This window comes from Erythrolamprus reginae, chromosome 3 (assembly GCF_031021105.1).
Source record: "Erythrolamprus reginae isolate rEryReg1 chromosome 3, rEryReg1.hap1, whole genome shotgun sequence".
Classification (NCBI taxonomy): domain Eukaryota; kingdom Metazoa; phylum Chordata; class Lepidosauria; order Squamata; family Dipsadidae; genus Erythrolamprus; species Erythrolamprus reginae.
This window is the reverse complement of record NC_091952.1, coordinates 167,672,615-167,960,972: the sequence shown is the minus strand read 5'-3', so window position 1 is coordinate 167,960,972 and position 288,358 is coordinate 167,672,615. Positions and strand designations below refer to the sequence as shown.

The 288,358-nt window shown below is 41.5% G+C and overlaps 4 protein-coding genes across 9 annotated transcripts in view; 1 reads left to right on the top strand and 3 right to left on the bottom strand.

The window, feature by feature from the left end:
• Nucleotides 1-4,724: 4,724 nt before the first annotated feature.
• MC4R (melanocortin 4 receptor) lies at nucleotides 4,725-5,723 on the bottom strand. Its single transcript, XM_070749090.1, has one exon. It carries the CDS (start codon nucleotides 5,721-5,723, stop codon nucleotides 4,725-4,727), a length of 999 nt encoding a protein of 332 aa, XP_070605191.1.
• Nucleotides 5,724-95,925: 90,202 nt separating this feature from the next.
• Nucleotides 95,926-115,579, bottom strand: C3H5orf22 (chromosome 3 C5orf22 homolog). The gene is made up of 9 exons (XM_070747123.1): nucleotides 115,055-115,579; nucleotides 113,631-113,776; nucleotides 111,850-111,999; nucleotides 108,341-108,797; nucleotides 105,166-105,228; nucleotides 104,065-104,186; nucleotides 101,697-101,763; nucleotides 98,846-98,985; nucleotides 95,926-96,836 (listed from the first exon to the last, which is right to left on the bottom strand). Exons 1-9 carry the CDS (start codon nucleotides 115,163-115,165, stop codon nucleotides 96,680-96,682), a joined length of 1,413 nt encoding a protein of 470 aa, XP_070603224.1. The 5' UTR covers nucleotides 115,166-115,579; the 3' UTR covers nucleotides 95,926-96,679.
• DROSHA (drosha ribonuclease III) lies at nucleotides 115,561-249,053 on the top strand. 5 transcript variants are annotated; one of them, XM_070747122.1, is made up of 32 exons: nucleotides 115,561-115,659; nucleotides 120,552-121,412; nucleotides 125,783-125,875; nucleotides 131,955-132,180; nucleotides 137,085-137,226; nucleotides 139,186-139,337; nucleotides 146,095-146,175; nucleotides 149,847-149,933; nucleotides 150,014-150,100; nucleotides 154,516-154,587; nucleotides 157,289-157,370; nucleotides 158,740-158,814; nucleotides 161,843-162,012; nucleotides 164,675-164,799; nucleotides 165,648-165,747; nucleotides 170,571-170,678; nucleotides 175,256-175,363; nucleotides 176,926-177,064; nucleotides 177,778-177,838; nucleotides 183,767-183,826; nucleotides 190,974-191,073; nucleotides 205,044-205,146; nucleotides 217,915-217,985; nucleotides 221,923-221,967; nucleotides 225,797-225,954; nucleotides 226,858-226,963; nucleotides 232,424-232,565; nucleotides 235,838-235,920; nucleotides 236,711-236,814; nucleotides 238,945-239,037; nucleotides 242,604-242,650; nucleotides 248,655-249,053. In XM_070747122.1, the coding sequence occupies exons 2-32, from the start codon at nucleotides 120,559-120,561 to the stop codon at nucleotides 248,783-248,785; spliced, it is 4,005 nt and encodes a 1,334-aa protein (XP_070603223.1). In that variant the 5' UTR covers nucleotides 115,561-115,659; nucleotides 120,552-120,558; the 3' UTR covers nucleotides 248,786-249,053. The 5 variants fall into 5 exon arrangements, 4 of the variants coding, with proteins under 4 accessions (XP_070603223.1, XP_070603221.1, XP_070603222.1 ...); XM_070747120.1 differs by having other exon boundaries at nucleotides 115,586-115,659; nucleotides 120,552-121,406; XM_070747119.1 differs by lacking the exon at nucleotides 115,561-115,659 and adding an exon at nucleotides 118,309-118,325.
• A 34,102-nt stretch (nucleotides 249,054-283,155) lies between these two features.
• The window catches only part of LOC139164681 (cadherin-6), a 108,526-nt gene continuing 103,323 nt past the window's right edge, over nucleotides 283,156-288,358 (bottom strand). For both annotated transcript variants that reach the window (XM_070747117.1, XM_070747118.1), the window contains exon 11: nucleotides 283,156-285,018. In XM_070747117.1, coding sequence (XP_070603218.1) covers nucleotides 284,528-285,018 — 491 coding nt within the window. In that variant the 3' untranslated portion in view covers nucleotides 283,156-284,527. The remainder of the gene's footprint in view (nucleotides 285,019-288,358) is intronic.

Sequence of the window (288,358 nt, the reverse complement as noted above, 5' to 3'; positions counted from 1 at the left end):
ATAAAAATAGAGAGGGGGAATGAAAGAAATGGAAGGAGGGAAGGAAGGAGAGAAAGAAAGAGAAAGAAAGAAAGCAAGAGAAAGAAAAAAAGAATGAAAGAGAAAGAGAGAAAGAGAAAGAAAGAAAAAGAAAGAAAAGAAAGAAAGAAGGAAAGAAAGAAAGAGAAAAGAAAGAAAGAGAATGAAAGAGAAATAAAAATAGAGAGGGGAATGAAAGAAATGGAAGGAGGGAAGGAAGGAGAGAAAGCAAGAGAGAGAAAGAAAGAAAGAAAGAAAGAGAAAGAAAGAAAAAAAGAATGAAAGACTAGAGAGAAAGAGGAGAAATGGAAGAAATGGAAGGAGGAAAGGAAGGAGAGAAAGCAAGAGAAAGAAAGAAAGAATGAAAGAGCAAGAGAGAAAGAGAGAAAGAAAGAAAAAGAAACAAAAGAAAGAAAGAAGGAAGGAAAGAAAGAAAGAGAAAAGAAAGAAAGAGAATGAATGAGAAATAAAAATAGAGAGGGGGAATGAAAGAAATGAAAGGAGGGAAGGAAGGAGAGGCTCACTGAGCGGATGCATGAAAAGAGGGACCTTGCCTCCCCCTCGCGCCTCGCCCTTCCCACTTACCTGCTCCCAGCGCCAGCAGCAGGAAGGCGAGCGAGTAAGCTAGCGCCCGCCCAAAAGAAGCCATTGGCTCCGGACGGCGGGCACCCCCCCCCATTTTCCAATTTCGCCGGGCCCGGTACGCCACTCCCAGTAGTACCGCCCTATCGGCGGCCCTGCACATATACCATACTTGTGCATTTTGTTTTTCTTGCCTAAATGTAGAACCTTACTTTTTTAACCATTGAATTTCATTTTGTTAGATAGCTGTTCCTTTTCAAGTTTCTTCTGTCTCTTGAGCCTATATTCTGGAGTGTTGGCTATTCTTCCCAGTTTGATGAGTTCCCCATCTCTTCCCCAGAGGAAACAGAGGAAGAGAAAGAGAGGAAGAAAGAGGAAGAGTGTGCATGTGTGTGAGAGAGAGGGGGGGAGAGAAAGAAAGAAAGAAAGAAAGAAAGAAGGAAGGAAGGAAGGAAGGTGTTCTGTCTGGGTGCCCCCAGACTTCAACACCAACTGAAAAAAGCAGCCAGACACGCTGGTAAAAGCAAAGGCACTTTATACTTTGAAAAACAAACACAGAGAAAAACCTGTTCTCCCACACAGGCAGGCTTTGAGGCTTCACAGCAGAGTCAGGACGGCCAGACAATACAGCAGACTTCTTGCTGGCACACACACCACTGTAGAGAATAAGACCCACGCCTTCCCCCCCAAGGTTTCAGCCTTCAAGGCCACAAGCCAGAATCAGAGACGCCAAAGATCACAGCGAGGTCCCAGGACTCCCAAAGATAATACTCCACAATACAGGAAGGGTGGGTCTGCCTTTTCAGCCTTTCTGGGGAGAACCACACCCAAACCCAGCTGTTGCCTATTTAGGGCTGGAAATACCTGGCTAATTGTCCCCTTCGTTGTGCTGCTCTTCTCTGCCTGAGATTGATGATGGCTAGGGCATTTTCATCTAAGGACTCCAGGCTGCTTGCTTGGAAGAGCTCCACCCCGGGAGACTCAGGCTGTTTTCCCTCTCCCTTGGCCTGATATTCCTCCTCCCCGTCTGCCTGGGCCTCCTCCTCCTCCTCCTGTTCCTCATCCTCCCCCTCTGAGCATGGAGCCGGCAGAGGTTCAGCCGTTCCCTGAGGAGCCTCAGACTGAATCACAACAGGAAGGACGGAAGGAAAGAATGAAAGGAAGGAAGGAAGGAAGGAAGAAAGAAAGAAAGAAAGAAAGAAAGAAAGGAGAAAGAGATAGATGAGAAAGATAGAAAGAAAAGAAAAGGAAGGGAGAAAGAGAGAAAAACTCTGTGCTATTTTTTAAATTGCTCCATTATTTATCATGTGTTAATATTTTATACTATTTTACGCATAGAGTGATTTTACTGCCTTTCTTTTGTTCAGGGCTACCACATATTTTTCAGGGATTTACATACATTCAATGTCTATATTCCAGGGCATAAATATGTCTGTGTTTATTTTGTACATCAGGTTGCATAAATCCAGCTTAATATGCTATTCCATAATCAGCCACATCAGCCATAATATTAATTACTGTTTTGAACAATATACAGGTTGTATTACACAAATGGCTATTTTATATCTGAAATTATGACTGAAATATTTCTGCACCTATATTGGTTCTAACTGTCAGGATCAGGAAGTTTTCCCTTAGTTTTAGGATGCTTCTCTTTTTGTTCAGTTTCCATCCATTGCTTCTTGTTTTGTCTTCTGGTTCTTTGGAAAATGCATTGCCTGCTCCCTTCTTTCTGGCAGCCCCTTAAAAGCCTGTTGCCTATCACACTCTTGGGCAAAGCATGTGAGCCATTTCCTCCTTTCAGTGGTCCATAAAAGTACATCTATAATATGTAGATAATAAAGTTGAAAAAAGGTGAACAACATTTTTATAGATTTGTTGACGCTAGGTGTGACAAGAAATGGCTGGGAGGGGAGGGGAGGGGCCAGGTGAGGCACCCCTTGACGTGAGTGACATTGAGTTGGCCACACCCACCTAGTCACAGGAACACCAAGCCTCGCCTGCCAAGTCATATGACCATGAAGCCACTCCCACACAGTCACATGACTGTCCAGCCACTCCCCTCAAATTAAGCAACACTGCCAAAATTAAGCCACACCCATGGTAGTAAAAAAAAATTGGAACACACTTCTACTAGTCCTGTGATTCAGGCAAGGCATGGTGAGTTTAGATGGTTTTGGATTTAACTGACGCATAAGTATTAAAGATGGTTATAAACTGGTAGAGATTTGTTATCTAACAAAAAACTGGATATTTAGTTACACTTCTCCGATTCACAGGTAAGTACAAGACCTTAGCATCTCAAAATGAGGATTACACGCCTTTCCTTTTGATCTTACACAGTAAAGTAAAAGCTTTTGTTGTTGTTGTTCCTGAGGCAAAAGTAGTATCTCTCCACAACTGAAGGGGAAAATATTTGTATTACTACCATGTTTTCTCCAAAATAAGACATCCCCTGATAATAAGCTCAATTGGGCTTTTGAGTGCATGCCAATAATGCCAAGCACTTATTTCAGGGTTCAAAAAAAAATATAAGACAGGGTCTTATTTTCCAGGAAACAGGGTACTACCAATAATATGCTAATAATATTAGATAATAATAATAATAATAATAATAATAATAATAATAATAATAATAATAATAATAATAGACAAAGTCAATTGCAAAAGGTAGCTTTATTTCAAACAACTTACATATGTTTAATACAGCCAAATAACAATATATGCCTAGGATTAGATAGATAGATAAAAATGCCAAATTCAGTCTGAACATCTGGCTGAATTATAATGATATAATAGTATAAAAACAATTCAAACCATTTCCCACAAGTTGTTGTCTCAGTCATACTGTTTATAAATTGATATTGATGAAGCAGTATCAAAGGTGAATTAGTTTGTGTTCTAAAACCAGTGATAAATATTGAATTTTTACCACATTTGCTTGGTGTTTGAAGCCACATTTTTATTGTTGCCTTTCTGTGATACATTCATTTTGACATGGGTTTTAACAATTGATCTTACACTTTTCATGCTTTTTTCAGTAAAGAATAAGGCTTTGCCTGTGTGCCCCAAATTTGGTTTTTTCTTGCCCTAACAGACTTTTCTATTGTACATTTTCAGTGCAACTCATTTTATATATTTAATGACACAATTTTAACTGCATATTATCTTGACTACTTAATAGAAAATTGTTTCAATTGATCAAGAAAGTAAATACATACAGTACATCCCAAATACATCTCTTATTGTCATATTCAAAAACACATGAAATCCTTTCAAAGTACTGTTCCCAATTTCCAGACCAGATACAACCCAGCAATGGATTCCAGCTAAGTTACATTTTATCTTCACTGGGTCTATTGTTTTAAGAAGAAGATGCAAGATGCATTTTTTAAAAAACAATGATTTGAGCAAAATGTGATATAAAGCACAACTCTCTAATAAACTCTGATGTGATTTAAACATACACATAGAAATCCAAGACAATGCAATCTCCCAAATTTTAAATATAAATAGCTAACGAAAGCGAAGGACTTATATGTGTGTGATACTTTTGTTCCTATTCCTCAACACAGTTTCATTGCTCTCTCTCATCATTCTGAAAATATGTGAGCATTTTCTCTGCCTGGCAGCCTGCTGAATCGTTGCTAACCACTACTAACATCACTTCAACCTTGAAATTATTACATATGTAGTTTGTAAGCTTAGAATGGGAACAAACATTCATGTAGAATAGAATAGAATAGAATTTTTATTGGCCAAGTGTGATTGGACACACAAGGAATTTGTCTTGGTGCATATGCTCTCAGCGTACATAAAATAAAATATACATTTGTCAAAAATCATGTGGTACAACACTTAATGATTGTCATAGGGGTCAAATAAGCAATGAAGAAGCAATATTAATAAAAATCTTAGGATATAAGCAACAAGTTACAGTCATACAGTCAACATGGGAGGAAATGGGTGAAAGGAATGATGAGAAAAACTAGTAGAATAGAAGTGCAGATTTAGTAGAAAGTCTGACAGTGTTGAGGGAATTATTTGTTTAGTAGAGTGATGTACTAGAGGAGACATCAATCTATGAGGCAATTGCCTTTCTGCAATAGCTTCTTCAGATACATTCAATATTTTCCTGACAAATCGCATGACTCTCTCAGGCTACAGCAGCACATAATCTCTCGGAAGGTCTTCCTCAACTCTTGGCTTCGGAAAGCATAGATAAGTGGATCGATAATGGAGTTGCACATGATTAGAATGAGGTACAGGTGAAAATGGGACATAAAACAGATACAGTAGGGATTGTGAGGGCATGAAATGTAGAAAAGCAAGTGGAGGAAGAGTGGAGCCCAGCAGACGACAAAGACTCCAATCAAGATGGTCAGAGTAATGGCACCCTTCATATTGGCCCCCTGACGAATGGGGCCAGTGCCTGGGAGAATTGCAATCTTTTTCATGTGCAGCCGGGCTAGCATGAACATGTGAACGTACAGAGATGCCATGAAGACTAACATGGTGAAGAACATGGCGATGAGGCAAATGATGACAACGCTGCTGTCAGAATAAATGATGAACAGGACACCTGAAACTGTGCAAGCAGCCCAGATGCAGGTTATGATGATACCGACACGCCTCCCAGTCATGATGTTGTGGTACTGGAGAGCGTAGAAGATTGTGAAATACCTGTCCACGGCAATAGAAAGCAGACTACAAATGGAGGCCAGCAGAGAGCTGCAAATCACTGAGTCAATGATATTGTCGATGCTGACAGTAAAACTGTGTGTGTCGACCTCCGTATTGTTCAACCAGGTGATGACGATGGTTTCTGATCCATTGGAGATGCTCACCAGCAAGTCGGCCACCGCCAAGCTGCAAATGAAAAAGTACATCGGGGAGTGCAAATTCTTGTTCTTGGCAATAGCTGCGATCACCAGCACATTCTCGAGCAAACTGATAAAGCCTAAGGTCACAAACACTTCTGGCGAGACAAAAAGTTGCTCATAACAGCCTTCTGAAGAGTAGCCTTTTTCCATCGATCTATTCAGGTCACCGTGGCGCAGCCCATGGCTGTGGTTCCATGCATGGAGAGGCCGATGAACTCCATAGCGGTGAGTGAAATTCATTTTTACAAGGTCTTCATCCACAAGCACATCATGCTTGGCCAATGTGCAGCTTGCAGATTAATTCCATGCTTTCTGAGTGTTCCTCTTCGAATGGCAGCCTGGGATTTTCAGTGGCTAGATTTTTCTACATGCCATTCCAAGGAGCAGCAGGGCGCAGGGCAGAAAGAAAACAGATTCGATGTCAATCAATATATGCCAGTCAAGTCTCTGGCAATTAATGCTTTGTCAACTCCACACAAGTACCTCTATTCACTGGGATGAATACAACTGAAGGAGGTTTTCTTCTCCTGGAGCCTCAATCTGTAAAACTAAAACACCAGTAATGAAATACTGCTGCTGTTACTTGGGATTTTTAAAACAATTGTTTCGGAGCAGAATTACTACTCAGCCTGCCTGCCTGCTTTCTGCTGCTTCTTATACAGAGATGGGATAGAAAGGTATTTAAAGGCAGCTCTTCCCCACCCCTTCAGTTTAGCGATCAGCCAATAGAGAGGAAGGGGAAAAGGATTGCGGGAGGCACTGAATTCATTTCAGTTTTCTACATGCCTTGCAGGAGGGCTTCCAAGATGATGTAATTCCTGAACGGTACAAAGAAGTCCAAATTGACACAGGCTGGCAGTTCCTTTTGCTTGTGTAGATGTTGTTGATTAAGGATGGTAAGCATAATCAGAATCCCTTCTAGCCTGTAAGCAGGATGAGTGGGGTGTAGAAAAGAAAAGAAAAAAAACCTATTTTGCAGCAACGGAAAGAACAATAAAGTTTCTGCGAAGATAGTAAGCGAGCATGAAGGTAGATCGTGGGTTGAATCAGCCAATCAGAGGTGTAACATTGTCTTGGCATCCTCATCGTACCAAGTTCAGTGCCTGTGGTTTGTAGTACTTCATAAGTTACTTTTCAAACTGTAACCTGTAAGGAAAAATCTGAAACCAGGAGAAGCATGCTTCAGATTCAGAATGAGAGTTAATGAGGCAAACTATAAAGCAATCAATGCTAGCATTTGAAATGAATGTGGCACTTAATTGTTCTGTTTCTCTTGAATAAATATTTAGCTCCTTAATTATAAGTAATGTGGGGTTTTTTTCTTTTGCTTCTGGTAATCTGTCTAATAGAAGGAGAGTAAAATACTTCATTAAAAATTTTATTCACATGAAAAAGGCATTGGTTTTAGTTGTCCACGGGAGAGGGTGAAACAGTGAAATACATTAATATTTTAGCTATCTGAATGGAAATTAGATTTCTCTAGTCTTCCATTTATCTTCAAATTATACATGTCAGGTTGCAAGAATTATTTAAAATTTTTCACAAATATGAGAACAGAGGGTGATTTTTGTTTGTTTGTTTGTTTGAAGGAGACTCTGGATTTCTTAAATTCAGATTCTCTTTTTTATGAGTAAATACACTCAGTGGAATTGCTGTGAACATTGGTGCCGTTTCCTTAATATTTCATTCCCTTCTGAGATCTATTTCCATGTTTCTGAATACAAACAGACATGAAGAGAAATAGAAAAAATGTAAAAACATTGGTATGTTAACCCTAAATGTCATCAAATTAGCAATTGATATGAATTTGTTTAAAAGATGTGATGTGGTATGAAGAAATAAAGGTTTGTAACCTTAGAGGGGGAGAAATTCATTAAATTTGTTGTGATGATGTTAGAAGTTTCTTTCTTTCTTTTTTTCTCTGTCTCTCTCTTCCCCCCCTTCCTCCCTCCCTTCTTTCTTTCTTTCCTTCGTTCCTCACTTACTTATCTACTTACCTTCCTTCCTATTTTAGTCATTTTTTCCAGTTTTCCTTAAATTTAGTGCAATTTATTATGTATGCCAGATTTTAATTCTATAATTAACTCTGCAAGTCAGCTTGTAAAAGGACTCTTGCCCCACCCTCCAAAAAAATATTTTGTATATATCAATAGGCATACCTTAAAAAGGAAAGAAAACTCCTTTCCTTTTTAAGGTAACACAGATGGACAAAAGTATGAAAACTGATTAAAAAAGGGATAGTAAATGATTAGTACGAAGACTATTAGATGGTAGTAAATAGATACAGTGGTCCCTTTATTTAAGAACTTAATTCATTCCGTGACCAGGTTCTTAAGTAGAAACGTTCTGAAGTAGAAGCAATTTTTCCCATAGGAATCAATGTAAAAGCAAATAATGCATGCAAAACCACTAGGAAAGAAATAAAAGCTCAGAATTTGGGTGGGAGGAGGCGGAAGAAGAGGAGGAGGAAAACAGTCACTGCCGAAGAAAAAAGGTGAGGGGAGGGGAATCAAAAAAATCCAAAATTTTAAGGCTTAAAAAAAATAGAGGGACTATAAGTGGCAAGGAGGAGCATGTGCCTTCCATATACCCGGGGTGAGGCTGCCTCCCATACACTGTGCCAGAGAGAGAAACCCAGGTGGGCGAGCGGGGCGAACCTCCCATTCCTTTGACCGAAAGGTGGTTGCTGCTGCTGCTGCTGCTGCTGCTACCTGCTTCCTCTTCCTTCCCGTGCTGAAGGGCTCCCCTCTCCTCTCATTCGCTTTGTAGCCGGCGCCTTTCCTTCACTGTGGTGACACCTTGGTTTGGCTGAAGCCGAGTTGATTTGGCTGGGTCAAAGCGCCCCCTTTTGCCTTTCCGCACCCAGATGCTCTGGGAGGCAACCTCGCGCCAGGTGTATGGGAGGCAGCTCGAGGGAGTCATCACAGCAAAGTGGTTTATTCCCTCTCCAAATGCCCAGAGAAAGGAAAATGCTCCATTTGCTCTGGGCTGCCAAAGCCTTCTTAAGTGCCACCAAAAGGCTCCTCTGGCAGCCCAGAAAAGCCTGAGATGGCCAGGATTAAAGTGGGAATGGCAGGAAACTAGCCGGGCCTTCGTGCCGCTCTCAAATTTCCTGGGAAATTTTTCTGGGCTCAGATTCTTAAGTAGAAAATGATTCTTAAGTAGAGGAAAAAAAATCTTGAACACCCGGTTCTTATCTAGAAAAGTTCTTAAGTAGAGACATTCTTAGGTAGAGGTACCACTGTACTTACAAAAAACTAAATGTCTATGGAAATTCTCAGTCATGGTTGTCCTGCAGGTGCTCTTTTTAAAGAGGCAACTGGACTTGTTATTCTTTGAAAATGTTTCGCTTCTCATTCTCTTTCTTGGATGAGAAGTGAAACATCTTCAAAGAATTACAGAAAACTAATTTTGCCTTTTAAAAATTAATAATAATAATAATAATAATAATAATAATAATTTATTAGATTTGTATGCCGCCCCTATCCGAAGACTCGGGGTGGCTCACAACAACAATAAAAAAAAACAATATTATGCTGGCACAAATCTAATATTAAAAAAAACTAAAAACCCTATCATAATTAAAAACCAAACAGCACATACATACCAAACATAAATTATAATAAGCCTGGGGGAAAGGTGTCTCAAATCCCCCATGCCTGGTGGTATAGATGGGTCTTAAGTAGTTTATGGAAGACAAGGAGGGTGGGAGCAGTTCTAATCTCCGGGGGGAGTTGATTCCAGAGGGCCGGGGCTGCCACAGAGAAGGCTCTTCCCCTGGGGCCCGCCAGACGACATTGTTTAGTCGACGGGACCTGGAGAAGGCCAACTCTGTGGGACCTTATCAGCCGCTGGGATTCGTGCGGTAGCAGGCGGTTCCGGAGGTACTCTGGTCCAATGCCATGTAGGGCTTTAAAGGTCATGACCAACACTTTGAATTGTGACCGGAAACTGATCGGCAGCCAATGCAGGCCATGGAGTGTTGTAGATACGTGGGCGAATTATACTGGATATATGGAGTTTTGCAGCCCACAACTCAGAGACACTGCTGTTGCTCTTATTCCTGACAAACAGCTTCAATGTGCAAGCCCTTTGCACCCAAAGAGGTGGCCTTTTAGCACCCAAGCAAAAGAAGGTTCATCATTACTGCACTAGCTCCTTAATTGATGACTATTACTTTAATTGAAGTCCCATCTGGTTTGCACTGAAACCTGAAATATATCCCAGTTTTCCATTTAGCATTTCTCCTTTTTCTCCTCCCAGGATTTCAGTGGTTTAGTGCAGGGGTGGGTTCTACTTACCTTCCTTGCCGGTTCGCATTCCGAAGGAAGTGCACGTTTTGCACTTCCTGGAAATGACCCTCTGCACATGCGCAGAAGCCTTTGGGCATGCACAGAGGGGTTTGGGTTTTTTTGCAATCTGCAGTGACTGGAAGACATTGCTGCCGGTTGAGTGAGCAGCAGTAAATTTCCGCTACCAGTTCTATAGAACCGGTCCAAATGGCAGCAACCCACCACTGGTCCTGATTGGTAGCACTAGGGAGGGCAAAAGTGAGGCAGCACCATTGTCATTTTTGAGGAATATCCTGGCCTAGTTTAGCTGTCCACTCATATTTTCCACTCTAGTGTGCTTGTGTATTGTTTTTCTGTTGTGATTTTTTAAAAAATGGAATTACCCAGTAACCAAAGAGGAGAGAGATTTAGACTGCTATTATATTGCCTCTTATTGAATACAGATGAATGTTTTAATAAACAGCTATTTATGATAACATAAAAGACTAACTTTGTACAGACGTAAAACATGATATATTGCAAGGAAAATTATATTTTCTTAGCAAATCTGCAGGGTGCCTTTAGGTCTTCAGAAGACTGAGGCAACCATGCAAATTGGACAAATGAGCAGCAAGATCATGCCCTGTTCAAATATTAGATTTTTTGGAATTGGTAATAGGATTCCCTGTCAATTTTTAAGAATTGCTCTCTTCCCCAAGTTCTCTATATATGTAAATTTGATTTTTCATTTTCTGTTAGCTTATTTTGAACTAGTAATAATACCAAACATTTTCCCTCATCTCCCTTATTTTAATTCATTTATATTCAGCCTTTTCTTCAGGAAAGGTTTATCTTTTCAAGAATGAGAGGAAATCATTCATACAGAGAGAGAGAGAGATTCAATAACAAGTCCAAGGCCATCCAGTAAGTGGTGCCAAGCATTTATGTGATTTTTTCCTCCAATTTCTAACATATCTGAGGCAATGAATTGATCCCTGTATCCTTCTCTAAGGTACTTTTGTTTTCTCTTACTCATCTATATCTAGAAAACCACAAAGAGTTATTCCCATTCCCATCCAATACATGCCTGTGCATGCATACACATGCACTGGTTATGTATAAAACATAAATATGTATGTGCTTTAATGTTATGTACTGGAGGCTTTCTATATTCTGCTAAACCCTGGACATATGGCCTTGAAAATGTTGCCATGACAATCCAAAAGCATCAGAACAGAGGGCAGCATTTAGCCGGTCTTGGCTATCTTAAAAGAAAAAAAATCTGAGTAGGACTAGATTAATATTTCACCAAGAAAGACTACAGCTTTAATCTAATTTGGGGAAAATAAAATAAAGCATCCTATAAATATGCAATGGCAACAACTTCCAATTTGTTGCCAATTCACTTATACACAAAGCCCCCACTGATGGACATGTCCATATAGACTTGAGATTAGCTCAAGCAAAATTTTATTTTGCTACTTGAAAGGCAAACTTGCAGATTTGCAAAGCTGATTTAATACAATCTGAAGTCTATAAGACACCAGTCCAATAAATTCCAAATTATCTTCAGAAATAGATTATATTTGCAAACAAGTTCTGACATTGTAGCAAACATCCTACCAAAAATTTGGTCATAAATCTAAGCTAATCAATTTCCCTTATTTATTCTTCTGAGAAGTACATTTCCACCAAACCTGTGCTATTTTTTTCCTCGGTGCACAGTTTGACAGTTGACTAAATAATGAGTGAAGTTCTTAATGAGTTATTAAGAAAGTTTTCGAGTCTGAAGACCAGCCAAATAAGCTTCTTTGCAGCTGCAAGCTCTTGGCAACAGAACAGTTCTTATTCCTAGGAATAAACAAAGTATTTGTGATAAAACTGATGCATTCCACTGCCAAGATTCTCAGGTCTCATTTCCTCAAGTCAAAGTTCAAATAGCAATTCATTATAGAGATTTCATGGTGTTCTGAATGCGGACCACACCTTTGCATAATAGACACGATGCTGTCATATTTTAGAAACAGAACTTAAATCTTTTTGTTGTGGCTGTTTTCTAAGATTTCTCAGAGCAGATTGTCATATATCAAATTCCATAACCTTTTCAACGACCTCTATTTAACATTAGAAATGTTTACCACATTCCAGAGAATATTGGATTGAAATCCCATAGCAACTGACCTTGCTAGCTCTATGAGCAGAGAGATTACTTTAGAGTATTGATGTGATCACCTGTTCTCACATAGTTGCTGTGTGGCAACCCAGGGATTTTTGCTACCTTTTCAAAAATGGGTGGAAAAAGCCTTGATGACTTCACTCATTTGTTCCACAGTTTGGTTGCTTTCTTATCTTCTCTTTTAATTTTTGTAATTCTTAACTTTTAAACTCTGTTTTAATATTGCTTTTAACTGTATTTTCTTATTGGTTTTATTGTAAGCCATCCAGAATCACTTGGGTGAGATAGGCAATGTAGAAATTGGACGGATGGATGGATGGATGGATGGATGGATGGATGGATAGATGGATGGATGGATGGATGGATGGATGGTTGCAGAGGATACAGAGCTGGCTGTAAGAGTTAATACTGTATTTTTTGAGTATAAGACACACTTTTTCTACTCCTAAAAGAGGATGGAAATTTGGGTGCATCTTATACACCGAATGTACCATAAACATGAGAAATGGAGGTGATAGTCTGTGGCAATCCCTGAATAAGCCTGCAATAATGTGATGAAGCTGACTTGGTTGTTTCCTATCTTGTTTTCCCCAAAATAAGACAACCCCTGATAAGACCAATCGGGCTTTTCCTTTCTCTGGGCGCTTGGAGAGGGAATAAACCACTTCACTGTGGTGACTCCCATGCGCTGCCTCCCATACACTGGGTGTGAGATTGCCTCCCAGAGCATCTGGGCATGGAAAGGCAAAAGGGGGTACTCTCGGATCAACTCGGCTTCTGCCAAACTGAGGAGTCACCACAGTGAAGGAAAGGCACCAGCTACAAAGTGAGCGAGCGAGAGGAGAGGGGAGCCCTTCAGCATGGGAAGGAAGAGGAAGCAGATAGCAACAGCAGCCGCTGCTGCCTTTTGATCAAAGGAGCGGGAGGTGCCCGCTTGGGTTCTTCTCTCTCTGGTGCAGTATATGGGAGGCAGCCTCATGCCAGGTCTATGGGGAGAATGTGCTCCTCCTCACCACCTCAGAGTCCCTCTTCTTTTTTTTAAGTCTTAAAATTTTGGATTTTTTTGATTTACCTCACCTCACCTTCTTCCTTCAGGAGCGACTGTCCTCCGCTTTTTCCTCCTCCTCCTCCCACCCAAATTCCAAGCTTTTATTTCTTTCCTAATGGGTTTGCACACATTATTTGCTTTTACATTGATTCCTATGGGAAAAATTGCTTCTACTTACAACCTTTCTACCTAAGAACCTGGTCACGGAACAAATAAAGTTCTTAAGTAGATGTACCGCTGTACTTTTATTTAAAATCTTAAATAAATGATATTCTAAATTGTCTCCTCCATCTCATCTGTGATTCTAACATTGACTATGGGTTGGTTTTCTAGACAAGTTGAAAGGCAGTAGATAGCTTTCATCATTATTTTCAAACTATCAAAAATAATTTCCTAGCAGTCCCTGAGCAGATGGAAGCTGTGAAGGAAAAGAAATAAACAAAATTATGGAGAATGGTTATAGAAGTAGTTTACAAGGAACAAGGCAGCACAATCCCACATAAAAATATCTTTTTGAGCAAGACAATTTATTAAAATGTTTTGTGCTGTCAAAACAAACACAATCATTAAAGTAATGAATAAAGAGGAATACTTTAATGGGCATAAAAGAATTGGATACAGAGAAAAGTATGGTTTTGGCGGATGAAGTGCATATGAACCTATGCCTCATCTGGAAGGCTCATACAGCTTATCTTCAGGGATGATTCTAAGCAAATAATTATCTCTCTAGTATAAAATGTCCTAATCTCTGCTTTAAGGTATGTTAGGATGTTTCATTTATTTATGTGCCCATGCATTGAATTAATTTTAAATCTCGGCAAGGGCAATTATTGCTTTGAACTAAACAACTCGAAAGAAGTGTACAGAGAGCCCAACAATATATAATCCATCAATATGAAGTGTCAATAAAAGCAAAAACATTGGGTAATTGCCAGCCAAGCAAGCAGGAGGGATCAAGTAATGAATTATACTCAAGTCACTTCTCTGTTCCCAAGAGAAGGCTAGGAATCTGTGGAGATTCTTGTAGTAGTACAGGTAGACTACAATAAAATAGTAAACTAGAACCCTTCATGTCTGGATCTAGCTGCTTATGCCCAGGGGTGTGCTGCTGTCCTGATGGAGGGGAATGAAGTGGGGCAGTAAAAATGGAGCGCCAACCCAGAGCACCCAATTTGCACTAAAATATGTTGAAAGAAAATGCAAGGCATCCTGGATAAGCCATGCCCACAGTGTGGTAGTAAAAATTTTGGTAGCCCTTCACTGCATGATGAAAATTTTACATAAAAGTAATAACTACTAATATCAATCAGTGAATTTGACCTGAAATAGCCAAATTTTATCCCAAGACTTCAGAAAACCATCATACTTGAAAGCATCCTATCCCCAAAGACTGTCCCATCTATGTTGGTTGGGCCTAGCTGAGGAGTAGATGTTTTAAACATCAAAATCTTCATTGCTGAGATTTCTATTCAAAGGTTGCTATGTTTGACCTCTGTCTGAAAGACTGACTTGTTCAAATCCAAATAAAAACCAAAAACCTTAAAAGAAACTGTAGATGCTCATTAATAGTACTTGGTAGGGAGACTAAGCAGAAAGACCTATTCTTGATCACAGACTTTCCAGTTCAACCCTATAAATGTAATAAGGTTATTGAAAAGTTTTCATAAATTTCAACTGGCTGGAAGAAGTGGAATATTTTTGTTCAATATTGTTATCATCAAAAGAAATATACTGCATAAATATACTACATAGAGATATACTACATAAAAAACATTGTTAGTTACTCACACAGATAACTTATACATCAGTTAATCATTATGTACACTAAATATTCAAGGGATCAAATAGGCAGTCTTGTTCACTCCTGTTTGTGGAAGGCTTTAATTTATGGTTCCACTCCCCTCCCACCTTTATAAGCTTCATTGTTAAAAAAAACAATCTAGCAGCTATTTTATTGAACAGGCTATAATTCATGAAAATCTGTGGAAGCAATTTTTTTAGCATTTTGTTCTGTCTAATAAATTGTACAATGGGGATAGGAAATGAAATACATTACTAAAACTTTACTTCATAGATACCTTATATAAGTACTTGTTTGCTTAAATTTATAATATTTAACACTGTAATATTTAATGGAGCTAATGGAACTTCCAGAAGTGGGGAGCCAATAAATTGAAAATAATAAGTGTCTTGACATGGTTGTGGAACTTGCATATTCTGAGGAAGAGGAATGCTAGGCCAGAAACTCAACCACAGGTGTTTTTTGTTTTTTGAGGAACCAGGTGAAGATGTTCTTTCCAATAAGCAATACTGTATAGTGAATTGTAAGTTTTAGAAACCTAAAACATCTGTGATTAGCCAATTTAATAAGCACTTAGCTAGGTATTAGAGATTCTGGACATCTATTTATTTATTAAATTTGTATGCCGCCCCTCTCCGTAGACTCAGGGCGGCTATTAACAAAGAGACTTCAGAAATCAGGACTGGCGAGTGAGCAACCAGTCTACCTGTTGCTGAACTATAAAAAGAAAAGTTGCTTTCCCATCACAAATAATTAAAGACTGATACTTTACTTACAAGTCACTACAAGTTACTATTACAAGTCAATTACAATGAGAGGAGGATACGTAAAAAGAATACACTGAATCCAGAATCAGAAATAACAGAACGTAAGCTAGCAGAAGTAGAACTGAAAGAACAAAGGCCTATATATGGGAAAAGAAAGTGAAGCCTTACCAGAAGTAGGTCAGAAAGTAGAAACAAACCAGGAGAATTCATCATAGGGGAAGCTAGCATAAAGTGACCAGACGTCCCGCTTTCAGCAGAACAGTCACACTTTTTCATCATTTGTCCCGTGTCCCACGCCCTTTGAAAAATGTCACACTTTTTTTCCTCCCAACCAGCCCCCTTGGGAAGAGGCTGGGGGGAGGGGATTATGGGGTCTCTGCTGCTGCCTCGCCCTCCCCACCCCTAATCCAGCTTGGCCGGAGGTCTCTGCGCGGACTTCAGGCTAGTTGTGCAGGGCCTTGCTCGCCCGTTTTCCTTGCCCTGCCCCTGGATGGGCTCAATTGTGTCCCGGCGTTGCAGCCCTGTGGAAGAGGGAATGGCAGGCGGGAGGATTTGCCGCGACCCGGGAGGAGATTAAGGGCCAGCCAGGCCTCTGCTGGCTGCTCTTCCTCCAAAGAGGAAGGCCAGCTGTGTCAATGAGTAATGGGGCAGCAGAACTGGGGGGATCATCCTTCCATCCCCCCTGCAGCTGGCCTTCTATGTCGGTCTTGAGCCGGGCAGGGGGTGTAAAAGAGCAGCAGAGGAACTTGGAGGGCAGGTCAGGGGGCTGTCCAGGTCCACTGGGCAGAGACTCTGCGGGAGAAGGGAAGCACCTGCTGAGTCTTCAGACCCACTTCACCCCTCCACTCTTATCCCATTTTCGCCTCCACCAGGGGACCATTGGGACAGGGAAGAGAGAGAGAGAGAGAGAAAAGATAGGAAGAGAGAGAAAGAAAGAGAGGGGGTGAGAGAGAAAGGGAAATAGAATGGGAGGAAGAGAGAGAGAAAGAGAGAGGGAGGGAAGGAAGGAAGGAGGGAGAAAGAGGAAGGAAGAGAGAAAGAAAGAGGGATGGAGAGATAGAGAAAGAAAGAGGAAGGAATGAAGAGAGAGAAAGAGGGAGGGGGAAAGAAAGAGAGAGAAAGACAGTCTCCTCCTTTGTATTAATCTTTTAAAATTGTAAAAATTGCCCTTGGCTTGATTTCCTCTGTGAGTCTCTATCATCATCATCACCAATACCAAATAAGACTAAAAGTGCACCCACTCTTTCCCAATTTGCTGCTATTCCCTTTCTATCATCAGCCTTTTCGGTTTAAATCTATGTTATCTCTGACTCAGGCATTTGAAATTCATTCATTTTTATCCAAGCAAATTATACGAAAGTAATTTCATTATAATGAAACTTGAAAAAGGGAAGGAAGAGAATGGACAGAACTGGATTGTATCTTTATGAAACAGTTTGTAACTGATGCTCTTGGTCTTTTATTGCGGTATACGGGGTGGAGGGGAAGTAAGAATGACTCAGAAAGTTGAAAATGTACTCAGGTCATTGCTTTCTGTCTAGATGATAACACAATAAACTTAAGAAAAAGGATTATGCTTTAGAAAAATAACCGTAGTTGTTAGATTTTCATAACAAAAGGAGATCAGGGGCACAGCAAGAAGTATAGCCTTTATTGTATCTCAGCTGTAGCGAATGCTGAATGCTAGCTGGCTCCAGGGCTTGCTTGAAGGTAGACAGCTTCTGGCAGCCATTCAAAACTCCCGCTTGCAGCTGGGCCAATCAGTGGGTGACATGAAAATTTAGACCATACTTCAGTATGAGGTATGTCTTTCTGATTAAATCTGGCTTTACTTTATGGCATTTCTATAGAGAGATTTTTTTATAGAGAGATTCTATAGAGAGATTTTTTTATAGAGAGATTCTATAGAGAGATTTTTTTATAGAGAGATTCTATAGAGAGATTTTCAGGTTCCTCCCACCTGTATTAAAATAAAACATAATAGAGATATAAAATGCTATGCAAATTGCCTCCACCCATAATGTACACGGTGCCTGCACCTTCATCATATGTATATTTTATATGTGTGTGAAAGAGCCCTATATATGCAGTTTTGCACAAGGAGGTATCTAATTTGTACCCATGACCCCTTTAGGTAGACATCAAATGTGCAACCAAACAAAAGGTCTTAATCCATAGTCTGGAAGTCAAAAAATTATTTGAAAACAATCTAACCCATACTTACTAAGAATTATGGGAGTTATGGTTTAATATCAAGGGTTATTAGGAGGGTTCACCTAACTTGAAGTAATGTATAGAAATATTAATACAGGCAGTCCTTGATTTACAACAGTTCATTTAGTGTCCGCTCAAAGCAATGGTGGGTTTCAAATTTTTTTTTAATACCGGTTCTGTGGGTGTGGCTTGGTGGGTGTGGTTTGGTGGGTGTGGCAGGCAAAGGATACTGTAAAATCTCCATTCCCATCCTACCCCGGGGGAGAAGGATACTGCAAAATCTCCATACTCTGCACATTCCAGGGGAAGGTTACTGCAAAATCTACATTTCCTCCCAATCAGCTGGGACTCAGGAGGCAGAGAATAGATGGGGGCGGGGCCAGTCAGATATGGTATTTACAAGTTCTCCAAACTACTCAAAATTTCTGCTACTGGTTCTCCAGAACTGGTCAGAACCTGCTGAAACCCACTTATGGTTCAAAGTTACAACAGCATTGGAAAAAAAGTGATTTATGACCATTTTTCACCCTTATGACCATTGCAGCATCCTTATGGTCACATGATCAAAAATTCAGATGCAAGGCAACTGGCTCATATTTATGATGATTGGAATATCCTGGAGCTCTGTGATAAGATTTTGTGACCTTCTGACAAATCAAGTCAATGGGGATTCACTTAACAACCATGTTACTAACTTAACATATGCAATGATTCACTTAACAGTTGTGTAAGAAAAGTAGTAAACTGGGGCAGACTCACTTAACAATTGTTTCACTTAGCAACATACATTTCGGGCTCAATTGTGGTTGTAACTCGAGGACTACCTGTACCATGCCTTGAGAGTAGTACAAGTATTATGTTAAACTAGAACTGGGAAGAAACCCAGAACTCACTATGATTCTTCACAATCTCTCAACCTAGCCAATTGGGTTGGGGTTGAAGGGGAAAAATGAGGGATAAAGTCCAGAATGACAGAGGGATGGGGGGGAGGATATAAATATAACACATAAAGAAATAAATAATGTTACAGAAGAAGTTTTACAATGCCAAAATGCCACCCAAAGTTTTTCATGATACAAGAATATAAAAGAAGATACAAGAATCTTCCCAATCTATCTTATATATTGTCTTGTACATTTCAGTCAAAAAGAGACTTAGAAAAAAGAAGTTTGAAGAAAAGCAACCTTTGAGGATTGTAGGTAGGGAATAAAGTATTTGGGCCGGTACAAGGCATCTTTTTAAGGCCAGTATATGCATAAAGATTAACTTCGAATGTAAAACACTTAGTTCAATGCAAAGTTTCATTCCTTTAAAAAAGCGAGAAATAATACCACTAAAAACTTTCATTGAATTCCAATTTTGGGTGACATAATTTGGGAATCTAAAAACAGAGTTGGTTACAATCTGTGGATCTGGGATTATAATATATTCCTAATTTAAATAATGCATGGTCTATATACTTATTAACTTATTATTGAATTTTATTTTGTACAGGTATAAGCTATTCTTCCTATATTTAATAAAGAAAATAGGAAGAAAGACACTTCTGTATCTGAAAGTAAAGATTTCTCTTTTATATAAAATCAATTCCTGAGAAAATATTTCTTACAGTTCTTCAGTTATATCTTTTTCAGATCTTTTTTCTGAAACATATCCAGTTTTCTCATTTTTATATATATATATTTGTTCCCATCATCTGAACCCACTTAAATTTGTCTCTATCCTCCTTGAATGGATGACTCTCCCCATTCTATCCTCTATTCCTGATGAGGTCCAATTATGCAAAATGCATTATGAAAAAGAGCTAGATAAATGCGTTATGGCCTCAATTAAGTTCCCCGACATTCGTATTACCTGTTTTCCTAAGTATCTCTTGATGCATAATCACTGATGGTAAGGAATTCATTGAAACTTACGAAGCAGATGAGAGGAAAGGGCAGATAATTGCCTAGCCATAATAATAGCCTGTGAAGAGCATAATTATTAATTTAGAAATTAGCATGAAGAGTTTTGAAGGCTCCTTTTTCAAAAGAAGAATGGTCATCAAAAGAAAAACAGAACTCCAGAGAAATTCACATTAGTTTCATTTAGTAACAATAAATCACTTGTGAAATCATTTCTATTCTAGTCAGAGCTTGTGCAGAAGAATTAGGGGGCATTGGTGCAACATGCATATTATAGATTCACTCAGTGTGATGAATCTGAGAGGAGGCAAGGCACTCATATTGACATACTCTGCTACCTATTGCATTGGATGGGGAATAATACTCGGACACAAGAGCTGGATGAAAAACGGGTCACTTTATTGAATTACAGAAAGAGACCTGCAGAGGAAACTAAATGGGGCGGAATACCTGACATAACATACCTGGGCAACTAATGGGCGAACTCCTTGCTTGGTAAGAATGAAGCGTGACACGTCTTCATCCAAACCTAAAGCCATGCCCAGCGTGTGGAAGGGCTCACCCCCGTGACCCGGAAACAGAAAGGACGTGGATGAGCCCCAAGCATTCCTCCCTCCCACCGCTCCGTCCGGGGAGGAAGCATGAGTTATGTGAAGAAGGAACTCATCACCTTTTAAAAGATGCCCAAGGAAGAACACACAGTTGCAACTGACACCCTTTTCCGCCCCGTTTCTGCCAAATAGTGACCAAAACCAAAATAAATTCAAATCAACCTATTTACAAACCGATACCCCTAGCCCATAGAAACCTCGCACACGACAAGGATGGAGAAGGCAAAAAAACAATCTGACAAAAACTTCCAAGATTGCAAAAAATTCCTTCTCGGCCCCTACCCCTACCTCTGGAAAGACATCCTGGATATAGCAGAGGGTAGGTGGGTGATCGATTGGGAGGTGAGCAGGAAGTAAAAAGGAGCGAGGGTGAGAAAAAGCAGGCCCTGAAATAGGCCTGCTAATCACACCCTCCTCCTGCGTCATCTCCCCCGAGCCAGTTACTCTCGGGGGAACTCTCTCACCTCCCGGACTCTCCAATAAGCTGGGGGGGGGGCAGCAAAGATGCCCCTCCTAACCAGGAGGAATGTCGGGCCGGCAACGTTCTCTGCTGGCCCTCCCCTGGCATTTGGCATGCTGCCAGCAGCACGTAAGCGTGCACGCCCAGCAGGGAGGCTGTGTCCTAGCCCCTCCCCACCACTGCAAATGTCGGCTGGGCGATGATTTCACCCGGCCTCTCAATTTGGTGGGAAGCTGCTTCTTCTTCATCTTCCTCTTCCTCCTCCTCCTTCTCCTAGCCATTGTCTATCCACTGCAGGACGAAGGCCTTTTCTGTATGTTTCCAACCTTTGCCAGTTGGACTTGCAAAACTTGCTGATATCATTGTTCCATCTTGCTTTTTTTTCGTGGATGCTCAGGTGTGGGCTACTACCTGGATGGGGGAGAATGCAGTAGGGTAGCGAAAATGGAGCTTCAACCCAAAGCACCCAATTTGCACTGAAAGATGTTGAAAGAAAATGCAGGGCTTCCTGCATAAGCCATGCCCACAGTGAGGTAGTAAAAATTTTGGTAGCCCTTCACTGTGGATGCTTTATATTATTAAGTAGAATCTATTCTAACACTGTCTTGGTCCTCCATCAAGTATTCTTGCTATGTGACCAGCCCGTTACCATGTCAATTATTTTACTCTTTTGATGGCATCGTATAGCAATAGCAATAGCATTTAGAGTTATAGCATTTAGAGTTCATAGTGTTTTTACAGCCTACTCTAAGTGATTTATAGAATTGGTATATTGCCCCCAAAAGTCTGGGTCATCATTTTACCCACCTCAGAAGGATAGAAGGCTGAGTCAACCTTGAGCCGCTGGTGAGATTGGAACTGCTGAACTACAGCTAGTTGTTAGCTGAAGTAGCCTGCAGTGCTGCACTCTAACCACTGCGCCACCCCGGCTCTACCAGTATTGGTATACTATCAGTGAGAAGCATGTTAACAAATATAACATGCAGAATATCCCTATTCCCATTCATACGTTGGAGTTCAAATGTAGCAATGTGAGTTTTGGAACCCATATCGCATCTCAGACATTAACACCCTTGAAAATGTCCAAAGATACTTCACCAAAAGAGCCCTTCACTCCTCCACTCATAATAGAATACCCTATGAGACTAGACTTTCAATCCTGGGCCTAGAAAGTTTAGAACTAAGACACCTTAAACAAGATCTAAGTATTGCCCACAAGATCATATGCTGCAACGTCCTTCCTGTCGGCGACTACTTCAGCTTCAACCACAACAACACAAGAGCACACAACAGATTTAAACTTAATATTAAGTCCAAACTTGACTGTGAAAAATATGACTTCAGTAACCGAGTTGTCGAAGCATGGAACTCATTACCGGACTCCATAGTGTCATCCCCAAACCACCAACACTTTACCCTTAGATTATCTACAGTTGACCTATCCAGATTCCTAAGAGGTCAGTAAGGGGTGAGTACAAGTGCACTAGAGTCCCTGTCCTATTGTTCTCCTATATCTCCTATACCTTTCTTCTATTCCTATATCTCTTCTTCTATTCTTTCAGTGATATGTTCTATTACTATACCTTCTTTTCTATTATTTCTCAGATATGTTTTACTATGAGTATCTCCTCTATAACCTTCAACATGTATTTTACTATGTTTATATAGATATATACCCATTAAAACCATCATTGTGTATTGGACAAAATAAATAAATAAAAGTTTAATTGGTACTTGGTAATTGTATGGAAATAATCATATCTCATTTGTTTAATAAAGTGATTGGGCAAGCAAGTGGTATGTTCCACAAGGAAATGTAATGCAGAGGAATATTCTGATTTGCATGGGGGAAGAGAATGATGGAGATGAGTGAGCTGATGAACTCTAATTGGAATTCTTCCTCCCATTTAGTTGCTGATCTCTGTCCTACTTTGGCCAGAGGTGAGTTCCTCCTGATTCAGATCAGTTCTATGGAACCGACAGCCTCATTCACTGGAGCTAGCAACGACCTAGGCCTGCCACACCCAAACCAGCTCTCTCAATGGCACCATAGGCACTGCCATCTTGTTTTTTTCTTCTGCACATGCACAGAAGCTGTTTTTTAAAGCACTGTGCAAGGGCAGCATGTCAAGGAGCAAACCAGCAGCGAGATAAGCTGGAAGCCACTCCTGACTGGCTATTTCTACTTTGTATGCTAGAGCAGTGTTTCCCAACCTTGGCAACTTGAAGATATTTGGACTTCAACTCCCAGAATTCCCCAGCCAACAAATGTTGAAGTCCAGATATCTTCAAGTTGCCAAGGTTGAGCTAGAGAGAACAAAACTTCTCCGGCAATCAAAATATCGTTTTGTTTTCTTTCCATGAAGTTGCCATTCTCACCAACTTTATTGCACAAAAGTTGTGAAGTTTTTCTCTACTCCATGTTCTCAACATGTTGCATAAAAGAAAAACATAAGGATCTTTAACCTTTCCTGTTCATTTGCCTTTCGTTGCACCTAGCCTTGCATCTCTCTTGCCCCCATGGTAGCCTTCTAATAGCCAGGGCTGTTACCTTTTGTAAGTAGGGGAAGAATTGGTGATGGGCTCCTACGGGAACGGTCAGGAACGCAGTTCTGGTAGCAAAATTTGGAGCTCCACCCCAGAGCACCCAATTTGCACTGAAAGACATTGAAACAAAATGCATAAGCCATGCCCAGAGTGTGGTAGTAACAATTTTGGTAGCCCATCACTGGAAAGAATACTTGAAGGCTGGAGGAATGCACATTGTTGGGAATATATATATATGGAAAGGCCTATCAATGGACTCTATTACAACTCATCTGACCCTTATCTGTAAAATGCAGCTAGCCTAATGTGTGATCTGCTCAGTCATGAGCACTGGCAAACGAGTAAAAAGTATTGGTATCTTCATTGGGTGCTTTAGAAGGATGCTCAACTTTCTTCAAAGAAGGGTGCACTATTGGGAGACATGAAAGAAGTTTGGGACAGATCTGTTTGGAGAAAATCTATGTGGTTGTTAGAAATCAAAAATGCTTTGATGGCACATAACCAATCAGAAGATGAAAAGGAGGACCAGGATGCAGCTCTTATATAGTCAGAAAGAAAGCAGCGGTAGCAACAGATAAAAGATAGCATTTATTCCAATCAATCCTGATCTCATTTTGAGGTTTGTAAAGGCAATCAATAATGTGAGAATTTTATATTCTGGCCTAAAATCACAATCTTGTCCAGCCACCCCATAGAAACGCTATTGTCTCCATAGCACAAATAAATCCTTTTGAAAGCATATTTGCATTGGAAATCAGAATTGATCAGTACCAGCTATGCTGAGATGGGAATTCAGAGCTTTTTTGTATTTAAGATCTGACTTAAGTGCAATTTAATATTGAAATAACTCCAAAATAATGCAACTTTGTGTTTTTTGTTAAACTACAGGGAACGCTACCATACCTTTTGGAGTATAAGACAATTGTGGTGTGTGTTATATACAGAATGTTGCCAAAATCCCGGCCACCCAATGGCCCCCACCCTTAAGCTGTTTTTGGCTTCCGTGTATCACATTTTTTGACTCCATATGCCCCATTTTTGGCCTCCGTGCATCACATTTTCAGCTGGTTCCACGTGGTGGGGATCAGTGGCAGTGAATGGGCAATGTTGAAGGCGCTGCACCAGTGACAAATGGGCCATGGCGAATGGGCTGTGGCGAACGGGCTGAAGCCAACAGGCCATGCCAAATGCGAACTAGCAAACGGGCCACACCAAATGGCCACAGTGGTGGCAAACGGGTGGCAATGAATGAGTGGTAATGAACGGGCGACTCTAAATAGGCTGCAACAGCAGCAACGAATGGGCCACATTGAACAGGCCACAGAGGCAGAGAATGAGTCATGGCAAATGGGTGGCGGCAAATTGGCCACAACAAAGAGGTGGCAGCAGTGCTGAATGGGCTATGGAAAGCAAGCCAGATGAATACCAGATGGATGCTGGGAGGCAAAGGCAGAGGTGCATCTTATTCATTCATTCATTCATTCATTCATTCATTCATTCATTCATTCATTCATTCATTCATTCATTTATTGGATTTATATGCCACCCCTCTCCGAGGTCTCAGGGTGGCTTACAACATATAAACAGAAACAATAGTATACAATAGGCTGAATCAAGTTAATTTAAACTAAGTAATTAATCCCCAATTATGTTAAAAATCAATCATACCCATTCAGACAACAACCATACATAACATTCATTGGCTAGGAGGCTAGAGTCTAATGGCCCCAAGCCTGGTGGCTTAAGACTCTTGCGGAAGGCGAGGTGAGTGTGGACAGTGCGAATTTCTGGAAGGAGCTGATTCCAGAGGGCCAGGCCCCCGACAGAGAAGGCTCTTCCCCTAGGCCCTGCCAAGCAACATTGTCTAGTTGATGGGACCTGGAGAAGGCCAGCTCTTTGGGACCTAACTAGTTGCTGGGACTCCTACGGCTGGGACGTATAATCCGGAGCATCTTATACTCCGAAAAATACAGTATATCTCAGTATGAATCAACCTTTACTTGCATCTGATTATGAATACTTATCTCGTTGTGACTTCTGGCTTTCAGTAAGAACTGCATCTCCTTTTAATTTGGATTCTATGTATGATGATGGCTTTGTCTGATGAAATATGACCTTGAATTGCTAATTAATTGGCATCAGTCAAGGCTAGTACAATCATAAAAAACCTCTATCTTTTCTCCTCGAGGGTTATTGCAGACAAACTGTTTGAAAAACTGTTGTGTTTTAGGAACTCAGCACCAAAAGAGAATCAGCCTACACACATACTAATGTAGTTTAATGAGAGAATATACAATTCTTCCATAATAAATACAATCTAACATAACTACAGTCAGAAAAAGAAAGAAATCCAGCACTTTTCTCTGAAACCTAGATAGAGGAGTGTTCAGGGATTTCCAAATACCCCCCCCCCCCAATATTTGAATCCTTTTTTAAAATATAATTTTTATTTATTTTTATAATATAAAAATACACAACCCAGTAAATTGTGCTCCCGCGACCCGACAACATATGTACATTCAGTCCCCCCACCAAATGAGGTGTACTATTTTATAATTTTTTACAACCTAGGAACATCAACGTGTTTGCAAAGTGTAGAGTGATTCCAAATTGTTCTTGATAGCTCAGTCTCGAATTCTACTAGACATAAAACCTCTGATCGTGTCCCATCTTCCCATTAGTTTTTCCACTTTATTTTCATCAATCATATTCATTTTAATTTCCATAAACCCGACAACATATATACATTCAGTCCCCCCACCAAATGAGGTGCACTATTTTATAATTTTTTACAACCAGGAACATTAACCTGTTTGCAAAGTGTAGAGTGATTCCAATTTGTTCTTTATAGCTCAGTCTCGAATTCTACTAGACATAAAACCTCTGATCCTGTCCCATCTTCCCATCAGTTTTTCCACTTTATTTTCATCAATCATATTCATTTTAATTTCCATAATTTCAAATTGAATGTATTCCACCATGTACCAATACCAATTTTGTAACGTCCATTTTGTTGCTTCCTTCCAACCTAAAACTATTACTGCTTGGGCGCTTTTCTATAGCTGCTTCTTTAATTTCTTTAAACTCGCCCATATTCCTCCTCGTTATTAGTAATGCCGTTTCCTTTGTAATCACCCATTTTATATTCAGCATCTTATTAATCTTATCTTAATGACATCCATGCCAACAGAGTGTCTTAGCATTCTTAGAGATGTGCTATTTTGAATGAGTTAGTGGAGTAGTACTTCTGATGTCACTTTCTCCACATCTGTTGTCCAGAGGCGGGTTTCGCTTATCTTCATAGTGGTGTGCTGTGTGCGCATTGCGATGTTTTGTGCATGCACACCCTCGTTACACTTGTGCACGCACATGCGTTCCCTCACGTGACTTTGTGTTTGCACATGCGCAGAAGCAAAAACTCACCAAAACTCGTGGGCGGGCGAGCGTCCCCTCATGTGAGCTTGCTTCCGTACATGTGCAAAAGCAAAAAAGAAAAAAGAAAGAAAAGAAAACAGAAATAATAATAATAATTAATAATAATTTATTAGACTTGTATGCCGCCCCTCTCCGAAGATTCGGGGCGGCTCACAACAATAATAAAGACAATATAATAGTGAAACAAATCTAATATTAAAATAAAAGATATATAAAAGCCCAGCAATTAAGACCATACAACACATGCATACCAAACATAAAACATAAAAGCCTGGGGGAGGTGTCTCAGTTCCCCCATGCCTGGCGATATAGGTGGGTCTTGAGTAACTTGCGAAAGACAAGGAGGGTGGGGGCTGTTCTAATCTCCGGGGGGAGTTGATTCCAGAGGGCTGGGGCCACCACAGAGAAGGCTCTTCCCCTGGGGCCCACCAAATGCCATTGTTTGGTCGACGGGAACCCGAGAAGGCCAACTCTGTGGGACCTTATCGGCTGCTGGGATTCGTGCGGTAGAAAGCGGTTCCGGAGGTATTCTGGTCCAGTGCCATGTAGGGCTTTGGAGGAAAAAAATGGAGGAAAAAATGTGAGCCCGGCAAAGACATCGCTGGAGCTTTTATGAGCAAATTGTGCAATTGGCGGACTACTACTGGACTACAGCACTGGGATGCACTAGTAGGAACCTACCTCTGCAGTTGTCTTGAAAGTTCGAAACATATGTTGCTTTATATATGTAGTCTGTGTCTCGCTTTTACTTTATTGTAAGCATGGCAGATTCCAACCTGAACCTGATCTGTTGCTCATGAACAAGTTAATGCTTTTCAGAATAATAGAATAACAAAAGATTTCCTAAGTAAGGGAGTAGTTGAGTAGGAGATACACTAACATTCAGTTTAAAATCATCAGCTTCCTGTGAAAAGTTAAAGTAAGAATAGTAAGGTCAGGTTAGGTATTTAAAAGCATCCATAATATCTGAAGCCTAAGTTAAGCAAGCTGTCATATCCTCACAATAATGACAGATAGCTGTTGACTCAACTCTAGTACATTTGAATTGATTTGTATTCTTTTGAATGGAAAAGAATCACTTAGTGTACTTTCACAGAAAAATATGCACCAATTCAAAAGCAGAATAAGAAAGTCAGGCGGGATCAGGGGTGGCTTCAAACTTTTTAGCAGGGAGTCCTCCTCTACCTGGCTGCCGGATGGGTGTGGCCGTGGTGGGTGTGGCCTAGTTGGCCTCCTGTACCATGGGAGGGAGTGTTTTTGCCCTTCCCAGGCTTCAGAGGCTTTCCCAGAGCCTCTGAGAGGGCAAAAATGGCCTTCCCGGGCTCTGGACACCCTCTAGAGGCCCGAAACAGACCCATTTCCGGCCTTCCTGAACTTCCAGTAGATCTGTTTTTCACCCTCCCAAGCCTCCACAGGGGCCTTGGGCTTATCTGCATCAAAAATGGACTGTTTGGGGACTTCTGGAAGGGGCAAGGTGGGGTGGGCAGGGCGAGCCAGGAGTGGGATTTGGGAGTTCTCCGAACTGCATGGAATTTTAGCTAGTAGTTCTCCTGAACCTCTGCAAACTCCCAGCAGCCCACCCCTTATCAAATGTTAGATTCCATTAGAACATACATCTAAATTTAGGTTTCTTTTTTAAAAAAAAAAAATCACATAGTAAAGTGGTTAGAAAATGAGTGGGTGATTGTTTTCTTTGATCTCACCGAATCTCACAGGATGATTGAATTCTTTGATCTCAAAGAATCATAGAGAAAATTATAGAACCATGGTTGGCAGTTACAATCTGCAATCAGATTGTAACTGCCAAGCATGGTTCTATAATTTTTTCTATGATTGCTCAACAGCCAGTGAATGAATTCATTCCCAGATGAGAAAATATATTATAACTATATCACCTGAATGACATTAATGTTACTCCAATATATAGCAGCAATGTTGAAGTGCCCTTTCATACATACACACAAATGCATGCCCACAAACAGTACTGCCAAAAGCCAGTATGCCTTTTGCTTAGAACTTGTTGTCCCCAAATCACTCGCTTTATTTTTATTTAATGCGGAGGAGAAGGATGCTAGGAATGAATTTAATTTCCTTGCTTGTTGAAGAGAGGAAGGAGGATTTTGTTTTTTAAATTGTTTCCCTAGTGGAAATTGTTTGGACTAGGCAGTGTTTTTGCAGGAATGTATTTGTCATCTACGGAAGCTAGATTGCTTTCCCCACAATCTCAGCATTCCTAGAGCAGCAGTTTGGAGATGATAGAAAGAAAGATCAATCAATTTCATACTGCTTTGGAGAGACCGGAAAAAATGTGTGCCACAGGCAAGTGCCTTTGGCATATGTGGGCTGAGGATGATTCAAAACTCTTCAGGGTTAGCAGACACTGTTCTTTACAGGAACTAAGCAGAAGATGCAATTAAAAAACCTCAAAAGAAAGTAATTTGGTCTTATTTTTGCCCTGATCACGAATCAGTACACTTATTCATTTCAATTTTTTACTTTCAAAGATTTGTAATGGCTGCCCATCTTAGAACATCGCTGAGTGGCTCACAACAAAACTATAAAAGCTAAAAAAAAACAACCCTAAAAACCCAGCTGCCTGGACTTGATTGTCCCACTTGTATTTTTATATTTTCTTCTCCCTTTCCACATTTCAGGGGTAAAATGCTACTGGTTCAGCCCGGTACAGGTGTATCGGTAGCAGCGGCTGCCCATGGTTTGGAGAACTGATAGTGGGGGTAGCACGAGACTCCACCCACCCACACAGACATCACCATTCTCCAAGAAGGGTTGAGCTAGGCTCCAAGCTTATGGGTTAAGTGACTGCCCAGTGACGTATAGGACTGAATCAAAAGGTATAAAAGGAATAGATCCTCCATTGTTCCCCCTCTTTTTGATTCAGTCCGTGACTAATAGGATGCATGCTTCTCCTATGTTCATCAGCAGGCTTTGGCCTTACCTCTATACAGCAATAAGGCCAACTACCTTTTTGGCTTACAAGCGCCTTTATCTATTACCAGCCAAGCATATGTTAATTGATGGAATTCAAGCCAGCAGATAAGCCAGCCAATCAGTTCAGCAGGACCTTGAGAGTCGACGGAGCCCCTCCTTCAACAGCCATTTAAAGAAGTCTTCAAGCGAGGAGGCTATGCCTTAACAGGAAATGGGGTGGGGGAGGTTAGTAGCACAATTTTCTTTTTTTTAACCCTCTGCACATGCGCAGTGGGTGAAAAACTGTGCCAGTAGGGAAAGTAAATAGATTTCATTGCTACCCCATTTCCCAAACTTTCCTCTCTTACAGAATAAGCCATCTATTCCTAAACTGGTTTTCTTTGTGTGCAGGCTGAGCTTTCCTTAAAGGTCTTTGTTAGATATTTGCCTGGGTGACCTACCCAGACAGGGTAAAAGTCAAAAGTTCAGATTTGTTTATTGCATGTTGATTGGTTGCCTTCTTTGGTGCTTAAAATGTATCTTTGTAAAACTGCCTTGTTGCTGGGCTAGATTGTATAAATAGGAGAACTGTCATTGTATAGAGCTCTCAATACTCCATTGCATTTTGACTGAATTGACTTCCTTGTCCTGTTAGCGAAATAAACCTTGCTTGATTCAACCTTGCTTTGAGAGTTATTACATTGGCGACGAGGAAACTGACCCTCCGTGTGCTATCATGGCTATTCCATCGGTAGTCCAGCCACCTGAATTCTTTGACCCAGAAAGAATGACCTGGACAGCCTACATGGCGAAGTTTGAAATATTTTTGGAAGCGGCCAGCATGAAAGATGCCGACAGCGGCTGCAAGCATGCCCTTTTCCTCAATTACTGTGGCTACAGTCTTAACTGCAGGTTAGCTCAGCTCTGCAACTATGATGAATAATTAGCACCCAGGCTGCTATCTGAAATTGGCAAGATTCTAATCAATATGATCCCAAAGGCTTCTTTTTGTCTCCTGAAAAGAAGCTAACATGTCTCATCAAAACCCCTACCGTGTCATAGTATAGCAGCAGAACTGCCAATTGTTTCATTGTGGTGATTGAAGGCAAAATTTTGATACCTAACCTGACCTTCCTTGTCCAAGAAGCTTCAGAATCTACCACAATGTTACAGCACTCTTCTTCAAATTTCCCAGAAGGAAGCAAAATATATGAACCTTGGGGGTTTTTAAAAATTAATTTATTTATTTTTATTTTCAAAGTTTGAAGAAGCTTCTCTAACTCATATCCAAATGTGGAGCAGATAAACCTTTCAATACTTCCTTTAAATGGTCAATCAGAATTTCTGAACCAAACATCATTAATTATTCAGGAGAAATATATTAATATTCATTGACATCTTCCAGGAATCCAGACCTGCAAGAGATAAAAGACAGCAATGAGGTAGTTTTATAAAAAAGCAAAGAAGTTACATCAAAAGAAAACATCTGACACCATGGGATGAGACACCATCAGTATACTGACACGATGCCTTACATCTCTATCCCTGGCGATGCAAGCAATGCTGTGTCGACCTTCAAATGGTATCTGCTGTGTCTTGTGAGTGACGTAAGAACAACGTTATGTGAATATGACATAAAGGGTTTGTGGAACATGTTTGTGTTAAGGGAATATGAGATTGAACCCAGTGGTGGGATTCAATTTTTTTTTACTACTGGTTCTGTGGGCGTGGCTTGGCTTGGTTTGTCTGGCTTAGTGGGTGTGGCAGTGGAAGATTATTGTAAAATGTCCACCCACTCCCCACTCCAGAGGAAGGTTACTGCAAAATCCCCATTTCCTCCTGATCAGCTGGGACTTGGGAGATAGAGAATAGGTGGGGGTGGGGCCAGTTAGAGGTGGTATTTACCAATTTTCCAAACTACTCAAAAATTCTGCTACCAGTTCTCCAGAACTGGTCAGAACATGTTGAAACTCACTTCTGAATGAACCAATAAAGAATCCATCGATTATCCATCTGTTGTGGTTGGCTCTGGCCCAGCTCCTGTCCCAGGGAATGTGGAGGTGGATGCAGGGGAAACTTCAACATGTCATAGGCCTGTGTTATTGCCAAAAGAGTCAGTTCAGAGTTTAGTTTCCTCGGACGAAGAAGAAGGTGGGAGTGACTTGGAAGAGGGGGGCTTGGCACACAGCCCAGGCAGTCAATCTCCATTATCTTCCATTGGTTCGGATGAAGACATCTTGGACCCACGCAAGCACAGAATTATGCATAGAAGAGACCAAGTAAGGACATACTGTAATAAAGGCCTCAATAAACGTAACTGTTTATTACAGAACTCATGCCAGGCCTGGCAGGTACAGACTTGGAACGTAAAACATACACACAGGCTTATATACAACAAGCTGCCTGAGGCAGCACCCAATCCCCACAGAGAGAAGCTTCCCGCTTACATTGTAACTACGGCTGGCGGCCAATCAGCACCTTGGATAGGGACGCCTATCGCACGGCTCTAATCTGCGGCTGTAACTGAGCAGATATAACACTCCTATCCCTTTCGCTAGTACAAACGTAATCATTCAAATATTCTGGTCTCTTACACATTCTTCCGGACCGCCGTAGTTCTATAGTTTGTTCGTCCCTGACCTCCGGTCTCGCCCCCCGGCCTTCCTTGCTTAGAAGCGGCAAGGCTTCTTCCGAGCTGTCAGTTTCCACATTGCCTTTGCCCGGGTTTAAACTTTCTCCCAGGGCATCCCCGGGGAGGCTGCGATCCCTTTCCTCGCCTGTATTCTTTCCCTTGTCTAAACGAATCTGGTCCAAATGTCTTCTCCATACTCGGCCATCCCTTAACATGACCTCGAATGACCTGGGACCCAGCTCCCGGCTTACTCTTCCTTCTGCCCAATTTTGTTCCCCCGAATACGAGCGCGCCAACACCGTATCTCCCACCTTCACTTGTCTGGCCAGGGTTTCTGGCCAAGGCACCGACTGGGAATACCATGGATGAAGCCTGTCTAAAACTATCCGTAGCTTGCGACCCATTAATAACTCCGCCGGGGTCTTGCCCATAGCCACGCAGGGGGTAGTGTGCTGCGCTAATAATAAATCTGCCAGCCTTTTCTGCCATGAACCCCCAGTCATCTTTTTAAGGGACTCCTTGACTGACCTAACTGCCCGTTCAGCTTGGCCATTACTGGCCGGGTGCCAAGGCGATGTCAGCGCGTGACGGATGCCCACTGATACCAAGAACGACTCAAATAGCACCGCCGTGAATTGCGGACCGTTGTCAGATACCAGGAGGTCTGGAAAACCCTGTGTGGCAAATACTGTCATCAATGCCTCTATGATCGTTTGCGACTACGTGGATTTTAGGTGAACGACCTCCACCCACTTAGAGTGTGCGTCCACAATCACCAGGAAGGACTGCCCCATGAAGGGGCCGGCCAAATCTATGTGTATCCGAGCCCAGGGACCCGCAGGCGGCTCCCACGCCAATGGCCCCCCCCGGGGAGGAAAAGGCCGGTTCTCCTGGCATATTCTACAATCAGCCACTCTTTGCTCTACCCCCTTGTCCAACCCCGGCCACCACACATAATCCCGAGCCAGGCTTTTCATGCGGACGCTGCCTGGATGGCCATCATGCAAAAGTGCTAATACCTGGCTGCGCTGTCTACTCGGAATCACCACCCTGCATCCTCTCAGCAGTATACCCCTTTCCACGGAGAATTTGGTCCGACATCTGAAGAAAGGAACATATTCTTCGGCCGGGGCAGAGGCTGGCCACCCCCTTAACACCCATTGCCTTACCTGGGACAAGGTGAAATCCCGCCCTGTTTCCCAAGCTACCTCGGCTGCAGACAAAATAAGACCCCCTTCCGAGAGAGTGAATACTGAACATGCAGGTGCGGGGTCAAATAAAACCTCAGCCAGTGGGCACCTACTAAGCGTGTCTGCATGAGCTATATGGCGCCCAGGTTTGTATGATAATGTGTAATTATAGTTGGCCAGAAAAACGATCCATCGTGACATCCTGGGGGACAATACTATAGGGCTTTGCCGGGTCCCAGATAATAGCCCCAACAATGGCTGGTGGTCGGTCACTAGTTCAAAGTGACGGCCGTACAGGTAGTCATGGAATCTTCGGACTCCCACAATCAAAGCCAACGCCTCCTTATCTATGTGGCCATAGTTCCTCTCGGCTTTAGCCAATGTGCAGGAGAAAAATGCCAGGGGAGCTTCTGTAATATTGGGCAGTCTGTGGCTCAAAACTGCGCCCACCCCATACTGAGAAGCGTCACATGTGAGCACAAGCGGCAAACCAGGTGAGTACTGAGCCAGAATATTGTTAGAGGTAAGTAGCTCTTTAACCCCCATGAAAGCGGCTTCCTCCCTCTTTCCCCAATGCCAAGGTGACTGCTTGTCTAGCAGCCGGTGCAAAGGCTCGGCTACCGATGTCTTATGCGGGATGAAGACCGCATAAAAATTTAGTAAACCCAGGAAAGCTTGGAGTTCCCCCTTGGACTGTGGCCTGGGGGCATCCCTGATGGCTCGAATCTTGTCAGGGGTCGGATGGATTCCCTGCCCATCCACCGTAAAGCCTAGAAACTTGACCTGGGGAACACCAAACACGCATTTCTTAGCCTTTAGCTTAAGCCCAGCCTCCCTGAATTTAGCCAAAACCTTCCTCACCCGTGCCATTAGTTTATCTGTGGAACTCCCCGACACCAGGACGTCGTCGAAATATGGCACTGTTCCTTCCAGCCCATATAACAGCCGCTCCATCAAGCCTTGGAAGATTCCTGGGGCAATGGAAACCCCGAACTGCAGCCTATGGCATTTAAATACCCCCCGATGGGTGATGATCGACTGGGCCTCAGCTGTCGATGAATCGACGGGGAGCTATTGATAAGCTTGGGAGAGGTCAAGCTTTGCAAACACCCGACCCTCCCCCAGAGTGTGTAGCAGCTGTTGCACTACCGGCAAGGGGTATGAATGGTGGGCCAACGCTCGGTTCACAGAGCACTTGTAATCCCCACATAATCTGATTCCTCCATCCCCCTTAAAAGCAATCACCACCGGGGTCTCCCACACTGCTTGATCAACTGGCTCCAAAACCCCCTGAGCAATTAACCTGTCCAGTTCGGCATCTACTTTTGGACAGAGGGGAATAGGGACACGGCGGGCCTTTAAGCGCACCGCTGGAACTTGCGGGTCCAAACTGAACGAAATGGGGGTGCCTGTGTAGCTACCCAAGTTGCTATCGAAAACGGTAGGGAATTCCCGTGCCAACTGATCAAATCCCGACTCCCCCTTAATCACATTAACCCCCTCAACAGAGAGTCCAAGAGAAGAGAACCAGTCCAGTCCAAGCAGGTTTGCAAATGGTCCATCCACCACCACGAGTGGCAATCTGCCGGCGAAAGATTTGAAGCAGACTGCAAAGCGACCTTCGCCGATGACAGGAATCGCAGCTCCCTGGTAATCCCTCAGGCTCAAGGCACAGGGCTGTAGGTGACTCTTCCTCCATGCTGGGAAACAACGCTTAAGGGTGGCCCATGAAACCAAAGAATGAGCCGAGCCCGTGTCTACCTGCATGTTACATCGTGAACCCCCCAGTTGAACTACAACGGAAATTTTTTCAGCCGAGTCGGAGGTCTTTCTGACATAAGTATAAGAAGGATGAGGGCAGCTGTACACCACATTGCAGTCCTCTCTTCTAGTGGGGGGAAATCTCCTTTGTCCCCGAGGATTGAAGCCATTGAACTCACGCTGCTCTTTGAACGGAGTAGCCGGGGATCTTCGAGAGCGGCAGACTCTGGCGAGGTGACCCTTAGCGCCACAGCGCCAACACGCCATATCCCGGGACGGGCAAGTGGAACGAAAATGACCACACCCACACCCACGGCATGGCGACAACGGGGGACGAGGACGCCCCGTCGGTGCTCCTCTAGCCCGAGTTGTAGCCAACCTGCAGACCTCTTCTTCCTCAACCCCTAGATCGCCCTCCTCCTCTGGGGCTAGTTTGGGTTTATCCACCACGGTGGCTGCTTTTTGTGTGACATTGACAGAGCTGTCCATAGAGGCCAATGATTGAGTAGATAACTCGAAAGCACGAGCCTCCGCCACCGCCGCTTGAAAAGTTAAATCCCGGATCGCCAGGAGACGCCGCGTGAGGCGACCGTCCCTCACTCCGAAAACTAATCTGTCCAAAAGATAGTCATTTAGATCCCCAAACTCACAATATAACGCCGCTCTGCGGAGAGCGGCCAGAAAGTCATTGATGGACTCCCCCTCGGCTTGGTTTCGCTGGTAAAATGTATAGCGCCGTGCACACCGTGAAGGGGCAGGGGCATAATGATCTTGTAACGTTTTCAAGAAATCCTCCCAAGATACCTCATGGATTGAAACCGGGGCAAACAGGGCATGAGCTGTTTCAAACATATCGGGGCCACAAAAACCCAGGAAATAGGACCTCTTCCTATCCCCCGAAATGTCCTGGTATCCATTGGAGATCAGGAAGCAATCAAAACGGGCGACATACGAGTCCCACGTCTCCCCTTGAGGATCAAAGGGGGCGAATGTTAATTGTACAGACATCCTGACTTACTGTCACCACTGTCAGTCTTCCGCATAGGCTCGCTACCTCGTTGCGCCAGTGTAATAAAGGCCTCAATAAACGTAACTGTTTATTACAGAACTCATGCCAGGCCTGGCAGGTACAGACTTGGAACGTAAAACATACACACAGGCTTATATACAACAAGCTGCCTGAGGCAGCACCCAATCCCCACAGAGAGAAGCTTCCTGCTTACATTGTAACTACGGCTGGCGGCCAATCAGCACCTTGGATAGGGACGCCTATCGCACGGCTCTAATCTGCGGCTGTAACTGAGCAGATATAACACATACTATTGGAGATAAGAGAGGCCACCTGTATTTGGGTGGGGCTCCAGTAATTAGGGCTGCTGCTATAAATAGCAGCGTGTGGATTTGGCCATTGTGGAAGAGTATCTGATCGCAGTTCTTCAGGAATTGTGCCTTGACTTTGTTGATTTTTCACATCTTTGAAACCAACGCAGAGCAAAGTGTGTGGGTGTTTCACTTCATGGAAGAAGAAGGGGTGTGAAGTTTCTTCATAGCTGCTAGCTAAGTACTTAAAGACTAATTAAGGGAAATTGTACAGACTACCCGGTTGTTTTGGGACGAGTGCTCTTTGCAATACAAAAAGAGTGCTCAGTTTATTTTGAATTTTGTGATAAAGAACATTGTTTTGAATTTTCAAATGTGTGTGTGTCTGAAATTTGTATCCTTGAATTTTCGGGAGGCTCCTACCAGAGAGCCCGGCAGAGCATCCATCTATTGATATGCTGATGCAATAGTAATGAGGGCAGTTTTGATGCGTCATTGATGGCTGGGGAGATTTATATGTCACTATTGCATTTCATGGTGGAAGTTACTCATGAATGAATCATGTACACTCATTTTATTTATTATTTATTTATTACTTAAATTTGTATGCCGCCCCTCTCCGAAGACTCAGGGTGGCTCACAACACGTGGAAACAAATCATAAATAATCTGACAATTTAAAATATTAAAGATTTTAAAAAAGACCCCATATACTAACAGACATACACACAAGCATACCATATATAAATTAAACATGCCCAGGGGAAGATGTTTCAGTTCCCCCATGCCTGACGGCAGAGGTGGGTTTTAAGGAGTTTACGGAAGGCAGGAAGAGTAGGGGCAGTTCTAATCTCCGGGGGGAGTTGGTTCCAGAGGGCTGGTGCCGCCACAGAGAAGGCTCTTCCCCTGGGGCCTGCCAACTGACATTGTTTAGTTGACGGGACCCGGAGAAGGCCCACTCTGTGGGACCTAATCGGTCGCTGGGATTCGTGCGGCAGGAGGCGGTCTCAGAGATATTCTGGTCCAATGCCATGAAGGGCTTTAAAGGTCATAACCAACACTTTGAATTGTGACCGGAAACTGATCGGCAGCCAATGCAGACTGCGGAGTGATGGTGAAACATGGGCATACCTAGGTAAGCCCATGACTGCTCTCGCAGCTGCATTCTGCACGATCTGAAGTTTCCGAACACTTTTCAAAGGTAGCCCCATGTAGAGAGCATTACAGTAGTCGAACCTCGAGGTGATGAGGGCATGAGTGACTGTGAGCAATGAGTCCCGGTCCAGATAGGGCCGCAACTGGTGCACCAGGCGAACCTGGGCAAACGCCCCCCTCGCCACAGCTGAGAGATGTTTTTCTAATGTGAGCTGTGGATCGAGGAGGACGCCCAAGTTGCGGACCCTCTCTGAGGGGGTCAATAATTCCCCCCCCAGGGTGATGGACGGATAGATGGGATTGTCCTTGTGAGGCAAAACCCACAGCCACTCCGTCTTATCCGGGTTGAGCTTGAGTCTGTTGACACCCATCCAGGCCCCAACAGCCTCCAGGCACCGGCACATCACTTCCACCCATCTTACCCCCAATCAGTTTCATCTCAAAGGAGGTTGAAAACTTCTTGTATGATAATCAGAAAATGATAATTCTTTTGAAAAGTAGGATCATTCCAGATTACAGTGGTACCTCTACTTAAACTTAATTCATTCCATGACCAGGTTCTTAAGTAGAAACATTCTTAAATAGAAGCATTTTTCCCCATAGGAATCAATGTAAAAGCAAATGATGTGTGCAAACCCATTAGGAAAGAAATAAAAGCTCGGAATTTGGGTGGAAGAAGGAGGAGGAAGAGGAGGAGGAGGATAGTTGCTGCTGAAGGAAGAAGGTGAAGTGAGCGCCCCCTTTTGCCTTTCCACACCCAGACGCTCTGGAAGGCAACCTCGCGCCAGGTGTATGGGAGACAGCTCGAGGGAGTCACCACAGTGAAGTTGGTTATTCCCTTTCCAAGCGTCCAGAGAAAGGAAAATGCTCCGTTCACTCTGGGGTGCCAAAGCCTTCTTAAGTACCACCAAAAGGCTCCTCTGGCAGCCCAGAAAAGCCCGAGATGGCCGGGATTAAAGGGGGAATGGCAGGAAACTGGCCAGGCCTTCATGCTGCTCTCAAATTTCCTGGGAAATTTTTCCGGGTTCGGGTTCTTAAGTAGAAAATAGTTCTTAAGTAGAGGCAAAAAAATCTTGAGCACACGGTTCTTATCTAGAAAAGTTCTTAAGTAGAGGAACCGCTGTACTTTTCTTCCCACAGAGAAGATGAGAAATACTTGCTTTCCTACCATCTATGGGAAGTCTCTGTTTTCATCAAAAAAGAAAAGTTTCACCATAAGCTCTGTCCTTTTCGTAAGTTGTATCAATGATGTTAAGGTGGTAAAATATCTTTTTCAAAAATCTCTCCTACTGTACTCCCTGCAGACTGTTTCCTAATAGAACTGTTCCCTATTAGACAGACAAAACCAAATGTGGCTATCAACACCTAAAGCCCCAAATACCCTGCTATAAATGGATGACCTGCAATTATTCACAAAATCCAAAGAAGCACTTAAGAAATGATCTATGGACCACAATCTATGGATACAGTGAGATTAGAAGAATGTGATTTGGTCTATACAAGTGTGCAATTTTTGCAATTAAGAGATAAATTATTAAAGAATATCGCCGGCTGACTTACCGGCCCCACGGCGCTTTTGCGGAAGGGCCGGGCAGACTCGGACCCTTCCATGGCGGCCGCCATTTTGTTTTCGGCCGAAATCTCGCGAGGCGAGATTTCGGCCGGGAATGCCTTGCCCACGTGGCTGGGCATGACGTAGGGTCCGGGCGGGGCCTGCTGGCCCTATTTAAGGGCAGCAGGCCTTGAAGCAGGCCTTTTCGCCCCGGACCCAGCTCAAGAGCAGACACTCGGCTGAGTGCTGCTCCGGCGCCATTTTGGGTTGCCCTCGTGTCGCGGCCGCCATTTTGTGGCCGACAGAGGGAGCGAAAAGTTGTCTTCATCACTCTTGACTCTGAATCTGCCGATTGAGGCTCAAATCCCTGTGGTCTTGGAGGACTCGTGGAGCTTTCTTCAAGAGGATCCCCCTCGGGCCCGAGGGGGACTGGTAACCTCCTCCCGGCCGGGAGGAGGGCGCGGTTGGGGCCCCGCCTGGACTTGGGGTGGGGGCGGTTTGGCTTCTGGGGTCCCCGGTCCTGGGTTGATTGGAGGCCCGGCTTTTAGGCCTTAAGGGCCTACCCGTGAGGGGAAGCCTACGCTTTTGGGGCCTCGGAAAGGGGGCCTAGGGGGTTGGCAAGGGCTTCTCCCTTTACATTGATTAACGCTAGGTAGTGGCCCAGTGGTGGGGGACCAGCTGAGGTTGCTCCCCGCATTCTAGATTTTAAGGATTGGGGATGGCTCCGAAGAAGAGGCCTGCCACTGCCCCTATGGCTCCGCCGGCTGCGCGTCCCAGGAGGGCCCTTAGGCCTTCTGCCCGGGCTCGGGCCAGTAGGGAGGGGCCTACGGGGGTGGTCCCCGAGCAAGGGGGGGTGGTTTCGTTGCCTCCTGCCCCTCAACCTGATATTTCTCCTGCCATGTCTTGGGCCAGGGTGTTGGAGAGGCTCGACGAGCTCGAGCAGTGGAGAAGTGGTGCGGGCTCCGGAGGGTCCCTTGATCAAGTTCCGGCGGCGTTGGGAAGAGATCCTGCGGCGGCCCAGGCTGGGCAGATGGCTCCTGCTGGACGACAGGCCCCGGCAGGGCCGATGGCGGCTTTCCCGGGCCCCGCAACAATGGGCCCCCCGTGGATGTCATCAACCCCGTACGGGGCAGGTGAGGCTGCACCACACACTACACCGCTGTCCTTTCTTCCTTCACCCACCCCGGGTTTTCCCCCGGCGGGGGTTGGGAGTGGGTCCAGTTTTCTGGGGTCTTCCACGGGCACCTGCGGGCAGGTCTGGGCGCAGCCGGTTCCTCCTTCGGGGCCGCTGGCGGCTGGCCCTGCTCCGCTGCCCGGGCCAGGTCCTACGGGGATACCTGCGGTGCCCGGGGCAGGGGGGTGGGTTCCTCCAGCCCCTGCTGTTATGCCCCCGCTCCCTGTCTTGCCCTACCCCCACGGTGCGGGAGTTTTTGGTGTTGCGGCCAACACGGTATGGGACCCGTTCACTTGCATTAAAGCAGGGGCCATCCCGTTGCCGTCCACCCCTTTAGGATGCCACCTTCACCCTTCGGTGAAGGAGGCTATATGGCGGGGAGAATACGTGGATCTTTTTTCGCTTTTGAACCGAGAGGTTCCTAAGCAGGAGAAAGAGATTGTCCCGGGGGAGAAAATGAAGAAAACCAAAGTAACGAAATGCTTCAGCTCCTGGCTGTATGCTTTTCTTACTTATGGGTCTGTGGTGATTCAGAGGCAGCCGGCTATGGCCTCTGCCATGTTTAAATATATAGATTTGATTGCCAGGGCCCACTTCGAATATAAGGGCACCATATGGCGCCATTATGATAAAGGCTTTCGTATGAGGATGGCGGTAGAGCCTAACTTGCCTTGGGATATGGTGGTTCCGGACCTTTGGTTCCGGGCCACGCATATGTCAGGGAAGGAAGGGTGTGAGCGTACGGATAGTGGGCACTTCATGGAGGAGGAGCCTGGCGCGGCTTCGCCGGCCAAGGCGACTCCTGGTGTGGCTGGCAAGGGGGCCTCGCCCGCTTGTCATGAGTTTGCTGCAAAGGGGGCGTGTTTTCGTCCCTTTTGTAAGTACAAGCATGCCTGCGGGAATTGTGGGGGGTCCCATGCAGCTTCAGTCTGTCCCCGCCCCAAGAAAGGGGCGGAGAAGAAGGGCGGGGGTCCAGGAAAACCTCCCCCACCAGCTGGGGGAAAAGGGGCCCAGCCCAATTAATGTGTCTGTGCTCGAGGGTTGGTTGGTCGACTACCACCCTCGCCCGAGAGCCGAGTTGCTCTTGAGGGGCTTCTCCGAGGGATTTAGGATCCCTTATGTGGGCGTTAGGAAGGCTTTCATGTCGGACAACCTCAGGTCGGTTGTCGGACATGAGGACATTGTTCGGGCTAAGATTCGAAAGGAGGTTGCTGAGGGCAGGGTCCTTGGGCCTTTCCCGGAGCCGCCCTTTTCGAATCTTAGAGTGTCCCCCCTGGGGGTGGTCCCCAAAAAGGCGAGTGGTGAATTTCGGTTGATTCACCATTTGTCTTTTCCAAAAGGGGAGTCAGTGAATGACTTCATTCCTGACGAACTTTGTTCAGTCCGGTACGCATCCTTTGATGCGGCCGTGGCCATGGTTAGGGAGTGTGGGGTGGGAGCCCTTATGGGTAAATGCGACATTAAGTCGGCATTCCGGCTCCTCCCCATTCACCCAGGCGACTTCGAGCTTCTGGGCTTCCATTTTGAAGGTGGGTTTTATGTGGACAGGGCATTGCCTATGGGCTGCTCTGTTTCCTGCTCCCTTTTTGAGAGCTTCAGTACCTTCCTGGAGTGGGTGCTCAGGAGGCGTAGTGGCCTGGGTTCGGCCGTTCATTACCTTGATGATTTCTTGATGGCCGGGCCGGCGCACTCGGAGCAATGCTTTGCTTTGATGCGGGACTTCGAAGCCCTTTGTGCTCAATTGGGGGTGCCTTTAGCCCCTGAGAAGACCGAAGGCCCTGCCACCAGGATTACCTTCCTCGGTATTGAATTGGATTCAGAGGAGCAATCTTCCAGATTGCCCCTGGATAAGTTGATTAAAATTAGGACCAAACTTGAGGCGGTCTTGGGCTGCAGGAAGGTTACTCTTCGGCAGCTCCAGGAATTGGCCGGGATCCTTAATTTCGCCTGTCGGGTAGTGGTGCCTGGTAGGGCTTTTTCTCGCCGGTTGTATGATGCGATGAAGGGGCTACGCTTGCCCCACCATCGTACCCGCTTATGCGCTGGGGTCAGGGCTGACCTCTGCGTGTGGCGGGAGTTTTTGGAACATTTTAACGGGTTGTCTTTTTGGCGGCAGGAGCTTCTTTTGGAAGCGGAGCTGCAGCTGTGTTCCGACGCCGCAGGGACTTGCGGTTTTGGGGTAGTGTTAGGTGACCAGTGGTGCTGGTCGGCATGGCCTCCGGAATGGAGTGCCTGTTCATTGGTTAAGGACTTGACCTTTTTGGAGCTTTTCCCCTTGATAGTGGCCTTAGAGCTCTGGGGTGAGCAGTTTAGGGACAAGACTGTGCATTTTTGGTGTGACAATCTAGCGGTTGTCCATGTTGTGAACGCCCTGTCCTCTAAGAGTGACAGGGTAATGCGGCTTGTCCGCCATTTTGTGCACAGGTCCTTGTCTCTGAACGCCTTGTTTTTGGCTAGGCACGTCCCGGGGCTAGATAACGGGGTGGCTGACGCCTTGTCCCGTGGTCAGTTGTCCAGGTTTCGGACCCTGGCCCCGTGGGCCCGAGAGTCGCCAGAGGTGTTTCCAGCCCACCTGTGGAGCCTGGGAGGGCTCCCGAGAGCTGGAGAGATGAGGCCTCCAGGGCGATCGCCTTATCTGTAGCACCTGGCACCCTGCGAGCTTACCAGCGTGCAGGTAAGGAGTTTGGGGATTTCAGGCAGGGTAAGGGTTACCCCCATAGCTGGCCTGCCCCGGTTGAGCACCTAGCTGAATTTTGTGTCCTGCTGAAGGGGCGTGGCCTTTCAGTTAGGGCTATCAGGTCTAGGTTAGCCGGCCTCGCCTTTCTGTCCAAGGCGGGGGGGTTTGGTGATTTTTCGGGTGATTTTCGCATCCGAAGGATGCTGGAAGGCTGGGTGAGGGAGCGACAGGGGTTCCCTTCTGACACTCGCCAGGCCCTGACGGTTCAGCAGCTGTCTTTGATTAATCAGGCATTTGACAGTCTGTGTGCCTCTCTGTACGAGGCCCGTCTTTTTAGGGCAGCGACTTGTGTTATGTTTTTTGGGGCCCTCAGGGTCAGCGAGGCAATGGCCTCCTCGCAGTCTGACTTGTCGCTCCGGGCTTTCCAGCTTACTGATCTGACCTTTAGGCAGGGGGGTGTCTCCCTTTTGGTGAGACATTCCAAGACAGATCAGTTACACAGAGGGGTTAGAATTGAGCTTAGTGCTGCCACCGATCAGTCTGTGTGCCCGGTGGCTGCTTTGCAGCAATTTTGTGTCTTGCGGGGGTCAGGGCGTGGGTACCTTTTTCAACACCAGGATGGTACCCCCCTGACCCGGTATCAATTCTGGGCGTTAGTGTCAAAGGCTATGTCTCAGGTAGGCATGGATCCCGCCGGCTACGGAACGCATTCGTTCCGTATCGGCGCCGCCACTAGCGCGGCACTTTCTGGTTTCCCGGCCCAACGGATTCAGGAGATCGGCCGCTGGCGGTCAGCGGCATATTTGGGTTATGTTAGGCCCGCTGAGGATTCTGGGCAGGGTTTAGGCTAGGTAACCTCTCTGTGTGTGTCCTCTTCCAGGTTCCCAGTCCAGGCAGAAACCGACGGCGCTGCTGTGTGGCCACAGCATGGTCTTCTGGGCCGGCCGCTCAGCAGCCAGAAGCGCCATTGGGACCCAGCTGTCGTTGGGACGGTGGGTCAATGTTGTTTGGATGGGCCGGAGGGGTATGCGGTGGGAGGGGCTCCTACCGACGTTGCTGGGTACTCAGCATCTCAGGGCGGTACCCGGCGCTGCTGGGCGGGTGGCTACCCAGGGTCGCGCCCAGATGGGACTGGGTGGTCAGCAACCCATAGCCGCACCCAGATGGCTGGTCTTGCACCTCGGTGGCAATGACCTGTGCCTGCTTGGTGGTCTTCCATTGATCATCCAGGCGCGCGAAGACCTGCGGTGGCTTCGCACGGTATGGCCCACCACGCAAGTGGTGTGGTCAGAGATCCTCCCAAGGATTGTTTGGAGGGACGCCATTTCCCTTAGGGCCATACACCGGGTCAGGCGTAGGGTGAATAAGGCCGTGGGAAAAACAGTCAAGGAATTAGGTGGGGTTGTAGTGGCCCATCCCCTCATCACCGTAGATCGGCCGTGGCTTTACCGGGCCGATGGCGTTCACCTGTCAGAGCAGGGGAACGCCATTTTCTTACAGGACCTGCAGCGGTCTCTGCGTGAGCTGGCGCAGATAGAGGGGGGAGTCGGGGGGCCAAGATAGAGATCTGACCCCCGCTCCGTGGCAGGTTAGGGGCGGAAATCTGGGTGGTGGTTCAGCAACTGCGCGTTCTCCCTTGGGCATCTTTGGGGATGATTGACAGGTTCTCTCCAAGCCCATGGTGGGTGCTACCTGCGCACTTGGGGGGAACCTGTCTTTGGGTCCCGCTATTGAAGTCCCAGGGTAGGGGTGAGCCGGCGGGACCCCCCTCATGCGAGTGCATGGCAGGGTCTCAGGTGAGGGAGAGGTCCCTCACCTGGACCAGCATCGACTACGCCCTTAGTTGCCCAGGAATGTTGACCTTTTACGTCATTTCCGCCCCGGAAGTGTTTGTTTGACCCTGCAGGTCCACTGTTTCCGGGTCATAGTTGAATATGTTGATTTATGCAAATTTATGCTAATTCATGCTAATTTAATTAATAAATTATGCAAATTTATTATAATAAAAATGACCCAAGTTTAAATCCAGCTCTGGTGTCCGAGTCGTTACTCCGTCTCTTCTGCAAAATGCATTATAGCTAATGAACAAGCATGGTTTAATGCAATTAGCACTAGAAGAAGGTAAGAAATATTGAGCTTTAATGCAAGCTTCTGTCTATTACACAAGCAAATTAAATAGAATGCTACCTCTAATATAAAACAAATCCAAAAATGTTGAAAGACCAATGAAATGTAGAGAACATAATTGCACTCATAAACACATGTTATCTTAATCATTTTCCATATGCAGGTATGATTGATTGGAAACTAATTGAATTAGACTTGAAAGGAAAACAGGAAAATTAATTATTGTGAATCATGCTTTCCATCAAACAGTGATGTTGACATACCGGTACTCTATTTTGCCAGAAGTAAAGAAGGGGGAGAATTACTCCAAGTAAAACTAACGGTGTTGTAGAGAAACACAGCTTGAATGATGATAACAGGCACAGTAAGGTGTCATTTTAGGTATATGTGTTTGTATAGAAAAGCTACTGGAAACTGAAAAATCAAAAGAAAATTACAAAAAGAAGCAACTGAAAGTTAAAGTTAAAAACTTTGTGGGTATTTTACACATCATTTTGAAGGAATATCAGATAAATATATGACATGGCAATGGGAAGGTTGGAGTTTTTAAACAGTAAACTGAAGGAGCAGTCATGGCAGCACAGAAACAAACTACTTAATCTAACATTATCATAATCAAAACTGAACTGATTTTAAATAACTGCAAATGCCAATTGTTTAAAATGAAATCTTGAATTGAAATTGACCTCGTTAGAGCTGTACCAAACTAAATACAAGCAACAGTATGTTACAGTTGCAAAAATTGTGTACTGGAATTTATGTCAAAATTGCTAAAACCAAATATTTGAACAAATGTTTGAAAATTTGGGGGTTTTGAAATAAAGGGCAAACAAATACATGAAACATAACACACCTTAGAAGAAAAAGCAACTATATTATACCATTAGTATTTGGAGTTCAAGAGACATATAAAAGAAATATAAGGGAGGGTTACTAATATTTGGAAGCTTTAAATTTACTAGGTTTTGCCATCTTCCTATCTTATACTGAAGCTCTTGATTAGAACTTCATTGACTGGAAAATATCTAAGCTAGAGTGTGATACTCACTGGATGAATAGATGGTAATATCAATAATAATATGCCTATATGCACCTGTACAGGTAACAAAATCGCGTGTGGAGACGCAGGTGCTCCCGTGTTTCAGCGTGGTTTTTTGCTTCCACACATGTCCTGACATATGGCATTATTGAATGACATGAAAGCAACTCTGCAATAGACAAGAAAGCTCTACAGAGAATCATTAAAACTGCCCAGAATTTCATTGGGTTCCAGCTATCAGCCCTGGACGAAATCTTTGATTCTTGCTGTTCTAGGAAGTTGCACAACATTCTCAGAGACTCATCCTGCTTACAATCTTTTTGAACTATTGCCTTCTGGCAGAAGATACAGAACAATTTAAACTTGGACCACACATTTTCTGAATAGTTTTTATCCCAGAGCTTAACAATGAACTAAAGCGGTGATGGCTAACCTATGGCATGGGTGAAGTGGCACGCAGATCCATACCTGCTGGCACATGAGCCGTTGCCCTAGCTCAACTCCAACATGCATGTTTATGCTGGCCAGCTGATTTTTGGCTTGCACAGAGGCTCTGAGAGGGCGTTTTACCCTCCCCCCAGCTCCTTTGGAGCCTCGGGAGAGCAAAACATGAGCCTACAAGGCCCACGAGAAGTTGGGAAACAGGTCATTTCCAGCCTCCAGAGGCACTCCATGGGGCTGGGGAAGCTGTTTTCGCCCTCCCCAAGCATTGAATTATGGGTGTAGGCACTCACACATGCAAAATAGCAATCACGCACCTTCTTTCGGCATCCGAGGGGAAAAAGGTTCGCCATCACTGAACTACAGGGTCACCATCACTGTCCAACCATCAGCTGTTGGACAGTATTACTTGGTCTGTTGTGTGGGTGTTTGGGTGGTTCAGGGTGGGGAATTTGTGGAGGGTGGGGGTGTATTTTGGGGATTATTATGTGTGTTGGTCCTTGCTCCGAGTCTGCGGAGAGGGGCAGCATACAACTCTAATTAATAATAATAATAATAATTATTATTATTATTATTGTTGTTATTATTATTATTATTATTATTATTATTATTAGTGGTAGTAGTAGTAGTAGTAGTAGTATGTATGTTAATTTCATTGTATGGGTATACTGTGTATAAATGACAATAATAATAAAGTACAGTAATAAAGTAAAGTAAAGCTAATTGCTTTTAATGCTAACAAAAGGTTGTCGATGAGGTAGCTAACAAGTACAAGCAAACCCACTCTTTTTATATGGGGTGGTCAAACAGAACAACCAATCAGAAATTAGGGATGGCGCCCTCTAGGCAGCAAACAAATGAAAACTGCAAACATAGCACACACTCCCTAATTATTAACAATAATAGACTTCGATGCTAATAGGACAATAGACTGGCACTATCTAGATGAGATGTAACAATAAGTAAGATTCCTTAAAGAGAGCTGAAAGCCATTTCAAAAAGAATTTCAGCAACTCTGATTAACCAAAGACTAGCCTTTGTAGACTTCTCCATTTGTAGTCTTTTCCCCTATTTTATTCCTTATCTTGCAGATCATTTTGAGGTATACAAAAAAACCTGGCATGTTTTTTATGATTTACAATAAATTTCAGAAATATTCTTATATTTTTTTTTCATACTATAGGAAAAGTTAAGAGGAACCAGTAAACTACCAAAAAATCCCCACATAAACCATAATAATTTATGACATGAAGAAGGAACAAAAATGGCTTAATATAATATGGAGGGTGTTGAGAAAGGAACATTTTGTGCTCAGAAAGCTGCTCTCTAATCCAAAAGAAACCTGAATAAACCACAGGCATGGTTGGAAATAGTAATGTAATTTAAAAATGCCATTTGTTATAGTTAACTACTTGCAATTTGTATAGCAACTGTAACATACATATCCAAAGCCAGCCCAAATGGAGAAACTAAAGCTGCATTTTGTATTTTGAAGGACACTTATTTATAGTTGCTGAGCAGACCTCATTATTTTTCTCGATTTCCTCTGCAGATTGATTGCACTCTGTAGCTTGTATTGCATTATTTAGCCCTCTAAAGTTAGACCTACCGCACCAGAGCAAAAGGGATGATTGTTAAAATCACCATTTAATGATCTGAACTTGTCTGAAAATATTTTCATTTCCCACCCAAAAATGTGTTTTCCCCTAATTTCATATTTCCCAAATTATTTATGCTTTATTAAAATTGTTTCATTAAAATAATCAAACAATGCCCGGTTTTTCAAACCCTGACCATGTATTTATTTTAATTTACATTTATTTCATGTTCTTGCATAACTTTTGTATATAACTTGGAACTTGTAAATGAAAGAGCGGTTGATGCATTTTATGAAGAAGTATGGAAACCTTTCTTAACTGTCTATTGAGTTTGTAATGAAAGCAGATGCTGTGCTTTATTTTATTTTATTGAAATGTTTTCCGTCTTGTACTTCCCGAACATAGATAAAAGCTGAAATAACAAAATGTACCACTCATCATCTCATATGTTCTTGCATCAAAACAACTTAGACTTTCATAGAACTTGCCCCTTGTATGAAAAAAAATCAATAAACATCAGGCAACAGGCTAATAAGATCAGGCATTTTACTTGCAGTACAAATTGTTAAATATATATATATTTGCAACTCTTACATTTACTGCTAGTGTGACTCCCTACAAGAACACACAGAGTACAAAATACTGCTAATTAGCTTTAGAAAAATCTCAGAAGCTATTATGATATTAGCATCAAGTATCTATTAGTGAGCTTTTATCTCTGTTAGTTGCTTAGAGTTGTATCCCAAATTCTCCATCCAAATCTTTGGCAACAAACCCTGAGCTTCTTTTCACCTGTTTGAAGGGCCTGAGTTATTAACAGAATGGTTCACATATCAAACATAATGACTGCTGGCTTATAATAAATAACAAGTGGCACCTTGTTTTAGTATATGAGTCATTGAATAGAGAAACCATCCTACAGTGTTCCAGTAATTAAAAGACTTTTACATCTGAAGAGCCCACTCCTGAGGGAAATAGGAGAGTGTGATTGCTGCATAATTAACAACTTCTCTGGACCAGCATGAAAGTTTCTTCATTTCATATGCACCTGACTGATACATTTACCAACACATCCACTGTTGGATGAATAAAAAGGATATGAAAACCAACTACTTGTGTGCTATTTGATAACATTTGTGAATGAGGGATAGAATTTGGTAAGTCAAGAGCTTCAACTGAGAAATGTAAGTTTTAGATCCACGCTTAATACTAATAATTAAATAAAGAACTTAGGTCTATGACTTAATCTTCTAAAATTAAATTCTACTAAAGTCATTACAACTTTAGCAATCGAGTTGTTGAAGCGTGGAACTCATTACCAGACTCCGTGGTGTCAACCCCCAACCCCCAACATTTTTCCCTTAGACTTTTCACGGTTGACTTCTCCATATTCCTTAGAGGTCAGTAAGGGGCGAGCATAAGTGCACTAGTGTGCCTTCAGTCCCCTGTCCAATTGTCTCTCCTATATTTTATATATCTTTTCTCCCATCCATATATCCTTCCTCTACTCTTCATTCATGTATTCTATTCTCATATCTCTTCTTCTATCCGTTGTCTGAAATTTACTACTACACGTTTTTATTCTTCTTAACTTTCAATTTGTATTGGATAAAATAAATAAATAAATAAATAAATAAATATTTTTTTTAAAAAAAAAACTTACTTCTGGACTATTCCATGTAGAATTGTTCCCTACATCTTCTTAATAACAACTACATGATGTCCATAATTCATGGTCTCCAGGGGGTTTGAAAGACTCAGCATTGTTTTTGGTCTCCTCAATATTATGTACGCTGACAAAGGTGAAACTATGACAATGTTACGCTTTAAAGAAACATTTCAATGACTTTTGAAACCCTTCAGCAGGAAGTAAATCATGTTTTAATCCTCCCCATCAACTTTGAACAGAACACTGTTACAGGTCTCTTTGTGAAACAGTGTAATTTCTTCCCTAGGGCCACCTAGAGCAAGTACATAATTTTAATATAAATTGCTTCCTCCCAGAAGCATAAAAAAGATAGGGAATTGAAAATAGTTTTTTTCCCCCACTCAGAAAATATCTAAACTCTAAAGGGCTGATCTTCTGAAGGAAAAACCAAACAAACAAACTACTAACATCATTGTATCATATGCGTGAAACCTGGAATGATACACTCACTCAGAAGAGGCTAGTGTATTTCATATGGACAAATTCCATTTCCCAATGGTTTTGTATTGAAAGAGTTGAACCATGTCAATTTAATAACTGACAGAGAAAAACCAAAGCCAATGAAAATAAAATTCTGAGCACCAACTCAGAAGAGTGCATTTCCACTTAAGGTGGGCTGTCACAGAAGTGGGAGACAGATATTTTTCTAATGGGTTATGTCCTACTGGATTTTATCTTTTTATTTTCTCTAAGCTTAAGCGTCCATTGTGTTTGGGCGATGGTGGTGGTGATACAATGCATGTTATATCATGACACAAATATGCCCCATTACTTTTATTTATTTATTTATTTATTTAGTTAGTTAGTTAGTTAGTCCAATACACAATGAGGGTTTTAGTGGGTATATATCTATATACACATAGTAAAATACATGATGAAGGTTATAGAGGAGATACTCATAGTAAAATATATTTAAGAAAAAATAGAAAAGAAGATATAGTAATAGAACATATCAATGAAAGAATAGAAGAAGAGATATAGGACTAGAAGACAGGTATAGGAGATATAGGAGAGCAATAGGACAGGGGACGGAAGGCACTCTAGTGCACTTGTACTCACCCCTTACTGACCTCTTAGGAATTTGGATAGGTCAACCGTAGATAATCTAAGGGTAAAGTGTTGGGGGTTTGGGGATGACACTATGGAGTCTGGTAATGAGTTCCACGCTTCGACAACTCGGTTATTGAAGTCATATTTTTTACAGTCAAGCTTGGAGCGGTTAATATTAAGTTTAAATCTGTTGTGTGCTCTTGTGCTGTTGTGGTTGAAGGTGAAGTAGTCGCCGACAGGCAGGATGTTGCAGCATATGATCTTGTGGGCAATACTTAGATCATGTTTAAGGCGTCTTAGTTCTAACCTTTCTAGGCCCAGGATTGAAAGTCTATTCTCATAGGGTATTCTATTTCGAGTGGAGGACTGAAGGGCTCTTTTGGTGAAGTATCTTTGGACATTTTCAAGAGTGTTAATGTCTGAGATGCAATATCATTATTATTATTATTATTATTATTATTATTATTATTATTATTATTATTAATTAGATTTGTATGCCGCCCCTCTCTGTAGACTCGGGGTGGCTCACAACAGTGATAAAAACAATACATGGTAACAAATCTAATAATTAAAATCTAAAATAACAGTTTTACATTAAAAAGTCTCAAAAGAAAAAAAACCCAATAGATAAAATACATACACACAGTCATATCATGGGTTCCAAACAGATGAGCTGTATTCGAGGATGGGTCTGGCAAAAGTTTTGTAAGCTCTGGTAAGTAGTGTGAGATTGCCAGAGCAGAAGCTACGTAACTACATAGTGATATGTGTTGTTGCAATTGACATAGAGGAACACCGAGTTTGACTCAAGTGCTACAATGCACACTATATTGTGTTGCCCTCATTGCAATTAGGAAGTGATAAGACTTTTATGAGGATGGCTAAAAACCCGGTAACCAGGTATTTTGTTTGGTATTAGGGCTTGGCTGAGATTTTGGAATTTAGGCTGGAGGAAGCAGCTGGCTCAGCCTTTTGAGAAAACGATTGCCCTGTCTTTCTATCTTGCAGCATGTAAGAAGTGGAGCTTATTCTGAAAAAAATGATATAACACTTAGCACATACTTACCTAGATGCTGGAAGGAAGGGAGGGAGGGAGAAAGGAAGGGCCATTTTTCTCCTGTCTAATAAATCTGTGGCAGAGACAATTTCTGTGGAATAAAGTAACTGATGGCAGAATACATCTCTGCGGGACTTGCTAGAACAGCTCAGCGGGATTATGAAAAGAAGGTTTTGAGATCCCTAGTGAGAATCAGCAGAGCCCAAACTACTATAGTTATGGGATGTACACATATATACATCACATAACTATAAAATGCTACTTGGTATAGTCAAAAAGAAAGTGGGGTTGTAACAGGATTGTGCTAGCGCTCAGTTACAACATTCTAAACAAACCAAGAAAAAATGCAATATCTTGAAAATATCTTGACTTAAGTGAGGCTTACTGTTCTTTACAGTAAGGGAATGTGGTGGCTCAGTGGCTAAGATGCCGAGCTTGTTGATCAGAAAGGTCTGCAGTTTGGCGGTTTGGATCCCTAGCGCTGTGTAATGGAGTGAGCTTCTGTTACTTGTCCCAGCTTCTGGCAACCTAGCAGTTTGAAAGCATGTAAAAAAAATGCAAGTAGAAAAATAGGGACCACCTTAGGTGGGATGGTAACACCATTCCATGAACCTTCAGCATTTAGTCATGCCAGCCACATGACTATGGAGATATCTTTGGACTGTGTTGGCTCTTCGGCTTTGAAACGGAGATGAGGACTGCCCTCTAGAGTCAGGAACGACTAGCACATATGTGTGAGGGGAACCTTTATCTTTACCTTACAGTAACAAGGCAACATAATACGATGTTTGTGAGAGCTCTTGCTGATATTTAAGAGTTGTTGTACATCCAAGTTGCCCAATGTCTGATTCTTATGTTACAAGTGATGGGAGTTTATTTGCAGGATCAGATGAATATTACATTGCTGTTGAGTTAGTAGGTATGCTTGTCTCATTATGGTGCAAGGTCTATGATAGTATAGCATACCATAACAATAACAACTGCAGACATTAATCATTAGTGACAATTATATCTTTTATGTACACTGAGAGCATATGCACCAAGACAATTCCTTGTATGTCTAATCACACTTGGCCAATAAAAAATTATATTCGATTATAAGCTAATTTCAGATTTAATTTTGAACTTTAACAATGCTACAGAGCTGTCTTAAAGATGGTTAGTCCTATGAGCAGGAATGGCAAAATATTAACATGGATTGGATAATGAGCTAAGGGAAATGCTAGAGTCCCAGTGCAAAGCATTACAGTGATCCCCCGATCATTGCGAGGGTTCCGTTCCAGGACCCCCCGCAACGAGCGGGTTTTCGCGAAGTAGCGCTGCGGAAGTAAAAACACCATCTGCGCATGCGCAGATGGTGTTTTTACTTCCGCGGCGCTAGCGAGGAGCCGAAGATTGGGGTTCCTGGGAAGGGGACTCATTGGAAAGCCGCGCGGCTGTTTTAAAACGTCGCCGCCGGCATGGGGGGCTTCCTAGCAGCCCCCCAAACCCGGGTTGGGGGTCCGGGGGGTGCTGGCAAGCCGCCCATGCCGGCGGCGACGTTTTAAAACAGCCGCGCGGCTTTCCAATGAGTCCCGAAGACAAACGTCAAACTTCCGCGTTTGTCTTCGGGACTCATTGGAAAGCCGCGTGGCTGTTTTAAAACGTCGCCGCCGGCATGGGCGGCTTGCCAGCACCCCCCGGACCCCCAACCCGGGTTTGGGGGGCTGCTAGGAAGCCGCCCATGCCGGCGGCGATGTTTTAAAACAGCCGTGCGGCTTTCCAATGAGTCCCGAAGACAAACGTGGAAGTTTGACGTTTGTCTTCGGGACTCATTGGAAAGCCGCGCGGCTGTTTTAAAACGTCGCCGCCAGCATGGGCGGCTTGCCAGCACCCCCCCGAACCCGGGTGGCTGGGCGAGCAGCGAGCGAACGGCGGGTGGCCGGGCGAAGGGCGGGCGAGCGGCGAAGGGCGGGCGAGCGGGTGCTGGGGAGGGCTTCTCGCCCTCCCGCCAGCAAGAGGGGGAGCGAACGGCGTGGGCGGGCGAAGGGCGGGCGAGCGGCAGCGAGGAGTTTGCGTGGGCGGTGGGGAAACTCCTCGCTGATGCCCGCCGCTCGCCCTCCCGCCAGCAAGAGGGGGAAGACCCAGGGAAGCCGCCCAGCAGCTGATCTGCCCGGCGCCATCTACGCATGCGTGCCCATAGAAAAAAGGGCACGCATGCGCAGATGGTGTTTTGACTTCCGGGTTGAAAAATCGCAAATTAGCCTGTTCGCAATGGTCAGGAACGCAATAACCGGGGGATCACTGTATACCATGAACATGAATAGTCTAGACAGAGCAAAGCAGCATAGAAAAAGATAAAGTGTAGATCTAGCCCTGGGAATAAACAAATCATTAAGGAAGTAGTTTTAGGAAAAATTATTCAGTGCTGAGAAAAAAGCAAAGATGAAAAAGAATCTCAAAAATTTCTCTGTTTTAGATAGGTGGATGTTAATACCATAAAATGGGGTTCAGAGAAACTCAGCTAACCTTCAAAATTCTGCTATTATACCTTTTAACAATAAATCTAAAATGTGACAGGCACTGATAGAGAAGCACTGTCCGTTTGTTATGCATTAAAAATGTACAATTACTATTGATAATAATAGAAAAATGGGTCCTAAGAAACCAATGAGGCGGGGAAAATGAACTCTTAGGATAGAATAAAGAAAGGCACTTCATTCACTTCCTGACCACAGCCTGAGCAGAAAAATGACTAGACATTTTTTTATTAGTAAAAATAATTCAAAGATACTTAAAAGCATTGATAAATGTATTGATTATTGATTTGTTAAATGTATGCTGCCCATCTTATTTGGAAATGATTCTGGGCAACTTACAGTATTAAAATCATAAAAAGTGAATATTTTAAAAATAATAACAATGGAAATTAGGATCAAAAATAGAGTTATACTTAGAAGATGGGAAACGAAGGAGCATGATGCTCAAGGCAGGCGAGGTGGGATTGCATCCATAAATACAGGAAAGACAACAATTCAGCATGGAATACGTATCTTCTAACATTCCAAGGCAAATCATTTTCATCATTTATTTTAGAAATATCGTTTAAGCAAAGCAGAATGTGCCTATCAGGCCCCAAATACCCCATTTGCTATGCATGGATAACCTGCAATTATTCACAAAAATCCAAAGCAGGATTTAAATCTCTGCTGAACACAATCTATGGATACAGCAAGGGAAACAAAAACGCAATTTGCTGTAGACAAATGTGCAATTTTGGCAATTAAAAGAGACACAATTGTTGAAGATGGATTGCAGCCAATGAATGGGAAGGGCCTAATCCAATTGGCACCAGAAAAGGAAAATAATGAGGATAGATACAAGATTCTCATTCATTACAAGAGTGAATAGAATACTAGCTCTAAATAAGTAAATCCAGAAATTTGACAACAAAATGAAATGCAGGGAACATAATTAAATCCATAAACACTTGAGCTGTCCCAATTATTTTCTAGACTGGAGGTGCAATTCTTTAGACCCAAGCTGAATTAGATATGATAGGAAAACAAGAACATCAATGACTGTGAATCATGCTTTCCCCCAAGCAAGTTATAGACAGTTCTATTTTCCTAGATATAAAAAAGATAGAGAATTACTCCAAGTAAAGCAAATGTTGGATAAAGTGAAATACAGCGGGAATGATGAGATCAGGCACACTAAGGAGTTATTTTGAATGGATGTTTGTAAAGAAAAGCTACTAAAATTTACAAAATGAAAAGAAGATTGCAAAAAGGAAGCAACTGAAAGCTGAAGTTAAACCTCTTCATAGGCACCATAGACATCATTCTGAAGGACTATCAGATAATAATATGACTTGGCAATGGGTGAGAATTAGAATTCTTAAGAAACTTGTTAGATCCTGGGACTGAAGAGGCTTGAGACAGATTTTAAACAACAGCTCTTTATTATAGCAATGAATAAGATCCAGCAACTAGTCAGGCTGACAGCTCTCCCTTTTATAGGGAGTTATCAGATGGCTCAACCAATCAACAGTCTCCATTTTCCTGCTTGAATTGGGGACATTGGCAAGCACCGTACCAATACTTAACAATGGAATATAATATAATATAATATAATATAATATAATATAATATAATATAATATAATATAATATAATATAATATAATATAATATAATATAATATAATATAATATAATATAATATAATATAATATAATATAATATAATATAATATAATATAATATAATATAATATAATATAATATAATATAATATAATATAATATAATATAATATAATATAATATAATATAATATAATATAATATAATATGTATAGCACAGCACAGCACAGGAATGGAATGGAATGGAACAGAATAGAATTCCAATTATGGCCAAGTGTGATTGGACACATAAGAAACTTGTCATTGGTGCACATAAAAGAAAAGATATGAGGGTTGTCCCAAAAGTAATGCATCACATTTTTTTTCTCAGGCTATAGTAATGGTACAAACGCAAAACTTTAGATATGCATTATTTGAATTGTCGGGAGTGCATGTATAAATTTTGTGTTTCTTCAGACAGATAGTGTAGCTGCAGCAGTGTTTTGAAAGGATGTCTGTAAATGATGTACGTTACAAGCAGCGTTTCGTCATTGAATTTCTCACTGCGGAGAAAGAAACTGTTGGGAACATTCACAAATGTTTGTGTACAGTTTATGGAGAATCTGCAGTTGGCAGAAGTACGGTTAATCGCTGGGCACAGAGGGTGAGGCCATTAGATGTGATTCGCACAGTGCAGAAATGGCTTCATGACCAGAACAAGGAGTGGTACCAACAGGGTATACATGCTCTTGTGTCTCGCTGGAGGAAGACCATAGAATGGGATGGGGATTATGTTCAAAAATAGGGAGTGTAGAAGAAATATCATTCTTTCTTCTGTATAAGTTTCTTGTTCCTTATCAAGAATCATGAACTACAACACTTAATGATTGTCATATGGTACAAATAAGCAATCAGGGAAACAATCAATATTAATATAAAACCATGACAGAAAATGCAATCTAGCATTATTAAAGCCAAAATTGATCTTAAATAATGACAAATACTATTTGTGTAAGATGAATCTGGAATTATAGATGACATTATTATAGTTGCAAAATGTATATTGGAATGTGTGTAAAATATTTTTCTTTATCATTAATAAAAATTTCTGGAACTGCATATTTGAATAGGACAATGAGGAGATCAAGAATTTTTATGAAATTTTGTGTTTTTAAAAACAAACCAACAAATATTTTAAACATAACCCTGTCAGACATTACCTTTGCTGAAAAATTGTAGTTCATAGAGATAGCAGTAACAAAAGATAATCACATTGATCAAATCCAAATGGAAAAAATAATAATTTGCAAATTAGGGTTGAAAGTAAGTGTCAATTATAATAACCAACCATAATTAGAGCCCAATCAAAGGGATTCACCAAATACTGGAAATTTAAAATCTAGTGAATTTTATACCATTCCCTTTGCAAAAAGAGAAAGAAAAATTTCTCTCTCCCCCCCCCCTCCGCATGGCGTACAGAACCGGGGTACATGGAGGAGGGGCTCTCTTTCTCCAGCAGGTAGCTCATGTACATGGTGGTCTCTGCATGCTGCTGCTGATGCGGGGGAAAGGTTGGGAAAGCGGCAGGTGGGTAGGGCGCACGGGCTGAGCTGAGCTGGGCTGAGCCTGTCCAGCTTTTAGGAAGGGTCACCACTTACTCCTGGTACAAAAGATGCACCATACTGGCTTTTGGAAGCTCAGGCAACCGGGAGCAGTAGAGGATGAATGGTTCTTGAAGTGGCTCTGTTGGAAATGGCTAGGTCAGGCCCATGACAACCTGCGGCAGGTGATGTGGAGAGGGGGAGGAAGGAGGGAGGGGAAAGGAGAGTAGAGTAAAAGAGAGTAGAGGAGAGTGAGAGAGAGTGAGTGAGAAACAGAGAGAGGGGGGAGAGAGAGATGGCAAGAGAGAGAGAGAGCAAGAGAGAGAGAGAGAGAAAGAAAGAAAGAGAGAGAGAGAAAGAGAAAGAAAGAAAGAGAGAGAGAGAGAAAGAGACAGACAGAGAGAGATGGAGGGAGAAAGAAAGAGAGATAGAGGGAAAGAGAAAGAGAGAGAAAGGGAGGGAGGAAGAGAGAGAGATAATTTTTTTTGCTATTTTTTGGGCTAAACTTTTTTTAGCGCCTCCCCCTACCCCCACCCCTGCTCAATGGGGTCCCTCTTTCCCAATCTTAAAAACTGGTCACTTTGCACTTGTTTTATGAATTCTCTGAATTAAAGTACATATTAGCCCTGTTCTTTTTGTATTTTTGTTTCTTTTAGTTTTAGCAAGAAAATAGAACACTTAGTAATGTGTTCCATTCAACAATTTTTCAATACTTTTCTAAAAGCTCACCCTCACATCTATTTACTGCAAATGTGACAAAACAATACAGCTTCCGAGGAACCATTCATAAAGAAGCAGACTGTTAAAAAATTAAATAAACAACGTAAAGCTGAAAGCAGTCTCATTGGAAGCAGTGCTGTGCACAAATTATTAATAGTTAATAATCAGCAGGCTGCTGATATATTATGGCTCTTGTAGCACAATCCTCCCAACATTATAAAGTAGAACTTGCTTTCATAGATTTTGTATTATAACTTTTCTGTACTTCTATAGATGAGCACAATTTGAATCGTTTTCTCAAATGTTCTAATAATTCTAGAATATTTGACAAAATGATTATTACTAGAATGGGAAGGAATTCCTTTTGGTAATCATCATCTCTACTACAGCTTGCTTTAGCAGCTTGCTAAAACATTGTCAGTGTTGGATTTCAGGGCAAAACCTTCACGGGACCCAGTGAAAGCCATTTGAAATGAAGGCAGGTTCTTGTGCATAAACAATGAACAAAGCAATCTCTTGTGTATAAACAATAAGCAGGCCAACATTTTTCAGATATTTCATATGGTTGACTTGTCCCATCTCAGTGGACATAGTCCACGTGCTGACTATTAAAAATAGTGATTTGGTGAGATTCAATATGTGTACCTATTCCATCATGACTCCCATTATCTTCAACAGCATAATATACCAATAATGGCATTTTAAAAACCTATAGTACTCCCAGCATGGAGCCAAGATGTTAAAGGACCCCATTTTATGTATTTTATCTGTATTTGTGGGAGCAGTATTATGGATCTTCAACACAATTTATATTTAGACTACTGTTTGATGCTCGTTTGATGCTTATCAAGTAGAAAGTATATGGGTTGGGGTGGAAGTGTAATGAAATGAAATGTATGGATGACCTTTGTAAATGAGGAGCAGAGATGCTTCCTTTGTAAATGAGGAGCAGAGATGCTTCCTGGAAATAGTCAGGCAAGATCCCCACCCCATGGCTTAAGGGTCAAAGAAAAAAAAATTAAGGACTAAGGATCCATTTAAAAGTGACAGTGATAAGTCTGTACTTTTGGACTTGCAAGATTCTGTTAATATGTAGTAGGCTTGCAATAGAGTAGCAGTACATCTAGTTGCACTTACTGTCTGGTTTATATGGAAGGGATGACTGGGTGTGTATGTATGAGTGGGAGACTATCTCCAATTCAGTCCTACAAAGAGCTGTGGCTATAGCAGCCACCAGGATCTGGGAATATTCTATCTTCAATCGGGTTGCACTTTGTTAAGAAACATTTTTACTACATGGACAGATATTCTGTTTTTAAGACTGATAACTTTTTTACTCTACTTGCTTCTTCCATTTCTTGCCAACCTTCTCTTCAATTTTGAAAGTTTCTTTAAAAAAATATTTTCCTTCTACTTGCTTATTTTCTTGACCATCTTCTCTTAAATTGTGAAAATAAAAGATACTAATGTGATATTTAAAATTTGCCCTGTATTATGTTTGGAAGATTCTACCAACTGTTCTTCTTAATTTGATTCAATACATAATTTTCTGTTTGCTTGTTCTTCAGTAAATGGATTGCAATTTCAAACAGAGAAGCACCTCAGATTTCTTTTATAAGAAATTTAACCAGATCATTAAACAAATATGACTACTGTATCCTGTAGATAATTAAGGATTTGAACTGAAACATTTCACAGCAGGTGGCAGCTGAATGACTCTGGTTGATTGCCAAAAAAAGCTAAACACTTGTATAAGATTGTAAAGAAAACTACACACTCTAATCATTTGAGGGAGTCAAATTATCTTAATTAACTAAAAGCTAGGAGAAAATATCAAAATAGATAAAATCCCTATTTGTTCTACCGAACAGGTGGTTGATAACCATTTTAATTTAATACTCATCCTGTGTTTTTCAGAGTATAAAAACACCTCCTCCTCAAAAAGTGAGTGAAAATCTAGGTGCATCTTATACTCCGAATGGAGCCTCGCCCACATGCTCCATGCATTGCATTTTTGGATAGTTCCAGGCAGTGGGGATCCTTACTTCCACATGGAGCCTGATTCCTGAAGTGTCCCAGGAAAGTGCATTGAAAGTCAAGCTTTCTCATAGCAAGGCCCGATAGACAGGAAGCACATCAGTCTTCCTGGAGCTACCATTTTGTAAAGATGCTACTGGGCTTCCCAGCAAGCCCCTGCACCTTTGTTGGAGCCTGATTTCTGAAGCAGCCCAGGGAACTGCAGTGAAAGCCTTTTCAACGAAAGCATTTTGTCTTGATCAATTTTTGTTATCTTTGGCATTTCTCCAGCAGCTGTTGCTTATATCATTAATCTTTCTTAACTTTTTTTTTAAAAAACTTATTCTTGAGCTCTCTATGTTTTTTGTTAGCTCCTGGTATGACACAGCCTTTCTCTCCCTTTTCACCTGATTCTTGTTCTGATTGGCTTGCAGCCAGGCCCTCTGGCAACCGACCTTGAGCCTGATAAACTGGGGCCCTCTGGGCACGGTTGGCCTGTGTGGCTGCCAGAGGAGTTAGATAGCGAGCCAAAGGAAGAGGAAGAGTCTGGATGTGAGGAGCCTACAGAGGCTACAGAACCCTCAACTGGGGATTTGCAGCCCCCAACTGGGGATTTGCAGCCCCCAACTGGGGATTTCCCAGGGTCTGAGGATCAGGAGACAAGGGACTCGATCCTGAATGTTCGGGTGAGGATGCGGGGCTGGCAGGAGCAGTTAAGAAAGCTCAGAAAGAGGAAGTGAGCTCAGCTGTGCATAGTCTGCACTCCCCGAGAGTATATAAGGGGAGGAGTTTGGAGGGTGCTCTTTGCAAGAAGCCAACGTTCATGTTCTCCAAAGGAGAAGAGTCTGTAAAGAGTGTTTTTGTCTGACAAACCTGGATATTGTACTGGACATTTATGGAGTTAATAATATTGTGAGTAGACTTTTGGCTGAGAAGCAAGTGTGTATGGCTTTATCTTATCAAGCTGGCCTCACGGCAGGGGAAAAGACATTACTTTGGTTTGCGTTTGAGTAGTTTAACAAATGTCTTATAAAAAGACTCTTGTTTTGTTTAAAACCTCTGTGTATGAGTTTTCATTTGGGGCTAATTACCGGTCAGCTGCTGTGCAAGACACAACAATTCTCTTTCTCTCTAGTTCCATGGTTTGACATTTTATGACTTCCTGAAAATTTTCTCACTCCATTCACAGACTGAAATGCTTGCATGACATTTTAAGATATAGTAGGAAAAACAAGTATATAAATATTCAATAAATAAAAATGTAATATTACTGTTGAACAAGTAATAGCTGCAGTGCAGCAAGGTTATGTGATATAACCTTGTATATAACCTATATACAACACCTGTGACATAAGGTGTTGGATGAAGGTGGTGCCATGGATATTGCCTATCTGGACTTCAGCAAAGCCTTTGATAGGGTTCCATATAAAGAGCTGATAGATAAATTAGTGAAGATTGAACTTAATCCCTGGATAGTTCGGTGGATTTTCAGCTGCCGGAAGCATAGACATCAGAGAGCTATTGTTAATGGCGAGTATTCTGAGCAGAGACAGGTTACAAGGGGTGTGCCACAAGGGTCTGTTCTGGGTCCTATTTGAAGTAAACCCAGAGACAGGGTTAGGTGAGAACGGTTCCTTTATTTCATCTCAGTAAGGTAAGTGACTTCAGCGGATACCGTCTGCTCTACCTGGGAGAAACCGCTCCTTTTATACATTTGCGGTTCTCGCCCGAGAGAGAGCAGCCACGTCTGAGCCAATCAGGAGCGACTTCCTGATTCTCGCTCAGACAGCGTTTCCACACGGAACCAAACTATTTACAAGGATACAACACCCCTCCCTCCTTAGTCAGGATACATCAATCACGAAAGCCACGTGACAAAGTCCTCCAATCTGCTGGGTCTTCACGAGGCTCGCTCCGACCTGCGCAGTTCAATTGAGTCCTCGCTGCCGACGGTGGAGGTTGGTTCGTTTGCGCTTTCCCGGTGCGGCTGGGGCCTGGTTTGGGCTCCGGCCTGATGGGTTGATCTGACTGGCACAAGACCGACCTCGGAGGATGAAGATGGTTCGGCGTCGCTGGAGGATCCTTCCTGACCCGATAAGTCCATTTGCCAGTCTATTAAATCGGGTTGCGCGTTACAGTCTGTTAAAGTGGGAGAATCTGTTTCAACGGGTTGTTCCGATGAGTTTCCCATGTGCTTACGTACATGGTCAATGTGCCGCTTCCACATTCGACCATCCTCTAACTTAACAATGTATGTTTTTGGAGCGGTCTGTTGTACAATTTTTCCTTTCATCCAATTTACACCCCCATCAAAATACTTTACAAAAACATTTTGCCCCAAATACATTTGTCTCTCAGGGTTCACATACATAGGATTTTTGATACAAAACCTTGGGTGTAGCCTATCCAGGGGGGACCTCAGTTTCCTTCCCATCAGTATCTCAGCAGGGCTTATGTGCGTGTGAGTGTTTGGGGTAATATGCTGGGTTAACAAAAACTGGTCCAAATTCTGTTGTACATCTCCAGGGCCTGATCTGCGCAATGCTTCCTTTGCCACCCGAACGTAACGTTCTGCCAAACCATTAGCCCAGGGTGAGTAAGGTGAGATGAGCGCATGTCTGATTCCTAAATTATCTAAGAACAATTCAAATTGCCTGGCTGTCAATTGGGGCCCATTGTCAGACACTAAGATATCAGGACAACCATGGGTGGCAAACAAACGGCGCAGAACCTTAATGGTGGCACTTGTAGTTATATTGTTCATTGCTATGATTTCCACCCACTTGGAAAATGCATCAACTACTATTAGAAAGTATTGTGACCCCACTGGCCCTGCAAAATCAATATGGACTCTGGACCACGGCCCTGCCGGTTGTTCCCACTCTGCTGGAGTTGTTTTGGGGGGGTTAGGCCATGACTCTTGGCATGGATCACATTTGGCTACCCAGTTTTCAATATCAGTGTCCAACCCTGGCCACCATAAGTGCCCCCTAGCTAGGGCCTTCATCCTGACAATCCCAGGATGGCCCACATGTAACACTTTGAGTACTTTGGTCTTTAGACTTCCAGGAATGATTACTCTATCACCCCACAACAGGCAACCTTTCACATATGACAATTCTAGTCTTTTGGTTTTGAAATCACACAATTCAGGTTCCACAGAGTCGTTCTGCCACCCCTTAAGTACCCCATTTACCACCTTTTTTAGGATTGGGTCTTGCTGCGTGTGTGCAGCCACTTCCCTTGCAGTGGTTAGTGGGTTGTCTTCAAGTTCTATCATTAGGACATCAGCAGACGGGGCAGGGTCCTCTACTAACTCTGCCATGGGGCACCTACTGAGACCATCTGCGTGGTTGATGGTTTTACCCCCTTTATGAATGAGCTCGTACTGGTATCCTGAGAGGAAAAGGGCCCATCTGATTAACCTTGGGGACATAAATGGGGGAGTAGGTTTGTTGGGGGCTAAAAGGCATAGTAAGGGCTTGTGGTCGGTAACCAATTCAAAACTCCTGCCAAAAAGGTAATTATGAAACTTCTTCACTCCTGCCACTAAAGCTAGAGCCTCCTTATCAAGTTGGCTGTAATTTCTCTCAGTATTGGTCATTGTTCTCGAAAAGAAGGCAATTGGGGCCTCTGTATTATTTGGCAAAACGCGTGCCAAGACCCCTCCCATGCCATATGGGGAAGCATCGCACGTAAGCCTGATGGGTAGCAAAGTACTATACTGGACTACCACACTTTTAGAAGTTAGCAACTGTTTTATTTGTATAAAGGCTTCGTGTTCAGTTCTCCCCCATGTCCAAGGGGTTTCTTTCTGGAGCAAACGGTGTAGAGGCTCTGCTGCTGTTGCCTTCTGTTTTAAAAAGACGGAGTAAAAGTTAAGAAGGCCTAAAAAAGCTTGCAATTCTGTCTTATTTTGTGGTTCTGGGGCTTCTCTAATGGCTCTCAATTTTTCAGTAGTGGGGTGGATACCTTCCCCATCGATTTTATAACCTAGGAATTCTACACTGTTGGTTCCCCACACACATTTGTCAGGTTTGATTCTTAGCCCTTTGTCCTGCAGTCTCTGAAGTACTTCCCTTATTCTTTTGTTGAGCTGCTCTTGGTTTTCCCCTGCAATTAAGATGTCATCAAAATAGGGAATGGCCCCTTTAATCCCTGATAACAACCGTTCCATTATGCTTTGGAATATCCCTGGGGATATGCTTACTCCCAACTGTAATCTGGTACATTTAAAGGCACCCCTGTGGGTTACAATTGTCTGTGCGCGTGCTGTCGGTTCATCGACAGGGAGCTGCTGGTAAGCTTGCGCTAAATCGATTTTTGCGAACCTTTTTCCTTCCCCCAGGGAGTGAAGGAGCTGTTGTACCACAGGAATGGGGTAAGGGTGATGTTGGAGGGCTTTGTTGAGCGTAGATTTATAGTCAGCGCAAACCCTTAAGGAGCCATCAGGTTTCAGAGGCGTGACTATGGGTGTTTCCCATGGACCCTGCTCTACAGGAATTAAAATGCCTTGGCTTATGAGCTTATCCAGCTGTAGGTCTAGTTTGGGGAGGAGCGGAAGGGGTACCCTGCGAGGTTTGAGCTGTACAGGCGGGACCTTGGGGTCAATAGAAAACGAGATAGGGGGCCCTTTATACGATCCCAAGGTGGGGCTAAACACTTCTGGGAATTCTTGTAAAAAGTTAGGCATGCTATCAGAGTTAACAGTACAAATACCAGAAATTTCAATTCCCAAAGGTTCCATCCAAGCCAACCTCAGGAGGGAGTGTTTAGCCCCTGTAACAACAATCATTGGTAGGGTACATTTAACATTTTTAAACACGATAGGTACATTCACTTGGCCTAAAACAGGAATTATTCCCCCTTGAAAATCTCTAATTACCAACGAGGTTTGTACTAGCTCAGATTTGGAGAGGTTAGGCATATACAGTTTAAGCTTTTCCCACGGCATAATGGTGTATTTAGACCCCGTATCAAGTTCCATAGAACATGGTTTGTTGTTCAAAAGCAGGGAAATTACAATTTTGCCCCCATTTTTTGTTGCCGTGTTATTCACGGAAAATTGATTGTTACCTCTTGAGTAGTCGCGGTTAGCGGTTGGGTAGTTCTTGCGGCCGGAAAACCGGAAGGACCGGTTTTCGCGCGGTTGAGGTGTTTGATTCTGGAAACACTGAGGACGCGGGGTGGAGAAGGCTTCTTCAGGCACAGCTGCTCTGCAGGCTTCGGCGATATGGCCGCGTCGGTTGCAGCGGCGGCAAATGGCGTCCCAGAAAGGGCATCGTTGGCGCGGATGGTTTCCTCGGCAGCCGGCGCAGGGGGCGACGGGGCGAGGGTACCTGGGTTGTCTTGGCTGGTCCTGTTGCAGCAGGAAACAGCTGTCCTCATTGAGAGCTGGTGGGCTGAGGTCGTCTGGGGCCTCGGCGCGGGAAAACGTGGAGTCGATCTTGGCGATGACTTCCCGCTTGTCGTGCTCCTTCAGTTCCTTGGCAGCAGCGTCGGCGACCTCTGCGGTTTGAGCCAGCTTGATTACTGCCTGTAGGGTCGGCTCGTCTTCGGTGAGGAGTTTGTTCCTGACCGTGGCATTTTTCATGCTGAAGATTAAGGCATCTGTGAGGCGAGCTTCCGGGTTATCAAACTTGCATTTTGCAAGCACCGTTCGAAGTCGCGTTGCGAATTGATTGATGGATTCAGATTCGAGCTGAGCCATTCTGGAAAATTGGTGCCGGAAAACGACGGCTGGTTTCGTTGGCTTGAAATGGCTCGCGAGCTTGGCTTGCAGGACGTTCCAAGCGACGGATTTGGCTGGCAGCGGATCGGTGAGTGTCTGGGCGAGGTCGAAGATTTCTGGACTGCAGTAGTTCAAGAAGATGGCCCGCTTTCGTTCGGCGTCGGCGTCCCTTATTCCCGCTGCCTCGAGGAAGATCTCGAACTTGGCTATGTAGGCGTCCCAGGAGGATTTCTCCGGGTCGAAGAACTCAGGAGCCCGGCCGATCTGTAGGTTGTTCATTCTGCACACGTGGTTCTTCCGTCCATCGTCGCCAGTGAAGTAAACCCAGAGACAGGGTTAGGTGAGAACGGTTCCTTTATTTCATCTCAGTAAGGGTATGACATGGTATTCCTTTCCGAGCAATTGAGTAATGGTCTGAGACTAAGGGACTTAGAAGTATTGCCTTTGTCATGGTCAGACCATTTTCTACTACGGCTTGACTTCCTGGCTCCAATCCTTCCCCGCAGGGAGGCGGAACCAATGAAGATGTTCCGCCCCAGACGCCTGATGGACCCAGAGGGCTTTCAGACGGCGCTTGGGGTTATTCCAGAGGCACTCGTCCACAGTTCGGCGGAGTCTCTCGTGGAGGCCTGGAACACGGCTGCAGCGGGGGCTCTTGACCGGATTGCACCTTTGCGACCTCTCCGAGGCGTTAGACCCCGTAGAGCCCCATGGTTCAACGAGGAGCTCCGGGAGTTGAAACGCCAAAAGAGACGTCTAGAGAAGCGATGGAGGAAGAGTAGGTCTGAATCCGATCGAACACTTGTAAGAGCTTTTATTAAGACTTACAAAGTGGCACTCAAGGCGGCAAGATGCGCGTACCATGCCGCCTTGATTGCATCAGCGGAATCCCGCCCGGCCGCTCTGTTTAGGGTGACCCGCTCCCTTCTTAATCAGGGGGGAGTTGGGGAGCCCTTGCAGAGTAGTGCCGAGGATTTTAACACGTTTTTCGCTGATAAAGTCGCTCGGATTCGGGCCGACCTCGACTCCAATTGTACAACAGAGTCGACTGACAACGAGTCAGTCGAGGTGACTGGGGCACGTACTTGTCCACCTGTCTGGGAAGAGTTTGATCTGGTGACACCTGATGAAGTGGACAAGGCCATTGGAGCTGTGAGTTCCGCCACCTGTTTACTGGATCCGTGTCCCTCCTGGTTGGTTTCGGCCGGCAGAGAGGTGACACGGAGCTGGGCCCAGGAGATTACCAACGCTTCCTTGGGGAGGGGAGTTTTTCCATCACTCTATAAAGAAGCGCTTGTGCGCCCCCTCCTCAAGAAGCCCTCCCTGGACCCAGCTGTCCTTAATAACTATCGTCCAGTCTCCAACCTTCCCTTTATGGGGAAGGTTGTTGAGAAGGTGGTGGCACTCCAGCTCCAGCGGTCCTTGGAAGAAGCCGATTATCTAGGTCCCCGGCAGTCGGGTTTCAGGCCCGGTTACAGCATGGAAACCGCTTTGGTCGCGTTGATGGATGATCTCTGGCGGGCCCGGGACAGGGGTTTATCCTCTGTCCTGGTGCTCCTTGACCTCTCAGCGGCTTTCGATACCATCGACCATGGTATCCTTCTGCACCGGCTGGAGGGGCTGGGGGTGGGAGGCACTGTTCTGCAGTGGTTCTCCTCCTACCTCTCTGGCCGGTCGCAGTCGGTGTTAGTGGGGGGTCAGAGGTCGACTCCCAGGTCTCTCCCTTGTGGGGTGCCTCAGGGGTCGGTCCTCTCCCCCCTGCTATTTAACATCTACATGAAACCGCTGGGCGAGATCATCCAAGGACATGGGGTGAGGTATCATCAATATGCGGATGATACCCAGCTTTACATCTCCACCCCATGCCCAGTCAACGAAGCGGTGGGAGTGATGTGCCGGTGCCTGGAGGCTGTCGGGGCCTGGATGGGTGTCAACAGACTCAAGCTCAACCCGGATAAGACGGAGTGGCTGTGGGTTTTGCCTCCCAAGGACAATTCCATCTGTCCATCCATTACCCTGGGGGGGGAATCATTGACCCCCTCAGAGAGGGTCCGCAACTTGGGCGTCCTCCTCGATCCACAGCTCACATTAGAACAACATCTTTCAGCTGTGGCGAGGGGGGCGTTTGCCCAGGTTCGCCTGGTGCACCAGTTGCGGCCCTATCTGGACCGGGACTCATTGCTCACAGTCACTCATGCCCTCATCACCTCGAGGTTCGACTACTGTAATGCTCTCTACATGGGGCTACCTTTGAAAAGTGTTCGGAAACTTCAGATCGTGCAAAATGCAGCTGCAAGAGCAGTCATGGGCCTACCTAGATATGCCCATGTTTCACCATCACTCCGCAGTCTGCATTGGCTGCTGATCAATTTCCGGTCACAATTCAAAGTGTTGGTTATGACCTTTAAAGCCCTTCATGGCATCGGACCAGAATATCTCCGAGACCGCCTCCTGCCGCACGAATCCCAGCGACCGATTAGGTCCCACAGAGTGGGCCTTCTCCGGGCTCCGTCAACTAAACAATGTCGGTTGGCGGGCCCCAGGGGAAGAGCCTTCTCTGTGGCGGCACCAGCCCTCTGGAACCAACTCCCCCCGGAGATTAGGACTGCCCCTACTCTTCCTGCCTTCCGTAAACTCCTTAAAACCCACCTTTGCCGTCAGGCATGGGGGAACTGAAACATCTCCCCCTGGGCACGTTTAATTTATGCATGGTATGTCTGTGTGTGTGTGTCTGTTAGCATATGGGGTTTTTAATATTTAAACATTTTAAACTTGTCTGATTACCCATGATTTGTTTCTACATGTTGTGAGCCGCCCCGAGTCTTCGGAGAGGGGCGGCATACAAATCTAAGTAATAAATAATAAAATAAATAAAGGTAAGTGACTTCAGCGGATACCGTCTGCTCTACCTGGGAGAAACCGCTCCTTTTATACATTTGCGGTTCCCGCCAGAGAGAGAGTAGCCGCGTCTGAGCCAATCAGGAGCGACTTCCTGATTCTCGCTCAGACAGCGTTTCCACACGGAACCAAACTATTTACAAGGATACAACACTATTCTTTTTAATATGTTTGTGAGTGACGTAGGGGAAGGTTTGGTAGGGAAGGTTTGCCTATTTGCTGATGACTCTAAAGTGTGCAATAGGGTTGATATTCCTGGAGGCATCTGTAATATGGTAAATGATTTAGCTTTACTAGATAAATGGTCAAAGCAATGGAAACTGCAGTTTAATGTTTCCAAATGTAAAATAATGCACTTGGGGAAAAGGAATCCTCAATCTGAGTATTGTATTGGCAGTTCTGTGTTAGCAAAAACTTCAGAAGAGAAGGATTTAGGGGTAATGATTTCTGACAGTCTCAAAATGGGTGAGCAGTGTGGTCGGGCGGTAGGAAAAGCAAGTAGAATGCTTGGCTGCATAGCTAGAGGTATAACAAGCAGGAAGAGGGAGATTGTGATCCTACTATATAGAGCGCTGGTGAGACCACATTTGGAATACTGTGTTCAGTTCTGGAGACCTCACCTACAAAAAGATATTGACAAAATTGAACAGGTCCAAAGACAGGTTACAAGAATGGTGGAAGGTCTTAAGCATAAAACTTATCAGGAAAGACTTAATGAACTCAATCTGTATAGTCTGGAGGACAGAAGGAAAAGGGGGGACATGATCGAAACATTTAAATATGTCAAAGGGTTAAATAAGGTCCAGGAGGGAAGTGTTTTTAATAGGAAAGTGAACGCAAGAACAAGGGGACACAATCCGAAGTTAGTTGGGGGAAAGATCAAAAGCAACATGAGAAAATATTATTTTACTGAAAGAGTAGTAGATCCTTGGAACAAACTTCCAGCAGACGTGGTTGGTAAATCCACAGTAACATGCCTGGGATAAACATAGATCCATCCTAAGATAAAATACAGGAAATAGTACAAGGGCAGACTAGATGGACCATGAGGTCTTTTTCTGCCGTCAGTCTTCTATGTTTCTATGTTTCTATATTGTACTGAAACACAATGGAAAAATGGATTGTAAAGATGACTGATTCAGTAGAAACTGACCTGTTTCAAGAGAGCTAAAACAATAATTACTTTTATATAATCTACTTTTATAGATTATTTGCTGAACAGGGGGATAATAGTAATAATAATTTGTGGATCTGTTGACTGAAAAGGGGGTCGAATATAGGACAGAAGGGATCTGTAACATAACCCGAATAAGAGAGGAGGAATAATAACTTTATCTGCAATTCCTGCAAAGAAGACCGGAAGTTGCTTCCTTAATTATCTTTTTTTTAAACCCTATTGCTTTCTTCACTTTGTCTTTTATCTTTTTCTAACTTTTCCTTATATATTTTTATTTAACTTTTACCTATCTAAAATTTTTACATTTACCATATTTTAGGTGTATAAGACACACCTTTTTCCTCCCTAAAAGAGGCTGATAGTTTGGGTGTGTCTTATACTCTGAATGTAGGGGTTTTTTCCAGCCTAACTAGCTGCTAACAATCTTCCCAGCTTTTACCTTGCAGGCTCTTTCATTGTTTCTCTCTGCAAAGAATGTTGTCCAAGCCCTAAGTCTTTGCAGGTTTTTTTTTCATTACTGTAACTTGCTCTGAGTAAGTTTCTTTCCAGCCCTAACCAGGTGCTAACGTTGTTCCCAGCTCATATGGCTTGCAAGCTTTTTCATCGTTACTTTCTGCAAAAAATATTTTCCAAACCCTGTCTTTAATTTTTTTTCATTCTCTATTTGCTCCAAATGTTTTTTGCAGCCCTAACCAGGTGCTAACAATGTTCCCAGCTTTTACCAACTTGCAAGCTCTTACATTTTTACTCTCTGTCTTTGTAGGTTTTTTTTTTTCATTGCTTTATTTTCTCCAGATATTTCTTTCCAGCCCTAACCAGGTGCTATGAATGTACCCAAGCTCTTTCATTGTTACTCTCTGTGAATAATGTTTTCCAACCCCAAGTCTTTGCAGGGGTTTTTTCATTACTCTGTGTAAGTTTCTTTCCAGCCCTTACCATGTGCTAACAATGTTCCCAGCTTTTACCGGCTCGCGGGCTCTTTCACTGTTACTGTCTTACAAGAATGTATTCCAAATCCTGTCTTTGTAGGGGTTTTTTTTCATTGCTTTACTTGTTCCAGATATTTCTTTTCAGCCCTAACCAGGTGCTATGAATGTACCCAAGCTCTTTCATTGTTGCTCACTGCAAAGAATGTTTTCTAAGCCCTAAGTCTTTCCCCCCCCATTGCTCTAACTTGCTCCAAATGTTTCTTTCCAGCCCTAACCAGGTGCTAATGATGTTCCCAGCTCTTACCGGCTTATAAACTCTTTCTTTGTTACTCTCTCAGAATAAATTTTAAGCCCTTAACCAGGGGATAAAATAATGTGCTGAAGCTGACCAGACTAAGGACGCAAGCCAGATGAATACCTGGTAAGCAGAGTCTTCCCCCTATTTTCCTCCCCCAAAACTATGGTGCGTGTTATATTCCAGTGCGTCTTATACTCCGAAAAAAGCAGTATAAAAATACAAATACATAGACACTACACCTAATAACCATCAGACAGCTAATAACTATCAGACCTCTAATAGGTGTTTTAGCAATTTTTTTCTTTCTCATTATTATACAACTTGAATAACTTATATAATCTTTTCTTTATTTCTTTATTTCTTTATTTCTTTATTTCTTTATTTCTTTATTTCTTTATTTCTTTATTTCTTTATTTCTTTATTTCTTTATTTCTTTATTTCTTTATTTCTTTATTTCTTTATTTCTTTATTTCTTTATTTCTTTATTTCTTTATTTCTTTATTTCTTTATTTCTTTATTTTATTTCATTTCTTTATTTCTTTATTTCTTCATTTCTAAGTCAGTAATTGATTACAGCAGCCTCAAGCTGCAGTCCCTGCTACATGTATAATAAGTGAAGTTACCAATTACCAAGGACATTGCTTTTCTCAGAAAGATGCTGTACAGAAAAAAAATAGGGTTGTCATGTGAACAGGTATGGGTGATTACACACTATCATTAGGAAAGACTACGTCAATCCTGTTTTTTCACTTATTTTCAATCAGAACACAGAAAGCTGGACTTATTTTATACTTCTATTCCACAAAAATTACCAGGCATTTACAAACAAGTTTGATTAGATTTGAACTAAAGACTCAAGTAGCATGACATGGTTACACAAATGATAGAAATTAGTGTAGGAAGCCTTTGATTTACAGCCATTCATTTAACAACTGTTCCAAGTTATGAAAGCACTGGAAAAAGTGACCTACCTAGTAGTCCTCACACTTAAACCATTGTAGCATCCCTAGGGTCAGGTGATCAGAATTCAGGCTTTTATAAAGGACAAACACCATCTGATAAGACACTGTTGAACTGATGAAAAAAATATTAAAAAGATATATAACATTTTGCTAAATTTAAAAATGGAGAATGAACAAATAAATGACACAATAATACACTGGGTAAAAAAACTTCGGTTACCCTTGTATTCTTTAAATCTGTTTTTATTATGGATGATATCAGAAAACATTGATAAAAGTAGTATTACACATTTTAACAGTAGCGAGAACTATCTTCGCATAATATTGGAAAGATGAAGAAACTGAAAAGTCTGGACTCCGGTAGTCTTAAATCAAACTGTTTTATTCATGGCAAGAGAGAATACAAACACTGGAACGGTAGAATCGCCGGAATGAGGGCAACGGCTAACCCGTTGCCCTTTTATACTCTTTTTAACGCGGGCTTTTACCAACTGACACACATTTAACTTTCGCGGCTTTTTTTCTGAATAGCCGCGTCTTAACCAATCGCAGATTTTCTGCGAATATTTTAAAACAAACACAACACCCCTCCCTCTTCGGCTGAGACCATGATTACGTGTTAATCCACGTCACATAGTCCTGTAAGCGGATTGGTGGTTTCACAGATCTCTGGGACCTGCGCAGTTCATTTTGCTGGGAGCTGCTTGCCTGGACGGCTGGCTCCGTTGCTCCGCTAAGGCTAGTCTCTGACGGGCCTGGTTGCGATGATGCATTTTGATCTTCGCCGGCCGCCAGGGGCAACAAGCAGCCATCGCTGGAGTCTCGAGGTGGTTCTGGTAAGTCCTCTATTGGTTTGTCTACAGTAGGTAAAATGTCTGGGTTAGTCTTCATTCTTTTGCGTAGTTGGTCGACATGCCGATGCCAACTGCGCCCATCTGTTAATATTACAACGTATGTTTTTAAACCTGTTTTATCCAATACTGTGCCATCTTTCCATTTATCGTTTGAATCATAGTCTTTGGCATAAATTAAATCCCCGATGTTAAAATGTCTCTCACTTTGTATTTTTATTTCTTTTTGGTCATTCTGGTAATTTGGGTGAATTCTGTCTAATTTAGAACGAAGGTTTCTGCCCATTAAAAGTTCTGCCGGGCTTTTGTTTGTTGACGCTGACGGCGTAATATGCTGAATGGTTAAAAATTCATCAATTTGTTGTTGCCAATCTCCTAGTGGTGCTTTGTTTAATGCTTCCTTTGTGGTTCTAACCATTCGTTCTGCTTGCCCATTAGCTTGGGCAAAATGAGGTGGAGTGAGCACATGTTTTATGCCCTGGTCTGCAAGAAATAGTTCCATTTGACGGGCTGTTAACTGAGGCCCGTTGTCAGATACTAAAGTATCTGGAATACCATGTGTGGCAAACATTTTTCTTAATGCCTTTATAGTTGCACTAGTAGTTGTGGATGCCATGAGTTCAATTTCCAGCCACTTGGAGTATGCATCCACAACCAGTAAAAAGGATTGGCCCCTGATTGGTCCTGCAAAGTCAATATGTATTCTAGACCAGGGCCCTCTTGGTGTTGGCCACTCTGATGGTGTAACTTTTGGTGGGTTGGGTCTTGTTCTCTGGCAGGGTATACAACCACCCACCCATGACTCTATGTCCTTGTCCAACCCTGGCCACCATAAATGACTTCTGGCAATAGTTTTCATTTTGACTATTCCTGGGTGACCTATATGCAATAACTGCAATGCTTGCTTCTGTAAGGCTTTTGGAATAACAACCCTGTCTCCCCACAATATACAATCTTTTAACACATTTAATTCAAGCTGTCTATTCTTAAAAGGTTGAAATTGATTTGGTTGTTGTTCAATTGGCCATCCCTTTAATATCCATTGTTTAATAAATTTCAAAATTGGATCTGCTTGTGTCTGATTGGCTATTTCTGTTGCTGTTAATAACGTTTGTTTACTAGATTCAATTAATAAAACGCTTGAGGCAGGGGCTGGATCATTGACTAATTCTGTTTGGGGGCACCTGCTTAATGCATCAGCATTTCCTATGTCTTTCCCCCCCCTGTGGATTAATGTATAATTGTAAGCGGCTAGAAAAATAGTCCAGCGAGTCATGCGAGGAGAAAGAAAGGCGGGAGTTTGTTTGTTTCCCGCCAAAATGCCTAAAAGCGGTTTATGGTCGGTGATTAACGTAAAGGGCCGACCGCAAAGGTAATAATGAAAACGTTTAACTCCAGCGACAAGGGCTAACGCCTCCTTGTCGAGCTGGGAGTAATTCCTTTCAGCTGCCGAAAGAGTTTTAGAATAATAGGCTATTGGGGCTTCTGTGCCGTCCGGAAAATTATGGCTGAGGACGGCTCCTATGCCGAACGGTGAAGCGTCGCAGGTTAGGGATAAGGGCATAGCTACATTATATTGCACTAGGACACTATTGGAGGAAAGTAAATTTTTTACTGCTTGGAAAGCGGCTTGTTCTTTTGGTCCCCACGTCCAGGCAGAGTCTTTCTTTAGGAGGTTATGAAGCTGTTCTGCCACCGTCGCTTTCTGTTTAAGAAAGACGGAATAAAAGTTAAGGAGTCCTAGGAATGCTTGTAAATCTGTCTTATCTGAAGGGGTGGGGGCATTTCTTATGGCATCAACTTTGTCATTTGTGGGGTGAATCCCAAAACGATCTATTGTAAACCCCAAGAATTCAACTTTGGGCACAGCCCAAGAACATTTGTCTGCTTTCAAATGGAGTCCTGTTTCTTTAAATTTGGTCAAAACGCGCCTGATTCTGTCCCATAACTCAGATTTGGATGTGGCAGATATTAATACGTCGTCGAAGTATGGAACGACCCCAGGAATATTATTTAAAATGCGTTCCATCAAACCCTGAAAGATACCTGGGGCGGTAGAGACTCCAAACTGGAGCCGGGTGCATTTAAAGGCACCCCTATGAGTTACGATTGTCTGGGCTTCAGAGGTGTCTTGATCTACGGTGAGCTGTTGATATGCCTGTGCCAGGTCCAACTTCGCGAAGATGGACCCATTTCCTAAGGTGTGCAAGAGTTGTTGCACTACTGGGATTGGATAGGCATTATGCTGTAGCGCTTTATTAATCGTGGCTTTATAATCTGCGCAAATTCTAATAGAGCCATCCGGCTTAACGGGCGTTACAATAGGAGTTTCCCATTTAGCGTGGTCAGTGGGAACTAAAATGCCCTGAGCTATTAATTTGTCCAATTGTTCATCCACTTTAGGCAAAAGTGGAATGGGGATTCTGCGGGGCTTTAATCGGATGGGCGAAATATTTGGGTCCAAATTAAACGAAATGGGGCTGCCTGTATATTTACCCAGAGTGCTAGAGAAAACTTCGGGAAATTCTTTCAATAAATCATTTGGGTCAAAAGAGTCACATATATTGTTAACCCCTGAAATTTCAATACCTAAAGGTTGTAACCAACGAAGTCCCAGTAATGAGTGTTTAGGACCGTCAACTACTAACAGAGGTAAAAACCCTTGAAATTTTTTAAACGCAATAGGAACATTTAAGCATCCTAACACTGGAATTGAATGGCCCTGAAAGTCACTCAAACCCGGTTCCCACGGTTGCAAGTCAGTTTGTTTAACACGAGGTAAATATAATTTAAGTTTTTCCCAAGGCATTATGGAATGTCTGGACCCGGTGTCTAATTCCATTTGGCAGGGGTGGCCGTTGAGGAAAAGAGAAACAAATAGCTTGTTTTCCGCAGCGGGAAAATTGCAGTTTACGGAAGAAGGGGAGTTACCTCGTTGGTTAGAAGAGGGCGAGTTGTCAGCCGGGCGGGAAACGTTGCGCGAAAACGGTGGTCGTCGATTCCTCGGTGCAAAATAGGGTCGTTGGTTTTGTTGAGTTGCTGGAGTTGGGTTGGCGGCGCGGCAGACTTCGGCGATGTGGCCGCGGCGCTGGCAACGGCGGCAGTAGGCGTCCTTGAAATGGCAGCGAAAACGAGGGTGGTTTCCGTTGCAGCCGGCACATCTGTCTGCACGGGAGGCTTCTTTGGCGTCGTGGTCGGAGGCTCTTCGGATTTGGAGACAGGTGTCGTCTGGAGTAGCGGATTCTGAGTGTTTTTCATCAGAAGGGCAGGCGTGCCAAGGTGATTCATCAGGAATGTGATGAACGGTTGAGGTTGCGCGTTTAATTTCGGCAACAGATGTTTCAGATACCTCGGAGGCTTTTGCTGCCTTAAGAATGTCTTGGAGAGAGGCATCCTCATCAACTAAATATTTCTTCTGGAGCGTGATATTGGTTAGACCGAAAATAAGGCGGTCCATGAGCTGTTCCTCTGGATCCTTGTATTTGCACTTCGGGAGGAGTGCGCGTAGGCGAGTTATAAAATCGTTGGTGGATTCTCCGTCCGCTTGCCTCATCTGAGCGAATTGATGGCGGTATACGCGGACAGGAGTCGTCGGCTGATAATGGGCGGCAAGTTTTGCTTGTAGAGTTGACCATGCGACGGTTTCTAGGGTGTCTGGGTCAACGAGTGTAGAGGCTAGGCTGTAGACTTCTGTGCCGCAATAAGCGAGGAATATAGCTTTCTTCCTCTCGTCATCGGCGTCATGTAGATTGCTCGCTTTCAAGAAAAATGTAAATTTGGACATATACGAGGTCCAAGCTTCCGTCTCGGAGTTGAATACGGGCGGTGGTGGAGCCATGGCCGAGTTCATGGCTGCGTTAGCGGGAGTTCGACCTCCTCGTCGCCACTGAAAAGTCTGGACTCCGGTAGTCTTAAATCAAACTGTTTTATTCATGGCAAGAGAGAATACAAACACTGGAACGGTAGAATCGCCGGAATGAGGGCAACGGCTAACCCGTTGCCCTTTTATACTCTTTTTAACGCGGGCTTTTACCAACTGACACACATTTAACTTTCGCGGCTTTTTTTCTGAATAGCCGCGTCTTAACCAATCGCAGATTTTCTGCGAATATTTTAAAACAAACACAACAGAAACAGATCAAGATGAAGAGATAATTAAGAAGATATTAGATTGTGCAGAAATGGACAGACTTACATTGAAAATCAAACAGAAAGAAGATACAGAATATTCTCAATTTATTTTACCAATGGCTGGAAAAAAAGGAGTGGAGAGTACGAATGGCATTTGTATTGTTAAGCAAATTAAATACCCAGACAAGCACTAAGGAATGTAATTAATAGGAAATTAATTAAAAATATTTTTAAAAAGAATTCAGGCATTTGAAATATCGCATGTACTGTATTTTTTGACCCTTACAGGCAGTGATGAAATCTAATTTTTTTTACTACCGTTTTTGGGTGTGTGACACAGTGGGCATGGCAGGGAAAGGATACTGCAGAATCTCCATTCCCATTCCACTCCATGTTGTGGTTAGCTCTGGCCCAGCTCCTGCCCCAAGGACTGTGGATGTGGGGGAGACAGCCACATGTTTTGCCCCTGGTGGAATCTGCTGATGAAGGCTCCTCTGACCAAGAAGACATGAGTGACAGGGAGGAGGAGAGTGTGGCAGACAGCTCAGAAGGAGATCAATTATCTAGCTCCTCCTTGGATTCAGAACAAAAGTTAATGATACAGCCACGCATGCCGAGAGCGATGCATAGGCAACAACAACTGAGAGATTATTATCAAAGAAAATGAGGCCACCTGTGGTTGGGTGGGGCTGTGGTAATTAGTGAGGCTGCTATAAATAGCAGTCTGTGGGTTTGGCCATTGTGAAGGATTATCTGATCGTTGTGTTTCGCGACTGCTTTACTGACTTTGACCTTTTGTGTGCTGATTTTTCCCGCTTTGAAACTAAACCAGAGCAAAGTGTGTTTCACTTTGTGAAAGAAGAAGGACTCAATTGCCTCACAGCTGCAAGCTAAGTATCACAGAACTGATAAGGGACTTGTACAAATTACCAGTTTGTTTGGAGACCAGTGCTCTTTGCTATACCAAAAGAGGGCTTAGTTTAAGTGAATTTTCATTATAAAGAACATTGTTTTGAATTTTCAAATGTGTGTGTGTCTGAAATTTGTACCTGTGAATTTTTGGGAGAAGTCTACCAGAGAGCCCGACAGAACACTCCAAGGGTAAGGATACTACAAATACCCTATTCCCTCCCCATTCCTGGGCGAAGGATATTTCAAAATCTCCATTCCCATCCCACTTCGGGGCCAGCCAGAGGCGATATTTGACAGTTCTCTGAATTACTCAAAATTTTCACTGTTGGAAATTTCCACTGCTCAAAATTTCTGCTACCAGTTCTCCAAAGCCTGTCGGAATCTGCTGAATTTCACCCCTACTTGGAGGGACCTCTAGTTATATTGTGAGCTGCTCCGAGTCTACGGAGAGGGGCGGCATACAAATCTAATTAATAATAATAATAATAATAATAATAATAATAATAATAATAATAATAATAATAATAATAATATGTGATGTCCATTTGCCAGGGACTTCCAACAAGCAAATCAATGGGAAAGTCAGTTTTTGTTTAATAACTATGTAATTCCCCAAGCCACTATGATTTGCTTAATGGCTGTGGCAAAAAAATTGTAAATCAAGGCTGACTCACTTAAGGACTGCCCTGTTTAGCAATGGAAGTTGTGGTCCCAATTCTGTCCATAAGTTGAAGACTGTTTGCATGGAGAACTATGCAAATGGATAAATTTTGCAGCAGCAATTAGAAACAGAATACATTTGAAAACAGCAAGGAAACATGAGGAAATAATTCATACTAGCTTTGTCTTAACTCTGGAAAAAGAAATGTTGTTCGCCTTTTAAGAATCTGTTACTATAACATATGTCAGTGATACAGAGTTCCAGATAGTCTTGTGGAAAATGTTCTTACATACTTGTATCAGATGTAATAAATGATATAAATGATTCAGCTGCATCATTTCTATGATCATGTCCTAGCATGCATCATCACATTGATACCATCATGGTTCATAATTTATAAAAGATATTGATTCAACTTGAGTTTGTGAGGCAAAAGCAATTATTCAGACTGTTTAGAAATTCAAAATTTGATCTTTTAAAAAATTCTTCATGAATTAATAATGGGGAAGCAATGAAATGCTTGCAAACTTTATCTTTTATGCAATAAGGCTTTTTTTTAAAAAAAATAGCATGTGATAACCTTTTGTGTGATACTCATCCTGCTAAATGTCAACTGAGTATTTCAGTTCAATAAAAAAATATTGCCTCTGAAATAAACCAGAAATCGTGGATGAAGGACAGCTAGTAGCTTTCATATCATGCCAAATATTAGATTAATATTGGTTTAAAGCAATAGGTAACATAAAACAACATCTTTCAAAATATTAAAGAAGCAAGCTCTTATCTCGCTTCTTTAATATTTTTCTGGTGCGCCAGCCATAACCCTGAAAAAAAAACAATTGACTTTTCTTCATGGCTTTGTTGTTTTCAAAACTTTGTTGCTTGTTGTCACTGGATTTTCTGTGATTCCCAAAGGGTGGATCAACTGATTATCAGGATTAAACATTCCCAAAGGACCTTTATCACTGGTTTCAGTGATCTACTAAGCTGGTCAGGGTCCATTAAATTCAGTCCCCTCTACTTAGGACTCAGAAGAACCATTTTTGGGAGATAGGACTTAGAATTATACAGTATATCATTTCACAGTGCTTTACAGCCCTCTCTAAGTGGTTTACAAAGTTAGCATATTGCTCCCAACAATCTGGGTCCTCATTTTACTGACCTTAGAAGGATTGAGAAGACTGAATCAACCTTGAGCTGATGAGAATCAAACTGCTGGCAATCAGCAGTCAACAGCCTGCAATACTTCATTCTAACCATGGTGCCACCACGGCGCATGGAGTCTCCTGCCTCTGTTCATTGGGTCTAATAGATTAACAGGAGAGTTTCTATAGCTAGTTAGAAATTGGTCCTATCACAGAAGGGGTTACTTTGTCACTGGCAGAACCACTGGAACCAGCTCCCCCCAGAACCAACTTTCCCCACTCTCCTCGCCTTTCGAAAAGTGCTTAAAACACACCTATGTCAGCAGGCCCGGGGCTGCTAAGCGATGGTCCTCTGCCCTGGCCACTAGTATGTATGAGTGATGATTGTGTGCTGTTTTATTGGGTTTAAACTTTTTATTATTGCTATTTTTATATTGGAGTATTGTTAATTTTTTGTTACTATGTTTTATTGTTATAAGCTGCCCTGAGACAGTGAGGGGAAGGGCAGCCTATAATTTTAAATAACTAAATAACTAGATAACCAAATAACTAAATAAGTTATAAGTAAGTTATGTAAGGTTTGTTGTTTGCTGGCAATAGTCTTTTAGTTATTTAGCAGAAGCAAGTCAGCCCATAGTGAAATAAACTGGCTCAGTAAAAACAAGATTCAAACCTTTAACACTCCTTACAGTAAACATCTGAGCCATTATCTAATATTCATTCTATGCTGAGAGATGATCTAATCTCAATTTTGCAGAAAATATTTGATTCAAAAGCATGTACTAGACTGGTCAACTTTGAGCTTGTGTTCCCAGTGAATTGAACTATGAATTGTATTCATAAAATCAGTATAGAAATGTAAAAAGAGAATTCAAAATGAAGGCTTGTGACTGGCCACACAAAACAGGTTGAGAAGTAAGAAAATGAATAATGCCTATACCAAGGTTAGCTTGGACACTTCGAAAAGAGCTTAGACGCAAGTTACCTCTTGAGTTCATGACTCTGCTTTGATGGTATCATTTCACAGAAGCTTCAGAAATTCAAGGAACTGTTCCAAAGCATTCGTCACCCGAAAAATAATTATATTGAAAGAGAAGGGGGGGGACCTTGGACTATATAGTGATGGGCTTTGTTGACATTCTGCTGGTCTAAATAAAATAAAAATTGATTTAATATCTTGATATTTGATTCTGAAGCAGATGAGATCTGATATAGTTTCTGTAGGTGGTATCTTGATCGGAGGTATTAAGCTATGCTTTGGATACTGAATTACTAGTCTAAGTTGTTTTGTTTTTGTTTTTTGCTTCATAATTCAAGTGGTAATTTAAAAAAATGTTTCCTGATGGATATGTTGATTGGATTTTCTTAGTAGCCTACATTAAGGTTTGCTTTGCCTTGTTATCTGTACCTAGTCTTAATTTAAATTATATTTTGTTTCAAATTACCCAAGTCCATCTGGTAATTAAATTGATTGAATTGGCCGAATATCTAGGAGCCTAGGAAATCAAAGTCATCTGAAGTAATTATTATAAAGCAGCAATGCTGTTCTAACAGCACCCGGCTGCTACTCCTGCTTTGCTTTTTCATGTAACTTTCTCCAGGACTCAAGTAAGAACTTCCTTGCTTATGTACTAAATAGGATGATTAGATCACAAGAGGTTTTTAAAAATGCTATTGTGCGTGGGTAGCGCATGACACATCTGGCCTGTGGGCAGAAGGTTTCACACCCCTGATCTTTGCTTGATCAGGGGTTTGGAATAGAACATTTTAAAGGTACCTTCCAACTCTATTCTATGTAAGCTGCCCAGAGTCATTTATAGAGTTATTTACCATAGAAATTGAAAATATAATAAATGTAACATATACACAATTATATGATTTATGATTATAATGTAATGTAATGTTATGTTGTAATATAATTCAATTCAATTCAATTCAATTTATTAGATTTGTATGCCGTCCCTCTCCGATATATAGCATAGTATTGTGTTGTGATTCAGCCTGAGGCTCCTCAGGGACCGGCTGGAGCTCTGCCGGATCCATGCCCAGAGGAGGAGGACAGTGAACAGGAGGGGGAGGACCAGGCAGGCTGGGGAGAGGAACGTCAGGAAGAGGAGAAGGGAGAGCAGCCTGAGACCCCCCCCCCGGGGGGGGGGCTCTCCCCAGCTAGTAGCCTGGATTCATTGGATGAAGACGCACAGGCTATAATAGACATGAGGCAGCGACGTGCAGCTCAAAGACGGGGCCAATTAGAAAGGTATTTCCATCCCTGAATTGGCAACAGCTGGGTTTGGGTGTGGTTCTCCTCAGCAGGGTTGAAAAGACAGGCCCGCCCTTACAGTCTTGTGGAGAGTTATCAACTGGGAGTCCTGTGACCTTGCTTCGATTCTTGGCGTCTCTGATCTTGGCTTGTGGCCTAGAAGTCTGGAAGACTTGGGGGAGGCGTGGGTTTTATTATCTCCAGCGTTATTTTTGCCAGCAAGAATCCTGTTTTATTGCCTGGCCTTCGGGAAACCTCTGTGAAGCTTCATAGTGTCCCTGTCTGTAAGAACAGTTTTTGTTATCTGTGTTTGCTTTGAAATATATAAACTGCCTTTGCTTTTTACCAGTGTGTCTGGTTACTCTTTTTGGTTGGTGTTGGCGTCTGGGGGGACCCAGACAGAACAGTATTGTATAGTATATTACAGTATAATATAATATAATATAATATAATATAATATAATATAATATAATATAATATAGTATAGTATAGTATAATAAAGAATAGAATAGAAGAGTATAATACATAATGTAATAATATAGTATAGTATAGTATCATATGGTATCATATCGTATCGTATCATATCATTAATATCATATAAATAGTATAGATGCCCTGAGTCCTCGGAGAGGGGCGGTATATAAATCCAATAAATAAATGTATAGTACAGTACAGTACCGTACCGTACTGTACCGTATCGTATCGTATCATTAATATTGTATAAATAGTATAGATGCCCTGAGTCCTTGGAGCGGAGCGGTATATAAATCCAATAAATAAATGTATAGTATAGTATAGTATAGTATAGTATAGTATAGTATAGTGTAGTGTAGTGTAGTGTAGCGTATTGTAGTGTAGTGTAGTGTAGTGCAGTGCAGTGCAGTGCAGTGCAACGTAACGTAACATAACATAATATTAGAAATATAAATAATCATGATTGGTTTTAAAAAAAACCCACAAGCTAATTGTGTGGGTTTCCTAGGATCTACCGCACATCACTTACCTACTGGTAGTATTCTCATTCTGTTGAGAGATTCCTCCAGCCTATCCGAGGCACCTCTGATTTACACTAGGCCTTTGTTTTTAAAGTGGCTTCAGAGAATTATTTATTTATTTATTTATTTATTTTGTCCAATACACAATAATACACAATGAAGGTTATAGAGGATATAGTAGAGAAGAAATACGAGATATAGGAGAGACTGTAGGACAGGGGATGGAAGGCACTCTAGTGCGCTTATGTACGCCCCTTACTAACCTCTTAGGAATCTGGAGAGATCAACCATGGATAGTCTAAGGGTAAAATGTTGGGGGTTAGGGGATGATACTACGGAGTCCGGTAATGAGTTCCACGCTTCAACAACCCGATTACTGAAGTCATATTTTTTAGTCAAGTTTGGAGCAGTTAATGTTAAGCTTGAATCTGTTGTGTGCTCTTATGTTGTTGTGCTTGAAGTTGAAGTAATCTTTGACAGGCAGGACATTGCAACATATGATCTTGTGGGCAATACTTAGAACATGTTTAAGGCATCGTAGTTCTAAGCTTTCAAGACCCAGGATTGTAATGCTCTTCTGCAATCTCTGCTGTCTCCCAAAAACCAAACAAAAAAACCAACCCACCCATAGAAAAACACTTTCTGTTCTTTCCCAATTTTTGGATGCCTGCGGAAACCATGCAGGAGTGAAACTCAGCAGGTTCTGACAGGTTCTGGAGAACTGGTAGCAGACATTTTGATTAGTTCAGAGAACCGGCAAATACCCCCTCTGGTTGGCCCCAGAGTGGGGTGGGAATGGAGATTTTGCAATATCCTTCCCCTGCCACACCCACAGAACTGGTAGGGGAAAATTTTGAATTTGACCCCTGAGCCTCTTGTGTGCCTTTCAGATGGTCCAGACTCTGCTTGAGCAGCCTTCAATGTCTCTGAAAATTGCTGAGAAAGGGGTGCACTTTTGAAACTAATTGTAAGGTATTGGCAAATGTTTTTGTGTCACACAAAATGTCATGAGATGTCACATTTGAGGCCTCATGGCAATATAGCAGAATGCAATTAATGTTGCTAGTTTCTGGCCAAGATCTGTTTAATCTGTAAATGTTTTAAACTTTTATTTTTATGCCATATAGTATGCCTTATTTTAATTATGATGCTTCTGATATGAATAAACAAACCTTTGATACTCATGACATTGTTTTGCTTTCACTGTGCTTAGTCTCTTTTTCTCTAAATAACATAATTTTAAAAAGATCGTGCATTTCCAAGGTTTTCTTTTTTTTAAAAAAATATGTATTTGCACACGGAGGAAGAAAGGAGGCAATATAAAAAAAGGGCAGAGATAAGTGTCAGGGTTAAACAAAAAAAGTCTAAATATAAGCCAGTATGTTCTATACAGCTAAACCTTTAATTCTTGCTTTTTCAGAGAAAACAATCTTGCAAAGTTTTTCAAACTATGATGGACATGGAGGAAGTGCCTTGAAATCTTCAATCAAAGTCAAATATGTTAAAGACATTACAATGTTAAGGACCCATCTGGCCAAGAATATGTTTGATGAATATAGGAGGGGAAGTGAAGGGGAGTCCATTAGGGCTATGGGAAGCTTCAAATGTGTGTTTTGCTTTGATGAAGATTTGTGTGAAGTACCTTTTCAAAGCTATTCCATAGTGAAATATAATTTCCTGCTTCTAAAGTGAAGAGATGAACTGTATTACTTTGCTCTAACAGTTCTAGGAACTAAGGAGAAAAGTATTCCAACTTGCTGCACGTTTGGCACATGAACCAAAAAATCTTCCATCTTCCTCTTCCTGCTACTGCAAGTGTTGGAGAAGGACTTGAAATGATACAAATCACGTCCCAGTGAAGTGCTGCAAAAGTGTTTATTACCACACTGTGGGTGTGGCTTGTTTTGTGGGAGTGGCTTGCTGGCCATGTGGGAGTGGCTTAAAGATCTTGTGACTGGGGATGGCTTAAAGGTCATGTGACTGGCCTAAAGGTGGCCAACTTGATGTCACTCATGTCAAGGGTTTGGGTTAGGGTGCCTGGCCTCTCCTCGTCTCAAAGAGATACAATTTCCCTATCTATTTACTATTACTAAACATCCAAAATATACTATTTAATTCTATGTATATATGTCATATGTGTACATACATATTACACACAGGCACACAAAATTATAAATTATCTATTATATAAACTGTATGTGTATCTAAACACACACACACACGCACAGCTCTTCTAAAATTAAACACATTCAACCTCATTTACTGCGATAGGAAAAACATACCCAGAGCCCAGAAGGGAAAAAAATTCAAAATTTTTCTAGTGGTTCTACATACCTGATCAACATTTTCTACTGGTTCTGCATAGGAGCCCATCACTGCATTCTCCTCGGTGAGAACATGTTTCTGCAGCACAAATGAGCTCATCAAACCAAGTCATCTTTACAGACTTATATTAAACAAATTCTGTTTTGCATGAAATGGAAGGAACCCATCCAGAAATCTAAGAGCCTCGAGCTCGGAAAGTAATCTTTGCCCATAGATGAAGATATATAGAAGAGATGTTGCTTGTAGAATCCATATCCTCTTATACAGAGGTAGATTCCTGCCAAGTTGAACTAGTTCTATAAAACCAGTAGAGGGAATTTCCTCCCACTCGTCGAACTGGCAGTGACCCAGACCTGCTACACCCCCAAACTGGCTCTCTCAGCAGTACCTAGGGCACCACCATCTTGTTTTTTACCTCTGCGCACATACAGAAGCTGTTTTTTTAAGCACTGCATGTGTGCTTGGGCTCCTACACAGCACGTCAGGAAGCAAACTGGTAGCGAGGTAAGCCAGAACCCACCGCTGGCCTTATAGCAGTGCTTTCCAACTTTGGTGATTTCCAGATGTGTGGACTTTCAACTCCCAGAATTCCGCCATCAGCATGGCCATTGAAAAATGCAGGTAGTCCTCAGCTTATACCCACAACGGAGTCCAAAATTTCTGCTGTTAAGAGACAATTTGTTAAGTGACTTTTGCCCAATGTTATGACCTTTCCTGCCTCAGTGCAGTTGATAAATTAGTAATCGGGTTCTTAAATGAATCTGGCTTCCCGTTGACTTTGCTTGTTGGAAGGTCAACAAAAGGTGATCTCACATGACTGTGGGACACAGCAACGGTCATAAACATGGGCCAGTTGCCAAGCATCTGAAATCTAATCACATCATCATTTGACTGATGTAAAGGGCATAATCGTGAAAAAATGATTGTAGGTTTTCAGTGCCCTTGTAACTTTGAATGATCCCTAAATGAACAGTGGTAAGTCCAGGCTGTCACGCTGAATATTGACAGCCCCAGAGACATTCAGTCATTCAGTAATTAAATAGTTAACTGTGTGTGTGTTTTATTAGATCCTCCTAAAATCCTGCCACGTCATTATACCTCACATTCGTCTTTATGCCTGTCCCCATATTTGCTAGTTTGTTCCTGTCTTAGCAGCCATAATGTGAAGATGTATTTTTCATTTGTCCCTCGTGACATATTTAATTTTGTAATTTTATAATAAAAAGAAATCTTGCTTTAAGAACAAATGTCTGCGCTCTCAATCCATCACCTCCAGGATGATTTAATGTTCAAACGGACATTAATTACTCTCATCTTGACACAGGCCTACAGTACCTGTATTCTGGCAGTTGAAATGGCCATGGGCACTGCTCTATAGTAATGTTACCGGGGTTGGGTTCTTCCTCGTTCGGTTGAACCGGTAGCGGCCCATTGGTGATGTCATGATGACGTCACTGAACCAGATCGGTTAATGCTGGTCAGTGAGCACCACCATCTTTTTAAAAAATTGATTTAAAAAATAAATAAATTCCTTCTGAGCATGTGCAGAAGCCAAGTTCTGGAACTGTGCCTTTTTTGGGGGGGCTTTTTTTTTTTTAAATGGGATTTTTCATTACTGTGCGTGCGCTTACCCATGAGAAGCATGGGAGGGAGGGAGCAAGCCAACAGTAAGGTAAATTGGAACCTACCCCTGCTTTGGTCTACCTCCCCCAACTCCACCACTTTATCCATGGGAGTTGTTGTCCTGCTTTCCCTGGTTGCTTCCCTGATTCCACCACTACAAAATAAAAGTGCTGAAAAATCAGAATGATTGGTTTCTCTTTTTTGTAGGAGGCTCTCCTAACAGGTAAGGAAAGGAAGGGACAGGTGATAGAAATACACTGGATAAGTAGGAGAAAACCTCTGTTTTGTAGTAGTACTGCAGAATTTCAAAAGAGAATCGAGCAATTTCTCCCCATGTGAATTATTTGTGCCTGTGCAAAGCAAAACTTTACTGAAGGGGAAAAAGAAAAGAAGCAACAGGAGGAATGAGGGATAAGGTGGGTGAGGTTTTTTCCCAGCCCAAATGATTCGGGACAATAATTCAGCAGAGCCAGGATGGGCAGGCAGTGGCAAAAATTTAGTTTATTTATGTTGGCTGGGGAGTTCTGGGAGTTGAAATCCACAAGTCTTAAAGTTACCATGGTTGGAGACTTCTGGCATAGAATATTAATTATTCCTTCTCCATCTGAATGTCAGAATGCTTCAGAGATCCTGGGGCACATCCTCCTATTAACAATTTTAGCTGCTCAGCACCAGTGTTCCCTCTAATTTTTTTGGGGGGTGGGCGGAAAAGTATAGTGTCTGAGCGGCAGTCCCTTCGGGACTGGGCGGCACAGAAATAATAAATAAATAAACAAACAAACAAACAAAAAACCCACCCTGTTTTGCCTAAGAGAATTTCAAAATAAAATACTGTACTGTGTGTCTATAACAGTGAGCTCATAATAGGGCAACTCTATCAACATCAAAATGCCACTTAAATAGTTGAGCTAGTTTCAAACTAGATTTTCATTTTCTTTCTCTCTTCCTTACTCCCATTCTTTTTCTTTCTCTTTTCCTTCCTCTCTTTTTTCTATCTGTTTCTCTCTCTTCCTCTCTCTCCCCTTCCCTCTCACTCTTTCCCTCTCGGCTTCTGGGCAGGTTTGGAAAACTCTGAGTTGATGATGATTTTTAAGTGAGCGATTGCTCACTGCTCAGCTTAGAGGGAACTATGCTCAGCACTACATTTTATGTGGGAATCATTATATGTCACCTTTCGAGTTTAATAATACAGAGATACCTTGTCTTACAAACTTAATTGGTTCCAGGACGAGGTTCATAAGGTGAAATGTTCGTAAGACAAAACAATGTTTCCCATAGGAATCAATGGAAAAGCGATTAAGGTGTGCAAGCTCAAAATTCACCCCTTTTGCCAACTGAAGCACCTGTTTTTGTGCTGGTGGGATTCCCCTGAGGCTCCCCTCCATGGGAAACCTCACCTCCAGACTTCCGCATTTTTGCGATGCTGCAGGGGAATCCCAGCATCGCAAAAACGAGCACTTCACTGGCAACGGAAGTCTGGAGGTGGGGTTTCCCAACAAGGGGAGCCTTCGCCTGGCAATGGAAGTCCGGAGGCAGGGCATCGCAGCGGCAGCGCGGGTTCGTAAGGTGAAAATAGTTCGGAAGAAGAGGCAAAAAAATCTTAAACCCCGGGTTCGTATCTCGAAAAGTTTGTATGACGAGGGGTTCATAAGACAAGGTATCACTGTACTGCATTTTACATCATTTTGAAAATCTGCAGAATCTGATTAGATCAGATTCGAAGCTCAGATCCATTGTCTAAAAACCCATGATACGTACATTAAAATGTCTTGATTTATTTAACAGAAACAAGATAAAAGCAGGACTACTAGAGTTGTATCAACCGTTGCAGTCTGTTAAACACGCTTCGAGGATATACAGAGAATACTCAGTCTGCTTCTGGTGTTCCAAAAGTTGAATCTGGAAATGTCTTTTTAAAAATAAAATAGTGATGACATTAAATATTACAATCCACAACAATAAAACTGAGCACACTGTGATGCCGTTTTATATATCGCCCCAAGGATGAGAACTGGAGCAACTCATAGAAATCAGCTCAGAAAATAAGATCAGAAATGTACTTTCCATTTCCCCACCAGACATTCAAAAGGAAAAAAACCCCAATATACGCATTTTCTTTATTATTGATTTTTATATAATACCCCACCATGCAAATTGTTTGGCAGTGCTGAAAGCAGGTATTGCATAGGTATTGAGCAGAAACTAAATCTGTAGTATGACTCTGCTGTGCTTTTATTCTTACACCGCAGGCTGCATACCACTCTGCTATTCACGTCTCCTGGTTGATTTCAAGGCATAGATATGATCTGATTAAATTGACTAGTTGTAACTTTCAATTTCACTCCCACTTAATACTGCAGGCCACAGTAGCAACCTTGAGGTTGCTTTGGTTTCCCAGGCCAAAGCAAATCCCTCATCTCATTTTTCTTAGATTATAACCCATAATAATCATCTTAAATTCTCTCGTCAAACATAAAAATCTGGGCAATCCATTTAATTGCAGGCAAAAAGCTTGTAGGAGGTTGCAGGTGCGTTTCTGTGTGTTTCATTCCCTGCTGTGACAATGAAGAGCTGTTTATCTACGCTGAATGCAGATTTCTCATCAAATGAATCTATATAGGAAAAGAATAGTGACAGAATGAATGCCTGTTGGACAGATTGCATCAACTGAACTCAAGTCTTTGGGGGCAGTTTGATTTTGTCATATTTATTTGTTGTGAGCTGCCTAGAGCCCTGGGGGACTTGGGCGGCATATAAATTAAACAAACAAACAAACAAACAAACAAACAAACAAAATGTATTGGCACACAAAAGATTTCCCTTTAAAAATAAATAAATTACAGATGGATCTGTACCTAGAAAGGTACTCAAGCAGTGAATTGGCAAACATTTAGGAAATAATGAGATAGCAATAGGACTTAGGACTTATATTCCACGTCATAGTGGTCTATATTGGAGAGACTCATTATATTGCCCCCGGCAATCTGGGTCTTCATTCTGTCGACTTTGGAAGGGTGGCAGCCTGACTGGTTAGGATCAAACTGCAGGATCAATACTGCATTCTAACCACTGCACCACTATGCAGATGATAATTATTAGATAATTACTTGAAACCCCATGAATTTATTCAAATTAGACTGTGCTAGTCAAATCTTGCTATTTTCTTTTGGCAAAATGGTGGGACCACATGTCCCCATTGCACTAATTACTAGTTGGTTTCTGAATGCAATTCAAGGTGCTGGTCATCATCTATAAACTCTTCACGGCATAGAGTTTGATTATCTAATGGACCACCTGACTTCAATTACTTCTTCCTGTCTGCTGAGGTCAGGCGGAATGTGTCTGGTTTAGATCCTGTTGATTTAACCATGCCCCCTTGCTGGACCAGGATGTGTGCATCCTCTGTTGTGGCTCCTGATTTCTGAAATGATTCTCTGCCAGAATTGTGCGCACCTCTCACCCTACGAACATTCAGAAAATCATTAAAATCTTGGTAAATGTAATGACTAGATAGATAGAGACGGGAAGACTCTGAGTTGTAATTCCACTTTAGGCATCCACTGTTGGCATAAAACCAGCTGGGTGATCTTGGTCTTGCCATTCTGTCCCAATCCAAAAAAGGAGACAATGGAAAACTGTTTGCCAGGAAAACTGCAGGTAGTCACCAGAAGACAATACTGATTTGAAGGCACATACAAAAAAAAAAAAAAGATTAGTAAGCCAAGATAATACTGTGGATGAATGTAATTAGCCTTCAAGAAAGCATTTGATTAAGTTGACCATAGCCTCCTTTTTGATGAAAAGGAACAATGAATATTGGATGGCTCCAATTCCAAAGAGATTTACAATTGGTTGACCTGCAATACCCATCATGGGGTCCTTAATGGGTTTATGTCTATATAGAAGGAGAGAAGCAGTGGTCTACTCCATGACTTTGTTCTGACTATCCGAGCTCCAGATCCCATCCTTGAAACAATGTCCACTAATGGGTAGAGAAAGGTCTTGCCTTCTCTGGTATGACCTCAGGAACAGTCTCTACTGCAAGGTTTGCTTTGCTCTGACTTGGAGAATCATTAAAGAGTCTTGAAGACTGGATTATTTTTCCAAGACCTGAGATGACCTTGGATAAATATATACTCTCGGACCTTGTCATTTTCTACTTTTTATCAGGCCATCTTATTCTGAAGTCTTGACTGATCATTTTTATCATAAGACACCTAGACTTGATTGAGTTAGGTAGCTTGGTAAATCTGATTTTACAAAATAAATACATAAAAGGCTGTGTACACTGTTTCACCTGGTTATTTCTCAATATGAGTTGTTTTTGAAGTGTTACAAAAAAAAATCAACAGAGATTTATATTGCTATATTAGATTCAGTGTTGAAGGTTAGAAAATTGGCTTAGGGTGGTGGCCATTTTCAAATTATCGTTTCTCACTATCTACAATCACTTTTTTCCCCAGCTTATATGTTTTTGTCATCTAATTTCAGTCTTGGACTTCTGAGTTAATCAACATATACTGCTGGTCAGGTCCCAAACAAATCCTATTTTACACTTTCCCAGAAGGCAAAAAAGCTAATAGGGTTTTACTGAGAAGACTGCAATATAAGAGTGATGACTTGCATTTCCCATGGTTGGACCAAAACGATATACATTTGATCGATAATAATAAGAAATTAAATAGTATTTGTGCGGTATGTGAAAATGCTGTAAGTATAAATCCTTCTCATTTTTAATATAAACTCTATCTAATGTATTAATTTTAAATAGTAAAGCAATTGTAAAAGAATCCCTCTCACACAAAGAAACTTATTATTTCCTCAGAAACGAGGAAATCAATGAATTCTGTGTAAACTACACCATCTACTGAAAGGATAAAGGAATTGCTGTTAACTATTCCACAAAACTGAATTGGATTTGTTTCGATTCTTCTATAAATATTACTCTCGATCATTGAGGCTCAAAGAAGAAGCAGCCTCCAGTTAGATCCAATCTAGAAGGCCTTTTATCAGGGATAGGCCACAATCTGTTGCTGCTTGGTATTATGGAAAGTGGGGCGCAGTTTGGGGGTGGTAGGTCAGGCAGGATTGACTGCAAGATGTGTGTCGGCAGAGACTTGGGGGGCACGAAATGTTTATTTCTTCCTAGGAGGGGGGCGTAACAAAAAATAATTGAGAAGCACTGATGTAGTGTCCCAATAAAGTAGAATTAGTTCATCAAATCCTGTTTCTGGTCTGGTTTACATGGAAGGACTGACAGTAGGATCAAAGTTGTAGTAGACAAAGGCTATAATTTGTTCCACAGCAGCAAACAATTGTAGGATAAGAGAGATCATTTTTGTCAGTAGCTTATGTTAAACTCTCAGTCTTGTTCTGAATCCGACCAAGGAAGATCAGTTCCTCCCTTTTAGTATAGATATGTATAGTATATCTTTCCTTAGATATGTCCATGTCTTTCAACACTCTGCAACCTGCACTGGCTACCGATTAGTTTCCGGTCACAATTCAAAGTGTTGGTTATGACCCATAAAGCCCTACATGGCATTGGACCAGAATACCTTCGGGGCCGCCTTCTGCCGCACGAATCCCAGCGACCGATTAGGTCCCACAGAGTTGGCCTTCTCTGGGTTCCGTTGACAAAACAATGTCGTCTGGTGGGACCCAGGGGAAGAGCCTTCTCTATGGTGACCCCGACCCTCTGGAATCAACTTCCCCCGAAGATTAGGACTGCTCCCACCCTCCGTGCCTTTCGTAAAACCCACCTATGTCGCCAGGCATGGGGAAATTGATATACCCCTCGGCTGTTCTGTGTTATGTTTGATTTGTTTGGATTGCATGATTGTTTCTTAATAAGGGCTTTAAATATTGTTTTTTTAATATTGGATTTGTATTTTGTATTGTCTGTTGTGAGCCGTTCCAAGTCCTTGGAGAGGGGCGGCACACAAATCTAAATAATAATAATAATAATAATAATAATAATAATAATAATAACAACAACAACAACAACAACAGCAACAATAATAATAATGGGACAGCAGAATAAGGGGACAGCAGAATTGAGGAGAAGCAGCTAGAGAAAAATAACAATAGAAAAATCAACAGACGATCCAAAGTGCAGACTCTGTAAAGAAACAGATGAAACAATCGATCAGATACTCAGGTGCTACAAAAAGATTGCACAGACTGACTACAAGCATAGACATGATGCTGTGGCACAGATGATCCACTGGAAGTTGTGCCGGAACTACCATTTACCAGTGGCAAAGAACTGGTGGGATCATAAGCCCGAAAAAGTGGTCGAAAATGAGCAAGCAAAACTACTGTGGGACTTCCAACTTCAGACTGACTGAATTCTGAAGCATAACACACCAGACATTGTGATCATGGAGAAAAAGTAAGTATGGATCATCGACATCGCAATCCCAGGGGACAGCAGAATTGAGGAGAAGCAGCTAGAGAAATTAGTAAAATACGAAGATCTAAAAATCGAGCTGCAACGACTCTGGCATAAGCCTGTGAAAGTGGTCCCAGTGGTACTTGGCACTCTGGGCGCAGTACCAAAGGATCTCAGCGGACATTTGAAAACCATCGTAATTGACAAAATCTCCATCTGTCAATTGCAAAAGGCTGCTTTACTGGGATCGGCAAACATAATTCGCCGCTACATCACGCAGTCCTAGGTGCTTGGGAAGCACCCGACTGGTGATGAAATACGAAATCCAGCAGTGATCTCGTTTGCTGTTTTGTACTGACATAATAATAATAATAATAATAATAATAATAATAATAATAATAATAATAATAATAATAATAATAATAATAATTAAAAAAAAAAAGAACTAGAGATAGAACTACTTTCAACATCAATATATGAACTGTCTTGTGGGGGACGCCTGTGGTGGCTGAGTGCTCTGCTAGCGAAAACCGGCTGCGAAGTTCCGTTTCCGGCTGCAACGGCCTTTCACAACCCTCTGCCAGAAGAAATAAAGCTCACGAGGGCCACATACGTCCCACTTGAGCTCTATTTCCGGCTGCAATTTTCTCCTGCAAATCTCTGCAAACAAAAACGGAACTCACGAGTGGCTCTCCTGAGCTCCATTTTTGCTGGCGGGCCACCACGGACCAGATCCTTTGCTGCTTCCAGGGTGGCTCTGCAGGCCAGATCTAAGCATCCCATGGACTGAATCTGGCTTGAGGCCCCTGACTTTGACAACCCTGCTTTAGACGTTAGCAGAGCACTTCTGTGGGACTAAGATGTCTTCACGGTCTCAGCCAAGGATAGAAATGTTTTTAACTAATGCTTAATTAGATCCACTGCTCTTTAATTCCCCAAAACAGTACCTCCTGACCCCTGATCTCCTCACACTTGCTCTAGGGGGGCGTTCGCCCAGGTTCACCTGGTGCACCAGTTGCGACCCTATTTGGACCGGGAGTCACTACTCACAGTCACTCATGCCCTCATCACCTCAAGGCTCGACTACTGTAACGCTCTCTACATGGGGCTACCTTTGAAAAGCATTAGGAAACTTCAGATCGTGCAGAATGCAGCTGCGAGAGCAATCATGGGCTTTCCCAAATATGCCCATGCCACACCAACACTCCGCAGTCTGCCCTGGTTGCCGATCAGTTTCTGGTCACAATTCAAAGTGTTGGTTATGACCTATAAAGCCCTTCATGGCATCGGACCAGATTACCTCAGGGACCGCCTTCTGCTGCACGAATCCCAGCAACCAGTTAGGTCCCACAGAGTGGGTTTTCTCCGGGTCCCGTCAACCAAACAATGTCGTTTGGCGAGACACAGGGGATGAGCCTTCTCTGTGGAGGCCCCGGCCCTTTGGAACCAGCTCCCCCCAGAGATTAGAATTGCCCCCGCCCTCCTTGCCTTTTGTAAGCTTCTTAAAACCCACCTCTGCCGCCAGGCATGGGGGAATTGAAATACACTTTCCCCCTAGGCCTTTACAATTTTATGCATGGTATGTCTGTATGTATGATTGGTTTTTATATAATGGGTTTTAACTGTTTTTAGTATTGGATTATACTGTTTTGTTACTGTTGTTAGCCGCCCCGAGTCTGCGGAGAGGGGCAGCATACAAATCCAATAAATAATAATAATAATAAATAATAGAAGATTGAGACATCTTATAGAGCAGATTTTGAAAGTGGCAAAAAAAAAAAACCCCTAGAGGGGAATTAAATCATAACAGTAGGATGTACATTCTGCCTTTGTCTCAGTTGTATTTTGAAAGTTCTGGTTGAACATGGTATTTAGTCTTCTGGCCACCCACTATTCCCTGAGCCTCTTGTACCTGTTTCTAAGGAGGTGCTGTAGATAAGACTCCTGGCTTACCACATGCACAACTAAGTCATGGCATGCTTTAAATTCTGCACCATTTCATTCAGAAGTCAGCACTGTAATGGGAGTCGGGCAGCATATCAATTTAATAAATTATCATTATTAATCTTGATATTTAAGTTATCTCTTTTTAATACAACAATTTTGAGAATCATTCACCTAAGATTTGTAAGAGAATGAGTAATAACACTAAGACTGTCCCTCCCATCCAATGTAGCATATTCCAGAAATTTCAAAAAGTACATACAGTATTTGAAAATGCAGGTTTGTAATGCCTTTTTCAGGTGCAAAGCAACCATTTCCAGTGTCAGGCATTCCAAAAACTTTTGAACCATTGTAATTCAAGGGCAAAATATCCTCTTTTGAGACAAAATGCCTTCAAAGCGCTTGAAGCAATTTTGCTCCACATTTGGAATACGCGGGCTTCACCTTCAGGATGGATGCCTTCAACTTGAAATGGTTTGAATTTGAATGTTTGGGTTTTTTAAACATTCGTAAAACACACAGGTTTAGTATCTGACAGATTTTTTTTTCTTTTAGGTTTTTATGGCAACTGACACCAACAGAAGGAAAATTAATTTTCACTGCTAGCTTTTCCATATTCAAATTTCTGCGTCACCTTCTTAAGCAAAGTGACATGCAAAAAAAAAAATAATCTATAAAGCAATAGCAGAAAAACAATTCAATTTTTTTAAAAAGAAAAATGGGTTGGGATCACAAGCATCATCAATACTGTAAGGGCTACATACCCAATTCCTCAAATACTTTTTTAAGAATACCACTCCATAGAAAGCAAAGCAAAATACTTTTGTAGTTTCAAAGTCTCTCTCTCTCTCTTTTTAACATCCATAGACTACAGCCAGGTTGCTTATGCTGTAGATGAACATTCTGTTTCAGTAGGACCTGCGTTTTCCAAGTATTCCAAATGAATATCCAGGGTGCCGTATACCAAATGCAGTACGTTCAAGACTTTCTCTTGTATGAAGTCAACTTGCTCTGCAGGGCAGTAGTCATCCAAGCTGGATCTGGGAATACCAACATTTCACACTTTAAAGTTTATTTCAAAAGAGCAACATTTCCTACTGATCTTCAAAGGTACAGTTTCATCTTTATTCTCTCCCCCCTCCCTTCGTTTTGCAGTACAGTGGTACCTCTACTTAAGAACTTAATTCGTTCCGTGACCAGGTTCCTAAGTAGAAACGTTCTTGAGTAGAAGCAATTTTTCTCATAGGAATCAATGTAAAAGCAAATAATGCGTGCAAACCCATTAGGAAAGAAATAAAAGCTCATAATTTGGGTGGGAGGAGGAGGAAGAAGAAGAGGAGGAGGAGAGTCGCTGCGGAAGGAAGAAGGCGAGGTGAGGTGAATCAAAAAAATCCAAAACTTTAAGGCTTTTTTAAAAAAAAGAGGGACTCTGAGGTGGAGAGGAGCATGTGCCTCCAATAAACCTGGCGCGAGGCTGCCTCCCATACACTGCCTCTCATAGACTGGCTGCTGCTGCTGCTAACTGCTGCCTCTTCCTTCCCATGGTGAAGGGCTCCCTTCTCCTCTCGCTCACTCACTTTGTAGCTGGCGCCTTTTCTTTGCTGTGGCGACTCCTCAGCTGCCCAGAGTGAAGGGAGCATTTCTATTCTCTGGGCGCTGGTAGAGGTTTATTCCCTGTCCAAGCGCCCAAAGAAAGGAGTCTTTGAGTCTCCAAAGAGTCAAACTACTCAAGACTCATTTATACCGCCAGGCATGGGGGAGTTGAGATATTCCTCCCCCTAGGCCATTACAAGTTATGCATGGTATGTCTGTGGGTATGTTTGGTTTTATAATAAGGGTTTTTAGTTGTTTTATTATTGGATTGTCACATGCTGTTTTTATCATTGTTGTTACCCGCCTCGAGTCTACGGAGAGGGGCGGCATACAAATCCAATAAATAATAATAATAATAATAATAATTATTATTATTATTACTATTACTACTATTACTATTATTACTATTATTACTATTATTACTATTATTATTATTATTATTATTATTATTATTATTATTATTATAGGGGGAATGGCAGGAAACTGTCCGGGCCTTCGTGCCACTCTCAAATTTCCTGGGAAATTTTTCCAGGCTCAGATTCTTAAGTAGAAAATGGCTCAAAGCCAAAGCTAAGTTAATTAAGTCTTAGCATAAACTATGAACTAGGTTACTAAGCCTGGAGAAGCACTTTGGGTGAAGCATGTTCAGTCTATCAAACTGCATTAAACTTACCAGAAGATAGAAAAAATCCAAGAAGAATGCTTCAACATACTATTACTGTGGTGAGATTATTATATGCACAGAGATGGAAAGATTTTGATACTACCCACAATGGAAGAATGGTTGATCAAATTGACCAAGATGAATAAATTAACTTTCTTAACTGGATTAAAAAATACTATATTTATTAGTGACTAGAAACCTTCTATGGACTTTTTGAATAAAATCATGAACGTGATTTATCATAGAAAAAAGAGAGAAAGAGAAAGGCAGCGTTTAAATGTGTTTGTATTTCTAACTGCTATGTGAACACACTGCTTGGAACTATTTTCTTTCTTTCTTTCTTTCTTTCTTTCTTTCTTTCTTTCTTTCTTTCTTCGATTTTTATGCCGCCCTTCTCCTTAGACTCAGGGCGGCTTACAACATGTTAGCAATAGCACTTTTTTTAACAGAGCTAGGCTATTGCCCCCACAATCCGGGTCCTCATTTTACCCACCTCGGAAGGATGGAAGGCTGAGTCAACCTTGAGCCGGTGATGAGATTTGAACCGCTGACCTTCAGATCTACAAGTCAGCTTCAGTGGCCTGCAGTACAGCACTCTACCTGCTGCGCCACCCCGGCTCATTTTAAATTTTTTAAATTGGCAAGAAATTTCTTTTCTTGCACATTCTCGTTTTTTTTCTATGCATTCTTTCTTTTTCTCTTTTCTTCTTTGTAATAGTTTGTATTGGTTTTTTAACCTCCTTTTTAAAAGGTTTTAATAAAAATTATGTTTAATAAAAACATTAAACTTACCGGGCTATGGTCACAAGGGTTGGTTTCGGTAAGCTTCCCAAGAGATGTTGTATTGACTGTACGAAACTCTCTATCTCCACTTCGGTGCTAACGTGATGAGGTATTTCTGAGTAATCACATGTAAGGCCAGCCTGATGAACCTGAGAAAAGAATGACACACATGTACATTGCTCAAGAACTCCCTCTCCAAGCAAATTAAACAGCAAATTAAGTAAATTAGGTCAGGGGTCAGCAACCCACGGCTCTGGAGCCATATGTAGCTCTTTAATCCCTCTGGTGCAGTTCCCTGTTGCCAATCGGCACAATTTTGAGATAGCTTCTGGTTAGGGAGGGAAGAAGCAGGGCGCGCCAGGAGGAGACTCTATGGCAAGAGGCGGGTTTTCCAGTCAGCTCCACAATTGATGGGGCTTTCAGTTAGGACAGGTAGAGGAAATAGAATGCTGTGCTAGGAGGAGACTCTATGGTGGGGGAACCGGACCTCCGGCCAGCTCCAGAATTGAATGGAGGATGGGGTTTCTGATTAGGACCTTTGTGGCTCTTGGAGTGTTTAAGGTTGTCGACCCTTGGTATAGGTGAGAATAGAAAAATCTTTAAAAGATGTTAAAACACTTTTCTCATTATATTGCCAGGTGATGATATTAGATCAAATTTCTCCCTCTGTCTTTTTCTAGAGTTTAAGTCCTGATCTCTCAAGGATCTCCATCTGGGATGATTAGAAATGTTGATGTTGCATTTGCAGAATGCCAATTTAGACACGACGAGAGAATGCTATTTTGGGCAAGAATGCTTGACGTATTTCAAATTAGATATATTTAATGTTATAATCCGTATTCACATTGTATCCCAATATATTTAATGTTATAGATATATTTAATGTTATAATCCATATTCACATTGTATCTTGATTGAAAAGAACTTGGCCTCTTACATTCCTCCTTTCAAACTCAAGGGAAAATTCTGACATCAGCTCTCAGAACAAATAGTTCTGCTTTGAGTGATACATTGGAATTATTTGGTTTCAATCAAACGAAGCACACAAAGTTTAGAAGGCCTTGTGTTCTGACAAAACACAGCAATACAGGTAGTCCTTGACTTACAACAGATCAAGGTTGACTCAGCCTTCCATCCTTCCGAGGTGGGTAAAATGAGGACCCGGATTGTGGGGGTAATATGCTGGCTCTGTTAAAAAGTGCTATTGCTAACATGTTGTAAGCCGCCCTGAGTCTAAGGAGAAGGGCGGCATAAAAATCAAAAAAATAAAATAAAATAAAAATAAAATAAAATTTAGCAACCATGCAATGCTACAATGGCAATGAAAAAAAATGACTTGTGACTATTTTGCACACTTATGGGCACTGTAGCATCATCATGGTCATGTGATCAAAATCCAGAAGCTTGTTAACTGACTCATATTTATAACAGTTGCATTTTCCCAGGGTCATGTGAACACGTTTTGCAACCTTCTGATAATGGGAAAGCCAGATTCACTTAATAGAAATGTTGGGCTCAATTGTAGTCGTAAGTCAAGTTCTACTACAATAATAAAAAGGTAGGTAATAAAACAGACACATAAAGATAAAACTTCTTGGTTCTACCATATCTCAAGATCTAAAAAGGTTACCTAACATCAAAAAATGTTATCAAACAAGCACAACACAGAATGTTCTTCTAACTCAGGAAGCTTAAACTGCCCAAGGAGTTGATAATACAGTTCTACAGAGGAATTATTGAATTTGTCATCTGCACCTATATAACTGACTGGTTTGCTTCTGCAACCCAACAAGACACACACAGACCTCAGAGGATAATTAGAACTGCAGAGGAAACAATTACTGCCTACCTGCCTTCCATGGAGGACCGGTATAATGCACGAGTGAAAAGGAGGGCTGTGAAAATATTTACAGACACCTCACATCCTAGACACAAACTATTTCAACTCCTACCCTGAAAACATCGCTATAGAGAACTGCACACCAGAACAACTAGACACAAGAACATTTTTCCCGCACGTTCTCACTCTGCTACACTAATAATTCCCTCAATATTGTCAAACTATTTACAAAGTCTGCACTATTAATCTTCTCATCATTCCAATCATTCATCTCTTCTCACTTACAACAGTGACTTTGTTGCTTGTATCCTTTTATTGACTGGTTCCTAATATGATTTGATTGCTTATTTGTATCCTATGACTAAGTCTTATGATTCTTGAAGAATGAATCTTTTCTTTTATGTACACTGACACCATATGCACCAGGACAAATTCCTTGTCTGTCCAATCACATTTGGCCAAAAAGAATTCTATCATCTATCAATATATATATCATCCATCTATCATCTATCAATATATATATCATCCATCTATCCATCCACCCACCGATCTACCTACCTACCTACCTACAGAGAGGGGCGGCATGCAAATCTAATAAATAATAATAATAAAAAATAAAATAATACCTACCTACCTACCATCTATCTATCTAAAACAAGCAAAGAAAACCAAACCAAACCAAAAACAGTCCTGAACAAATTCTTACTGTGCTTGCTTTAAAAATGGTTTGCTTGATAAATAAATATGTGCAAAAATTAAACCAACTTCAGACCTTGCTTTATGAACTGGAGTTCTTTCAAACAAATCATAATTGTTTCAACATTGCAGATTTGAAGAGCAACACTGAATTATAGTTGACTTAATTTCCACTTCTAATCTTACAGTTGAATAAATGCAAGGGAAGAGAGAAGTTAATCTTGTTATGCCAAGTGTAGGTTAAAATTTAACCAATATCTGTGGGTCAATATCTACACGACAGTACCATGGCCTGGAAATAATTAAAAAAATTAATATTCTTACCATCTCATAATCTGGAGTTCCCATTCGTTCTTTCAAATTATGCACCAGTTGAACCAGAGGCTTCATTCTAAATCAAATTAAAATATAAATTGTGCAATTAATATAAAGAGGAAATTTTATAGGCCAGTGACGGCTAACCTTTTTTTCCTGGAAAGAGCATGTGTGTTTGCTATCGCACAAACGTGAGTGCCGACACCCATTAGTCAATGTCTGGGGAGGACGAAAACAGCTTCCCCCAGCCCCCGGAATCAGCCTGTTCCCCAACTTCTGGTGGGCCCAATAGGTTCATGTTTTGCTGTCCTCAGGCTCCAAAGGCTTCCCTGGAGCTGGGAGAGGGTCCATCCCCCCGGAGGCTCTCTGGAAGCTAAAAACACCCTCCTAGAGCCTCTGTGTGAGCCAAAAATCCTCTGGCACACACATGCACATTGGAGCATGTGGGCAATGGCTCGCGTGCCAGCAGATATGGCTCTGCGTGCCACCTGTGGCACCCGTGCCATAGGCTCGCCATCACTGTTCTAGGCAAAACTCTTACAAAGCTGGAAAAACTAGAATATACAATACCCTTCATTCTACAAAATGTATGCCTTTCTATTTTTAAAGTTTTACCACATTAAAATGAGAACTGGAAAATTCTTCCAGAAAAAATAAATGTTGAAGCACCATTCTCTTTTAAGTTATCATATAATAACAACTTATGTTCCTGGGAAATTATAGCTAGGTCTGATTTAATCATAAATATGGACAAATTGTAAAGCCTAACATCAATATTTAAATATATTTTCTACCAAAAAATGTATTTTTGAGGATGTGCGGGGATTTTGGTGTTGGTGGTGATATCTGTCCTATTTCTACATAAAAACATGCTTTATGCTTTAAACTGTCCTGATACTCAGTGGCTTTTAAAAACTGAGGTAAATATTTTCTGTCTCACAGATTCTTTGAACAGGCTGTAACACTGACAGACTTATCTGTATGTACTTAATTTCTTTTTTTCTTTCTATTTCATTATTGTGAGAACTATTGTGGAAATAATAGCATGGCAGTAAGCCTGTCTCAAAAATAATCAATATTTTGAAAGATTCATTGTGGTATAAAGAAAGTTTGATGGTGTGATGGTAGACTTGACATGAAAAAAAATATGCCTTGTATGGAGTTATAAAAAATTCTAGCAAGAGTGTGAAGTTGTTCTCCCTCCAAAAGTAACTTAATTCCCAGAAAGATTATGCATTTTAGTGTCTGTATAGCTCCCAGAATCATCTTCTTAAAAGTCTAAGTCATAATAGACTTGGTGTCACAAACAGTGGAAGTGATGTGCCGGTGCCTGGAGGCTGTTGGGGTCTGGATGGGTGTCAACAGACTCAAACTCAACCCGGATAAGACGGAGTGGCTGTGGGTTCTGCCTCCCAAGGACAATTCCATCTGTCCGTCCATAACCCTGGGGGGGGGGGAGTTATTGACCCCCTCAGAGAGGGTCCGCAACTTGGGCGTCCTCCTCGATCCACAGCTCACATTAGAGAAACATCTTTCAGCTGTGGCGAGGGGGACGTTTGCCCAGGTTCGTCTGGTGCACCAGTTGCGGCCCTATCTGGACCGGGAGTCAATGCTCACAGTCACTCATGCCCTCATCACCTCGAGATTTGACTACTGTAATGCTCTCTACATGGGACTACCTTTGAAAAGTGTTCGGAAACTTCAGATCGTGCAGAATGCAGCTGCGAGAGCAATCATGGGTTTCCCCAGGTATGCCCATGTCACACCAACACTCCGCAGTCTGCATTGGTTGCCGATCAATTTCGGGTCACAATTCAAAGTGTTGGTTATGACCTATAAAGCCCTTCATGGCATCAGACCAGAATATCTCCGGGACCGCCTTCTGCTGCACGAATCCCAGCGACCGGTTAGGTCCCACAGAGTTGGCCTTCTCCGGGTCCCGTCGACTAAGGAATGTTGTTTGGTGGGACCCAGAAGAGCCTTCTCTGTGGCGGCCCCGACCTTCTGGAACCAGCTCCCCCCAGATATCAGAGTTGCCCCCACCCTCCTTGCCTTTCGCAAGCTCCTTAAAACCCACCTCTGTCGTCAGGCATGGGGGAATTGAAATTTCCCTTCCCCCTAGGCTTATAGAATTTATACATGTTATGCTTGTATGTATGAGTGGCTCTTTAAATTGGGGTTTTTTAGATTGTTTTTAATATTAGATTTGTTTACATGGTCTTTTTATATTGTTGTTAGCCGCCCCGAGTCTTCGCAGAGGGGCGGCATACAAATCAAATCAAATCAAATCAAATCAAATCAAATCAAATAAATAAATAAATAAATAAATAAATAAATAAATAAATAAATAAATAAATAAATAAATAAATTACAGTACCCAGGATTTGCAGCCCATCTTTTCAGGTTTTCTTCAGTGTCATCATCACATAAATCGGCAAAAGCTGCTTCTAGATCTTCTAGCTGCCGTGTGCGGTTCTCCACACAGTCGATCAACTCGTCCTTCAAACATAAAAGTAAAAAGCACTAACCAATTATATGAAGCCAGAAGGCTAGCTACGCAGCTGAGAAAATGCGGCTATATTTTTTTTGTTGGAGATACAGGCACTGCATAATCCTTCTGAATGTTTTCTTTCTTTCTCCAAATCTTTAATCTCTTTGTTTCAAGATGAAGTCAGGGCAACTGAGTGGAACTGGCTGGATGCCTTTCCCGATGCCTATGTGGAGTTCACAGCATATATTTTCTCTTTGTGCCCTGATAGAGAAACATCTGCTACTCTCTAGGATTGAATTCTCAACCTTCCAAGTGTTTTTTCCTCTAGGCCACCCGTCCGCTTGTGTCTTCAGGTTATTGGCTGCTTTAAGGAAATGGGAGATAGGTTCTAGTGATGCTCCAGAGCACATTCTGAGAATCACACGAAAGTGCTACCAAGAAGGCATCCCTTCTTTGTCCATTACCCCCATTCAAATCACTTCTTTTCCAAACATCTTACATTCTTCTTGAGATAAGATAGAAACATAGAAGATTGACAGCAGAAAAAGACCTCATGGTCCATCTAGTCTGCCCTTATACTATTTCCTGTATTTTATCTTAGGATGGATATAAGTTTATCCCAGGCATGTTTAAATTCAGTTACTGTGGATTTACCAACCAAGTCTGCTGGAAGTTTGTTCCAAGGATCTACTACTCTTTCAGTAAAATAATATTTTCTCATGTTGCTTTTGATCTTTCCCCCAACTAACTTCAGATTGTGTCCCCTTGTTCTTGTGTTCACTTTCCTATTAAAAACACTTCCCTCCTGAACCTTATTTAACCCTTTAATATATTTAAATGTTTCGATTATGTCTCCCCTTTTCCTTCTGTCCTCCAAACTATACAGATTGAGTTCATTAAGTCTTTCCTGATACGTTTTATGCTTAAAATAAGCAATTTTGACAAACCCCCTCCACCATTCTCTACTGAGAATCACAAACATCCTACCTCTGATAAATTGCTTTTAGGCTTCTTAAAACTGTACAGTTCTTTTAAGAGTTTGTATTCTTCCTGTATAAATAAATCAACAAACATAGTACATTACAATATGTCATTATTGATTAATCAGAACACCATTTACAATCCTAAACTCGATTTATAGGAAATTGCCCCTTACTCCCCACAAAAAAGAAAAAAGCATCATCAAATGTATACTTTGGGTTTTTTTAGACGTTTTCTCTATTGTCTATGTTAAAACCAAACTACATAAGATCACAGTGATTCTGGATTTTTCCATATATAGAGTCCTACTAATTTCCACATAGAATTCAACTGCTCCATTTTAAAATTTGCTTTATCCAGCTGAATCCAGCAGCTTTTTAAAAATTATTATTTTGACTTTTAAGCTGCTTCAGTCATATGATTCTAAACAACATATTTGACTTAAGTGCAGCTAATATCACACAAGAGGAAAATAGCAGTAACTGTAGAAAAACCTATCCACCATCCTTATATCTGGTGGAAAGAGAGGTACTTTTAGAAATGCTTGCCTCTGAATATCGTGTCCTTGTGGTAGCAAGAACTCTCTACAAGTATCTTGTACAAGAAGATGGATAGTTGTTCCCAAGCCATGATAACCAGCATCTTGAATTGCACTAGAGTTACATCATATTTAATGGGAAGACTGCTAACCTAGTTACAGGGAGTATTTTGTTAGAAACTCTATTGAAATCATAAGCCCCAGAAGCAAACTCCTCCCCATAAAGCTGATTCAAGGAGTTGTGGTATTGCAGTGGTTGGAATGCAGTATTGCAGGCTAACTCTGCTGAGTGCCAGCAGTTCGATTTTGACCAGCTCAAGGTTGATTCACCCTTCCATCCTTCCAAGGTTGGTAAAATGAGGACCAGGATTGATGGGGGCAATATGCTGACTCAGAGGGCTGTAAAGCACTATGAAGCAGTATGCAAGTCTGAGTGCCATTGCTATTAATCCTTTTCTAATGCCAGTGTTGCATTGGTGTTCCAGTTCATATAGCCTTATCTGTACATCAAGGTGTCTATCCACTTGCCAGCTATCATATCTGAACTATTGGGTGGGAAATCATTACTGGTGCACATTAAGGGAGGAGGCGGAGGGTAGAGTGAGAAGCAGTAGTGACTAACTCCCAAGCAATTCAGTACAAGGAACAGACAGACATTCAACTGAACAACTGGGCAGCAATATGTCATGTGCCCTGAAAAACACATTCCTACAATGGTAGCAGCAACAATTTGGAACAGTCTAGGCTTTTGGCTGAGCCCAAATCCATGCACCTTTTCCTTCTGACAATCCATCAAACACGACTGCTCAAAAGGAGATTGGCACTCTTGATCCTGATCATAGCCATAGCAATAGTACTTAAGACATATATACCACTCCATAAGGAGAAACCATGCTCAAACCATGATCCTGGTTGCTGCTGCTAGTGGTCTGATGGACGTTTAGCCTACTATGCCCTAGAGTAGTGATGACGAACCTTTTTTTCCTTGGGTGCCAAGAGTGTCGGTGCGCACTATCGCACATGCGCGAGTGCCCACACTCATAATTCAATGCCTGAGGAGGGCAAAAACAGTTTTCCCCTCCGGAGGCTGGAAACAGCCTGTTTCCCAACTTCTGGTGAGTCCAAATAGGGTCATGTTTCACCCTCCCCAGATTCCAAAGGCTTCCCTGGAGCCTGAGGAGGGTAAAAACGCCCTCCCCCATCCCCCCGGAGGCTCTCTGGGAGCCAAAAACGTCCTCACAGAGCCCCTGTATGAGGCAAAATCAGATGACCAGCACACACATGCACTTTGGAGCTGAGCTAAGGCAATGGCTCATGTACCAGCAGATATGGCTCCGCGTGCCACCTGTGGCACCCGTGCCATAAGTTCCCCACCACTGCCCTAGAGGTAATCAAATTTCTAAGATTCAAAGTAAAAAAGGAATAGCTAGAAACTGCCGTAAAAGGATCAAAGATAGTTGGTGGCTACCCACTGGCTCTTGGGAGTAGTGGTCTGGAATGAAATAAGTCTAGGAGTCTGGTATCCTAAGAGCTTCCATACTGCAATAATCTTGTGGCAATTTTCAGTCCTAAGGTATAAAGATAGTCATGCAATTTATTAAGAAAATCACTAGATTGGGAAAAAAAATCATATCCAATTTAGAACATTCCTGGTTTGAATTTTAACATGTCAGCAAACTCACCACAGAGGAAAATGCCTAAGCTGTTAGGAATGTATTTGAAAGAATACATTGTGGATTAGAATGATTAGCATTTAGATCTTAAATGCTCAATTGTTTCCCTTTTGTGCTGCTGTAACTGATTTTTTTAATTATATTGTTTGTTTCCGTTCTTCTTGTTTTGATGTTTTGCTTTAATACTGCATTGCAAATTATTTGGGAAAAAGTATTTATTTATTGCATTTATATGCCGCTCACTCCGAAACGGACTCCGAGTGGCTAACAACAGTTATAAATGCAAGTAAAAAGAGCAATAAATACATCAATAAAATCTACAATGCCATAAAAACTACTGTATCATAAAAAAAACCCATGCATGCTAACAGTCAATCCTAATTCCAGGCCTGTCGGAAAAGCCAGGTCTTAACGGCTTTCCAGAAGACCAGTAGGGAGGAAATAATGCAAATCTCTGGTGGCAGTTGATTCCACAGGATTGGAGCCACCACAGAGAAGGCTCTTCCATGAAGACCCGATAACCGACATTGTTTAGCGGACGGGACCTGGAGAAGGCTGACTCTGTGGGCCCTTACTGGCCACAATGATGTATGAGGGAGGAGGTGGTTCTGTAAATAGTCTGGCCCTGAGCCATTTAGGGCTTTAAAGGTAATAACCAACACCTTGAATTGCATTCGGAGACTGATTGGCAACCAATGCAGCTCGCGTAAAGATGGAATAATACAGGCGTACCATGGTACACTCATAATTGCACGCGCCACTGCATTTTGCAACACCTGAAGTCTCCAAACGCTCTTCAAGGGTAGCCTCATGTAGAGCGCATTGCAATAGTCAAGAATACTTTGAGCAGGAAAGGTAAAGATTCTTAACTAAAAGTCACATTAAGAATGGAGGGGGGAAATATCTATTGAAATAGGTCTCCTCTAAAAAGAACCGACGGGCAAGACTGATATTGTAGCCGGATATTTACCTGTGTGTATATTTCTTTGAAAGGATTCTTAACGGAAAAGAAGTCCAAGTCAATATCTAAAACAAAAGCAGTGTCCTTCTTCAGCACTTGCAGAATATCTCGGATGAGTTCTGACATTTGAGGCCGGTGTTTTGCTGTGGAACCAGATGCAGAGGGAACCCGGGAATTGCTCGGCTTCTCATGCTCAGAGATACTCTTTCCAACGCCATCAGACAGTCCATCTGTGCAACCGTGGGTTGGATCAGCAGAGTCTTTTGAGGAAGAGGCGTTGCCTGTGTCTTTCTCACTTAATTTGCACTTCTTAGCAGAACACGGAGCCTGGGTGCCTTCCCAGTCGCCAACAGCTTCGGAGGGATTCACTAGGCGCACATCCAGATGTAAAGATCTTTTGTTCTCCAGCTGATCAGCGGGGACATAGAGACCATCAGAAAGGAAGTAAGCATCTGTGCTTGTAACCCTGGGAATAATACATGTTTATGGTTAGTGTTAGCTTATTTCTATCAATATAAAAAAAGGGACGGGAAACTCATGGCTGGATAGGCCTCTGTAACCATCCGCTCCTCCCGCAAGCAAAATTATTGTACGCTTCCCCCCTTCAAAACATAAAGAAAACTGATGAGCTAAGTCTCCGCAAGATTGCCACATAACATTTTAGAAGAAAACAACCATCACAATTAAAACAAGGAGGAAAGTTTGAATCTGCCCATGGCTCTCAGAGGTTGTATTTTTAAAAAGTCTTGCTATGTATGCTATATAGAAAATCCTTGATTTATGACCATAATGGGAGCCTTCCAATTTTTTTCACATGAACGTCATGACTTACTACCATAATGGGATTCTTCCCATTATGACAGTAAGTCATAACATTAATGTAAATGTTCCCAGCGGGGGTAAACAAAGGGGGATCCCTGCAGCAGAATGACAGGCGCTTCGGCCAGCAACAGAAGTCCGTAGGCAGAGCATCCCAGCGGCGCCAGCAAGTGGGAGGAAGCAAAGGGGGATCCCTGCAGTAGAATGACTGGCGCTTCGGCCAGCAACGGATGTCCGTAGGCGGAGCATCCCAGCGGCGCCAGCAAGTGGGAGGAAGCAAAGGGGGATCCCTGCAGTAGAATGACTGGCGCTTCGGCCAGCAACGGATGTCCGTAGGCGGAGCATCCCAGCGGCGCCAGCAAGTGGGAGGAAGCAAAGGGGGATCCCTGCAGTAGAATGACTGGCGCTTCGGCCAGCAACGGATGTCCGGAGGCGGAGCATCCCAGTGGCGCCAGTAAGTGGGAGGAAGCAAAGGGGGATCCCTGCAGTAGAATGACAGGCGCTTTGGCCAGCAACAGAAGTCCAGAGGCGGAGCATCCCAGCGGCGCCAGCAAGTGGGAGGAAGCAAAGGGGGATCCCTGCAGTAGAATGACAGGCGCTTCGGCCAGCAACAGAAGTCCGGAGGCAGAGCATCCCAGCGGCGCCAGCAAGTGGGAGGAAGCAAAGGGGGATCCCTGCAGTAGAATGACTGGCGCTTCGGCCAGCAACGGATGTCTGTAGGCGGAGCATCCCAGCGGCGCCAGCAAGCGGGAGGAAGCAAAGGGGGATCCCTGCAGTAGAATGACAGGCACTTCGGCCAGCAACAGAAGTCCGGAGGCAGAGCATCCCAGCGGCGCCAGCAAGTGGGAGGAAGCAAAGGGGGATCCCTGCAGTAGAATGACAGGCGCATTGGCCAGCAACAGAAGTCCGGAGGCGGAGCATCCCAGCGGCGCCAGCAAGTGGGAGGAAGCAAAGGGAAATCTCTGCAGCAGAATGACAGGCGCTTTGGCCAGCAATAAATGTCGGGAGGCGGAGCATCCCAGTGGCGCCGGCTCGGGTTCACAAGTGGAAAATTGTTTGTGAGAAGAGGTTAAAAAAATCTTAAGCACCCAGTTCGTATCTCGAAAAGTTCGTCTGTAGAGGCGTTCGTAAGTAGAGGTAGCACTGTATATATATTGTCTATATAAGCTTGTGAAAGTCTGTTCAAGGTGTTGTACAGATCTTGCTTCTTCGTATGTGTCTGCTCTTTCTTTCGGTCACATCTGAATTTGTACATATAGTATATATACATTAGAAGCATATAGCGGATTGCATAGACTATATTCTAGAATTTTAGAATAACGGAGTTGGAAGGGACTTTGGAGGTCTTCTAGTCCAACCCCCTGCTTGGCAGGAAACCCTACACCACTTCATACAACTGGTTATCCAACATCATCATAAAAACTTCCAGTTTTGCCGCATTCACAACTTCTGGAGGCAAGTTGTTCCACTGATTAATTGTTCTAACTGTCAGGAAATTTCTCCTTAGTTCTAGGTTGCTTCTCTCCTTGATTAGTTTCCACCCATTGCTTCTTGTCTTACCCTCAGATGCTTTGGAGAATAGGTTGACTCCTTACTCTTTGTGGCAACCCCTGAAATACTGGAACACTGCTATCATGTCTCCCCTAGTTCTTCTTTTCATTAAAATAGACATACACTGTTCTTCATATGTTTTGGCTTCCAGTCCCCTAATCATCTTTGTTGCTCTTCTCTGCACTCTTTCTAGAGTCTCAACATGGTAGGTCAGAGGTCCCCAATCACTGAGCCACAGCCTGTTTTGACCTGGACCACACAAGCACTGGACGAGCGGCAAACATTTGCCAGTAAAGCTCCATTTGGGCAAGCAGCGTCCGTGCCTACCACTTGTGTAAATGTAATAATAATAATAATAATAATAATTATTATTATTATTATTTATTAGACTTGTGTGCCGCCCCTCTCCGAAGACATGTAGCTGCACACATGATCACATCTTCACTTGTACAGACTAGAACCATCCCCTCTTCTCTCCATGCCTCTGATGGTCCGCAAAGCTGGGAAGGTTAGGGACCGCTACTCTAGGTCACATGATCAGGAGGAAGGAGGAGAGGTAGTTTAGAATGTAAAAATCAGAAATGTTTGAATTACTGCTCAACCGTGTCTACCATGAAGATCTTTCAAAAGATTGTTCTTGAAATATTTTTGCTGCATTTCTTGGCCAAATTGAGTTGGATTTTTTAACTTTGTCTTTCTTTCTCCATCTCCTCCTGCTGCATCAAATTTGGTCTCATTCAGATAGTTATTCTGCTGCCCCCTGAGCCCGTTTACATAATTTTTTTTTTATATTCCACAGGGTTGGAAAGAATAAAAACATCACAGGAGAAACAGACCATGATAAAATACCAAGAGAGCAAAATATAACAAACTGTGGATATATGAAGAATGTTTTGGATTGCAATTGTTCTAATCCTGAGTTTGGGTCTTATTAATGGTTATTAGGATACTGAATAGGACATTGAATAACCCATACACACATTCTGGAGTTTATTTTGGACTCTTATGTGAAGGAGATGGGTGGCAGATAAATTTAAGAAATAAAATAACCCACACTTGCTCAGTTACATGTGCAAGCACAGATGCACACAAACACATTCTAAAACAAATTCTTGGAATACTGAAAGAAAACACATTCTCTAAGTTACCTTATTGTAGTAGTAGAGACGTCTTTGCCCACCAAAAACTGATGAGTTCCTTCTTCTATTTGCTGAGCCCAAGGTGGATGTAACCATATTACTTGTGAAAAATGACCAGCATAAACAGCAGGCATAATCCAGTTTTCAATGCTTAGTTCACTGTAAAAAAACAGATAAATATGGGCTGAAATGTTCCAAAAACCTGGGTAGAAATGACATATTCTTTTAAAAAATAAACAGCATTGGAAACACACTTGTCCTTATGAAAATAAACCATCCTAAGCAATATTAGAATGGTTTTATTAGATATAAAATCAGCAAATCAGTAGTGTTCAAATGTATATTTTTAAAACTGAGAAACAGCACACATATAAGTAGCCTTGATTTTATGAAATTTGACAGGGAAAAAAACCCATCCTTGGTACAAGCTGAGAGGAGGAGAACCTGTGGTCTAGAGATTAAAGTTGCTGCTTTATAGGCAGATTCCCCAGGTTCAAATCCCAGTAAAGGTATGGCTAGCTGATGAGAGCAAAACAGCTTGAAACAGATCTATACAGTGGTACCTTTACTTAAGAACTTAATTCGTTCCATGACCAGGTTCTTAAGTAGAAATGTTTGTAAGTAGAAGCAATTTTTCCCATAGGAATCAATATAAAAGCAAATGATGCATACACACCCATTAGGAAAGAAATAAAAACTCAGAATTTGGGCGGGAGGAGGAGGATGAAGAGGAAGAGGACAGTCGCTGCCCAGAGTGAAGGGAGAGTTTCTTTTCTCTGGGTGCTGGCAGAGGTTTATTCCCTCTCCAAGCACCCAGAGAAAGGAAAATGCTTCGTTTGCTCTGGACTGCCAAAGCCTCCTTAAGCACCACCGAAAGGCTCCTCTGGCAGCCCAGAAAAGCCCGAGATGGCCGGGATTAAAGGGGGAAAGGCAGGAAACTTTGTGTTGCTCTCAAATTTCCTGGGAAATTTTTCCGGGCTCGAGTTTTTAATTAGAAAATGGTTTTTAAGAAGAGGCAAAAAAATCTTGAACACCTGGTTCTTATCTAGAAAAGTTCTTAAGTAGAGGCATTCTTAGATAGAGGTACCACTGTATATATAGGTGTGTGTGTGTGTATGTACAGTATGTATGTATGTATGTATGTATGTATTGAAGAGGCAACTGGACTTTCTTGTTTTACTTTGAAGGCATTTCGCTTCTCATCCAAGAAAATTATTCTGAATTGAAGGAGCTTCTTGGATGAGAAGCGAAACCTGTTCAAAGAAAAACAAGAAAGTCCAGTTGCCTCTTGAAAAAAAGCCCCTTTGGGACTTCATCATGTTGTTCTACATAAAGCAATAGAACTGACATCAAGAGAAATAAAAGGCAGGATGGCTAGCTTTAATACTAAGTCTTAGGTAAGTAGAATTGTTAGTATGAACCTCAGACGCCCCCATCAGGCCATATAGGTATAAGGCATACACAAAATCATAAAGCTTAAAGCAGGGGGCCCAAACTTGGCAACTTTATGACTTGTGGAGTTCAACTCCCAGAATTGGCCGGCTGGAGAATTCTGGGAATTGAACTCCACAAGTCTTAAAGTTGCTGAGTTTGAAAACCTTTGGATTAAAGAATGTAAATTACTTCATTGTTTATGCAATGTGAGCTGAATAGGGTTTTTTACAACCTGTCTATGCAATTTCAGTGCCCTCCAAGAACAAAGCAATAGAAACCATTTCCCCAACAAATAACAGTTCTATGTTCGCATAAGCTAAAATTCTACCCGGTCTACCCAACTGCAACATCAGTACCTAAACAAAGTTTCTTTGTCGAACACAGTATCTGCAGGCATATCCACTGGAATAAGGAGATCTGGGTGGGAGTCCAAATGAACAAAGCTGATGTTGCTAACAGGAAGGTGCTTTGAGCCAATAGCTCGATAAATGAAGGGAAGAACCTGGAATGACACCATTGCAGATGTTTTAGTGCCCGAAAAAAATCTATGGATAAATTTTATGATACATCAAGTTTTCAAGGAATGTCATCAGAAAGGATACAGGTGCCTGGAAATAATTAGTTATGTCCCAGTCATCATAGCAGCAAAGTTGTTGTGCCCCCATTATATAACCCAAGATCAACAAAACTCATTCTTAAGTAATACTAAAGTCATAGTAAGAAATTATTTTTATTAGGAATGAGAAAATTAAAATAATACCTCATTTTACATATCATAACTGCAGCCAGGATAACGCATTCACAATACGTATTCGAAAGCAGATATTGTCTCCCTCCCCAAACCAAACAATAACAACAAAAATTATAGAAAGTGTGGAGATGTCCAAACACTGGAAATCCATGATAAAGAGGATACAGAAAAAAATCTCAATATTCCAGATTATTGCTAAAAGTAAACTTATAGGGGAAAAACCAGATTTTCCTAGTGAAAGCCTGATTGCTTTATAAATATTTTTAAGAGATATAAATTATGATAGATTTTCTTAACACATCTGTTTATATCTCTAACAGGTCAGCTGACTTGGTTTCCAAAATTAGTTAACAAAGTGTGATGGTTTGAAGCCATGGCGGAGTAATTTCAGTGTAAGGAGAAAAAGACTATTTTAGAGCCTTGGTGGTGCAGTGATTAAGAGTGCAGTACTGGAAGCTGCTTCTGCTGACTGCTGGCTGTAGTTCACCGGTTCAAATTTCACCAGGCTTAAGGTTGATTCAGCCTTCCATCCTTCCGAGGTGGGTAAAATGAGGACCCAGATTGTTGGGGGCAATATGCTGATTCTATAAACTGTTTAGAGAGGGCTGTAGTATATAAGGTAGTATATAAGTCTAAGCGCTATAAAATTGGTATGTTTTCATTTGGACCAGATAAGGGCAAACTTGGGGGAGGGGGGGCTAAGAGAGAAGACGTGACTAAAGCATCTCTGCGTACGGCGAAGTGCAAGTGGTCACCAAGTCTATTTATTTTTATTTATTTATTTTGTCCAATACACAATGAGGGTTTTAGTGGGTATATATCTATATACACATAGTAAAATACATGATGAAGGTTATAGAGGAGATACTCATAGTAAAATATCTTTACGTTTTCAATTTTTACTGCCTATATATGCAACAGCAACCGGTGCCCCGAATACTTTGGGCCTGCTTCCCCCTCCCCAATTTCACAACACCGCGAATTAGCGAAGTGCGACCAAACCATTTGCAGACCAGGCATTTGACTTACATCGTGATGATCTTCCACCACCCAAACTGGCAACTTCGGGTACGTGCGGAGGGAACTGCCCCCGTTGCTCTCGTGTCCAACGCTCTGTTCTTCCCCGCCGCTGCTACCCATTTTGATCAGCTCATAGGTCACAGAACGCTCGGGACACCGAAGATTCTAAAATAGAACGCCGAGATCTTTAGCGCGGCGGGGCATCGAACGCTGGGAAACGCTACGTTCTAAGACCGGAATTCTAACCCTGATCGTGTTCCAAAGAGAACGGGGGACGCGTCTAGACGTGACACACATAAGCATGCTGGGAAAGGAAACGAAGGGGAGGATGAGCAATGATTATTCCATTATTTTAGGACCAGGAATGTTAGCTGCCAGGAATCACCAAAATATTGTAGTGTCATTAATCACTAATTCATTAATTGTAAGTTTCTCTCGCCCTTTTCTCCTTTGCTAGGAAAGAAAAAACATCGCCCCCATCTTCCGTTTGGATATCATGCAGGCTCCTCCTTCCAAGTGTTTTCTTCCGGTGTGAGGATTTTACACGCGCATTTTCTCCGTCTTTGCCGGTACAGACGTTCTGCGTTGCGGAATGTTAGAAGGAGTGTTCCCAGGTAAAATAAAAAGTTGCATGGGACTTTTGATAGGGAGGTAACCAGTCTACGACGATAAGTGGGATTTGGATGATTTTCTGTCTTTGTTGAACGAGGTGATGCTTGGGCAGGAGGTTGGACTAGATCAGTGTTTCCCAACCTTGGCAAATTGAAGATATTTGGACTTCAACTCCCAGAATTCCCCAGCCAGCGAATGCTGGGAGTTGAAGTCCAAATATCTTCAAGTTGCCAAGGTTGGGAAACACTGGACTAGATGACCTGCAAGGTCCCTTCCAATCCTGTTAATTTGTTAAAATAGGTCTCACATTTGAGGATGGAGTTATTTTGTCTTTTTCTTAGTTTAAAAACTCTGCGCAATGTTGAAAGTATATAGCGCGAGAAATAGCTTTCCTGAAATTTAGCACTTGGAATTTTCAATTTTTCACCTGCTTATCTTATTCGTTTTCCCGATTTTAAAAGCGGGATCTCACGAACAAGGGATCCTAATAAACATGCATTTTATTCTTCTTTTGAAAAGATAGATGTCTTTAAAGAGCAAACCCTGTGTAAGACAGAGCAATCAATATCTTGTTCACCAATTGATTCGTTAATGCATATGTTCTATTACCTTTTGGTAACTCTAGGATAGTACAGTCCTTGACTTTAACGCCCAAGGATGTTATATACCATTGGTAAACAATATACAGTATTTTCTGAATTAAAACTAGTAAGTGTAATACAACATAGAGCAGTGTTTCCCAACCTTGGCAACTTGAAGATATTTGGACTTGAACTCCCAGAATCGAACTTCTGGGGACTTCTGGGAGTTGAAGTCCAGATATCTTCAAGTTGCCAAGGTTGGGAAACACTGACATAGAGTGTAGACTTAAGCATGCTGTGTTTGAAACAAATTCCAAAAAGATAAGCAGGGTTTATTTCCTAGTTAATATTATTAAGAGTTGCAGAATCTAAAAGAATTCCTTATGAATTAATATTTATATTTGATAGGGGTTGAGTCTTTGCTTAAGAACCTGCAGGGAGGTATTATTGCAAATGCTTGATATTTATTTATTTTTATTTATTTATTTTGTCCAATACACAATGAGGGTTTTAGTGGGTATATATCTATATGCACATAGTAAAATACATGATGAACGTTATAGAGGAGATACTCATAGTAAAATATATCTAAGAAATAATAGAAAAGAAGATATAGTAATAGAACATATCAATGAAAGAATAGAAGAAGAGATATAGGAATAGAAGAAATGTATAGGAGATATAGGAGAGCAATAGGACAGGGGACGGAAGGCACTCTAGTGCACTTGTACTCGCCCCTTACTGACCTTAGGAATCTGGATAGGTCAACCGTAGATAATCTAAGGGTAAAGTGTTGGGGGTTTGGGGATGACACTATGGAGTCTGGTAATGAGTTCCACGCTTCAACAACTTGGTTACTGAAGTCATATTTTTTACAGTCAAGTTTGGAGCGGTTAATATTAAATTTAAATCTGTTGTGTGCTCTTGTGTTGTTGTGGTTGAAGCTGAAGTAGTCGCCGACAGGCAGGATGTTGCAGCATATGATCTTGTGGGCAATACTTAGATCTTGTTTAAGGCGTCTTAGTTCTAAAGTTTCTAGGCCCAGGATTGAACGTCTAGTCTCATAGGGTATTCTATTTCGAGTGGAGGAGTGAAGGGCTCTTCTGGTGAAGTATCTTTGGACATTTTCAAGGGTGTTAATGTCTGAGATGCGATATGGGTTCCAAACAGATGAGCTATATTCGAGGATGGGTCTGGCAAAAGTTTTGTAAGCTCTGGTAAGTAGTGTGAGATTGCCAGAGCAGAAGCTATGTAGGATTAGGTTTACAACTCTTGAAGCTTTCTTGGCTATATTGTTGCAGTGGGCTTTGGCACTTAAATCTTTTGTTATTAGTATACCAAGGTCTTTAACCGAGTGGGGATTATCTGTGATAATTTGATTATTCAGTTCGTATTTGGAGTTCAGATTCTTCTTCCCAATGTGTAGGACAGATCATTTGCTAGTTGAGATTTGGAGTTGCCATGTGTTAGACCACTCAGAAACAGCGTCAAGGTCTTTTTGGAGAGTAGTTGTGTTATCGGTGGTATTGAAGAGTTTTACATCGTCGGCGAAGAGGACACAGTTGCTTGTGATGTAATTGCAAAGGTCATTGATGTAGAGAATGAAGAGCGTTGGTCCCAGTACACTACCTTGGGGAACACCGCTTTTAACTGGGATGGGGGTGGATATGGTGCTTCCTATTTTGACCACTTGTTGTCTGTTTGACAGGAATACTGTAATCCAGCTTTGGAGGGATCGTGAGATGCCATAGGATTTGAGATTTAGGAGTAGTTTGTCGTGGACCACTGAATCAAAGGCTTTGCAGAAGTTGATATAAATTGCATCTATAGATTTCCCTTGATCTAGATGAGTTGTCCATTTATTTTTGCAGTGGAGGAGCTGCAGGTTGAAGGATAGTTTTTTTCTGAAACCAAATTGTTTGTTAGAAAGCAAATTATTAGTTTCTAGATGGAGAGTAATTGATTTGTTTATAATTGATTCCATGACTTTGCATGGGACGCAGCAAAGTGAAATCGGTCTGCAGTTATGCCATTGGAAAGATTATATGTAGATTTGTAGACCAAGGATAAAGCACCAAAGCTCATAGGTGAGTAGCGGATACGCAGCTGCAAACATGCAGTGAATAGAATGTAGATGATTATGTTCAGAATAGTCATCTACACATTTCAAAATAAACATACATAATTAGTAATAATTGATATCATATGAATAGCATTAACACTTAGACCTATACAGTGGAACCCCGACATAAGAGCTGCTCTACTTAAGAGCAACTCGAGATAAGAGCTGGGAGGGGAGAGATATTTTTGTTCTACTTACAAGCCCAAATTCGAGATACAAGCGCCAAGGAGCTGTCTCCTGAAGCCAAACGCTAACTTCTGCGTTCGGCTTCAGGAGACAGCTGCGAAGCGGCGCGCGTGTTTTAAAAGGTTGCAGCCGGCCTGGGGGGCTCGGGGGGGGGGGGGTGCTTGCAGCTTTCTTTCTTGCTCTTTTTCTTTCTCTCTTTTACCTTCCCTTCCTCTATTTCTTCTTTTCTTTCTCCTTCCCACCTTCTTCCCTCCCTCCCTCCCTTCACTCATTCCTCTCTTACTCTCCCCTTTCATAAGTTTCCTTGCTTCCTTCCTCTGTTCCTGTCCCTTCCCCCTTTCTTTCTTGCTTTCTTGCTTTCTTGCTCTTTTTCTTTCTCTCTTTTACCTTCCCTTCCTCTATTTCTTCTTTTCTTTCTCCTTCCCACCTTCTTCACTCCCTCCCTCCCTTCACTCATTCCTCTCTTACTCTCCCCTTTCATAAGTTTCCTTGCTTCCTTCCTCTGTTCCTGTCCCTTCCCCCTTTCCTTCCTTCCTTCCCACCCTCCGTCCATTCATTCACCCATTCCTCTCTTGATCGCTTAAAGCCGGTCCCTGGTGCAAAAAGGGTTGGGGACCTCTGTCCTACAGGATTGGGTGGCAGAGAAGTTGAACATATGTAAATTTAAAAGTTTAAGAAAGTTTAGAAGTTAAGTGAAAGAAACTTCATTATTCATTTATATGTACATGTACATTTCTTCATTAAAAACATGTCTTTCTGCATAATTTAGACTAACTTTGTGAGTTTTTTGAGGGCTGGAACCAATTAAAATTATTTACATTAATTCCTATGGGGAAAAGTCGTTCGAGATAAGAGCTGCTCGACTTAAGAGCCCAGGTCCGGAACGAATTAAACTCGTATCTCGAGGTACCACTGTATACCGCTTCATAATGTTTTACAGCAGGGGTCTCCAATCTTGGCAACTTTAAGCCTGGTGGGCTTCAACCCCCAGAGCTCCTCAGCCAGCTTTGCTAATTCAGCTGGGAGTTGAAGTCTGCCAGGCTTAAAGTTGCCAAAGTTGGAGGGCCCTGCTGTAAAGCACTTTCTAAGAGATTAGAGCAGTGGTTCTCAACCTGGGGGTCGGGACCCCTTTGGGGGTCAAATGACTGTCTCACAGGGGTCGTCTAAGACCATGAGAAAAGACAAATTTCCCATTGTATTAGGAACTAAAGCTTCTATTCTGACTCTTGGAACATATTTCTACAATCCAACCAATCAGGCGTTTACAGTGGGAGTATCCATCTGACCTTCCTGCCAATCAGCATGCAGCTCTATTGGGAGAATTGGTGCTAGACTTATGGCTGGGGGTCACCACAACATGAGGAACTGTATTAAGGGGTCACGGCATTAGAAAAGTTGAGAACCACTGGTTTAGAGAGTCAGCAGATTGCCACCAATAACTTAGCTCCTCATTTTATTGACCTCGGAAGGATGGAAAGCTGAGTCAACCTTGAGTTGGCCAGGTTTGAATTGCTTGCAGTCAGGGGTGGGCTACTGCCTGGACCGGGGGGGGGGGGGGGTGGCGGCACGCAGTGGGATAGCGAAAATGGAGCTCCACCCCAGAGCACCCATTTTGCACTGAAAGATGTTAAAAGAAAATGCAGGGCGTCCTGCATAAGCCATGCCCACAATGTAGTAGTGAAAATTTTGGTAGCCCTTCACTGCTTGCATCCACAAAATTAGCCTGTACCACTGCATTCTAACCACTGAGCCATCACAGCTCAATAATTTAGGTGATATTATCTAAATATTTTTAAGTTCTGAGAGACAAGATTTTTTTAGTTTAATTTGTCTCCACTCTAAGCAAACAAATGTATTGTATAGTGAAATCGATGAGCGCTATTAAAATACTGCAGCATGGGCTCCTTTTCAAGGCCTGCTGCTAAGATATCTAGTTCTTCCTTACCCTGACTCAAAAAAATGTAACGAAATCATTTTCTCTTGCCTCCTCCTCTTCTCTTTCTAGCTGGGTAATGTCTTTTCATTCTGGGCGTGGGTGCCCCCGAGCCCGAGGAGGGGCTACTGTTCGAGCTTCGTCACAAACCTTTCGCCCCCAAAACTTGAGACAGCTACATCCCCAGCAGTCTTCAATGCAGTATCAGTATGATCAGCAACCTGCAACCACCTCCATCTATGCCAACCCCCCAACTCCAAACTATGTCCCTCCTAGGCCAGATTTTGTCCCATATCCCCCACCAATCCCCCCTTCGCCTCAAAGTTCAATCACCCAATGTCCGCCCCGACCTCCTTTTTCAAGCCCTCAAATGAGGCAGACCTTCCCACTTCCTCCTTGTTTTCCCCCAGCTCCCCCCCCTGTCCCAAATCCTGGTAACCCTCCCGTCCTAGCCAATGCAACTGGACAAAACACCTTCCCTTACATGATGCCACCTCCATCCATACCGCACTCTGTGCCTCCACCGGTAATGCCTCAACAGGTAAATTACCAGGCCGCGTATTCTCCAGGGTACTCCCAGCAGACCTTCTCACCCCCTAACTTTAATAACTACCAGCACAGTGCAAACAATTATCAAAGCAACAGTGGTGGCGCTAATAGCGGCGGCAGCACCACCAGTAACGTCCGGCATCCAAGTGAATACCTGGTGGAAAAACCTCAGACTGACCGGAGGTCTCCAGAGAGAAGTAAATACTATGACGAACATCGCCATCGGGATCACTGCCATGGGGGTCGGCATCGTTCCGCTAACCATGGGGACCGGCGGGATCGTGGGAGGAGCCCAGATCGCCGACGGGCAGAAAGTAGTCGTCATAGATCGGATTATGTCAGAGGAAAAACCCCACCTCGCCATCGGAATTATGAATGGTACAGGTAATTTGGATTATTTATTTATTTATTTTTATGCCGCCCTCGTCCTTAGACTCAGGGCGGCTTACAACATGTTAGCGATAGCACTTTTTACATATTGTCCCTACAATCCGGGTCCTCATTTTACCCACCTCGGAAGGATGGAAGCTGAGTCAACCTCGAGCCGGAGATGAGATTTGAACTGCTGACCTGCAGATCTACCAGTCAGCTTTAGTGGTCTGCAGTACTGGACTCTACCCACTGTGCCACCTCGTCTCCATTATCTATAGTGCTATTCTTCTGTCTTGTTTTTTTTTATTGTGACTGAGGACACACCTGATAGTTCTGCTAGTTGTGAGAAATCACAGGTAGCCTTCAACTTTCAGCAGTTCATTTAGTGACCGTTCAAAGTTACAGTGCTACTGAAAATAGTGACTTGTGACATTCAGTCCAGAGAGGATAACTTATGTCACTACATCGCCTTGTCTTCCTGTTTTACTTTTAGTAGTCTAGCTTTCCTTCTATCTATATTTTTGTGCTAAATATTATAGCATTCAGACTATTCAGGGTCCCTAGAGCGGCCTCTAGAGCAAGGTTCGACAAACCCAGGCGCCTGGTCGCCAGTGGCGCCTAGAAAATGTTGTCTGGCGCCTAGAAGGGCGCTGCGGTGCCTCTGACCTCTCCGCTCCTGCCCGATGCCGCGGTTTCTGGCGCTCTCCTGCTGGGTCCCAAAGAAGGCAGGCAGGAAGGAGACCTCCATTCTTCGCGCCTTTTTCCCGCCTTCCTTCTTTGGGGCCCAGCAGGAGAGCGCCAGAAACCGCGGCATCGAGCAGGAACCGGGAGGTCGGAGGCACCGGCACGGCAGCGCCCGCCCAGCTGAAGGTTCCCTGTCGTCATCGGCAAGTGTCCTTTGGTTGCCCGGCGGGAGGGCACTGGCGGTGGGAGCGGGGGGGGGGCCGCGGCTGCAGCGGCACAGGCAGTCGCGGGGAGATGGCGGGGGGAGGGGGGGCGGCTAAAGCGGCCCCGGGCACCGTTCCCTGTACGCTTTTCCAGGGGCGCGCAGGGAGCCGCGGCCACCCGCCCGCCTACCGGATTTCCCTCCGCGCGGCTGGGGAGGTGGATTCGCCGCCCCCGCCAGCCCGATCTCCCTCCAGTGGCTGGTGACGTAGTTCTACCGCCCTCGCCAGTCTGATCTCCCTCCGTGGGGGGGTGGGGGGCGACGAACCGACGACCGGGGGCTGTCCGTCCGTGTTGGGTGGTGCAGGGCAGGCACAGGCAGCCCCAGGGGAGAACAAGGGAGGGAGAGAAAGGAAAGAGAGAGTAAGGGAGGGAGAGAAAATTGAATGAAGGAGGGAGAGAAAGAAAGAGTAAGAAGCAGAAAGGATAGAGAAAAAGGAAGAGAAAGGGAGGGGGAGAAAGGAAAGAGGGAGGAAGGGGGGGAGAGAAAATTGAATGAAGGAGGGAGAGAAAGAAAGAGTAAGAAGTAGAAAGGATAGAGAAAAAGGAAGAGAAAGGGAGGGAGAGAAAGGAAAGAGAGAGAAAGGGAGAGAAAGGGAGGGAGAGAAAATTGAATGAAGGAGGGAGAGAAAGAAAGAGTAAGAAGTAGAAAGGATAGAGAAAAAGGAAGAGAAAGGGAGGGGGAGAAAGGAAAGAGGGAGGAAGGGGGAGAGAAAGAAGATATGAAGGAGGGAGAAAAAGAAAGAGAGATAGGAAGGAAAGAGGGAGAGAAAGGAATGAGAGAGAAAGGGAGGGAGAGAAAGGGAATGAAAGAGGGAGAAGGGGTGAGAGATAGAAAGGATAGACAGAAAGGGAGAGAAAGGAAAGAGAGAAAGGGAGGGAGAGGAAGGAAAGAGATGAGAGAGGAAGGAGGAGACAGAGGGGGTGAAAGCGATGTCAGGTGGAGACTCGGCAAAAAACCAAGTTTGCTTAAAAAAAATTCTGGCTCCTAAATTTTTTGGCTGGCTCCTAGATTCTGAACAACTTTGTCGACCCCTGCTCTAGAGGAACTCCGGAACATAACATTTTGAAGTGCATGTTTCTCTTGCACATCCTTCGTTGTGCTGTTTTCTGGAAATAAAAGTGATGACTAGTTCCTGTTCGGATGGTTCTTCAGTGTCACATTGCTAAAATTAAAAGGCCAGGGTAGAATCAGCAGATGTATAGAAATAGGTGAGTAGAACCTATTGGTAATTTTGGTGGCTTGCTTCCGCCTGGATAAGTATCTGCATTATCTTTATTGATTTATTGATTGATTTATTGATTGATTGATTGGATTTGTATGCCGCCCCTCTCTGGAGACTTGGGGCGGCTAACATTTCTCCCATTTGCCCTCTTTGCTGCTCTTAATGATATCCATGCCCATTTTAAATTACGATTGATTTTTAGAATAGGTAACAAATTTTACCAAGTACCCGAATCTCAAGAACGTTAGGTGTCCTCATATAAAATCTTCAGCATCTGTTGAAATGTAATCATTTTGTAGAGTTTGGGGAGATATTTATTTGTAGGGACCCATACTCTCATGCAAGATCAAATAATGGAACCTGTTCCTTGAAAAGACCTGCTGTTGATCTTTTGTTGTGTTATAATAGAGCTGAGAATAAATAGCAATAGCACTTAGACTTATACAGTGGTAGCTCTACTTACGAACTTAATTCGTTCCATGACCAGGTTCTTAAGTAGAAAAGTTTGTAAGAAGAAGCAATTTTTCCCCATAGGAATCAATGTAAAAGCAAATAATGTGTGTGATTGGGAAAACCACAGGGAAGGTGGAGGCTCTGTTTCCTCCTAGGAGATTCCTAGAGAGGCCTCACGGAGGCTTCTCCCTGCCTTTTCCGACCTTGTTTCCTCCTAGGAGATTCCTAGAGAGGCCCCACAGAGGCTTTTCCCCACCTTTTCCAGCCCTGTTTCCTCCCAGGAGATTCCTAGAAAAGCCTCATGGAGACGTCTCCCTGTCTTTTCCAGTTACAGTTTCGGAGGCTTGGGTTTGTCAATCGAAAATGGTTCTTGAGAAGAGGCAAAAAAATCTTGAACACCCGGTTCTTATTTAGAAAAGTAGAGGCGTTCTTAGGTAGAGGTACCACTGTATAATACTTTACAGTTTCTTTTACACCCTTCTCTAAGTGGTTTACGGAGTTAGCATACTGACCCCAACGATTTAATGTCCTCATTTTATCCACCTCAGAAAGATGGCTAAGCCTGGTGAGATTTGCACTGCGAAACTGCAAGCAGCCTGCAGTTCTGCACTCTAACCACTCTGCCGCCATAAAGCAACAATTCTTATTTCTTCTGAGGCCCCATAAGTCATTGTTATTATAAGCCATTCAAAAAAGTCTGGCCCTTAACCATTCTATGGATCTGCACCCTCCATGCCTCTCTGCCTCGCACTGCTTCCTTCAGATCCACCGTGGTCACCTCAGTGCCATCTTTTATAGTGTCTGTAGTGATAGCGATAGCCCTTAGACTCATATACTGCTTCATGGTGCTTTACAGCCTTCTCTAAGCGGTTTAGAGTCAGTATATTGCCCCCAACAATTTAGGTTCTCATTTTACCGACCTCGGAAGGATGGAAGGCTGAGTCAGCCTTGAGTCAGTGAGATTCGAACTCCTGGCAGTAAGTTAGCCAGCGTTACTACATTTTAACCACTGTGCTCACTGTAGTCTGGTTTTTTTGTTCAATCTTGCTTGGAAACCTATGAATATTGTTGGTTATTACCTTTTAAATCCTAAGTGGCTCAGGGCCAGACTTATTTACGAGACCGCCTCCTCCCTCATACCTCGCTGCGGCCAGTAAGGGCCCACAGAGTCAGTCTTCTCCAGATCCCGTCTGCCAAACAATGTTGGTTGGTGTGGCCTCAGGGAAGAGCCTTCTCTGTGGCGGCTCCAACCTTTCGGAATCAACTACCCCCAGAGATCCATCCTACCAGTCTTCTGGAAAGCCGTTAAGACCTGGCTTTTCCGGTAGGGCTGGAATTAGGATTGACTGCGAGTATGTAAGGTTTTTCATATTATTGTTTTTATTGTTATATTTTTATTACTTTTTATTGCTGTTGTATTTATGATTGCTGTATTATTGCTGTCAGCTGCTCTGAATCCATTTTGGAGTGAGCAGCATATAAATGAAATAAAATAAAATATAAAAAATAAACTAAAATAAATAAATAAATAAAATAAATTTAAAAAAAATAAAATAAAATAAAATAATGAAGTAGATGAGGTTAAGGAAGAAAAGCAAGGCTTCTAACAGATGTCATACCATTGGGAGGATCGATGGTATGCCTTGCACTATGGAGCTTTTCGGTTGATAATCTATTCACTTCTGGTTCTCATCATGTATTTTGGGACCTGAATGTTTTGCACTCTGAGGGTTGTGTTTCTTTTTAACATTCTTAAAGGGAACATCAAAAGGAAAGGCACAGGCACCGGGATAGTCGACAGTCGCCATCTACAGAAAAGTCCTATAGGAAAGACCACAAAAGAACAGGAAGGTAAGTTGTTTGACTCTTAAGAACTATAGCCAGTTCTCATTTAACCACTAAATTTGGAATTTTGGTTGTAAGTTGTCATGGTTAATCATGATAATCACTGCATGATCTGATTTGATCTTCTGACTATTTTTATGACGGTCATAAATTGACCCATTGCAATTGTTAAGCAAATTCCATGATTGTTAAATGATGGCTATTAAGCAAATCTCTTCTTCTGAATGGTTTTTTGGGGGGGGAGGGGAGAATTTTAAAACTGGTGAAAACCACCACAAATCATGGTCATAGGATCGTAGAGTATTGTAACTAGTTGTAAATGTGAGCTGGTTTGTCAAGCACCTGAAATGCGATCCTGTGACTGTAGGAGTGGAAGTCAAAACTTTAAGAACAGGTTGTAACTACTGTGTGTTGTGGCCACCAGCACTCTGTGCAGGTGATAGTGGATGCTGTTCAAGAGGAAACCGACTTAGTGATTTCCAGTGGCCTGTGCAGCTGGCACCAAAGTTGGATGGTGGGGAGGATGGTGAGTTCAGCCAGGTGCCTTCAGTACCTCCAGCACCTCACAGCAGTGATGAGGAAGAAAAAGAGGAGCTTCTTCTTAATGCACAAGCACACAGAGCTGCTAAGAGACAGGAATGGTTACTTGAGAGGAGGTCTCCTCGGGAGTAAGACTGGGGAATAATTGGCCACTCCTCTAGTCCAGTGTTTCCCAACCTTTTTTGAGCCGCGGCACATTATTCATATTTTCAAAATCCTGGGGAACATTGAAAGGGTGGGTGGGGGGTGGGCTAAAGAAAAGTTTGGACAAAAAAACCCTCTCTCTTCCTCCCTTTCGCTCTATTTCTCCCTCTTTCTCTCTTTTCCTTCCTTCCCTTCTTTCTCTCCATCCCTCTTTCTTTCTTCCTCTCTTTTTTGCTCTTTCTCTCTCCCTCCTTCCCTTCCTCTGCTATCTCTTTCTTGCTTTTTTCTCTCTTTCTTGCTCTCTCTCTCTTTCACTGTCTCTTGCTATATGTCTCTTTCTTTGCCTCTCTTGCTATCTCTCTGTCTCTCTTGCTATGTCTCTCTTTCTTTCTTTCTCTCTCTCTGCCTCTCTTGCTATGTCTCTCTTTCTCTCTTGCTATGTCTCTCTTTCTTTCTCTTTCTCTCTCTGCCTCTCTTGCTATGTCTCTTTCTTTCTCTTTCTCTCTCTGCCTCTCTTGCTATGTCTCTCTTTCTCTCTTGCTATGTCTCTCTTTCTTTCTCTCTCTCTCTCTCTGCCTCTCTTGCTATGTCTCTCTTTCTTTCTCTCTCTCTCTGCCTCTCTTGCTATGTCTCTCTTTCTCTGCCTCTCTTGCTGCCTCTCTTTCTCTCTCTGTCTCTTTCTCTGCCTCTCTTGCTGTCTCTCTCTCTGCCTCTCTTATATGTCTCTCTTTCTCTCTCTCTCTCTCAGCTGACTGCAAGCGGGAGCCCTGACGGTAGCTGGACGTGCTGTTGGACGCCTTATATGCCAAGCCCGCAGCGCCAGCAGTACGGCGTCCAGCAGCACGTCCAATCGCCACCGTCAGGGCTCCCACTTGCAGTCAGCTGAGAGAGAGAGAGAGAGAGAGAGAGAGAGAGCTCCCGCCGCCTGGAGCTCCCTCTCGCCGCCGCCATCTCCCCGCGACTGCCTGCGGCCGCTGCAGCCACCCCCCCCGCTCCCCCCGCCAGTGCCCTCCCGCCGAGCCCCAAAGGACACTTGCCGCCGACGCCAGGGCCCGGCGGGAGGGCACTGGCGGGGGGACCGGGAGGGTGCGGCTGCAGCTGGGAAAGGTGCAGGGAGGGAAGCTGCCTGCCTCGGGGAGCCGCGCTTGCAGCCGCAAACCAAAAGGGCAACCCCCGCGCGCTCCCCAGCCCCGGCCCGCCTCTGCGCCCCCGCCCGGCCCGCGCTCTCTCCTGTCCTCTCCTGCCCGATGTCGTGGTTTCCGGCGCTCTCCTGCTGGGCCCCAAAGAAGGAAGGCGGGAAAAAGGCGCGAAGAATGAAGCTCTCCTTCTTCTTCCTGCCTTCCTTCTTTGGGGCTCAGCAGGAGAGCGCCGGAAACCGCGGCATCGGGCAGGAGCCGGGGGACAGCTGCGAGCGGGCGCTCCAGGTCGGCACCGGCAGCGCCCCGCCCAGCTGGAGCTTCCGTAGCTCTGCGGCACACCTGGCAGTGTCTCGCGGCACACTACTGTGCCGCGGCACACCGGTTGGGAAACGCTGCTCTAGTCTACATAAGGACATCAGAGGCAGCTAACAAGTTGCAGAGAACAACATTTGTAAAACCTGTCTGATCATAGTTCGATCTGTGTCTGAAAGACTTCTGTTTTCTTTTCTTTGCTGCTGTTTCTGTTTCTTCTACTTTTAAGCATTTTGCCAACTCTCTAAAGCTACCTAAGATATAAAGACCTAATTGTTCTTCTTGGCTTTAAAACTCTTTGAACTGATACCAGCTATTAATGAAGGTTAATTAGTAGCTGGGTGCTTGCCAAAAAAGACTGCTTGTAAATTGGTGTGTGCATATTCACTGCTAAAACGTTTCTTATTAGTAGTGCATACAAACTGGAGTTTGTGTTACATTCCTGGCGGGGACAGAACACTGTGTATATATAGACCTTGGCTTATAATTGGGGCCAGAATTTCCATTTAACTTGGTTTCACAATATTTTTGCCATTATTGTTAAGTGAATGACTGCAGCTGTTAAGTGAAATTAAGTTAAGTCTCCCCCAGTTGACTTTGCTTGTTGATTGCAAAGGGCATTCGCATGATCCCAGGTTGTTGTAGCCATCCCAAATACCTGCCAGTCCCCAAACACCTGGATTTTGATCAAATGACTATTATGATAAGACATTTTGAAGTGGAATGGCACTGTTATTAATTAAATTATCTTCTGTTTTTATTTTCTATACTTTGAGACAGTGTACTTCAGCGGTGTCAAACTCGCAGCCTTAAACTGGTTTAGCAAAGGGGGAAAAAGTCATGATACGTCACGTGACAATGATGTGATGTTTGACACCATTGTGTACATAATGCTGCCACCTCCCCCCTCCCCCTACAATAACAACCATGTGAAGTGAGTTGGGCTGAGAGAAAATGACTGACTCAAAATCCCCTAGCTAGCTTCCATGCCCATGGGAAGACTCGACTCGACTCGACGTGAATTTTATTGGCCAGGCGTGATTGGACACACAAGGAATTTGTCTTGGTGCACATGCTCTCATTGTACATAAAAGAAAAAATTGTCAAGAATCATAAGGTAGAACACTTAATGATAGTCCAGTACAAATAAGCAATCAAATCATATGAGGAACCAGTCTATTAATTGTAAGGATACAAGCAACAAAGTTATAGTCATAAAATCATTTGTGGGAGGAGATTTATTTTTATTATTATTATTATTATTATTATTATTATTATTATTATTATTATTATTATTATTTCAATACAACACAGCAAACGAGATCACTATGCTGGATTTCGTATTTCATCACCAGTCGGGCGCTTCCCAAGCACCTAGGACTGCATGATGTAGCGCCGAATTATGTTTGCCAATCCCAGTAAAGCGGCCTTTTACAATTAACAGATGGAGATTTTGTCAATTCCGATGGTTTTCAAATGTCCGCTGAGATCCTTTGGCACTGCGCCCAGCGTGCCAAGTACCACTGGGACCACTTTCACTGGCTTATGCCAGAGTCGTTGCAGCTCGATTTTTAGATCTTCGTATTTCACTAATTTCTCTAGCTGCTTCTCCTCAATTCTGCTGTCCCCTGGGATTGCGATGTCGATGATCCATACTTTCTTTTTCTCCACAATCAGGATGTCTGTTGTGTTATGCTTCAGAATTCGGTCAGTCAGAAGTCCCACAGTAGTTTTGCTTGCTCATTTTCAACCACTTTTTCGGGTTTATGATCCCACCAGTTCTTTGCCACTGGTAAATGGTAGTTCCGGCACAAGTTCCAGTAGATCATCTGTGCCACAGCATCATGTCTATGCTTGTAGTCAGTTTGTGCGATCTTTTTGCAGCAGCTGAGTATGTGATCGATTGTTTCATCTGTTTCTTTACAGAGTCTGCACTTTGGATCGTCTGTTGATTATTATTATTGTTGTTGTTGTTGTTGTTATTATTATTATTATTATTATTTATTAGATTTGTATGCCGCCCTTCTCCGAAGACTCCAAAGATGGGTGATGGGAACAATGAGAAGATTAATAGTAGTGCAGATTTAGGAAATAGTTTGACAGTGTTGAGGGAATTATTTGTTTAGCAGAGTGATGGCATTTGGGAAAAAACTGTTCTTGTGTCTAATTGTCTTGGTGTTCAGTGCTCTATAGCAGTGTTTTTCAACCTGTGTGCCGCGGCACACTAGTGTGCCGCGAGACATGGTCAGGTGTGCCGCGAGGCGGTTCGCCCCCCCCGCTATTGCCCCCCCCGCCGCCGCTATTGGCACCCTCCCACGGGAGGCCGGCAAAGGTTGCTTTGAAAGTCGGCCCCCTCGCGCCCATGGCTTCTCGTCGCTTCCCCAAAGCACCGTCGCTTCCCCGAAAGCGCGCTCCTCATCTCCCTGCCAGCCCGCGGGGGGGCGGGGAGGCGCCGGCAGCAGAAGGGAAGGGAGCCGCGGCCGCCCCTGCCTCCCCACGGTGCCTCCGGCCCCCTCTGCCTTTCGGCGCTGCCCCCCGCCCCGCCCCCTCTCCTCCTCCGCTGTCTCCTGCCTTTCGGCGTGGCTCCTCCCGCACCCGGAACGCAGGAGACAAAAAATGGCCCAACTCTCGTTCTCTCTCCGTTCTCAGCGGAGGCCAGCGAAGGTAATATTCAATGTCGGGAGCGCGCGGGCGGTTGCGCGCGCTCCCTACCCCCCTGCTAGCCGCTCGGAATATTCAAAATAAGAAAAACCTTCGCCGGTGAAGGCTTTTCTTATTTTGAATACTGTATTCCGAGCGGCTAGCAGGGGGGTAGGGAGCACGCGCAACCGCTTGCGCGCTCCCGACATTGAATATCACCTTCGCTGGCCTCCGCTGAGAAGAACGGAGAGAGAACGAGAGTGAGTGACAGCAACAGACAGCAAGATAGAGAGAAAGTGAGAAAGAGAGAGAGAGAAAGGGGGGAGAGAAAGAGATAGCAAGAGAGAGAACAAGAGAGAGAAAGAGTGTGAGAAAGAAAACAAGAGAGAGAGAGAGAAAGCAAGAGAGAGAGAGAAAACAAGAGAGAAAGTGAGAAAAAGAGAGAAAGAGGGAGGGAGAGAGAAAGAGAGAGAGAGAAAGAACAAGAGAGAAAGAAAATAAGAGAGAACAAGAGAGAGAGAGAGAGAAAATAAGAGAAAAAGAGATAGCAAGAGAGAGAGAAAGCAAGAGAGACAGATAGGGAGAGGAAAGGAGAGAGAAATGAGAACAAAAAGGGGAGAAAAAAGGAGAAATGATTGAGGCAGAGAATGAGAGGAGAGAGAAACAAAAGAGAGAGAGAGGGGTGATTCTTGAAGCATATGGTAAAAAGCACCCAAATAATAAGAAATGCCCCCCAGCCCACACCTCTTTTTGAAAAGAATAAAAGAGAAAAAACCCCAGCCCTCAACTGGTTTTGGAAATGGTTCCAGTGTGTATACACACACACACATAAGGGGGGGAGAGAGACAGGGATGGAAAAAGAGGAGAAGTGAGAGGGAAAAGGAATGAGGGAAAAAGGGAGGAAGAGAGAGAAATGACAAACATGAGAGAGAAAAGGGGGAAAGACAGGAGAAGTACCCAGAAATGAGATATAAAGTTGAGTAGGGATGATTGATGATTGACTGTATTTATAAGGGGATGTTACATGGGATTGTATATACGAGGGGGTTATGTATGTATGTATGTATGTATGTATGTATGTATGTATGTATGTATGTATGTATGTATGTATTTATTTAATTTGTGTCATTTTGTTTGGTGGTGTGCCCCAGGATTTTGTAAATGTAAAAAATGTGCCGTGGCTCAAAAAAGGTTGAAAATCACTGCTCTATAGTGTTGTTTGGAGTAGAACTCACAATCTCCTGGTTTGTAACCCAGCACCTGAACTATTGCACTAAACTGGCTGTATGACATTTTCCCTTTTTGCACAGTCGATCTCCCAGCCAGGACCGAAAGAGGCCCCGTTGGGAAGAAGACAGGGACCGTTGGTCAGAAAATGCTAACCGAGAGAAAAATTACACCTCCATCAAGGACAAGGAGCCAGAAGAGGCTACGGTTGAAAAGAACGAAGAAGAAGATGAGGATCTACTGAAGCCAGTTTGGGTTCGTTGTACCCATTCAGAAAGCTACTATTCAAATGATCCCATGGATCAAGTGGTATGTATTTTGAGGAATTCGGACAACCAGTTCCTTGGATTATAAATAAAATTAACTAAGGAAGCTTAGGTAATAATTTGTTTCCCCCAGGCCTTCTGCAGTTCTCTGAAGTCCCCATAAAACAGGTCTATGAACTCCCCATAAGGTTTCTCTGGAGTGCTTTTCAGAACAATACTTAAAATTGTGGTGATGGGACACGTGCCTGATTTTGGGGCATTGTCTTATTGTCTTCCACTTTCTCCCTGCACACTATTTTGCTATGTTACAGGAAGAATCTCCCAATCTCCCAAAGTCTTCTCATGGGCTGCAGAAAGGGGGAAATTTTTTACTTCACATAACAGATAGGTCAGAGGTTGGAAGAAGCAAAGAATAGGTTGAAGACAGTAAATAGGAATCTGGAAGAAGCAATTTCCCATCTGGGAAATGTTAGGATCCAAGTCAATATAGATATTTCTTTCCTTCCACTGAACTGCTGAAGAAAATATAATATGATTTTTCATGAAAATGGCCATTCAGTCTGCCATGATCTTAGAACTTTCACCAAGAAAATAATATTGATTGGAATATAAGACAATATACTGCTAGAAGAAGTAGAAATATTCTTCAGTGCCATTTATTTATTTATTTATTTATTTATTCATTCATTCATTCATTCATTTATTAAATTTGTATCCCACCCCTCTCCGTAGACTCGGGGCGGCTCACAGCAATAGTAAACACAATGTAAAATACAAATCTAATATTTAAAAACTAAAAAACCCATAATTAAAAAACATACAAACAACATACCATATACAAATTATATAGGCCTGGGGAAGATGTCTCAATTCCCCCATGCCTGACGGCAGAGGTGGGTCTTGAGAAGTTTACGAAAGGCAAGGAGGGTGGGGGCAATCCTAATCTCTGGGGGGAGCTGGTTCCAGAGGGTCACAGTCGCCACAGAGAAGGCTCTTCCCCTGGGTCCTGCCAGCCGACATTGTTTAGTTGACGGGACCCGGAGAAGGCCAACTCTATGGGACCTAACTGGTCGCTGGGATTCGTGCGGCAGAAGGCGGTCCCAGAGGCATTGTGGTCCGATGCCATGAAGGGCTTTATAGGTCATAACCAACACTTTGAATTGTGACCGGAAACTGATTGGCAACCAGTGCAGACTGCGGAGAGTTGGTGAAACATGGGCATACCTAGGGAAGCCCATGATTGCTCTTGCAGCTGCATTCTGCACGATCTGAAGTTTCCGAACATTTTTCAAAGGTAGCCCCATGTAGAGAGCATTACAGTAGTCGAGCCTCGAGGTGATGAGGGCATGAGTGACTGTGAGCAGTGACTCCCGGTCCAAATAGGGCCGCAACTGCTACACCAGGCAAACCTGGGCAAACGCAGGCCTCGCCACAGCTGAAACATGGTTCTCTAATTGTGAGCTGTGGATTGAGGAGGACGCCCAAGTTGTGGACCCTCTCTGAGGGGGTCAATAGTCGTCCCCCCAGGGTAATGGATGGACAGATGGAATTATCCTTGGGAGGCAAAACCCACAGCCACTCCATCTTATCAGGGTTGAGTTTGAGTCTGTTAAAAATTAAAATTAAAAAATTTGGGGGCTCAAATATATTGAACTGCCCAAGAAAAGTTGGATTATTCTGAATATCATCTCCCCATTTGTCCTGGTTTAAACCAAGATGGGATTGGCAAACTTAAAACTTTCCCTTTAAAATCTTTTTTAAAAAATATGTTTTTCCGTTCTGCAATGTATCAGTGTATATTCCCTTAATGCTGTAAAAAAAGTGATTTCTTTGCAACCAAATGGGACCAGCTATTTATGGTATGTACATGCATAATCCAGACACTCTAGCGGTAGTCCTCATTTAGCAAACACAATTGCACAATTTAGCAAACACTATGTGACATGATTGCTATCTGAAGAGAGAGAGAGAGGGAGGGAGGTAGAGAGAGAGAAGAGAGGGAGAGGGGGAGACTTGTGAAAATTCTGGCCATTGCCATGTGATTTAGCTAAAGTTCTTCCATGCAACAATGCTCTGGCATGTGGTGTTGTCAGGTGCAGAATCTTTGGCACGCATTCATGCATTGGTTGGAGAAAATAGTTCCCAAGTGAGACAGTTGCTAAATGAGGACTAGTTGTGATTGTGAATGTTACATATCTTAAATTAGAGTTTATATTAGCTAATTGACGTAATTAAGGAACTGGCATTTGTATGCATACCAAGTAAATAAGATAGGGCAGGTGCATGGCTCCAGAATTGTAGTTTTGAGCCCAGGCGCATCTAAAATAAAAAAACACAGCAGTATCATATATGGGATTCCAATGTCAGTTATTAGAAGAACCTTTTTTTTCCACAGCAAGGAGGTGGTTGAGAAAAGGTTTAACTAAAACTGTTTGACCTACAGTAATATATAATGACTCTGGTATTCGATAGTGCACTGATAAGCAACTCTGAAAGCAGACTTTAATTGATCTCTGTGAAAGATCAATATTCTTTATCAAAATGCAGTCTTTAAAGCTTGAGGTTACAATTAAAAATCAGATGTATTTTTTTTTTTTAAACTCATCAGAAGTTAAACTATCTACATTGATTCTTTTTGTAAAATTGATGTAATGTTAACCTTTTAATTGTAGTTTTACACTTGATCAGCATACCACTTTTGTGAACAGCTTTGAACATCACTTTTAGGAAAAAATTGGGATATCACTTTAAACATTTTATGGTCCTTTTTTTTAGGTTTGTGGATATATAAACTAGGGATTTGCATAGAATAAAAATACACAGCCCAGTGTATTCCCCATTGTGTGCCTACTTACTATCTTATAATCTTTTCTCAATTTGAATAATTGAAAAAGTGATTGGAAAATATAAAGACTGAGAAATAGAAACTCATAGCATCTAAAGAACAGAAAATTAGAGGACTTGGAAGAATAATATTGAAACTAATCAAATTCTATTAAGAATCGATAAACGATTCTTAAAAGTCAATAAATGAAATTAAAAATGTTGAGAGATGATGGATAGAAATACAATATTTTGTAATACTGGGTGGATATTAAAGGAAGACTTTGATTAGGCATATTTAAATGTATCATGATTAATAGTAAGCAAAACATTGGAATTTATAGCTTTAAGGATTACAAATTCAGGGGATTTAGGGACAATTTTGGGATCGATTTTTTACATTAATAAATGGGGTTTTTTGGTGATTACAGAAAACATACATTTGGTGAAATATGAGTAATATTATACTAAATACTAAAATACTAAAATATTGGTGATCTTATAGAGGTCAATATTGTAAGGCATGAAATTAACGTTTAAGCATATCTTAGGAGAAAGTTATAAAGAAGCATGAAGATAGAATATTATTGCTTAAAGATAAAGAGATGAATGTGGAGGAACCCCAATAAGTTGGGGGGGGGAGTATACATTGGGAAAATAGTACTATATAATTGGTACATAAAATAATGTTTTGTACCTATAATGAGTTTATTAAGTTAGAAGTTGGAAGACCAAAGCTATATAAGTGTAATTGTAATATCATTGTTAGAGTTGTGTAAAAATGTATTGACCCAGTCATCACTGACCCCAAAATATATTGATTATTAAAGGAAAACTGCAAATAAAAGCTATACCAAAACAAAGAAACAAAAAAATCCGTGCATTACATGTCAAAAGCAATGTGGTGGCACTGGCAGTCTTTTTTTAAAAAATAGACTTTATTAATTATTTACACTAAAAAGAAGACAAGACAAATACAATACAGAAAAAAAGAAGAAACAGCGATACACACACAATAGGGGGGGGGGAGGCAAAACTAAGATAAAAGAAACATATATTTGCCAGCCTGCAAGTTGGCCTTGTTGTTACAGCTTTCACTATTGTTTTCTATATTGATATACAGTAGTACCTCTAGATACGAGTTTAATTCGTTCTAGAACCGAGCTCGTATGTCGATCGACTCGCATCTCAAACGAATGCCTTTAGACTTTGTTTTTCCCCGCCGAGATAACCAGAAGCAAGGATTCTTGCGCCACCTAGTGGAAGCTCAGCTCGTATCCCGAATTTGAGCTCGGGGGTCGAACAGAAATTTCGCTCCCGTCGTGGCTCGTAACTTGGAATACTCGCATGTGGAGCAGCTCGTATCTAGAGGTACTACTGTATTTACATGAGTCTTGGCTGTGTATATTTCATATATTTCATTTTGCACTGGCAGTCTTAAGCACGTTCAGCTAAAGATTGGTGTATTCCCCATTGTGTGCCTTGTTACTCTCCTGCAATCCCCTTTTCTCCAATTTCTCTGCTCTGCAAAAGAAAAAAAAGGGAAGAAAACAGGGCAATGAATATTGAGTGTATTGAGTTGAATACATGACTGGGGATCAGATGACTGAGGGATAGCACCATTATAACTTTGAATGGTTTCTGAAAGAAGCTGTTGGTAAGTGGGGGCTTCCTGTATTATTGTATGCAGTCATGAAAGGCATTTTTGGATAAAGAAATCCTGCAGTCCTACCCGTCAGTTATTGCCTTATGTTTGGTTGCAGCTTATTATAAGAAGGATTTTATGATTATTTTATGAAAGAACAATTTACACTTGAATTGCTTGCTGTTTACAATTTGGAAATGCTTTTGCTGCTGTGCATGTTTATCTGGGAGGCACGAAACCACAGAGAGCAGATGATCTCTGATGTCCATCTGTATGGAGTAGAACATTTTCCCACATTTTTATTGCATCCATGCTGGGTGGATGTTAAGTATTACTCTATGGTGGAATATCTGTGTTTACATGGCACCATTATTTGCATGAGGAGAGATTGTGTGAGGATAGCTAGATTGCTTTCAGCAGATCCTTACCCTCTCAAAATAGCTGTAACTGTTCTGTTTTCCCATGGTTTCATTTGCAAGGGGGATTCCACAGTGGTGGGAACAAGCCGGCTCAGAGACTTGTATGAAAAATTTGAAGAAGAGCTAGGAAAGCGTCAAGCGAAAGCCAAAGCTGCCAGACCTCCATGGGAGCCACCTAAAACCAAACTAGATGAAGATGTGGGTAAGTGTCTTATGGGCAAAATCTATATGTTGCTGGAAGATAGTTTTTATTTTCTTGAAAGGGTGACCAAATTCAGCATTCTTTAGGGCTTCGAACCCTGTATTATGTCAGATTATAGAAGATAAATTGCAGCCCGCGTGAGCTGCAATAAATCAAATCCGGAGGCGACAGATAAAGTTACAGAAATGGCTTCAAAATGAAGTTACTTTTATTAATTAAAAACAATAAATCAGCTTTGCCTGATCCCAGGCTTTTGCTATACGTCTACATTGCTAGAGAGTTAGAGGAAAGATGGAGATTCTCCTTCTTCTTCACCGAGAGGAGAGGAAGTGATGCTGGCTATCTTGACAGGATTTACATCATAATGGGTGGAGGTAAATTAACATACACCGTTAACTATTTAATTACTGAATGTCTCTGAATGTCTCTGAGGCTGGCAATACACAGCGTGACATATTAAGTGTTCAGTTCTTCAACCTTTTTCTTTGTTGTGGGAAGCTGGAATAAGGTAAGAAAGCCTATCATATCATCATCAACATCTTTGCTTCTTATCCAACTTTATTTGTTTGTTTGTTTGTTTGTTTGTTTGTTTGTTTGTTAGTTAGCTAGTTTGTAAAATTTATATTCCGCCCATTTCCAATTGGACTCTGGGCGGCTTACTTCTTCTTGGATGAGAAGTGAAATAGCAATAGCAATAGCATTTAGACTTATATACTGCTTTACAGCCCTTTCTCAGTGCTTTACAGCCCTCTCTAAGTGATTTACAGAGTGTAAGCATATTGCTCCCATCAATCTTGGTCCTCATTTTACCGACCTTGGAAGGATGGAAGGCTGAGTCAACCTTGAGTCTACTGATATTCGATCTGCCAGAGTGCTGGCAGCTGATGTTCAGCAGACGTAGCTTGCAGTACTGTACTCTAACCACTGCACCACTGAGGCTCTTGGAAATGTCTTCAAAGAAAAATCAGAAAGTCCAGTTGCCTCTTGAAAAAAGCACCTTCGGGACAATTGTGACCTGGATGATTGAGAATCTCCATAGACAACATTATCATCTTAATTTATTCATTTTTATTATTTCCCATGAGAGATCCTATCCCAGTGATGGCGAACCTATGGCATGGATGCCACAGGTGGCACGTGGAGCCATATCTGCTGGCGCCCGAGCTGTTGCCCTAGCTCATCTCCAATATACATGTGTGTGCCGGCCAGCTGATTTTTGGCTCGCAGAGGCTCTGGGAGTGCATTTTTTGGCTTCCAGAGAGCTTCCACGGGGGTGAGGGGTGTTTTTACCCTCCCCACCTCCAGGGAAGCCTTTGGAGCCTGGGGAGAGCGAAAACTAGCCTACTGGGCCCACCAGAAGTTGAGAAATAGGTCGTTTCTGGCCTCTAGAGAGCCTCTAGGAGGCGGAAGAAGCTGTTTTTGTCCTCCCCAGGCATGGAATTATGGATGTGGGCATTCGTGCATGCACAGTAGTGCTCACCCACACTCTTTTGGCACCCAAGGAAAAAAATGTTTGCCCTTGCTATTCAGGAAGGTGTGCCAGATTTTTGGAATGCAGGGAGATGTCATATTTTGAAGATAACGTCATGGATCTTTGACATTTTCATCTATTAAGGTTTACTTTATGGAAGTACCATGTTTTTGGAGTGTAAGACACATTCCTCCCCCCAAAAGAGAATTTCCTAGCGCCATCTCAGTCAGGGACAGCCAAATTTAATAACAAATAAACAGTGAGTGGATGCATTGCGTTGATTCGAAGAAAGCCCTTATTGACCATCTCTTCAGTGTCTCTCCACTTCTGGAAGGAAAGGCCCACCCTGACTCATGTAAGACCATCTCTTCAGTGTCTCTCCACTTCTGGAAGGAAAGGCCCATCCTGATTCATGTAAGACTTCCAAGGACACAACTGAGGAGCCATTTTTCTTCATCTTCTGTTTTGTTGTCTCTTGGTGACTTCAGGGAGCTCCAGTGATTCTGAGTGTGAGTCAGAAGATGACAGCTGTTCCACAAGTTCTGACTCGGAGGTTTTTGATGTCATTGCTGAAATTAAGCGGAAGAAGGCCCACCCTGATCGTCTGCACGAGGAGCTGTGGTACAATGATCCTGGACAGGTACTCAACTTGAGGAAAGAAGTGAAAGGCTGTATCCCAGGCCATTAAGTATGAGATTTATTTGTGATTTCTGACAGTCTCAAAATGGGTGAGCAGTGTGGTCGGGCAGTAGGAAAAGCAAGTAGGATGCTTAGCTGCATAGCTAGAGGTATAACAAGCAGGAAGAGGGAGGTTGTGATCCCCTTATATAGAGCGCTGGTGAGACCACATTTGGAATACTTTGTTCAGTTCTGGAGACCTCACCTACAAAAAGATATTGACAAAATTGAACGGGTCCAAAGACGGGCTACAAGAATGGTGGAAGGTCTTAAGCATAAAACGTATCAGGAAAGACTTAATGAACTCAATCTGTATAGTCTGGAGGACAGAAGGAAAAGGGGGGACATGATCGAAACATTTAAATATGTTAAAGGGTTAAATAAGGTTCAGGAGGGAACTGTTTTTAATAGGAAAGTGAACACAAGAACAAGGGGACACAATCTGAAGTTAGTTGGGGGAAAGATCAAAAGCAACATGAGAAAATATTATTTTACTGAAAGAGTAGTAGATCCTTGGAACAAACTTCCAGCAGATGTGGTTGGTAAATCCACAGTAACTGAATTTAAACATGCCTGGGATAAACATATATCCATTGTAAGATAAAATACAGGAAATAGTATACAGTAGACCCCCGCTCGTTGCGAGGGTTCCGTTCCAGGACCCCCCGCAACGAGCGGGTTTTCGCGAAGTAGCGCTGCGGAAGTAAAAACACCATCTGCGCATGTGCAGATGGCGTTTTTACTCCCACAGCGCTAGCAAGGAGCCGAAGATTGGGGGCGGGGCGGCTGTTTGCCGCCGGCATGGAGGGCTTCCTAGCAGCCCCCCAAACCCGGGTTGGGGGTCCGGGGGGCGCTGGCTCTCGGCGCTTTCGAGCTGAGTCCGGGAGCGAATTCGCTTCCGGACTCAGCTCAAAACCGCCGATAGCAAGCGGCAAGGAACGGCTTGTCTCGGCGCTTTCGAGCTGACCGGACTCAGCTCGAAAGCGCCGAGACAAGCCGTTCCTTGCCGCTTGGTATCGGCGGTTTTGAGCTGAGTCCGGAAGCGAATTCGCTTCCGGACTCAGCTCAAAACCGCCGATACCAAGCGGCAAGGAACGGCTTGTCTCGGCGCTTTCGAGCTGACCGGACTCAGCTCGAAAGCGCCGAGACAAGCCGTTCCTTGCCGCTTGCTATCGGCGGTTTTGAGCTGAGTCCGGAAGCGAATTCGCTTCCGGACTCAGCTCAAAACCGCCGATAGCAAGCGGCAAGGAACGGCTTGTCTCGGCGCTTTCGAGCTGACCGGACTCAGCTCGAAAGCGCCGAGACAAGCCGTTCCTTGCCGCTTGCTATCGGCGGTTTTGAGCTGAGTCCGGAAACGAATTCGCTTCCGGACTCAGCTCAAAACCGCCGATACCAAGCGGCAAGGAACGGCTTGTCTCGGCGCTTTCGAGCTGACCGGACTCAGCTCGAAAGCGCCGAGACAAGCCGTTCCTTGCCGCTTACTATCGGCGCTTTTGAGCTGAGTCCGGGAGCGAATTTGCTCCCGGACTCAGCTCAAAAGCGGCGAGAATGAACGGCATGGGCGGGCGAAGGGCGGGCGGCAGCGAGGAGTTTGCGTGGGCGGTGGGGAAACTCCTTGCTGACGCCAGCAAGAGGGGGAAGACCCAGGGAAGCCGCTGCCATCTACGCATGCGTGCCCGGCACGCATGCGTAGATGGTATTTTTGACTTCCGGGTTGAAAAATAGCGAAGTACCCTGTTCGCAATGGTTGGGGACGCAATAAACGGGGGATCACTGTAAGGGCAGACTAGATGGACCATGAGGTCTTTTTCTGCCGTCAGTCTTCTATGTTTCTATGTTTCTATTTTAGCAGTGACTCATTTTGCTACATTGGTTTCAGTCTCCCCAAGCTTAGCTGGTTCTGTACAGATAGTCCTCAACTTACATTTACTCACTGTTTGAATTTATAAGGGCACTGGGGGAAGGATGTACAGCCATTTTCCACACTTAAGACTATTTCACCATCCTCATGGTCATGTGATCAAAATTCAAACACCTGGCAGCTGACTCATATTTATGACAGCTACGGTGTCCTGAGGTCATGTAATTCTCTTTTGTGACTGTGATGATCCAGGACATGGCACAAAGATAACATAAACAGATGGCGGTTCAAACTGGCCCTTTTAGTGCTCCAAATCTCCCTCACATCTCAAACAGCCTCTGGGCACAGGTAGTCCAGCTCAGACTGTCTCCACCAAGGCTGCAGGGCAATAAACCCAAATTTATATAGCAAAGCAAGAAATTCAGGGAGCAAGAGATATAATTAGTCCAGAACGCCACACAGGATGCAAGGATTCTTGGCAAGTTCAAACTTGGGGAATGGCTATGTTTTCTGCATAGTTTTAATGGTTTCTGGCACTGTCCTTTTGGGGTGTACTTCCCTCACTCTTTTTTGTAAGCCTCTAGTGATGGCAAACTATTTCATTGGTTGATTGGTCTCACTTTTAGGAAATTTGTCCTTAGTGCTAGGTTGCTTCTCTCTTTGGTTACTTTCTATCCATTATTCCTTGTTGTGGCTTTTGGTGCTTTGAAAAATAGATTGACTCTTTTATTTTTATAGGAGCCCCTCAAATTTTCTGACAGAACAATTAATCAGTGGAACAACTTGCCTCCAGAAGTTGTAAATGCTTCAACACTGGAGGCAAGTTGTAAATAAAACACTGGAAGTTTTTAAGAAGAGATTGGATAACCATTTGTGTTGTGTAGGGTTCCCTGCTTAAGCAAAGGTTGGACTAGAAGACCTCCCAGGTCCTTTCCAACTCTGTTATTCTATTCTTATTTTAAATATTGGAACAGTGCTATTTTATTGTGAGTTGGACTAAGGAAAAATTTCCTAAGGGTGAGACCAATCAAGTTAGCTATGCCCAATCAGTCACATTGATTGATTGGATTTAGGCTCAAACTCAACCCTGACAAAACAAAGTGGCTGTGGGTTTTGCCTCCTAAGGACAATTCCATCTGTCCATCCATTACCCTGGGGGGGGGGGGGGAATCACTAATCCCCTCGGAGAGGGTCCACAACTTGGGCATCCTCCTTGATCCACAGCTTACATTAGAGAACCATCTTTCAGCTGTGGTGAGGGGGGCGTTTGCCCAGGTTCGCCTAGTGCACCAGTTGCGGCCCTACCTGGACCGAGAGTCACTGCTCACAGTCACTCATGCCCTTATCACCTCGAGGTTCGACTACTGTAACGCTCTCTACATGGGGCTACCTTTGAAGAGTGTTCGGAAACTTTACATCGTGCAGAATGCAGCTGGAGAGCAAACATGGGCTTTCCCAGATATGCCCATGTCACATCAACACTCTGCAATCTGCATTGGTTGCCCATCAGTTTCCGGTCACAATTCAAAGTGTTGGTAATGACCTATAAAGCCCTTCATGGCATTGGACGAGAATACCTTCAGGACCGCCTCCTGCCGCACGAATTCCAGCGACTGATTAGGTCCCACAGAGTTGGCCTTCTCCGGGTCCCGTTGACAAAACAATGCCATCTGGTGGGACCCAGGGGAAGAGCCTTCTCTGTGGCAGCCCCGACCCTCTGGAATCAACTCCCCCCGGAGATTAGGACTGTCCCCACCCTCCTTGCCCTTCCTAAACTCCTAAAAATCCACCTTTGCCACCAGGCATGGGGAAATTGATTCCCCTCAGCCGCTCCGTTTTATGTATGGTTTGTTTGGGTTGTATGAGTGTTTTTAAATCAATGGGTTTTAACTCTTTTCCTGTTTTAATTATTGCATTTGTATTTTTTATTCTTGTTGTGAGCCGCTCCGAGTCTTCGGAGAGGGGCGGCATACAAATCTAATAAATAAATGAATGAATGAATGAATGAATAAATAAATAAATAAATAAATAAATTGATATGTCGCCCCTCTCCGAGGACACATAATCAAGCCACACCACCAAGCCACAACCACAGAACCAGTAGGGAAAATTTTTGGATTTCACCACTGCTTGTATGATTATTTAGCTACAAAAGAACCTTTCAAACTCAAACTCTGTTCACCATTATCAATCCTGCGTTCAGAGGAAAATGTAGTTCATATGCTAAATGTATTTGTATTTCATTTTTTTTAGGGTATAATAATTATTCTAGTGGGGTTGATTGAAGTTACGCTTTTTTTTTGGAGTATATGGGCATAAATTACTTGATTGCATATGTTCTTTATTAAATTATAAACTGAACTTCAGTTAAAACTAAGTGAAAATAAACGTGTTATATTTTTCCCATCCACATTCACAGACCCCTATAATTTAACAAGGACCCCCCCCCCAAATTAAAAACTCCTTACTTTACAGGAACAAAATTGAAACTGAAATGTAGCATCTTTTTTGCCAATTTGATTTTTACTTACAATTGATGTACAATTGTTTACAGATTAAAAGTATGACCTCCGTGACTTCCTTCTCTAGTTCCTTCATTTTCTGTTAACGTTTTTTCTCCCACTTCTGTTTTCTTACATTTTTGTCCCCCAATTAGTCATTACATCTAAATGGAGCTTCTCAATTTGAATGGAAATTGATGGCCTTGACTTCTCTAAAAGCAAATTAGGTAGAACAAATCTGTTTACCGTAAAATCCCAAGAGGGTTAATGCTGCACTATTCTAGAGAACACAATGGTTGTCAACAAACGAGTTAATGAAGTACATTGTGCTAGCTATCCCTTTTCATTTGGTTTGTATCTAACTATCAAGGCATCTCATGTATTGTGTATTGCTTTCATTTAATTTAAAACAAACACAAGGATGGAAAGCACTTAAAATTGTTTGTGTATTGCTTTTGGGTTCTGAACCCAGCTTTGCAAATAATAGGGCTACAGTCTGCAGACTATAAATTTAGAAAGATCAGCCACTTATATTGAGGGCAAATCATAGGCTTGCTTACTCTTCTGATGTAAAAGCAGCAATTTGAGCATCTTCCATTCTGAGATCATCTTCTGTGATATCTTGAATGAGCCTTGAAAGATGGAATTCAATAGACCGAGTTTAATTTTGAACACTATATTTTGTTCCTAATTTTGCTTATGTTCTTGGGGCATTGAAGGCACTCAAAATTGAAATATGCCCAGAGAACAAATACTAAGCTGTGTCCAAAAACACTAGCTTCCACCAATATTTTTATAAGAATCGTATGCTTTTTGAGCTATCTTTTTCTTTCCATAATAGTGTTCCTTTGTGGACTATCAAGCTATTGTTAGCAGAAACAGCAAATGTACTACAGTGCTCTTTAAATTCTGAATAAAAGAAAGGAGTTCTGTGTAGACAAAATAGATTTTGGAGGAGAAACTACCCCCCCCCCCCGAAAAAAGAGAAAAATATAGCGTTTAGCTTATAATTTTCATGCTCTTCTTTCCTTATAAAGGTGGGACATTGCCTACTAAATGTTAGACAGTTGTGATATACGAACCAGTTGCCAAGCATCACATGACCATGGGGATACTACAAAGGTGGTATGAATAATGGTCATGAATCACTTTATTCAGTGCCATTATAGTTTGAACATTCATTAAATGAACTGTTGCAAATCGAGGACTACCTGTAATCAGAGTTGGCTTCTAGTTCTTTTTATTAGGGTTTTTTGTTTCTATGCATCCACAGAAGTAAAAAACCAGCAAAAATTGCCAAAATGTGGTCACATGCGTCCTTTCGCGAGATTTCACTTCTTGTGCATGTGCAGGAAGCAAATCTCACATCGGGCGCACATGCACGACCGCGCACTATCAGAGGTGTCCTGGTAAACCAAGGTAAGTGCGGCTCCCTCACTGATCACCTGACTGTGAGGTGAGGGGCAGCCATTAAAACTTCAAAACCAGGTTGTAAGTAGTTAATAATAATAATAATAATAATAATAATAATATTATTATTATTAATAATAATAATAATAATAATAATAATAATAATAATTTATTGGATTTGTATGCCGCCCCTCTCCGCAGACTCGGGGCGGCTAACAACAATAATAAACACAACATGTACAATCCAATAATAAAAAACAACTAAAAACCCCTATTATAAAACCAAACATACACACAAACATACCATGCATAACTTGTAATGGCCTAGGGGGAAGGAATATCTTAACTCCCCTATGCCTGATGGTATAAATGAGTCTTGAGTAGTTTACGAAAGACAGGGAGGGTGGGGGCAGTTCTAATTTCCGGGGGGAGTTGGTTCCAGAGGGCCGGGGCCGCCACAGAGAAGGCTCTTCCCCTGGGGCCCGCCAAATGACATTGTTTAGTCGACGGGACCCAGAGAAGGCCAACTCTGTGGGACCTTATCGGTCGCTGGGATTCGTGCGGTAGCAGGCGGTTCCGGAGGTAATCTGGTCCATTGCCATGTAGGGCTTTAAAGGTCATAACCAACACTTTGAATTGTGACCGGAAACTGATCGGCAGCTAATGCAAGCCACAGAGTGTTGAAGAAACGTGGGCGAATCTTGGAAGCCCCGCGATGGCTCTCGCGACTGCGCTCTGCACGATCTGAGACATCCATCATAATTGTGATTGCTAAATGAGGGTTTGTAAGTTGAAGACTACAGTACTTAAAAAGATCTATGATCCTTGCATAATTGCCCACTCTCTTTAAATATTCCTCTTTCTTATTCTTCTGTCCTATTCCTAAAGTATTCCTAAAGTGACTGTTCCTAAAAATATAACTTTAACCCTTTTTTCTTTTAAAACAGATGAACGACGGGCCTCTTTGCAAATGTAGTGCCAAAGCCAGGAGAACAGGGATACGACATGGAATCTATCCTGGAGAAGAGGTAACAGGATTTTAGTTTCTCTATGAGGAGAATTGCTTTTTTTTCCCGGGTATAATTTTTTTATTATTTTTCACACCTTACAGAGATTCCAATTCACATACCTCAAATTAAAATAATACAATATAATATCAAATATCAAATTCTCAGTCGAATTAATCAAATTTTCTAATTATCCAATTACAAGAATGGTGGAAGGTCTTAAGCATAAAACGTATCAGGAAAGATTTAATGAACTCAATCTGTATAGTCTGGAGGACAGAATGGAAAGGGGGACATGATCGAAACATTTAAATATGTCAAAGGGTTAAATAAGGTCCAGGAGGGAAGTGTTTTTAATAGGAAAGTGAACACAAGAACAAGGGGACACAATCTGAAGTTAGTTGTGGGAAAGATCAAAAGCAACATGAGAAAATATTATTTTACTGAAAGAGTAGTAGATCCTTGGAACAAACTTCCAGCAGACGTGGTTGGTAAATCCACAGTAACTGAATTTAAACATGCCTGGGATAAACATAGATCCATCCTAAGATAAAAATACAGGAAATAGTATAAGGGCAGACTAGATGGATCATGAGATCTTTTTCTGCCGTCAGTCTTCTATGTTTCTATGTTTCTATTATTTCTGGTATATATCATTCATCCTGCGCTACCTTCTTTCCAAGTGCTATCATCCGGATTTCTGATAATGTTCTCCACTTTCATTTATGTTTAAATTGCTACAGCTATTTCTCTTGGCCGTTTGCTATTTTTCCCAACTATGCCATCGTGCTTCGATCCCTTTAAAGAATACATTACTACTTTCATTTAAAAAGAAAAACACCCTCATTTTATCGCAGCTGCCCTTAACAATAGAAAATATCCAACTTTACATCTTAAAAACTCCAGGAAGGAAGAAAAAGAAAAAGAAAGAAAAGAGAAAAAAGGAAACCAACAGGAAAAAGGAGAATAGAAAAGTAGGAGGAAGTGTTGTTTTTTAAGATTGCAATTTCCTACTCAATTCATTTACTTCATTTCTTTCATTACAGTGGTACCTCAAGATACGAACCCCTCGTCTTACGAACAACTCGTGATACGAACCCGGGGTTCAGAAAAAAATTGCCTTTTCCTACGAACTTTTTTCAAGTTACGAACGCGTTCGGAGGCTCCTGGGAAGTAGGAAGGAGTGGGGCCAATTGAAATTCTCCCATCTGCAGCGTCATCGCTCCGGGCAGACTCTCCCTCGGCCGAAATTGAGGGAGAGTCTGCCTGGAGACCGATGACGCTGCAGATGAGAGAATTTCAATTGACCCCACTCCTTCCTACTTCCCAGGAGCCTCCGAACGGCGAACCCGGAAGTTTGGGTTTGGCATTTGGCTTCGGGAGATGGCTGGGAAGCCGCGTGGCCGTTTTAAAAGGTCACAGCCGGGCTGGGGGGGTTGCCGGGAAGCCCCCCAGCCCGGCTGGGAAGCCGCGGGGCTGTTTTAAAAGGTCACAGCCGGGCGGCAGCGGTTTTTTTTGCGGGGTTTTTTTTTTTTGGTTGCACGGATTAATTGACTTTACATTGTTTCCTATGGGAAACAATGTATCGTCTTACGAACCTTTCGTGTTACGAACCTTCCCCTGGAACCAATTAGGTTCGTATCTTGAGGTTCCACTGTATATCAATACTGTATATCATTTCTGCTTTAACAAATCAAGTATGAATCATTATTATAAATCATTATTATTTCACTATTTTGTGCGAAAAATGTCTTCTATTAAAAAAGACCGAAATATTAATGTTCTTCCCTAATCTAAATATTTTCCATTGCCGTTCTTAGTGTGGTAATCTTCCCTAATCTATCAACCCCGCTGCCAATCCCAGCGTAATTATCTTCCCTAATCTATGTGTCACTTTCATGAATTGCTTAAGGACATGGCTGACTATGGGCAGATCTGCTAGACTGGACTAAAATGAGGCTTTGTTACTATTAGAACTATTATTTTCAGGGGCCGCTGGAATCTTTCAGCTGTATTTGGAAGGGTGTAGCTAGAAGGCGAACAACTTGGCAGTTTGCAGGGAATCTGTATGAAGAAAATATACCCAACAGGCAGGGGTGGGTTCTAACTTACCTTGCTACCAGTTTGTTTCCTCCTGTGCCGCATGGGCGTGTGCGCTTTGTGTGTGCACACATACGTAGCGCCAGAAAGTCTCCCCCCCCAACCCAAAAACAAGATGGCGACTGCATGCGTAGTGCTGGAAACTCTGCTTCTACGCATGCTCAGAAGGATTTTTTAAAAATTTAATAATTAAAAGATGGCAGCGCTTACGCACCAGTACTTACTGAATTGGGTTGGTAATCGTGACATTACTTGCAGGTCACTACCAGTTCGGGCAGTGATAGGCTGCTTCAGTCTTGATTACTTTCAGTTTTCCACATGTGCAGCACTTGTTAATGTCTTACCTGTTAATGTCTTACTGGCATAGCCCCTTGCTTCAGGTAGGAAGAGCTGAGTCAACACATTTATCTATTATTAACTCCTCTATTATTAACGTTCCTCCATCTATTCTTTTTTATTTATTCTACATAAGAATTCTTTATTTTTTTTAATAATTATTATATAATGTTTTGAAGTAATTGATGTTTTAGATTTATTGTTTTATTGGATTGTTGAATGCATATTGCCCCTAACAATCTGAATTGTCATTTTACCTATCTCGGGAGGATGGAAGACTGAGTCAGCCTTGAGCCTGGTGAGATTTGAAGTGCCAAATTGCAGGCAGCTGGCAGTCAGCAGAAGTAGCCTGCAGTACTGCTCTCTAACCACTGCGCCACTGTGGCTCTTATAGGTTTTATAATACAGGTTTTCCTCCCTTCTCTGAACTGCAGAATAAAATATAATATCATTTTTGATGGAATAACCAACCAGCTTGACCAGCCTGATTGGAATATAAGACAAAAGCAAATGATTTATAGCCAGAAAAACTTGAAATATTATTCAGTGCCCTTAATAAAGAATTGGGAGGGGGTGGCTCAAATATATTGAATTGCCCAACAAAAGTTGGATTATTCTGAGTATTATCTCCTCATTTTTCCTGGTTTAAACCAACACGAGATTGGCCAACTTAAATATCTTCCCTTTACAGCAACACGAAGCTTAAAACTTCAGCCTGATGATGGTGAATATGATTTCACCCATACGTCGCATAGACACTCAAAATATTGCACGGGGCAAAACCCGAACTCAGAACAATCTATATATATATATAATCACCCAATCTATTTGCTACATTCAAACCAAATCTCCACTCCCACACTATATACTAGGAAGAAATGACAGTTGCAAACATTCCATTTTACAACAGCACGAAGCTTGGAACTTCAGCCTGATGATGGTGAATGTGATTTCACCGAAACGTCGCATAGACATGCAAAATATTACACAGGGCAAAACCCGAACTCAGAACAATCTACATATATATAAATATATATATATATAAATATATATAAATATAAATATAAATATATAAATAATATTATATATTATATATAATATATTATATATTATGTATATAATTCAGACGATGTACAGGCAAGTTTTCATTTAGTAGCCACAATGGATTTCATCGAAATGCTCAGGATTTTTCTACTCTCTTGTGATGACTAAGTTTCCTTCATCATGTTTTTTCCCCTATTCTTCTTTCCTTAAAGCCTATTAAACCCTGCCGTCCTATAATCAACAATGCTGGACGATTGTTCCATTACCGCATTACGGTGTCGCCTCCTACCAACTTCTTAGTAAGTAATTTGAAGCATGAAAAGCAGCTTCTCAAGCCTCTTGGGATGACTTTTCCCAGCTTTTGGTTTTATTTCTTTAGACAGACAGACCCACCGTCATAGAGTATGATGACCACGAGTACATTTTTGAAGGATTTTCCATGTTTTCGCATGCTCCTCTCACAAATGTAAGTACGCTTTCTTTTTTTTATTCTGGTTGTACTGATGCTGTTACCTAATTGGGTAATGAAATGTCTGCAAGCAAAGAGGCTCATAGAACAGTAGGGATTCCATAAATTCTGGCTGTTTCGTATAACGTTTACTTTTCTGTATGTAAACAAGTCTCAGTTTAATTCCTAGGGTTATGCATGCTTCCGAAATATCTTGGGAAGAGTTCTCTGGACTTTGGGCATCAGATGCCTGAAAATACAATGTTTTGAAACCTGCATTACTTTGAATGGGCAAGTTCTTAATGTAATGGAATCTTTGTTTACAGCAGAGGTCCCCAAACTTCTCAACTTTAAGACTTGTGGACTTCAACTACCAAAATTCTCCAGCCAGTATAACTGGCTGGAGAATTTTGGTAGTTGAAGTCCACAAGTCTTAAAGTTGCTAAGTTTAAAGATCTTTGGTTTACAGCTTGTGCAAGGGTCTGAAAAAAAAGTGGGCTGCTTTAATGAATAGCAGAATAAGATCCCAAGCCCTTCTTGCAAATCATTTTCCGAGCCAGTGCAACCCAATTAATTTCCCGCCATATTTTCAAGAGTTTTACTGGAACAAATCCTCCAGAGGAAATTTTCTATAGGATTGAAAAACCTGCGGCAGGGCAGAATAAATAGTTTTGGAATAAAAAGGCCTTAATAATACGGCTTTGTATAGTGCAGCTATTTACTTCTGTTTTATTATTTCTGAAGTTACTGCCAAGTTGAAATGTGTAAGGCGCCTAGAGGGAGGAAAACCAATATTTTCCCAGAATTAATCATAAGAGTGATTTCCTATCTCCCTGGGGTTCAATTGAGTTTCTCACTTTAGCCTGTATTCCATATAGCTGTTTTGTTTACTACTTTCTTTTATGACATGGTGCATTTCTTAACATTAAACATTTTTTGGTAGACGCTTATATTTTGTATAAGTTTGGTTCTAGATTTCTCTAGAGCCTTATAATTGGGATTTTCTCTGAAAATCTTATAAAGCTTCTTCATTTTGTTAAGAACAGTAATAAAGCCGTCTTTGAAAAATAAGTTAATAATTGGAACATTCTACAGACATTTATAGTTATTGACTTACCTCCCTGCATCCAGTTCAGCAATCTGATTACGACAAGAAAATAAAATTCTGCCTCTAACTCCTAGCAATTTGCCTCTTTGCAGCTTTAGTTTCACTTTTAGTTTTAGCACGTGGCCAGCCTGCAGCTTCAATCAGCTGATAATCAATTGTTTGGCTTAACAGGTGCTGTTCCATTTGCTGCAAGGAGGTAAATTGCTGGGAGGCAGAGGCCAAAGAATGGAGGAGGGCTGGGGGGGGGCCTACATTCGCTGTATAAGATGCACCCAAGTTTTCACCCTCTCTTTTGGGGTTAAAAAAGGTGCATCTTATATTCCAAAAAATGCTGTAATAATGCGGGGGGGGGATTATTTCCTCGCCCTCCTGCAATATTATTGAAGTATAAATCAAACTATTGCAGGCAGTCCTCAACAATTGAGCTCAAATATTTTGTTGCTAAATGAAATGCTTGTTAAGTGAATTTTTGCCCCATTTTACGACCTTTCTTGCCAGTGTTGTTAAGGGAATCATTGCAGTCGTTAAGTTAGTAACAAGGTTTTTAAGTGAATCCATCTTTCCCATTGACTCTACTTGTCAAAAGGTTGCCAAAGTCATGACCCTGGGACACTGCAACTATCATAAATAGGAGTCAGTTGCAAAACATCTGAATTTTAATAACGGGACCATGGTGATAGAATCAATAGAATAGAATAGAATAGAATAGAATAGAATTTTATTGGCCAAGTGTGATTGGACACACAAGGAATTTGTCTTGGTGCATATGCTCTCAGCGTACATAAAATAAAATATACTATCATAAAATAAAATATCAATGGCCGTTAAGTGTGAAAATTGGTCCTAAGTCACTTTTTTTCAGTGCCATTGTCCCTTTGAATGGTCACTCAGTGAAACAGAATAAATAGAGGACTATCTATATTCATCCAAGGTATTCTGACAGACAAGATTAAATTGAGAATCATTTCTTGGCTAAAACTGCACTTCAGTGGCCAAAAAGTTCTGCAAGTGAAAAATGAAGGAAAAGTTGGTATTTTATTTTATTCTTTTCTTCAGGGAAAGCCGTTTTATTTAAACAGGCGTAACTTTTCCCAGACTAAGCTAGCATCTCAGAAAGAGCATGCCTTCTGTTTCAAAAGTGTAGCCTGGAGATGGCGGCCAAGGATTGTTGAACTTTCGTAATGAAACCACGAGAGCTCATTTTCTGCTATGTTTGAAGAGCGTGAACTGGGAATAGTAAGACCCCCTGGTCAAATCTTACTTCAGTTAATAATGTGCAGCAGTGTGAGATAGGATATCTCTCACCACTGCCCCTGCGAGGGGTTTACATGCTGTCAGAACTTGCCCTGTAAACCGGCTGCAGGCTAGCTCAGATGAAACCGAGAGAAGGTTGATTGTCAAAACTTGACCTGGTCTTTCTTCTTTGTTTTGCCTGTGCAAGTTGGTGCACCTCTATGGATTATAGATTAAAATATACCATGTTTTCCCCAAAATAAGACTCTGTGTTATATTTTTTTTGACCCCCCCGAAATAAGTACTTGGCCTTATTTTTGGAGAGGTTTTATTATTTTGGAACACATGGCGTAAGACGGTACTTCTCTTGCCGTCTTACCCAATTTCCAGAGATATGTTAGGGCCCAGTGGTCCCCAAACTACGGCCCGTGGGCCACATGCGGCCCACTGAGGCCATTTATCCATGACTGAGTGACAAGAGCACAGGGAAAAGAGAGAGAGAAAGAAAGAAAAGGGAAAGAGAGGGAGGGAAGGAGAAGTGGAGAGGAATGAAGGAGGGAAGGAAGAAAGGAGAAATACAGGGAACAAGGAAGGAAGGAAGGAAGGAAGGAAGGAAGGAAGGAAGGAAGGATGAAATGAATGGAGGGACAGAGGAAGGAAGGACTGTTTTTTTGGGGGGGGGATTTTTTTTAATTTTTCTCTCAACATACATTCAAACAACACAGTGTACCATCTAATTTTCCATGAATAAAATGCAGTATTTTGTTAGTAACTAATATCAATCATCAAAAAAGTTGCAAAAGGTTTTTTTTCTAATTTTGTCATCCAGTTACATTCATTTTCTTTTAATTAAATTTCCTCCTTAATGTTCCTTCAAAAAGTGCAACACCAATTATATTTCTAACTTATTAACCATTATGCCAAAGTTCTTCCTTCTTTCTTTATACATTTTTCATAAACCAAGAAAACCTTGTATAGCCAATCAGACGTCAACAAAAGAAAATTAAAAACAAAACATAAACATATATGAATTTCAGACCTTCTCCCCCCTCTAAATAGTATGTTCCCATTTTGTTTTTTACTTTAAAACAAGGTATGTGCAGTGTGCATAGGAATTTGTTTATAGTTTTTTTTAATAGTCCGGCCCTCCAACAGTCTGAGGGACAGTGAACTGGCCCCCTGTGTAAAAAGTTTGGGGACTCCTGCGTTAGGCGTTCCAGCAGCAGCCCATCTCTGCAATAGCAACATTTGAGGTGTTACACCTGCGGCCACAACATTTTTTCCCTTCACGGAGTTGGGGTGGGCGTGGCCTGCGTGTGGTGCATCCAGTCCGCAGGCCGACGATTTGACACCTGTGATTCAAGGGGTTGCCACAAGGCAAGTCAGCAAGAAACAATAGATGGAAACTAATCAAAGAGAGAAGCGAGCTAGAACTGAACAGAAAGTTCCTGATAGTTAGAACAATTAATCAGTGGGACGACTTGCCTCCACAAGTTGTGGGTGTTCCAACAAAGTTATTAAAGAAGAGATTGGATAACCATTTACCTGAAATGTTATAGGGTTCCCTGCCTGAATAAGAGGTTGGACTAGAAAACCTCCAAAGTTCATTCCAACTCAGTTATTCTGTAATCAAATAATCTTAGTATTTCTTAGTATTAACAAATGTCCACTGGTATTATTAACCATCTGTGTTCTATTATTGCATTTCCATCTCATATTCTAAAAGTATAAATTGTTTGATGGATTAGAATAGCATAAATGGTCCTGGTCTATAAATGGTCATCTATTCCCATTACAATGTATAAATTCTCATTCCAGGGCATGTATATTACACAGTACAGTACATACAGAATTTATTTACAGTCACTTTGGTGCGTCTGCTTTAAATGTCCAGTAGGTGGCAGCATTTGATCATGCTATTACAGTACCTTTCTGCTTTTGATGCCATTTGCCAGCTGGTCATCACAAACTTTATTTTACATATGCAACATTTTGCATATGCAACCTTTGATCAGAAGACAGCAAAGACTCTTTAAGGGTGTTGATTGCACTGCTCCTTAAAAGTATTCCATGTTTCTTTGTCTCTTTCTAGATTCCCCTGTGTAAAGTAATCAGATTTAACATTGATTATACAATTCATTTCATTGAGGAGATGATGCCTGAAGTAAGTTATGAATGTGATTATTTAAGACATCTGTTTGGTTTGTAATGCACCAAGATATTTTAGATTTTAGATTCATGCATATTCTGAAGTGGAACATATTGTATGCCTGGGTAGGCACTTGTAATTAAAGATGCACTATTTTAGAATCCCAATTTCTCTGATTCTGAAATATAATTATAAAAATACAATAAATCAAGACTTAAAACAAGTTAAACATATGCTGCCCCCGTAAGAGCAGACCGTAACCTCAGCTGGGTAAAATATTAAGTGCTGCTAAAACTTTTCCTCAAGTGTGAAAAAACATCAGATTATTGTACCTCTGTTGCCATCCCCCAAAAAAGATATTTATTTGGGGGTAGCAGTAAAATTTTCAACATAAGACGTGTTTTATCATTTTCAAATGATAAAGTTAACTAGTTTTTGTGGGGAAAAATGTTCTGTGAAACGAGAGGTGGAATTCCATATACAGTAGTACCTCTAGATAGGAGTTTAATTCGTTCCAGAACGGAGCTCGTATGTCGAACAACTCGTATCTGGAACAAATGGCTTTAGACTTTGTTTTTCCCCTCCGAGATAACCAGAAGCAAGGATTCTTGCGCCACCTAGTGGAAGCTCGGCTCCTATCCTGAATTTGAGCTCGGGTGTCGAAAAGAAATTTCGCTCCCGTCGTGGCTCGTAACTTGGAATACTCGCATGTGGAGCAGCTCCTATCTAGAGGTACTACTGTAATGATTTTAATCTGTCAGTTGGGGCCTAAAATAAATATTTTTAGAGGAAAAGTTCCTATTTAAGAAGCTAAATATTGATCCTCTGCTGAGATCACTTTCTTTTTCAGGACCCCCCCAAACATGGCAACTTTAAGACTTGTGGACTTGAACTCAGAATTCTCCAGCCATCTATGCTGTGGGAAATGGGTCCAAATGGCTCTTTGAATGTTTAAGGTTACCAACCCCTGACCTAGTCAGATTGGATGCTGTGAATGTCCTATCTTAATATCTTCTGGTTATAACATATTTAGAGATTACTTAATAGCAAGAGCACATAGGCTTACTTACCCCCCCTCCCCCAAATAAAACTCTCTGTGTGGTTTACCATGTCAGTAGATTTCCCCACCCCTAACCCAGCAGCCTGGATCCTCATTTTATTAACCTCAGAAGGATGGAAGACTGACTGAATCTTGAGCCCCCATCAGGATTGAATTTATGCTAGGGGGCAGAGTTTGCCGACCCCTGGCCTAGTCCGACTGGATGCTGTGGATCTTCTTTTTACTAACTTCGGGAGGATGGAAGGCTGACTCAATTTTGAGCCACCATCAGGATTGAACTCCTGGCAGTGGGCAGAGTTTGCCTGCAATATTGCATTCTAACTACTGTCCCACCATTTTCTTTTAAAGAATTAAAACCTCTGCGGGAACATACAAAGACCTTGGAGCCATTTTGTGCGTTTTTGTTTTGAGAAAGAAAATCAGGGTAAATTTAATAATCCTTCTCTCTTCAAATTCAAGACAGAAACAATTAAAAGTAGTGGCGGGGGGGGGGGAAGAAAAGTTTTTTTCCTCCTTTCTCCTAACTCAGGGATCCCCAGTCCCTGAGCTTTGGACCAGTCCTGGGCTGTGGATCATTAGAAACTGGGCCTCACCAGCTGGTGGGTGAACAAAACTGTCAATGTAACATATGGATATCTATGGACATGATCGAAACATTTAAATATGTCAAAGGGTTAAATAAGGTTCAGGAGGGAAGTGTTTTTAATAGGAAAATGAACACAAGAACAAGGGGACACAATCTGAAGTTAGTTGGGGGAAAGATCAAAAGCAGCATGAGAAAATATTATTTTACTGAAAGAGTACCGTAGTAGATCCTTGGAACAAACTTCCAGCAGACATGGTTGGTAAATCCACAGTAACTGAATTTAAACATGCCTGGGATAAACATATATCCATCTTAAGATAAAATACAGGAAATAGTATAAGGGCAGACTAGATGGATCATGAGGTCTTTTTCTGCCGTTAGTCTTATATGTTTCTATGTTTCCCCTTGACTGTTGGAGATGCTACCATATCCATTTCTGGTTTCTCAGATTTTGTAAAAAGTAGTCTTTGTTTTTCAGTCCTCTTGTGATAAGAATAGAATATAATTCTTTATTGGCCAAGTGTGATTGGACACCCAAGGAATTTGTCTTTGGTTCATATGCTCTCAGTGTACATAAAAGAAGTAGACATTTGTCAAGAATCGTGAGGTACAACACTTAATGACTGCCACAGGGGCCCAATAAGCAATGAGGAAACAATATTAATAAAAATCTTAAGGATAAAAGCAGCAAGTTACAGTCACAAAGTCATAAGTGGAGTGAAATGGGTGATAGGAATGATGAGAAAAAACTAGTAGTAATAGTAGTGCAGACCTAGTAAATAGTTTGACAGGATTCAGGGAATTATTTGTTTAGCAGAGTGACGGCGTTCGGAAAAAAACTTCTTGTGTCTACTTGTCTTGGTGTGCAGTGCTCTTCAGCAATGTTTTGAAGATAAGCATTAAAAAAAAGAGAACTTAGGGTGAATGGGGAGGATCCTGCAATTTGTTAGCGCCTATCCTATTTTGTCCCATCCGATACCAAAACTGATTTCAGGGAATACATTCAACTCTCGTGATGTAAGTTGGTGAAGATGTTTATGGTATTGTCTGCTTTTCTCCCATCTCCCCAGAACTTTTGTGTCCGAGGCCTGGAACTCTTCTCTTCTTATCTCTTCAAAGATATTTTAGAACTGTATGATTGGAATCTGATTGGTAACTATCTTAAAAGTATATTTATGGGTGATCTCTAGTTTGCTGTATAGTTGTCCGTTTGCTGTATTAATGTGCTGGTAGATTCTCTCTTGATGCATTCTTGGATCCTTCCCCCAGCTGACTACAGAATCTTTTAATGAACGTTTTTGTTAAAAAGCAAAGGTCAGGGACTTACATCACATTTTTGTATTTTGATTCTTCCCACATTTGTCCGGGGGTATGGGAGGACACAAGCTAATTAGGGATGGTAGCTAAGGGCATCCTTGAGAGCTAGAAGCCATATGAAGTGTTATAAAAATAAGTCTGTCTCCCGGGAAATAAGTATTGCTTATAAGACTAGGTATAGTTAACTGCCCTCTATCGCCATCATATTGTGTAAAGTGCCAATGATATGTTCTGAAAAAAAGTAATTTTTGAGACATTTTGGGGACTCTTAATTTTTTTCCCCATCCCATTCAATCATGTTCAAATTCTTTTTGGAATTTGCATTTTGAGATTCCTGGAGAAGTCCCTGAAGTTTTCTTGGCAAGACTTTACAGAAGCGCTTTGCCATTGCCTGCTCCTTAGGGCTGATAGAAAGTGACCGGCCCAAGGTCATCTAATATTGCCTAAGATGGGACTAGAATTCACAGTTTTCTATCCTGATGCCTTAACCACTACACAGAACTGTCTCTACCCCTAAATTAAGAGAGGTAGTTAATTCAGAATATTTAAGGAAAGGAGATACCCAGTCTAGAGGATGTGAATATTACATAGCTGCTAAGAAACTAAAAGAAGGTGTAGATGTACTCAAAGAATTCAAAGCTTACAGGCAGAAGGAGAAAAGTAAAAGGGAAAACTTCCCCATCCATTATGTTGAGTGGTTATAGAAATCCAGGTTTGTATTGCGTGGTGCACATAAATAGTTGATACATTATCATCTACAACATATTTCATAGCTATGATAATAATGTACATGGCAGATTTTGTGGCAAATGTTCTTTATTGTCCACTATAATTCTGAGATGGATTTGTATGTTCTGAGTTTTCCTTTTACTAAACAATTTTTTTAGTTCTATTGCGTTTCTCTCCAGATGCTAATTCTCATCAATCCCACCCATATACTACCCATCTGTACTATAATGATATTCGAAGGTGCTGTGTCCCCAATCTTTTCCAGAAGGGGCTAAAAACTTGGGGTTTTTTTTACAAAAGAAAACACTGTTTCATGGGATGTAAAATCATTTGCTTTGTAGCAGATTATTAGAGTACAAATTCAGTTCTGTAAAAGTGGTTTAATTTTTACTGAAGTACCAAAGATGCAAGTAAATGCTCTATGAAATTACACCTTATAACATATGGCACATTGTTGTTCATTTTGTTATATAAGGTCCTTCATTAGAAAACTGTGATACTTCATGTCCTCGGTTCCATTTCATGCCACGCTTCGTAAGGTTTCTTCCAGGTAAGTGTATTTGGTTTCAGTGTAACAGCTATTGTTTTAGTTACTTCTCTGAGAAAATATAAACATACGCTGAACTAGTCTTTTTCAACCTTGACACTTGAAAATGTGAGGACTTCAACTCTCAGAATTCCTCTGCCAGCTCTGCTAGCTGGGAAATTCTGAGAATTGAATTCCACTCATTGTCAAGTTGTCAAAGGTGAGAAACATTTGTATGAATTATACTTCTTCCAAACTTGTAACTATGACTAAAAGAATCTACGCAGGCATTCAATTGTCAATTTGGCATATACAGTGGTACCTCGTGATACAAACCCCTCGTGATACGAACATTTTGAGATACGAACCCGGGGTTCAGAAATTTTTTGCCTCTTCTTACGACCTTTTTTTGCCTTACGAACCCACCGCAGATCACAAAATGGCGCTCCGCTGGGCGCCGCTGCCCGGCTGTCACCTTTTAAAACAGCTCGGGGGCTTCTCGGCGTTCTCCCGAACCCGAACTCGAACTTTTCGGGTTCGGGTTCGGGAGGCCGCCGAGAAGCGCTGCCGCCTGCCTGTCACCTTCTGAAACAGCCGGAGGGCTTCTCGGCATTCTCCCAAACGCCGAACCCAGAAGTTCGGCAAAAGTTTGGGTTCGGGTTCAGGTTCCAGAGGCTGCTGAGAAGCGCCCGGCTGTTTCAGAAGGTTACGAAATGTGGCCTCCAGGAAGGACGTCTTCGTGACGTCAAAGCTCCGCCCATTGAATTCCCTATGGGGATTCCCCACCTTCGTTTCAGCCTCCAGATCGGCCGAAAACGCCACCGCCGATCGCAAAAACGGTGCTTTGCCAGGTGGCTGCGCAAGGCTGTAACCCTCTGAAACAGCCGGGTGCTTCTCGGTGGCCTCCGGAACCTGAACCCGAACTTTTGCTGAACTTCCAGGTTTGGCATTCGGGAGAACGCCGAGAAGCCCCCCGGCTGTTTCAGAAGGTGACAGGTGGGCGGCGGCGCTTCTCGGCGGCCTCCCGAACCCAAACCCGAAAAGTTCGGGTTCGGGAGAACGCCGAGAAGCCCCCCTGCTGTTTTAAAAGGTGACAGCCGGGCGGCGGTGCCTAGTGGAGCGCCATTTTGCGATTCCCCCCCCCTTGCATGCATTAATTGCTTTTACATTGTTTCCTATGGGAAACATTGTTTCGTCTTACGAACTTTTCGCCTTACGAACCTCCTTCCGGAACCAATTAAGTTCGTAAGATGAGGTATTACTGTATTTAAATCTATATTAATTGTGTCTGTTCTTAAGAGTTTATTTTAAGAGCTTCAATACTTCAAAGTAATTTAGTATATATGTTCAGCCATTACACTTATTTTTCTACTGTGCACAAAGCTTAGATTGCTACTAAGGTTCAGTTAGAATGCTAAATAATGCCCCCAAAATGAGGAGAGAAGGGTTTCCCTTGAGTTTGTTTTGATCTAGCATACAAAGACATCTTGCCGAGGTGTGTTTATATTAGAGTTGGAAGGTGTGCTTTTAAAAATGTTTTGCTTTTAAAGATCTGATATTTTTATTATTTCTATCAAGCGTTGGAAGTACCGTTTCTTCTGCTGCTTGAATTACATTTGATGCAATTAGAGGTTTTTTGTTTTATTTTGAATGTTAAAGTTTGATTATGAACTTTTTAATATAATTTTATTGCATTTTATTGCCCTAGCTTATATTTGAATGTATTGGGCTGCCTCGGGTGACTGGGTTCAGACTGGTGGCTTATAAATATTTAAGTATTTTTTTAAAAAAATTAAATAAGCTTGAAATTCAGCAGGTCATAGACTTTCAGGCTTGTGAAATAAGTGTGGATACCACGTCTTGATGTCCTACTAACTTTGAAGGCAAAAGTCTAGGTTGACATGAAAACAGCCTTTTTGCTACTTAAGACCTAAAAATGATATATTGTGGTTTTCAATTGCCCCGCCCTCAAATTCTTGCATTTGCTTTGTAAAACAATTCCCCCCCCCAAAAAAGTAAAATAATTTACATCTAACTTTTAGTATAATGTAAAAGAGGATAATTAGTTCTTTTCAACTGATTCAAATTATACACAACCTCCATCTGGACCTTTTGTGAATTTCGATAGGTTTTGTGCAAGCACTAAATTGAATCAAACCAAGTACAGTAATACATCGTCTTACGAACTTAATTGGTTCCGGATGTAGGTTCGTAAGGTGAAAAGTTCGTAAGACAAAACATTGTTTCCCGTAGGAAACAATGTAAAAGCGATTAATGCGTGCAAAAAGAAAAAAAAATGCAAAATGGCGCTCTGCTGGGCGTCGCCGCCTGGCTGTCACATTTTAAAACAGCCGGGGGGCTTCTCGGCGTTCTCCCGAACCGGAACCTTTCGGGTTCGGGAGGCCACTGAGAAGCGCCGCCGCCTGGCTGTCACCCTCTGAAACAGCCGGGGGGCTTCTCAGCAGTCTCCTGAACGCCGAACCCAGAGGTTCGGGTTCGGGTTTCGGATGCCGCCGAGAAGCCCCCCAACTGTTTTAAAAGGTGACAGCCGGGCAGCGGCGCCTAGTGGAGCGCCATTTTGCGATCTGCGGTGGGTTCATAAGCCGAAAAAAGTTCGTAAGAAGAGGCAAAAAATTTCCGAACCCCGGGTTCGTATCACGAGGGGTTCGTATCATGAGGGGTTCGTATCACGAGGGGTTCGTATCACGAGGTACCACTGTACAAATACTTGTGTGGTGGCTATCTAGTATAGGGTGGCTTAGTATTTGACTTATTGTATCATGCTAGGCCAAAATATAGTTAGTCTGGCTTTGTTTCAATATTTTGGCTCACCATTTTGGCTAATTATGATTTCCAGATTCTGGTTTAAAAATTAGTGTGATAGGTGAATCTCACCAGTTGTAGCTTATGGCTTAATGCGATGTGTAGACAAGCTATTGTTTAATTTTTTTGCAGAAGCAGTTTAGCTGTCCTTGAAACCATTGCTCGTTTTTGAATCCTTTCCTTTCAGTGTATAAAAGAGTTTGACAATCGGTCCCATTCTGTTTTTAAGATGGCGGGAAGGAAGTTCTCTCAATGCATCAGATCCTTCTGTATTTGTTACGCTGCAATAAACCACTCGTGCCAGAAGAAGAGATTGCCAATATGCTGCAGTGGGAGGAGCTGGAGTGGCAGAAATATGCCGAGGAATGCAAAGGAATGATAGTGACCAGCTCTGGCATGGTACTGACGTATTCTCTTGTGAAATACAACTAAATATACACCAAATATTATCCACTAATACTACAATACTAACTTTGGGCACTGAGTAACACAGCTGAATATATGGATGTCTATAGCATCCTGTGCCACATAAGTGTATTTTACAAAAAACGGCAGCTACTTCGGTTTTTAACAAAACTGCGAACCAGAACCATTGTTTATTTCGTGATACTGACTTTTGTTTAACAACCACCACAAAAAAACCTTTTAATTGTTGTTTCGCTTTTATGACCATGATGACTTATGACTGTAATGGGCAGTCTGCATTACTGTCGTAACTTGAGGACTACCTCTTATGAAATCTAATAATGACATTGTCTAAGAGAGGGGTCCCCAACCTGTGCAAGCGGGCTGTCTGAGTGGCTAACTGATACGTGTGCATGCATGTGCACAGCCCCACTCACGCAAGCATCCCGGGAGCTTGTAGCCCCACTTGTGCGAGTGTTGCGGGAGCTCGGGACATCATTTACATGATCAACGTGAGCACTTGTGGCCAATGTTCACTCTAATTTTTTTTCGGTGTGGGCGGAAAAGTATAGTGTCTGCGGGAGGAGCTGTGCCCCAAGGCGGGAGGTGGAGGAGGAGATAACCGGAGAGAGGGGCGGAGCGGGCGGGCAGCGGCGGGAGGCCAGGGGCAGGGGTGGCCGGTGCCTCCCATTGCGTGGCCTTAGAAAAGGCTGCACAGGAAGTTGTTTTGGGGCGTGCGGCCGCGCCCCTTAGAGGGAACATTGCTTATGGACCCACTTAAGTGAGCGCTCATGAAATTCACTTGTGCGAGTGTCGTGGGCGCTCTGGGACCTAGTTGCACAAGCAACAGGTGCTTGCCCATGCACATGATCACCTGCCTACCCCTGCCACAAAACCATTTTCTATTTCCCCCTCCCAGGGCTGTCAACCTAGTCCAACACATTAAAATTCCTTTGTATTTATGTGTGGGTTAAATGCATTAGGTTTCGTTCAGTGTCTATTTTGCTGAATGTCAATGAAACAAGCATAGAACAATAGGACAAAATACTGACAAGGGAATACAAAATCCAGAAAGTAATTTTTTAAAAAAAATCCCTCATTCCTCCATGTCCAGAACATCTACCAAAAGAAGGAAAATCTCACGTCACATAAACACCGCTTCCTGTTGTGCTCACCTTAATATGTATTGTAGAACTCATAAAGGAAGCCTTCATTCTTCTGACAATGGGAGTAACTTTTGTGGATTTTAATAATGAACCTTTCACCTTGCTCCTTATGTATAATAAGTGAAGATCATGAGGGGATTTATAGAGCATCATTTTCTTGGTTGTATGTGTGTGCGCGCGTGTGTCTCCATGTAGCTTTTTAAAATGAGAATGGAAAAAGGAAGAAAAATAGGTTTTGTGTGTGCATATTTTTCTTTCCTGCCAAGTCCCTATAGTGACAATAGCAATTATTCTAATTTCTGCCGGGAACAAATAGAAGAGGAAGATTTGCGTGGGTTTTCTGCTTCTTTGTTAACGTCAAGACTAAATTAGGAATAGAGAGAGGAGAAATATCTCATAGAGCATAACCTTGTAAATTTATTGAGAAGAGCATTGCATTATTTAAATAAAAATGAATTTTGATTCTCCTTCAGGGCTAAATATCCATCTTTTTCTCGGGTGATGTTTTAACTCTAAAGTTTAGAATGGCAGTAGCTCCTGCAAGATAATTAAACTTTTATCAGTCTTTTTATTGATTCCACCGCAAACCTACATTTATATTAGTCCTTTCAGCCATTATGAACTCCTAATATATTAATTCCTGGGTGAAACCTTATATTATACAAACAGAATAAATGGTTAATTTTGTGAGAAATAGAAGGATGGTATTTTCTAATTTTAGTCTTCCCATAAATTACTGTAATCAATAACACTGACTTAAACAACCTAAATTTAAACCTCAGCCATTTTGTGTTTTAAATCCAGCAGTAGCGTGAAATGAGGTAACCATCTTGTTATCCTTCTCCATACTTGTCTTATGTTGAGGCTGAACTTATTTACCCAGTTAAATGTTTTCCATTGCCTAAGAAATCTCTGGTTAGACAGTCCTTTTCTGTGTTGAATGTGAAAAGAGTAACAGAAAAAATATTTCATACTTTTTCATCGCATAGTAATATTTGGACATGTGAATAGGATGATTTCTTTGCCCAGGAAATAAAATCCAATTAAGTTGTATTTTGGAACAGATCCTGTTACTTTCAGACTTCTAATTTGCTGCTAGCTACTTGCAGAATAGAGTTAGTACATATCGTGTATGAAAGCTCAGAGAAATCTTTGTTTATATTTTTAGAAAGTTATGTGTATCCCAAACTCCGTAGCAATAGCAGTAGCCCTTATGAAGCAAACTTAATAGTGCTTGAGAGCCGCTTTGAGTGGTTTACAATGCCAGCATATTGTTTCCAAACAGTCTGGGTCTTTTACCAACCTTGGAAGGATAGAAGGCTGAATCTACCTTGAGCCAGTCAGAATTGAACTCCTGGTAGTGGGCAGAGTTTGCCTGCAATACTGCATTCTAACTACTGCGCCACCACCATAGTTCAAAATAAACGTTGATGGAACCATTATTAGTGGAAAAATTAATTTTCTTTCTTTTTTCTTTTTTGTTCCTGCAGAAGCCCAGTTCTGTTCGCATTGATCAGTTGGATCGTGAACAATTCAACCCTGATGTCATTACTTTTCCCATTATCGTCCATTTTGGAATACGGCCAGCTCAACTCAGTTATGCTGGAGATCCACAGTAAGCTGTTCCCTTATTAGTTATGCGGAACAGATCAACAATGTACCACCTTTCTCCAAAAAGATGACCCACTTTGAAAAGAAGCCCTATCACATTCATTCATTCATTCATTCATTCATTCATTCATTCATTCATTCATTCATTCAATTCTTATGCCACCCTTCTCCTTAGACTCAAGGCGACTTACAACATGTATGCAATAGCACTTTTTAACAGAGCCAGCATATTGCCCCCACAATCCGGGTCCTCATTTTACCCACCTCAGAAAGATGGAAGGCTGAGTCAACCTTGAGCCGGTAATGAGATTTGAACCGCTGACCTACAGATCTATAGTCAGCTTCAGTGGCCTGCAGTATACCTGTGCCACCTCTGTAAATTCAGCCCCCCCCCACAAAATTAACCCTAATTAAGACCCCTAACTAAGACTCCAGGTGCAGGGGGTGGGGCGAGGCACAAAAGGTAAAAAAAATAAGCTAGGGTGGGGACAAGGGGGAGCTGCCCTACTTACCAGGCTTCGCAGAACCCCAAACCTTTCCTTGTCAGAAGGTCGCAAAAAGTGATCACAGACCCCGGGACACTGCAACCATTATAAATACGAACCAGTTGCCAAGCATCTGAATTTTGATCACGTGACCTTGGGGGTGCTTGCAAAGGTTAGAACTATGAAAAAGGGTCATGTCACTTTATTCAGTGCTGTTGTAAATTTGAACAGTCACTAAATAAACTGTTGTAAGTTGAGGACAACCTTTGTCTGAATTCCGGTGTATAAATTAATTCTGGACAAGTCACTAAGCAAAACACAATCAACGTTCCAAAATTTAACTATTGTTCTTTCTCATTTCTTTCAGGTACCAAAAACTCTGGAAAAGTTATGTGAAATTACGCCACCTGCTGGCTAATAGTCCCAAAGTGAAACAAGCAGATAAACAGAAATTAGTTCAGAGAGAAGTACGTTGCAATTTCATCTTCTGGCCATTGTTGGCTTGGCAGTTGCCTTTAACCCAAGTCTATCATGAATCCTAGTTTATTATCCAAGGTTACAGGCATCTTGAGTGTTTTCATTTATGTTAATTCTGTTATTCGTTTGGGATGAGTCTCAACTAGAAGAATTTTACAACTTAGAAGTTACAATATTCTGTATTTTGGTTGCAGACGCAAAGAGATGTGTGCGAGAGATAGATTGGGAGGAGGACAGTTGGCAATTTTAAGAGCGTAAAGCTGTGTTGCTGGCTTTGGGGGTTCTTGGGAAGAATACTGGATTTTTTAAAATGTAATTTACTGTAATTCACTTGTATGCACAAAATCCAGCTTTTTCAAGTTTCGTTTCCTAGCAATAGCACTTAGACTTACATACAGCTCAATAGTGCTTTACAGCGCTTTCCCTAAGTGGTTTTCAGAGTCAGCATATTGCCCCTAATAATATGAGTCCTGATTTTACCGATCTCAAAAGGATGGAAGGCATGAGCAAGTAAGGATTGAACTTGTGGCAGTCAGCTGAGCTACCTGCAGTACTGCATTCTAACAACTGTGCCACCACAGCTCTTTTACCAACCTTGCTAATTAGTGCGTACTAAAATTACTTATCCTCTTTAATTTAATATGGGTATTTTTTAGCTGCAGACAGACTTATGAATACAATAAATAAATAGTAAACTACCCAAAGACTGTGTGTGGCTTCTGCAATTTGGGGGATCTTTTGAATATATCAAAATATATTAGAATGTTCTAAAATAAAGGTAATTGTTTTCTAGGGATTTAGGAAGCTATCTTGTTCAAATGAGATCACTGGCCCATCAACTCAGTACAGTGATACCTCATCTTACAAATGCCTCTTGATACAAACTTTTCGAGATATAAACCCGGGGTTTAAGATTTTTTGGCCTCTTTTTACAAACTATTTTCACCTTACAAACCCACCGCCGCCTCTGGGAAACCCCACCTCCAGACTTCCATGTTTTTGTGATGCTGCAGGGGAATCCCAGCAGGGGAATGCCAGCAGCGCAAAAACAGGTGCTTCGCTGGCAACGGAAGTCTGGAGGTGGGGTTTCCCATGGAGGGGAGCCTCAGGGGAATCCCAGCAGCGCAAAAATGGGCGCTTCGGCTGGCAAAAGGGGTGAATTTTGGGCTTGCACGCATTAATCACTTTTCCATTGATTCCTATGGAAAACATTGTTTCGTCTTACAAACTTTTCACCTTAAGAACTTCGTCCCGGAACCAATTAAGTTTGTAAGACAAGGTATCACTGTATTGCCTAATCTGGTTAATCTTTGTTTTGTAAGCCACACTTCTTCTAGCTGTTTGGAGTTCTTAGGACATGAGAGAAATGCACAGTACTAAAAAGCAATGTGATTGTTAAGTGAATTGTGCCTGATTTTACAACCATTTTTCTGTAGTTGTTAAGCAAATCATGTGGTTGTTCAGCAAGACCAGCTTTCCCCATTGACTTTGCTTGTTGGAAACCCCCTGGGAAAGTTGTACACATAATTCGTTCCGTGACCAGGTTCTTAAATAGAAAAGTTTGTAAGAAGAAGCATTTTTTTTCCATAGGAATCAATGTAAAAGCAAATAATGTGTGCGACTGGGGAAACCACAGCGAGAGTGGAGGCCCTGTTTACTCCCAGGAGATTCCTAGAGAGGCCCCACAGAGACTTTCCCCCGCCTTTATTGGCCCTGTTTCCTCCAAGGAGATTCCTAGAGAGGCCCCACAGAGGCTTCACCCTGCCTTTTCCAGTTACAGTTTTGGAGGCTCGGGTTTGTAAGTGGAAAATGGTTCTTGAGAAGAGGCAAAAAAATCTTAAACACCCAGTTCTTATCTAGCAAAGTTTGTAAGAGGCGGTCTTAGGTAGAGGTACCACTGTATTGCGATTGTGTGACCCTGGGATACCCCAACTATTGTTGACAACATGCTGGTTGTCAAGACCCCAAATTTTGGTTATGCGATTGTGAGGATTTAAATAATAAACACAAGAACCAGTCACAATTCCCTTCTTCAGCTCAGTTGTAACTTTGAATAGTGTTTATATGAATGGTCATAAGTCAGGGAGTACCTTTAGTTTCAATGTTTGATTGCTCAATTCAGTAAGTCATAATTAAGCCCTTGAGTTCTATCAGTGAAAAAAAAGGATTGCATTTCAGCATACAAGGAACTGCTTTGTTCAAAGACTGCTGATAGCTCAATCAAATGGTAAGAGTTGTTGCTGTATTCAGTGCTTATGATATGCTTGTGTAAAATATCCTAGAGCCCAGGGACATTAAAATTCCCTTCCATAGTATTTACTTCTTCTGAACAAGTAAAGGAGTTGCTTTAGGCAATGTAATAGCTGTCATATATCCAACCTTGGGTTTCCTTTTAATAGCAGAATCCTATTATATATCATAAGTTACTTGTAAAATGTTGCAAACCCACATTTCCTTTTAAAACCAGAATGCTCTCCTATACCACTAACGACTCTTAAAATGTATCTCTAATTAAAAAGGACATGTATTTATGAACTGGGGCAAGACTGAGAGACAGCATCCTAAGGTAGCCAGATCTAATCTTGAAATTCTGGCATCTCACCCGTACGAACAGAAAATTCTACACTGAAAGCATGGTTAGAAAATAATAACATGACAACTTCATGGATTTGAGATGGGTAGAGCAAAAGGGGAAAGAAAGAGATAGAAGACGTCATATTCCTTTTTTAAAAAGCAAAACATTTTCTCTTAAAAAAAAAACCCTGACATTACTGTACTGTTAAGTAGTTTTGTACTGGAAAAATAGGGAACCTGTTAACACTTTACTTTTTTAAAATCACATAGTGTAAACCTGAAGATATTTGCTCACCAAAAAAAGAAAGAAATCTATGCAATGGCATTTCTTCCAATTAATGTTTCCAGTTGAGTTGGCCTTCGGGGTTTTACAAGCTTAGAGTCTTGCAAAAATCACATTTTGGCTTCCTCTCTTAAGTGAGAAAGGTCCATGCCCTACTAATAAATCTACCCCATGGCTCTTTGACAGACAAGAACTTTTTGTTTTAATACTGTAGACTATTTTCAACTTTACAGAAGTCTTTCATTGCTGCAGTGTAGAACAAATGGAAGACAATATTTTTTTTATTAAAAAAAGAAATTTCTTTCTAGGGAATAATGGACATGTTATTATTAAAAGTATAGCGGATAGGGTTTGTGGGTGATTACATTTTACTGTAAACCAGAAAGAGAGAAAGAGAACTACTCTGACATTTATCACCCTGCGGTGTAAATCTCTGTTTCTAGATTTTTATCACCTGAGCCGACTGGTTGCTTCCTGAAAAATGTCTCTGCTTCTTCTTCTTTTTTTGAGGCTTCTCTCATGGATGTACTCAGGGGTCTTAAGGCAGCCTCTTTAACAGAAGCCTACCATAGAAAGCTTTCAGCAAGATAAAGAGAGAGCTAAACACTTGCTTGTCCTCATTCTTCATTGTGGTGTCTGTGATTTGCACATGTGGATTTGTGCTTGCGGGAACTTCTTTATAACCCTCTACAATAGGTAGTTCTATGGAATCCTGCCCTCTGCGGGGCTCTTTAGCATCTGCCTAAACTGAAAGTAATTCTTTTCCTAGCACAATTCTCAAAGAATCTCTTTAGCAAGATTTATTGAGAAGAACGAGAGGGGTTTGCAAGAAAACCAGCATCTGAACTATTTCCCTTCTAAAATTCAGTATATCCCCAAGTACATTAGAACAAATGCTTCTTTCTTTTCTTCTTAAGTGCCTTACTGGGAGCTGGTAAAGTGACGGGTATGGAGGTTGTGAGGCAAATAGGTGCTGAGGCAGCGGATAGTTTTTTCAAGGCACACATGATATAGGAAATACTTTGTGATGTCTATTTTTCTTCATCACAGCCTGTTTATTTTTTCTTGTAAGACAGTGTATCATTTAGATACATAGTTCTAATTTCAAGGGTTTCCACCAGAGATGGTATTCAGCCGATTCAGACTGGTTCAGGCGAACTGGTAGTGGAAATTTTTAGTAGTTCAAATACTACCTCTGGTTGGCCCCGCCCCCGCCATTTCCTGTCCTATATTTCCTCGTTTTTTTAATCTCAGCTGATTCACATGGCAGAGCGATTAAGGCGCCTCAGCTCACCAGTGCTTACATCGAGGGTGGTCTTTGAGTTCTATGTGTCCAAAAATGCAGACACACGCAAAGCACTGTCTCAGAATCGGTGGAAAAAGATTTGGAATCCCACCACTGTTTTCCACCAGCCCTTCCTGATTCTGCATATTGTATGCTATATTGTGGTAGTAATAAACCCACTCCTGTTTATCCTTTCTTCTAAGATGTGTTAGAGTGGGGTTGTCCTATTCTGCCAATAGACCAAGCTCTGAGGCATATTTTTCGATTTTATTAATAATTCCATTGTGAGATTCCAAAGAAAAGATAGAAACATAGAAACATAAAAGACTGACGGGCATCTAGTCTGCCCATATACTATTTTCTGTATTTTATCTTAGGATGGATATATGTTTATCCCAGGCATGTTTAAATTCAGGTACTGTGGATTTATCTACCACGTCTGCTGGAAGTTTGTTCCAAGGATCTACTACTCTTTCAGTGAAATAATATTTTCTCATGTTGCTTTTGATCTTTCCCCCAACTAACTTCAGATTGTGTCCCCTTGTTCTTGTGTTCACTTTCCTATTAAAAACAGATGAAGGATGTTTCCTCATCAAGACTCATGTTTTCCATGCATTCAAGAAGACGTTGATTCCTTAGCAAAATACCATTCTCTTTTTCTCTCTCTGAAGGAAGCCCTGCAAAAAATCAGACAGAAGAATACCATGCGACGGGAAGTAACAGTTGAGCTGAGCAGCCAAGGATTCTGGAAGACGGGAATTCGTTCTGATGTCTGCCAGGTGAGTTGAAGTTCCTTTTGTCTTCCTAGGGGATGGTGAAAGTCAGTTTTAACTAAGGGTCTTTCAAACCTGCGGAATACAAATAAGGAGAAACATGGCTCCCATAGTCTCAAAATTCAACAAATCTTCTATTGCAGATCTAATCCTCGAGAGCCCCAATATCTCTTGCATTTTTTTGCTGCGGTAAACGGAAGGTTTTGCATAGGGCAGTGTTTCCCAACTTTGGCAACTTGAAGATATTTGGACTTCAACTCCCAGAATCCCCCAGCCAGCAAATGCTGGCTGGGGAGTTCTGGGAGTTGAAGTCCAGATATCTTCAAGTTGCCAAGGTTGGGAAACACTGGCATAGGGTACTCATCATTCTGTTTCCTTTCAGAATACAGTGATCCCCCGCTCGTTGCGAGGGTTCCGTTCCAGGACCCCCCGCAACGAGCGGGTTTTCGCGAAGTAGCGCTGCGGAAGTAAAAACACCATCTGCGCATGTGCAGATGGTGTTTTAAACTTCCGCAGCGCTAGCGAGGAGCCGAAGATTGGGGGGCGGCGCGGCTCTTTTAAAACATCGCCGCCGACATGGGGGGCTCGCTAGCACCCCCCCAAACCCCCAACCCGGGTTTGGGGGGGTGCTAGCAAGCCCCCCATGTCGGCGGCAATGTTTTAAAAGAGCTGCGCCGCCCCCCAATCTTCGGCTCCTCAGCGGCGAGCGAGCGAAGCCAAGCCGGCAGCAATGTCGCCGCCGCTGCAGCCAACGCGCGCTACGATCTTCCGGGCCAGCCAGGCTCAGTCACGGAAGGCAGCCGCTGGGCCGAGAGGAGCCGGGCTTGATCCGCTGAGCCTGGCAGCGAGGAGTTTCCCCACCGCCCACGCAAACTCCTCGCTGCCGCTCACCCGCCCTTCGCCTGCCCACGCCGTTCGCTCCCGATCTTCCGGGCCAGCCAGGCTCAGTGACGGAAGGCAGCCGCTTGGCCCGGGATGCTGGGCCGAGAGGAGCCGGGCTTGATCTGCTGAGCCTGGCTGGCCCGGAAGATCGTAGCACGCGTTGGCTGCAGTGGCGGCGACATTGCTGCCGGCTTGGCTTCGCTCGCCGCTGCAGCCAACGCGCGCTACGATCTTCCGGGCCAGCCAGGCTCAGCGGATCAAGCCCGGCTCCTCTCGGCCCAGCATCCCGGGCCAAGCGGCTGCCTTCCGTCACTGAGCCTAGCTGGCCCGGAAGATCTGGAGCGAACGGCGTGGGCAGGCGAAGGGCGGGCGAGCGGCAGCGAGGAGTTTGCGTGGGCGGTGGGGAAACTCCTCGCTGATGCCAGCAAGAGGGGGAAGACCCAGGGAAGCCGCCCAGCAGCTGATCTCCCGGTTGCCATCTACGCATGCGTGCCCATAGAAAAAAAGGGCACGCATGCGTAGATGGTATTTTGACTTCCGGGTTGAAAAATCGCAAATTACCCTGTTCGCAATGGTCGGGGACGCAATAACCGGGGGATCACTGTAGTCCTAAAGAATACCTATATGGTTGCTCACAAACCATTGATTTGTGAGCAATTCCTTGTCACATAATCAATCAAACTTCAGAAAAGTGCAGATATAAGGTACATATACTTCTGGTATTTCTGGACCAGCCCACAGCTGGCAGTAGAAAGGAAAATGTGTATGAAAGCAGAGAGTTTCAATCTTGTTTAACTATCTTTTTTATTTTTTTTTATTCTTGGTTGTTTTGAAACTGAGATGTACACAGTGGAATTGTATCCGTGATATTATCCCTCTCGGTCCCTCAATGTTTTCCTTTTTATATGTAGCTTTTGTTTTTGATGAATAAATGTTCTAATGCAAAATCTATGTCAAACAGCATCTTTCTGTCTTTTAGCACTTACATTGTTCATGGCCTTGAAATCCTTTGCAGCTCATCCAGCGAAATGTTCTTGTTCTTTTTATTGTGAAGGACAGCAACGTACCAAGTGGCTGTGGATCTGCTCTATTGCAGAATCCATGGCTTTTGAGAGAAAACTAGATAAAATATACCCATATGGTATATTCATATATTCCCCCAAGATGTCAAAGGAGAAAGTGTATCTAATGCGATGGGAGAATTTAGACAAACAAAACAAGCAGCAATAGAAAGCGCTCAGGCAGTAATAGTTTTGGGTTGGAAGGATGCGACAAAATGGACAATGCAAAATTGGTATAGGTACATGGTGGACCATATTCAATTTGAAATTATGGATAAAAGGATAAATTCGGATAATGAAACTGAATTGGGACAACTGATGGGAAGGTGGGACAAGGTAAGACGATATATGATGAGCAGAATCCGAGACCAAGCTACAAGAAATAAATTGGAATCACTCTATAATATATAAATAGATATATTGCTCTTGGGTCAAGTGGCCTATATAAGAAACACCCTCGATTTGGTGGTGGGGAATGTGTGTGTGTGTCTGGGTGGTGGGCACATTTCACTATGCACTGTTTTATGTTGTGTGTATTAAACTTGTTAAAAATTAATAAAAATAATTTATTAAAAAAAAGGAGAAAGTGTATCTTTACATGGGTCTGTGTGTCTGTGTGGCATGCACCATGTGTGTATTTTGTCTGTGTGTATCATATTGATATCTATGCTGCTTCCTGCCAGATTAAAACTACAGTTAAATGTGTAGTGAGACTGTGAGCATGAGCATATTACACAGTGGTTGAAAGTTATTGCTGTAGTATTTTTTTCTTTCTTGCCCAGTGGTTCAGGATTAGAGTTTCAATTTAATAAATTTGAAGTGTCCCTGCGTTCAACATGCTGCTAACAAAATACTTGGGGCACGGTCCCTGGGCATGATGGTTGCAGAGTTTTCACAGACAAGATTTCAGTAAATAACATACTGCTTTGCATTTTCACTGGCTCATTGGACAGACAGCACAGCAAGGCAAGTGAAGAACTTAGGGGTTTAGGCATACAGTATAAGCTGCATCTCAAAAGCTCTTCTCTTCCCACCTTGCTAGTTCCCTTGAGAACCCCCATGTAAATGAATAATCCCTGGTGTTATCCAAACTTCAACTTGGCCTGGGTTCTAGATTGCATGCTTGAATGGTGAAGGTCTTGACCACCTTCTGTTTAGCATCTTCTGAAAACTGCTATCACTTCCCCTTGATTTCCCCGCAAACTGGACTTCTCAGTTCTTTTTATCTCTTTGGCCTACTAATCAATTTATTGTTATATTTTTATGTTCCAGTTTGTCTGAATACTTTTTAAAGCAGAGTGCTAAGAACAGTACTCAATAAGGGGGGTCTCATTATTATTATTATTATTATTATTATTATTATTATTAATTGTATTTGTATGCCGCCCCTCTCCGTACACTCGGGGCGGCTAACAACAATGATAAAAACAGCATGTAACCATCCAATACTAAAACAACTAAAAACCCTTATTATAAAACCAAACATACACACAAATATACCATGCATAAATTGTAAAGGCCTAGGGGGAGGGAATATCTCAGTTCCCCCATGCCTGATGGCAGAGGGGGGGTTTAAGGAGCTTACGAAAGGCGAGGAGGGTGGGGGCAATTCTAATCTCTGGGGGGAGCTGGTTCCAGAGGGCCGGGGCTGCCACAGAGAAGGCTCTTCCCCGCCAAACGACATTGTTTAGTTGTCGGGACTCGGAGAAGGCCCACTCTGTGGGACCTAACTGGTCGCTGGGATTCGTGCAGCTCACTAATATGCTATTGCTTCCTTTGATTTAGAAGCCCTATGTTAATTATCCAAAATATTATTTGTTACGATTGAATATTTGTATATGTATAAAAACATTTAACAGTCAATGATGTTCTGTTTTCCCTGTTTCTAAAACTGTGTGCTTATCAGTTCTCATTTCCATAATGTGAGCCCTTAGATCAGGGATGTCAAACTCGCATCGTCACAGTGTCATCACATGATACGTGGTGACTTTTTTTCTCTTTGCTAAGCCGGGTGTAGGTGTGACCAACCATGTGACGCATCCGACCCATGGGCTGCGAGTGTCAGGCTGAAGCCATCATTTTGAGTTGAAGACTTTGGCCTGCCACAAATAGAATAGTACTGTGGGAATTGTACAACGAGTTGATACTCTTGCCTTAGATCAATATGTACAGAAGCTCTAGAGTTCCATTCAAGTGGTCAATTACCCCAATGAATATACTGTAGGATTTAGATGAATTCTACAGTTCATCATTTTTATCTTCTGTAAATGTGTAGGGGTGGGGGTGTTGGGAAGTGAATTAGAAATAACATTTTGTCGGACAGCTCTGAGAATAAATTGTTACATTTTGAATTTAATTTAAGGCGATAAGGAGGTAAGCAATGAACTCTCCTATCTAAGATGGATCTGTACCAACTAATTTACTACATAATGTAAAAACTTAGTTCTCCCTGCTTTATCACATACATATCTTGTTGGTATAATGTACTGCTCTTTTTCAAAGCCCTTGTAAAAACTATGGATGTGCTTATAATAGCTGCAGCGTATATTATGAATGTAAAGAAGTGGCTAAAAGCAGTGTTTAAGGATATTGTTGCATTCAAGGATTTTCTAGCTTGAATTGTGATGATTCTTTCTCTAGCATGCCATGATGCTTCCCGTCCTAACACACCACATCCGTTACCATCAGTGTCTGATGCATTTGGACAGACTAATAGGCTACATTTTTAAAGAACGGTGCTTATTGCAGGTGAGTTCATGTTGACAATCATATACTTCAATAGGACTACTGTACCAAGTTGGGATAAAATGAAAGGAACGGGAAAGGAATGTATTGGTATCTTCCTAATGCTGTTTAAATCCATTTAGAAACATAGAAACATAGAAGACTGACGACATAAAAAGACCTCATGTTTGTTTATGTTTATGTTTATTTAGATTTGCATGCCGCCCCTCTCCGCAGACTCGGTCCATCTAGTCTGCCCTTATACTATTTCCTGTATTTCATCTTACAATGGATATATGTTTATCCCAGGCATGTTTAAATTCAGCTACTGTGGATTTATCAACCACGTCTGCTGGAAGTTTGTTCCAAGGATCTACTACTCTTTCTCATGTTGCTTTTGATCTTTCCCCCAACTAACTTCAGATTGTGTCTCCTTGTTCTTGTGTTCACTTTCCTATTAAAAACACTTCCCTCCTGAACCTTATTTAACCCTTTAACATATTTAAATGTTTCGATCATGTCCCCCCTTTTCCTTCTGTCCTCCAGACTATACAGATTGAGTTCATTAAGTCTTTCCTGATACGTTTTATGCTTAAGACCTTCCACCATTCTTGTAGCCCGTCTTTGGACCCGTTCAATTTTGTCAATATCTTTTTGTAGGTGAGGTCTCCAGAACTGAACACAGTACTCCAAATGTGGTCTCACTAGCGCTCTATATAAGGGGATCACAATCTCCCTCTTCCTGCTTGTTATACCTCTAGCTATGCAGCCAAGCATCCTACTTGCTTTTCCTACTGCCCGACCACACTGCTCACCCATTTTGAGACTGTCAGAAATCACTACCCCTAAATCCTTCTCTTCTGAAGTTTTTTCTAACACAGAACTGCCAATGCAATACTCAGATTGAGGATTCCTTTTCCCCAAGTGCATTATTTTACATTTGGAAACATTAAACTGCATTTTCCATTGCTTTGACCATTTATATAGTAAAGCTAAATCATTCACCATATTACCGACCCCTCCAGGAATATCAACCCTATTGCACACTTTAGAGTCGTCGGCAAATAGGCAAACCTTCCCTACCAAACCTTCCCCTATGTCACTCACAAACATATTTGCCCAAATACGAGTGCCCTCCAACTCCAGGCTCCAATAATCCAATCCATTCAGGGAGATTTCTGTAGATAATAGAGCCTAGATCCTAAGAGTTTAGCTTGGAAACAGGAAGTAAGTGAGGTAGTTGGAAACTACCAACACAGTGGATCTAACTGGGCTTTGAGCATGGTCTGAACAATGATTGATTAGATAGGGAAAAAAATGGAATAGGAATGTAGAATCAAGGACAGCAACATGATATGGTAAAGTTTTAAAATTGTAAATATTTTTAATATTAAAAACAATAAAAGGTTGTCAATAAAAAGATTTCAGCAATGTTATCCAAAGAACAAATTTCCAAGAAAATTTGGAAAACCATGAATGAGTCACTCTGACACTGAACCTAGTTAAATTTCTCCGGGGTTTCACTGTACATTTGAATTAACATTGTTCATTGTGCTTAAGTTTGATTTTGGGATTCTGCTTTTCAGCTTGCCATGACTCACCCAAGCCATCACTTGAACTTTGGAATGAATCCAGACCATGCCAGAAATTCCTTATCAAATTGTGGGATTCGGCAACCCAAATATGGGGATAGGAAAGTTCATCATATGCATATGAGGAAGAAAGGTCAGTTTGATTGTCTTTCCTGTTGCCATTTATTTATTAATTTAATTAATAATTAAATTAATTTATTTTATTTATTTTATTTATTTTATTTATTTTATTTATTTTACTTTATTTATTTATTTATTTTATTTATTTTATTTATTTATTTTATTTATTTTATTTATTTATTTATTCATTCATTCATTCATTCATTCATTTATTTAATTTGTATGCCGCCCCTCTCCGTAGACTTTCCTCCTCCGATGTGAGCATTGAAGTTGCTTGCCAGGGTTCTTCATTTGAGCCTTTTTTATTTATTAAATTTTTATTAAAAAGCAAGTTGGAGAAGCAGAATATTTATTGTTTCTTCATAAATATCCTCCCTGTAATTATCAGACCACAGCGGTACCTTGGTACTCAACTGCTTTGAAATTCATTGAATTTGGTACTAAATCCATTTTGAGATGAGAATTTTATCCTGGTAACTCATCATTTGTTTGGTACTAAACACACAAGCTATCTAGAACTTGTCGATGTTAGCGGCTTTAGGACTTACTGCATTATTTCTTATAGGAAAAATGTGATACTCGTCATTTTGGGTACTGATTAACCAATTAACAATGAGTATTGAGGTACCATTGTATATTAGACCAGAGGAAACTATCTTATCAGACTGAAAGGAAGCTACAATATTGAATATATGAATACATTTTTAAATGTGATGTATTTTACAGGTATAAACACTTTGATCAATATTATGTCACGTCTTGGTCAAGAGGATCCAACTCCTTCCAGGTATGTGTAACATTTCCCTCCTACGGGGTATAAGAACGATGCATTACAAGTGTGTGGCCGTGATATTCATATAATTGAATTAATAGGGATATGGTGCATTTATGAGTGTAAAATAGTGTAAAATGCTGGAAAAGATACAGGTTCACAAATGCAGAAGGACAGCTGGTTCTGTACAAACAAGGATTTGCAACTCAGGAGTCAGATTCAAGTAAAATCGACCAAAAACTAGTTGGTGGTTTATATCTTGACCTCTTTTGACTTAGTTGATCCTAAAAGGCAGAAATTATCCACCACTTGAATATTTTCATTGTCAATTCTAATATTTTGTACTATTTCAAATACTCAAAGTACATCAAAATTTCTGGCTAATGGCCATACCCAACCATCATTTAATAAATAATACTATGTTCACAACTGCTGAGAAATTCTGGTCTAAGAGGTCTAACTAGGCAGGGCTATAAGCTATGTGACATTTGCAGAGATTAAGGGAAAGAATGAATTCTAGTTGAAGTATGAAGTCCTGAAGATGTCAAGTCACATGACTTTATAAGTCAAAATTATCCCTTTGAATTGCAACAAGAAATCTGTTGGTAACCAATACAGGGCAGAACCGCATAGGTGTAAGGCAGTGAAGGGCTCCTTGTTGCTGGCGCTACCGGTGTGCTCCTGGTGATTGGCGCATGCATGCACACATCTGGAGATTTGGCTTCTGCGCATGTGCAGGAAGTGAAATCTTGCACGAGGATGGTCGCACGCATGAGATTTCACCAATTTTTGGTGATTTGTTTGCTTTCACGCATGGACGGCAAAATGTCCCCCGCGTGAGCATCCTCGTGCAAGATTTATCTTCCTGCACATGTGCAGAAGCCAAATCTTCTGCGGTCGCTTGCGTATGCATCTCCATTTTTCCTACCAGGACGGTGTACCAGATCATCCATGCTGCACCCCAATATTGGTGTAAGGTGAACATGATGCTCCCACCATTTTGGTCTTCTTGAAGGATATCAAACCCTGGCTTTGCTGTTGGCCTGGGGCCCTGAAGTGGGCGTTCACTGCTGGAGGTGGCTGATGGAATAAGAAGATGTCATCCCCATTGCATCTGTCTTTTGATTCTGGTTTTAGTATAGTTTTAAAATAATAATCCAATTTAATCTTTAGATATTTAAATAATCTTTACTTACGGTATTTTATAACTTGTAAGCTTATAGGGGAGGTGGGTGGGAGAATGAATGAATGAATGAATGAATGAATGAATGAATGAATGAAATTAGTGACTAGCACAAGTCAATACATGGAACACTGCTTTTAGCCAATTGTGTTTTTTATATGGGCTTCGGTTCCGTTGTTTGGTGTGGTGATAAGGTCAGTACGCTGATGATACCCAGCTTTACATCTCCACCCCATGTCCAGTCAACGAAGCGGTGGAAGTGATGTGCCGGTGCCTGGAGGCTGTTGGGGCCTGGATGGGTGTCAACAGACTCAAACTCAACCCGGATAAGACGGAGTGGCTGTGGGTTTTACCTCCCAAGGACAATTCCATCTGTCCTTCCATTACCCTGGGGGGGGGGAATTATTGACCCCCTCGGAGAGGGTCCGCAACTTGGGCGTCCTCCTCGATCCACAGCTCACATTAGAGAACCACCTTTCAGCTGTGGCGAGGGGGGCGTTTGCCCAGGTTCGCCTGGTGCACCAGTTGCGACCCTATCTGGACCGGGACTCACTGCTCACAGTCACTCATGCCCTCATCACCTCGAGGTTCGACTACTGTAATGCTCTCTACATGGGGCTACCTTTGAAAAGTGTTCGGAAACTTCAGATCGTGCAGAATGCAGCTGCGAGAGCAGTCATGGGCCTACCTAGGTATGCCCATGTTTCACCAACACTCCGCAGTCTGCATTGGTTGCCGATCAACTTCCGGTCACAATTCAAAGTGTTGGTTATGACCTTTAAAGCCCTTCATGGCACTGGACCAGAATATCTCCGAGACCGTCTGCTGCCGCACGAATCCCAGCGACCGATTAGGTCCCACAGAGTGGGCCTTCTCCGGGTCCCGTCAACTAAACAATGTCGGTTGGCGGGACCCAGGGGAAGAGCTTTCTCTGTGGCGGCCCCGGCCCTCTGGAACCAACTCCCCCCGGAGATTAGAACTGCCCCTACTCTCCTTGCCTTTCGTAAGCTCCTTAAGACCCATCTGTGTCGTCAGGCATGGGGGAACTGAGACATCTCCCCCGGGCATATACAATTTATGAATGGTATGTGTGTATGTATGTGTGTTTAGAAAATGGGTTTTTTAAAATGTTTTTAGTAGAAATTTAGATTTGTTGTAAATTGTTTTTTTCACTTTGTTGTGAGCCGCCCCGAGTCTGCGGAGAGGGGCGTCATACAAATCTAAATAAACATAAACATAAACAAACACCTGTCAGCATAGTTGTGTGGTACTGCTGTAGAATGATGCTCCTAGAGCAGTGGTGGCGAATCTATGGCATGCGGAGCTATATCTGCCGGCACACGAACTCTTGCCCTAGCTCAGCTCCAGCGCTCATGTGCACTCTGGCCAGCTGATCTTTAGCTTGCGTTGAGGCTGTGGGAGGGCATTTTCAGCCACCGATGGGACATTTTCACCCTCGCCAGGCTGCAAGAAAGCCTCTGGAGCTTGGGAGGGCGAAAAAAGGGCCTACCTGGTCCATCAGAAGTCGGGAAATGGGGGAGCGGAAAGGTCCGTGCATGCAAAAGTGGGCAGGGCAGCATGAGGGGTGTCATGTGCACATGTGCAGACGGCAGGGAGCATTGAATTATGGGTGTGGGCACTCATGCATACGCGATAGAGTGCACACACATGGATTTTTATCACCCAAGGAAAAAAAGGTTTGCCATCACTGTCCCAGAGCTTCTTTTCTTATGACGTATGGGGAGAACTGGGGGCTAGAGGATATTCCAGTGCTGATATATTCCATGTGGAATTTCTATTTCAGGCAGCCCTGACAATTTCGAATTTCTATGGTCTTTGCTTTTTACTCTAAATAATTAAGATAGCAGAGTACATTACAATTTTGTATTATTTCCTTACTGCCTATTGTTTCCAATATTCCGATAAAGATATTTTTCTCCAGATCAGTTTTTACTTTCTTTCATTAGTTTTCTTCATATGCTCAAACCGCATAAAGTAGAATAGATTTCTCATAAAGTATTATAGCCCAAATACTTGTGCAGACAAATCATATCCATATAGCATAGGAACATTTCCAGAAATGTTTATAATTCAGAATTTAATGGGAAGCCTGCCTTTCAGTTTGTGTGGAGAGCTGAATTTTATAGATTGTGTTTCATTCTTAGGGTATATCCGACAACACAGTGTAATTACAGCAGTGTCATATATACTCCCGTGGAATGATTTTGATGCTGTTTGTTCTCCTTTTTCTCCACAGAAAATTACAGTATATTTAAATCAAATCTTTACTCCCTCCCCTCATTCTTAATTACATTCAATCTGTAGTTAATTACTTTTAATCTTTTCTGGGGGTGGGGTTGGAGAGAGAGAAATAAAGAGATCTGGTATGTGTAATGTACAAGTGAATTGTATATCATAAATTGGCATGCCATTCAAATCTTAATGTAAGGTCCTGGCTGTGCTTAAACTGTGATATTTAAGACTGAATTCTGATATATGGTCTGTAAATTATTGATAATGTTGTTAATCATGGGGAGGGCTAAGGACCTGTGCAATCTTTTAAATTCCACCTCAGATTTTTTTTTAAAAAAAATCCATTGTTTAGTTGCATTGGAAACTACTATACATCAAGTCCAAATAGTGATTCATTTAGACTTGTTTCATTGACAATAACTGGCAGTGGATTTGGGGCAGCATTTTGCATGAGAATCCCTGCTCTGTGGTCCTTCATTTAAACTTCTGTATCTTGAATGCCAGCAGCAGGAACCACCATCATCTTTCTCGCATAACAATGATGACCCAAGATCTAGATTGAATTTTTGGTTTATTTTCCATATGCCTTTCCCAAGCTCCACGTGTTATTTTTCATATATGTCCATCTTGGGTCCAGATATTTCAGCTGGCTTTGCTAGTTAATTGTGGGTGACAGAAACTACTCACCAGCTACCCCCCAAGGACTCTTAGAGTGAAGTAGCAGAAAGCTGGATTTACAATATATGTGTTTATTCCACTCTCTGCCCTCAAGCCATGATGCCACTTTTGCAATCTGATGGAAGAAATAATCCTAATTTGCAATCCTAGTTATCTATGTAGCCCCATCAGAAGTTTAAAAGTGTATTACTATGAATTGACCATTTTTTAAAACCTTGATTACCATAATTGAATCTCTGATCACCAATGGCAATCTTTTTTTTTTTTTTTTGGGGGGGGGGAGGGATATTTCCTGGTCCTGCTTTCAGTATTTTGCTTTCCTGCACAATAATATTTAGAGACCTATTGGTCTCCTTGGCTGGAGGCAGGGGTGGGCTACTGCCCTGATGGAGGGGGGGGACACACAGTGGGGTAGCAAAAATGGAGCTCCACCCCAGAGCACCCAATTTGCACTGAAAGATATTGAAAGAAAATGCAGGATGTCCTGCCACATTGGTAGTAAAAATTTTGGTGGCCCTCCACTGGCTGTAGGTCTGACTATTTCCTTCTTGTTCAAAAGACAAGGAGACCCCCTAAGAACTCTGCAAGCATCTAAATAGAAATGTAGGAAAAGCTTCCTTCCTTTAGGGTCATTGGGTTCTTAATTGGTTCCGGCACGAGGTTCTTAAGGTGAAAAGTTTGTAAGATGAAACAATGTTTCCCATAGGAATCAATGGAAAAGTGATTAATGCGTCCAAGCCCAAAATTCACCCCTTTTGCCAGCCGAAGTGCCCATTTTTGCGCTGCTGGGATTCCCCTGAGGGTCCCCTCCATGGGAAACCCCACCTCTGGACCTCTGTGTTTTTGCGATGCTGTGATTTCAGTGAGGCTCCCCTCACTGGGAAACCCCACCTCCGGACTTCTGTTGCCAGTGAAGTGCCCGTTTTTGCACTGCTGGGATTCCCCTGCTGGGATTCCCATGCAGCATCGCAAAAACACGGAAGTCCGGAGGTGGGGTTTCCCATTGAGGGGAGCCTCAGGAGAATCCCAGCAGCGCAAAAATGGGTGCTTCTCTGGCAACGGAAGTCCAGAGGTGGGGCATCCCAGCAGCGGCGGTGGGTTTGTGGGGGGAAAATAGTTTGTAAGAAGGGGCAAACAAATCTTAAACCCCGGGTTTGTATCTCTAAAAGTTTGTATGACAAGGCGTTTGTAAGACGAGGTATCAATGTACTGCATTTTCTCCACGGCCCGGCAAGTATTTTCAAAGTTTCAGGCAGTAGTTCTTTCCTAGAGAGAAATGCTAAGGATTGAATGTGTAATGTTTTGCATGCAAAGCATGTTGTCCCCTCGTAAGCTGTAATCCTGCTTGTACCTAGAGAATAAAAACGCTGAAGAAGACGAAGGGTCAGGCAGGCTCACCATTATAGCTGTTTCAAGAAACAGCAAGCTCCCTGCAAGGTGCTTTTCTTTTTTGTGTGCCTGGCACCAAGAGTCTATAGATGGCCTAGGGGGAGGCATTTCTTTTAAATCATTTGACAGGCATAACAGCACACGCAAAAGTCCCTCGCAGCAGGCTTTTGCACGTCATTATCCTCTCTTTTACTAATCAGTCAACACAAAATTATAATCTGCCTTATTACCTTTCAGGCCGCCTGTGGCTTTTGTATGGTGGAGGAGAAGCCCAGATATTCACTGTTGTGCATCGGGAATTCAGAATTCCGAAAGATAAACTGCGGGAGGCTAACTTTCTTTGCTTATTGCCCAAAGAAGTGATGGGTAGCTGTTTTCCATCAACAATGTCACGTAAGACTGCAAGAATCGCTCTTAATCGTCTTTGCATTCCTTTGCAGAATTAACCACAACGAACGCTTGGAATTTTTGGGAGATGCTGTGGTTGAGTTTTTAACTAGGTAAGTCTTTGCGTTCACGTCCGAGACCTGCTTCTGCCATATAATAAATCATCCTTTTCTCACCCCTTAATCCCATTTAGTCAACCGAGAACAGATAGGCCACCCTCAAAAGATGCTGTACAGCAACAAATTCTAGCATACCTTTTGTGTTAGTGGTTGGAGACTTGGAATATAACTCATTAAATTAGAGGAGAAATTGTGGTCCAACACTGTTTTAAACCTACACAATATATCTGTGGCCAGTGGGTTTTTTGGTACGATTTCAGTATTGTTAACAAGAAAACTTACTGACCTCCAAATCTGTACCTTTTACAAAATTACACAGTATTTCTGATGTGCCAAGCATTTAATATTTTGAGTTGAGTTTACATATTTTGACCATTGCTCGGTTTCCCTTAGAGATAGGAAATGGAAACTGGTTGATAGTGATTTCTGTATCATTATTTCTGCCCTGCCCCACCCTTTCATTGATTGAAGCACCAGGTACATTTTCCCTCACCTTGTCTAATGAACCAAGTGCCTTCAAATCTAGTTGGGCCTACATTCTGAATTGACCTAGGTCTCTCTCTAAGTATTGTCGCAAATACTAGTCAACTGTTGGAATTTTGTTAGGATGGTCCAGAAAATAGTTAAATTAAAAAGTAGGCTTTCCTTACATATCCTGTCGTTCAAGAAATAATCATAGAAAGAATTGGATTCATTTAAAAATGTAACTGAAAGTTGGTTTTATTTTATAAAGAGAGGGAAGATCTGATCCATCCAATTTTGGTCATCACAATATAAAAAATATGTTGAGATTCTAGAAAGAGTGCAGACAAGAGCAACAATATAATTAGGGGGACTGAAGGCTAAAACATATTTTTAAAATGTCTGCAAGATTTGGTTATGTCTAGTTTAATGAAATAAAGGATTAGGGGTGATATGGCAGCAGTATTCCAATATCTAAGGGGCTGCCACAAAGAAGAGGGAGTAAAGCTATTCTCCAAAGCAACTGAGGACAGGATAACAAGCAATGTATGGAAACTAAGCAGGGAGAAAACCAACCTTGAACTAAGGAGAAATTTCCTGACAGAACAATTAATCAGTGGAATGACTTGCCTCCAGATGTTATGAGTGCTCCAATACTGGATGTTTGTTTGTTTGTTTGTTTACTTATTATTTATTTATTTGTTTGTTTATTAGAGTTGGAAGGGGCCTTGTAGGACATCTAGTCCAACCCCCTGCTCGAGCAGGAGACCCTACAACACCCGAAACAAATGACAGTCAAATCTCCTCTTGAAAGTCTCAAGTGTTGGAGCATTCACAACCTCCGCAGGCAGTTCCATTGGTTGATCGCTCTCACTGTCAGAAAGTTCTTCCTTATTCCAGGTTGAATCTCTCTTTGGTCAGCTTCCATCCATTGTTCCTTGTCTGGCTTTCTGTTTGGAAAATAGCCTGACCCCCTCCTCTCTGTAGCAGCCCCTCAAGTATCGGAAGACTACTATCATGTGTCCCCTGGTCCTTCTCTTCGCTAGATTATCCATGCCCAATTCCTGCAACCTCTCTTTGTATGTTTTAGTTTCCAGTCCCCTTATCATCCTGGTTGCTCTCTTGTGCATTTTCTCCAGAGTTTCAATGTCTTTTTTGATTTTTGGTGGTTACCAAAACTTTTAAGAAGTTATCAGGCAACCATTTGTCTGAAATGGTAAGGGGTTTCCTATCAGACCAAAGGATCAGACTAGAAACATAGAAGACTGACGGCAGAAAAAGACCTCATGGTCCATCTAGTCTGCCCTTATACTATTTCCTGTATTTTATTTTACAATGGATATATGTTTATCCCAGGCATGTTTAAATTCAGTTACTGTGGATTTACCAACCACGTCTGCTGGAAGTTTGTTCCAAGGATCTACTACTCTTTCAGTGAAATAATATTTTCTCATGTTGCTTTTGATTTTTCCCCAACTAACTTCAGATTGTGTCCCCTTGTTCTTGTGTTCACTTTCCTATTAAAAACACTTCCCTCCTGAACCTTATTTAATCCTTTAACATATTTAAATGCTTCGATCATGTCCCCCCTTTTCCTTCTGTCCTCCAGACTATACAGATTGAGTTCATTAAGACTTTCCTAATAAGTTTTATGCTTAAGACCTTCCACCATTCTTGTAGCCTTTCTTTGGACTCATTCAATTTTGTCAATATCTTTTTGTAGGTGAAGTCTCCAGAACTGAACACAGTATTCCAAATGTATTCTCACCAGCGCTCTATATAGCGGGATCACAATCTCCCTCTTCCTGTTTGTTATACCTCTAGCTATGCAGCCAAGCATCCTACTTGCTTTTCCTACCGCCCGACCACACTGCTCACCCATTTTGAGACTGTCAGAAATCACTACCCCTAAATCCTTCTCTTCTGAAGTTTTTTCTAACACAGAACTGCCAATGCAATACTCAGATTGAGGGTTCCTTTTCCCCAGATCTCCAAGGTCTCTTCCAACTCTTGTTATTTGTTATTTAGACATGATACTAAGCTCAAGTTATAACAGAGCCAAGCCTTCCACCCCTATTGCTGTTATTTCCTTGGTGGCTGGAATAACACAGGTAAAATGATAGTCCTTTATTGTACCCTAGCCTTCATGCATTTCTTTTGTTTCTTTTTAAAAATATCCCTTCCCTTTCCCTTCCATTCTCTTTAAACTATTAATCTACAATTGGAGATTAGTGTCTTTTTTTGAAATGCCTAAAGCTGAAGAGCATTAGAAGACCCAAGAAGTGGTCTTCTTATCTCGATGGGATGCTTCCCAACTATTGGGGTTTTGCCTTGTCCTTTTTTATTGTCTCATTTCTTCCATCCATTGATTTCAGAATAATTGCTTTGCTACATGTTTGGATGTTACTGCAGAGGAGAATAAAAGAAGTCCATAGATATTTTTGAAGTTTAATGCCACATTCAGACCCAAAAAGCATACTGGAATGAAGTGAAAAGGCCCATGGTTACTCATAACTGTTTTGAGCAGTAGCTAGTTTAGGACCAAAATGATTTTAGGTTTATAGCCAGAAAAAAAAGATACCCTGTTTCCCCGATAGTAAGACACCCCCGATTGTAAGACGTATCGGGGGTTTCAGGGGGGTCGGCTAATATAAGCCGTACCCCGAAAGTAAGACATATGTCTTACTTTTGGGGAAACATGGGGGTATTGCCGGGGGGGGAGCCCGATGACGTCGCTTCCAAGCTCCCCGCGCGCCCCTCGCCTTCGCCTCGCTGCGGCGCCACCGCCTCTTCCCCGGTTTGGCAAAGCGAAGGATGGCGCTGGTCCGAAGCGAGCCGAGCGGGCGGCGGCTTGCAGTGAAGGCGCTCGTCCCAGCAACCGAGTCCTGCCGAGGCTCGGCTACAAGCGGCCAGCGAGGTCGACCGGCTCCGAGGCGAGCGGCCGGAGCTGCGCCCTCCTTCGCCCGCCTCCTTTCCGGCAGGCAGGTGGGGCTGCCCAACTGCGCAGAGCGGCTCCTCCCCTCCAGACACACGCTTCCCCGACACGCGTCTGCGGCTCCACGCGTGCACGCCGCTTGGAGCCCTGAGGTTGAACTTGGAAAAGGGCTCACGAGGCTCCTGTCCCGCGGCTGCCCTTCTGGACTCTGGGGAGATGCCTTCGGGAACGTGACCCTTTCAATTTTTTTCCAATATAAGACATACCCCGAAAGTAAGACGTAGTGGGGCTTTTGGGGGTAAAAAGAAAGTAAGACACTGTCTTACTTTCGGGGAAACACGGTATACAACTTTTGATATGGTGTCATCTTCTTATCATAGAAGTCCTTTATCTTTTGGCCTATAATTTCAAGTGTGATATAAGTTTCCAAGGAAACCCTGAAATATTTCTTCAAAGTCCATTATTCATTAATTCATTTTGCCTTTTTAGGAGCAGGCAGTCACATACATATATTCATATGGGTTTTTAAAAAGCAAATAAATCACTAGGATCACTAAGAGTCTTCCAGTTAATGGATGATCACTCAATCATTTTGGCTTTGTATGTTTTTCAAAAGTACTGAAAAATGACCCCCCAAAAAATTCCCATAAAATTGACATTTCATGGCTTAGTGAAAACAGCAGCTATTTTCTTGATAAGTGTTATTTGTGAGAGAAGGCAGTATAAAAAAAAATAAAAACCTGAAGAAACAGCTTTCAAAACCAATTTCAGATCTCAGCTGTGTTAGGAAAAATAGTTGTTTTATTTAAAGAGAGGCTCTAAAATATTGCAGCCTTACAGAGGAAAAAACTATAGTATCAATGCCTTCTAACAGTTACTTTGAAGGAGTAGTTTGGAGCTTTTGTCTGGTTTCTATTAAAAAGACATTTTTTAAAAAATCCTAAAAAATAATATATTTTGAATGACAGCTGATTTATGTAATGCCATCACATATCGCCATGTTGTACTATTTTTTTTCCATATATTTTCTTGAGACTTGAACATAGGCACGGTGAATATGTAACTTCTTCTAATGTAATTTCTGTGAATCACAAATAGTAGAATCCTCACCACAATGTTTCTGAAGTCAAAAGTCCAGCTCTAATGCCTATTTACTGAAGAGGAAGATCAGACAGGCAAATATGGGGAACATATATGGCCTGAGGGAATTTAATCTGCGAAAGATCTTCCCATCACCCTGCAAACTCACAGTTTTGTGAGTCTTTTCATAAACATCTCCTTTCCTCTAAGCAAGGGAATTTATCTCTCATCAAAGTCCCACTGCTTCATAACAATGCTACCAGTCTTGGGCTGCAAATATCAGACAATCATGGCACAACAGCATAAAGATACAGGAAACTATGAAGTGACTACAAGTTCACCAGGATCTTTTTTGTGTGTGTGTGTGTGTGTGTGTGTGTATGTGTGTGTGTATGAAAAGCTAAGACTGCTTACCTTGGACTTTCCATGGCTGACATAAATCCTCCAAGCTCACTCTTAAGAGCGTGAAGCTTGAATCTGTAAAATTATTTGAGAAGCAGGTCTTATCCTTTTTGGATATAGTCATTCTTTTGAGCAACCTTGCTTAGGTTCACACTATAGATTTATTAGGTTAAATATACTCGCAGATAAATCTCCATATAATGAGATTGAATTCAGGGCCATTTGCTTTGAAGGAACCGTGGCTAGGCCATGTCTCTGAAATTCTGCATTTTCATCCGATCATTTCTATAAAAACATGCAAAGAGGATGAATAAATGTTTTAAAGTCAGTTTTTCCCTAGGAATTAATGTATGAGTAAAGTTAGTGATGCTCTTATAGATTCAATGTTATCTATTTTTTTAAAAAACATTTATTTATCTCTATTCTTTTTTTTTAAAGAAGCTTTTAGTACATTGCAGAATTGTTCTAAAACTAAAACTCCTGAATTTAACACACGAAATTAGAGCCACAATACATCATGGGGTTTTTCTTTCTTTCTTTCTTTCTTTCTTTCTTTCTTTCTTTCTTTCTTTCTTTCTCTCTCTCTCTCTCTCTCTCCCTTCCTTCCTTCCTTCTTTCCTTCTTTCTTCCTCTCTCTCTCTCTCCCTCCCTCCCTTCACTCCCTCCCTTCCTTTCTTCCTTCAAGTCATGTTTTATTGACAGCACAAAGTATGAAAAAGTAAATAAAGAAATCCTTGTTCTTATTTTACTGGAATAAGTGGTATGAAAGCTACTTCCCTGTGGCTTCTTCTACTCCTTCAGTAATTAGATGAAAACGTCAAATGCATGACCTGTTATTCTACTCACTTCATCAGGAAGAGAGGGAAGAGGTAATAAATACTATTGATCATGGCATCTTTCTGGGTTGGTTGCAAGCATTAGGAGTGGGCAACAAGGTGCTGTGCTGGTTCACCAAGGCTGCTTCCAGTCATTGTTTATACAGGAAGGGAGGTCAGCTAATAGCCTCTGCTGTGGAGTGCTATAGGCTCCGTGCACTCTTCTCTCTTTTTTTATCAGTTACATGAAGCTGCTGGTTGATGCTATTCATTAGTTTAAGGCGGAGTATCATAAGTATGCAGATCATATCCTATTATATATCTCTGCTCTGGATCATCCAAGTGATACAGTGGAGGTCCTGTCTCATTGTCTGGAAGTTAAGGTCTGGATGAGGAACAACAGGCCTCAGTTCAATCTTAGTAAAATCAAATAGTTTTGTATGCTGGCACTCCTGGTTCTATGGAACTTCACTGCCTTGTTCTAGATGGGGTTGCACAGATCCTCTGTGCCATATGAAGGTCCTTCTGGACTCATAGTTCTTACCTGATGGCAAGGTGGCCTTTTTGCACAGTTTAGTTCGGTATGCCTGTTGCAGCTGTTCCTGGACTGGAGGAGCGGGGCATTCATAATCACCCATGTGATAATCCCAAATGGATTACTGCAAAGTGGTCTACATGGGGATGCCCTTGAAAAGGATTTGGAAGCTTCACCTGGTGCTGGTCATTTGGCATATGTGACACCTTTGTTCTGTTCTGTTGCTTTTCAGGGCCTGGGGCTGGGTTACTTATGGAAATACCTATCTTCAAGTCTACCCATCCTCTTAAATTTGATAGGAGAGGCCTACTTCAGTTCCCATTGGCAAGAAAGTATCCTATGTCAGGAGGACACTTTTTTTCCTGCAGTGTTTGTTGACTACCTCTGGAATCTCACCCACCAGAAATTAGCTTTGCTCTGATCCTTCTGTTCTTTTACTTAGGGAAAAAACTGTCTACCATTGAGTTGGGGTCTTGATATAAGGGTGGGCTTCTGTTGTGGCTTGTTTGAATGGCTAAGAGTCTTCTTGGTTGCTATTTTCATGATATTTCATTGCTTTTTAACTCTGGATGATTTTATTTCTTATTCTCTTTTAGCTGTGATGATCAAGAGACATGCATATGAGATGGGTGATTGTAAATTTACTAAATAAATAAATTAGGAAAGAATTGCATCACAGAGGTCTCTTCAATATTATGTCTGCCCAACTTTGTTTAAAAAAATATTGTCAAGAAAACCTTTTATTCTACTATACTGGAATAGTTTCAAGGCTGGTAGAGTTTAGAAATGCACACTACCACCTCTGCAGAGATCAGATGGAAGTAAATTTGGAATGGTTATTTCATTGACAGGAACATATATCAGCAGTAGAGAGTATACAGATCATTTTGTGTTTTTTATCTTTATTTCCAGTGTCCATCTGTACTATTTGTTCCCAAGCTTGGAGGAAGGAGGATTAGCAACATACCGTACTGCCATTGTTCAGAATCAACATCTTGCAATGCTGGCTAAGGTATATATAGTTATTGCATCTTAGTTTGTGATAATGTCTGGCTGATAAGTTGTTCTATCCCATCCCTTGCCCTTTTTGTATGTAATGACTTGCCTCCAGAAGTTATGACACAGGAAGTTTTAAAGAAGAAGAAATGGACAACCATTTGTCAAAATGGTATAGATTTCCCATCTCAGCAGGGGTTTGGACTAGAAGATCTTCAGGGTCCCTTCCAACTCTGCTATTCTGTTATTCTGTTCTGTTACTCAGAATAGTTTTCAGGATTTGAAAGTGGCCTAAAGCTGGTGCTTCTCAAGCGTTCCAATCATGAGACTTATTCTCCAATATTACCGCAAAGGTTTTGTTAGCTATAGGGGCAGAAAGGAGATAAAATGCTTTGTGTTGTGCAAAACTTGCAGTGGTCACAAGGAGTGTAATATATTCTGCGTTGTTGTTAAAATGAATAGGAAATACGTCAATTGCAGGAGAGTTTTCCAGTTTATGATTCAAAACATAAAATCTGGTTCCTCCTAATGTCTTGGTCCCAATTGATTGACTCTCCGGATTAGCCATTGCTTGTGATTCTAAAAATCTAAGCTACCTGGAAGACATCAAGGTATATTCTGAACCAATAAGTTGCAGGAATAGTGTGAGCTCTTTTGTACACAAGTCATATTTTTATGATCTGGTTCTATCAACCTGTTGAAAGACCTTAATAATTTCCATTATGTCCATGGAAAGTGATTGTGAATGAAGGTGCGTCTTTGCTAAGAAATGGCTGAAAGTGATGGGTATAATCAGTTTTCATTACAAACTCTTAAGACGAAATTACGTTCTTGGAAACTGGTAAAATATTTCCATAATGAAATGTTGGAATGCAAAACCTACTCTAAATAGATCAAATTGAAAAGGTCAGAACTGCCAAAGTGAGTTTGAGGAACTATGCAGTTGCCCTATTGATGACATGGTCTGATATTTCAGCCTTCAGAAGAGGCACTTGAAAGCTCCTAGTTGGGGCGCTAAAATATAAAGTTGGGTTTGGTAATGCAAGTAGTATATTTTCTTATAAGGGTTTTATTTTGGTTACATTGGTATTCCTCTCAACTCCATTAATGGGCTTCATTAGAAGTTCCTTCTTACCTGAGCCATTGCAGATTCATAGGGTCCCAGGTTTTATCACCCAGATGGAGTTGATTATGTAGGATGGGATGTTGGGGTGATCGACATGGGTTTATTAAGTTGCCAGAGGCTGTTATAGAGAGTCCCTGAATATTTGGTAAGTAAAGTTTTTCACTTTAGCTACAAGAGAAGCTTTAGCTACTAAACAGTATAAATAGATCAGTTGTGAATGGGCCTCAGAATGGCAACTGGAGTTCAGTGTAAGCAAGCAAAAAGAAATTTATGTTGATGCACAAGAATATCTAAATTTCACACATATATTAGTGTGAGCTGAGATAACAGTGAGTGTTTAGGCAAGGTATCCTGAAATTAGAGTGAAGGCAACTATGAAAATATCAACACAGCGTACAGCTGTTATAAAAATGAATGTATAGGAGGAGACAGAATAGGAGGCAGAGTTAAGCACACCATCAGTTTAGAGTCATTAGGTTGCCTCAGATGGTCCAAGTACAACCCCGCTTGAATGCCACTGACCCTTATCTGGCTCCAATTTGGAACTGAACTTTTGTTGATTAGATTCTTGTATATAGCCTTGAGCAGTAAATCCTTTTTGAACTGCAACTTAATGAACAGTCCTGGTCCTTTGCGCCAGAGAGAATTCTATGCACAAGGCTATTAGGAAGGGAATTAAAGCAGCCAGTTTGGGAAAATCACTTCCCCAAGCCAAAATTATTACAAGACTAGAACATCTCCCTTAGTCATTCCATGAGGGAAAATTGTAGGGTGTTCATCTGTATCTTAGAGTAAAGTTGAATGAAGAGATGCAAAATTTGGAACGTGTGAGCAGAGATATTTTTTTCTCCCATGTTTACAGTATCAGATATTGAGGCCATCTCTGAAAATAAATGAGCCAAGGTCCAGAATCACTAGCAAGAGAACTGACTTACATGATACAAGATTATCTCAGGGACTGCCTTCTGCTGCACGAATCCCAGCGACCAGTTAGGTCCCACAGAGTGGATCTTCTCCAGGTCCCGTCAACAAAAGACTCGCTTGGCGGGACCCAGGGGAAGAGCCTTCTCTGTGGCGGCCCCGGCCCTCTGGTACCAACTCCCCCCAGAGATTAGAATTGCCCCCACCCTCCTTGCCTTTCGTAAGCTGCTTAAAACCCACCTCTGCTCTCAGGCATGGGGGAATTGAGACCCTCTTCCCCCTAGGTCTTTACAATTCTATGCATGGTATGTATGTTTGGGTTTTTTTATATTAATGGGCTTTTAATTATTTCTAACATCAGACTACTATTGTACACTGCTTTATTGTTGCTGTTAGCCGCCCCGAGTCTCCGGAGAGGGGCAGCATACAAATCCAATAAATGAATGAACGAACAAACAAACAAACAAACAAACAAACAAACAAACAAACAAACAAACAAACTGGAGTTTGGTGACACGAGGTGGTGGTGAGGACCATCTCTTTAGGATAGGGTCTTCTGCTTGAACAGGGGGTTGACTAGAAGACCTCCAAGATCTAAGACTAAATAAACGAAAGATTACTGTAGGTTTAGAGTTCTTTTTTCTTAATAGCTATTCAGTATCTCTTCAAACACTGGCAAAATGCCCAAAATGCCAGATATAGGGAAACAAAGGTGATGGGGAAATACTTGTGGTCTTCCTAAATGCATTTGGTTTACTATTGTATGACAGAATGCTGGATTGGATGGGCTGATACTGTATCTGGCAGGCTTCTATTAGCTACTGTAGCAATAGATTTATATACTGCCTCATAGTGCTTTATTTATAAAGTCAACATATTGCCCCCAACAAGGTGGGTCTTCATTTTACTAACCTTGGAAGGATGGAAAGCCAAATCAACCTTGAGCTGACCGGGCTCGAACTCCAGGCTGTGGGCAGAGTTAGTCTGCAGTACAGTGTTCCCTCGATTTTCGTGGGTTCGAACTTCACGAAAAGTCTATACCACGGTTTTTCAAAAATATTAATTAAAAAATACTTTGCGGTTTTCCCCCCTATACCACGGTTTTTCCTGCCCGATGACGTCATATGTCATCACCAAACTTTCGTCCACCTTTAATCAATATTTTTTAATAAACTTTAATAAATAAACATGGTGAGTAATAATCTAAATGGTTGCTAAGGGAATCGGAAATTGTAATTTAGGGGTTTAAAGTGTTAAGGGAAGGCTTGTGATACTGTTAATAGCCAAAAATAGTGTATTTACTTCCGCATCTCTACTTCACGGAAATTTGACTTTTGCAGGTGGTCTCGGAACGCATCCCCTGCGAAAATTGAGGGAACACTGTACTGCATTCTAATCCTCTCTTCCTGCTCTGGAAGCAATTTGAATTCTGGCTTCTGTTCTTGAGTTCTGATTTTGTTTGCCTGAATATTATTCTCACTAACAATCCTTTTAAATACCACCATAGTACGAGAGTCTGCCTTCTGAAAAATTTATGGGGATACTAGATGATACTGAAAACGTCGAAGTGAGTTGCTTACAACCGAAAGAGTTTTCGATTGATCTTTCAATTTACTTTCCCTTAACCAGTGCCACTTATGCTCCCAAACATACATAGTTCATTGATTTCCCTTTACAGTTCTTAGATGCCTCTAAGTCCCCCTCTCTCAATTTTCATCATCTCTCTCTACACCTTTTATCATATGTCATTGCTCTTTATCCTTGTGAACATTTATTCTGAAGCTATTGTTTTCTGATTGTCATGGACATCATTAATATGAAGCAGACAGGTTTATGTTTTGTCTTTGTGCTAGATTTATACCTCTCGATTCAAGGTGTAAATAGCAACTTGTTCAATTGGTTATTGTTTCATCTTTCCCCATATTTAGGGTTAGCTTTGCATTCTGAGCAAACAGCAATAGCAAAAGGAGAAGTTTCAGAGCAGCTGGGGGGGGGTATCCCTGGTTAACTCTTCTTATACAGTTGCTGTAGTCCAGCTGTGGGAGGGTTTGGTTATCTTTCTAGATTTCAAAAGAATACTGGAATCATCCTGTCATTTTTGCTTTACTTGCTTGTCTACTTAAAATTGATTTCTCCTTCAAGTTGACATAGCTCACATTTAGATCTGTGTTAGGTGGAGAGATCTTGTTTCCTATGATTTGTTCTTACAAAGTTCCAGAATGACATGAAATGTATGGATAATTGGATTATTTCCATACACGTACTGATAAAAGATGGCAAGACACACTTTTCCCAGCCTGATTCCTGGATATACAGTGGTACCTCATCTTACGAATGCCTCTTCTAACGAACTTTTCAAGATACGAACCCGGTGTTTAAGATTTTTTTGCCTCTTCTTCCGAACTATTTTCACCTTACGAACCCAAGCTGCTGCTGCTGGGATGAAAGGGTTTCTTTTTTCCCCCTTTTTTGAAGAAAGAAAAGGGAGGGGCGGCTTGGAGGGGGAAAGACTTTGCGTTAACAAAAGTAGAACAGCGTGCTTGCTGAAAGGGTGGCTTTTGAAGAAAGAAAAGGGAGGGGTGGCTTGGAGGAGGAAAGACTTTGCAGAGAACAGCAAAGGGTGTCTTTTGAAGAAAGAAAAGGGAGGGGCGGCTTGGAGGGGGAAAGACTTTGCAGAGAACAGCCACAGGCACTGAAAGAGTGTCTTTTGAAGAAAGAAAAGGGAGGGGCGCCCCCCTTGCCTTTCTTCCTTCCCACTCACCCTTTAGCCTAGCCTTACTTCTTCCACCTGCCCCCTTTAGCTGCTCCTCCCTGCCCTCTGTTCGCCTCCCTTCTAAAGTTTGGGATTTTCCTGAAGGATTTGCACTCATTATTTGCTTTTACATTGATTCCTATGGGAAACATTGTTTCGTCTTAAGAACTTTTCACCTTACGAACCTCCTCCTGGAGCCAATTATGTTCGTATCATGAGGTACCACTGTAGTTTAGGTGCTTCAAAGATACAGTGATGTCTGAATCAAATTTCTCTTGGCTTTTTGTGTAGTTTGGATTCTCTAGCCAAAAAAGAGTAGATTTAAAACAGATATTTTAAAGAAAACCAAGTAATCATATTCCTATGAAACCAGAATTATGGTCCTAAATCAGTACAGTCATAATAAGATATCACCTGAGAAGAGCCAATTTTTCAACATTTTAATGGAAGTCATTAAGTGAATACCATATTTGTTTAGTGAATTTATTTCCCACGTGGGTCTTTTGGACAGAAATTGGAAGTAATTTGTATTTCTGAGAGGTGGGGGGAGATGTCACAAAGTAAGTCATGTGGCTGTGGAGTTCTGCAAACATCCGTAAAGTTGAGTTGATTGCCAAGCACCTAAAATGCAATTGCATGGCCATCTATGCTTGTGTGACCAATGTAATTTTGAAAACAGGTCATACATAGCTCTGGGAACGTCCACCATTATTTTGAATGGTTGTTAAGTGACCAGTCATATGTTGAGCTCTACTTGTATATCAGTAACAAGTGAAATAAAAATGTATGTTGTATATTGGAGTGAGTTTAGACATTGACCTTGAATTCAGAGCAAAGAGAAATATGTTGTCTGTTCCTTAATCTGGTCTACTTTATGTTCTGCCGGGCTCTCTGGTAGAAGCCTCCTGAAAATTCACGGGTACAAATTTCAGTCACACACACGTTTGAAAATTCAAAACAATGTCCTTTATCACAAAATTCAAAAGAAACAAAGCACCCTTTTTGTATTGCAAAGAGCACTCTTCCCCAAAACAACCTTGTAGGCTGTACAAGTCCCTTAATCAGTCCTTAAGTACTTAGCTAATAGCTGTGAAGAAACTTCACAGCCCTCCTTCTTCCCACGAAGTGAAACAAACACACACTTTACTTTGCTTTGGTGTCAAAGGCGTGAAAAATCCACAAACAAAGTTCAGAAACAGTGACACGCGATCCTGAAGAACTGCGATCAGATAATCTTCCACAACAGCCAAACTAGCATGCTGCTATTTATATCAGCAGCTCTAATTGCTGGAGCCCCACCCAAACACAGGTGGCCTCTCTTATCTCCTGTAGTATTTCCTCAATTGGTCTCTTCGATGCATAAGTCTGCGCCTGTGTGGGTCTAACACTTCATCATCCAAATGGACCGAAGATTATGGTGATTGGCTTCCTGGGCTGTGTGCCAAGCCCCCCTCTTTCAAGTAACCCCCACCTTCTTCTTCATCCGAGGAAACTGCACTCCCTGACTCTGCCGGCAACAAAACAGGCTTAGGACATGTTGACGTTTCCCCTGCCTGCACCTCCACATTCCCTGGGGCAGGAGCTGGGCCAGAGCCAACCACAACACCTTATGAGACTGACATTTTTACTATGTGTAACCATTTATCGCAATTTCCATTTAAAAAAAAATCCTGAACATTTCTGAAAATCTTACATTTCTAATGCTTGTGCCTCCAAAGTGATGTGGGGAAAAATGTTTTAGACTTTACACAAGGACAGAATCTCCTACTTGATCATTATTAAAGCTGCCTGACTTTTTTCAGAATCCTGCATGAGCTTGGGGGGAAAAAGGTGCTGGTTCACTCTTAAAGTGAAGGACTCTTAAAGCAAAGGCATCTTTGGAGGGGTTTGGCCAAAGCCTCATAAGAATTTGTCTTTAATGCAAGGGAGGGGGATAGTTGATTTTAACAAGGTCCAAATGATTTTCAGAATATGTACAACCCTATTTAGTATTCTAGAGCTGCATGTTTCAGTTATAGTCATTTCCATGAAATATTTTTAGAGAGTGAAAAATGAAATACATGAAAATACACCGGGGGGGGGGGGTGTCAATAAAAACACACAGAAGTGCAGAGTGAACTCTTCTAATGAGTATAGGAAATACAGATGACTAAAACATTTTCTGCTTTATAGGATGACTTGAATGACAGTTGGAAGGCCCGTAAATTTTCTAGCCATAAATTGCACAATCCTTTTCATTAAAAAAAAAGATAACCAGATAACATTCCTCAGAGTCCTCGGAGAGGGGCGGCATATAAATCCAACAAACCAACAAACAAACATGATTTCTCATCAGGAATCTACGTTTCAAAAGAAATGAAAGCCTAGGTGGAGCTCTGGAGTAACGTATCAATATCTTTGAAAGAGATGCTTGAAAGTTTGCTTGCTTTTTTTGAGAGAGAAAAAAATACTACTAGAATATATTTACAACAGCAATAAGATGTTCTATAATTTTGCTTTTATCGCTTTGTTCTTAAGTTGTAATGCACGTTTTTCAGCACATAAAGGCGTATAAATATAACATTATTGTCTATATTGCCACCAAAACAATTTGTTTTTTTTTCCTTCTCCTTAAGAATCCAATAATTCTGATGCTCGGCAAACCATGAGTTGCAAAGTTGGAGTAAGCCATATAAAGTGTTTTGTTCATTTCTGGTTTGGCAAGTTTTACAAAATGACCATTATTGGAGTTATAAATATAGTTAGTGAAATTATGATTTCATTCAGTTAATTGGTTCCCTTTCCCTATTAGAATTATTGGTTCCATAATGAATGGATATTAGTTTGTTATCATAATAACAAATATAATTCCCTCAGAAGCACTGTATGCAAATCAGTTTCAAACTATAATCACATACTCTGATTTAATGGGCAAGATATATTTCAATGAACCAATAATGAATACTATTTGATGAGTCTTAATGCTAAAAGAGTAGGTAATGATTGGTTTGCAGATAACATTAAGCCAGTTTTTATTACCACAAGTCCCAAGCTACTTTTGCATATGAGCAAAATAATCATGTAATACCAAGCCAATAGTTACCCATTCCCCAGTAGAGGGAGGTACCTATAAGAGAGGAAGCCAATAAAAATTCAATATTCCATTGAACCACTAGGGGCTGCTTTAGGAGTGGAGCTGTTGCTAAATGTTGATTGGCTAATGCAATCATGGGAGTTATATTTTAAGGAGCTGTTAGAGGATGGTTGCCTCAGAACTGTTTAAGATTTGTTACTGTTACAATAAAGGTTAGTTGAGTTACAGTCTTTCGGTTCGCCTCAGTTACTGCCCCCATCAAAGATGTCTAAAAAGAACATGACATTTTCTAGAGTAACTTGTAATTAGCCATAGTTAGGCAAGATTCATAATTCACCCACCTTTTAAAAAAATGTAGTTCATTGCAAAAAATAATTGTGGTTTATTTTTTTTTGGGGGGGGGGGTATAATTTTTTATTTTTTTCCCCTCCAAACCTTACAAAAATACAAATTCACATACCTTCAGATTTCAATACAATACAATGTGGTATCAATTACCAAATTCTTAGTTAAAATTTTTCATTATATATCTACAGTGATACCTCGTCTTACGAACCCCACATCACACGAACTTTTTGAGATACAAACCCGGGGTTTGAGACTTCTTAGCCTCGTTTTAAAAACTCTTTCTGTCTTACGAACCCGAGCCCGGGTGCGTGGGCTCTTTTACTGGGCGTGCGCTGGCTTACTGCCACAGGGATTCCCCTGCCTTGTGACTGTCACCCCCGGGATTTCCCATTTACTTCCCGCCCCACTAGGATTTCCCACCTTCGGACGTGCATAAGAAGACAAGCCAGCTGGTTGGGGAGGGGGGGCTGAGAGAGAGGGAAGCCACCGCCGAGGAAGCCCTTAGAGGGATGTCCAACTGGGGGAGGGAGTCACACCTCTCAGCAGCCCAAGCCCAGGAGGGCGGCTCCCTGCTTCTCTGACCCTCCCCTGAGAAACCCCAGCTCTCAGAACGAAATAAACCTCAGAAGGAAAGACGAGACACCTGGGGGGAGGCTGAAAAAGAGGGAAGCCACCGCCGAGGAAGCCCTTTTGGGGGATGTCCAGCTGGGGGAAGGAGTCCTCCTGGGCTTGGGGTTGCCGAGGGGTGACTCCCTTCCCCAGCTGGACATCCCCCCAAGGGCTTCATCTGCGGTGGCTTCCCTCTCTTTCAGCTGCCCCTCCCCCCGCACCCAGCTGCCTCGTCTTTCCTTCAGAGAGCCAGCAGCCGAGAACGGAGCACTGGTCCCGGCTTCGGGGTTTCTGAGGGGTGGGTTCACCCACGAGGCTCCCTCTGGGCAGCCTGCGCTGTCTCCCCCACCCTCCACCCACCCCTGAACAAGGATCCGAATACCAGCAGTAATGAGGCAAAACAATGGTCTAGAACAGTGGTCCCCAACGTTTCTTCCACCAGGGACCAGTTTCAGCAAGACAATTTTTCTATGGCCCTGTGGGGGCGGAAAGGGGCATGGTTGGGGACGGGATTAAGCATGGGGGTGCTGGTCCTCCCCGCCCTTCTTTCCCGCCATCGTCCTGTGGCCGGCAGAACCTGCCTCCCAAGCCCTCTTGCCCAGCGGGAGCTAAGCGCTGGAGAGAGGGGGTCAGGCTGGCCCTCCTGCCTCCCCCCAGCCAAAAACGCAAAAGCGCCCCACGGCAGAAGCCAAAAGAGGCTTGAGCCTCTCGGTCCTTCCCGCCCCTCTGTCCCATCCATCGTCCTGTGGCCGGCAGAACCTGCCTCCCGAGGCCTCTTGCCCGGCGGGAGGCGAAGCGCTGGAGGGAGGGGGTGGCGGCATGAGGGCCGGCAGCTGCTAACTCCACGGACCGGTGCAACATGCCCCGCGGCCCGGTACTGGTCCACGGCCCGGTGGTTGGGGACCCCTGGTCTAGAAGACACTTAGGATCTTGGGGTGAGGAGTTGGTGGCTGATTAAGCACCACGGGTTCTCCTGGCAGCAACAGGCTCTTTTACTTGAGGATGTGCTTTCTGATTTGCCCCCTTTCCTAGGGAGGACTATTGTCATCAGTACATAGAACATTGCCAGTTGCAATTTCCAGGTTTGTTCCCAAGCCATTTTCTCTTCCCACTCTCACATTTTCCTGAAGGTAACAAACTAAGACTCTGGATTTCTGCTTACCAAATCTTGTCCAATAATTTATTCTTTTAAAAATAAATGTAAAGGTTGATTTCCAAAATTAACATAAGAAGCTTTTCTTTAAATGACTTTGGAGATATAGACTGAAATTGTTGATATTTAAATGATCCTAAGTAGGCCCAGTCTGGGTAATTTTTCTTCATCAAAATCAACATGGGATCAGGCATATAGATGTGTTCTGATAAATGAGGTCCACACATACTGATAAACTGGTAATGTAATGTTTAAAGTGTTGGGGATACCCGTATTTAACTGTTTCTGGGTGACATTGGACCAGTCAGTAAACTTCCTTTATAATACAAGACAGGGGGTTTTTTTTGGGGGGGGGGGGGATGTAAGAGGAAGGGCATCTATGTATACACTACTTTGAACACCTGAATAAAATAAATCTTTTAAAAAATAGGTTTTATTGATTGATTGATTGATTGTATTTATATGTTGCCCAACTCCTGAAGGATTCTGGATGGCTAACAGACAAAAAACATTAAAAACATCTTAAAACAAGCATTGTTGTTGTGAGCCGCCCCGAGTCTACGGAGAGGGGCGGCATACAAATCTAATAAATAAATAAAATAAATAAATAAATTGTACCATCCTGAATATTATAGACATCACAACGTAAAAAAAAAATTAAAACCCCTTCATATCATTTCATAGTTGGAGCTCGCCAATTGCAACCACGAGATCAGTGGCCCCAGGCCTGACGAAAAAGCCAGATCCCTACTGCTTTTTGGGAGGCCAACAGGGTAGGGGCAGTCTGGATCTCCGGAGGTAACTGGTTGCAGAGAGCTGGGGCAGCCACAGAGAATGCCCTCCCCTGTAGGCCCGCCAGTCGGCACTCTTTAGTTAAAGGGACCCAGAGGAGACCAACTCTGTGGGATCTCACCGGTCGAATGGGAGCTATGTGGCAGAAGGAAGTCTCGAAGATAACCTGGTCCTGAGCCTTTAAAGGTTATAACCAATACCTTGAATTTTGCCCGGAGACCAATAGGGAGCCTGTACAACTCACAGAGTATTGAAGTAATGTGGGTGTACCTGAGTGCACCCAGAACAGCTCGCGCAGCTGCATTCTGGACCAATTGTAGCCTCCAAACACTCTTCAAGGATAGCCCCATGTAGAGAGCACCACAATAATCTGAGTGTTAGTATGTCTCAGTGCAGCTTTGTGTGAAACCTTTGACATACAATCAGCAGAGTTGTTGCAGTGGTGTAGATAATGTGGGCTAGCCAGTTAAAGACTCAGACTTAGTATTAACAATATTATTATTTACAAATATTTCATTTCATTTCATTTCATTTATTGGATTTATATGCCGCCCCTCTCCGAAAACTCGGGGCGGCTAACAACAATCATGAACAATGTACAGTAAAAAAATCCAATACTAAAAAACTAACTTAAGACCCCTAATGTATAAAACCAACATACGTACAAACATACCATACATACAGTTGTATCAGCCTAGGGGGAGAAGAAGTCTTAATTCCCCCATGCCTGGCGGCAGAGGTGGGTTTTGAGTAGCTTACGAAAGGCAAGGAGAGTAGGGGCAATTCTAATCTCTGGGGGGAGTTGGTTCCAGAGGGCTGGGGCCGCCACAGAGAAGGCTCTTCTCCTGGGTCCTGCCAAGTGGCATTGTTTCGTTGACGGGACCCGGAGAAGACCCACTCTGTGGGACCTAACTGGCCGCTGGGATTCGTGCGGCAGAAGGCGGTTCCTGAGATAATCTGGTCCGGTGCCATGAAGGGCTTTATAGGTCATAACCAACACTTTGAATTGTGACCGGAAACTGATCGGCAACCAATGCAGACTGCGGAGTGTTGGTGTGACATGGGCATATTTGGGAAAGCCCATGATTGCTCTCGCAGCTGCATTCTGCACGATCTGAAGTTTCCGAACACTTTTCAAAGGTAGCCCCATGTAGAGAGCGTTACAGTAGTCGAGCCTCGAGGTGATGAGGGCATGAGTGACTGTGAGCAGTGACTCCCGGTCCAAATAGGGTCGCAACTGATGCACCAGGCGAACCTGGGCGAACGCCCCCCCTCGCCACAGCTGAAAGATGTTTCTCTAATGTGAGCTGTGGATCGAGGAGGACGCCCAAGTTGCGAACCCTCTCTGAGGGGGTCAATGTTTCTCCCCCCAGGGTAATGGACGGACAGATGGAATTGTCCTTGGGAGGCAAGACCCACAGCCACTCCGTCTTGTCTGGATTGAGTTTGAGTTTGTTGACACCCATCCAGGCCCCAACAGCCTCCAGGCACCGGCACATCACTTCCGCTGCTTCGTTGACTGGACATGGGGTGGAGATGTAAAGCTGGGTATCATCGGCGTATTGATGATACCTCACCCCATGCCCTTGGATGATCTCGCCCAGCGGTTTCATGTAGATGTTAAATAGCAGGGGGGAGAGGACCGACCCCTGAGGCACCCCACAAGGGAGAAACCTAGAGGTCGACCTCTGACCCCCCACTAACACCGACTGCGACCGACCGGAGAGGTAGGAGGAGAACCACTGGAGAACAGTGCCTCCCACTCCCAACCCCTCCAGCCGGCGCAGAAGGATACCATGGTCGATGGTATCGAAAGCCGCTGAGAGGTCAAGAAGCACCAGGACAGAGGACAAGCCCCTGTCCCGGGCCCGCCAGAGATCATCCATCAACGCGACCAAAGCAGTTTCCGTGCTGTAACCGGGCCTGAAACCCGACTGCTGGGAACCTAGATAATCGGCTTCTTCCAAGGACCGCTGGAGCTGGAGTGCCACCACCTTCTCGACAACCTTCCCCATGAAGGGAAGGTTGGAGACTGGACGATAGTTGTTGAGTACGGCTGGGTCCAGGGAGGGCTTCTTGAGGAGGGGGCGCACGAGCGCTTCTTTATAGAGTGTTGGAAAAACTCCCCTCCCCAAGGAAGCGTTGGTAATCTCCTGGGCCCAGCTCCGTGTCACCTCTCGACTGGCCGAAACCAACCAAGAGGGACACGGATCCAGTGAACAGGTGGCAGAACTCACAGCTCCAATGGCCTTGTCCACTTCATCAGGTGTCACCAAGTCAACAATATTAACAATAGATTACAAACCGCACACAGGAAAGAATAATACGACTCACAAGCAAAGATATCTCAAAGTTACTCCCCCCCAAAGGGAACAGTGTCATATGGCTAACCAGTAAAAGTTCTTAAAGATACAGTTGGCAGGCCAAAGCCTCTAACTCCATGTGATGGCTTTCGCTGACAACAGTCTTTACTTACAAAGACCAACATTGTTAGTTTACTGTATGGTAACCCCAAAGTAGGATATGTACCATGTACTAACAGTGAGCTGACAAGGGCATGATTGACTGTGAGGAGAGCCTCTTGATCCAGGTAGAGTTGCAGTTGGTGCACTCGACAAATCTGTGCAAAGGTCCCCCTAGCTACAAGCTATGAAGTGTTGATCTAATTTAGAGCTCTGAGTCTAGAAGGATACTCAAATTGCGAACCCGTTCTGCGGGGGAACATTTCTTCCCCACAAGAACCAACAGTTGGGATATCAGGAATGTTGTCGCAATAGTATTATTGTGATTCCTTGTTTACATAGAGTATTATCACTTAAGAAACAGGAGTTAAAAGATACAAATTTAAAGTAGGCTTGTAGTTATTATATTTCAACCCACGATGTTGTTATCCATCATTTAAAAACATTTTAGAGGCTCAACCTAATGCTTGGAATGTTGTGAGATTAATGCAGCATTTCTGCCAGTTTTAGTTTAGCATCCACTACATTCATCAAAACAACGTGCAAATTATAATAATTAGTGCAAGCAAACAGGTCAATTAAGTACGTCTTGGCTCACAACATGTTTTCCATTTGACCTTCTTTCTGAGAAAGATCACGGTAGAAATCCATACATAATCCTGTTTGTGCCTGTCTTTCTTCATGATGCATATGGTGCATTCTTTCGGACATCTGTCATTTTATAAAATAACCTGTCTTGCTGTTTTGTAGAAACTGGAGCTGGATCGTTTTATGCTTTATGCTCATGGACCTGATTTATGCAGAGAATCAGATCTGCGGCATGCAATGGCCAACTGCTTTGAAGCCTTGATAGGTAAGAAAACTATGCTGTGGCTTTTATGTATTTTAAGTTTACTCTTTGTCGGCCTTCACCGTATTGCCATGGTTCGGCTTAAGTTTGACTCAGCCTTCTATTCTTCTAAGGTTGGTAAAATGGGAATCCAGATTGTTGGAGGCAAAATATTGACTCTGTAAACTGCTTAGAGAAGGCTGTAAAGCACTGTGAAGCGGTATATAAATCTAAGTGCTGTCGCTATAATAAACATGTGCATTTAGAGTATTTCATATACATTACAAAGAAATGAGAAACTTGCGGCCAGGATTATTTTTTGCAATCTCCGGCATCCCAAAGGTACTTTTTCAAGAGGCAACTGGACTTTCTTTTTCTTTGCTTCTCATCCAAGAAGCTTCTTCAGTTCTGACTGGATGATGGGGAATGGGAGGATTTATATTCCTTGCAGACAATTGGTCACTTGAATTATTTTAGAAAGTTGTTGAGTCCTTGGAGGTTTAGTTGTGTCCTTACAGGCACCTGAGTAGTGAAATGAGCCTATTGGAAATCTACAATTGCTCTGTTGTAGACAGGAGATAGATCACGGGTGTCAAATTCACAGTGTCAAGTTGCTGTCATGTGATGTTTCATGACATTTTTCCCCTTCAAGGAACTGGGACGGGCATGGCCTACGTGTCACGGCACAGTTTGACACCTCTGAGATAGATGATGTGGTATCCCTCCCCCTTTGTTGCGAGAGGCTGTTCAATGTAGACATAGATGACCTCTTTGATCCACCTTTCAAACCAGTGATCCTCTCTCTCTGGCATCATTGCCTATACCAGGAGTAGGCAAAGTTGGGTCGTCTATGTCAGTGTTTCCCAACCTTGGCAACTTGAAGATATTTGGACTTCAACTCCCAGAATTCCCCAGCCAGCATTCGCTGGATGGGGAATTCTGGGAGTTGAAGTCCAAATATCTTCAAGTTGCCAAGGTTGGGAAACACTGGTCTATGTCATGTGGAATTCCTGAGCTTGCATGATAGGCTCAGGAATTCTGGGAATTGAAGTCCACATGTCATAGAAGAGCCAACTTTGCCTACCTCTGGTCTATACCATCACATTTTGACCATGCAGTTGCCAAAAATCATCAATTCAGTTTATTATATTTTGATGCAGAAATATATATATCTTACAAAGGAAATCCTAAACTTAATTTTTGAGAAGAAAATAAGCATGTGGGGATGGGGGATTTTTTAACAGAAATGCTATAAAATAATTAAAACTCTAATCTCGGTCCGCATATAAATTTAGTTATATTTGCTTATCCTAACTACAGTGGAACCTCGACATACGAGCAGCTCTACTTACGAGCTACTCGAGATAAGAGCTGGGAGGGGAGCGACATTTTTGTTCGCCTCCCGAGCTCACATTTGGGATACGAGCGCCAAGGAGCTGTCTCCTGAAGCCGAACACTAACTTCCGCTTTCGGCTTCAGGAGACAGCTCCTTGGCGCTCGTATCCCGCGTGTTTTAAAAGGTTGCAGCCGGCCTGGGGGGCTCGGGGGGGTGCTGGCAAGCCCCCCAGGCCGGCTGCAACCTTTTAAAACACGCGCGCCGCTTCGCAGCTCTCTGCTGAATCCGGAACGCTAACTTCCGCGTTCGGATTCAGCAGACAGCTGCGAAGCAGCGCGCGTGTTTTAAAACGTGGCAGCCGGCCTGGGGGGCTCGGGGGGAAGCCCCCAAGCCCCCCAGGCCGGCTGTGATGTTTTAAAACACGCGCGCTGCTTCGCAGCTCTCTGCTGAATCCGGAACGCTAACTTCCGCGTTCGGATTCAGCAGACAGCTGCGAAGCAGCGCGCGTGTTTTAAAATGTGGCAGCCGGCCTGGGGGGCTCGGGGGGAAGCCCCCGAGCCCCCCAGGCCGGCTGTGACGTTTTAAAACACGCGCGCTGCTTCGCAGCTCTCTGCTGAATCCGGAACGCTAACTTCCGCGTTCGGATTCAGCAGACAGCTGCGAAGCAGCGCGCGTGTTTTAAAACGTGGCAGCCGGCCTGGGGGGCTCGGGGGGACGCCCCCGAGCCCCCCAGGCCGGCTGTGACGTTTTAAAACACGCGCGCTGCTTCGCAGCTCTCTGCTGAATCCGGAACGCTAACTTCCGCGTTCGGCGGCAGCGGTTTTTTTTGTTGTTGCACGGATTAATTGACTTTACATTGTTTCCTATGGGAAACAATGTTTCGTCATACGAGCGTTCCGACTTACGAGCCTCCTTCCGGAACCAATTAGTCTCGTAAGTCGGGGTTCTACTGTATGTTCAACCCGCTTCTAATAAATATTAAGACTTGCTATTGAAATTGCAAGTTGAAACCTTAAAAATGAACTAAAGAGGTCATTTTAGTTCTCTTTTAGAAGCTGGACGTGGGGAGTATTGTGCAAATTTGTATAAAAACAAGGCACTTATTTAAATGCTTACTGTATTGATGTTAAGCCAATTGTTTCTTGCTTGGACTAGACATAATGAGGACACTTTTACATCAGCCAGAAATGAAATTTCGAAGTTATATGCTAGAGAAGCACTCAACCCTGAACTCTTTCTCAACTTTATAAATAATAGTTGATGAAAGTCAAACTCCTGTTTCTGAGGTTAGCCAGAATGTAGATTACCTTGTTTGTGACTTTATCCAGCAAGGTAGAATTAGATCAGACTTTTGTTGTATAACAATGATGAATTAGATTAGACTTTTGCTGTATGAGCAGGTGTTAAATATGAGATGATGACAGCATTTATGTTGAACTGAATCGTTTTTAAAATAAATTGTCCTGGTGGTACTAAGGCTACCATCCTGTGTGCACTTACTAGGGTGGGCGTCTCATGTTTAAGATTTATTATTATGTGTAATAATATAATTTCTAAAGTGCTTTCAAAACAAATGCTATGCAGCAGGCGAAAATCAGCAAGCCTTGTCTGCCAGTTTATAATCTCGCGAACAAGGAAAAATAGCAAGGAAAGGCAACATAATAGAAAGGGAATGGAAGAAAATTAGCTAATGGCTAAAGGGCCAGAGAGTACAAATGCATCTTGAGAAGCAATTTAAAAATAAAAACTGATTCAGGTATTCCAACATCAAGAGACATGTCATCCCAAAAGTGAGGTATAATAGAGAAAATGGAGCAAATGATACATTTTGAGTTTCAGAAGGACAAGGACTAAAATATCTCAGAAAAAAAAAAAACAAGAAATGTGCATCTACAGGCCATTACCCACTTACCTGAGAGAAACAGTGGAATTTCTGGATAGGTATACTTGGAGTGCCCTGTAAATATGGGTTTGATTGTGAGTGGTTCTCCAGTTTTGATGGCCTTTTGGGATGGGGTTGATAACTAGTGATGTCTGGCATATAGGGGTTGGAGCATCCTTATGATGTACGAGAAGAAGACAGCTATCAGAAGAATGCAGAGCATGAGCACATATTCATACCTTTGTGCAAACATACATATATGTCTGTATGTATATGTATATGTTGTGGTTAGCTCTGGCCCAGCTCCTGCTGAAGGACTGTGGATGTGGGGGAGACATCCACATGCTGCAGGCCTGTTTTGCCCCCGGTGGAATCTGATGATGATGAAGGCTCCTCTGACCAAGAAGACATGAGTGACAGGGAGGAGGAGAGTGTGGTAGACAGCTCAGAAGGAGATAAATCATCTAGCTCCTCCTTGGATTCAGAACAAGAGTTAATGATACAGCCACGCATGCGGAGAGCGATGCATAGGCAACAACAACTGAGAGATTATTATCAAAGAAAATGAGGCCACCTGTGGTTGGGTGGGGCTGTGGTAATTAGTGAGGCTGCTATAAATAGCAGCCTGTGGGTTTGGCCATTGTGGAGGATTATCTGATCGTTGTGTTTCGTGACTGCTTTACTGACTTTGACCTTTTGTGTGCTGATTTTTCCCCGCTTTGAAACTAAACCAGAGCAAAGTGTGTTTTACTTTGTGAAAGAAGAAGGACTGTGAATTGCCTCACAGCTGCAAGCTAAGTATCACAGAACTGATAAGGGACTTGTACAAATTACCAGTTTGTTTGGAGACAAGTGCTCTTTGCTATACCAAAAGAGGGCTTAATTTGTGAATTTTCATTATAAAGAACATTTTTTTGAATTTTCAAATGTGTGTGTGTCTGAAATTTGTACCTGTGAATTTTTGGGAGAAGATTACCAGAGAGCCCAACAGAACATGTATATATTCTATGTATACATATGCACGTGATTTAGTGCTGGCGCAGTGGTTGAAATGTAGCATTGCAGGCTAACTCTGTCTACAGCCAGGAGTTTGACACTGACCGGCTCAACTTTTCATCCTTCTGAGGATGGTAAAAGAGGACCCAGAATGTTGGGGACAATATTATGGCATGTATGAACTACTCAGTGTGTTGTAAAACACTATGGAGTAGTATATAAGTGCTATTGCTACACACACGCTCACACATAAAGAAGCTTTTCTTGCTGACATAGTTGTTTTCTTCAACGTAGCAAAAAAAGAAAAAGACTGCACTCCTAATCTCCATGAAGTGGCGGAATGGCTTAGGCATGCCTCCATGAATTGGAGGAATGCCTAAGAATGATTAAATTGGCATTTCTGGTTGATCACATTTGCCATTGCAACATACCAAGTGTTCAACATAAAGCATGTATGCTGTTCAACTGCCCAAATTTCCCAGCCAGCATGCCAATTCTGGGAGTTAAAGTCCATACCCTACATTTTAAAGTTGCCAAAGTTGAGAACCACTTAAATGGGAATACAGGGTTGTTCCAAAAGTAATGCAATTATTTTTTTAAAAGTAATTTATTGAATAGATTTGCACAAACACTTAAAATTCTTCAAAGTACTGTCCTTGGGCCTCTACACATTTTTTCCAACTTCTCTGCCATGACCAGTACCCACCCTAGAAGGCATTTTCGGGGACCTCTTGCAGGGTCTTCGTCATGGCTGATTGGATCTCTTCTATGGACGAAAAATGGGTTCCTTTCAGGGCTGCCTTCATCCGAGGGAACAAAAAGAGGTCTGCTGGGGTGATGTCAGGATTATGGGGGGGGGGGGGGTAGGGCAGCATTGGCACCCGGTATTTGGCCAGGAACTTGTGGACTCGTAGCGCGTTGTGGCAAGGCATGTTGTCGTGATGAAGTTGCCATGTAGCATCATCCTGATGACCCTTTTCCGGAGTCTTTCCAGCATATCCACGTAGTAGGCAGCGTTAACTGTTTGTCCTTGAGGAACAAACTCCTTATGGACCACTCCTTTACTGTCAAAAAAGACAATAAACATTGTTTTCACTTTTGATTTGCTCATTCTTGCCTTTTTGGGCTTGGGGGACTGGTCGGTGTGCCACTCAGAGATTTGGCGTTTTGTTTCTGGGTCGTATTCAGAAACCCAGGTTTCATCACCAGTGATGACGTTGTCCAAATAATCAGGTTCAATTTCCATACGTTGCACTTGAAACAAATTTTTGCTCAGTTGTTCTTTTGGTCGTCTGACAACACCTTGGGCACGAGCTTGGTGCACACTTTACTCATTGCTAAATCTTCAGTAACAATGCGAAACACAACAGTAGACAACAAGTTCAGTTCATTGGCAACCATCTTGATACGCAATCGACAGTCTGTCGAACACGAGCCGCATTGTTGTTGGTTTTGCTGATTGACAGCCATCCATAGCATTGTTTGTTGTGAACCTCTTCCTGACCCTCCTTAAAGGCCTTTAACCACCTTGAAACTTGTGAGTAGGACAGAGCAGAGTTCCCATAAGCCTCACAAATCATTTTGTTAGTCTCTTCAAGAGATTTTTTTCAGTTTAGCACAAATCTTAATCATATAACGTTGCTCAATCGTCGATTCCATTTTTTCGTGACACGGTCGTCTCGCAGAGGTTTACAATAACTGACGTCCTGCTGGTTCCACAGCTTGGAGAGCACCAAGACCAGTTTCCTGGCAAAGCTTAGCATCCCCCCCCCCCGCCTACTCCAAGTGCTACGGACCCACTCCAACCAATTGGAGTGGCACGGGAAATTCAATTGCATTACTTTTGGAACGCACCCCTGTATTACACCTTTTCCCCCTTTTTTGTAGATCTCTTATTGATCTCAGCATTTCAATGTCCCTCAGTATTTTTTTCATTGCTATTGTATATATTTCATCTGATTCTAATACTCTGTAAATTTGATCAATTGAGTATTTGTATTCCCATTCTCTGATTCTAAGTTTGGAATAATATGATATTTTGCTTGCTTCTAATTTATCTCTTCCCTCCCCCCCTTTTATTTTGCATTCTTGGTGCTGTATGACAAGTGTAGCCAACCTGAAATGCAGATATAACCAATATAAACTCAGAAGAGATTTTAGGCATCCCTCCAGTTCAAAAGTATGGTTACATAGAGATTAGAAGTGCAGTCTTTTTCTGGCTGGGAAATTCTGAGAAGTTCATATATCTTAAATTTCCCAAAGTTAAGAAACAGTGGCCTGTCTTTATCTTCCTTCAGTAACCAGCCTGGGGAACACTGCTATCATAGAATAGAATAACATTTTTCTGCTTTATCTAGTAGTAGGTTATAGTCTACTTTATCAAATGCCTTACTGAAGTCCAAGTAAATTACACTGCTCAAAAAAATAAAGGGAACACTTAAACAACATAATATAACTCCATGTAAATCAAACTTCTTAGAAATCAAACTATCCATTTAGGAAGCAACACTGATTGACAAATCAATTTCACATGCTGTTGTGCACATTCAACTTTGTGCAGAACGAAGTATTCAATGAGAATATTTCATTCATTTAGATCTAGGATGTGTTCTTTGAGTGTTCCCTTTATTTATTTTTTTGAGCAGTATGTATTGACAGCATTCCTCTCATCCACTAATTTTGTCAAAGATGAGAGACATGGGACAGAACAATGAAGAAGAGTTGAAGGCCGCTATTGAAGCATCCTGGTCTTCCATAAAATCTTAGGAGTTCCACAGGCTGATAGCTTCCATGCCATGCTGCATTAAGGCAGTAATTGTTTTGAAAGGGTCCCAAACCAAGTATTGAGTACATATGCATGCTTATACTTTCCAGAGGTCTGATATTGTTCAATGTACAATTCTTGTTTTATTGTTCACATGCAATATTCTACTTTTCTGAGATGGTGGATTTGGGATTTTTATGAGCTGTACCCCATAATCATCACAATTATGACAAATCACGGCTTGAACTATCTTGCCTTGCATGTAATGAGTCTCTCTCATATATTACATTTCACCTTTTAAGTTGCATTACTAAAATTTGCACAATATTCTAATTTTTTGAGTTTCACCTGTATGTATGGGTAAAGAAGCTATTGTAGTCTCACTAATTAGCTAATTACATTGTTAGAGGGAAAGAGAGAGAACCAAGATACTCACAGGAATTAGAATATATAACAGGAGAATCCATGTTTCAGTAAGAAGAAAACCAGAAAAATAAGATAGCAAGATTATTAAGTGCAGCGGCTTTATGACCTGCTGAAGAACAGTCTAATAAAACGCAAGAAAATGAAAGATGCAGCATAATGAACAGAAATTAGCTTAATGCAGAAGCATTGTTAGGAAATAAGATCTTAATGATTACCAGCAAGTAAAAGAACAAAACATGTGAAGTGACTGTAGGAGTATAGAATAACAAACCACTCCCCCTATAATTAAAATTCAGTCATCATAGAAAGAAAGAGGTGGGCACAAATGGGACTTAGTCCAGCTAACAATTCATTCTCAGATCTGGCTACAGCCACCTAAATTCCTTACCTGAAGCATTATGGCAGATTTTGGATAATGAGATTTAGAAAGTTGCAGCATATAAGGGTCTCCTCTACATAAGCATTCTTTTGGCTGCCATAATTTAAAGAATTATTAATAGTTGTGTTGGCCCAGTAGCATTGGAATTATTTCATGCAAATAGGCAAGGCAGAATGTCTTGGTGTGTTGAGGGGAGTTTGCAATGTTCTCATTCCGGAATATGGGTGGATATATTGAGAGGGATTATAGGCCTTTTGAAATATATAGCTTAGGTGGTCAGCAGCCAAAAATAAGTACCTATTTATTTGATGGTCCAATTTCTGGCCCACTTTTCTGGTCAATTGAGCAGTTTGTTGCCAATTTCTGTGACATTTGTTCGGGAGCTTTAATGGCTCTAATGGCTGTGATGAACTGATTCAGTAGCCATGTTTTGTGTCCCCTACTCTACAGGCTCCTAGGGTTGAAAATAAAATAGATCTCTTAAACAGCAGAAGAAATTGAGTTTGATCGTTTTATATGCATCTACCTCCACTTATTTCTCCTTTTGATTGACCGATGCTCTGTGACAACAGGGAATTGATCTCAGCAGGAAAATCAAGTTGTGTCTGACTATGACCAGGTTACATTGCAACAGATCTACCTTTTCAGTTATGGGTATATATACAAAGCAGCCGACAGTAAAGAACATTTTTTGCTTATTTTTTCCTGGAAAAATCCACCCCTTAGTTTCCTCAGATGAAGAAGAAGGTGGGAGTGACTCGGCAGAGGAGGGCTTGGCACACAGCTAAGGCAGTCAATCTTCCTTATATTCTATTGCTTCAGATGATGACATTTTGGACCCACGCAAGCGCAGAATTATGCATAGAAGAGACCAAGTAAGAACATATTACAGGAAATAAGGGAGGCCACCTGTGTTTGGGTGGGGCTCCAGTAATTACGGCTGCTGCTATAAATAGCAGCATGTGGGTTTGACCATTGTGGAAGAATATCTGTTCGCAGTTTCGTCAGGAATCTTGTGTTTCTGGACTTTGTTGCTTTTTCACGCCTTTGAAACCAAAGCAGAGCAGAGAGAGTGTGTGTGTGTGTGTGTGTGTGTGTGTGTGTGTGTCTCCCTTAGTTGGAAGAAGAAGGGGTGTGAAGTTTCTCCACAGCTGCTGGCTAAGTACTTAATGACTGCTTAAGGGAAATTGTACAGACTACTCGGTTGTTTTGGGAAGAGTGCTCTTTGCAATACAAAAAGAGTGCTTAGTTTATTTTGACTTTTGTGATAAAGAACATTGTTTTGAATTTTCAAACGTGTGTGTGTCTGAAATTTGTACCCTTGAATTTTTGGGAGGCTCCTATCAGAGAGTCCGGCAGAACAAACTAGTATAGATTATTGAAATTATTATTAATACAAGCCAAAGCATAGTGTAACATGACAGCATAGTCATATAACAATAAACTGAACTTGCTAGAATCCCAGAATTACAATCACAGTGTTCCAGCCAAAATTAATTCCCAGTTAACAAAAGACTTTATTTTAGCATTATCATTTTGGGGCTGAGGAAAGAGGCATTTTGTTGTATTAAGCAATTGGAAGTCTGAAACCTTCGCTGCTCAACTGTGAGTCACATGGAGATCTGACAGTACATCCAGATCTATCTTTTATTTTCCCCTTCTCTGCTCTCAGTTCAGCGTGATTTCTCCTCTAAGGGGTTGGGGTACAAGCAGTGAGATTATTATTGGATATCTTGTCTCTTTTTCTTGCATTTTAGCTTGCCAGAAAAAAAATATATTCTTTTTCCCCCCTCATCTTTTTCTTTTTTTCAAACAACATAACAGCCATAAGGGTTCTGCCTCAGGCTACATTGTGTTTCATCAGATCAAAATAAGGGGGGAAAGCCATCCATCTTAACTCGGCTTTCCTCTTCACACTGCTTTGCTGTTTCATGTCGAAAAGGAGAAGGAATATTAGAATGACAGACATGTATAACCAAGGAGATATATCTCCAGTATGATTCAAATGCTTCAGTTTTTCATAGGAAGTGGGGGGATTGGTTTTTCTGTAATAGTGCTATTAATTGGTATAATAAATCAGGTTTTGGATATAGTAGAGGTGTGGCGATGGGGTCAATGGGTGGGGATAGAATGAATATATACTGCTCAAAAAAATAAAGGGAACACTCAAATAACACATCCTAGATCTGAATGAATGAAATATTCTCATTGAATATTTCATTTGCACAGCTATTCCATTTGCACAACAGCATGTGAAATTGATTGTCAATCAGTGTTGCTTCCTAAGTGGACAGTTTGATTTCAGAGAAGTTTGATTTACTTGGAGTTATATTCTGTTGTTTAAGTGTTCCCTTTATGTTTTTGAGCAGCGTTTGTGTGTGTCTGTGTGTGTGTGTGTGTGTGTGTCTGTTTGTATTCATAGATTTTCATAGATTTTAATCTATATAGAGAGATTGTTGTGAGTTTGGTTTTTTTCCCGTGTAATATTTTGAATTTCTTTGCGACATTTTGGTGAAATCACATTCGCCATCATCAGGCTGAAGTTATTGGCTTCGTGCTCCTCTTCAGCCTGATGATGGCGAATGTGATTTCACCGAAACGTCGCAAAGACACTCAAAATATTACACGGGGGAAAAAACTGAACTTAGAACAGTCTGCATACATAGACCCGTGAAAATCTATGAAAACACACACACACACACACACACACACACACACTGCTCAAAAAAATAAAGGGAACACTTAAAAAGCAGAATATAGACATAGATAGATGGATGGATGGATGGATGGATAGATAGATAGATAGATAGATAGATAAATGGATAGATAAATGGATAGATAAATGGATAGATAGAAGGATGGATGGGTAGATGGATGGATGGATGGGTAGATGGATGGATGGATGGGTAGATAGATAGATGGGTGGGTGGGCGGGCGGGCGGGCGGGCGGGCGGGCGGGCAGATAGATAGATAGATAGATAGATAGATAGATAGATAGATAGATAGATAGATAGATAGATAGATGATATTAGGTAGGTAGGTAGATGATAGAGAGAGAGAGATGATAATTAACGGGTAGCTAGGTAGGCAGGCAAGCAGACATTTGTCCCCTCTTTCTCTTATCTAAAAGGAACAGCTGAGCTCAAAGATTTTGAGAAAGGTTGAATTATGTTTGGGTTTCCTGAAAATGCATTAGCAGCAGGATTTGCTCTTTTAACTTTTGCTTTTCTGAACTGGGGTGGCCTTATTTTTCACAAGAGTGCAGCCAGTCAGATCTAAATAATGAGATGGGGCCCGTTCAGGCGCAATGGCCTAACCATAACTAAGGAAGCTGCCTCCTTCTTTATTATCTACCACATAAAACGACAACTGTCAACAGAGAACAAGCTATTCTGTCCAGGGAGGCTATTCACATCATTGAAGATTCCTCACATGAAAAGAATTCTATCCTCTATAGATAGAAGAGGGTCTCCACCAGTGATGGTTGAGTTGTACATTCAGTGTGTGAAATAAGGGGTGAGACTAGTGCACTTACCCCCTTTTGTATATAGGTCAATGGTCTCATTTTGTAATCAGACATATGCCATTCTAATATGCAGACCATGAATGAGGATTTGCCTCCCAAGGCTGGTGACCAGTGTGTCTTACATCTCCGAGAATTCTCAACCAGTTGTTCTTTGTCTTATTAAAATAAGTACTGTAGAGTTAGCCAAAGGAAAAAATAGGTGAAATTCAACTAAAGAATAACATGCTGAGCATGGGGAAATATAAATGCAAAATGTCTCTCAAATCAATCAGAATAGAGCTGGAAGGGAGGCCTTCTAGTCCAGTGTTTCCCAACCGTGGCAACTTGAAGATATCTGGACTTCAACTCCCAGAATTCCCCAGCCAGCATTTGCTGGCTGAGGAATTCCGGGAGTTGAAGTCCAAATATCTTCAAGCTGCCAAGGTTGGGAAACACTGTTCTAGTCCAACTCCCCTGCTCAACCTTATACCATTTCAGACAGTTGGCAAGCTGTTTAATTGTCCTTAATGTTAGCAAGTTTCTCATTAATATTAGCTTGCTTCTCCTCTTGATTAGTTTCCATCCATTGTTTCTTTTCTTCCCTTCTGGTGCTTTGGAAAATAAATTGACCACCTCTTTATGGCAGCCCGTCAAATACTGGAATTCTGTTTTCATATTATTCCTAATCCTTCTCTAGTACCCAATTCCTGCAATCATTCTTCAGATGTTTTTGTCTCTTGGCCCTTAATCAATTAATTGCTCTTTTTTGCACTTTTTCCAAGGTCTCAACATCTTTCCTTGTAATGTAGTGATCAATATTGGATGCAGTATTCCACATGTGGTCTTATTAAGGATTTATAAAGCCCTACTACTACATATGATTTTGATTCTATGCCTCTATTTATACAAACATAAATTGTATTAGCTTTTTTGGCTGCTGCTGCACACTGCTGGCTCATGTTTAAGTGATTGTCCATGATTTATTTAGTCCCTTGTTCCTTCAAAATCATATTAAGGTACTTTTGCTGGCAACAATGAACAATTCTAAACAAAATTTATATAGGATTTTAATAAAAAATTAAACGACTGAAATATAAGTAGGGAAATCTGTTCGGCAGGAACTTGTTTATTTTTGAAGCTCTAGTTTAAGCTAGTTGCTTTACAGGGAAATTAAAAAGGAAAAATCTTTTTCGCTGCAAATAATTACAATACATTTGCATATGAATTGAACAAGACATCAACTGTTCATGGATGTTTGCTCTATTTTTGCCACTTAAATGTAGCAAAAATCACTGGATACAGATTTCATACATAGGTGAGGGTTGGCTGTCATCCTCTTTCCCTTTCTAGCTATTATGAGTGAGATGAATGTGAAACAGTCCCTTATCTCCTAAATTTACAGGTAAGTGAAACTGAAACACACGTGTTGGCAGCCTCAAGTTTACAACTTGCTTCTTTAAGTGGGTCTAAATGCAGGCTTTTTCTTTGGCACATTCTCACACAGGGGCAGTTTACCTGGAGGGTAGTCTTGAAGAAGCCAAACAATTGTTTGGACGCCTGCTCTTTAATGACAAGGTATGACTTCATTTCTGTCTTGATTATAGCTCGCACAGTGTTCTCTGCTTTTCTGTAGTGCTTTAAATCAAGTGCATCAGAGGAAAATTGAAAAGAATCCTACCTCCCAGAATATAATGTCTTGATCCAGCAAAATAAAGTAAAAAAAATATTGTAATTATGCACATGCCTGGTTTCCTGCTGTAAAAGCAAGGGGCCAGAAAAAGACTTACTCGGTAGCAAGTTTGTATTATCTTGCTCAGAAGGAGTATGCAATGTTCACAAAGTGTGACAATTTACATCCAGAGAATCTTTCACATGTCTGACATAATTTATTTGGGGATTGAAGGGGGAAAAACTGATTGACAGCACTGAAGAGATACATAAGTAAAAAGAGAACAAATGAGGAGAAGAAAAAAGTTTAAATGAGACTAATGTCAGATAGCAATAAGCTACGGAGGCTGATTCGGGCTCCTCTGTAACCCTGGATGGTTTTGAGCACTTATTTCTTAGTCCAACCTATCTCATGAAGGTGATTGCACAACCCCTTGAATTCCTGCTGGAAATATTTAGGAGAAGAAAACATCATAGGTTTCTGGCTCTGAGAAAATCAGAAATGATAAGCCATTGTAAGCTTACACGCTTAAATAAGTTTGCTTCAGAAGATCGTATCAAAAGTTATACTTTCAATCATCAGCATGTAAATCTCCTGATGTGTACTGGCATCTTGGTGATTGTGGAAATGCAGCTGAGGCTGAGATGTAGGGGACTTAAAGTGGATCAAAGAAGGGTTGAATGCTTTCCCTTAGCCCCTTGACTTCTCTCGTGCAAACTGCAGGCCAAGTAGAGGTAGTCCTTGACTTACGATCACCATGGAGCCCAGAATTTATGTCACCAAGTGAGACATTTGTTAAATGAGTTCGGCCCCGTTTTACCATTTTTCATGCTGCATTTGTTGAATGAATCACTATTAAGTTATTAACACGGTGGCTAAATGAAACTTAACTCTTACATCTTTCACTATTTTCATTTCCTATATTTACTGCTTAATGAAAAAGATAAGTCGTTAAACTCAAGGTCTGCTATTGATGCAGACAACTCCCTCCCTACCCCACTTCCTCCTTCTTATTCAATCCCTACCCCTCTAAATACTTTTTAAAAATTACAACCCCTTACTAACCTAAATATATTATATACCCGACAAAATTACAGTAAGATTAATTATATTTAAATGTTCCCTAAATACACCCATGTCACACCAACACTACGCAGTCTGCATTGGTTGCCGATCAGTTTCCGGTCACAATTCAAAGTGTTGGTTATGACCTATAAAGCCCTTCATGGCACCGGACCAGAATATCTCCGGGACCGCCTTCTGCCGCACAAATCCCAGCGACCAGTTAGGTCCCACAGAGTTGGCCTTCTCCGGGTCCCGTCAACTAAACAATGTCGTTTGGTGGGACCCAAGGGAAGAGCCTTCTCTGTGGCGGCCCCGACCCTTTGGAACCAACTCCCCCCAGATATCAGAGTTGCCCCCACCCTCCTTGCCTTTCGTAAGCTCCTTAAAACCCACCTCTGTCATCAGGCATGGGGGAATTGAGACTTTCCCTCCCCCTAGGCTTATAAAATTTATGCATGGTATGTTAGTATGTATGATTGGTTTCTAAATTGGGGTTTTAAATCAACTTAAATATTAGATTTGTTTACATTGTACTATTATTGCTGTGAGCTGCCCCGAGTCAGCGGAGAGGGGCGGCATACAAATCTGATTAATAAAATAAATAAATAATAAATAAATAAATGTTTCGAATAGATTTATCAAGCAACACAAGGTATAGATAATAAAGCTGCTCATTGCAATGTAAACTAAGATCAAAACATGAACTAATGTAATAATGTGAATCGCTGTATAATAATGTATATATATTAAGGAATATCATGGATTTTTGTAATTTTTCACAATTCTTACTCTCAAAATCAATATAAATATATTTTCCTTTAAAAAAAAAACTGGCTTCCCCATTGTCACAAGATCACAAAGGCTGATCACAACCCAGGACACTGCAACCATCATAAATATTAATCAGTTGTCAAGCATCCAAATGTAAATCGGATGATCATGGGGATGCTGCAGTGGTCATAAATGTGAAAAATAGCCATAAAAAGTCACTTTTTTCCATGTTGTCTGTGAGTAAAATATTTTCCAACAAAAAGAGGAGCACAGACAAACCACAGACAATAAATTTTACTTTGAGATTCAGGGGTTTATTTTCATGAGCAATTGAGAACCTGAGGAAAAACCATCATTCAAAATACAACTTCCATCAACAACTCGTTGCAATGAGGTCCACTGTCATAGCTAAATCCAGCAAGGATTAGAGAGAGGCCCAGATTTTGGACCTGTCCTCCGCTTTTATACTCCTTTTCCTATGGTCCTCAGCAAATTCATACTTTTCCTTGTTCTTTCATTCAGACCATAAACTCAGCACCCAGACTGCATATACTTGCATGTATATGTGAAAACCTCCTATTCTCTGTTACTTTCAGTTCCCTATTTCTCACAGTTTCAATGTTCTAATTCCAAATATATCTTACATACTTTGCAAAATCACATTTCACAGCAACAGCTCAGCAGGATTACAAATACTTCACTGCAATCTTTCTGTCTAAAACGTTGGTTCGTGTAACTTTTTAGGGCCTGCTTTTTCCACTTGGGTCTTATTGATTCTAATAGATCAATAGGGTATATTTTCGTTTCCCACACTTCGTAACTTTAAATGGTCACTAAACGGGCTGTTGTAAGTCAACGACTATCTGTATGTTGCAAGAGAGAAGCATTGGCAGGAACAACCAATATATATATATATATATATATATATATATATATATATATATATATATATATATATATGTCACATGTTTTTTGTTGAATTATAGTGTTCCCTCGATTTTCGCGGGTTCAAATTTCGCGAACAGTCTATACCATGGTTTTTCAAAAATATTAATTAAAAAATACTTCACGTTTTTTCCCCTATACCCCAGTTTTTCCCGCCCAATAACGTCATATGTCATCACTAAACTTTCATCCACCTTTAATAAATATTTTTTTTAAATAAACTTTAATAAATAAACATGGTGAGTAATAATCTAAATGGTTGCTAAGGGAATGGGAAATTGTAATTTAGGGATAAAGTGTTAAGGGAAGGCTTGTGATACTGTTCATAGCCAAAAATACTGTATTTACCTCCGCATCTCTACTTCGCGGAAATTCGACTTTCGCTGGCGGTCTCGGAACGCATCCCCCGTGAAAATTGAGGGAACACTGTATTATTATTATTGTAAGCTTTTGGTCTCATGCAGGTGGGGTTATGTGCAAAATACATTGCTCAAAAAAATAAAGGGAACACTTAAAAAACAGAATGTAGCTTCAAGTAAATCAAACTTCAGTGAAATCAATTTCACATGCTGTTGTGCAAATGGAGTAGTTGTGCAAATGAAATATTCAATGAGAATATTTCATTCATTCAGATCTAGGATGTGTTATTTGAGTGTTCCCTTTATTTCTTTGAGCAGTATATAATTGTATTCCATGTTCACCTTTGGTTAATTTGTCTTGAGGTTTTCCTCTTTCCTTTCCTTTGGATGGAACGAAACTCCTGAATTTTTAGTTACAGAACTATGAGCAAAAAAAAAACAAAAACCAACCCATTATGTAGTTTCTAAACGGTGTGTGTTCTCCTCCACCTAATTGACATGAACTAAATGGAAGCACTACAGGCAGTTTGAACAAAGAATGCCTGCTTTTTAAAAATGAGTTTGCCAGCACTATTGAATTTGCAAGGAGCCGAGTCAGCATCTTAAGCCATTTCAGTCTGTTGCAGAATGACATTTTATTTAGCAATGTGGAACTTGTTAAACGGTTCCCTTGAGCTTTAAAAGCATCTTTCCACGTTTGCAGGACCTGCGGGAAGTATGGCTTAATTATCCGCTACACCCTCTGCAAGTAAGTGTCCCCCTTTTTCACTAACGAATTTCAGAAGAGTTTAAGGATGCCTTTTATTGGTCTTTGGCTGTGTTGACATCTTTAAGCATTTCACATGCACACATGGCCTTTGTGAATTTTTGCAGCTAATAAGTGTCAAGCGCTTGGGCTTAAAGGCAGGCAAGGATTTTAGAGGAGACAGGCAGGCAGGCAGTAATTGGGCAAGTAGATGTCAGTCACAGGGCAGCCATGTGGAAGGCCACCAACTTGGTGGCACTGGGGAGAGAATAAGCTGGTAACTTTGCTCACCGTGAGACTTTCTCCGGATGAAAAAATGCAACAAATCTCAAAGCCTCAAGGAGGCAGGGCACCTTGGTGGCCTTTTCATGTCACCTGATTCCTTTGGGGCTCAGGAAGACTGTCAGCATCTCAGCTGGAACTTTCTTCGGCTAAAACAGGAACAGATAGAAAGCAGCTCAATGCAGAAGGTTCTTTTCTGAGCTAACAACCTGTCCTCATGAAGGAATTTATTCCATCATCTTCTCCTGGGTAGGTTGATTCTTCCTTGATCTCCAAGGCAGACAAGAAAAAAAAAAGATGTCTTCTATGTCTAAATGTCTAAAATACAGAATTAAAGATAGAGTAAGAACATTTCTTTCCAAAGCTCTTAGAACTTTTGGGGAATGTTCTTTAATGGACTCCACTCTGATGGCCAATCATATGCAATTTTGGTATCCCTGGGCAGAAAGTTACAAGATATAAATGGAGTGTGTTATTTACAGTTATAGTATGAACACTTAAGGGTGTCCCCCCCCCTCCCGAAGTAGAATAAGCCAAAATAGATGTTAAAAGTAAGAAAAACTAAAAGAAAAGAATGGATTTTTGTCTATCAATCTTTGTCATGATTGCTGCTACATCTTTATTTCTATGATTTGCATGTAAAAAACCAAAAAGTACCGTAAACAGAATGTTTGTAAATGTGTTATAAAGATGGGTAAGTCCTGTCATTTATTGGAGCATTGCATTGTTTATCTCTAATACTTTTGTAAAATCACACCACTGGCTGAAACATCCCCCACATTCTAGTTTTCATCTTAGAAAAGCTAATTTTAACAAAAGTGGAACAAGGCCCTATTTTAAAAAAATGCAATTAAGTTCCTGCAATATCCCCAAGTTTGAGCATCCTATTTTCACATTTTCAGCAAGCATTCTTGCTAGCTTCCAGCTAAAATAATTTAATGGGAAAATATTAGAAATATTAGATTAAAGAAAACGGGCAGAGGATTCTGCAGTGAAATAAAACCTTTTGAAATATGTTTTTGTAGGGAAAGAATTGAGAGATATATTGATTAAATTTATATCTTTAAAATAATTCATCATGCAGGTAATCCCTGGGCCTCTGTAAAAAAAAAATAGAATGTATAGATAACATAGTTAACAACATCGCTGAAAGAAAAATAAAATCAGTTGGGAGCGGTAATAAAACTTGGCAATAGTTTAAAAGGTGCAGTATTTATAAGGATGAGAGAATGGGGCCTCTGCAATTATCAATAAAATTGCAGACTTGGAATACATGAGGATCCTGAAATCTTTTTTGAGAACTCTAGGAATTATTAAGTTGATACGTAGGTTACTGAATCTTCCAATATTCGAAGCTAGATTAAAATCACCTACACACTGAGCTTGACTCTGGTTGACTTCACAGTCACTGCTGTGTAGTTCTCATGGCAACATCATAACAGCAACTGGTTGTTGCTTTGTTCCAGGAACCTTTTTTCATCTTCCCTGAGATTTGACGTGTGTGTTTGTGTGTCATATCCAACTACTAACTGAGGATGGGATTTTTATTAGTGTTTTAATCCACTGCCTGGTTGATAACCAAAATAAAGAGAATTTAGTGATTTTAGCTGAGAATTAAGGGTGGGAATGGGAACAAAACAGATACGTTATATTTCTATACTCCTCATCAGCTGAACAAAATTGAACTGACTTACCCTCCAATGGCCACAAATTAGTTTGAATATTGGAAAGGGACATTTTTGAGGGGCATTAAAAGTAAGGATTGAATGGTTTGCATAAGAGAGGCCTCCTTATTTCCATCTTTAAAATCTGTTTTCAAACTACCAAAAAAAAAAAAAAAGCTAGAAAATATTGGGGTTTCTCCCCCCCCCCCCCAGGTGACTTCACTACCTTCTCTCCTGCAGCCTTCCAGGAACTTGGAAAGCTGAGCTGTCCATTACTTATAAAAGCTGAAGTCCAATAAATATGGAATGAATAAGACGGGGGGAAATAGTTGTAGGAAACCTTTAGTAAAGCATGGTAAAATTAAACAAGCTTGCTGCATAGGAGGAAAAAACTCCGGTGATACTGAACCTTGATTGATTTTTGTGATGGCAATAGCATTCTTTAGAGTTTGCATTAAAAAGAGCTTCATGCTCAGTTCATGCATGGTATGTTGACTTTTTTATTAATCAAATTTAGGTTTGCCATCCATTTCACTGAAGGTGACTCTGGTTAGTGCATAACAATAGATAAAATACATAATAATGAATACAAGTGCAAAAGTTGTAATAATAAAGATCCTAAATCTCCAAAATTCCTGGAGGCATCTGTAATATGGCAAATGATTTAGCTTTACTAGATAAGTGGTCAAAGCAATGGAAACTGCAGTTTAATGTTTCCAAATGTAAAATAATGCACTTGGGGAAAAGGAATCCTCAATCTGGGTATTGTATTGGCAGTTCTGTGTTAGCAAAACCTTCAGAAGAGAAGGATTTAGGGGTAGTGATTTCTGACAGTCTCAAAATGGGTGAACAGTGCAGTCAGGCGGTAGGGAAAGCAAGTAGAACACTTGGCTGCATAGCTAGAGGTATAACCAGCAGGAAGAGGGAGATTGTGATCCCGCTGTATAGAGCGCTGGTGAGACCACATTTGGAATACTATGTTCAGTTCTGGAGACCTCACCTACAAAAAGATATTGATAAAATTGAATAGGTCCAAAGACGGGCTACAAAAATGGTGGAAGGTCATAAGCATAAAACTTATCAGGAAAGACTTAATGGACTCAATCTGTATAGTCTGCAGGACAGAAGAGAAAGAGGGGACATGATCAAAATATTTAAATATGTTAAATAAGGTTCAGGAGGGAAGTGTTTTTAATAGGAAAGTGAATACAAGAACAACAGGGCACAATCTGAGGTTAATTGGGGGAAAGATCGGAAGCAACATGAGAAAATATTATTTTACTGAAAGAGTAGTAAAATACTGACATACTGAAAGAGCTTGGAACAAACTTCCAGCAGACGTGGTTGGTAAATCCACAGTAACTGAATCTAAACATGCTTGGGATAAACATAGATCCATCCTAAGATAAAATACAGGAAATAGTATAAGGGCAGACTAGATGGACCATGAGGTCTTTTTCTGCGGTCAATCTTCTATATTTCTATGTTTCTATGAGAATTTAAAAATGGCCCCCTCAACAATGGATCCATCTAGTCAAGTCCCAGTTCTGTCAAAGCCCCAATAACCAGATCTTGACAGCCTTCCAGAATATCAAAAGGGATGGAACTAACCTAATTTCAGGAGGAAGGATGTTCCTTTAGGCAGGGGCTACAGCAGAGAAGACGTGTCCTGAAATCCACCAAATAGAAATCTTTGGCTGATGGTGTATTATGAGGATAGCATTGCAAGCTATCGGAGTGTCTTCTGTGTGTTGATTACGACTCATATTGCCAAAGTGAAATATAAAGTACCTAATCAAGCTTCTTCCCTTGCTTTCTGAATTCAGCTCTTAAGTTTCTCCTCTAAAACTAATTTGTTGTCCTCATTGTTTAATATTGATTTACAGCTGCAAGAATCTAACACTGACAGACAGCTGATTGAGACGTCGCCTGTCCTCCAGAAATTGACTGAGTTTGAGGATGCTATTGGAGTAATTTTTACTCACGTTCGCCTCTTGGCGAGGGCTTTCACTTTGAGAACAGTTGGATTTAACCATCTGACACTGTGAGATTTCTCTCTCTCTCTCTCTCCCAAACAGATGCCTTGCTTTTTCTTTCTGCAGGAAGGCTGAGTGGCTATTGTTCTCCAGGAAGAGAGAACAGATCTACAACTGTTTCCCCAGTTCCGATTTTTTAAAACCTCTGGCCTTAGAAGTCCCACCAAAGCATCTATGCCAGATTTGTCAACTTATTGTTTCCAGATTAGTTGAGATTTTAATCACAAAAACATTGAAGGGCAAGAAACAACTTTCTGGCTTATTGACATGCTTAACTACCCAAAGTTTGCTTCCGACCCTGACATAGGTTGAATCGCCTCTTCTGTTTTTAGCTAGCTACAATTTGTCATTTCATTTGAATTAAACAAAGATCAAATCACCTGATTTATGCAGAAGAACCATAGCTGAAGGTATCCAGAATTTTGATTTTATTACTTATGCAAAACCATAGTCAAACAAAAAAAATTTTCACAGAGACATTTGATATTATCCCCTCATTTCCTACAGTTCATGTTTTTATAAAGTGATTCATAGCTAAATTTATAGTGCTTTCCCCCTTATTATTGCTGACAACCTAAAAGCATTATTTTGTCTTACCCGGCAGTATTGGGATTTGCAGCAACCTGAAAAATGATATTTTATGCTCAGTGGCATCACAGAAATGTAGCAATTACATGGATAATCATAACATTTACTTGGTGACATTAAATAAATTTTGTCACTTGCCTCCCATTTGTTCTCCCACGAATTCCCATACTTAGTGAACACAAGTACACTGCATTGTCTTAAAATGTATGACACAATCACCAGTGTATTGTTCTGCCTTTTTAAAAATATCCAGCTCTCTAAAGCAAGGTAGTGTCATTCCCTTCTCTGTATAATCTCTTCCTTCCTTTAATCTCATACTTCAGGGGCCATAATCAAAGGATGGAGTTTTTGGGTGATTCGATAATGCAGTTGGTGGCCACCGAGTACTTATTCATACATTTCCCTGATCATCACGAAGGCCACTTGACGGTAAGAGTGTCATCCATTATTCTTGGCAGGAGTAAAACTAGGATAGTCTGGTTACGGGAGGAAATTGAGAAAAAAAGAAGAACTTTGTGAAAGCAGCAAGTGAATTATTCTGAGCTTAACTGAATATCCACAACCTCACCCCTCTACTTGCTCTTAATAAGGTTCTGTTAATTTGAAAATGTGAATCCTGCCACAATCAAGGAAATGTGATTTATGGAGCCTGGGAGTGATGTTATCTCTTCTTTAAAACAAATCAATAGCGTTAATAACTGTGGTGATTAAGCTATTCCTCTAAAAACTGGAGGTAATTCTAGTTCATTTGCAGGACAGAGAAAGCAATTGAAATCAACAGAGGCCATTAATACAGGATGCTGTTCTTGCTTCTTGAGGGCTAATAGTTCAAGCAGCAACTTTATGAAGTTCACTTTTTCTAGCCTCATCCCAGCTTTCTTCCTGATTATTAAGCTAAACTGTAGGCAAACAATCTTATATCTTAGAGGATGTATATAACCATCGTGGCTGAAGAGCCATAAGGAGCTTTGACGGTACTGGTAAAATTGCTGATTGGTTTTCTGCTGCTGTTCATGGCAGGAAATCAGACATTCCAGAAACCAGCAATCTCCAGTATATTTCAAGAAGCAAAAGGAGTAAAAGAGGCAAATGATGAATGGCTATATGTGAAAAAAAATACAGTATATATGTGAATTAATGTGCATGCAGCTAGGAATATGTAGTTTGCTTGAGTGTAAAAATGATACTTTCCATTGCACTCGGATGGGGATGCACAATTTTTAGGGAGTCAAGAATTTTAAGGAACTACAGAGACACATGTCTTAGATGAAGAATAGAAGAAATCAGAGAAGGGATGTGTCCAAGGTGCATTTTTTTTGCTTCCTCGTGTTTTATTATTCTCTCTCATGCTCTGTCTTAGATATTATCCTGCCTTAAGATCCTTCATTTTTATTTCATCATTTGCCCAAAGCAGGCAGAAAGGGGTTACAAAACAATTTGTGGGCATGCTGGTTGTGTCTTCATCAGAATTTGACCCTCCAGATACTTAGATTTCCTCTTTTATTGGCTGCAGCAGTGCTAATGGCAAAAATATTGTGAGGTTACGGATATTCTTACTTAACAATGGTAATTGGGACTGGAAACTTTATTGCTAATCAGCACTGTCCCTAAGCACAACATGATGTGACCGTGCCAACTATTTATTTTATTTTATTTTTTATTTATTTATTTGTCAAACAATTATAGGGTGATAATTTGTACATATAAAACATTAGATAAGTAATGATAAAAAGTAGACAATAGGAAAGGGACGGTAGGCACAATGGTGCGCTTATACACACCCCACTAATAACAGCAGTGCCAGCACTTCCAGTTGCCTTTGGTAAATTCTGCACTATCACGAGAACATCACATAACCATAGCTGGTGAGGCCTCCAGGTTTCCCCTTTGATTTTGTCGGTGAGAAGCTGGCAGGAAAAGTTGCAAATTTTGATCACATAACCGAAGACATAGCAACAATTGGAAAAGCAGGCCAGGCACAGTATCAAGTGTCCAAATCACACCTACAGAACTGAGAGGATGTTGCAAAAGCCAGAACTTGAGGACCGCTCATGACTCCGATTCATTCAATTCCGTTGTAACTTTGAATAGACATGGAACAAGTGACTGTTCTTTTTCTATTGTTAAGTAAGGACTAGCTGTAATCTTAAGCCTTCCAGGATGGGCACCGTGCCTAGCATTGACTGGAGATACTAAGATACAATTGACTGACTTTGCATTACTTAGAAAGTACAACCCTTGGGGAGGGGGGTTGTTTTTCATTAAAAGGGACAAGTGAATCATTTTTAAGAGTTTGGTGATAAGAGTGTAAATAGAAAACAGAATAACAGCGTTGGAAGGAATAGCAATAACATTTAGACTTATATACTGCTTCACAGTGCTTTTACAGCTCCCTCTAAGCAGTTTACAGAATCAGCATATTGCCCCCAGCAATCTGGGTCCTCATCATGGAGAGGGGCGGCATACAAATCTAATAAATAAATAAATAAATAAATTTTACCCACCTCGGAAGGATGGAAGGCTGAGTCAACCTTTGAGCCTGTGGTGAGATTTGAACTCCTGAATTACAGCTAGCAGTGAAGTAGCCTGCAGTGCTTCACTCTAACCACTCTAAAGCGCCACCCCAGCTCTTTATCTTGGAGGTCTCCTAGTCTGATCCCCTGCCTCCTTAGGAGACCCTAAAAACCTAATATCCATTCATCAGCCATCCTCCTTCACAATCACTATCCTTTAAAAAGGTTAAAAAAAAGCAGATGCCCTTATTAGTGCTGTATGATCTTTGAACCTTGAAATTTTAACACCACCTTTTTTGTCTGAAAGTGTAACATCTCCCTATTCCCTTGCTGTTTTGATTCCCTTGAGCTCACTTGCAACCAAATTCTTTTATTCACTATGATTGACGTCATAGTTCCCTCGGATTTGTGAATACTTTACATGTTGCTTCCTTACTAATAGGCTGACATTTCTAAATTGTGTTTTTCATTGAATCTATTGGAAACAGTTTATCGAAGGTTGTTTTTCTGTGTCATGTGCAGTGGTGGAATTTTTTTTAAAAAAAATACTAGTAGTTTTGTGGTTGATGGGCGTGGCAGGGTAAGGATACTGTAAAATCTCCATTCCCACCCTCTCCAGGGGAAGATTACTTCAAAATCCCCATCCCGATTAGCTGGGACTCAGGAGACAGAGAATAGATGGGGGCCGGCATGGTCAGAGGTGGTATTTACCAGTTCTCTGAACTAGTCAAAATTTCCGCTACCGGTTCTCCAGAACTGGTCAGAATTTGCTGAATCCTGGTCATGTGCCTTCCACTTCCCAGTATTACCATTCTTTCAAATACCACCCATATCTTTTAGTCTTCTGCAGAAATTTCAGCTACTCATCTCCTCTTCATAGCCAATGCAAATTTCTACATTTTTGCTTTGATTCATAGCAGAAATAATCCCAAGAACATTATGTGCTTGTTCTTTTGGAAAGTTATTGCAGTTAATTAGCGCATTTGCCTTTTCCCTGTCAACTAATTCTTGAGTCTCATAGATGACTGCATTTCTTTAAGCAACCCCCCTTCCAAAAAAACCCCCTGCTATATTTTTACAATGGACACATGGGGGACCAACTGATTTGTCCAGTATGAGAGGATTATATGTTTTAAAACTATTTCTGCTCAATTAGCCAAAGCCATAATAACACTTACAAAGTCAAATACGGAAATAATCAATCTTCAGCTTGCGAATTTTTGCAACTTTGCTTTAACAGCTAGAAGCGGTATTCTTAGACACTTTCATAATTAGCAAGTCATTAAGTAGCTCTCTTTGTTTCGAATGCAAGTAGCAATAGCATTTAGACTTTTATACTGCTTCACAGTGCTTTACAGCTCTCTCTAAGTAGTTTACAGAGAGTCAGCATATTGCCCCCAACAATCTGGATCCTCATTTTACCGACCTTGGAAGGATGGAAGACTGAGTCATCCTTGAGCCTGGTGAGATTCAATCTGCCAAACTGCTGGCAGCCATTGATCAGAAGAAGTAGCTTGCAGTACTGCACATTAACCACTGCACCACCGAGTTTCGCTTTGATTGACCATGATTTGGCCACTTATTCAGACTCCATGAAGGGCTTCACAATCATAAGAATTCAGTTTCAAATAGCCTTTCCTGCAACTGGGTTGGTTCTATTACCTTGGTTTACAGTCAGGCATAATTTGGAATATGGATGAAAAGATTAATATGATGTGCCCAGGATAATGCCTACAGATACCAACATAACAGCAGAAAACTCCTTATTTGTTTTCAAGCCTTCATTCAAACTATTTTAAAAATAAATTAAATTTTGGACCGAATTACAATCTAAAAAGCGTTGTCACAAGAATCTCCTTCGATTCTACACAGGGGGTGATAGATTTTCTTATATTCCTTTTTAAAGAATGAGAATGGCTGTAGTCCATAGCTTTATGTGAAGATGTGTCCATCACAAGAAAAGATAAACTGGGGCTTCAAAGTGTCTGTTTGAGGAGGACAACTAGAGAGGATGGGAAGGAGCAACCTTACCAGTCCGTCTTTTGGTCAGTTGGTATTATGTGGCTGGTCTCACTGGGTCATCTCTTTTGCAAATGAGCAAACGTCCTTAGTTGTCTGGGTAGCTCTGATACCATCTCAATTTTAAAATGTGACTTTTTCCCTGGAAAAGTTGTTTACTACTGGTCTAAATTGTGGCTAATTTAAAAAGAGCTTGGAGGAACTTCTGTTCACTGAGAACCAAGACAAATAACATTTGATTGCGTGAGTGGGCAATTTTTTTTCAACATTTGCCTTTCTTAATAAACAGAGAACATATACAATGCGGATGGGATGCTTGACATTTAAGATAAATAGAAGTAGTGCACAATCAGCACAAAATCATTCTGCCTTTCTAAGGCCACAAAAGAAAAGGAAACTCCTGTATATTTTGGGAGCACCTGAATCCTACCCAGGTTCATTAAAGGTATGCAGTGAGGTGAACATGGCTGACCTTCCATATTAACCTGAGGAGGTCGAGGAAAGAGGGGATGGGATAAGAGTGTACACCTTATTTCTATTTGTTTTAGATTAGATTAGATTAGATTAGATTTATTGGATTTATATGTCGCCCCTCTCTGCAGACTCGGGGCGGCTCACAACAATGGTAAAAAACAGTACATAGTAACAAATCTAATATTTAAAAATCTAAATTACAGTTTTAGATTAAAAAGTCCAAAAAAGAAACCCCAGTATATAAAACAACAACAACACACAATCGAATCATACACAAAAACTACACGGGCAAGGGGGAGATGTTTCAATTCCCCCATGCCTGACGGCAGAGGTGGGTTTTAAGGAGTTTACGAAAGGCAATGAGGGTGGGGGCAATCCTAATCTCTGGGGGGAGCTGGTTCCAGAGGGTCGGAGCCACCACAGAGAAGGCTCTTCCCCTGGGTCCCGCCAGACATTGTTTAGTCGACGGGACCCGGAGAAGGCCAACTCTGTGGGACCTAACCGGTCGGTGGGATTCGTGCGGCAGAAGGCGGTCTAGCAGATATCCTGGTCCGATGCCATGAAGGGTTTTAAAAATTGCTGGAAGAAAACAGGAGGTGTTTATACCAGACAAACAGTAGCATTTCTTTGTTTTTGTTTAGTCAAGCAAAAGCGTACAACATGTTATGTGTCTAGGCCAGAGATGGGAACCTATGGCTCTTTTTTGACTTGTGTACTTCAACTCTCGTCAGCAGAATTCATGCTGGCTCAGGAATTCTGGGATATGAAGTCTACAAGTCATAAAAGAGCCATAGTTCCACACCTCTGATCTAAACTAAAAATTGGGTATTGCTCCTCAGAATTCCGTGCACATTTACCTGAGTGGAGTCTCTTGCCTTGGCAGTTGTTGAGAAGCTCTTTGGTCAACAACAGAACACAAGCCAAAGTGGCAGAAGAACTGGGCATGCAAGAGTTTGCCATCACTAACGATAAGACCAAACGGCCTGTTGCACTGCGGACGAAAACATTAGCTGATCTTTTGGAATGTAAGTGCTAATGCTGTTAATTCATTTTCCTTCTCTAGTGGTTTGATAGCAAAGCAGGTGGTACAGCAACAATTAAAGGCAAGAACAGATCAGACAACCTCTAAGGCGGTGGCTTAAGGAAAGTTTGTTTATATGATAGATGTGCTAGCACTAGATGCCATCCCGAGGATCTAAAATGTATAGTACTACACATGGGTGGGTTCTAAATCTCGCTGCCAGTTTGTTTCCTCCCGCTCCATGTGGGCGTGACATGTGGGTGTGCATGCACTTTGTGGGTGGGCGCTGTGCATTTGCATTCACAATGTCAAAAAATCCTAAATAAATAAATAAACAAACAAACAAATAAATAAGCAGAACACAGTGCCAGAAACTTGGCTTCTGTGCATGCCCAGAAGAAAATAATAATAATAATAATAATAATGATGATGATGATGATGATGATGATGATGATGATGATGACAGCTCCCATGGACCGGCATTGACCAATTGAGTCCGTAACATCACCAGCGGGTTGCTATCGATTTCGTTGAACTGGTCCAAACCAGGAGGAACCCACCCCTGGTACTACATCTGTATAACCTACATTAGAAAATTAATTGCTTTTCATTGTTGTATCTATTCTTAGATACCCCCAAATGAAGAAATAGGGAAAAAATGACCCCCTTCTTTTATTTGAAACATAATCAATTTATAATTTCCTAAGTAGCATTGTTTCCAAGGCACTGTGATGAAAACCCACATTGTAAATGGAACATTACCTTTTTCTTAATTTTAAAGATGTTTGAGGTGGGTTGTTTTTTTTAAGTTGTTCTTCCTTTGCAAGAAAAGTGGCAATAAATATCAAGCCCAAAAGGTAATCCTGATCCAGAGCATTTTAATATATTTTGTAAGTTGAGCGGGCCCAATGTCTCTTGCCAGATCCTTTTAGTAAATGGAAGTAGTTCACAAACCATCATAATTTATAGCCAAGGCTCTGAGAGAGTGTGCTTTGCTGTGATTTATTTCTAAAAACCTATAGTCTCCTGGCTAAACAATGGGATTTGAAGAGCTGTCTCTTTGTCTAGTTTTTCAGAATTGCTTCTTAATTAATTTGTGTAGATCTTGGCATTTTTCATTGATTCAGTTTTCAATTTTGTTAAAGAAGAAAGGCTATACCGCAATATAAAATGATGATGTGTTTTCTCAGTGACCTTGAATTAACCCAACTGCCTCAAACTCTGTTCTGAAACAGAACCAGGCAGGAAGGTGAAAACTTGGTGGATGGCATGTTAAGATAGAAGAGACTATTGTGAAAAGAGTAGGTAGGTATTGCCTGTTAGTGTATTAGGAACAAAAGTGGAAGAACCTTTGATTGCGATTGGAAATATCATTCTTGACCTGATATTTGACCTGATATGTCAGGGTAGCAACTTGATTGAAAACACATCCTGAGATTAAAAGGATGAGGAAAGCCAATTGGGGAGAAATTTGTTTTATAAGTGTAAAACAACTACAGCTACAAGGGGGGTAAAGTCTAATAAAACAGCAGCAGCTGCAAGAAAAAGTCATAGTCCAATACTGAAACACTGCAAAGTTTAGCAAAATATTTGTTTGCTATTTTTTTCCAGGTCTATTAAATCAGGGGTCTCCAACCTTGGCAACTTTAAGACTTGTGGACTTTAACTTGAAGTCCACAAGTCTTAAAGTTGCCAAAATTGGAGACCCCTGTATTAAACAATAGAGTCTGATTGATCTTCAATGGAACTCACATTTTAAGAGTTTGAATTCCCACTTCTCACCCAAAAAGGAAAATATTCATAACAAAACAGCTTAATCTGGTTTTTCTCAATGAAGTGCCTTCTTAAAACCACTTGGACTATAAATGCCAGAATTAATCAATCAGTTGTAGTTCCAAACCACAGAAAGGTAAACTAGGCTAAAGAGTCGTCTTTGTTAAAATACGTGGACTAAAATACTAACTGAAAACAATTTGATCAGTTTGTAATTTAGATGAGTATTTTTTTCAAACTTGGCACCTTTAAGACGTTCAGATACTACCATACTTCAGATTTGTCAAAAAAAAATTTGGGGGGAGGGACTTATGTAGACCGAATTCACATTTCCATATCTTGTGTTTCTCCCAGCCAACCTTAGATGGAAATTGTAGCATCGAGGCTTACACTGTATTAACAGAGTGAAACAAAAATCCAGAATATAGCCTTATACCTGTAATCCTTAGAGGCACCGCCCCCCGCCCCCCCAATACCTCTTTAGGGTAGAAACATGCTTTCCTGTGTAGATATGGAAAGTGCTAAAAGCACAAGCTTTCCTACAGCTCTCTCCACAAATCTTTGATGTCTGTTAATTGCTTGAAGAGAAAGTCACAAGTTATTTCCTTGCTGTTTATTTCTGAGAAAACATATTTAGTAAATCAATTATCTGTTCTTGCTTTATATTTTATTTTTACCTTTTTTTTTAGTCATGTCTTTTGTGGATAGAATGGATTTAATATTCCTCCTCTCAGATTTTCCTTCTTCCCAAAATGGTAAAAACACCTCTCACCCAACCAAATGTCTTTTTGATGTCTTAATAGAGGTATAACAAGCAGGAAGAGGGAGATTGTGATCCCCTTATATAGAGCGCTGGTGAGACCACATTTGGAATACTGTGTTCAGTTCTAGAGACCTCACCTACAAAAAGATATTGACAAAATTGAACGGGTCCAAAGACGGGCTACAAGAATGGTGGAAGGTCTTAAGCATGAAACGTATCAGGAAAGACTTAATGAACTCAATCTGTATAGTCTGGAGGACAGAAGGAAAAGGGGGACATGATCGAAACATTTAAATATGTTAAAGGGTTAAATAAGGTCCAGGAGGGAAGTGTTTTTAATAGGAAAGTGAACACAAGAACAAGGGGACACAATCTGAAGTTAGTTGGGGGAAAGATCAAAAGCAACATGAGAAAATATTATTTCACTGAAAGACTAGTAGATCCTTGGAACAAACTTCCAGCAGACGTGGTTGGTAAATCCACAGTAACTGAATTTGAACATGCCTGGGATAAACATATATCCATCCTAAGATAAAATACAGGAGATAGTATAAGGGCAGACTAGATGGACCATGAGGTCTTTTTCTGCCGTCAGTCTTCTTTGTTTCTATGTTTCTAATATATACCATTGCGGGTCCACCGTTGACTTGGAATATTTGCAACAAATTGTCTAGAAATATTAACATGTGTTTGAAAGAAAATAACGTTCTCATAATATTTGGTTATCTTTTCTTCTTCAGCCTTTATCGCTGCTCTGTACATAGATAAAGATCTTGAATATGTCCACACCTTCATGAACGTCTGCTTTTTTCCACGATTGAAAGTAAGTCTCAGAGTGATTGTTATGTTTTACACAGCCGAGAAGCTGATTTTGCCATGGAGTCGCATCTAAACCAAGATTTTTTCTCTCTGTTTCCTGAGTAATAATAGAGGTTTTAAATCTCTGTTCTCTCACATTAGTGGCTTAGATACACATAGTTCTTGATTAGTGCAGTTAATGAATCCTATGAAGAGATCACATTATTTGAATTTGCACTATTCAAAGTGACATTTCTATGGAAAATAGGGTAATTGCTTCCAGCTCAATGGAAATAGGCAAAGTTTTTACACGTAATTTTTATATTTTATTAATGAAATGCTGAACAACATTAAAAGTGGATAAACCTATATCCAAAGTGTAATTGCTATCTCCTGCATTCCGTCTTCAAAATGAGCCTCTTTGTTTTGAGCTTCCCTTGAACAAAACCTTCCGTTGCTCCATTTTGTATAAGATAAAACATATAGAACCCCAATATATACAACCTTAATAGCAAACTTAATTATACATGCTCTAGCGTTAATTGCAGTTACATTAGTCTTGGTTATTTGGATTTTGGCTTGCATTAAACATGAGCTGGTATCAATTTATCAATCACACTAAATCAAATTTTGCATTATTTAAACACACACAAATTACAACCCTACCTATACTAAGAGAAAAGACACATTTGAAAATGCCTATTTTTATTTTATTTTATTTTTTTGTAATAATAAAGTATTTTACTTCTTCCAATCCATTTTTTCCTGTGAACAATTGTTATTTCTTCCTCTCTCTTTTTTGGGGTTTATTTTAGGAATTCATCCTAAATCAGGATTGGAATGATCCAAAATCTCAACTCCAGCAATGCTGTTTAACTCTCAGAACAGAAGGGAAGGAGCCAGACATTCCTTTGTATAAGTAAGGAGATTGGTTTATATATCATCACTTTGTGTCTCCTTTAAAAAAAAATAATAATTCCCATATGACTGAATTAAGTATCACACCCTTTGTTCAACAAAGGAATTAGTTTCCCTGATCAAATGAAAGGATACTGTTACACTTTGGATCTCAAATTCAATTTATAGCATTGGAGATATAGTCAGGAAGGTTTGTGCAGATGTGCAATGTGATGGCTGTGAGTACAGTAGACATTGATAGTCTCAGACAATTTTCCCAAACTCAATTCTCACTTTCTCTGCTAGGATCACATTGGGTATGCTTTTGGTTCTTAAGTCACCCAATTGCTTCTGCAAGTGTAGCAGTCATCTCCCAAGTTACTTTTCCTTGATGATGGGAATGATTTGAGAGGATACCAATAGCATTTGGTATTTTACTGACCTCAGAAGTATGGAAGGTTGAATCAACCTTGAGCCAGTCAGGTTTGAACTCCTGACAGTGAGCAGTAACTTAACCTCACTATATTTATTTATTTATTTATTTATTGGATTTGTATGCCGCCCCTCTCCAGAGACTCGGGGCGGCTAACAGCAACATGAAACAGCATATAACAATAATCCAATACTAAAAACAGTTAAAAACCCATTATTATAAAAATACAATCATACATACAGACATACCATGCATAAAATTGTAAAGGCCTAGGGGGAAAGAGTATCTCAATTCCCCCATGCCTGGTGGCAGATGTGGGTTTTAAGCAGCTTACGAAAGGCAAGGAGGGTGGGGGCAATTCTGATCTCTGTTGGGAGTTGGTTCCAGAGGGCCGGGGCCGCCACAGAGAAGGCTCTTCCTTGAAACATGATGGTATATGCATACATATGTATATATGTCCACAATACATAGTGCCTTTAACAGCAAATGAAAGAACGGGGGGAAAAAATATCACCCAGGGAAGTTAATCTTGTAATGTTAGCACAGGCTGGTCCATTGGTGAACATTCCTACCTGCTTTCCATGTAGTTTTCTATTCATGCTGTCTTCAGACCTGATAGGAACAGACTTTTTTTTTTTTTTTTTTTAGCAAAATGGTTACTGTTAAAACAATTTAACATATGCATGGGGGAAAGACTGCAGAAAATGTCTAGATGTTTCATCATTTAAGATTATATTTTTGGGTCAAGGGCAAAATAAGAAGGGAAAAGGGAATTTTTATATATATGCTCTGGGAGTGTGCAGAAATTCAGAAATTTTGGAATGTAGTGCAGAACGAAATTAACAAAATGTTAAACATTAACTGGATAATTACAAAAGAAATAGCAATTTTAATTAAATATAGGGAATTAGGAGAATTCAAGGAAATCAAAGCCGCAGCATTGGAAAGTGCCCAAGCGATGATGGTATTAGGTTGGAAAGATTCTACAAAATGGACATTAAAAAATTGGTACTGGTACATGGTGGACCACATACATTTTGAAATTATGGAAATAAGATTAAACAATTTTGATGAGAATAAATTGGAGAAGTTGATGGTGCGATGGAATAAGGTAAAAGATTATATGTTAAGTAGAATCTGTGATGTAAATACGAAAAATAAATTGCAATCACTCTTTTAGTAATATTTGACGCAAGATAGAGCCAAGGAGTAATAGATAAATAATTAAATATTTTTTGAATCCTCTTATATGGGTGGCGGGGGTGATGGGGGGGTGTTATTGTTAGGTGATGGGCACATGCACTGTGCACTGTTATATGTTTCTTTTATGTAATTTTTTTAAAAAATCAATAAAACTTTATTTAAAAAAAGGCAAAATAAGAAGTAAGGCTTTGGTCAAAGGTAAGGTAAATGACTATAAGATTGAAGTATGAAGTCATTCTAAAATATATGATGCAGTGGATGTTAGCCGCATAACTATGTATATAGAGTGGAAGGTTATATCAGAAACAGAAGCAATTATTGTTTGACGGTGTAAACTCTGTATTAAGCATACATAAATATTCACTAATGAAATGATAGCATTGTCTCATAAAATAGTCTTCAAGGTTCATCCTTGTACTATGACCTTTGTTAAAATAGTTGCATTTCTGCTGAGATGTCTTGGAGAGAATATTTTCAGGACTGTTTGTTTTCTTTTCTGTCTGTATTGTGGCTTAGAACACTGCAAACAGTTGGACCCTCTCATGCCAGAACATACACTGTAGCTGTTTATTTCAAAGGCGAGAGAATAGGATGTGGGAAGGGACCAAGGTACGTACAGTATTTGAATACTTAATATATTCTATATGCCTGCCTATTATCCATCCATCCACCCACCCGTCTGTGTCTGCCTATCTATCTATCTATCTATCTATCTATCTATCTATCTATCTATCTACCTACCTACCTACCTACCTACCTACCTACCTATCTACTTATCTATCTATCTATCTATCTATCTATCTACTATTTATCTATCTATCTACCTACCTACTGAACTACCTACCTACCTATCTACTTATCTATCGATCTATCGATCTATCATCTATCTATCATCTACCGTGTTTCCCCGATAGTAAGACCCCCCCGATTGTAAGACATACGGGGGGTTTCAGGGGGGTCGGCTAATATAAGCCATACCCCGAAAGTAAGACATATGTCTTACTTTCGGGGAAACACGGTACTAAAAGCGAGGGAGTCGTTGGAGCAGTTCCCGGCGCCCTGGCGGCGGTTCCCTCCGCTTTGACGGCGCTGGTCCGCTCGCTCGTCCCCGCAACCGACCCGTTTCCCCGACACGCGTCTGGAGGGGAGGAGCCGCTCTGCGCAGTTGGGCAGCCCTACCTGCCGGAAAGGAGGCGGGCGAAGGAGGGCGCAGCTCCGGCCGCCCGCTCGGCTCGCTTCTACAACTTCGGACCAGCGCCGTCCTTCGCCTCGCATTTCCGGGTTGGCGAGCCTGGATTGTTTTTCCTGCGAGCGCTGGTCCCCGCTAAGCCTTCTGCGCCTGACTCGGCGAGGCGAGAGGGAAGAAGGAGAAGCACAAGTGGATGCGGAGCGCCCGGGAGGCATTTATCCGCCCGGGAGGCATTTATCCGTCCTTCGCTTTGACAGCGCTGGTCCGCCCGCTCGGCTCGCTTCAGACCAGCGCCGTCAAAGCGAAGGACGGATAAATGCCTCCCGGGCAGATAAATGCCTCCCGGGCGCTCCGCATCCACTTGCGCTTCTCCTTCTTCCCTCTCGCCTCGCCGAGTCAGGCGCAGAAGGCTTAGCGGGGACCAGCGCTCGCAGGAAAAACAATCCAGGCTCGCCAACCCGGAAATGCGAGGCGAAGGACGGCGCTGGTCCGAAGTTGTAGAAGCGAGCCGAGCGGGCGGGCGGAGCTGCGCCCTCCTTCGCCCACCTCCTTTCCGGCAGGCAGGGCTGCCCAACTGCGCAGAGCGGCTCCTCCCCTCCAGACGCGTGTCGGGGAAGCGGGTCGGTTGCGGGGACGAGCGAGCGGACCAGCGCCGTCAAAGCGGAGGGAACCACCGCCAGGGCTGCTGCTGCGCTGCCGAGCAGATCAGCTGCTGGGCGGCCGAAGAAACCTTCCCTGGGTCTTCCCGACTTCACCCTGTCAATTTGGTGAGTGGAGGCGGGAAACGGCGGGGGGGGGTATGTAAGACATACCCCGAAAGTAAGACCTAGTGGGGCTTTTGGGGGTAAAAAGAAAGTAAGACACTGTCTTACTATCGGGGAAACACGGTACCTACCTACCTACCTACCTAACTACCTATCTATCTATCTGTCATCTACCTACCTACCTACCTATCTACTTATCTATCTATCTACCTATCTACCTATCTATCTATCTATCTATCTATCAATCAATCAAAGTGGCGAGGGGGGCGTTTGCCCAGGTTTGCCTGGTGCACCAGTTGCGGCCCTATCTGGATCGGGACTCATTACTCACAGTCACTCATGCCCTCATCACCTCGATGTTCGACTACTGTAATGCTCTCTACATGGGGCTACCTTTGAAAAGTGTTCGGAAACTTCAGATCGTGCAGAATGCAGCTGCGAGAGCAGTCATGGGCTTACCTAGGTATGCCCATGTTTCACCATCACTCCGCAGTCTGCATTGGCTGCTGATCAGTTTCCGGTCACAATTCAAAGTGTTGGTTATGACCTTTAAAGCCCTTCATGGCATTGGACCAAAATATCTCCGAGACCGCCTCCTGCCGCACGAATCCCAGCGACCGATTAGGTCCCACAGAGTGGGCCTTCTCCGGGTCCCGTCAACTAAACAATGTCGGTTGGCGGGCCCCAGGGGAAGAGCCTTCTCTGTGGTGGCACCGGCCCTCTGGAACCAACTCCCCCCGGAGATTAGAACTGCCCCTACTCTTCCTGCCTTCCGTAAACTCCTTAAAACCCACATTTGCCGTCAGGCATGGGGGAATTGAAACATCTCCCCCTGGGCATGTTTAATTTATATATGGTATGCTTGTGTGTATGTCTGTTAGTATATGGGGTCTTTTTTAAATCTTTAAATATTTTAAATTTGTCAGATTATTTATGATTTGTTTCCACGTGTTGTGAGCCGCCCCGAGTCTTCGGAGAGGGGCGGCATACAAATCTAAGTAATAAATAAATAAATAAATAAATGAGAACAATATGATGTTCACTAACATATTAAATAGGACTCCTAAAAAGTGAATTTTAGAAAACTTCATCTTTTGTGCATCTTAACTAGGGATCAAGGCAATATATGATTCAGGGGCACATTGATTCTCAATGTCAGGTATCTAAGGTGAGGGTGGAAAATGTGCCTATTAGTGGCATATTGACACAATACCAAGTTTCAATTATTGTTGTTCCTGGGAGAACATTTTAAGTTCATAAAATATTCTTTCTGGTGACTTTGCTTAGTGCCAGAAGGTCAAGAGATAATGTGCCATTTATTCTTTATTCTGTCAAATATTTTAGTGCATTATTATTTTCTTCTTTTTAAGTCCTAGGCTCCTTTTTTAATATCTTGAAATTGTGTTTGGGACCATAGTAAAAAGAATTATTGTTAGGGAGAGAAAGAATTTTCATTGGGGAGGGGTAGGACACCAGACTGTATCCAATTAGAGATTAATATATGTATAGCTGGAGAAGAGTCACCCTGTTTAATGCTTGAAAAGATACTTTAATATCCACAAGTTCTTTTCAAATTGATAAGCTGGAACTGGGTGCACAATTGTGGTTTACTTTTAGCACACAATTGCCTTCTCCCTCTTGGTATCAAGGCCCTGCTACATCTGGACTCAGTGACAGCTCAGTCTAACCTGTAAACTGATTAGAATCTTCCAACCTGATTGTCCGTTTTACGGGGGGAAATGATTTCAGTAAGAAGAATGGGAAAAACATCTTAAAGTTCTCTACACAGTAAATGCCAAGTGCTATCTGCAAAATAAATAACATTTAAAGGGGTTTTTTCCCACTTTTCCTCAACTTTATACAAAGCATACTAATGTTGAGAATAACATTAAAACAATCCTTAATAAAATAAGAGGGTCTGGGAAGAAATAGGCTATAACATTGCTATCCGGTTTTGCTGCTATGAGGGGTTTTTTTTTGTTGTTTAATTGAATTTTAATTGCTTTGTTAAAACAAATTGCCAAAGAATTTTGAAGAGAGGTTGTGATGTTTAACGGTATGGATCTTTGTTTTTAAGTGGTGGGAGTCGGGGAACTGGAGGAGTATTTATGGTAACAACTGTCAGTAATTATTTGAAAAATTAGTTACTGCACAGCAGTTCTGGGAAGCTGTAACTAGCTTCTGAATTACATTTGTCATAATTTATTTATTTATTTTTGCAGCATCCAGCAAGCAGAGATGTGTGCAGCAATGGATGCACTGGAAAAATGTAAGTGGGTTTCTTGGAAATTACTAAAAGGGGGGAGTTGTAGGCATTGCGTACAACAGAGGGAAAATACAGGTTAAAGTGAACAAGTGAATATGTTGCCCCAACATTGTTTACTATTGTCATTCCTATAAGTAAAACAATTTATTGGCTAGTGGAACAAGGTTCTATTCTGTGTGAGATCATAAATGATGCTGAACTTCATGTTGGTTTTTAGGCAGGGTCTGCAGTAGGCATTGACCTCTAGGCTCACGGACTTTCTCTATTCACCTGTGTAGCATTCATGAAATACGAGTAGTCCTCCACTTAGGACCACAATTGAAATTTCTGTTGCTAAGTGAGTTTTAAGCGAATTTTGTCCCATTCTACAGCCTTTCTTGCTACAGTTGTTAAGTGAATCACTGCAGTTGTTAAGTTAGCAACATGATTGTTAAATGAACTAGGCTTCCCCATGGATTTGGCTTGACAGACGGTCGCAAAAGGTGATCATAGGAGCCTAGGACACTGCAACTGGTCATAAATATGAGACATTTGCCAAGCATCTCAGTTTTAACCACATGACCATGGGGATGTTGCAATGCTTGTGCAAAAAAACAATCATAGGTCACTTTTTTCAGTGCTGTTAATAACTCCTGTTTTCATAACAGGTCCGGATTTGATTGCCTGTCACTCAGACTGCTTCTGCCCTTCAAGATTGTCCAAAATAAAAATAAAAATCATGAGTGCTTCCTTGATTTTAAGATTATAGAAAAAGAATCCTGCAAGTTTGAAAGCACTACTCCCCTTCCTTCCTTCCTTCCTTCCTTCCTTCCTTCCTTCCTTCCTTCCTTCCTTCCTTCCCTCCCTCCCTCCCTCCCACCCTCCCTCCCTGCCTCCCTCCCAGAGAACAAGGGGGAGTCCCTCCTGAAAATTTTCTCCTTCCTTGTTCTTCTTTGGGCTGAAATACCTCTTGACTGATTATTTTCTAAAGCAGGAGGTTTCAACCTTGGCAACTTTAAGCCTGGTGGACTTCAACTCCGAGAATTTCCTAGCCATCTGGGAGTTGAAGTCCACCAGGCTTAAAGTTGCCAAGGTTGGAGACCTCTGGTCTGAAGCTGCAGCCGCTCCCCCGTCCCTTGGGGCCATTTTCACATAGCCTTGTTACAGATTGCCCAGCATTTGTGATCATTTATCACAGAGTTGAGCAACAACTAGGATCCCATGCACCGCTGCCCCAGGAAGCTATTGTAGAAACTTGTTTGAAAAAGTAAAAGGAACAAACATCTGCAATGGATTGTTTAGGAAGATGGGGATAGTTGTTGGCTTCAATCTGAAGGGGCCAGTGATGTTGACACAGGCTACATATAGTATATAGTGTACCTACATAGAAAATGACGGCATTGTGGAAAAGAACAGAAAACTTTGTTTCTAAATAAAATCCTTTCCCCCTGTTGAAAAATGTCACTTGCCTTTTGAAGTGGCCTTGTATTTTGGTGAAGGCTGAGATGGGGTGGAGGGGAATATTTGCTTGCTATTCTGCACAACTTTTATGTCTCCCCTTATCATCATAATCCCTTGTAAGCATTCATATTTCAGACCCAATTGTCAGGGACTCAGTCAGGTAAAGTACAAGAGCTCTCTGGCCTGGGTCCAGCAAAGCACTTAAGCCCATGCTTACATTCAGGCCTGCAAGTATTCCTCTGACATTGATGATCTAGGTATAGTGATTAATAAAGTCGCTATTTTGTTAGATGGGGGCAGTGTACTCACCTTGTAAGACTGATGGCAAAACTCACATGCTACTGCCAAATGGCAACCTAAATCTTTGTATTACAACCCTATGTAACTCTCCATCTTATTGAAACCTGACAGAGGTTGCTCTGCCTTTATTTATTGAAGCAGAGCTTTATCTATTGAAGCTAAACTTGTCCACTTCCATCAGCCAGCTTGTAATCTTTGGCCCACATTTTAAAAGCTTTTCTTTTCTTTCATTGAATACTTGCTTCTGAGAGATTTTCATTTTTATCTTTGTCCTCTGTTAATCATTTGCTTCATGGTATGAATGTGGAAGATATGGAGACCTAGGGTGGAACTTTTAAATCAGTGGCGAAATCCTTTTCCCCCCTACTGGTTCTGTGGGCATGGCTTGATATGGTGTGGCTTGGTGGGCGTGGCAGGGGAAGGATACTGCAAAATCCCCATTCCCACCCCAGCCAGAGGTGGTATTTGCTGATTCTCTGAACTACTCAAAATTTCCACTACTGGTTCTCTAGAACCTGTTAGAATTTCACCCCTGCTTTAAATCATGCTATAGTTTTATTTCTGACAAATAAGGGGAAATATTTCTTCACCCAGAGGGTCATTGGTTTATGGGATTCACTTCCAGAAGAGGTTGTGACAACTGTTAGCCTGGATAGCTTCAAGGCAGGATTAGACAGATTCATGGATGCCAAGTGTATTGGTGGTTATTTAAACGGATGTCCATGTGCCACCTCTATGTTGGTTGAGGCAAGCAGGATTCCCTTGGGTACTATTTGTTGTGGGCCAAGGGAAAGGGAGGATTGTGCCTTCTCTTTCATATCAAGATCCCCATGTACAATTGGTGGGCCACTGTGTGACACAGAATGCTGGCCTCGATGGACTTTGGCCCGATTCAGCATGGCTCTTCTTATGTTATTAGATTCTTATGTTCTTATAGTTCTCATCAGCGTTCCCCGTAAGCTGCGCACGTGCGCATGCATGCACCCCAAAATACCCCCCGCGCACCCTTTTCCATGGGTGCACGCTCCCCATCCCCCTTCCAGCCCGCGGGGGGCGGGGAGGTGCCGGCAGTAGGAGGAAAGGGAGCCGCGGCCGCCCCTGCCTCCCCACGGTGCCTCCGGCCCCCTCGCGCCCCTGGCCTCTCGGCCCTGCCCCCCGCCCACCCAATCCACCCCCTCTCCTCCTCTGCCACCTCTTGCCTTGGGGCGCAACTTCTCCCATGGCGGTGGCGGCTGCGGCTTCTCCTCGGGACAAAAGCGCTCCCAGCCAGGGGGCTGCAAGAGAGGGCTTTCTCTGTGCGCTTCGGGAATGCCCATCCCGCCCGTCTCGCAGCCCCTTCGCTGGGAGCGCTTTCGTCCCGGACTTTCAGCAAGGGGGCTGCAGTAGAGGCAGGGCAGGTGTTCCTGAAGCGCTCAGAGAAAGCGCTCTCGCAGCCCCCTCGCTGACAGAGAGAGAGAGAGACAGAGAGAGAGAGAAAGTAAGTGAGAGAGAGAGAAAGGGGGGAGAGAGAAATAGCAAGAGAGAGAAGAGAAAGAAAGCAATAGAGAGAGAGAAAGAAAACAAGAGAGAAAGATAGAGAGAGAAGGGGGGAGAGATAGAAAGAAAGAGTGAGTGAGAGAGAAAGCAATAGAGAGAGAGAGAGAGAAAACAAGAGAGAAAGAGAGAGAGAGAAAGAGGGGGAGAGAGAGAGAAAGAGAGGGACAGAGAAAGTGAGAAAAAGAGAGAGAGAGAAAGAGGGGGAGAGAGAAGGAGAGAGAAAGAGAGAGAAATGACTCTTGATTTAAAGCATATGGTAAAAAGCACCCAAATAATAACAGAGAAAAAAAACCCATCCGTTTGTGTGTGTGTGTGTGTGTGTGTGAACTCTTGAACCATTTCCAATAGCTCACCTATTATTGGAAATGGTTCAAGAGTTCACACACACACACACACACACACACACCAAGCCATAGGTGCCACCATCTTGTTTTGGCTTCTGCACATTCTCAGAAGCTTTTTTAAAGTACTATGCATGTGTGTGTGCAGCACATCCCTGGGGCAAACCAGCAGTGGGAGAATCCAGAACCCACCCCTGAAGTAATATTAATTAAAAATAAATATGCATGCAAACACATCATCTCCTAATTTGAGCAGGGTCCTTCAACCTAGCTCCAAAAAGTTTGCATACTTCTTGTCTTCAATTTAAATCATGTACAGTCTTATGAACTTAATTGGTTCCAGGACGAGGTTCGTAAGGTGAAAAGTTCGTAAGAAGAAACAATGTTTCCCATAGGAATCAATGGAAAAGCAATTAATGTGTGCAAGGCCAAAATTCACCCCTTTTGCCAGCCGAAGCACCCGTTTTCGCACTGGTGGGATTCCCCTGAGGCTCCTCTCCATGGGAAACCCCACCTCCGGACTTCCGCGTTTTTGCGATGCTGCAGGGGAATCCCAGCAGGGGAATCCCAGCATCGCAAAAACGGGCGCTTCGCTGGCAATGGAAGTCTGGAGGTGGGGTTTCCCAGCGAGGGAAGCCTCAGCAAAATTGCAGCATCACAAACGAACCCGCCGCCACCGCTGGGATGTCGCACCTCTGGACTTCCGTTGCCAGCCAAAGCGCCCATTTTCACGCTGGTGGGATTCCCCTGTTGGGATTCCTCTGCAACATCGCAAAATCCGGAGGTGGGGTTTCCCATGGAGGGGAGCCTCAGGGGAATCCCACCAGCATGAAAACGGGCACTTCAGCTGGCAACGGAAGTCCGGAGGCAGGGCATCCCAGCGGTGGCGGTGGGTTCGTAAGGTGAAAATAGTTCAGAAGAAGAGGCAAAAAAATCTTAAACCTTGGGTTCATATCTCAAAAAGTTTGTATGACGAGGGGTTCGTAAGACGAGGTATCACTGTATTTTCAAAGCCAGATGGCAAACATGTTTTTATGTTAGTTGACTAGGTAAATCTCTATTTACATTTTTATCCAGATGTGTAAACCTGAATCCTATTAAACAATAGAGAAATGTTGGAGAGTGATCAAGGTTTCTAAGTGATTCTGGAGAAAGTTCATAAAAAAAGACCTCTCCAAACTTTGTCTTCCATTGTAAACCAACTGGCCAAAACACCTTCTTTATGCACAGTTTCTACAAAAATGCCTTTGTTCATTGGGATGAAAGCTGAGCTCTTAAAAGCATCATCCACTCTTTGAGGAAAGACTTCTGACACTTCACCACTGGGAGATATCAGTCCCTCAGTCATAGTTTCTTTCACCTGCAAGATGTCATATTGTTTCAGAGAAGTAATGTACTTAATAAGAGACTCTTCAGTTCAAAAACCATCAAAGCTCTCCTTTCCATAGCTTTTCCTTCAACTTTTACTTCAGCTCCATTTCCCAGGTGGTGCTTTGTTAAGTCTCCTGTTCCCAAGGACACCAGCTGTTTCGGCATCAACACAAGCTCATCTATCACACATGGCAGTTTGTTCTCTGGCACAAAATTCAACCTGGGCAACACTTTCCACATTGACCTTCCATCTGGCCATTACCATTGTTGATATATTTATACACCTTATTTTGCACCACTTTTCCTGAGTTGTATTAACTGATTTTGGCTTCTAGATAGGGTGCTTTGGTCTTTAAGAGGCTAATGGCTTCTCTGTCTCTATTTCTCTCACACAAATGCCTGTTATAATAGTAATGGAGGAAAATTGGCTTGATTAGCTCCAGATGGGCCTCTTCTCATCCTTGATGAAGAATGATAGAATTGTTCAGGACTTCTCAGCATAATCCATTAATAATCTATGTTTTATGGTGGAATTTTATCATCATAATAAGGATCTTTCCAGCCCTTCTGCTGACATGTTTTATGGTAGAAGCTTGCTGAACAAGTATCCCTGAACACAAGGATTACTAATCTTCTTACATTCGTAATATGGTCTCTAAGCAGTCATCAACTCAAATGGATCTCTGTGAAAACTTACATAAAATAGAAAATACAGTTAAATGCTCCATAGCTTTGTGGTGGCATCTCAACCAAATCGCAATATTTATTATGGCACTGTGACTTATCTTGCTGCATTTAAATCATCCCTTGATTGCTAACAAATGTGATAAATCTTATTCACATAAATCAGTAGGCTACTTCATAGTAAATAGAGGATTGTAATACAAAGCAATATGTGCAACAAGTACTCTTTATCCTGACTTGATAATACAATAATAACAGCTGGGGGCTGTTTGATGGTGGCAAGATCATGTCATTGGCTGGCTTTTATTTATATGAAATATTTCTTCTTGTCTCAGATAATTTTCCTCAGATGGCCCATCAAAAACGGTTCATTGAACGCAAGTACCGGCAGGAGCTTAAAGAAATGAGGTGGGAACGAGAACATCAAGACAAAGATCTAGATGATTCAGAAGACATGAGAAAATAAGGGGGGAAGAAAACAGTTGTATATTTGCTTAACTTTGACCATGGCCTATAGAAAAAAAAACCAATCCTGGTTTTATGAAACTAAATGAAATCATGTTTTCTTTTGTGGTAGTTTTTAAAAATTATTGTTAATATGTTTTATCTCCATTTTAATAAGCAAAGCTGTATTCATAAAATTTTAAAATGATTTTTTTTAAAGAACATATGCTTTCTGAAGAATGCTGTGTCCCTAGCCTGGGTTTGTGAACAATAAAACGTTTTATTTCAAAGTGTGCCGTGTTTGAAAAATAAGAAAAATATAGTGTTATTCATATTGTTGTGTCATATGAAATGATAAGGTATTAAACAGGATGCCCTTATGCAGAGCGCTGGTGAGACCACATTTGTAATACTGTGTTCAGTTCTGGAGACCTCACCTACAAAAAGATATTGACAAAATTGAATGGGTCCAAAGACGAGCTACAAGAATGGTGGAAGGTCTTAAGCATAAAATGTATCAGGAAAGACTTAATGAACTCAATCTGTATAGTCTGGAGGACAGAAGGAAAAGGGGGAACATGATCGAAACATTTAAATATGTTAAAGGGTTAAATAAGGTTCAGGAGAGAAGTGTTTTTAATAGGAAAGTGAACACAAGAACAAGGGGACACAATCTGAAGTTAGTTGGGGGAAAGATCAAAAGCAACATGAGAAAATATTATTTTACTGAAAGAGTAGTTGATCCTTGGAACAAACTTCCAGCAGACATGGTTGGTAAATCCACAGTAAAGGAATTTAAACATGCCTGGGATAAATATATATCCATTGTAAGATAAAATACAGGAAATAGTATAAGGGCAGACTAGATGGATCATGAGGTCTTTTTCTGCTGTCAGTCTTCTATGTTTCTATGTTGTATGTTTCCACTACATTCTGCCTATGCCACACTAGAGTTAAGAAGATGCATACTAAATGATCTCAAGGTGCAAATGACCAGACTCAAATTATTCTATTTTGGACACATTATGCAAAACCCCACTTCTTTGGAGAAAGCTCTAATACTGGGGAAAATGGATAGAAAGAGAAAATGAGAAAAACCAGCAGAGAGGAGTGGCTTCAATTAAACTGGCAATGCATCCATCCGAAGGACCAAGTTAAGCACAGATTGCTATGGAGAAATGCAATCCTAATATAGATATAGATATGTATTAAACTGTGTTTGTCTTGGAAACATCTTCACAGATATTAGCCCTAACTCTAAATATAACTTGGTCAGTTATCAGTTTTACAGAAGGGTTGCTTATGAAGGGCCGATATGTAATCAAAACACATTCACCATTAACTCAGTTGACCAGTGCCATTTAATTCAGGTTTTCCTTCCAACATATGTGTTTCTCATCTTTTTCTCTTTTTTTGCAGTTGGGAAATCTTGTTATCTTGTTATCTTTCAAGGTATCACATTTTGCCTCAATTTACTAATCTGATTTTAGAACTTAGATTATATATTTATTTCGTGTCCTGGTCTTTGAAAGCTTTGAAAGTTGGAAAATGTTCACCACTCATAAACAATATTTGCATTTATTGTTACTTCTTGTCAGTGCTAATTTTTACCAGATTTATTCCACATTTAAAAAAAGTTAATATAGTTTGTTAAATGGTGTGAGGAAAGTGATATTTCTTAATCTTTCCAATTTTTGTTTTCAGTTGCTATTTAAAGCATTGGTTATTTATTTTTCAAGGAACCAGTTATGCAATTTTTGCAGTGATGATGCAAATATATTTATTACACACATATAGTGTGTGTGTGTGTGTTTGTGTGTGTCTGGAAATACAAGCAATTATGAAATTCCGTGATGATTATACGAAATCAGAACCACAACAGTAGCATGAAGAAAATACTTAGGTCTAGGTGCTATTCTGAAATTTATCATTCCAAAAATGGAACGTTAATGTAGCATTTTTTATTCATCTTTGATGTAATACATTAAAGTTAGAAACATTGTTTTTCAATGTAGGCCTGTTTTTATATTATCCAGTTTTTTTAGGAAAAAAAATATAAATCATAAATCTGCAAATTCCATAAATAATTTTAATTGCATCAAAAATAATTTCATTTTCTAGCCAGTAGCTGTTATTGTTTTAATACTATGTAAAGTAGGAGTCCAAAATATTTTAGTAATTACGATCAACCAATAATAATAATAATAAAACTGCTTTAAATGCTCAACATCATTCTCAATCATCTTAATCATCAGTATATTTTTACATTTCACTGATACCTAAATATTTTAACATGGGAAGTTTTACTTTAAATAATAGATGTATTTTGGGATGTTTCCTTCTTTTGGTAGGCGATCTGCTTATCAGAATCACAAGCGCTTTAGTTGTTTATTGAGACCAAGATCACTCAAGCTTGATGAACTCTCTTGTTCCCATTACATTGAACCATTTCACCTGGTCAAGCAGGAAGGGCATGGTATAGACCTTTGACTAAATTATTTTCCTTTGACTAAATAATTTTGATGGGTGGGATCTAGGAGGAGAGCCTTCTCTGTCATTGACTCCATCTCGTGAAACATCCTACCTCTGAAAGTGAGGTTGGCCTCTATTCATTTGACCTTCTTGAACAGTGTTAAGACCTGGTTCAACCACCTAGTTGGAGTAATAAACAGCCACGGGATAGCTGGTTTCATGTGGAGGGTCCTTCAGATTTTTTTGTATCTTTTTTATGGTCTCTATTATAAATCAACCAGAGTTAGTGATACGGTGAGATGGGTGGTGTATAAATTTGACCAATTAATAAATAAAGTGTAGTACTTTGGAGTCATTGCTAAAGATAGGTAAATGTATCCTGAAAAAGTAATTTTTAGAATTAATAGTGGGCTCTATCCTTACTTCATCCTATAATGAAAAAGGAAGGAAGGAGAGAGAAAGAAAGGGAAGGAAGGAAAGAAACAAAAAAAGAAAGGAAAGAAAGAAAGAAAGAAAAAAGAAGGAAAGAAAGAAAGAAAGAAAGAAAAAGAAGGAAAGAACCTTGGGTATCTTGAGTCCCAGTTAGAAAAGTAAATATATTCTCCCAGGCAGCTTTCATTGATTATGTCAGCCATAATTGTAACTCAACTTGTCATAACAAAGTTTGTACGGGAATATAATCCAGCAAAAAAAAAGCCATTTCGAACTCACTGGATATTAAACATGCTAATGTTATTCAATATCCAATTACAGAGTTTCTGGAAAGACAATTAAAATTCTGGAAGATAAGGAGTCTCGGTGACTTCATTGGACAGGTCAGCCAAAACTGCCTTATCAGCCATCTGTTCTTGGGGTGATAAAGATTTTCAATTGCTATCATAAACTTTCAAACTTTGTCATAATTAGTGCTGGAGAGGGGGTGGTTTATTTTAGTCCTTGAAGAGCTGGCCCAGACCTTTGCTGGAGAAGGTTTCATTTGGTGATATTCTTGGCACTTTGAGATGCTTTTTGTGTTAGGAAGAAAACTGCTAAAATCAAACAATGTGCTTTTAAAGATCAAATGTGGGTATTACTGTAGCCTGAATGTTCCATTTCCAGGTGAGGAAATTTCTTATGATAGTTTCATTGGGCAACCACCTTAAATGATGGATGATCTCTGGCGGGCCTGGGACAGGGGTTTATCCTCTGTCCTGGTGCTTCTTGACCTCTCAGCGGCTTTTGATACCATCGACCATGGTATCCTTCTGCGCCGACTGGAGGGGTTGGGAGTGGGAGGCACTATCCTTCAGTAGTTCTCCTCCTACCTCTCCAGACGGTTGCAGTCGGTGTTAGTGGGGGGTCAGAGGTCGACCTCTAGGCTTCTCCCTTGTGGGGTGCCTCAGGAGTTGGTCCTCTCCCCCCTGCTATTTAATATCTACATGAAACCGCTGGGCGTGGGCATGGGGTGAGGTATCATCAGTACACTGATGATACCCAGCTGTACATCTCCACCCCATGTCCAGTCAACGAAGCAGTGGAAGTGATGTGCCGCTGCCTGGAGGCTGTTAGGGTCTGGATGGCTGTCAACAGACTCAAACTCAACCCTGATAAGATGGAGTGGCTGTGGGTTTTGCCTCCCAAGGACAATTCCATCTGTCTATCCATAACCCTGGGGGGGGGAATTACTGACCCCCTCAGAGAGAGTCTGCAACTTGGGCGTCCTCCTTGATCCATAGCTTACATTAGAGAATCATCTTTCAGCTGTGGCGAGGAGGGCATTTGCCCAGGTTCGCCTGGAGCACCAGTTGTGGCCCTATCGACCAGGACTCACTTCTCACAGTCACTCATGCCCTCATCCCCTCGAGGTTCGACTACTGTAATGCTCTCTACATGGGGCTACCTTTGAAGAGTGTTCGGAAACTTCAGATCATGCAGAATGCAGCTGCGAGAACAATCATGAGCTTCCCCAGGTATACCCATGTTACACCAACACTCCACAGTCTGCATTTGTTGCTGATCAGTTTCCGGTCACAATTCAAAGTGTTGGTTATGACCTATAAAGCCCTTCATGGCATCGGACCAGAATATCTCTGGGACCGCCTTCTGCTGCATGAATCCCAGTGACTGGTTAGGTCCTACAGAGTTGGCCTTCTTCAAGTCCTGTTGATGAAACAATGTTGTCTGGCGGGACCCAGGGGAAGAGCCTTCTCTGTGGCGGCCCTGACCCTCTGGAATCAACTCCCCCCCGAAATTAGGATTGCCCCACCCTCCTTGCCTTTCGCAAACTCCTTAAACCCACCTCTGCCGTCAGGCATGGAGAAATTGATCCCCCTGGGCCATTTCCGCTTTATGTATGGTTTGTATGAGATGTATGATTGTTTTTTATATTAAGGGTTTTAAATTGTTTTGACCATTGGATTTGTACTGTTTTGTTGTTGTGAGCCGCTCCGAGTCTCCGGAGAGAGGCGGCATACAAATCTAGTAAATAATAAGAATAAGAATAAATGACAGGGTGGTCGAGTTTCAAAGTGTGCTTTACTTTATCAGAGCTGTGGTCTAGGAGAAAGTGAACCAGTGTGTCTCTTCTGAGAGTCAAGAGGCAACTCAGCTTCAGTATACCTGATTATGGAAGAGAGGCAGGTTAAGCCTCCATAACTTGAAACAAGTTTAGAGGAGATGCTGCATCATGATAAGTAACTGCAGTGGTACCTCTACTTACGAACTTAATTCATTCCGTGACCAGGTTCTTAAGTAGAAAAGTTTGCAAGAAGAAGCAATTTTTCCCATAGGAATCAATATAAAAGCAAATAATGCCTGCAATTGGGGAAGCCACAGGGAGGCCCTGTTTCCTCCCAGGAGATTTCTAGAGAGGCCCCACAGACGCATCTCCCTGCATTTTCCAGTTACAGTTTCAGAGGCTCAGGTTTGTAAGTCAAAAATGGTTCTTGAGAAGAGGCAAAAAAGTCTTGAACACCTCGTTCTTATCTAGAAAAGTTCGTAGGTAGAGGCGTTTGTAGATAGAGATACCACTGTACCTTGCACAAAGCAAAATATTCTAAATAAAACAGCCTGGTCCACAGCAGCTAAATAAAAACTGAATTCTAAATTTCTCCATCCAATCATCTCTCTGCTGTACTTTATATGATAAGTGCTGGTCCCAAATAATTTTCTACCAGAGACCAATCCTCTGCACCATTGCACTTTGTAACTACTACTTGACATGTTTACATCTTGTATTTTTTCAGTATAGTTGCTTAGTTTGGTGTTATGACAAGTGATGTTTTAGAATTTAAGAAAACTTTGTTTTGTACTGCACTGGTTTATATCCTGGGAATTTAAAGCAACCTATGTGGGTTTTTTTGCAAAGTTTCTCTCTCCCCCCTTTCCCCTGCTCAACTATACAGGGTGTGTTCCAAAAGTAATGTAATTATTTTTTTAAAGTAATTTATTGAACAGATTTGCACAAATACTTAGAATTCTTCAAAGTACTGTCCTTGGGCCTCTACACATTTTTTCCAGTGACTCTGCCATGACTGGTATGTGCCCTGGAAGGCGTCTTCGGGGAACTCTCACAAGGTCTTCGTGACAGCTGATTGGATCTCTTCTATGGACAGGGCTCCTTTCAGGGCTGGGAAGAAAAAGAAGTCTGCTGAGGCGACGTCAGGACTATAAGGGGGGTGGGGCAGCGTTGGCACCAGGTGTTTGGCCAGGAACTCGTGGACTCGTAGTCTGTTGTGGTAAGGCGCGTTTTTCATCCATAGAATAGATCCAGTCAGCCGTGATGAAGACCTTGCGAGAGGTCCTCGAAGACGCCTTCCAGGGCACATACCGGTCATGGCAGAGTCGCTGGAAAAAATGTATACAGGCCCAGGGACAGTTCTTCGAAAAATTTTAAGTGTTTGTGCAAATGTGTTCAATAAATTACTTTAAAAAAAATAATTACATTACTTTTGGAAAACGCACCCTGTAAAAGTAGTTGAATTGAGAGAAATTCTCTGGTACTATGTCACTTTGATGGAATACTTATGTCTGAAAGGTAATTCATGTTATACAAATTCTCGATTCAGTTCAACATTAAAGATGACTTCAGACAGTCAACCAAAGGAGACTGGTGGTTCATGAGGTTAGGACACTGAGCGGATGATCATCAGGCTTGCTTTTGAAACCCAATTGCTGCCATGGAGGGGGTGATTCCTGTCACACACTCCAGCATCATCCCACCCAGCAGTTCAAAAGCTGATGACCATGACTAGACAGATGAATTCCACTTTGGTGTGCAACTTAATAGGGACATGAAAAGAACCCCCAACTGGGCATCTCCTGGGCAACAGTCCTTTCAATCCTTTCAACCTGGAAGTGCTTCGACACGAATATAGTAGTAGAGAGTCCAGCCGCATTCCATTGTTCCAAATGTTTGATATCAAAGAGGTAAAACACATAGGAGTGACAAATGTAAGAACATATTATGCACATAGAGATATCTTCTCTGATTTAAGGTTAGGTAACTTGTGTGATTTGGATTCATTAAGCAAAAACCTAACTTTCTAGAGAAGGTGCTGATGCTGGAAAAGATGGAGGGAAAGAAAAGGAGCAAGGTAGATGTTGTGGTTCAGCCTGAGTCAGAGCAAAGACCAGCTGCGTCTCTGCTGACTCCATGCCCGGGGGAGGCTGAGAGTGAAGAGGAGAGTTCTTGGCAGCCAGACAGGGGAGATTACAGTCAGGAATGTGACGAGGAAGAAAGGCCTGGGAGCCCTGGGGAGGGGCTCTCTCAAGCAAGTAGCTTGGATTCTTTGGAGTCCTTGGAGTCATTAGATGACAAAGCACAAGCTATCATTAGTATGCGACAGAGACGCATAGATCAAAGGAAGCAGCAACTGAAGAGATATTATCAGTGTTGAATGAGGAACACCAGGGGGTTGGGTGTGGTTCTCATTAGCAGGGAAGGGTTTATAAGGCAGGCAAACTCTTTTGGCAGCGTGGAGTGTTATCACAGTGGAGTTGCTGTTATCTGCCTTTTCTCTCAGCGTTTTGTTCCTGGCTCGTGGCCCTGCAGTCTTGAAGACCCATGGGAGGTTTGTGCCTGTTAGCAACAGCCTCGTTTGTCATCAAGGATCCTGTGTTTTTGTACGAACAATTGCCTTCGTGTACCTATCTGGAGTTCCGTTGTTTTTCTGACTTGTAAGGACATTTTCTGTTGGCTTCTTTTCTCTTTATCATTATAAAACTGTGTTTGGTTTCAACCGGTGTGTCTGGCTTATCTTTTTGGGTTGGTCATAGCTTCCGGAGTGACCCAGACAGAACAGTAGATAGTCTCAGTTAAAGGTGCAATGAGTATACCATTGGAAGACCTGAACACTAGACTAGGGACAGATTGTCATAGAGAACATCTATGTGGCTGCTAAATGTTAACAACAAAAACCTGATCAGCCCATAATCAGTCAAAACTGCATCACAGAAATGGCTCAACCATGCTTTTTTTAAAAAAAATTGCTGCAGTTTCCTTCTTTTGTTTCTTTTTTCACGAGGCCAGGGATGGTATATCCCGCTTTATGACAGATGCAAGCCAGTGAAAACAGGTAGGATCTCATAAATTTTTAGAGAGAATAAATGAAGTGTAACTGACCAAACTATCTTGTGTAAAAACCAAGTTCTTTGGGAAAGAAAATATCCTATTCTGCAATGAGAAAAGAATAGTTGTCATTTCAGGGGTGAAATTCTAGCTGTTCAGCTTGGCTCAGGCGTACCAATAGTGGCAGCTGCTAGTGGTTCGAAGAACCAGTAGCAACAGCAGTGTGAGGCTCTGCCCATCCACCCAGGCATTGCCATTTTCTTTTTTTAAACAATCTGCCCATGTGCAGAAGGTGAAAAAAACACACACGATGGCATGCATGCAAAGCGATCATGCAAATAGCGCTCACTTCCAAACTGGCAGGGAAAGTAAGTAGATTTCACCTGTGTCCTTTACTCAGTTGGATGAAGATGCCACACATGAAATTAGTATATGTTAACTTTACCTAGTTCAGCAGTGTAACGATTAAACTATTGGGGGAAAATAAATATTCAGTGGTACCTCTACTTACGAACTTAATTCGTTCTGTGACAAGGTTCTTAAGTAGAAAAGTTTGTCAGAAGAAGCTATTTTTCCCATAGGAATCCATGTAAAAGCAAATAATGTGTGTGATTGGGGAAATCACAGGGAGGGTGGAGGTCCTGTTTCCTCCCAGGAGATTTCTAGAGAGGCCCCATAGAGGCTTCTCTCCACCTTTTCTGGCCCTGTTTCCTCCCAGGAGATTTCTAGAGAGCCCCCATAGAGGCTTCTCCCTGCCTTTTCCGGTTACAGTTTCGGAGACTTGGGTTTGTAAGTGGAAAATGGTTCTTGAGAAGAGGCCAAAAAATCTTGAACACCCAGTTCTTATCTAGAAAAGTACAGGAGTCTGGATCCAATGGTATTGTAATTACCAGATCCTTAATGGAAAAATTCAGCATACGTACTCCTCAGCTAACAACTATATGTATTTGAATATTTGAAGTTTAAAAAGCACTGGAAAAAAAACCCCAACTGTTGCAGCATCCCGATGGTCTCATGACCAAATTCAGACACTTGGCAATTAGCTCACATTTATGACAGTTTGTAAGTTTCCAGGGGTTACATGACAACTTTTTGCAAGCTTCTTCTGACAAGGAAAATCAACCGGGTAGCCAGATTGACTTTACAACCCTGTTACTAAATTAACAACTTCAGTGATTCACTTTGCAATTCTGGCAAGACTCGTTTAATTGTCTCAATTAGCAGCCAAGATTCTGGGCTCAATTGTGACCTTAAGGTAGAGGGCTACCTGTAATGATTGCAGAAATAAACCAAGATATACATTTCTCACTAACATTGTTGATTGACTATCTTCTTATATCATTCCATGAGATTTTTGTTTTCTGTTAGAAGGGAAGAGATGTGCATAACCCCAAACTGTTTTTTATAACCACCAAGTTACCCCAGGATCCTGTCACTGAACTTTACTAACTAATCAAAAAGCCATAGTGATATGATATCTTATTATTCAGTGAAATAATTATTATTCAGATAAAAGAGTATTAAGTCCTTGGGGAAATTTATCCCAAGAAAACAGAAGGGGTGGATTTTCGTCCTCATCTTTTTTCTTGATGTACGGTATTCATATTTAAACTATGTGTAAAGTTCAAACTGATCTGAATTTATGTTCCTCTACGTGTTAGGAATACTATATTAACAATGTCCTTTAGTTTCCTTTTAAAAGTATTCATCTTCTACCTGGTTGCAGTACTTTTAGCTGTCGTTGTTGGGTCCAAAACTTTGACATAACAGAGTGTGAGAAGGCAAAGAAAGCTCCAACCAGACATTTAAAAGAAAGTTTTGTCTCTTGGGTCAACCTTGTCCTTTTGTGATTGGTTGTGTATTTTATTTAATGATACTGACCTTTGTAGTGAATGTTGGCTTCTGATAAAGGCTAAAATTGTTGACCTGCTGGGACTTGCTGCTTGGGAAGTGTTTGTTTGGTTTTTTTACTAGTTCAGATCTGTAAAGATAAGTCTTTATTGAACCAATTGCCTTTTTAATCTCACATTCTAATCTGTCTTGTATTTTTTTATTGATAAGATGGGCTTGAACCAAAAAAAAGCAAAAAAAAGAAAGACAGAAAGAAAGAAAAAGAAAGACAGACAGAAAGAAAGAGAAGGAAAAAAGAGAAAAACAGGAAGGAAGGAAAGGAAGGAAGGAAGGAAAGGAAGGAAGGAAGGAAAGGAAAGAGAGAGAAAGAAAGAAAGAAAGGCAATTTTCAACTTTCTTAAATACAGTTATAATGCATTTGATCTAAAATTCAATGATACATAATATCTCTATAATCAAACATTTTCAGTCATCAAATTATGAATCCTAAAATTAATAGAGCATCTCTTTTGATTTCTAGAAAAACGTCCAAAAGTAGTTTTCAGGTAGAAACAAAGCAAAAGAAAGACTTTGCTTTAATCAAGAGTTAATTTCACCAAGTAAATTCATTGGATAGGGCAGTGTTTCGCACCTGTGGTCCGGGGTCCCCTGGGAGTGGCACAATGTCATCATGGGATCTGCAAAGGATTGAAATAATGTTATGATTTAAATCTTGGTACTTCATGGCCACAAAAAATATTCAAATGGTGAAGAAAAGATTGAGAACCACTGGACTAGGGAGCTGGCTATGGTTACTACTTTGCTGCCTACTGAGGGTATCATATAATTTTTTTATTATAATATTGGGGTATTAGAATCACTCAAGTATAAAACCGTTTAAGAGCTAAAATACCTCTGTTTCTAAATTTAAATTCTAGCCCTGCTAGCTAGAGCAAAAAGTGAACCAAATTATTTAGAAAATGATTGTTTCCAAAGGACTGACTAGATGATGTTTTACAGAATTCATTACCTCTTAAATTTAGCTATCTGATAAGAGATTTCTATGGGCTGATATTTTGTGCCCCTACATACTTTATTTATTTATTTGTTTGTTTGTTTGTTTGTTTGTTTGTTTATTTGTTTATTTATTTGTCTGTCTGTATGTCTGTTTGTTTTATTTGTTTTGTCAAGTACATATTGGTGGTATACAAAGATATAACAATATTGATATACATGATACTAGTGAACAAGAAACATTAGGACAGGAGATGGAAGGCACTCTTTGTTCTGTCGGGCTCTCTGGTAGACTCCTTCCGAAAATTCACAGGTATAAATTTCAGACACACACACACACGTTTGAAAATTCAAAACAATGTTCTTTATAATGAAAAATCACTTAAACTAAGCCCTCTTTGTAGAGCAAAGAGCACTCGTCTCCAAACAAACTGGTAATTTGTACAAGTCCCTTATCAGTTCTGTGATACTTAGCTTGCAGCTGTGAGGCAATTCACAGTCCTTCTTTCACAAAGTGAAACACTTTGCTCTGGTTTAGTTTCAAAGCGGGGAAAAATCAGCACACAAAAGGTCCAAGTCCGCAAAGCAGGCACAAAACACAATGATCAGATAATCCTCCACAATGGCCAAACCCACAGGCTGCTATTTATAGCAGCCTCACTAATTACCACAGCCCCACCCAACCACAGGTGGCCTCATTTTCTTTGATAATAATCTCTCAGTTGTTGTTGCCTATGCATCGCTCTCCGCATGCGTGGCTGTATCATTAACTCTTCTTCTGAATCCAAGGAGGAGCTAGATAATTGATCTCCTTCTGAGCTGTCTGCCACACTCTCCTCCTCCCTGTCACTCATGTCTTCTTGGTCAGAAGAGCCTTCATCATCAGATTCCACCGGGGGCAAAACAGGCCTGCAGCATGTGGATGTCTCCCCCACATCCACAGTCCTTGGGGCAGGAGCTGGGCCAGAGCTAACCACAACACTCTTGTAGACTTATGTACGCCCCTTACTGACCTCTTAGGAATCGGGAGAAGTCAACAGTGGATAGTCTAAGGGTAAAGTTTTGGGGGTTAAGTAATGATACTACAGAGTCTGTTAGTGAGTTCCATGCATCAACTATTTGGTTACTAAAGTTGTATTTCCTGTAGCCGAGTTTAGAGCAGTTTATTTTAAGTTTGTATCTGTTGTGTGATCATGTGTTGCTGTGGTTGAATATTATATTTACATATCTATGGATATACAGTATATGGTATACCATATATACTATAGCATATTTCATCCATAGATATGTAAGTGGTGATGCAAACAATTGTTACTTATTTATAGAAGGAGCAGTAGCATCTCTCTTCTTCTAAAAGGGCAAAAAAAACACTACTTTTAGAGCAATTTGAAAATCTATTCATTGTTTTACCAATGGCATAGCACCAAGTCCAGCTAGAGTAAACTATCACTGATACTTGTATATGAAGTTGTGGTTTAGACAGTCAGTTTCAAGTTGCCCCTAACAACTATTAAGAAAGAATGTAAGGGGGATACTTGAGAGATTCGTTCTTTAATTATGGCTCTTTTAAAAATCTAAATAGGTCATAAATTCCAAGAAAAATGGTTAGGGAATTTGTTTAGTAGGGCTCTGTGCCATCTAGTTTAAAGTCACCTTCCAGAACTATTGGAGTTAGCCAAGATTGGTAAAATTCTGGCTGAGATAGCAAATTCAAAATACGTCTAATAAACAGTGGTGGGTTTCTGCAGGTTCTGACCAGTTCTGGAGAACCTGTAGTGGAAATTTTGAATAGTTTGGAGACCCGATAAATACCACCTCTGACTGGCCTTGGACCTGTCTATTCTCTGCCTCCCAAGTCCCAGCTGATTGGGAGAAAATGGGGATTTTGCAGTAACCTTCCCCTGGAGTGCGGAAGGGATGGAGATTTTGCAGTATCCTTCCTCTGCCACACTTACTAAGCCACGTTCACCATGCCCATTGAGCCACGCCATGCCCATAGAATCAGTAATTAAAAAAATGAATCTCACCACTGCTAATAAACTATAAAGGTATATGTCTGTCTTAGATAAATGCTGGGGAAAAGTAAATTCAGAAATTCTAAAGAATCACGAAGATTGATGGAAAAATTTGAATAAATGTTTAAAGTGACATGGTCTTGGTAAGCCTAACATTCCATACTTTATCATCATCTGATGTCCCTTATATGAAAAAGAAGTGGAAACTAACAAGAATGGCCAGAATATTTGAATTTTATGGGATTTTTATTCCGTATTTTCCATTGGCATCAAGCTAATGAGCCTTCATGGTTGATATTTATGAAGTAGTTACTTTTCAATCTTCCAGTATTCTACTGTATTTTTCAGAGTATAAGACTCATCAGAGTACAGTGGAACCCCGACATAAGAGCTGCTCTACTTAAGAGCAACTCGAGATAAGAGCTGGGAGGGGAGAGATATTTTTGTTCTACTTACAAGCCCAAATTCGAGATACAAGCGCCAAGGAGCTGTCTCCTGAAGCCAAACGCTAACTTCCGCGTTCGGCTTCAGGAGACAGCTGCGAAGCGGCGCGCGTGTTTTAAAAGGTTGCAGCCGGCCTGGGGGGCTCGGGGGGGGGGGCTTGCAGCTTTCTTTCTTGCTCTTTTTCTTTCTCTCTTTTACCTTCCCTTCCTCTATTTCTTCTTTTCTTTCTCCTTCCCACCTTCTTCCCTCCCTCCCTCCCTTCACTCATTCCTCTCTTACTCTCCCCTTTCATAAGTTTCCTTGCTTCCTTCCTCTGTTCCTGTCCCTTCCCCCTTTCTTTCTTTCTTTCTTTCTTTCTTTCTTTCTTGCTCTTTTTCTTTCTCTCTTTTACCTTCCCTTCCTCTATTTCTTCTTTTCTTTCTCCTTCCCACCTTCTTCCCTCCCTCCCTCCCTTCACTCATTCCTCTCTTACTCTCCCCTTTCATAAGTTTCCTTGCTTCCTTCCTCTGTTCCTGTCCCTTCCCTCTTTCTTCCTTCCTTCCCACCCTCCGTCCATTCATTCACCCATTCCTCTCTTGATCGCTTAAAGCCGGTCCCTGGTGCAAAAAGGGTTGGGGACCTCTGTCCTACAGGATTGGGTGGCAGAGAAGTTGAACATATGTAAATTTAAAAGTTTAAGAAAGTTTACAAGTTAAGTGAAAGAAACTTCATTATTCATTTATATGTACATGTACATTTCTTCATTAAAAACATGTCTTTCTGCATAATTTAGACTAACTTTGTGAGTTTTTTGAGGGCTGGAACCAATTAAAATTATTTACATTAATTCCTATGGGGAAAAGTCGTTCGAGATAAGAGCTGCTCGACTTAAGAGCCCAGGTCCGGAACGAATTAAACTCGTATCTCGAAGTACCACTGTATAAGACACATCTTAGTTTTTTGGGAGGAAAATATGAAAAAGAATCTGCTTACCAGATATTCATCTGACCATCTTAGTCAGGTCAGCTTCAGCACATTATTTTATCCCCTGGTTAGGGCTTTAAGAAAACCTTATTCGGAGAGAGTAACAATGAAAGAGCTTGCAAGCCTGTAAGAGCTGGGAACATCATTAGCACCTAGTTAGGGCTGTAAAGAAACATTTGGACCAAGTTAGAGCAATGAAAAAAAAACTGCAAATACTTAGGGGTTGGAAAACATTCTTTGCAGAGAGTAACAATGAAAGAGCCTCCAAGGTAAGAGTTGGGAAGATCATTAGCACCTAGTTAGGGCTGGAAAAAAAAGCTCTGAAAAAAGCTACATTCAAAGTGTAAGACGCATCCAAATTTTCAGCCTCTTTTAGGGAGGAAAAGGGCGCGTTTTATAATCTGAAAAATACAGTTATTTATTTATTTATTTATTCATTCATTCATTCATTCATTCATTCATTTATTGGATTTGTATGCTGCCCCTCTCCGTAAACTTCTGTGTTTAAAGCACTACATTTTTTTGTATTTACTGTAGCTTAGACTTTTCCTTCCATACCATCATAGCTTCTTTTTATTTCTTATTCACAAAAAGTTCAGTTTTTAATTAAATTTTAATGTTAACTTGAAACATTTTTTTGCCTAATGTTACCTTGAAACATTTTTTTGAACTGTGATCCCATCTCTCTTGGCTGTTTTCTTTTTCATATACAAAATTTGTGTGTGTGTGTGTCTGTGTGTGTGTGTGTGTGTTGCTGTGATACATTAGTTCTATCCATGCGTATTATTTGCAGGAACATTCATCCAAGAACTATAATGGGCACTTTTTACCATCATTTTGACACTACTGTATAGCTATTTCAAAGTAATAGCATTTATCCTATCCATTCTTATTTGTTTTCCCTGTGGCACATAATAGGTAGATACACATAATTTTGAATTCAATGAGAATAGAGGAGTAGCTATTGAATATCAGTAATGAGAAGCAATAAATATGTTGGGTGCTAGCTAGAGATTAGTAGATGGACAATAGGAATTAGGAAGAATAAGGCTAGATAACATAGTACATTAGTAAGAGTTGAATATTTCTGCTATCTTATTAAGGAAAGTTCTTATATCTCAGAAGTAGATGCATAATAATAAATGTTTTTGTCATTATGTTGCAATTTATTTCACTTGTAAAAGATGAAATGAAAATAGGATAATTTAGGAGGCCATGCATTAAAGAACTAAATTAACCATGACATTTGGTTGAGGCATCAAGATTCCTTGGTAATGAACCTGCCAAATTCCAGAAAGATACATATATGGGTTCTAAATGCTACCTCCTTGCTATTGTAACTATATAGCATAACTAAACTTTTCATCCTAATCTGCATCCTTGTCTAACAGGAGATGAGGAGGTAAGAGGGTTCATCCTTTGCGATCTTGCTGTTTGGATTGTGTGTTGAAACAAGGCAGGTGAAAACAGCAAGCGAGGAAGACCAGAGGTAAGGATTAGATTGCCTGATAAGTATGTACCTTGGCAGGTGCCTGTTAATAAGAGTTGCTAACATTGGTTTGGATTGGTTTCTTAAATTGCTTCCTAATGTGCAGCTTCAAAACCATAGGTGTCTTGAGAGAAAACTTAATCCAACAAAAGCCTTGCTAGAAGTGTACCCTGCAGTTCACTTTTTGAATAATAAGAATTATATGTCATTGGGGGAAGGGGAGGCCTCAGGATTTTAGAGATGCTTAGGTGGGGCATGGCCAAAAAAAGTTTGTGAACCACTGATCTAGACCGTTTTCATTTTGTTTGTTCATTTAAAGGCAATGAGTTTTAAATTATGTAAATTCTTTTTAGCTTTTCCTCACTAATTCATTTATTGTCTCTAGATGTACGCCCTCATTAGCTTTTATTTTTTACTAACTCAGATAATCCCAAACAAAAATATGTTATTTTCTATCTTCTTCCTCTTATCTGTCTTTCCAAGCAGAATCTCCCACTTTTCATTTCGGCTTTGTTTGCTCTGGACTGCCAAAGCCTCCATAAGTGCCACTGAAAGTCTCCTCTGGCAGCCCAGAAAAGCCAGAGGTGGCTGGGATTAAAGGGGGAATGGCAGGAAACTGGTCAGACCTTCGTGCCACTCTCAAATTTCCTGGGAAATTTTTCCGGGTTCGGGTTGTTAAGTAGAAAATGGTTGTTGAGAAGAGGCAAAAAAATCTTGAACACCCGGTTCTTATCTAGAAAAGTTCTTAAGTAGAGCCGTTCTTAAGTAGAGGTACCACTGTATTAGACAATAGCACTGGAGAAACAGTATTATCAGGAATCTCTGAAGATTATTGCTGAATTCGGGTTGGCAATAGATTATTGAAAATGCTGAGGAGGGGATATAAGCGGTGGGTTGTCATGATCAACAGAGCATGTCACTTCAGTTCCTGTAGTGATGTCTACCAAATATATCATAGACATAATGCTTCAAAATTGTGGTCAAGATTTCAAATACTTTGTAGGAAGGAGCAAAATAGTTACAAGCACTTTAATATCCCAGACTGCAAATACACATATTGGTTAAAAAGAAATGTGGGGCCTGTGTGTCCTGGTAATGTTCCATCTTTTCTGAAATCTTTGCTCTGATGAAAATAACTACTGTACAGGTGCTTGAGAGGCATGGATGATTCACTGCTGCTAGTTCTGGTTCTCTCAACTAACATGTGAGAATCAGGAATGAGTCAGGGTGAATTATGTGGCCAGTAGTTTTCCCATAAATGTAATGAATACCCAGAGATTGCAAAGACATTTCAGCCTGAAAGCTTTCCATCATGTTAGAGGTCCATTTCTCCTCCCTCCTCCCCAATTGCTAGCGTTCAGTTTGTATCATTTGCAAAGTCATATTCGAAACTTTGGCAACAATAAAAGAAAACTACAGACATTTTTTTAAAAAAGCAATGTCTATGATTGTAAAAGAGTACAGTACTTAGTCATATTGATTTGCTTCTGAGAGTTCTTTTGGCTATATAAATCTCATCAGAAATCTTTAACGATCTAACTCTACAAGGCCATTGTTTTGGTTACTTTTATTTCTGTCTCCCTTTCTCATTAAAAAAGCGCAGAGAAGTAGCATTTTAGCTGGAATGGTCGTCTTATCAGCTGAAAGTGCAGTTTGTTTGTTTTTTTAATATGCAAAATATTGAAAAATACAGGCAAACAGGCTTTATTGCACTGGTTTATCTTCCCATTGTTATGCGCTTGTAATAAGACAAAGAGAAATTTAAATTTATTTGAATGGAGGGAATAATAAAGATTCTTGACGATATTGTTGATGAAGGAGAAAATCTGTTCATCGTGTCTTGATCGTTCGGGATAGGAAGTTTGGGAGGCAATGCAAATATGACTTCAGCAACCATACTTCCCTCTTCATTTGTTTGTTTTAATAAAAGAAGCCCATTCTACTCACGCAGGCTGGGTGGACCGACTTTGGATGCCATCAAAGAACTGTTAGTTCTTCAGATCTAGAAGAGCTTTCTCTGCTACAGTGCCTGCTCTTTGAAACATCTTACCCTTTAAGGCAGTGGTCCCCAACCTCTCCAGCTCTGTGAACCAATGGCAGGGGTAGCAAGGGAGGGGAGGGTTTCACATGTGCACCAGTAGTGGGTTGCTACCAGAACGGGTCACATTATAGTTTCGTTAGCAAAAATGGAGGTGCGCGTGCAGCTCCATGTCCTCAGCATGTGTGTGTGTGTGTGTCTGAGTGAGATTTTGCTTCTGCATATGCGCAGGAAGCAAAACCTGCAAGGGGATGTGGCTGAGATTTTGTCATTTTTTTGCTTCTGCACATGCGCAGAAGCAAAAAAATGGCTAAATGTCTTGTGCACGCACGCATCTCCTAGCAAGATTTTGCTTCCTGCGCATGCGCAGAAGCAAGATCTCATGAGGGGACACATGCACACATGCCAGTAATGCAGAGCTCCACGAGAAGCACACCAGTAATGGCGGTGAGTAGCAACCCTCAGCTGATGTGCGTGTACCATTTGTACAAATGCAGCTTCGCACATTTGCCTGCCGCTTGCACGGCTTAGTTCCCAACCATTTGAGAACAAAACAACTACGTATTTCATAAATGCCTGGCACAACATGGGATTGCAAACCCATCAGGACCATATTCAGCAGTCCATCTGTATTTAAAATACAAAGGCCGTTTTTTTGAAGACAGCAAAGTCCACATTTTGGACAGAGGAGATCGCTGGTTTGAAAGAAGGGTCGAAGAGGCCATCCTTGACAAAATCGAACTGCCCCCTCTCAACAGAGGAGGAGGGATATGACATCAGCTATCTACAGTCTACAACACAGTTTTTTCAGCAATTCCAAGAAGGGTCTATTATTATTATTATTATTATTATTATTATTATTATTATTATTATTATTATTTATTAGATTTGTATGCCGTCCCTCTCCGCCCCTCTCCACTATTTGCACTACTTAGGTGATCCTCAGGGCACAGATAAACCTCCAAGTGGCCTCAATGACACTCTGAAAGAATGCAAATGAGGAGGTAAGTATAAATCCTTCAATTCCCCAGCATCCACTCAGACCTGAAGAATCTTCTTGGATGAGAAGCGAAACTTCTTCAAAGGAAAACAAGCAAGTCCGGTTGCCTCTTAAAAAAACACGCTTAGATATGAAGTTTATTTTTTTTTTTCATAATAAGGTAACATAAAATCTCTTCTTTTCACTTAAAGTAATAGGTTGACTTAACATATTAATAATGTATTCTTTTTTCTGTAATGCAATTTGACTTCTCGAACAAGCGGGGTATTTGCCACCCCAATTTTATGTTAAATGTGTGTTTGTATGTTTGTCAATTTTAAGAAAATCAATAAAGTTTATTAAAAAAAATAAAAATAAAAAAGCACCCCTGGAACAATCATAATTGGGATTTATTTATTTATTTGTTATTTATTAAACATATTTATATGCTGTCCAACTCCCAAAGGACTCTGTGTGGCTTCCAACAAATAAAAATAATTTCTAAAACAGTATAAACAAATTCTAAAGCAATAAAAACATCCACTAATAACCCCAATTAAAGCATACACTCTCAAACTAACATTCCTCATTTATGACTGAGGGGGATGGCTGAGAATCTCCACACACATTTTGACTAAGCTTTCACAGGGCCTAAAAATAGTAGGTTTTGATATAAATTATATGACAAATGATATTTCCAGTCTTCCCTTTTCAGAGAAGGTTGCAGAAAAAGGCCTCACGTGGCAACTTCAAATACACTTGGATAAAGTGAATTATCTAGACTAGATTTAGTCTACATTCAGACAATGTTTTAGTGCTGAGTGGCATTGATTGCATTCATGGATGACTTCTGAAGGGGGCAGGATGGATGTAGTGCATGATGCCTGACCTCTCAGCAGTGTTTAATGCCATCAGTCTTCTGAGCTGCTTCTTTGAATTGTGGGTGGATGGCCCTATACTCTGCTGGTTTTTCTCCTTCTCGTTCCTTTGGTGCTTGTTCCAGCCAGTGTTAACAATGGGGAAGAGATTCAGCCCACAATCCTTACTTTACCCTTACCCTCTGTTGTGTTTGGGCTTGGGCCAGCCGTTGCTCCCACAGATGGGAGAGATGCGGCACAAAGTAAGTGCGAAAGCCTGGCTGACAGCCAGGAAGACGTGGCAGCCAGCCAGGAGGATGAGGCCACTGGTTCGCAGGACTCAGCAGACAGCCCAGGGGATTTGGCATGCAGTCACTCAGTCTTTCGTCCTTGGATTCCTCTGCAGACCAAGTCATAGACATGCGTAGCCGAAGAGCTATGCAAAGGAGGGATCAATTGAAGAATTATTACAGGTCATCAAAGTAGCACCTGGGCTGGGTGTGATTCCCTTAATGAGGGCTAAAGGTATAAAAGGGAACAGAGACACAAGGCAAACTGTGGCTGTTTATCTGTGTTATTTTGTGGTTCCTGCTCTGAAGTTTCTGTTCCGTGCCTTTGGATTTCAACCCAGCTTTTTCAGGCACGTGGGAGGTGAAACCTCTGGGACTTGCAGTTTTGCTCCAAAGATTCAAAGGACTCCTGAAACGTTTCTGCTCCATGCAGGTTGTCTTTGTTTGCTTTTTCCTGTGTTTTGTATGCGGCTGAAGTAAACTTTGCACTATCATTGTTTCCTGACACTAAGGACTGTTTTGATTAACCCTTTTTTGTTTGTTTAATACAAGTTTGCTGATTAGAAGAGCACGTGTGTGTTTGAGTTCTTTTCCTTGGACTGTTATGCATTGCCTGAGCCCAGTCAGGCAGAACACCCTCAGGGCTCAGTACTCTTTCCTGTCCTGTTTAATACTTACATGAGGCTGCTGTGGGAGGTGGAATGAAATATTACCAACATGTTTTGGGAATGCCTGGTAGTGCAGAATTTTGGGCAAAAAGTGCAAGAGGATATTAATAGGATGTTAAATATACGATGGATAATTACTAAGGAAATGGCAGTATTAGTTAAAAGCAATGCGATGGGAGAATTTAGAGAAATAAAACAAGCAGCGATAGAAAGTGCTCAGGTGGTAACAGTCTTGGGTTGGAAGGATGTGACAAAATGGACAATGCAAAATTGGTACCGGTACATGGTGGATCATATTCAATTTGACATTATGGATAAAAGGATGAATTTAGTTAATGAGACTGATTTGCGACAACTGATATGATGATGTGTCAAGGTAAGACAATATAGGGCAAGTAGAATCTGAGACCAAGCTACAAGAATACCTCCGGGACCGCCTTCTGCCGCATGAATCCCAGCGACTGGTTAGGTCCCACAGACTTGGCCTTCTCCGGGTCCCGTCGACTAAACAATGTTGTTTGGCAGGACCCAGGAGAAGAACCTTCTCTGTGGTGGCCCTGACCCTTTGGAACCAGCTCCCCCCAGAGATTAGAACTGCCCCCACCCTCCTTGCCTTTTGTAAAGCTTTTAAGACCCATCTCTGCCGTCAGGCATAGGGGAACTGAGACATCTCCCCCGGGCCTATACAGTTTATACATGGTATGTTTGTGTGTATGTTTGCTTTTAATAATGGGGTTTTAGCGTTTTTTAAAGTATTAGATTTGTTCTTACATTGTTCTTGTTATTGTTGTGAGCCGCCCCGAGTCTACGGAGAGGGGCGGCATACAAATTAAATAAATAAATAAATAAATAAATAAATAAATAAATAAAAGAAACAAATTGGAATCACTTTATAATATGTAAATAGATACTTTGCTTTTTCGTTACAATGGTTTATACAAGAAACACCCCCGATTTGGTGGTGGGGTGTGAATGTTTGTCTGGTGGTGGGCACTAATCACAAAGCACCCGTGTGTGTTTCTATTTGAAAAAAATCAATAAAAATATTAAATTAAAAAAAGAAATATTACCAGTATGCAGATGATACCCAACTTTATATTTCTACCCCAAGCCCCTTGAGTTATTCAATGGGTGTTCTACCCCATTGTCTAGAATCTATTGAGGTTTGACTGGGTGAAACAGGTTGTGCCTCAACCATAACAAACTTGAGTAGCTTTGACTATTTGTACCATCTGGAGACATATTTATTCCGTCTTTGGCTCTGATGGGCTAGAACCGCTCCATTCAATCCGTGCACAATTGGGCTCATGGCTTCTACTTGAAGAACAGGTAGCAGTCTTTGTTCTGTATCCATGGTTACAGGGGTGTCAATCATTATTCAAATTACCTTTTGTAGATAGTTTAAAGTAATTGATTAAGCCACAAGCGGGAAAGTACAAACAGCTGTAAAAGCCGCACCTCCCAAAACCTGAGCCCTTTAAAAAAGGGAAACCCGAGCCGCATGTTGTTACATTTTGCTACAAAATGCTTTCTTTGTTGCAAGCTGTGGATTCCTAATAAACGAATCTGACCAGACCGCTGCATGTTCTCTCACAACTTAAAAGTCTTGGCTAGAAAGACTGTATTTCAGGGGATGTGCAAGTTGCACGCTTTTCCGATTGGGAGGTTCTGCACATTGTCACCCATGTTCCCATTTGGTTTACTGCAATGAGTGCTACATGGGCTTCCCCTGAAGAGCTTATAGAAACTTCAATTGGTGCAGAACATGATGGCACAAATAGTAAATGCAATTGTACACATGGCCCAAGTAACACCTCTGTTACTTGAGCTACTTTTACTACTGGTGTATTTCTGGATGCAATTCAAGATGCTGGTTGTCACTTTTAAAGCCCTACATGACTTGGGACTGGGTTACTTGAGGGATTTACTTTCTTTATCCAATTCTATCTATCCAATCTGGTCCAGCAGACTGAGCATGCTGCAAATCCCATCAACCAGAGTGTGGGAAGAAGAAGACCAGATGATGGGAAGAAGTCAAGGCATGTAATCCCCTGCCTTGACTACAGGTTACAAGAAGTAGGGGCACAGTCTTCAAAGATTAGAATGGCCCTGTTAATCTTTTGTAAGAGTTTAAAAACTTGACTGTGTACCCCAACCTGGACCTCCGAATATTTTAAGAGCGTAGTTTTCTTGGCTTTACTGGTAAATGTTTACTTATAGCAACTTGACTGCTCTCTCTATATTTATTGTTTTATTGATTTTAAATGTTTTATTGTTTTGGTACTGTAAACTACCCAGAATCATTTGGTTTAGATGGATGGGCATAGATATTAAATAAATAAATAAATAAATAAATAAATAAATATAAATAAATATGCTGGAACATAGAGATAAATCTTCCTGTCCAAGATGCTCTAAGTATCTTTTTTAGAAATATGAAACTATTGACATAATATTTACTTTACCAACAGAGACACTGATTCAAGCTTGGTCTGCTCTTCTGTCTGGATAGCATCATCATTCTACACAAAGTTGAATGTTGTGCTCTTTTTCTTTTAAAAGCTGAAAAATACACCATTAGAAACATTGCTTGGCTTCTGAGCATTGGTGACATGACACCATTCAGGTGAAGAAGGCTGGACTTTTTCTGCATTTATTTATATATGTATACTGTATATAAAGAGTTGAAGGAACTTTTAAGAAGGAAATAGATCGGCCTAATGGAGTATTTGTTTTCTGTTTAAAGTACAAAATTGCATCAGTGATTTTCTGCTATATAATTTCAGCAGTGCTATCTTGGAGAAGATCTGAGTTAATAGAGAAGTATGTTGCCCTATAATCAGTGATGGGCTCCTACGGGAACGGTCAGGAACGCAGTTCCAGTAGCAAAATTTGAAGTTCCACCCCAGAGCACCCAATTTGCACTGAAAGATGTTGAAAGGAAATGCATAAGCCACATCCACAGTGTAGTAGTAAAAATTTTGGTAGCCCATCACTGCCAATAATCATTCATTTTTTGTCTATCTATATCTATATCTTCTGCCGTATGAGTTTCAGCGATGTGTGAGGTCCCACAAAGACCAGGTCCAGGTCCCATCAACCAGAGAATGTGGCTTGGCAGGGCCAAGGAGAAGAGCCTTCTCTGCGGGGACCCTGGCCCTCTGGAATCAGCTCCCCCCCCCCAGAGATTTGCACTGCTATCACCCTCCTTGCCTTCTGCAAGAGTCTTAAGACTCACTTATGTCATCAGGCTTGGGGCAATTAGATGAATGTTATGTTCGGCAAAAGTTTGGGTTTAGGAGGCCACTGAGAAGCCCTGCTGCCCGGCTGTCACCTTTTGAAACAGCCGGGGGGCTTCTCGGCGGCCTCCCAAACGCCAAACCCAGAAGTTCGGGTTTGGTGTTCGGCGTTCGGGAGGCCGCCGAGAAGCCCCCCAGCTGTTTCAAAAAGTGACAGCCAGGCGGCGGGGCTTCTCAGTGGCCTCCCAAACCCAAACTTTTGCCGAACTTCTGGGTTCGGCTTTCAGGAGGCTGCCGAGAAGCCCCGCTGCCCGGCTTTTGAAACAGCCGGGGGGCTTCTCGGCGGCCTTCCGAACGCCGAACCCGAAAGTTCGGGTTTGGCGTCGGGTTCAGGAGGACGCTGGGAAGCCCCCCGGCTGTTTCAAAAAGCGACAGCCGGGCGGCAGGGGCGGGTTCGCAAGATGGAAAATGTTCATAAGAAGAGGCAAAATATATCTGAACCCCGGGTTCGTATATCGGGTTGTTCGTATGGTGAGGGGTTCGTATCATGAGGTACCACTGTCAGAGCCCTGGTGATGTCCTGCCTGGTTGAGCATCATAACTAGTACATCACACTGGGGGGAAGACAGATTTCATGACTCCATTTTGTCTATGAAATTTACTTCTGAAATACAAGACCATCTTCCCAAAAGGAATCTTCTGAGTTAGCTAGTAGCAATGACAGGGGGGGAAAAGTTTGTAGAATTGCAAGGGCGTTGCAAGGGTATTTTTGTAATTTACAGGTTTCAAAATTGAGCTCTACCTATCATTGAAAAAAAAGTTGTCATTGTGAATTACACTCCAAACTAAATCCTGCATCCACTGCAGAGGATTTTGAGCACTGTGCAAGTCATGTGGATTTTACTAGGTGAGATATGTCAACCTTACAGCAAAATATTTCCCTCTGTTAAGTATGTTCCCATCCTGTCTTCTACTTCAGGTGATTTAAAGCAATTGCATTGGAAGAATAGCCTTTCAATCTTGTCAAACAGTGCCTTCCCCCACTTAACATATATATATATATTCACATACTCAGATCCATTTATTTAATTAAAAGAAATCAATATAAAAAGGGGGCATTTTAAGGATTTGAAAACCACTAATCACAGCAAGCACTCAACAATTGATGTGTTCAAATTGTTGGTGCTGGAGAAAACTCTTGTGAGTTCCTTGGACTGCAAGATCAAATTAGTCAACCCTAAAAAGGAATCAATCCTAACTGTTTTTTGGAAGAAAAGATAAGTTGAAGCTCAAATACTTTAGGCACCTAAAGAGAAGAGAGGACCATGATGTTGGGAAAGATCAAAAGCAAAAGGAGAAGGCAGAGGATGAAATGGTTAGATGCAGTAATTGGCAGCCAAAATTTTTACTGCCGCATTGTGGGTGTGGCTTATTTTGTGGGTGTGGCTTAATGGTCATGTGACTGCGTAGGAGTGGCTTTCCGGCCATGTGACCAGGTTCAAGTGAACTGTTAAGTCCTCGACTTACGGCCTTACCAGTGTCGCTTGCTGGGGTGACAATTTGCTTCGCGTTTCCTGCACTCTCCTTCCTGGGTCGCCCCCTGCCTCAGGCTGGGTATCTAGGTGAATGGGTGCTGCCAAAAGTATAAATGCTGCCAGCGCTGCTTCCACCCACGCCTTCTGCTTGCACCTCAGGCAGGAGGTGGCCACATGAAACTGGAAGGGAGCCGGGCAAGGGAGAGGAAAGCTCGTCCGAGGCCAGGAAGGAGGAAAGAGGAAAAAAACAAGGAACACAGGCAACAGGGGAAAGAAAGGAGAGCTGAGCCGAGACCAGTAATCCAGGAAGTGACAGCCACCGATCAGCTGGAGTGGCACACACAGCTTCATTTCCACCGGTGGAACTGTGTTCCACCACATCCTGCCTGCTGGCCACCACTGGTTAGATGGTGACTGACACAATGAAAAATAGAAACATAGAAACATAGAAATCTGACAGCAGAAAAAGACCTAATGGTCCATCTAGTCTGCCCTTATACTATTTTCTGTATCACAATGAACGTGAATTTGGACAAATTCTGGGAGACAGTGGAGGACATGGTGGGTGGGTTCCAGTACTAAGGTCCATGGAGTTATGAAGAGTTGGACATGACTAAGAGACCCAAAACAACAACAACAATGAACCATGGAAGAAAACTTTTGAACAGTTGTCTTTGGCACCAGTTTTCTAATCAGAGTGAAAGTAGCAACAACGTGGTCATTTTTAAAATTTTCATTTTATTTAAAATGTCTTTACCTGAATGCCTAATACTATACAGTTTTAATAAACACTAAATTAATAGACTTTAGAAAACTAAAAGCTTATCGAAAGTGTTATCTGGATGTATTTACATAAACAGTGCAGTCTTGTAGAGAAAGGCCAAAAAACAAACAAACAAACGTTTTTGGATGAAACCTGCCATTCTGCAGGCACCTTATCTCTCTTCTGGAATTGTACAAGGGTTCACATCACATTTCCCATTTGAATCATTCAAAGTCCCCCACAATTCTCTCCCACCCCCACCCTCCTCTTTCTGATTATGGACACACACTATGCAAAAATAAACCTACGGAGAGAAAGATGGCATAGCTGCACAACACCGATCTGCAGTAATAGGACATTTTTGGAAACACCCTTTGCCAATCTTTATCAAAACTATCACATTTAGAAGACAAGAAAATAAAACCTTGATTTTGCAAACTGGGAGGAAAGAGCATTGGTAATGCAGAATTTACATAAAAGTAAATATAAATCGTGTGTGATGTATATACAATTATGTTCTTTATGTAAAATAAGCAAATTCCAGGTTCGTCCGTCATATCAAAGTTTGTGCAATGGAGAGGTCTGTAAAATCGAGGTGTTATTGTATATCCTTGCACCTAGTGTAAATGGCCCACATTTTCCTTCCTCCTATTCCAAATAAAACTCAAGGCCATTTCTCAAATTTAGAATTCACAAATGGCCTTATTTCTGGGCTTTTACAGCAGTTTGATGTGGAGAAAATGGAAATGGAAAGCCTTCACTGCCATGTGGATAACTTTCTAAATCTCTGTAGCTGAATTGCTATAGGTTTCAATTAGATTTAAAATGGACAGTTTTATCTATCATGTATACTGTATACCTGTTATTAAAAAAGCAGGTCAATAGTATATTTCCCTCAAAGTTGCTGGTCCATTGCTCTTCCCCTCCACAAAGACTCTGCCGAATTTGTCTGAATGCCAGACGAACCTCCTTAAATTCAATTTGCTTGCTTTAAAGGGACTTTCTTATGTACAAGAAATTTTGGATGAGAATTCTAGCACCGGAAAGTGTTGAGGCGTTAAAGATTGTCTCGGCAGTACCTACTTTAAACTGCTAATACAGGAAATGTAAGAAATCAATGACATAAAAATAACAACTTGCTTCATTCACTTCCAATAATTACGCCAACCATAGCATTTTCTCTTTAGAAAGCCTTTAAGCTGTTAAAGGCATCAAATATGGTTTCAGTCAGCACTCCTCAATTCATTTGCACACAAATCTCATAATAGCTACTTGACTATTTCCATATTGTTACTAGCTATATTACATTGATATGTGGCTATTCTCTCTTATAAATAAGGATGTTCTGAGATTTTGGCTAGTTCTTAGCAAAAAGTGGTAATTGATGTAAAAAAAAATCAAAATGCCAACAAACTCTGCCTTTATCCATCTCCTATGAAGATGCAAGAACTTCAAAAGTATGTTATATAGCAGTGAGTGACAACTAACCTTTTTAGCACGGAGTACCGAAACTGGAGCATGCTCACTGGAGTGCCGGAACCCAGAAGAGAGTAGATGGCTAGTGCACATACATGCAACGGGCAGCTAATCTTCTGGGCTCCACTGCATGCATGCGCGCCAGACAACTGGGTTTTGCGCAAAGACCAGCTGTGTGGCACACATGCACATGACAGAACCCAGAAGAGCAGCTAGTGACAACACATATGCCCACAGAGAGGGCTCTGCGTTCCATTTATGACATATATGCCATAGGCTCGCCATCATGTTTATACAGGATCAGGATTAGTGTTTAACCTATAAAATGCAAGACATATCAATGTCATATTCCTTTTCAAATGTTCCATTGATTTTGGATATATGTGTATTTGTAATCAATACACAATGTCTAGTCTCAAATAGACTAGAAGGACTGGACAAATAGATTATGCTAGAAAGCAAACGGTCCATTCCTGAGTATGCCGAATTAGAAAAAAAGGTTCATTGATTGAGCATAATAATATGATTATTATTGTTATTATTAATGAGCATAATAATAATAATATTGAGCATAATAACAATATGCCAGGCTCCTAGTCCAAAATTGTCCTATTAAAAATAAGATTTTACCCAGTTCAAAGTGAGTTACACAAGGATGAAGCCCAGGTATTAAAAATAGATGATTCTGAAAGTGCTAATGGGACTATAATTCATTTGTTTGAAAGTGCTACCAATTCAGATTCTGTTCATGGGTTCTTTAAAGATATTTAGTGGGATACATTGGCAGATATGTTTGGAATGGCACCATAGTCAGAAGTTGTTAAAAGGAACAATTGAGTATCAAAGAACATGCAAAGGATTATCTTGTGGGTATCTTATAATAGGAATTGTGCCTATAGAAGCATTTATAGGATTTCAGCCAGCCTTAATACTGTTATGTTTTCATACTGGATTATCTAATCACATTTCTATTATTCCAACATCAGATAATGCAGTATACTATTTTATTTTTTTTCTTTTTGTTGTTGTTTCATTCTGGCACTCAGAATTCATAGAATTTTGTGTTGAGTTGCATTTTCTGTTGCCTGAGGAGAAAATCTAAAGGTCTTAGTCATATATCAAAAAACTATGAACCAATGCCCAGACGGGGCCTATTATTGGAAAAATCCATGCTCGTAAATTGCACAAATAAGAAACTTCAGGTGATTAATGCATAATGTGTCAGCCTCCAGAGAAGACCATAATTCATTTTTTTTATTCAGCTTGGCATCTTAATTTTGATGCCACTATGTTAAATAGTTTATATAACATTTATGCACAAGCTGTGGGTGGCTTACTGTCATTTTATTGACAAGGTGAAACATTTCATCAATAAAATGCAAACTTCTGGCTCAAATAACTGGTACTTAATGTCAGTGATTCCGGGAGGTGGCGAAAGAGCCCTCTAGTTAAGCCATCAGATGTCACAGAATTAGTGTCTGTAATCCTAGCTAAATTAACCTGAGCCATCAAAGGAAATTTGCTGCATCAGGAGAAATGCACAATCATCGTTTTCATAGCATACACTCAGCATCCTAAGCAGTTTGACTCATTTGGCAAAAGAAGGTTTAAGGAATACCCTTTTCTATGGCCAGCATGAGGCTTTACGTAGCTCTGATTTCAACCAATGTAACACTGCTTTTAGGTGGGCTGACAAATGATTAATCTCAAACTTTACATTTCAGAAGCTGCATATCATACAAAGAACCTCATCAAATACAGGCAAGTATTATCATTATAATATTATATATTATATATTACTATCATTATATTAACCTGATCAAACCCACCATTTTTTGTCGCAATTGATCAGCTTTATGCATTTAGCACACAGGTTTGTTGAGCAATTATTCTCCTGCATTGTTACTTTTCAGCAACCAATATTAAGGCAGGATGCTGTGAGTCAGCAGTAAAGAACCCTCAATATTAGTAGGCATTAATAGTCTGCACTTTGATGAACCTGTTCAGTCTCCTTTGAAAACTCTCCAATGACTTGCAATAAATTTCACAGTTTAACAAGATGCTATGACACATCCCCCTCTCTCTGTCATCTGCCCCCCCCCCCCCCTATGTTTGGTCCATTGTTCTGCACGAATGAGCAAAGAAGACATGAAGACAACACATTACATGACATAATAAAGCAAACTCTTGCATATCATATTGTATTGCTGGTATGAAAGAGTAGAGTTTTCATTATGATATTTTAATAGGTATTTGACCCTTTTAATGGCATGTGATTAAGAACAGACAATTACAGATAGGCTAATGTTCTGCTGCATTTAGTTTCAATGAATTATCTTGAGATTTAACCAACAATTCTGCCTCCACATTATGTGTGCCATGTATTATTTCATATACCCAGAACATCGGTCTTCTTACCCTCCTCAATTTCAAGCTAAACAGCTTGAAATTTGTGTAGCCTTTTCTTACAAGGGAACGTTCAGTTGTCTTGTCTATGTTCAGTTGTCTTCCCAATAATGCTAAATACCAAAGAATTTACCACTTTTTTGTCGAACCTGTGCAATTGATATTTTCTTTGAACTGTCTTTCTTGACTCCGAGATGGAGTCATGAATCTTCTTGAAGACTGAGCATATTCATAACCATGAATTATCACCCCAGAAAGTTTGCTTTAATTATGATTTGTGACACTAGTTATACTGGTCTCATTCATAAATAATCTCAGGTTATAAACTATGGATTATAAATTATGATGCCTAGAATCATTCATTACACTAAATCAAAATTAAAGCACATTTTGCATTACCATGCAATGCAAATTCATTTTAGATAAAACTAAATAATATAGCTAAATAACTATGGCTTAGGTTTTTTTCAAAAAAAATCCCTCAAATGTCTTACATATAAATTAAATTTCACTCTGATTGTTCCTTATTGCTCCTTCATTATCAACTCCAAATTTATATCATTTACTTTAGATCAATATACACATACTTAATATTCTAGTTCCACAAAACAAATGAATCTATTTGTAGCATAAAATAAATCATTTGAAAATTACTGTCAGGAGACAGTACCTAAATTTCACGCTCTCAGTACCTAAAATTTCACTCTTTTGTTAAAATATCACTAAAGTTGCTATTTGGTTATTTGCACCACAGTATTCTGTAGAATTGATCCCCTTAAAATAACATATCCCAAGAGGTGTGCAAAACCTGAAATATTTAACTGATTACTTTTTGATCTTATATACTGTTTGATTTGATTTTCTTACCTGCATCATAAGATCAGAAACACATTGGTCTTATTTTGTTCCATTTTTTAAAAAAAGGAAAACATGATGAATGATTTTATTCATCATTATTTCATTTCACACCCTTAAAAATGTCCACCCTCTTCACCAGAAGAGCCCTTCGCTCCTCCACTTGAAACGGAATATTCTACGAAACTAGATTTACAATCCTGGATCTAGAAAGCTTAGAACTACAATGCCTTTAAAGAAGATAATATGCTGCAACGTCCTACCTGTCAATGACTACTTCAGCTTCAACCACAACAACACAAGAGCACGCAACAGATTCAAGCTTAATATTAATCGCTCCAAACTTGACTGTAAAAAATATGACTTTAGTAATAGAGTTGTTGAAGCGTGGAACTCATTACCAGACTCCGTAATGTCATCCCCTAATCCCCAACATTTTACCCTTAGACGGTTGACCTCTCCAGATTCCTAAGAGGTCAGCAAGGGGCATGCGTAAGTGCACTAGCGTGCCTCCTATCTCCTGTCCTATTGTCTCTCCTGTATCTCATATCTCTTCTCTTCTATCCCTATATCTTTTCTTCTATGCTCTCATTGATATATTTTATTCCTATGTTTTCTCCTCTATTCTTTCCTTGATATATTTCACTTTGAGTATATCCACTATAACCTTCGTTGCATATTATTATGTATTGGACAAAAGAAATAATAATAATTACCTGTAATGTATCATAGCATTCCCCAACTTAACTCTTCATTGGGTTACCTACAACTCCCATCCTTTCTTGCTAAGCATAATTTATTGGAAAATGAAAACAGCACCACAGATCTGGAAGACATCAGATTGAGAATATAATAGGGCATGTGCATGCCTCAGTCCTATTCATCTATTTGCCAAAACAGACATGGTATTTTAAAACAAACAAACAAAGGGAAATTCTACATAGCCACTTTTACTCCCCAATCCCCAGAATCTTTTCCATACTGCCCTATAAATACTATATTCTCATCGCCATGCCACTCTGTGTTTACCAGCTACCCATGTTCCCTGCAGCTTACTAATAAGACAACAGAAGGGTAAGTATGTATCTAGTGCCTCATATCTGCTTGTAGTGTTCCCCCCCCCCTTTTTTTTTTTGCAACAACAAGAACAAAAAATACACCCTAGTCACTGTTTAGTATAATGGCCAATTTGCTTCTCAATTCAATGCACTCTCAAGAGGGAAATGGCACAGTGCTATACAAACTTAGTTTCAGCAGGAAAGGACAGACTGGAAGACTTGGGAGATAGCTACCAATTTGAAACCCCTTATCTCAAATTTCTTCTGGGAGTTCTGAATAATTGTTCTCTGGGGTTTCTGCTGAGTCTCAGCAGAGCTGAAAATTATTGACTCAGCTATAGAAGTTTGATTAAGTTGTGAGAATACACAAAAGACAAGTCCTATGTTATGGAGGGTCTCCCGAAGATTCAAATCTACTTCAGAATGGAACAATTAGCTATTATTATTATTATTATTATTTTATATATAGATACAGAAAATCTGCTCTGGAAATGCTTACAAATCCTACTTTTTGAGTCATATTTTGTATTCCGATATTTAAGATGTTATTAAAGAAAAGAAAAAATTGCTGGATTGAAAAAAACACAAATTCAGTCATTTTTTAAAAGACCTTTTAAAAAACCAATAAATCAGTTTCTTAAGTATGTACTTAAAATTGGACAGATTTAAATTAGATATTCTGGCAATCAAATAACAAGTAATTGGGTTCATGGCTTAAAACAGTGGTTCTCAACTTTTGGTCTACCACGGACTCTAAATACCTTTTGTGGCCACGAATCATGGCCACAGACAACCAAGACTCAACTCAGAGTTTAAATCATATCATTTCTTCAAGCTTTTGCGGATCCCCTGTGATGACATTGTGATCCTTGAACCCTCCAAGGTGAACTACTGGTATCTGTAATACTGAAAAGCTGTTTTACAACTATGTCAGACAAAGGAATTCAGGAACACCTAAATGCAATAGTGTACATGTGCACCAGTGATGGGTTGCTACCAGTTCGACCCACTACGGAGAACTGGCAGTAGCAGCGGCAGCAGCAGGAGGCTCTGCCCACCCACCTGGAAGTCATCAAAAACATGCTGTGCATGCGCAGAAGTATGCATGCGCAAAGCTGTGTGCGCGCCTGCGCGCTCCCATTTCTGAACCAGTAGCAAAAGTAAGTAGAACCCACTACTGATGTGCTCGTGTACACACACACACACACACCTAAAAGTATAAATATCACAATAGTAATTACAGAAGAGGAAATCCTACAATTAAAAGAAACTAAATCATTTTCATAAGCTTGGATCTACGATACGCAAAAATGGAAAAAAATATATATACAAATGTTCATTTTAAAATGTGACCATTAAATAAAGCAGAGAGCTCATAATGAACTCCTCCTAGACCTCTTTTTGGTGCTGATTGTGAGGCAGATGAGTGGATCAAGGAGCCATTCAAGCCAAACATGTCATGTTGCTCAAAGCCTTCTCTGCCCTTTTCCGCATGCTCATGTCAACTGAGTTTCAGATAGTTGTGGTGGCACTTCAGCCTTGTTTTGTGACTTGTTTTTATTTTGCATTTCATTGCTTTCATTTTCCTTTTAAATTTTGACTCTTTGTAACATGCACCCATGTTTCATATTTCAATCCTAATACAGAGCCATCTCTGACACACCTCATGGCTAGTGTTGGGTGAACCGAACCTGCAAAGTTCGGGTTTGTACCAAACTTTGCGCGGTTCGGTATACAGTACTGAAGCCGGACCCAAACTTTTGCAAAAGTTCGGCAAAAGTTCAGGTTTGGGTTCGGGAGAGTGCCAGGAAGTGCCGCCGCCCAGTTGTCACCTTCAGAAACAGCCGAGGCGCTCTTGGCGGTCTCCTGAACACCGAACCCGGAAGTTCAGCAAAAGTTTGGGTTCAGGTTCAGGGAGAGCGCCGGGAAGCGCCCCGACTGTTCCAGAAGGTGACAACTGGGCCGTGGCACTTCCTGGCGCTTTCCCGAGCACCGAACTCGAAAGTTCGGCAATTTTTTTAAAAAAAAAATTCGGGTGCCGAACCCAAACCCGAATTTCGTTGGGTTCGCCCAACACTACTCATGGCCGATGCAAATTCTTGTTAATTGGTGTGTCTGAAACCCTTTACTCAGCATGAACCAGTGTTCAGCTGAATTATTATTGCAAGGTGAGGTCGTATCAAATGCAGTTTCCTGCTGCTTGCTTAGCCAGGCACTACTGTAGTACTAGTTCCTTATTTCTCCCATGTCTTTTCCTTGCTGCACAATATAGTACCTGCTGTTGGGTTAATCTTAGGCACTAGTACCAGAGTATATTGTTAAGAAGGAGGAGGTAGAAATAACAGCAATCCACCAGCTGAGCAAATGGAGAGTGATAAAGAGAACATAACAGCTTTGTTTTGCTGACATGAGTTGGTATTGAGAAATAATTAATATGAATTGAACTCACAAAATAAAGATTAGGAACCCTCTTTATGTATTATAGATTGGATCCAGACTCAGTCCTGCTTAAAATAGAGTGACTAAAATCAGTGGAAATTAATTTAGATATTTCTAACTTGAAATTCATTGATTTAAATTATTCTACCCTTATTATTATTAAATTGGTTTACTTGAAATCCATACATGTATTTTCAGCAATACTGTACTCTGTTTTTTTTTTATACATGTTGTTACAATCTCTATACATTACATTACCTAATAGACTACTTTCCAGGAATAGAATCTCTCTTGAAGCACATTACTCTAGCCCACATACTGAATTGGCTAGGACCACTTTCCAGGCACATATATACACAAACATATCTTTCCTTTCTTTTAACTTCTGATTGTCCACTATTATTATGTTTTGATAGCTTGAGGAAAGTGACCATTTCAAAATTAACCCTAGCATTCAAAAGACTGTTGTATCTTACAGTTAGCTGTCACCTAATGATGGTAACTGGAACCAACAAGCCCATAGTTAAGTGATACAGTTGCAAACCCAATCACCACATTCACCAGGCCAACTTAATAGTGGCAGTTCCAGCACTTTCAGTTGCTGTTGTTAAGTCAGATGTTATGTGATCATGACTTGCAATTTACTGTTGCAAGTCTATTGATTTTGCTTGTGGGAAGCCAGAGTGAAGGTTGCAAATGATGATCACATGATTATGGGATGCTGCAACAGCTGTAAATGCAAACAAGTGCCCAAATTGCAATCAAGTGATCATGGGAATGCTATGATGGCACAACTTCAAGGCTTGGACTGGCCATAAACCCCCTTGTTCAATATCATTGTAAATTCAAATAACACCGAACAAGGGGTTGTTATGTAAGAACAACCTGTAGCTCCCTTGTAACTTTTAAAAGATCTACACTCTTTTCCTATAATATATGATAAGCCATACCATTTCCTTAAAATAAGGTGTTCAATATATAATTTGCATAAAAATGTGTCTCAGGTGCATAATTAAAATATAGGTTATTTGGTGAGCTATAACATTAAGATAATCTCATTTACAAAATTAGCAGAAACATATTAAAACTAGTATTCCACTTCTGTTTGGGGGAAGGTTCTCCCTCAAATTGCTTTGCCATTTGGCCATTGAACTGATTAAATAAAAATGCGATTGGAAAAAATAACAGAGGTTTGGTGAAGTTTCTTCCTCTCTTGGAAGCTGAAATTACAGTGGGAATGACATTAGATCCACAAAGACTGCAGTCAAGAAACAATTCAAACCGATAGGTTTAGAGAACCCTTTCCGAAAACGGTTGATATATAGAAAGAAGTAGCGACATCACACATTTCACTGCTGTTTCTTGAAAAAGGAAAAGGCAACATTATTAGGAGTCTTTATCACTGTCTTCGCCACCATACATATCGGCCAACTTCCTAAAACGAGGCCCCCAGTCACTGAGGTAATCATAGTCCTGGTCTCCATCTGTGGTCACTGACTCTAGAGAGCTAAGAGAGTCAGCCACTGAGCCACTGCCTTCATATGCATATGTAGCTAATGAGTCATAAGGGGGTGCAGTTGGATCTGTATCATTCTCCTTTAACCTTTGGCTAATAAAATCTCTGACATCAGTGTTGTCTCGTACCACTGGAGTCCGGCGTGGCATGAACAGCGTTTCTGGCACAATGTCTCGGCGCAATTTATTGTCCTCTATGGCTTCAGGATTCCGCAGCGTGCCAATATCAAAGGCTTGAGTGTCTTCCTCTCCACCGCCTTCGTCATTGTAGCTGACAATGTTATCTCGGATGTCTTCTTTAGAGATGATCAAAGGCTCTTTCTTCCTTTGCCGCCTCAGTGCAGCAAACAGCACCACGGTAACTGGTAAGAAGAAATAAATAAATAAATTGAGCAAAGTCGGCTGAGTTGAGAGGGACATTAATTCTCCAGCTAATTAAAACAAAGGCAAGCTACCATGAAATTTGTATTCTTTGGAACTTGTTTTGTTTTCTTTTTTAAGAAGATCTGCAAAACAGCACAACCCATAAGCTCATTCTCACTTTGGAGCTCATCATTTTGTTAAGTACAGCAAAGGTTTGGTGAAATTTATTTATTTATTTGAAATGCGGGGTTCAAGCTAAAATGCAGATGAATTTCAGCATTTTTTTTTCATGTTGCAACAGTGCAATCCTTTTAAAGTCACAGAAATTATTTTGAGGTGAGGCAAAAGAAAATTCAGTTACATCAAATATTGATGATGAACTGCTGAAATTATTTGAATGTTGTTCTCTGCGGATTTTTAAAAGTGAGACAGTATCAATATTATACAAAAGGGAAAGGTGATAGTAACACTTTAAAAATGTCTTCCTTTAAAACATTTATTGAAGGTATATTATAATTCTTTATTCAATCTATTTAGAAATATGCAATTCTGATTATTTTTCTAGTTGCCTCTAATGCTATATTTGCTTTTGGACACTTAAAAAAATTGGGAACCCAGATTTAGCTTTTAAATGGCCAATTGCCAAAATTGAAGTATGAAAAATTAGGAACTATTGTTTATAACTGGTGGTTTAAAACAGTAGCCACCAACCTTTGGGGCACCATGGACGGGTTCCATGGATAGAAGTACCAGAGGGAGTATAGTTTTACAAGCTGCCTGCATCCCACAGATGGGACTTGGCTTGTTTGCGCAGCCTGGTTTCTCGCATGCTGTAGCCCAAGGTTGGTCTTTGCCCGGGAGTTGGGAACCTCTGTTTTAAAATGTGGAATTACCTCCAATGATTTCAGGAATTACAATATTTGGATGTGAGTACTGGCATAATTAAAGCTTCAAACACACAACTAACAAAGTTCTCAATGATATTCTTAATAAGGTATTTCTCGCCTTAGTTTAAACTTAGTTTCTTTTAGTTTAAAGAATAAATAATCCAAATAATTTAGTTTGGAATATTTATTAGATAATTCTCACTATATTCCAAATTCAAAGGCATAAAATTAAAACAGACACTTAGCTATATTCTCAAGCTGACTGCTCTATTCTTTCCCCAACTTCACTAAAGTACTTGATTCTGGAATTTAAAAAATGAGGTAAAATGAGGACCCGGATTGTGGGGGCAATATGTTGGCTCTGTTAAAAAAGTGCTATTGCGAACCTGTTGTAAGCTGCCCTTAGTCTAAGAAGGAGGGCAGCATAAAAAAAATCATATAGATAGATAAATAGGTAGGTAGGTAGGTAGGTAGATAGATAGATAGATAGATAGATAGATAGATAAAAATATTAGTTTTCTTATTCATAGAAACCATGAAATTATCATACCTTTGCAGTCTTCTTACAAAAACATTCAAGTTGTTAATAGAGCTACTACATGATTTTCAGAAGATGCACAAGGAAGACAACTTTACTGAGTTCCTTGGTTTAGAAGAGTCTCCAAATTTAAACTAAGAAAAATAGAGTGTCTTACACAAATGACATTGTTTATCCATCCAACCTAGAATTAAGAGGTGGGTTTCTGTTGGTTCAGACTGGTTTGCCCGAACTGGTAGCGACCCACTGGTGATGTCACGGAACCGTTTTAGTCAGTGCTAGTCCATGGGTGCTGCCATCTTTTGAAAATTATTTTTATTTTTTTTTTAAAAAAATTTTTTTTCTTCTGAGCATGTGCATAAGCCAAGTTTACGGCACTACGCATGCATCATCATTTTGTTCTTGGCTTTTGTTTTGGATTCCCCCCCTCCCCAGATTTTTCAGCAGTACACATGCACGCGTGTGAAAAGCATGTTTGCGCCCATGAGGTGCCTCCACATGGAGTGGGAGGAATTGAACCAGCAGCAAGGTAAATTAGGACCCCACCCTCTTTTAAATGCAGATCACATGGGCAATCCCTATGGTGTTGAATTACAAATAATATATCCCTAAAATGTTTGGAAATGGGAGGATATGGAAAAGGTCATGAAAAAGTTGCATGGCCTCAACAACTATTTCTGGAGTTTACCTTGTCCTTTGATCAAAGTATTTACTCATTTGTGCTCTATATCACCTAATACTTTACCAACCAGTGTAAAAATACAGAGCTAATTTGCATTTTTAAATTTATTTTTAGTCTGGTACTCTAATATCTCCAGAAATGAGATTTCATTCAAAGAAATAAATATGCAAATTGAATTTGTGCAAATTACTAAGTAATTCAGCTCAAAATATAATTGTGTTCTCAGTGCTCAAGCTGTTTTTTTTTTCATTTTAATGTGAACTTATAGAATAGGTCTTCTTAATGGTAAAAGAAAAAAACATGTTAAAAGCAAAGCTGAAATGTTGCTTCTCTTCTGGCTCTTCAGCAATTCATAGCACTAAAGCTAGGTCTACTAAGATTGAAAAGAAAATATGTAAACAAAAGCAAATGGATGATCAAATCATCTGCTTTGTTACTCTTAAAAACAGAATTTGTAGTTTAATTATTTTGCTGTTTTTGGTTAACTACCTGGCATTAATATTGTATTGGAGATCAAAGGAGGGGGAAAAAAAGATAATATCAGCTATTAATTGAATTTCACTGCAGGGTATAGAACTGCAATACCGATAATTATTTTTTTAAACCTCATCCTGACAGCATATTTTATTGATTCCTAAATTATAGAGTTATAGGGAGAAAATCAAGAAACTGTCAAGGGGATACCCTCTTCCCCAAAACTGGCAAGACAAGCTTTTATATCCAAATAGGTAGAAAACTCCACACTCATTCTCACAAATAAAGTTATCTAGTTGGATTATGAAATGTCTGCAAACAGGCAACTAAGCTCAGACAGTATCCACAGTTCAGCCCCTGAGCTACAGATATTCTCATGTGTCGGTGAATTTTTTGAAAACACTTTAAAATTCCAGATGATGAACCTTTCCCGCCTGCCTCTACCAAACATGTCCTGACAACATTTTGTTGTTGTTGTATGATTAGCCTACTATGACTTTAACCAGAGGTAAAGAAAGATCAGAAATAGTTACAGCCAAAATTATGAGAGTATAGGTTTCTTGTTATGTTGGTTCGCATTTCAACCCAGCAATACCTCTATTAAGATGGGGGATGATGGGAATAATAATGCCCTGATTGGAAGTAGAAGGATATTTCTGGCAGTTGCATTTAAGGAATTAGTATGCCCACAGCTTCTTATTGGGTGAACTTTAAATTATATACATTTGAATTGATCCATGTGAGTTCCTCCATAATTA

What these genes read in the sequence shown, in the direction of transcription:
- MC4R (XM_070749090.1), bottom strand. Translation starts at nt 5,723, where the DNA reads ATGAATTTCACTCACCGCTATGGAGTTCATCGGCCTCTCCATGCATGG.
- C3H5orf22 (XM_070747123.1), bottom strand. Translation starts at nt 115,165, where the DNA reads ATGGGTAGCAGCGGCGGGGAAGAACAGAGCGTTGGACACGAGAGCAAC. An exon ending in TGGTGGAAGATCATCACGAT is followed by an intron (nt 113,777 to 115,054) that starts GTAAGTCAAATG and finishes GTGTCATTCCAG; the next exon opens with GTTCTTCCCTTCATTTATCG. An exon ending in CTAAAAGCAATTTATCAGAG is followed by an intron (nt 104,187 to 105,165) that starts GTAGGATGTTTG and finishes TTATGTTTGAAG; the next exon opens with GACGAGTTGATCGACTGTGT.
- DROSHA (XM_070747122.1), top strand. Translation starts at nt 120,559, where the DNA reads ATGTCTTTTCATTCTGGGCGTGGGTGCCCCCGAGCCCGAGGAGGGGCT. An exon ending in AGTTATGCTGGAGATCCACA is followed by an intron (nt 164,800 to 165,647) that starts GTAAGCTGTTCC and finishes CATTTCTTTCAG; the next exon opens with GTACCAAAAACTCTGGAAAA. An exon ending in GGATGTGGGAAGGGACCAAG is followed by an intron (nt 239,038 to 242,603) that starts GTACGTACAGTA and finishes TTATTTTTGCAG; the next exon opens with CATCCAGCAAGCAGAGATGT.